Here is a 288,358-nt window from a genome sequence, read left to right as displayed (position 1 = left end):
AAAGAATTTACCACAGTTAGAAGCCCAATGCAGAAGTCACTGGAGTGTGTCACAAGAATCATAATGTTGCTGGTTGAGCTGAGGGCAGCTTTGTTCAGCATGTGACATTTTTTTAAGAGCTTACTTTAGTAAATACTTTTTTTTTTCAGGAAAAAGAGTATATGCTGCCTTTCTGAAAATAGAATCACTGATTTTCATTATCAAATTCTTCTCTCCATTTAGGCTTTGTTAGGGCACTCTTTCTAGTTTAAAAGCTATGGTGGCATAAGTGACACAGGGTTTCTGGTTCAGCAGGGATATTTACATTTTAACTTTTAAGGATTAGCTTAATAATGACTCCATTTACTGTGATTATTTAGTTTGGTACTGCACAAGGTCTGTCTCCATACTTTGCATATGGCAATGCATACTAAGTATCTCTCTCTACAAACAGCAACTGATTTCACAAGACACTTGCAGAAATATTTTCAACATTGCACATCTAATTCAAAGGTCTTTCACAAAAAGGAAAGAAGGCATGATAGATACTTCAATGAGTCAAGGAATGTTCCCACATGAGAACGAATTTTTACATTATTTATGTTTCTTTTTGGTAATGAACATTTAACAGTGTGGATCAAGCACTGACTTCTTTGGTATATACTTCCTTTTGTGACCGCTTGGCAATATCAGAGAAGAATTTTTCCATAAAATTTTTCCTGGAAAGTACTTATATTTAACAGTATCCATTTAACAAGACAACAACAGCTTCAGCTGTCCCCAGCTGCTTATGCTGTGTATTATTTTCAGACCTGAAAATCTTGCAGTTGCTCCCTAAAACAACAGTGAATACCATCAGAAATATGAGATCTCCTATAGAGATGAAGACAACATCACACCTCTGTGACCTTGACACAGTTACGGTTAGGTTTAAATTTAGATTGTATTCTGTTTTCTACTAATAATATGGTTTGTGACTTCCCTGTTGTCAACCCTGTTCACATGGTTGTGTTCTTCAAGTTAAAAAAAAAAAAGTCTACTGAAAGAGGTGTTGCCTTCCTTTTCTGCCTTTGCATTTACTAGGGAGGCAAACAGCTAAGGCAAACACTGCTGCTGCCAGGTCACTGCAATGCTTTATGAAACAAGTGGAAGAGCAAACAACCCAATATTATCCTGAACACCTAGGAGCCAGTGACCTGGTACTCCCAGAACCCTGCAAAAGGGCACATCATCAAGCAAGTAATAAAACAGGTGTACCAGATACGTACTTACAGGCTGGTAACACTGCCACACTGAGCCTTGTCCATAGGTTAACCTGGAAAACAGGGATCTTGTCCAGCAGATACCATTTATATACTGAAAAGAAGCTGACAACTCTGTCTGCCTCTGACTGAAAGGATTTTTTTTTCCTTATTGAGATCATAAAGTGAAGAAATGAATCTTGAAGGTCTGGAAGTAAATCTGGGCTCTGAGATACATCGGTACTAAACTAGAAGAGCCTCAGAATGTAGAGATATTAGAAATAGAATAAAGTAGCTGCAGACAAAATAGTAGTAACTAGCTTTAAGGAGAGAAGGGAAGGAAGGGGATAAATTGTGGCCCATTCATGCCTCTTTCCCACTGTGCTTCTCCTCCACCTGCAGATCCAAGCTGGGAGGTGAACAACAAATCATGCTTGATGAAGCTGAGTTCAAATTTGACAAACGAGAGATTCTGGTTGCTTGTCAATAAGAATGGCAGATATTGACAGAAGGTATTTGAACATAATTTAAAGCCAGGTTATAGCTTTGAAACTAACACTAACTCATGCACTAACCAAATCATGTGTCACCATGGTGAGTGGATCCTTAAGAGCATAGTCACTCACAGTTTCATTTGCTCATACAAAAAATCACAGCAAACATCCTACAGCCCCACCATATTCAGGCCTACACTAGACAAAAAATTATGCAAAGTCCTGCTGGCACCTGTAAAAATACACCGTTGTGGTGACTGTGGGAGTTTTTCAGGGATTTAAAGGAAATGCAGAGTAAATAGCAGTAAGTTAATTGCTTGCTTAAGAAGGTTTTTTAACTCTTACCAGTGTCTAAATACTCGATAGCAGCAAACCTCTCTGACTGTTTCAGGGCCCTCCTAGTTCAATGTTTTTGCTATTAGAGAACCAGTGCATCTTACACACCTCAGTTGTTTTTAAACATATACTGCAGATGCAGTGTTAAATCTCTTCTTGAGAAACAAAATATCTATGCTGTTTGTAAAAGACAATATAAATGGATAGAGTTCCTCCTGCTTTCTAAAATATAATGTATCAAATGTACTGAATCAATCTTTATTGTCCTGTCACAAAGCAGAAGAGATTTTATTTAGATGTTAAAGAGAGTGATGTGTGGTCTGGGTAAAGGTAGTCTCTAGGTAAAGATAGCTTACAGTGCAAGAGTGAATTTTTGTTAAATTCACCTATGGGTGTACTTTGTATGTTAATATGAGCCAGATAAAACTGGTCAGTCTGAGGTGATGTTCCTTCAGGGATTTTACTGATTTTGGCCAAACTGATTCATGTATAGCTAATGCATTTATTCCCTCATGATACTGCATGAAAGACTCTCTTTCCAGGAAAAGGCAACCACATAATTTTTGTGGTCTTTTGGTCCAGCTGCTTTTAACAAATGATAAGGACTTTGCATGTCATAAACCAGCAAGAGTTACCTTTAATTTGCATTATCATGTAAAGCATGTAGGTGAATTAAGTATGCAAATATACATAATTTATAGCACATACATATCTAAACATTAAGCATATATATATATATATATATGTATATTTAAAATTTCACAGTGGACACTTAAGCTAACAAAGAATAATATTGTATGAGTAGGTTGGTTAATAAAATAGCAATTAATTTCTTGCATATATGCCACAGGAGATACATATGAGCAGAACAGAAAGGCATATGCGTTCATGCTCTGTTTTGCTAAAACTCTGTAGTGCTGTTTTGTGCCATAATACCTGATGTGGTGTTTCAAGAGGATTACACCAATGTGCATTTGTTTCACTCAGTACCATGTGCCTGCAGAACATTTTCTATTCTCAAAGTAAATGGTTAAAGAGGTAATTATCAGAGTGGGAGAAGACAAGGACACAAAATATGGTATAAAATAAGATTATTTAAATGTAGAGCAGAGAATTATAACTTTTTTTTTCTTCTATTTTTTAGATGTTTGCTTTTGTCTTAAACAGTCTGAACTTGGGTTCACTTTTACTGAGGCAAGTAAACTTAAAGCAACCCCTTCTAACACTAACGATATCCTGGCATATAAATTCTTGCTTTCTTGTGTTAGTGGCAGAAGATGTCTTCACTGCAGAGAAGAAAAGTTTCTAATTCACGACAGATTGCATTTCAAAATTTGATTTCACTCTAATAATCTGATCAAGTGAAACTATTCAAAGTTTCCTGAGAACTAAAAATTTGTTAGAAGCTCCATTTTGTAACAGCATCAAATATTGCTTCACTGACCCCATGTTCCCCAGACCCTTATGGCCCTGTAGCAGTATGACTGAATTTCTTAAATGTACATAAACTTCACTGAACAGCTGGGTGCATTACGAGTCTGTGGGATAAAGCCTGGGCTGCTGTGGGCCATGGAAGAGCGTGACTGTATCTGACTGGGCTGCCCTGCATGCTGCTCTGCCTCTCCTCACAGCCAGGTGGACTCAGGGCTCCTGGGTACTTGGTAGATTTTGTAGACCTCCTGATCTTCAGGGATGAAGGTAACTCAGCCAAAGGTACACCAAACGAAGGATCTTGGGCTTGATTCCCTAAATGTTAGTGGAAAATGGCAATAACCTCCATTGTCACTTTTGATAAACAGAGCTTATTGTGCTTCACCCATTCCCATGAGAATGATTTAGTCAGCTGCCTCCCATGTACCTGTTTACCCTCATCAGTTTGGCAATGGGCTGTACAAACTGGACCCCTTACAAAAATCATCTTCAGTATCTTCTGCAAAAATCACCTTTGCATTTTATTTCAGAGAACCAGGAAATCAGTTTGTACCATAGATTAGTTTGAAGAAGTAGCAGTTAGAAAAAGCAAACAGCTTGAAAAGTAACAATTTTTGATAGTGGAGCTCTTGAAAGACAGTAAACATGAAACCTACAGGTATCAGTTTCACAGGGTCTCTTTTCAGAGGAAAACTGTGTGATAAACAGTGTTATTTTGAAAAGGGAGAATTTTCTTGATTTGAATTATTCATTTGTACTCTTGACCATTATTCCTATGCTGGTTCCTGATAAAGCATATAATATAAAATAATAATATGGTATCATAGCAACTTAAAGGAAACCAGTCTCACAGATTCTGAAGATGCTGATATCTTGCATTTAGCTATTGCAAAATAATTATTGAGCTGGCATCCTCAAATAGGTTTATTTTCTGGTTAAAAAAGTGGTGCTACTATCTGATATGACATTGTGCGTCTAAGTTGCTTCAGGCTTCTTTTAAAGAGTCTCTAAAAGTCAGCTCTTTTACTGCTAAACAACTTTGTCATGGCCTTGGCTTTTTAACTAGCTGTGCTGGAAAATATTTTTTTCATTTTAATGTCAACCACCAACCCAAAGCTGTCATTGCAATAACATTGAAAAATACTCTGTACTAGCTAACATCCCCTGCTGTGCAGTCTCTTTTTTCATGGCGTGGATGGGAAAACAGCTATTTCAAAAAACAACTCTCCAAGTTGCGTAACATTAACTAGGGTCATAATAAAAGGAACTTAAACAGTTTTTTTGGGGTTTTTTTTGCAAGTGTTCTAAAGCTTGTCTTCCTCACCTGGAACACAATAGTGTTAGATCTGGTCAGGAAAAAAATAAAAGTCTCAGATGTAAAATAAATTTACTTCTTTCAAGAAGCTGCAAACAGCATCAGAAATTCAAGATGTGTAATTAATTTTTCCTGCAGAATACCTGCAAGCATGTTCACATTCTCAATTTTTTTAGTAAAGTGACAGCTATGGAAATAAAATTCTTCACTTTCTTGAGAATATAACCCTTCCTTACAAACAGTCCTCAGAAAATTACAGTGACGAATAAATGCCATAAAATTCACTGGAAATGGGACGTGATTTTACAAGGCATCTACCAGAACTCCAGGACATTTGCAAGCATTTTTGCCGCTGTCATTTTGTGTTTTCTTCAGAAATGTGTGTTTTCCCTCTACCGAAGGCTGCCTTTGGGCTCCTCCGTCGCAGCATCCTCGCGGCTCCATCTAGCGGGGCCGGGCCGGGCGGGGATGCGGGGCGAGCCCGGCTGGGCGGTCGGGCCGCCCGGAGAGCGCCGTCCCGGCTCCGCTGGGCACGCTTAAAGCCTTCGCCGTGCCTGCCACAGTGTTCGTAACACGCCGAAGTTTTGCTTTTTTGTTAAAACATGTTTATCCTAAGCAAGGACTATCTTCTTCCTGGTCTCATGCTCGGCCAGCGAGGAGGTAGGCAAAAAACAAACTGGGGGGACATAGCTGGGACAAGTGATCCGAACTAACCAAAGGGATATTCCACACCACAGAACATCGTGCCCTGTGTATAAACTGGGGGAATTGCCCGAAGGGTTGGCCGATCTGGGTTTGGGAGAGGGCTCTGTCAGAAGGCGGTGAGCACTGTGCATCACTTGTTAGGTTTTTTCCCCTTTTTTATTATCATTATTATTGTGTACCATTATTTTTTGTATTTTTCTTCATTTTCAATTAATTCACTGGTTTTATCTCAACATGCAAATTTTACTTCAACGCTCCTCCTCATTCCACTGAAGTGAGGGGGGAAAAGGAGGGGTCAGGTGAGTGACTGTGTGGTGGTTCATCTCCAGATGAAAACCATGATAGACTCTAATTCCAGTAGCTCATCGTTAAACTGTTTCCAACACTAAAGGGGAAAAATAGGACTTGTTCTGCATTTTCCCATGTGATTTTGTAAGTTACAGCATTATGTAAGTGCAAAGGAGGCCACCAAGGGATGAAGCACCTCTCCTGCGAGGGAAGGGTGAGAGAACTGTGCTTGTCCAGCCTGGGAAAGAGAAGGCTTTGGGGTCACCTACTTGTGTCTCTTCAGTACCTGAAGGGAGCCTGCAAGAGAGATGAAGATTATTTACAAGGACATGTAGTGACAGGACAAGGGGAATGGCTTCACACTGAAAGAGAGAAGGTTTAAATTAGATGTCAGGAAGAAATTCCTTATTGTAAGAATGGTGAGGCACTAGAATGTGTTGTCCAGAGAAGTTGTGGATGCCCCATCTCTGTAAGTGTTCAAGGCCAGGTTGGATGTAGCTCTGAGCAACTTGGTCTAGTGGGAGGTGTCTCTGTCCAGGCAGAGGGGCTGGAATGACACTGTCTTTAAGGACCATTCCAACCCAAACCATTCTATGATTATGCTTTATGAAACAGAATTTTTATTTGGTGTTTGATTATCAGAAACCGCACACCTTGAACTCTGACTACATAAAATGGGCTAAAATGTAAAGAGAAATATGATGGAAGTAATGCTTAATAATTTGTTAATTTAAAGTGAAAAGTTTATTAAAAAGACTGAATGTATCCATGACTACTTCTTTGGAGCCAACTAAGTTGATACTGCCTAGAGAAATGAGAAATGAGAAAATACATTGCAACATTATGAAAAGAGGAAACTTGAAAGGCAAATTCAAATACTCAGAAAGACATTTATCTGGAGATTGGGAAACACAAGTGCAGAGGTCTGTCAGTCTGCAGCTGCAGGGAGGAAGGTTCCTACATGGCATCAAGGACAGCCATCAAAGTGCTCCTTGACCTGATGTGTATAATAATACTCTTGAGATCTGTTTAAAGCCTGAGACAATAAATCCCTGAAAACTTTTCCTCATGAGTGGTCTTCCATTCTTCCTTATGCTTGCACCAATCTGGGGAGGAAAGAAGAGCAGTCCAGGATTAACAGCCAATATTGAATCAAACTTAATGGCCTGCAATTTTCCAAATACGCAGAAGAACTGCTCATCTTGCAAGCTCACCTGCTGCTTTCCTTGCTACATCTTCACTTTAGACTGCAGCTGTGAAACATCACTTGACACCATGCCCAGTGCTTCAGGGACACCCATGGGGCCAGTGAAGAAGGGGCTCTGCTGCAGGAAGAACTTTCCAGGGCCAGCAGCTGGCAAGGTGGGAGTTGGAGCCTCTCCACTTAGTGTTGTCCCCTCTCCACACTTCAGCCAGCTGAAGCAAAACCAAAACAAGGACTCTCAGAAATTACACAGCCAAGCAATTCCTCTGGATTGAGAAGCAGATTGACTCCCCACCAAGGAATTCTGAGGCACCCAGGTGCCATGGTACACCTTGCCAGGGCTGGACACATCCCACAAGTTCACACAAAGCTCCTGGCCACTATTGGCACTGTCTGCTGGATGTCTGCTCAGGCAGAGAGGTTTTACTGCAGAATGCAGGCCAGGCAGGTGGACCTCTGGGTTCTTATCTGTCACTTTTACTTTTTTTTGGGAGGAAAAAATTTAAGAGAAGCTTCAGGACTTTTTTGACAAATTGCTGTAGTGAAGTAACATCTGAGGAGATTAGAAACTGGTCATACACCTGAAAAAGTAAATAAGACGACATGAGCTCCATGGATTTATATCTATGGCTGTGGGAATGCTGGTGTTGACTTTTTTGAAAAGCACTTTTCAAAGAACTGAATTCAAGATAAAGCCCAGCTTGCTATTCTCGTCTCTTTCATGGGGACAGTTAATTGCATATTAATGAAGTGCTGCCACCATAAACTCAACATTAGTTATGAGTGTAATTCTTACAGGTTGCTCAGTTTTCATGGGACTAAGTTGCAAAAGGAGGTGCAGTGTTTTTCCAGGTCCAAGGCTCCAGTGGGATATTCTCTGTATTTTTCAGACAAGCCATTCCTTAGTGATATGGTAAACCTCTTATATCCACCTGGATCCATATCAGAAAACCAACTCCTTCCCCCCGACTTCAGTGGAGACCGCAATGACACTTCCACGTTTCCAAGAACAGTGAATAAGTGCACCACCATGGAAGCTTGATAACAATTTTATACATTCTCATCTCCAGTACATTCCTAAAAGTTTATTGATTCTTGGAAATCTTCCATTCTGCCTTTACTCTTCCCCTCTCAATGGATTTTCTCTCTAAATGAGAGGTTGCTATACTATCCTAAACCAGTTTCTGTGCTTAAACAAAAATATTACTTTGAATTTTGATTGTAAAGATTCTGACAGAATAAGAACTTTTAAAACTAGATATGAAAACATATGCACTGAAGTAGAAGATTTAGCAAATCCAAACACTTAAAAGGAAAGGATTTATATTAGCTATATCAATTAGAGTTGAATTTTAATTAATTTAATTTTTTCAATTAGTTTTTTTCTTTAGCTTGATGCTTCCTGCTTTCAGCATAAGCAAAATTATTTGTGATTTTGTTTTTTTTTTAATCTAGATGATGTTAAAGACTTTTGAGGAAGCATATAAAAAAAGAAATCACTTATTTTTTCTCTTTGTGTAAAGAGATAGGTATGTGACTTTTGTATCAAATAATGTCAAGAGTAAAACATGTTTAGAATTTAAATTACTGCTGTATTCAATACTGATAAATCTAATGTGCAGTATTTCTGCTCCTTCTTTAACCTAGAGACAGGATTAATCTTTATGACATTGCTTTTGGTAGTGTGCAAGAAATTTCACGAGTCAAATTCACTCAACCCATATTGTTTGGAATATAGAATATTTAGCTTTTCCATAATACCTTTAATTTTGTCAATACCAAAAGCAGATCATGACTTTGTAATGCTGCTAAAAAAAACTGTCAAACTGTTTTGACATTCAGAAGAGTGCTATTCTTGTTCCAACCCCTTAAGAAAATAACGACAGACCTTCAACCAAGCACAAAAATAAACAATGTTGTTTTGTCCTGGCAAGCAAATTTTTGGCATTTTGTAAATTACCTGCTTTATTTCTGTGGTGATAATGGGATACAGAGAGGATAGAAGCTGCATTCCTTGTGACTTACTGCAAGTACTCCTGGACAAAATTAGGGGTTTTATTAGTCACATTTTTTAGCTGTTACTAAAATATTTTTCAAAATAGTTTTGTTAAAAAAGATCTAGTCTGTTTGCTCAGTTATTAGGTAAATGGTTTGCTATGCTCCTTCTCTGCTCACTGTCACTGTGGATAGCTTAGCAAATGGTGAGGCAGTCTTTGGTCCAAACCTCATTGTACTGAGCCTGCTCCAGATGTCATAAATACATCTTCTTGGGATGTATTATGTTTATTTCTCTCACATCCCTGAAGGCAGCCTAGACTGGGATGGATTTATGTATTTTTATTTTGAGACTGTTTTTGCTGGAAGGCCTACCAAAAAAATACCCCAGGCTTTGCATTTTGAGTGAGCTGAATTTGCACAGGATGGACTCCTTAATTTAGCTAGTGAGTTGAATTATGCTCAAAAATATCTGAAGTGGTCTCCCTTCAATGCCCTTCACATTCTGAGATATTTTCTCTCATTTTATTGTCCAGCTCCAAATGAGAAAATCTTGGATAAGTATCAGCCTTAGATTTTTGCTATGAAATTTTGATTACTTTTTTAAATGAAGAGTTCTACTGAGTCTGCATGGAAAGTATTCTCAGGGCCTTTAGCTAAAGGTGCCAATTATGTACAAGATAATTATCTCTGTAAAAATCAGTGTGCCCCTTAAAAGAACAAACAAACAACAAACCAAACTAAACTTGGTTTATTTACTGCAAGGATTTTTTTTACACAATATTCTAATTAAAAAAATTTCTATCACATCACCTAGGAGGTACCTCTATTCTCTAGCTTAGTAGAGTGTATAGAGATTCCCCTAAATGGACTGAAATATTCAGGTATATCAATCAAAAAAAGCAGCAGCAAGTAGAGCACTGGTGGTGCCACAGGAGGGTACGAGATAAGCACATGATTCTTTGCTTTTCTAGCATGCTTTGTAATTGAGTCAGCAGAGAACATCTAAATAATCCTCAAATACTGCTAAAGTCAGTTAAATTAAGTAGGGTCATGTGCATCTGCAAGACACTGCTTCAGATACTATCCAGATGAAAGTCAGCATTTGTTTCAGTCCTCATTAAAAACATATAGCTGAAAGAAAGCACTATTGCAGAGAAGAAGAAATTTTAACATTCTAATTCTTCAAAACAAAGTGATCATCTCAGAAATACATATATGTGATGTTCTTAGAGTGTATAGGAATGCAAAAGACAAATGAAACTCTTTTATTTCTTATTCCTAGAGTCCTGGTTTTGTGGGCTAGAGATTTTCTTTTCTTTCTTTCTAGTAGCTGTTACAGTGCAATGTTGATAACACACCAATGCTTTACTTGTTGATGAGCAGTGCTTACCCTTAGTAAAGACTTTTCACTTTCCTATGCTCTGCCAGTGGATAGGTGTGCAAGAAGCCAGGAGGAAGCATGGCCAGGACAGCTGGCACAGACTGGCCCAAGGGTTATTCCATACCATAGGACATCATGCCCATTTCATAAACTGGGAGGAGCTGGCTGGGAGCTGCTTTTCACAGCTCAGGGATAGGCTGGACATTGGTCAGCAGGGGGTGAGCAATTGGATTGCACATCACTTGTTTTTCTGTGGTTTATTCCTCTCTCTCTTTTTATTGTCTCCTCTTTATTAATTATTATTATTATTGTTATTACTATTATTGCCCAGGGGCTTTATTTATAGGTGTGTGAGCAAGTGGCTCCACGGTATTTAGCTCTCACTTGGGGTTAGGCCACAATGTCTGGTTACACAGTCAATATCTCAATGACTCTTCATATATGAACATAGCCTCTAAGATTTTTATTTTACACTGTGAGATAACACAGACAGCACAGCCTGATACATATATTAGGTAAACATGGAGAAGACTCTTATTTTCTTAAGAGGAATGCAATAGCTTCCCTGTCTCTTGCAGGAAAGTAACCTTGAACATCTGCAAGTAGTTCTTTGAACAACAGCAAGACAAGGAAAGAGGATGCTGTTAGAGAGGTAACATTTGTTTGACCCCAAGACATGGGTGGAAGTATGGAACAAACTTGATATTGCCAACTAAAAAGTTCTGTTCATGAGCCCGTAATTTATTTTGGGATATCAGGTGTTGTGACATCCTCCACTCTAGTTGTACTACTGTGCTGTGCAGCCTTCTGAACAAACTGTCAACCTGTCATTTGTTCCATGTATTCTCAAGTATAATACTATTAATGTTTTGTATGGGCAATTTTTTTTAATTATTATTTAAAAAATATATACTAACCTTACAAATTTGGGTATTTCTTTCTAAGTTTCTGTTTAAAACTGTTTTTCTGCATGTCTGCTTAACTAATCAGGGCAAGTGAGACTGATGTATATGATAACTAATTCAAATGTTGCTTTTATATGATATTGTTAGACTCTGGTGCCAACTTATCCTATGCTGACAACATTGTGGCAGCTCCTATAAACGCACTGTTTCATAATAAATATAAAGGTATTGCACACAAACAAATTAAATTACTTTTTGCTCCTGTATGCATCAGAGCAATATCAATTACTTGATAGTAATAGTTTGCAGTCTGTTATATGTTGAAACAGACAAAAAAAGCTAAAAGGTAATAAGCACTCCCTTCAGGGATGGGAAGGACTGTTTTTAAGATGGGACTTAAGACTCATCAGATAAGTTTAGAGGGAGAAGCCATGCACATGGCTCTGAGGGTGGATGGCCCAGCAGAACTGGGTTTGTGCCAGTCCAGGACAAAACACAGACTGGCTGCATTCATCATCCTGGTCATCCGTGGTCTGCTTCAGCCTCTGTCTTGTCAATAGGGGAATAAGATCAAGATTCTTGGTGCAAAGGTGCCTGTTGCAAGTGTGGGTTTCTGTGCAGGTTTTGCTTTATTCCATAATTCACATGCACCATGTGTTTGTGGATAAATAGTCCTAGGGACTGATGCAGCCTTAAGGCTTGAAAACTTAGAGTTTATTAGCAAAGCTATTTGATTACAGGTAAGCCTAAAATGAGTGTATAGTAGCCATTTCAGCAACTGTCAGCATACATGACTTTCCTAAAGTGACTGGTTTGTAAAATGTGCTTTTAAATTTTCCTTTTCCTTTAAATTCAAGTGGAATGTGTTTACTGTGTTTTTTGCAGCCCAAAACCTAGTTTGGCTAACCTTGTGAAGGAATAACAAAACACCAGGGGTTAAAGTAATGGCATTTTTCCACCAGTGTGACTTGGGCCAAAATTTCACCCTGGGATATAAAAAAATTTATCACATATCACACAGCAGCAAAAAGTTGTCAGAAAACCCAGGCTATCCAGCTTGTGATCTATCCACTTGCATGGCCATGCTTCTGCATTTTGACACCAACAAGAAGAGCCTCCAGACTGGAGCAGCTGCACAGCACTGGAAGATTTTACAACAGCTCCATAAATAGATCATTAACAAACATGTCTGTCTTAGTCAAGAGGGAGCTTAAGCCTTTGTTTTCAGTCCATAAGGTAAAAGGTGGAGAATCCTGTATTAGACAGATGTCTCTGAGAATGAGAGGGTGAAAGGAAATGGGTCACACATGCCAATGCAGAGTTTGTGGGCAGTGCAGCAGAGCACCAGGGTTTCAGACAGATGTGAAAATGATGGAGCTCTCTCAGTCCAGCTCTTATGTAATTGCTGGCATAGAGAAAGGATGAGGGAAGCACAGAGGTGGGATTATAAGGAGCAGGAAGGAGCACCCAGGAAGACTGAATCAGTGGGGCTTGGGCCACACATTAATAGGCAGAAATGGACTTTGATGTGCAATCTGCATGGCAGCATAACACCTTGAAAGCAAGGCTGGGAAGTTGAAATGAGGAACACCTGTAGCTGGGCCAGGCTCAGATCTCAGTGCTTTATTCTGAGCTCAGGTCAAGACAAACAAGAATCCTTTCATGGCATTCAGGAGTATGATATACATCCTTACTTTGTTGCTTCATTATGCAGCTGTGTAAAGATAATTGAGAGAACTAAGCTAGATTTTTCATCAACAAGCAATAAAACGTGATAAATATGTTACATGGAATGGCAAATGTTAGAATTAATAAGCTGAAATGTTGACGAATTACTGTTTATATACTTGACATGTAATAATTGCTTCATTTATCATCTGAATCTGGAAAACTTAAATAGCAGGCATTTATAATTAATTTTCTCCCCTTGCAAAATGCAATTCATTCCACACTCAAAGGAGTCAGCGTTAATTTCTTTTCTATCAGCCACAGGCCATAAGTTAATACATTAAAAAAGTCAGAACATTTAAAATAACAGTCTAATTAAATTATATCCTCTACTGTTGGAGAAAAACACATGATTCTTCAGGAGATAATCAGTCACCACCGTAAACACCATTTAGTTCTTCTCACAAAGCTCTGTCTACCCACTGGCAATCTTGGACTGTCAAGATGAAGAATTCACTTTACTGAATAGATGAAAGATATTGACTTCAGCCTCATTAGCAACTTCAAATGAGAATGACAATGGGAGCTCATTAAATAATAATATTTTTTCCATATACTCAGTTTTCTTCATCATGCAGAAGAATATGCTTTTCACAGCAGCTGACAAAGCCCACATTTCTGATTCATTCTTCTTGATCATCTAGATAATGCCCTTTCCTGAGGGTCTTTCCTATTTGAGCAGCAAAGGCTGCTGCTGCCTAACTGAAACCAGTAAGGCAGGTGGTGCCCACCTCAGCTCAGAACTCTGGAGGTGCCTTGCTCCAGGTTGGATCCACCCAAGTCCCTGGGAAGATCTGGGGGTTTCTGTGAGGACCACATCAGTTGAAGTGCCTGCACAGAAAGAGCTCTTCCCAAACAGATGTTGCTGTCCCATGGAGTGGAGTGGCAGAGTATCATAACTGTGGGATTTACTCATCCAGCTATTCTAAAGAATATTCAGCTAGGTATCAGAGAGCCACTTAATGTATACAGCTGGGAACAACTGCCAAAGAAAGGCTGGACTAGCTACTTTTACACAGAAAAATGATCTCAGGTGTCTCACAATTAGCTTTCTCTATGCATAGTGTGTGGTGCTTGTGAAAATCACTGACATAGCTATGCTAAAGGTTATTACAGATTTGTTACAGCCAAAAAAAAATTAGAGTTTAGTTTTTTTTTCAGCTGGTAGACATTCTCACATCATAAATTTCATTAAGTTCTGGCAAGAGATTGAGTACTTCATACTGAAAAAATCCCTCAGTATAACCTATTTACTTTTAATGATGGTTTTCTGTCTAAGTACTAGCAAGAATCTTGAAATACTAAGGATAAAGATATTTTGCAAACTGAAAATAATGAACTCTTCCTTGTGTACAGCCACAACCAATTAGTTCCCAGGTCTATGTTAAGAATATCTTTTCAAGTATTTGTAATTTTAAGATCTTCAGGGCAAAAGACCATGTGACTTCTCTTACGGCTCCCTACCCTAATTAGTAACTTAATTCCACATACAGAGAAATAAGTAGAATTGACAGACTACAGCTTCTCCTGCATTCTTGCAATTCTCTTTTTCACATACCACTGAGGTCAGGGGCTTTGGAAAAAGATAAAAACTCATCTATTTCAAGATGCATTCCAGCACCTTTCTCATGGAAATTTAGGGAAGTCATTACTTTTTGCAGGTTATTCTAAAGTTATTTGGCATTTAAACTTTCAACACAGTGCTCCAATTCTTGCTGTCTCCAGGAAAAGGCATACAACTGTCTAGCAAACAACACTGGAGATGTATGCAATCCGTGAAGCCCTGGCTCTTGCTTCCACAACTGTTTTGGCATTTTTTGCATTGAAAAGTCATGGGAAAAAAGTCTGCAGCAGCCTCCATAGGGCTTCAGTGCTTCCTCTTCCCAGCAGAGTGACTTTTCCAGTGGGCAGTTGGATCAGACTCCTTTGGTGCTCCCTTGCCCTGCCCAGCAGGGCAGTGGAGAGAGGAAGGGAATTCTTTTTGGCACTGAGGATGGTCATTTGCGACACAGCTAATGAGCACTTGAGAACATTTGGCTCACCTTAAATCAAGTTAAGGCACTTTGTCTAAAGATAAGTGTCAGCAACTCCTCTTAGCAAGACCATGGGAAAAAGAGTAAGCCAGTTGTTCAAGGAGAAAGGGATAGCATCTAAATCCCAGACATCATTTTAGGCACAAAATCTAACTTTACTTCTTTCATCCTTGGCCTAGCTTTTGGTTTAAATGAGAGACACTACGCTAACATTTCTTTGAAGCAAAGATGCTGTCTCCCTCCCTGCCTCACTCCCTCAGCAGCTTTGGCTGCAACCTGGGCCCCTGGAACTGAGCACCTAACAGGAATGTGGTGCTCAGCATTGGCACATCCTTGGCCTTTTACCAAACATATTAGAAATCACCTGAAGTTTTGTTAAGGAATCAGCATAACTTGGATTCACTAAGCCTGAACATATTTTATGCAGCAGAAGAGGAAGTCAATCCAAATCCCCTTCTCATAACAATACCACTGGTTCCATACAAAGAGATGTTCTGATCAAGCAGTTGACTGGACATCCTTATTGCAATATCAATGGAATATCAGGGATTTTTGCCCAGTTTCTTCAGAGAAACTGAAACAAAAAAATTGAGACAACTGAAGCAATGGACAAGGAGTTTCTCTTGTGTTATACAGAAGATGAAAATATCAAGTAAACTTCAATTAGACTTCACAATTCAGATACATTAGCAAGAATGATTTTTAACAAATTACAACTGCATTACAATTACATTACAATTACACTAATTGTATTGTAGTTACTGTGCCTGTACTATTATGTGCTTTTATTTTCTTTCCTTAAATCCAAATAATCAGGTGAACTAATTTCAATGAATTATTTGAGCTATATGAAAGCTGCTCTTTTTTGTCAAAGTCTAGCCATGTTCATCATCTCAGCTAATTACAACTTGTCCTGTTCACTGCAGAAGGTGATCTTTGGAATTATCCAATAAGCAGCATGAAAAATTATGTAGAAAGTAATTTTGAAAATAGAGCAACACTTTAAAGCCTTGGAAGGCAAGAGAGGATGTTATTGCAATGTGGGATAAAATTGCCTTCATTAATGAAGATCCAGGTCAAAGTTTTTGTTCTACTCTAGTTAGAGCAAATACCTGAATTTACATTTCCTTATCCATTCAAAGAGAGTTTAAATAAATATTCTTAATGGGATCTTTTTTAGATTATTTAAGATTACTCTGAAAGGTCTTCAGTATTGGTCCAACAAAATTCTTATGCAAATGAAGGTCTACATTTAGGAAAAAAAAAATCATTGCATCAAAACCGTTCTATTTTGTCAAAAGGTTGCTTTTACTCCTCTCCTCTCCTCTCCTCTCCTCTCCTCTCCTCTCCTCTCCTCTCCTCTCCTCTCCTCTCCTCTCCTCTCCTCTCCTCTCCTCTCCTCTCCTCTCCTCTCCTCTCCTCTCCTCTCCTCTCCTCTCCTCTCCTCTCCTCTCCTCTCCTCTCCTCTCCTCTCCTCTCCTCTCCTCTCCTCTCCTCTCCTCTCCTCTCCTCTCCTCTCCTCTCCTCTCCTCTCCTCTCCTCTCCTCTCCTCTCCTCTCCTCTCCTCTCCTCTCCTCTCCTCTCCTCTCCTCTCCTCTCCTCTCCTCTCCTCTCCTCTCCTCTCCTCTCCTCTCCTCTCCTCTCCTCTCCTCTCCTCTCCTCTCCTCCTCTCCTCTCCTCCTTTATGTGATTTAATCCTGTATCTCTCCTCAAATTATCTTATCTTTTGTTAACTTTTAAATTCATTGTAATGCTGTTTGTTTCTCTTTTTTTTTGTCTAACTTAATAAAATGAGGCAATTAATATCAGTCTAAAAGAAAGAATTCACTTGTCAGCTTGTAGCAGTTGCCAAGCAACAGACTACAATATCACCAGTCAGTTGATGGTTGGTTTAATCACCATCTAGTGTTGTTTATGTTTTAATTCTCTCATACAGCATGGTCTCAAAGAAGCCCACTGAGCTAGAAGTTTCAGGTCCCCACAGGAAGGATAGCAAGCATCAGGATTGCTAATTGCTCCATAGAATGCAAACACTTGTCTACCATCTAATAAAAAAATCTGTGCCATATGACTTGCTATAGGATGCAAGCTGTCATTCCAACAATTGCTGTAAGGTGAACTTGAAGAGACTTGAGACTTCTGTCCCTTTCATCCTTGGCCAACAGTTGTGATGTTATATTTACAGATGAATGAGAAAGAGCTCTGATCATTGCTGGAAGAAGCTGGAGCAGCTGCAGGAGGTATCGCAGTCCTTTACACTAATACATGACACTGTAAACTGAAGAGGCTGAGGAGAAGATAAGGATGCCATTCAACCAAAATCGTTAAGTAGGATGGTAATCCTCAGTGCATGCAAAAAGAAGGCACCTGGAACAGTAACAAAATGCATCTGACATGACTGAAAAAGATCACAGGACTGAAAGGACGACTAATCCCACCCTGCTCTAAGTAAGGTCAATTAGAGCGGGAGGCTTATTCCTGAAGATAAGATATCAGGGTCTCATCACAAATAGCCTAGCACTCTAGACAGCATTTTACAACTCAGCATTAATCTTTGTCAGTGCAGGAGTAGCTCAGTTCAGCTTAAGGCAAAAACACATTTCATTTTTCACATGACAGGTTTGCAGAAATTCAAGTCTGCAGTTTGGGACTATTTGGTAAATGTCTTCGATCAATATATTATATGTATTGATTAAATAAATTCTAATTGAAAGGGCATGAAGGTTTCAGACAACTTTCATTTGCCTCCTAATGTGTTGGGTTTTTAAAATTTGATGGTGTAAAAGTACACTTAATGTTTAAAAAATCTTAAAGCAGTTTTCTTCTGATTAATTAACAGAGGAATGTAATATAGGTTAAGATGATATGTAGGACAAAGAATTCAGTGCAATACTTAGAAGAATGTCTTCTCAGACAGTCTTGTCCATTTTATGGTAAAGTGAATTAAGAGTCAGATTTAATCCTCACATTAGTGAATACCAACAGATTTGAGAGAAACCCATTCAGGCCTTATTTACATGATTTCTGGTTTTATTTCAAATGTCAGATCATAAAAAACCTTCTAGGGATTGGAGTTCCTGCTGAGAAACTCAGGTCAAAGAAAGTGACTTTTGTCTAAATGTATTAAGAAATAGTGTTAGTGCTTAAAGCAATGTGTTACTATTTTATATAACTATATTTACCAGTGTCTTTTACTGGTGGAAGAAAATTCATTGGTAATACTGACTCAAGAAGGAAAAAACAAGAGAGTATTACTTCACATTTGCTGCAAGTGAACTGAAATTCCATCTCATTGAAGAGGTTGGCTACATTTTAAATAGAAACAGAACACAGATTTAGCATTTACCAAGACAGGGAGGGTTATTCCTTTCCAGAGGAATGTTTTCCTTTTATCTGATACAGGATATCCAGTCACAGTATCGAAATGTGAACAATCTGGGGCTTTAGAGACTTATTTTTTTATTAACCCTTATAAGGTTGTGTGATCCTGATACACTCTAGTACTTTACATAGGCATTAAGAAAGTAACAATCATTTTAGTTCATTAACTGAACAAAAATATCAAAATACCAAATGCTGAGTGGTTTAATTGGAACTGATTTCCTTTGCTAAAAATATAAACGTACTTGCCTCCTCTTCCCATTTTATATAGTGCTCCCCTAGCTGTGTTGTAAAATCTTCTCCAACCATTGCCCAACTATTTTCTTTCCAATGACACAGATATTCACACTTGTTTTCCTCTTGAACCTTAGGATCAGTAATCTGCACTCTGCTTTCTGACTATCAGCCACCTCCCTGCCAACTGAGCATGATTCTTTTCTGAACAGCCCTTCTTGGGCACCCATAACTTACTTCCTATACCCCTCAATTTACCTTTCCTAATTAGTCATTTAGTGTATTTTGGAGGATCCCTCAAACCACACAGTCATGATCTGGACAATGAGACCCTCAGAAATTCTGAGGAGAGTGTAAATTAGAGGTGGTGTTGGACACCAGGCAGAGCTACCATGTGTGGGGAACCTCAGCGGACTGAGAGGGACCACATGGATTTGAGCACAGGCAAATGCATGTCCTGCCCTGGTTGGCACAGAGCAAGCTCCTGCACCAGCACAGATTGGGAGCTGCCCAAGGAAACCTGGTGCACAAAGCTGATCATGAATCATACCTGCAGCCTGGTGGCAAAAAAGGGCATAAGGGTGGTCACAGATTGGAAAGAGATGCACAATGAAGCTGTAAAATTTCAATTCTTGCAGGTAGTCAAAATCCAGCTGTACAAGAACTTGAGCAACTTGGTGTAAGCTGGGCTAGCTTTAAGCAGGGGATTGAGTGGATAACCTCAGATGTTCCTTCCAAACTATTTTGTTCCATTATTCTATAGCTGTCCTGTTATTGTGGTAAAATTTACACAGCCATCCACTTTAGGGTTTTACATATTAAAATTATAACTTTAATGTCTGCAACCTAGAACTAGTTCATATTGAAATATTTTAGCATCACTACTGTATAGACATAAAAATAAGAAAAGAAAAATACTGTATATTTTTTTTCCTGCTTCTTCCTTATTACTACCCCTCATATTCCTATCTAGGCTACAGTGCTCAGAATCAATGTCAAATATGATCTTGAATATTATTTGTGGACTGAAGAACAAACTGAATTGAGAAGGAGTGCAGGGACAAAGATGACTGCCTTCTGCTGACTCCTCAGTGCCCTTGGTTGAACCATGCAGCACTGACACAAAACATCTGTTCCTTTATTCAGACACTGAACTCTTGGGCTGCCTTAGCATGAAGTAGCATAACAGAATACATGCTATATCACCTATATATTTTGGTCTGCCACTGTCATAGACTCTCAATTGCTCACAAACCTAGGCACAGAAATGCATGTCCTGCATTAAGGGATAAATTAACCTCTTTAGAGTATACAGAATTGTTAAAAAGAAATGTGGCAAGATTTTGTTGTGGTTTCACCCCAGCCAGCAGCCAAGCCCCACACAGCCACTTGCTCACTTCCCCACCACTAGGATCAGGGAGAGAGTGGAAAGCATAAAAGCTGGAAAACTTGTGGGCTGGGAAAAAGACAGTTTCATATAGAGAGCAAAAGGCCATCACTTCTAATGTTGTCCCCTTCCTTCTTTCCCCCCACCTGTATATACACTATGATATGTGTGTATATATAAATATCATATATGATGTCATATGGTCTCAAATATCCCTCCCATCAGCTGGGGTCACCTGTCCCAGTTGTGTCCTCTCCTAATTTCCCATGCATGCCCAGTTTCCTTGCCAGCATGGAAATGGGCACAGGCATGGAATCAGCACAGGCCTTGGATCTGTGTAAGCACTGCTCAGCAATAATAGAAACATCTCTATATTATCAACTCTGTGTTCAGCACAGATCCAAAACAGAGCCCTACCCTGGTTGAGGTAAAGAAAATGAATTCTATCCCAGCCAAAAATAGCAGACAGGCTCACTGCAGTGATGGTAGAGCCACAGGATGAGAGAGAGTCAGAGAGGTTTGTGGGTATACAATTTTATAGCCATAAAGCATAATATTAAATCGTCAAAAATGCTGAAGGAGAACAAAAGAGAGGTTTTTGTGTTTGGAAAGAATAAGGGCAGACCACTGAAGCGAGCAGAATTTCAATCCTGAGCGTGCATTCATTCCTGTTGCGCGGCTCCCCCTGGCAGCGCCGCGGCGGGCAGCGCCACCTGCAGGCCGCGCGCGGCACGGCAGGGACACCCCACCATCCGCTCCAGGCGTGGCTTTGTCTTTTGTTTGTTTGTTTGTTTATTTGTATGGGTTTTTTGTTTGTTTGTGAGGGTTTGTTTTTGTTTTTGTTTTTTTTATTTTTTCTTTGCTTATAATAAATCTTCTCCTTTTATTCAAAAGAGAGCCTTATCTGTATATGGTTATCTTTCAACTGAAACTGCTAAAAATTTGAGATAATGCTCAGAAAGCTACAGTCCGATTAATTTTCAATCTACAGGCAAATTATCAAACTTTTTAAACGGTATGCAATCTATTAGAGAAAATGTACATAATCAGTTTTGCTGGGAAAGGTATGATTGAATGATTGTGTTTTGCAAATAATGTTAGCAAAAATCTGATTATTTGGCCACATAAAGTGTTCCTTTAATGCAGTGGTTCTGCAAGCAGTGTACTTCAGAGAAGGTAAACAGGAAAGATTAAATCACTCCTTTTTTAGTGACTCAGCTTTATTGAGCCTAGTAGTTACAGTCACAGTAGCCTTCAAAGTGTTTTATTGCTCTAAGCATACACTAAGCTAGATCCTAGTTTTCCAGTTAACTACACCGGGATCATTAATGCATATCTAATTTGGACATGAATTATTCAGGTCCCATTACTTTGGGCACTATTAAAAACCTTTAGCAAGTCAGATAATGGTTAAGAGAAGATAAATGTATTTGCCATGCTGTAAATATACCACATTTTCAAGACTTTAATCACATTGTTACGGGAGGTGGAGGATTTGCTGATGACTTACATTATGAAAACACTATAAAAATATGTAGGGACATATCTTCATTGGAATCACATTTTAGTCAACCCTGACAATGACTTGTGCTTAAGACTCTCTTAGAGTTTAACTGTTCTATGAAACTTGTTCCACAAGTAAAACCCACAAGAAATCCACTCCTTTCCTTCCTTTAAGCAGAGGTGCAGAATTTGAATTACTGAAGAGTGAATAAGCTTTGGGCACTGACCTTCAGAAAGATTCTCTCCTGCACCAACAGCAAATTCAGGTATCAGCAGAAGAGATGCCAGGACATCTCTTCAGGAGATGGGATGGAGGCGAGCCAGGCTTTTGGTATGAATTCACACCCTGAATAATCAGATCCACAGGGCACGACGTTCAGCCATAGTGTGGTGGAAATGACACACCATTAAGGAGCCAAAAGGTACTGCCTGCTCACAGGAGACTGCTTCTGGGCAGAAGCTGTTCATACAATGACTTTATGAAGTAATTCTTAGGGAAACAAGGAGCTTGTGAGGTTTTTTGCATCATAGATGCTGCAGTCCAATAACACACTTAGCCACTTACTTAAGCAATCTCTAATTTAAATGTTTAATCTAAATACTTCTAGCTATTTCTCTTGACATGTTCCTAAATGCTTTGGAAAATTACTCTTCCCTTATACGCTGCCACCAGCATTGCAGATGATGCAAAACAAAAATATGCTTTAATAGGAAATCTTGAGCTGTGCTTGTAACTGATGTATATGGGGTGGTTTATTGTGGAGCCTATTAACAGCACAGATATGGTTATAGATAAGATGCAAAAGCTTAAATGTATTATTTATTTTATTTCAGTAGCAATAAATAATTGGAATAATCTCAGCTCAAAAGAATTGAGTTTTTCACAGCTTAATTCACACAAGTAGAGATTATTTTGGCAATGCAGTTTGTAAATTACATTTATTCTAGGCAGAGAATGGCAAACATATCCAAACATTTCTTTACACAAGTACCTTTTCTCAGTACTAAGCACTAGAACATTTGTTTAGTTTTATGATATCTATTACAAGAGGATATCTTTCCAGGTAGTGCTTTACCAGGTAGCAGAAATATTACCAATTACTGTAAATAGAGTTATTTATTCTCCAGTATGAATTGATGACATTTATTTATTCAACATAATTGTAGGGATCATATTTTAGTGCCATAGTCCAGTACCTGTCACAGGAGAAAGGCTGGTAGAGAACACTTAGGTTCTTGAGGGCTGAAGTGAGATTCATCTCACCTAATTTCAGCCTTTTTCTTTTGCTTACCTATATTTTATTTATTGACTCTAATGGAAGATAAACACATCTGGAGAGAAAGTAATTAGGGACAACCAGGGCAGAAAAATCAATTCAATCCTAGTTTTTAGATAACAGAGAAGGTTTTTGTCTAACACTGAGGTCTCCTATTTGGAACTTGACTTAGTGTTCCTTGATAATTACTTGTCAATGTGGCTTTCCTGGGGGTTGTACTTCTTACTTTCTCTGTTGATCAAAGATGATCTACTCCATATCTTTTGACAAAGGAAAATTAGGAAAGAAAGTTTGATCTTTCTAGTGGGCATTGCTAGGCTTTTTATCTTTCATAACCAGCAAGACACATGTCACTTCAGAGCTGGTTCTAGTATAGCTTATTCAAATAATGTCTAATCTATTTTGCCGTTACATTACTCTCTAGTAAAAAAAAATAAAAAACCAACAAAACCCATCCACTAATGTCTCAGTAATTAGTATTTGTCTGGCAGCCCTAAGGTAAGTTAAAATGAAGCTGCCATTTTCATTATGACTGCCTTTTGGCAATATAATAGGAACTTATTATTATGGATAATATATTAGATAGGCAAAGATGTATATGAAGAATGTCAAAGATCATGAATAATTCTTGCCAGGTCCCATTTACACTAGGAACCTCTGTCAACAGCATATCTCTGGTGTAAAATGCTGGCTCATTTGCTCTACAAAGAGCAAGAATTATATATCAAGACTCACTTATTTCCATGCCTGGCCCACACATTAAAGCAAACTTGAGTGCAGAGGCCATCCCAGCAGAGGCTGCCAGAGACACACGCCTCATTGCAGGCTCCCTTCTGAAAACAGGGATGGAAAACCTTGGTCTTTTGGGAACTTTGGAATATTAGGTTAAAGTTTCTTCACAAGGTCTTTATGATGGAGTGTACATTTTATCATAGGAAAGAACAGGGAGAAAACAGAGAAGTTCAAGCATTGTCTTGAAGATTCTGCCCAGAAAATTTTGATGACAAGTAGAAGATTTATTACAGTTCTCCCTTGCCACGCTGAAGTGGATGATTTCCATCCTCCCACTCCAAGAGTTCCAGAAATGGAGTAAAGAGTCCCAAAAGGTCTGAAAGGTCAGTAAAATTTTACACTTCTTTAAGAAAACTGCAGATCATTCCTCAACTGGTTGAGATGCGTCACAAAAAAAACCCTACAGTCTCTGTTTGTGTGCTATTAAATGGTTTCAAACTGTATTTCTTGACATTTTGTTGGCTAATAAGAAAATTCACCTAAGAATAAAATGCACATATGGAACATTTATTTGTCATACCATCCCTGACAAGTGAATTTCCCTTTAGACTATAAATAGAGAACAGCTGTGAAAACCTAGACCACTTATTATAAGCAAGTGTATGCTGAATGAGAAAATGAAAAGCAGTTATTTTGGAAATTGAGTCTTAAGGCTCTAAATAACCTCATAAAAATGTTAATGAATTTCCTTATACTAATAATGTTTTTATAAAAAAGATGAATAGGGATTTTTATATTTTTGTTGATATTGGTGTCTTAAAAAAATTATTCATTAGACAGAAATGACAAGCAGCAGTAGTATATGTTATTATCTTACACTGACATAAGTTCAGATGTGACATCACATCCTTTCTAAACACTTAAAGTAGACTTGTAAGCAGCATGGAAATTGTAACATGGCTTTCATGGGTTTGGCAATGTCAAGACACATAGCTTTAAAAACAATGGATGAAATCTGCTTCCTGTAAAACAGTATAATGAAGATACTTGTTCTAAAGTTTATTAGACTGTGTGTCTGGTTTTCCTATGCAAACATAGTGGAAGAAATATCTCAAACATTTTATAACCAAGCATGCTCTATTAAACAATGTGCAATGCAGCACATTCTGTTAAACAAGTTGCTTGGAAGCAAGATTTTAGAAGCTTTTCAAAATAGAGCTTCCATGTAAAAAAATTAGATGGAAGCTTTATGTAGTCATCTAATGTCAACAGAGAAGGATATATTTCAGGCACAGAAATCAACATAATTCCTCAGATACACAATACAGAATAATTTAACACAACTGGTGATCTTTGCTTAAGAAAAGCCAAACACTGGAGCAGCAGGGATTCTGCAGGTCAAGAAACAGCGTGGGAAAACCTGCTGGTACTATGGATGGCATCCTCATTTCAATGAATGACAATTATAAGCATACTCTGAAAGTCATCAGTAAATACATAAAACCTTTCAGATGAAGTTTCTCTTTAGTCAATTAGCAGCAAAGGTGAGAGATAAATGGTTTACTTTAAGTAAATCATTATTTCTATTGCTAGTGTTCTGGGATATAAAACAGCATTTGGATACTTAAGACAGAAAACATTTTCAAACCTTAGTTATAATAATCTGCAGCAAGAGATCATAGAAACAGAACACAGATTTAGCATTTACCAAGACAGGGAGGGTTATTACTTTCCAGAGGAAAGTAATAGAATAGAATTAACTCAGAATAGAATGGAATAGAATTAACTTGTGAATAGAATTAACTTGGAACATCATCATAAAAATAATTTTAAAAAGGGCTTCAAAGTTGTGTTATATTGTCAAATGGTATAAAATGTCAAATTAACATTTCATGTCCCTCAGTGCGAAAATTAATTTTCATTAGATACATTTGGCAATTTCTTCTGATTAACATGAGTTAAAGCAAGCCAGAGTTTAGGCTAATTGCATTAAACACCTGAATTATAAACTCTGTTATAAACAGAAACATTTCAGAAACAGATAGAAAAGCACTGAATAGTTTGCAATAAGAATTTGAATGTGCTCATTCTTCACATACTTTTTCATCTTTCCCTTCAACATCCTGACAGAGGAAGCTTTCCTTTTTTCTCTTGTCTACCCCTACATGCTTTAAAAACATATCATCACAATCAAGGCAATTGCTGATCATGAAAAGAAAACAGGAGAAATAACGGAAGATATTCCACTCCTGCTTCACTACAATAACTAATGTCTTACCTTGCATCTTTATTCAGTACAGATCTACAAATTCTCTCCTGATTTGGTGCTTGAAACCAGGAAGCTAGGTCTTTATCCTATTTTTAATAAGTCCAAGCTGTCATACTCACATTGAAACATAGTACCACATTATCTCTAGTCAGTAATAAGATTTAATATACAAATCCCTTCTTTTTGACTGTATTTTTTTTCCATTCTATGTTTAAAATTTCTAGTCTGAATTTCTAAAATAACATATATAGTTGACTCAAACTGTCCCACAGAGCTGCCTCTATTCTTGCCAGAATTTGACATTTATAGGTTTATGTAAGGTCATCTCTCTCCACAGGCTAAGAATTACAGCAATGTCAATTTTTCTGCTTAACAAAGCCAGTTCTCAAAAGGGCAAGAGACTACAGGATCCAATTGCTTGGAAATTATTTCCAAAAAAACTGAGAGAGCAAAGAGAAGATGAGGTTTAATAGCACCTCTCATTTATCCAGAAATTTAAAATTCTGGAGTTATGTTATCTGTTAAGAATGATGAGGCATATCAATGGTTTTAGGAAATACAGACTGGTCAAAGAGATGAGCTAACACTGGGGTCAAGGGAAACACCCACACATGAGCTAAGGCACCCTGGGTCACAACCAAGCTGGCTTTAGTGACAGCAATCATGTGTATGTCGATAGAGGACAGTGCTGTGTGCCTAGAAAGGAAAGGTATTTTCCCCATTTCTGAGATCTGCAATACATTATCCAAGGAGACTGTGTGAAATTCTGATGCAACTTCAGTTTTGTTCTCCTGCTGCAAGGACTAATTTTTCTGTCATTTGTTTTTTCCAGTACAACAACTCAATGTCCCCTCCCACTGTCCCCACTCCCCTCCCCTCTGCACTATTTTGTTTTTTGAAGTTTTGCACTACTGTTGGTTTGCATCTTTGAATGAATTGAAATTCAATTCACTTTCACAAAAACACCCTCCCCCACCAAACCAAAAAATAAACAAACCAGAACCCAACAAAACTCCCCCAACAAAAACCCCCAAAACATAATATTCTTACCTTCTTTCAGTTGGATTTATGCCACCAGGAACACCTTCCTCCTTCTGATTTAAGATTAAATTTAAAATACTCCATATCCAAGCAAAGATCTTTCAACAAACTGTTACTTCTTCTTTTTAATTGCAAAATTATGTTGTTGGGCTTCTTTTTGTAGCTGGCATAAAACCATGGTACCTTTCAGTTTTAGTACATATAAAATAAATATATATTTATGTGTAGTTCATTATGCTGTAGAAGATCTTGGTTTGTACATGAGCTGTACTTGCAAATCCAATTCTTCCTACTGTTCTCCTTGAGTTTTGCTGTTACCTAGCACAGAAACATATAAAATACTACTCTGTTCTACCGTTCTCTGCCACAATCTTATGAACAAACTCTTTTTCCTTTCATTAAAATCAATGAAAAAATACCCCACCACCCAAAACTCCCTCTGCCAGATTTGCATATGGCAAAAGCCCCAATAGGCATGGATGTAGAAGGATTTTTTTCTGCATTTTGTCTTGTTTTCTGAATGTTGACTCTCACAGCAGTTCCCAACACTGAATTATGCCCAAAGCAAACCTTCCCCTTCCACTCATATCAAGCAGCAACCTAGTTGCTTAAGTACAAATCCTACTCTTCTGGAGCACAGTCCTAGACCTGGAGAGATGCCTGGGAAGGCACAGGGGAGCTCCTTCGAGAGGTTAGCACACGCTCTGATGTTCCTTTTGTGAGCTAATGAAATTCCTGTTACTCATGCACACATTATTGGTGTGCTTCCCATTTTCAGTCTTTCATTACGTGGGATATGGGACACATCAAAAAATGTCATATGTTGTAAGTTTGATTCAAACACACCTCTACTGCAGACTGCACTTCTTTTACATACCACAGTCAAGATTGTCAGATATTAGTAAATATAACTTCAGTAACCCTACCTATTATATATTAAATTGACAGCATCTACATATTGCAGGAAAAAATTATATCAAACTTCTATACTTAACATCACTCTATTTGTTGGATGTTTTAATGATGAAACATATTAAGTAGAATGTAAGAAACATATTAAGTAGAATGTAAAAGCCAAAATAATAGATCCAAATCCACCAAAACACCACATAAAAATCTATTACAAAAAGTGAAGCTTCACTGACAACTATATTTAGGGTTATTCTTGCTTTAATGGTACTGTACACCACAAAATTATAATGTAGTACTAAGTCAGAGGCTTATTAAAATTCTGTATCAGATTCACAAACCTCTACAAAATAATAAAATCTGACCATTTGACAAGATGTAATTTTCACAGTATATAGAAATGTTGTAATTTATACTTTAGTCCAAATTTCTTAGCATAAATATCTATCTCTATTATCTGAACCACCAAAACAAACAGAAAACATTGTTAAAACCCACCTCAGCTCACACAGAGAACCTTAGAGATGCCTGGCAAACAACAGTGTTCACACTTATGCATTGATTAATGGTAATGGCAGATATGAAATTCAGTATTAATTCTTTCTGTTTATCTGTTCATCTGCACTTATTCATACCAGACAGTGTCTTTGAAATTTCCAGTCAGGAGAACACCAGTTCTTGTACCCCCATCTCAGTAAAGTTGCACTATGCAGCTCTGTGGTACCCCCTGTCCACAGGGAAGCTGCAAGAGATGTGTTCTTCTCATGGGGCAGTTTTGAGAACTAAAGCAGGGAATAAGGAGAAAACTCAAATGTAATAAAAGTTAGGTGGTCTTTTAGAGTTTGTTTCCTGGCTTTGCTGAGAGTACCCCATATAAATCATGCACTAGTGCCAAAATGGAATGCTGACATCATTTTATATCAAAATGTACAGTTTTTCAGGTCTAGGATGAAAAGCAGTGAGGTTAAAAATAAACAGTTACAGAAACAAAGAAGAAATTTCAACCAAAAATGAATTCTTCTGGCACAATTTTTTGAAAATATAGAAAATACTAAACTATAATTGACAACAGTATTCAGCTTGCTACAGAAGCTGACTCTGAGTGTATCCAGAGGACTCCAAAGATTCTGATTCTAATAAAATAAGAAAGACTCATTTAAAGTTGTTTCCCACAAAAATTCTCTATATACTTTCCAACACAATCTGTGTGAATTGAGACCTGAGGGGTTTAGGGACAAGATGTCTTGGAGTCTAAATGTTCAGTTAAAAAAAAAACATAAACAGAGCAGTTCCTAACATAGAACTATATAAAAATTTCACTTTGGGACTATGCTTCCATTAAGGTCACTGTTTTCTATTCACTCATTCACTCATTCATTCACCATGTTATAATGAACTATTTCTGAAGAATAATATGAATGTCTCTTTATCTGCCCTACAATGGATAAAAAAATCAGAGGGAAAATACCTATATAATGCAATCCATGTTGGTTATTTTGTTCTACTACCATCATTCTCCCACCTTATTTTAATTTCATAAGAGAAAAGAAACACAACAGCTGCCTTTTTTTAATCTTCATGTCCTGGGAGTTTCAGATTAGTGGAAAACCCTTCAAACTGCTTAGTTTTACATTACCTCTAAGGGTCATGATGACAACAAAGTTCTTTTGTCTTCTTGTAAGTAATACTTAGAGGGGGGAAAATGAATAGAAAATGGAGACTAAGCATAGTGTCTTAAAAAAGAGGAATCTGAGATACTCTGGAGTGACAGCAGAGGGTATACTGAACTAATCATTCCTTCTCTGCAGTTTGTCTGGAGTATCAGGGCCCACAGTTCAGAGATGTAGAGCATTAAAGCAAAGACCCAACAAAACAGGAAAAACCTCAGCAGTGATGAGGCTAATACTATAGATTATGTAGCCAGTATATGTCAATTTTTATTATACACTGAGTATTATTGTTTTCCAATCAACTTCAGACAAGAACTGCTAAATATTGCATAAGGCATAAAAAGTTTTACTTAACATGGACTTCCTCCCATTTCAATTAAATTCAAATATGTCTTAACAACTCAAGTACATTTTAGACATGCCTTCCTAATTAACTAGATTTTAATGACAGAATCCTGCAGATATTTTAAGAGACTTGCTTCAATTTTTTTTATTCATATTGAAGATCAAAAAACCACAAAATACCTTATTGGCTATGTCTAATACTACATATGCAGTAAAAAAGGTTAGAAAGCTGCAGACATGTCAGATATGGACTCTTCAGCAATTTAAAGTGCTTAAATTCTGCAAAATTTGGACAGATAATAATGGAGTTGGTAAGTTTGCAAGGCTGATTTGAGTAGCTGAAAAAACTGTATGAATTAGGTGCCACTGGAGATCTTGCTGCACATACAAACCAACACCCTGCATAGAAAGTGAGCTGTATTTCCCACTGCCATCAATATCTACAGGATTCTGAATTTGCTTTTTTCCCCCCTACTTGCAGTACTAAGCTAGAGTTTAATACCTTTGTACATTATTTTTCTACTGTGACAGATTTTGCCTTGACAGATTATTTCCCCTAGTGCCACCTCTTCTTTTATAACTACTTTAATTTCTGTTACCTTAGTACAGGTATTTATGTTCTGGTAATGTATCTAACTGCTAATACTATTTCTTCCTCATTTTCACTAGAGAATATTAATACACTTCTGGGGAAACTTATTTAATAGCTTTGGGCTTTTTAGGAATAAAGAAATAATTTCAGAATAAAATAACTTTAAAAAATGATTGGTGCATGTGTAATTAATACCATTTTCTCATCTGAGAGAAAGATTGGTCCTGCGAATGTAATTACATTTTATGTATTAGTAAATTCCATTTTTCCTCTGACTGAGGGGAATCCTTTCTTTCACCAGTTAACTGGAGTAAGGAGATAATAGATATGAAGATATTTCAATATTATGTTCATATCTCTCTAATATTTTTTGTCAATAACAGCTTCTATCACTTGGGATACTTGCAAGGTGTTATACAAAAGAGTATTAGGAGCATTTTCTTAGTGTAGTTTCCACAGGTCTTGGGGTCTTCCGAAGGCTTGTTTACTCCTGGAATTTTAAGAAAGACTAAAATTCTCTGAAAATACCAATGCACAGGCTCAATTTTTTCCACTAATGTCAATGACAGATTTTGTTCCACAGCTTGAATTCCCAAGGCTGTTGGGAGGTTTATGCTTATCAACAAGATGACAGCATTCATTATTCTAAATATGTCTGTAAATGTAACCCCTCTGATATGAGGTGAATTTCACAGTCTTCAAATCAGTGTGGCAGCATCAGTTTGATGGTTAAAATTTACAAGTTATAATTAAAGTTCAGAGTAAGTTGTTTCACATAGATATTCATTAAGGAAGAGTGTGGATTACTTTGTTATGTAATCACCTTTAAAGGCTATTTTTCCACAGACAGATATCTTGATCAGCATTTTTTCATGATGTTCATCAATATTTCTCATTTGAGTAATTTCAGTGTCTCATAATTTTGTGTTATTGTTTGCATCTCACTCAAATATTTCTAATCTACTTTTTACAGAAGATATACAATTTTCTAAAACTTACATGTCTTCAGAGTTTGTTTTCCCTAAATTTAACTCTCAGGAAGTCTCTAGGAGGAGAGGTTGTGTAGAGAGAACAGTTTGGCTTCAGCATTGCTGAATCAACCCCAAGACTCCTTTAGGTCAGCTTGCTTTACAATTTTATTTTTATCTAATCTTTTTTCAGCTATCAGTTCTGTTCTATTACTATTTTTGCCAAACTAAACAGCACCATGTCGAATCTGTGTTAAAGCAAGAATAATATTTTACTTACATTTCACTCAATCCAGATAATAACAATTAGTAAACAAAAGAAAATAGCACAAATTAAGAAGAAAATAGCAACAATTAAGAGTAAAAATAGCTAAAATGTCTGTGAATAAATGGGTTTCATTTTTGATATGAATAATTTTAATATGAAAATTATTTTAATTCTACCTACAAATAACAAGTTGAAACACAGAAATTAGTGTTTCAGAACACAAAAATATTATAAAATAGAATTTAAATTTTATTTATGAATTTGATCAGATGCAACCTTGAGGTAATAACAGCAACAACAACAATAATAAGTCAGTTTGGTGTCATGTTTTAAATATTGCAGAAACAATACTTTCAGGAAAATCCTAATCTAAAAAGTATAACATGATCTAAGTAAAAGCTACTATAGGAAGTGAAATTGTGGGCTCAAGTATCACTTCTATTACATATTGATGAGGATGGCAAGGACATCTAAATTTCAGCAATGTAGACAAAGATTAGGCTGAGGCCCTTGACACAGCCACTGATATGGCTTAGAAAATTTATTATATATATGGTACAGCATATAACAGGCACACTAAGCTACCTCTATATTTCTGCAGAAATAAATGACTGCAAAGTACCATATCTTGTCACCTTTAGAGTAAAAGGGAGAGAATGTAACAGTTTGAGGTGCATGTGTTTAAAATGCAATTTTGCTTCTAAATGGCAATGATGTTAAAAAAAACATATTCTGTTGAGTCATTAGGGGAGACCAACATATACCAACAAATCCATGAGGAAATGGTCCTGACCTTTTACACTAACCAAACTTTGCTGGGGGAATGAATTACTGATTACTAAATGCACCTGCTGCATCTAAATGTTTTGTGTTTTATCATTAAATTATGAAGTTGTGCTTTTCCTCTTGTCAGACATTTATTTCAAGCACATGTGATTCAAGCTTTCAAACTCATAGATATTGGTTATGTGCTGCAGGCCCAGGTGCTCTGTACATATGGAATAAATTACATTTTGGGACAGTGGTCAGACAGTGATGTGGTGATCATCAGATGTTGTGTATACCCTAAACCATAAAAATACTTTTTAGAGTAGTCTTAAAGGTCTGAGATATTCCCAGCAGGATTGAAGCAGATGACATCTGAAGCACTGACAATCAGAAATTATTTGGAAAATGGAATCCTTACTTTCCAAAAGCAGTACCTGAGAAGAAAATCTGACAAACTGACTGCTAAGGACTGCCTGAAATTCATACATCAGAAATGGCATGAATTACAGGTATTTACATGGAATTTATCAGCAGTATTATGTAATAATCCTGTGAACATTGTTTTTAATTTTTAATTGTAATTAGCTGTGAGTTGATTTTCTATTTTAATGGAAGATGTTGTTTCCCTTCATAACTTTGATGTAGATTATATTTTTTTAAAAATGTATGTTTTTCTTGAGAAGTTTGTTGGTTCTGTTCTTCCTCACAGAAAGATATCATTAATCTCACTGAAGTCAAAATTTGTACAGAAGAGAAATAGATTTTATTAGACTCATGATATAGCTAGAAAGAAAAAACTTCACAAGTGATTTTTTTTCCCCATTCTTAAATTTATTTGTAATTTCAATCTCTTAAACAAATCTTGTTTTTTTTTTTTGGTCTTGACTAAAATTTATGTTTTATTTTTCAGTCACAACAAAGAAATCTAATCCTGGAACACTTATACCATCAATCTTAACTTTATTGCTGTCAGTTCATTGAAATCTATGTTAATTACTCATCTCTTTCATCTTTCTGTTCCTTTCCCCAGCTCCATAATATTTCAAAATATTCTTTGGAATTTTTATAAAGAGTAAATTATCCTCACCCATTTTTTAACATGAAAAATGTCTAATCCCACAGAATACTTTAAATCTAGTGGCAACAAAGGAAAAAAAAAGAAAAATCAATAAAGATAAAAAATATTTCTTACTGATTGAAAAAATTAGGAACTGCTTTACTGCAAATCATTCACGGAAACTTTATTGAGGAAAATGGCAATATTTTATAAAATTAATTTCTTTATTAGCTTGTTTCTTTTTATTTTTTTCTGTAAAAGCTTCCAGGTTTTGTCTTTATTTGAAAAACTGGTCATAATTATATTGGAACTGGCTTGAGTCTCTGGAACTAATCAAATCAGAAAAGAAATATTAATTAAGATGGTTTTATTTATTTTCAGTGTAACTTACATATATTCAAACATATTTATAATTATAAAATTCAGCCTATGCATTCCTACTTTAAGCTATTCATGCAAAACTGTCCAGTATTTTATCATCCTTACTTCTAAGTAAATTAAAGCATCACCTGCACATATGTGGTCTGTAGTGAATATAATTTTGGAGAGCCTTCAGCATTTGATCTGATATGGTTTATATTAATATATAGAAATAATCAAACTTCATTGTAAGTGTTCTACAACTGCATCATTCTCTGTATGCTCATACATCTAAAAGTTACTGTATTTGGTTTCTGGTTGCTCAGTTTGTCTTACTTGAAAAGATCATGACTCAAGATATTTGGCAGAATGATATTTGGAGGGAAAAAGAACTGGTTGTTATGGAAAGCAAAAAGAGATAAACAGAAATGCAGAAAAAAGCACTAAATGTCAAGCATTTCAAAACTATGCCACTTTACATGTCTTTTATGTTAAAGTATTGCATGCAAATTCTTAACACAGTTTGGAGAAGTGGCTCAAGCAGACAAAGAGATAAGGTGTAATGAAAAATAGATACTGAGAAAGAGATTACACTTAGTTTCATAACATGAGAAGACCTAGACCTCAAAATCAATGTTACCAGTGACAGGGAGGAAGAAGAGAGAGAAGAGAGTTTGCCTCATGTTCTGTTCCCCTGCCAGGACTTTAGCACTTGGCTAATGCAGCAGGAAGTGCAGCAGCAAGGTATTCTCTGAGTTTTCAACTGATGCATCACAGCCAAGGAACCAGAGAGATGAGATGCCAGACAGTCACTGGAAAGTGTGTTCTGTGTGATTTCAACCAGACACTCTAAATTAATTCCTCCCACCATGAACTGTAATAAGGGGAGAAGGGTTCAATACCTTTTTTATTAGGTTTGAGCCCAAGTCATGCACAGTATTTGCTGCATGGGAGAATGCAAAGATCTCTGCACAAAACCCCTGTTATTATACAGTAGAGCTAGAGGTGCTTTCCAAATGAAAACACCTAGTGTGCTCTAAGTGGCATATTACCACATTTAAATTCAAAATTTATTTTATAATAGTATTACTATCTTGATATTAGCTAAATCTGAAGTGTGAAATCCTTGTTTCTTTGGTAGCAATATGAATTTCATTATTGCCTTTACTGAGACTATATTAAATTCCAGCTGATGCACAGTGACTTGGTGAACCCACAATGATTTGCACCAGTTGAGGATTTGACCCAGATTCACTGAGCACTTCTGGGCTTTGCACTATGGACGCTTGCCCACTGGGAATAAGGTTAACCATTAGCTGACTTTACAGGCAGAACTACATCAAAAGGTCAGAACTTCCTGTCAGGACTAGCTCTAGGTGAATTTCAGAGACTGCTGTGAAAGTACCTTAATGAAATGCAGAAGACAATGCAGTATCCCATAAGCTACTTTACAGCAAAGGATAATATATGACACTCATACTGAAGAACATATGATAGTATCCTTTCCTCCATTATTGGTGTGGTTTTCTTTTTCTAATAGTTTCAGACACAAAGCTGAATATTTTTTCATTTAGTTTTGAGGCCATATTTTAATAGTAACTGTATGAGATACAGTCCCAAGCCCTTTGTACAGATAATTTGAAATCAAACAGATTCAGCATTTCTTTTAAGAATTCAGCCTGACCCTTGGATAAACCTTGATCAGCAGTTAGGAGTATGTTATACTTTCATCAGTCAGAACAGCTGGAGTGGGATGACCAAACTTTTGCTCAAGTAAAAGTTATTCACTTGACTAACAGAAATTGTTTCCTTATCCAGAATGTCTATGATCCACTAAATGCAGAACTTTCAGCTCTTGCTGCTTATTCCTCCACTGGAACCATAAAGAACCATGTGTAGGAGCATCACTTCATTTCTAATAGTCTGAATTGCCTGTGCCATTGCAGCATTTGCCCCATTTATCCTATGAAGGGCATGGCAATTGTGCTTTTACCTAATTTCTTCTTTATTAAAAGGTCTTTTTAAAAAGCTATCTCATTCTTTGGTTTTCATGGTCTTCTGGCTTTGACTGAATTATTAGTTGAAGACTAAGTGTTGTAGATGGAGGCATTTAACATTTGAGGGTTAGAGGCAAGGGAATAAAATCTTGGTAAGGGGACATTACCTCAGTAATCCACCTCCCTTTTCTAGTTTCTGCCTTTATTGTAGATATCCATAGTAGTCCCAAAAGTCCAGTAGAAGGCACCTTCCAGGCCTTCCTGCAGGCTCTATGAGTGTCCGAGGCCGGCTGCACCCCTCAAAGGAGAGCCTGAGGGCAGTTTTTGCACACGTGGTATATACAGACTGAAAGTTTGCCTCTGGGCACCTCTGCTCCCAGTCTGGCATCTTCCCAAAACTCACTAACTGCAAGAGAGGCAGGTACTGCACATTAGAAGTGCTCCTTCTCTGAAGGATGAAATACATTTAATAAGTAAGAAAACCTAATTTTTTTTTTCTTATTGGAAAACAAAGGACAAAAGGTACCCAAAAATGTGAACCATTTAATTTAATTAAACTATTAATTATACATCATAGCTCTTAAATATCAAAAGTAATGAATAAAAAACATACTGGCTAGCATCAGTCCATATTTATAAGTTACTTTTGGGCTCTGGTGTGCTGCTGTAGGAATTGCAGTTGTGTGAACTGTAAAATAAAATGCCAGTGATCACCATCCAAAAGACTGGCTTTACTCCAAAGCATTGCAGCAGAAACAATGTTGTTATTCTGTACTTGCAGAATAGGAAAACTTTGCAAAATCTCAAATGTCACTGCAAATGCTGACTTCTAATGTGCATTTCAATAACAGAACAGATAATTATGTACACAACAGGAGAAACAGTAGGGATACTAATGCTAGGGAAGGTGAAAAACAGAATGTAGGCAAAGGTAGGTCAGAAAGTGCTTGAGTATTTAACTGTGATACGCAGCTTCTTTGCACAATGTATGCTTGAGGAGAGAATGACAAAAGGAGTAATATAAGTTGCAAATATAGACACTATGTGTAGGTTTAAAAGATTATTATGAGTAGACCTATTAGCCTGACTGGAAAGGAATATAAAATACAGCGTGAAATAGCTGGAAATAGCATGTAGTGAAGTACTCTGAAAGAAACATTAAGGGACCAATTATCAGTGTGTCCCTGCAGGACCCCAGCTGGGTAATAATTAGCACTGACTCCATGATTCTCAGAAGGCTGATCAATCACTTTATTATTATTATTATTATACTATATTTATTAAGAAACCCATTGCCCTTACAGACAGTCATGATACAGGTGGACACAATTGTTCCTTGAATCCAAACACCATCACCATTGGCCAATTAAGAAACCATCCTTTGGTAAACAAATCTCCATAACACATTCCACATGTTCACAACAGGAGCAGCAAATGAAGATAAGAATTGTTTATCACTCTTTTGATCTTCTCACAGCCTTCCCCAGGACAATGCCTGGGAAAGTTGTGTGTTGCTCTCTGTGTCTAGAGAGCTGCTGCTACATCACTGTAGCAGCACAAAATCTACAGAATAGAGCAGAACTATATTAGGCAATTCTTACATAATTATTTTATGTTCAAGTACATAAAGCTAGAAAGCTAGATGTTGGCTATAACAAGAAAACACACCACATCAAAAACCTATCAGCTTGATAGGAAATTTCACTTGACATACAGAAAGCACTGATGGATATGAATAATTAGACCAGAAAACCTGGAGCATACCAAGCAAAAACTTTAATTCCAAGATGGGTTTCTATCTCATGTTGCAGCTATGATAGCTGTAAGGTATAATATTGTTTCCATTGGAAGATACTGAGTCCTTCCAAAAGCAAAATCCATGAGCACTCCTAAATACTACAGAAGATACAAGATAAAAGATCATGGAGTCTTAATGTAATAGATGGCTTCTATGGTGATGCTATCCTTGACACTTAGGTAATAAGGTAAGTAACCAGCAGATTAATACTTTTTACACATATCTCTTGGAAGGGTTGTCCAAGGTAAAGAAGCATTATTGTCCTTGTGCAAACAGCAATCCAAAGCACAGACAGAACATCACATCTAATTATGGCTGCACAATAAATCTGAAATATATCTGGGAACAGAGAATAAGGTTACTAACTCCCAGGCTCGGGTTCTATCTGCATAAAAACATTACCTTTGGCTGAGATCATATTACTAAGTTACACTGTATGAAGAGAATTGGAATAGTAGCCATCAGACAACCATTATATTTGTACAACTCTTGAATTTATATGATATGGTTTAAATCTTCTTTATGGACTTGAAATGGTGAAGTTAGTGGAGTCCCAGTGGAGCCTGTGAAAGTGCTGCTAGATCAGAACATAGCAGAGAATCATGACATATATGCTTGAGGTATAAAACAGCCTTCTAAAGTAATACAGGATGAAGGCATAATTTATTGCAGAATGAATTCTCTCAGAGAATATTTTGCATTGATTGGAATGATTCCAAAAAAGCAAAGCTTTTTATTCTTTGATAAAAACAAAATTCCCGCCATAAAACTTTCATTAATAATTTCACGATTATTTGTTGTATAATTTAACATTCAATGCACTTTAATATCATGCTCTTTGATACCCTTCTGTCAGGCATAAGTTAAGCAGTGATGAAGCAAACCAAAAAGGCTTTGAAACCAACAGCAAAACCTTATATGCACTTATTTCAAGTTGAAACCTCCACTTGAGAGTACAGAACTTCTCAGACTGCACCTGCAGTCTAATGAAAAAAAAAAACAGGCTACAGCAGGTTCAGCCAAGGCAAAGAACTGTCTGAAACTCAGCAAAACAAATGCAGTGTTTTTCCCTGTGCCAGGACAGCCTGGGGCTGACCTGTGGGAAAGCAGCTCTGGGGAGAAGGATCTGGGGGTGCTGGTGGACAACCATCTGTCCATGAGCCAGCAGTGTGCCCTGAGGGCCAAGAAGGTCAGTGGGATCCTGGGGGGCATTAGGAAGAGCACTGCCAGCAGGGAGGTGATCCTGCCCCCTGCTCAGCCCTGGTGAGGCCACATGTGGAGTGCTGTGTCCAGTTCTGGGCTCCTCAGAACAGAAGAGATACGGAACTCCTGGAGCTGGTCAAATGGAGGGAAAGAAAGATGACTGAGGGACAGGAGCCGCTTATGAGGAAAGGCTGAGGTAGCTGGGCTGTTCATCCTGGAGAAGAGACAGCTGAGAGAAAACCTCATAACTAAGTATCTGCAGGGAGTTGTCAAGAGGATGGAGCCAGGCTTTGCCTGGTGGTGCCAAGCAGTAGAACAAGACGCAGTGGGCAGAAAGTGATGCACAGGAAGTTCTGGCTGAATATGAGGAAGAACTTCTTTCCTGTGTGGGTGATCAAGCACTGGAACAAGTTGCCCAGAGAGAATGTGGAGTCTCCTTTACAGGAGATATTAAAAAACCATCTGTATGGAATTCTGTGGAATGTGCTCTTGGAGGACCCTGCTGGAGCAGGGATGTTGGACCACATGTCCCTTCCAACCTGACCCATTTTGTGATTCTGTAACAAATTCTGTAACAATTTTTTTCCTCAAGTAGTGGACACCAAACTGACTTGTGTAGTTGTTATTCTGGAGGGAAGGGATACCATCCAGAGGGACCTTGACAGGCTTGATAGGATTGAGAGCATCCCTGCGGGGGACTTGGGGATATTGTTGGATGAGAAATTGGACAGCAGTTGTGTATTGGTTTTGCATGGCAAGGTTTGGTAGCATAGGGAAGCAGGGGTGACTTCTGTGAGAAGATGCCAGAAGTTTTGCCCATGCTGGAGACTTAAAGCCAGCTAGTTCCAAGATGGAGCTGCTCCTGCCCAAGGCAAGTCCATCAGTGACAGTGGAAGCATGTCTGAGATAACATATCTAAGAAGCTGACTAAGCCTGCTGTGCAACAGCAGCCAGGAGACAGGAGTGGGAACATGTCAGAGAAACAGCCCTGCAGGCACCAAGGTCAGGGAAGAGTTGTGGAGACAGGACAAGGGGCAATGGTTTTAGATTGAAGCAGGGTAGGTTTAGATTGGACATAAGGAAAAGACTGGTGGTAAGAAATTGGAATGTGTTTCCCGGGGAATTGTGGGTGCTCCATCCTTGGAAAAGCTCAAGGCCAGAGTCAATGGGGTTTGAGCAAACTGGTGTAGTGGATGGTGCCCCCACCCCTGGTGGGGCATTGGTCTAGATAACATTTAAAAGCCCCTTCCAAACAAACCATTCCATGGTTCTATGAAGTGTTGTCTGTAACATCATCAGAAATGTAATGGGGAAGCCTGAGCCTTCTGTGAGTTTTTGGAACATATTTCAATAGATTGATGATGAGACTGAAACAGAAACTATGTCGCAGATCTTGTTCATCATCTGTTTCTCAAGATAATGTCTTACTCTACTGCCCCCATGCTATAATTTTATTTTAATCAATAAACCCATATAAACTGCACTTCCTAGTGCTTCATATTAACCATCTTGTCATAAATAACTTACAGGAAAGAAACTGTGTTATAATTTTTTTCCCCACTGTAAATCTGTCACCTTTCTCATCACTATCACACTGAAGTAAGGAGAGCCAGGAATGCATATATTAATTTATAAAACCCCACCATACTAATTATGAAGGATGAATGATGAGGAAATTCCTGTCTTTGTAGTCTAACTCCTTATTTGTTTAATGGAATCTCAATATACTTCTAAGATAAAATGCTTAAAATGAACTTCAGATTTAAAGCATCATTTCAGACTCTGAAGTTATATTGAAAGATGTGACTGAAGGCTGACTGCATTTTCAAAACAATATAATACCATTGTCATGGTATGGCATATGAGAAAAATTCTTTCCAACTTTAAAATTTTGTAATTTCTTTCTAAAATAAGTAAAGCAATAAAGTAAACAAATAAAACTCCCATGGTTTTGAACATTTTTATTTTCTTCCTAAATGGATGGCTGAAATGATATCTTGGTTAATTGACGCTTCTGAATTAACATAATCGGAAATATAACCATTTGGATAGAGGGATAAATTTTTAATCTAATTTTTAGTAATGACTGATTTTTCTAACCTAAAATAGGTAGCATTGTTTGGTTTGCTTCTTGTGGATGAAATCATTGATGATATGCAGTTTTAGGGCCTTAGGTGGTTGATTTAAATTTTTGAGTTCTGCATAGGGAAGTCCAGTTGCTTGAATTATATTTTGTATTTTTTAAAATATGGAGTTGCAATAGAAAGATGGGATAGGAAAGGAGTTATTATTTTACTTCCATTTTTTACATTAAATATATAAAATGTATTTAAAAAGCAGGGAAAATGTTTAATATAAAAGACTATCCTGTAGTGGGAATGTGGTGAGTTGACTTTGCGTAACTGCCAGACACCCACCCAGCTGCTCTCTAACTCCCATTCCCTAATAGGACAGGGAAATAAATAACCTTAAAACACTCATGGGTGGAGATAAAGACAAGGAGATCACTTACCAATTAGTGTCACAAGCAAAACAAACTCAGCTTTTGAAAAATCAACTTAATTCCTTGACAATTAAAAGTTTAGCCAGATGGTGAAATACAAAATAAAACACCTTCCTCTCAGGCACTTTTGCCTCCCAGGTTCAACTTTACTCCCAAATTTCCAATGCCTTGACCTCCTCCCTCACCAGGTTTTGTAAGGAAGGTGGGGAATGGTGATAGAGATTGTGATCAGTACATACTGGCTTCTGTTGTCTGCTTCTTCCTATTCATTCTTTTCCCTTGTTCCAGAACAGCTCCTGTCCATGGGCTGCAGTCCTTCAGGATAAAACCTGCTCCAACATTGGGTCCTCTGTGGGCTGCAGTGTAAATATAAGGAACAGCATGGTTACACAGGCTGCAAGGGAATGTGCTTCAGTACCTGGAGTACCTGTTTCCCTTCCTTCCTCTCTGATCTTGGTGTTTGCAGGATTATTTCTTAAGTGTTTGGTTTTTATTTTTTTGTATTTTTTTTTAACTCCTCACTGCTGTGTGCTGTTTTGATCTTCATTAAACGTGCTTTGCCAAGGGCACCATCACCTTGGCTGATGGTCTGTTACAGATCCAGCTGGAAACTGCTGTGTCCAGCACAGGGCAGCCCCCAGTCTCCTCACAGAGGTCACCCCTGTAGCTCCTTTCCTGATGGTGAAACTTTGATATACAGTAACACTGGAAGGATGCCCCTATATTTTCTATTTAAAACATGTATAAAAGCACTTTCAAAAAAACCCAAAACAAAAAACTTTGGAAAGAGGAACTGAAAAATTGTACTACTATGAATGCTTCAGGAAAAACAAACAAACAAACAAAACAAAACAAAATAAAAACCAAACAGATAAAGGAGGATGATATTATGATCTGCAAGAATGTAAAAAATGTAAAATACTTCTGGAATGAAGAACAAAACAATCAGTTCTCTCTGCCTAGAGAGGATGGAAACTGAATTAATGGTTTTGAATTACGGCTTGGAAGATTTAAGATAGATATTAAATAAAACTTTCTAATAACATGGATCATGACAACACTCAAACAAATTGCCTGAAGAACCTTTAGATTTCAGTCCTTGGAAATCTCTAAGGACAGGTTGGGTAAGCATCTATCAGAGTTGACAGGTGCAGTTGATTTTGCCTGTGGGCAAAAGCATAGAGTAGAAGACCTCCTGAGAACTCTTTCAGACTGTTTTTCTCTCTTTCTGTGATAGGCAGTGATTTAATCTACAAGTACACTCATGACTTCAATAAGGGTATTTATAAAAGAAAGTATTTCTCAGAAAGACATTTGCAGAGATGTCTGTCTTTTGAAAGTAAACAGGAATGCACAAAAGGAGTAGAGCTCCTGGGTGAAAATGTAACCCACAATTCTTTTTCTAATAAAAAAAGAACATCTTATATAGATTTTCTCAAGATTACAGGTGACAGTTGTGTTGAATTTTAAATGTGTGCATAGAAAGCCATGCTGCCTCCCTCACCATTATAAGCAGAGCAAAATACTCAAACACATGAAACCTTTTATATGTCTACAACATATGACGTTTATAGAGATAAACATTTTAGTAATAGGTACTTAACTTACACTCAAAAGTTGGTGTATCTTTGCCTGAGTAACTGCCCACACTTTATCTGCATGGAAATCTCTAAGGACAGGTTAGGTAAGCATCTATCAGATTTGGCAGGTACAGTTGATTTTGCCTGTGGGCAAAAGCATAGAATTGATGACCTCCTGAAGTATCTTTCAGATTGTTTTCTCTCATTCTGTGATTCTCATTGCAAGTACTCTCTCGACTTCAATAGAACTTCCTTATTATAAGAAACGTGGAGTTCTTTCACTGAGTAATCTGACCAAATACCTGCAGTTACAGACATTTGCACATCTACACCTGAGATTTCCTATGCAATCAGTGGAGAGGAACAGGCATGTTATTCAGCTGTTGCCTTTAGGATGGGATGAGTTGTGCCCTAGACGTACTTCCTTATTTCCAATGACCATGAAGAAAACAAGAAATGAGCAGCTGAACAATAGACATATGTATTAAACAGGTAAGTAAATGAATATCACTCTTCCTTGGATAGATTTTTCACACTGTATATCATCACTACTCTTCATACAGCTTCTGTGGAATAGAAAGAACTGTTGGCTTCTTTGTGAAGATATGGAAATGAAGCACAGGACAGTTAAAAAAATGCTCAGAGTCACAGCACAAAATTCAGCAGAAGAGAAGCCTAAGTTTATAAAGTCTCTGACTGTTCCACAGAATTTTTCTTTTTGGTAACAAAAATGATTTTTTTAATGAAGCATGTGTTTTTAAGACAGTCATTATCACAAGTCTATCACTGATGCCGCTCTTGATTTATCCCTCCACATAGACACCAATTTCCATATCTAGATCATTAAATGAAAAAAAAAAAAAAGAGAACAGAATAAAGAAAACTGCTGTGTATGTGTGTATGAGAAGGAATGAGATAACTTTCTAATTAGGATGCTGCAAAACGTGAAGATTACATAATAGAAAATTGTCTGGTGGTACAAGGACAGCAAATCTTCAGAATGAGTATAATCTTACAAACATCTATGTGGTAAAACATTTGTTTTTCTGATTTGGAAATGAATAAATTATCTTCCAAGCTAAAATGCACATACAAACACACATTTTTATTCAAGTGATGTATGTGTATCCCTACTTATATGATACATATATGAGTAATATAAGAATTTATTTATTTTCATTAGTTTAAGCTAAGGATGGTTCCAGGTATTTTCTTCAGGATCTAACTGTTTTCTTCAGAATATCTAGTAAAAATGAAACAGAAGTATGGAATACCAAAGTTAATAAATGCCTACTAGTGCTTTAAGTATTTTTTGGTCAAGAAGAGATCAAGAAGAATTGACAAGCATATTTGTATGGGGAAAATCATGGTTTATCTTCACCTATGTGGCAAGTGGTACCAGTTCTACCAGAAAAGGTACCCTAGGAAAATAATCTTTAATAAATTTTTTTAGCTTCTAACTTTTCACAAAATTCAATAGGCCTTGATGTTCACAGTTTGGTCATAAATATTTGAGGTAAAATCTTGGTCCCATTTGAAAAGAATAATAACAACTTCTTGGTGTGAACAAAAGAAATGTTTCCTTCTTGGTTCATGCAGAGATTGGAGCCCTAGAAGCCAGTGTCTAAAATGTATATTTAGTTCTGGCAATGGAGAACTGGGCAGGGAAAGGAGGAAAGACGTAAGAGTAGATAAAATAGTTTTGCTACAGTGTAGGAAAAACATGCAGCAAAGAATCTCTAGGACTCACAGAAATACTTTGTGACACACATTAAAGCCGCAGCTTCTCTTCCAGCTCCCACTATATTCTCCAAAACTATTTCTTCATACAGCCACCTCTTATGTTAAATTCATTATCTTATACTGGGGATAAATCTCACCTGGGATAATGTAACCTGCTTCTCAATACACAGAGACTTCAAAGAGCATTATATTCACATTTAAACTGGATCACATGGGGATTATTAGATTCAAGGTTTTCTGCAGAAGGCCTCTTTATAACATGACTCTTATGTTGTCATGTACTTCATTTTACATTCATGTTTTATAACTTCTATTTAAAAGTATTTATTGAAGATACAGGACAAAGAAATTTTAGATATTAATATATGATATGTCATAAAGCTTCATCTAAACCCAATGGTATTAAAATCATAAATTCAAGCATTTTAAACTAGGAATTACAAAAATCAAAATGACCCTGACAATTATTTATATCTGTTTCTGATTATCATCATACTATGATTGCAGATATTTAGCTCTGCAATCAAATCTCACATTTTCCATAGGATTTCTCCCTCAGGTAGCGCACAAAAAACATGAAAACAAAGCTGTATATTCTATTGGAAATATATGTACCTCAGCTTTAAAAGAGCTGAATCATTCACTCAAATCTTTACACAAATATATCACAAGAATTGCAGAAATACTGTATTCCAGGCAACTGGCTCACTTCTCAGGTTCAGTTACAGCAGTGTATACCATTGTCACATAAGGACTGAATCTGCCTGAGTTCAGTGGGGAGCAACGTGAAAAGAGGACCTGTCAGATTAAGCCTTTTTTTGACCCAGAGATGGGGCAACTGAGAGACATTTAAAAAAATTTTATTCTAGTTTTAGTCTCATCTGAAGCATGAGACAATACAGGTGTTATAATTCACACCATCACAATCAGAAGTGAACTATTTCTTAATTACAATACATTGTAAGTGTTTCTTGGCTTATCAGCTTTTGCCACATTATGTTGTAAATGCCTTTAAAGCCAATAATCTAAAATTGCCCCTTGTTGGTTCTACTAGAATATATATTTCATAGTTCTATTTCTCTAAAGTATCTAGTCTTATTTGCAAGGCCATCTTTTGAAACTTATTTCTGGTTTCATTTCTCTCTCAATCATGCCTGCTCTATTCCATGACATTTCTAAGTCAGCATTTCTCAGAGTCTGCATACAGTTGCACACTATGTGAGCCTTCTGTCAGGCTTTGAGAATTCTCTACAAACCCATTTCCCACAAAGAACTAATTAAATATCTCCAGTGTGATGCAGCAAACCTCTCCAATAGTTGTTAAAGTAGACACATGACTCATTCAAAACTCACAGACAGTTTTGGGCTACACTAGCAGATGTTTCTCATGGAAACTAAGAACCATACAGACCATTATACCTCAACTTTCGATGTCTTTAGGACAGTTTCCCTACAGTTTCCTTTATGTCAATATGAAAGTATATTCCAAATACTCTGAGTGTGACTCTTGAAACCTTTCTTCAACAATGACAAAATAGTAGCATAATTTAGAAGTTGTGTAGATTTTTCATATGACCATTTCCAAGAAGTTTTGGAGATGGAAAGACTCAGGCAACACAGAAAGAAACTGTATGTGTGAATGTAAAAATAAATGGACTATTTGAAATTGAATACTTAAAAAAATAAAAATCTTTCCTTAGATTGAAAATGGGAAGAAACTTTTAATTTTATAATCTGATCCTGTCACTAACTTTCATACTGACTAGGCTTATTTTGAAGTAACTAGGTAAATTAGGAAATGAAGGGCAATTTACCCAATTCTGAAACAAACTCTTCAGTAAATTCCATAGGCTTTTAGAATGGTTTAAGTCTCCTAAATTATCATGCAGCCCTTTTAACACAATGTAATTTGGCATTAAGAAGGGATCTAGCTTACTCAAAGTCATTATACTTTATTTTAAGAGGGTGAAAAATATCACCTTTTGATGATAAGGTGATAGAGAAGGTAGGAAAACACAATGAAAGTGCTCTCAAAAACTATAATGTTCATGAAGGGGTTTTCTGCTGTTAAAATACACAGGTTGAATTGAGTTTTGTTATTTTGTCAGGAATGCCCTGGGCTAGGAGGGGTGAAATGAAAAGGAAGATTTGATGTCATTTCTAATGAACATAAAACATGATTTGAGTTTTTTTTCTATTTGTACAAATTAAGAACAATTCTTTTTTGCCTTACAAAACACTGAAGAAAGCACTGTATTTTCTCATAATTTTATTTCTAACAACCATGAAATACTATCTTTTAAGAAAATCACAACCTGCCTTTCCTTTTTTTCTTCCTTTCCATAGTTACCATGACAACCATAGAATTTCGGCAGGGATAAAACATTTGAGAAGCACGTTGTCTTTCTGCTTTTAAAATCTTCATAACAATATAGATGATCAGACAGGCCTTATTAAACAAGGCTGCACATTACACAAGTGTGAAAACTACACAAAATAACCTGAGCAAGTAAGGAAAAATTTCCTGGTATTTCCTGTCAAGACAATGATATAAAACAACAACAGAATTTGTCATTGCAGTAAAAACATTAAAATTGTGATCTGCTTTTTTTTTATGTGAGCTGTGGGTAGGGAAGGGTATTTTCAGCTGGGGTGAATAGACTTGATACAAATGGGAAAAGGTGTCCAAAGAACAGCTCAACATCCAGCCCAGAGCAATATCAGTCCAACTTCTCATTAAATTAGAGTTTAAAGAGTAGTACAAAACCGAAACATTCTCTGAGGATCCTCTTGTTTGAGATCACCAAGACATCAGATATGTCAGACACCAATACATCTTTTCCTAGATATTAAAATTATTAAACAGCTTTTGATAAGACTAAGGACAGACCTTTTAAATTCTCAGCAGTCTAATTCAAACTGAAGTTGTGGTAGTTAAAAAAAGGGTTTCATTCTGATTTGGAACTAAAATTAAACCATAAAAAACCTCCTAGAAACAGAAATGGGGAACACATATAATTTTGCTTAGCTTGTATTAATACAAGCTGTATTAATAATTTTTTTGTTAATTTGGTAGATTTTCAAAATTTATCCTATGTGGGATTTTTTATAGTTATTAGTTCATGGCATATCAGCAGCAGGATATTCACCTACAGCACTGCTACTGGCATATGAAATTAAGAAAAAATATTGAAATATTTTATTTTTCTTTAAATCAATCCCTAAACTGATTCTAGTATTTTTCAAACACTGGTCCTCTTTTTTTTTCCCCAGGTGTAAAACACTTAATTACAAACCCAAGCAGGAGATTATTTAATCTAGAGTATCTAACTGTTTTGTGTTTTCTTTTCAAAGCAGTCTTTGCCTAGAAAATTTTAGTTAAAATTCACTTTCACAAACAATTCCATTCTATATAAAAGCATGTTTTTCAATAACATACATTTACCTGAAAGAATTCAGATCAGTTCAGCTGGCTGTAAATAACTATTTGTTTCTCTGTTTAACCTGCATATGCAGTGGCATCAACTCTGCACAAAATGCTAAAAACATTGGAATGTATATTGTGGGAAAGTCACAACGTTGTATCACTATTAACCTCTGACTCCTTCAAACTCTGAACCAATTTTTAGAGTTTCTGTGGGGGGAAAAAAAAAAGAAGGATTTTTTCTCTTAGCCAAGAAAAAATGGGAAGTTCCTATAACTAATAGTTCTTGTTAGTGAAGGCCTGATGAGTACCCAGTATCTTAAGTATGTGCACTGATACTGGACAAGCTTCCAAACTCCATCTGCTCATTGACGTTTGTAAAGACAAATCAGACAATCAATCATGTTGCTTGAGAGACACAGCTCAAGATTAGCCTTGGAGGTAATCAGAAGGAATTCTGCTTAGCAGCAATAGAGGATGCATTTTTGGCATTTGACAGGCTCATTTCACATGTCTAGCTAAGCCATAACTAATTACTTCTTTTAGCCAAACTAGACCATCACAGCTCATGGCTGGACAAGAATATGGCAAAAATCTTGTTGGATGGGCAGGGTCGAGGAATGGTGGCTAGTAGGGAGCACTCTACATGGCTGCCTGTGACAAGAGGATACCACAGGGTTCTGCACTGGGACCTGTCAGGTTCAAGAGCTTCATCAGTGACCTGAGGTAGTAATGGAGTGCACTTTCACCGAGGTTGCAAGTGACCTCGACCTCAAATTTGGAAAACCAGTAAATGTGATGAAGGGCAGCATAACCATCCAAAGGGATTCAGGCAGGATGGAGGAAGGGCCCAACAGGAATCTCAAGAAATAAAACAAGCATTGCACCTGAAAAGAAGAACCCCAGGCACTAACACATGCTGAGGACTGACAAACTGGCACAAATCACTGAAGTATTTTCTTATAACAACATAATATTTGAAGATATTGGAGGGTGCATATCAGTACTGATATCCTTGTTTAAATTGTGTTTGGTCATATCCCCCTAAGTTCTGGTATGACAGGGAGTTATATAACTTTCACCAGACTCTGTTTTTCTGAATGGTACAAGGAACAACGCCACTGAAATTTATTACCAATTGAAAAGAGGCAAAGAAAGAAACTTTTCTGGAGTCCTTCAATGCACTTAGGAGATTTTCTCATATGTGTTTGTCTGCATGTGCAACAGAACAGTTACATACTTAATCATTTTTAGTACAATTAATAAAAGATTGGGTATACAGGAAAATAAATTGCTATGGATTCTTCTTCTATTAATTTCAAAACTAATCAGCCTTGAAGAAAAGTCTGTGAACAATAGTCTGAAGTATTCTGTAGTTAAAATCTTAGCATTTGCATCACAGAGTAGGAAAATCCATAAAAAATTTGAAGGATCAGCTTCTTCTTAATTGTTGTAATTTTTCATTCTTTCACTTTTGGTGTTATTTTAAGTTGAAGGACAGAGTACACAGACAACAACCTCTCAAGCACATCAAAAGGCTTCCTCTTAATTCAAAGGAACACAATGTTTTTATATATCATACCTTTCTTTTAACTATTTTGTGCTCAAAAAATGTTACTGCAGACATTGAACAGGAATATTAAGACTTCGTAATTATTCGCTAGGTATGTTTAAAATCGATCAATTAATTTTGTTGCAGTTCTGGTATATGGAATGATGTTTTCTTAAATAAAAATTTGCAAATAAATCCTAAAGTATGAATGATATTAAAATTATATATTGATGTAAGTTGAGAACCGATACATGTTGTGTAATAAGCTGGGTGGTTGCTTAGGACTGAGGCTAATTAAAAAGAATTACATTTGTACAGACTCCACACACATCCATTGATGGATTTCAAGCCCAACAGGGTTTTCACCTCGACAGGTCTGTCTCTCCCTGGCAAAAGCAATAATGGCAAGTATGGTAACAAATTAAATTGATAAATGCATGGAAACAATTTTCACACACATATAAAAATTAAATCTGATTTTGTCTTTTTAGATGATTACAAATCTGATTGACAAAGGCAATGTAAAAAGCATATCACTTGTCTCATTATGTGACTTTCTAACTAAAATTTGACCTTCAGCAACAATCAGTGTTGTGTTATGTAGACTAGAAAAATAATCTTTTTAATTATACTCTCCCTAAAACTAATTGTAAATGAAAAATCATAAACAAATTAAGGAGTTTAGTGTTGTCTGTTCTGGACTCAGTGTTATTTAATTTTTGTATTGGTGATTAGAAACACATAATAAAATAAATTTTTAATGAAAAAATTTACAAAAAAGTTTCCATGTGATATGATTATTGACTCAAGTGATAAATAATATATGCAGAATTCTGAATCACTCAGTGATCTGAATTTATTTTTAAACATCATGCATTTTAATGCTGCCATATGCAAGACTGTGCATCTAGGAACACAGAAAGTAGGTCACACTCACAGACACAAATGTTTCTTGGAAAGCCTTTGTCTCTGAAAGCCTTTGGGGTCTAGTGAGTAACCAACTGAACACAAGCTCCCAGCAAAATACAGTGACTAAGACAAATGTAGCTCTTAACTGTATAAGTTGAAGACAAATAAGAGATTACAGATACCATATTTCATCGATATGGTATTATTGACTCCATTACTAGCATCAAAATGTCCAATCCTTAGGTACAGACCCCAGGGTTGGAAAGTCTTTGAAAAAAACAAATTTACAGAATCTGCAATACAGTAACACTTCACAAAGAAATTTCAGGTTGTTAAATTTATAAAAGAAGTTAATAGTGGTCTGCAGGGAAACCTCCCTTATATCCCAGATTTAGCTTCAGATACATCTTGACCTATCTTCAGGTGGATTTCAATGTAAAAGGAAGTCTTCATCTATCCAAAAGGTGGAAAAAATGTTCCATGTCTAAACATTAATATATACTGGAATCAAACTAGAAATACGGTGCATATTCTTAATTTAAGACAGTAACAGAAAAAAAATTCCCTAAAGATGTGTTGCTTTTTACATTGTTTTCTCTTCTCATATCAAGAGAGGTGCCTGTTTAAAAATATGCTCTAGTGCAATCAGAAGGAAAGTAAGGGATATAAAAAACACGGGATGAAGAATTATGGACTGTTTGAAACCAGAAATCAGACCAAATTACTGAAGTGACAAGAAGCAGCTGGGAAGATCCCAGTAAGATATATTTTTATTGGAAAACTTATTTTTGCAAACTAGTTGAAGACACAGATTTGGAATGAGTGAAGCCTTGGCTTAGCCCTATTCTGTGTGACCCTGAAGAAGATAAGAGTCCCAGAGAGGAAATAAGTATGTTCATTCAACTAATAGCAATCTACCTCTGACCTTTCTTTATTAGTGTCTCAAGCACAACGTTTTCCTAATCAATCTCATTTAATCTTCTTTCTTTAGTGTTGTGCATGGAATCTTATTCAGGATCATCACTTAAGCACCATCTTTGTGTCTAAGGGGTCGATCCTTGCATCTTAAAAATAAGTTTGTCTAAATCTGAATTCTTTGGCATAATGTCTCTAGTATTCAGTCCCTTATATTCATCCATGCAGCTAAACTCCTATCAATAATTTTCCATTGTGACTTCTTTTCTCTACTCTTGATATAGTAACAAATAGTTATTTGCCAACAGCAGAGCAGAAGGTGCTTTCCAAGCCTTATGTTTGAGTCATCTTGTCTCTCTTTGTATTTCTGAGTTTGCTTCTTTTCTGCACTGCATGAAGACACAGAACATTAAGTTGTAGCTCAACACTGAAAAACTCAATTCTTCCTACAGACAACTGATGATGTCAGCAATTATTCTTCATTTCCTAAATTTTCAAATAAGCAACTTGATGCTTTCTGTTATGTTTCTTACACCTGGGAAAAATCTCACTGAAATTATCCCATCATTTTGCTTCAAACCCCTCCACAGACCTGACTGCTCTTGTGTTTCTCAAACACACAATATGAACCTTATGACATATTTAAAATTACCTAATTGGTTTCCTGTTTCCTCAAAACCTTTGGTTAGACATCTATTTCCTCTGGCTTTATACACAAATGATGAGATTTTCAGAACAGTGAATCCTCACTTCATCCTGCCATCCACATGACTGATAACTACACTACTAATATTCTTACTACCTATTACTGATTTCCCTTGTACAAGAGGAAATGGTGATGCAGAAAATTCCTATTGAATTACTCCCAGTAGAAAGTATTATTATAAGGACTCAATCTATGAATGAAGAATACCAGCTTTACGAGACAGAGATGGATTTCTAGAATTTACTCACAGGCTTGACCTAGAACTATGCAAAATTCTATTTCTCAAAAGGAGTTGGAGAAGGTCATTAACTTCAGGGATGACATGAGGAAGGGATGATATAGACCACCCATAAGAATCCATGGGGAAAAAAAGAGTTACTATGCAGTCCTTACCAAAGGAATGGAGTTGTATTCAAACCTTGAAGGAATGTTCAAAGCCATAAGAAAGTATTTCTCCTCCTCCCATTCACAGGCATGAGTGTTTGTCCTCAGATGGCATAATTCCTGGCACAAATTAATTTTTTCAATGTCTGCTCTGGCTTCCATTGTTTTACTTGAAAAAAGAAATGGTTTTGTGGGAACATCTTTCAAAATCCCTTAATTTTTCCATGGTAATTTCCAATTTTCCCTTGAGCAACAGAAAACTATAGGGAACATAGGCTGATTTCAAAGCTCAGAAAGAGGAATAAGGACTGGTCTCTAGAAGAGTTCTAGTTATTACAACTTTTTCGGCGAACTGTTGCTAGCAAGAAAACAATAAAGATATCATGGTGATCTGGCCATCTCCCAACATTTTATTAAGTCTATAAGTGAAGTTAATACAGTTAAAAATATTCCTAATATTCCAACTGAATTATTGTATATATTTTATATATATATTCCTTTCCTTGTGTATATACTGAATTAGTGAACTAAACATGCACTGTAAGTGGGACATATAAAAATCCCTTTAATCTCTGGACATGAATTCATTAACAAAAAAAATAGAAGGCCGATATAGTTCAACGTAGTTGTACTTCCACATTAAAAAAGTACTTCTAAAAAAGGGCCTGCAGACTTCAGTGAAGACCATGCCCAGCAATTAATTTTCAAGGCAAACATTTAAAGCGAACATTTTAATTTAAATCTCTTTTCCATTTAGGTAGTGTAATCAAAAATACATTTGTTCATTCAATTATTGTATTTTTATGTTCACTGACCTGATCCTTTTCTGACAAAGTGACATATTTCTTGCTTCAACCTTCCTCCTGCTCTTTGGAAATGGCATTCCTGAAGGCTGGTCATGATAATAAGGTCTGGGCCAAAGGCAACATTCAGTTTAATCAAGTTCCCTGTCTCATTAGGCAATGGTCCCATATTTTCCTTAGTCTTACGTTTGTCTCCTATGTACTTATAGAAGCCTTTCTTATTCTTGAAATCTCTGGGCAGATTCAATTCCATTTCAGCTTTCACTTGATCCCTGGATTCTCAATATTTCTGTATTCTTCCCACTTACTGGTCCTTGCTTTCACCCACTGTGTGCTTCCATTCTGTGTCTAAGCACTGCTAGGATCTCTTATTCATCCCTGGCATTTTTGCCTTCCTTTCTGTTCATGGGATGGGCTGCTTTTGAGCTTGGTGATGGCAGTCCTTAAATATTAAATTACTTTCTTGAGTCTCTCTTCCCTCTAAGACCTTACCTCATTCTTCTAAACAGATCTTTGAAGAGGGCAAAATCTGCTCTGCTGAAGTCCTGGGTTTTGAACTCAGTTTTCCTGCCCTCAGGATTTTGAACATCTCATAGTGTCTGCCACCAAGAGTGCCCTTGACCTTCACATCCCAACAAGCACCTCCATGTTGGCATAGAATCCAGCAGATCACTTGCTCTTGTTGCCTCCTCTATCTCTCAGAGGAGGAAGCTCTCAACAACACAGTCCAGGCACCTCAATTGCTCATGCCTTGCTGTCTTGTCCCTCCAACCAATGTTGCAGTGGTTGAAGACCCTCATGGGGCCTGAGAACTTGGGGTTGTGTCCATCTGTTTGTACAGTGTGTCAAGTGACAAGTGGCAGACACCCACTATAATGCCACCTGTACCTGTCCTCTCTAACGTGGTAACAAGGATTAATCCTAACCCTTATGTGCTCATCTCCCTTCTCATCCATCCCCAGACTGAGCTCCACACACACTGCAACTCCCCTCTTCCATAATGGGCAACTCCCCCTCCTCACCATGTCCTCAATAAAATCCTTCCATTGCACGACTTCAGTCATGGGAGCCATCCCACCATGTCTGCCTGATCCTGACAAGATCACGGCCCTGCAGCTGCAGACAGATCCCTGTCTTTGCTCCCTATACTGCCTCCATTAGTACATAGGCACTTTGGAGAGGCACCCCTGCACGCTGGGTTCCTGAAGAGGGTTTGGGGGATTATGTTGTACCCAGAGTTATGATAATTTTTGATGTAACATAGTTAAAGCTAAAGGCAATTGAGTAATAAATGGCACATCAGGATGATTTAATACAATAAACTAAATCCATGAGCTAGAATACAGCGGTTTATATGAAGCCAATAAATATTTTTATCATTAACAATATCTCTTTTTTTTTTCACCAGAAATTAGAACCTGATATTGGCAGTTCCCTGTAGAGTACGAAGCAATTCTTTAAGATGAAGCTATCTTAATTCAGAATCGATTAAACCCTACTCATTAACAAGAACTAAACCGGCACAATGCCCGGTGGCTCTCGCCTGGTAATGCCAGCATGTGGCGCTGTCTCCTGTGAAAAAACAGCCCCTGGTTTGCAAAAAAACCTCATTTGTACTTTGTCAGACTCTTCCGAAGCACAGGCAGGAAAATAATGCAGAGATTTTTAGCACAAAAATAATACTCCGCACTCGCAAAAATTTGTTAGCACTAATTCTACTACTTCTAATACAAAAAGAGTATTTAATGAAATTTATTGACAAAAAAAGACTAAGCAAAATATATGAATGCATATCCATGAGTCGATTTATCTGGTTAAAGACCGTAATTATATTTGCAGGTTGGTTGAAGTGTACACATAATTTATTTCCAATTTTCTTTATTCTGTAGCCAAATTATTAACATCTTTAAAATGATTATATTTACAAACTTGCATTATCTACCCCTTTGGTCTAACAGATACTTAGTCCACAGTGGGTTTTAATTACCTACTAAATTCTTGAGCTACCGAGCCTGTTTCATAATCTCCACATAGGGGTACAGGACCTGTGTGACTACAGTTTTACTGGAAGTGAACAGCCAGTCTTTTGTGTGCTAACCAAGTCAGCCCTTATTGAGAAGGAATTTAGTGACTACGCTGATGATCTCTGTAACCACAAACTTTCAAACTTTCAAAAAGCAAGTGAGTAAACTGTGTATTCACTAACTTTTCTGGCTTTTCTAGATTTGCATCTGGTTTACAGAAAGTGACATATTTTTTTCAGGCAGGTCTTATTATCTATGGTAAAAGTTCAATGCATTCAGTGTACCTGTAAACAAACACTATGAATCAGCAAAGCAATTTTCTTTTCATGAGTCAGGGCAAAAAGTTGCAAAAGTTTTAGTCAAGGCTTAAGAAAAACTATTTAAAAGATTGTCAGCTAGAAACTGGGAAGTCCTGAACTTAATACTGAGGCCTGAATGGGGTCACCACTATTTGTTATAACATTGCTAAGATGGTGGATTTATTTCTGTGTTGTTCTGTCATGTGGTGTTTTTTACTCTGTGAATAGAGATATGCTGGATCAGGCAAAGTAACCAGTTTTCTAGTGGTGAGATATCAGTCAGAATTAGGAAAAGCTTTTGTGAACCTCTTATGATCTCTGCTCACTACAAGAGGAAAGGTAACCATTCCAGCTGCAAAATGAGGAAGCTACACAGAACTGACAGAATTGACAGAATGACTAGGTTGGAAGGGACCTTCAAGATCATCAAGTCAACCCATGCCTCCTCAGGTGTAGCTGAGATGGTCTCCTTAGATTAACCAGGACATTTCCAAAATAGCTGGCAGAGTACGGTAAAGAGTGCAAACAGCAGGGCACCTTCTGTGCCAGGATGTGGCAGGTGACTTCACCTTTTGGCAGCTGCACTCCCTCAAGCATCCAAGGGCACAAACTGTCATCTCCATTTGGTGACACTGGCAAGACTGACCCTGGCCTTCTGGCTTTTCTCAAGTGAAGATTTCTGACAGCTGACAAGACAGACCACAAGCTGCAAAATAACATCTAAAATAAAATGTGCCTTGCTTTTTGTTATATTTGAATGTTAGCGGTACTTCTCACACAAAATCTTTTCTTAATCTGTGCCTTATTTTTGCGGTAAGATAGGAAAACTATAGCTAGAATCTACTGGTAGAATTTCCTAGTTGGGATGTAGCAGACCCTTTTATACTTTGAATTTCTGATATAGAAGTGCACAAAAGGTGTATGCATATAGCCTGGTGAGAATAATAACATTGGGAAATACGTTTTTATTTCATGTTTGTATACAAGAACATTCATAGAAAATTATAGCCATGTAAAATTAGTGCCAACCAGAACAGTTGATGATCTTGCTGACTTTTATGAGATTTTAGATGACTTTCCTAGTGAACATTTAATTTATACTAGAACTCATTCCAGTAAAGATGCCTCCTGAAGTATTTTTAATACAGGTGTGATAACCACTCTAAACTACTAATTGACCTAGTATTAACTCCTGAAATGGCCTAAAAGTTACTTATTTCAGCTCATAAAACGGTGGGATTTTCAAGTTCAGGAGGCTCAATCCACAGGCTCCGGTGAGAAGTGATCCACTCACTCTTTGTAGCACATACCTGGGACGGGAGGAGTCCGTGCAGCGCGCACAGGGAGAGGAATGCGGTAGGTAACCTCTGTGCTACATACTGCGGCACACGCTCCGGACCTGGAGCTGACGGCAAGAGGGAAAGGATGTTAGGCGGATATTTACTGTATGGGGGCCATTTTACAGATCAAGGTGATATTTAGATCTTTTAAAAGCTATTACACAGAGATATTTGGACGAATGACTTGTCGATTTTCATTTTTAAATAACTCTTCAGAGGAGCCTGTATGTTTCACCTTGGGAAAAGCGCTCACCGCAGCGTCACTCTGTAAGAAACACAGAGTTTCGAAAAGTGATTCCCTTCCGTTCTTGCTTTCCCCGTCCTTTTTAAAAATTGATTTTAAAAATAAGAGACTTAACCAGGGTGTTACGGCTGGCTACCAGCGGCCCTGGCGCCCAGGCAGCCCCGCGCGGCCCGCCGGCGGGCAGGGACAGGGCGTGCGGCTCCGCGGCCGCCCGCGCCCCGCAGGTGGCGGCGTGCGGAGCGGCCCGGCCGCACCGACCTGCCGCGGGCAGGGCCCGCCCGCCGCCGGCGGCGCTGGGCGCAGCCAATGGCGCGGCTCTGCCGGCGCGGCCCGCCCGCTGCCGGCGGGGGAGGGCCGGGGCGGGCGGGCGGGAGGGAGGACGGGGGTGAGAGGAGTTGAATGATTGAACTTTCTTGTGTAGTTTCTGCGGCGCGGAGGTGCCCGTCCCCGGCGCAGCCCGGCACCAGCCCACCGAGCGGGAGCGAGCTTACGCCGCAGCCCCGCGCCGCCCGGCCGCCCCTCTGCCCTCCTCTCCAGCGGAGCGATGGTGCGGAGGGCGCCCGGCGTGTCCCTCGCCCTGCTCCTCTGGGTGACGGCCGCCTGCGGCAGCCCCGACGGGCCGGGGGCCGCCGCCCGAAGACAGGACGAGCCTTTCGCCACCGCCAGATGCACCTCCAGGTGCCTGAGCCTCCAGATCACCCGCATCTCCGCCTTCTTCAAGCATTTCCAGGTAGGGGCATAGCACCGCGCAGGGAGCCTCTGCCACCGTCCGGAGAGCGAGTGTCCCCCGGGGCGCGAAAAGGACGGCCGGGGCTGGGGCTTGGCCAGCTTGGGGGCCCGCACCCCCAGGGGATGGCCGGCACCGGGAGGTGCCGGACAGGTGGGCACGGCCCCGCGGCAGCGCCGAGCCCCGTCGGTGCCTGTGGGTGCCGGCCGGGCTCCCCGCCTGGCGGGTCGTGGGGCTCCTGGCACGCTCTGCCCTGGCTCCTCGCAGGTGCCTCCGCTGGTGTCGGAGGCGGCGGGGCGGGCGCGACGCGGTGCTGCCGGGCCGGCGGAGCGCTCGTCCTGCCGATGGACGGGCGGTGCGGCGGCGATCCCTCGGGGCTCCGCCTGCCTGCGCCCCGCCGCAGGTGGTTCGCTTCCCCAGCCCGCTGGGAAAGTTTGAGCCTGTTTTTTAGAGCAGTAACCACAAACGTGTAATGCTTGGTTCTGATCTCCTGGAAGGTGAGGGTGGGGGTAACGTTGCTTGCCTTTTTTTTTTTTTTTTTTTTTTTTTTTTGGGACGGAGAGGCACATCTTTGGCTAACGGGACAAATAGGGATAAAGTGGGGAGAAATGGAACTGAAGTGGCGGGAGACCTGAGTGACTTAAAATGAAAGCTGGAAGCAGTGTGGAACTAGTGCCAGAGCAGCGTGTCTGCCCGTCCTTTCCCCTCTTCTGCGTACACACACACCTTTCCCTTTCCCCACCTGTTCTTCACTGCGCAAATATTAAACCTACTCGAATTCATCCCAGTGACGGAAACCTCTCGAGCTGCGAGCCGTTCTCCTCCCCAGAGCCTCTGCCCTTTGGGGAAGGGCTGGCCCGCTCGGTGCGAAGGGAGCCACCTCGGCCCTTCGCTCACCCCGGGCTTGCCGGTCCGTAGAAACCGGGAACGCCCGAACAACGCCTTGGGTGAAGTTGCGTTCGGGGCAAAGGTGTTGGCACCAAAGGCAGGTCTCAGAGGTATTTAAGAATAACTGATTTAAAAAAAAAAAAAAAAAAGTTAAAGGAGAAAGTGTGTGCGTTGTAAAGGCAGCAGGAAGTTGGCTGGGTGCCTGTAACCGGGTTTGGGTTGAAGGGACCGGGCTTGCGACCCGGACGCCTGGAGAAGGGGCTGCCCTGGCCCGGCCCGGCCGCTGCTCCGCGGGGCTCGGCCGGGGCCGGCGCTGTCAGCGCGGTCCGTGCATCACGGCATGGCCTGAAAGGACGATACCCATTAATAGAGCTCATTATCCCGGAGAGCGGTTAGTTTTTTTTGTTGCGTTGTCAAGCGGTTGTAACTTACTTGTTTTACAGTTTCAGTGGCTAAAGAGGCAGTTTAGCTCAAGACAATTCACAGTGAAAGGCTTTTTTTTTTCCTTTTTTTGTGTGTTTTCTTGGCAAGATTTCTTTTTCAGCGTAAAACTGCTGACAGAATGCACACTGCAAATAATCGTGATTATATTTTAATTAGCTAGAGTAAAATAAGTAGGGAATTACTCAGGACTTGATAGCTGGCTGGCTTTTTGCAATCAATTGAAAATCCCAGAGTTTTAACCCCAACCTGCTAAAGCACGTGGTAATTTATCTTAATTACTAGGGATTAAACTCCTATTAGACATGAAATGACCGTAATGTTTGGAAGATAAAGTGCTCTCGTTTATAAAAGTTAAGCTCTCCATTGTCTGATAATGACGAAAAGGAGGAGAGTTTTAAAGTACATCATGCATCCAGTGTTCTCACAGGAGACTGATAAAACAGTGTGGGCTGTAGGATGTGCAGGTTTGGGCTAAATTATTCCATGTGGGCTAGAGGGTATGGTGTTCTATTCCTTTCTCTTCTCCCTCCTTCTAGCCATTCCCCTCTCCTTTTCATCTCAACTGGTAGCAATTTCTGGAGTTCTTTTCATTTCAGATGCCCACTTATCTTGTAATCTGATTCAACCTTTGAAGCAAACTAAACATTAGCTCTTCCCAATCAGAACAGGAAGGAACTCTAGTGTCTCCCAGTTAAGCAAAAATTGAAAGACTGACCTACTCGTTTCTCAGCCCTACTTTAGATACAGCCTCACTGGTTAGGGAGACAGCAGCTGGACATGCTTTGCAAGAGACGATGTCCCCAAAACTTCACAGAGACATAATTTCACATACTGGTACTAAAATCACATTACTAGTATGTGGTAGTATGAATAGGAAGTCTGGGTTAATTTATACCTTCTGGCTCTTGTTTGAATGGCAGCTAATATTTTCCCAACTTTTAAATGTTCACAAGGGATTTTAATTCATTCTGTCCCCCCACACAGAAGTTTCACTGATTTTTTACTGTCCTTATTTATAAGTTTCAAGAGATGTATTCTTGCTTAAAAAAAGCCTATTTGTTAATTTACACTTGGGAAGCAATTCTAAGCCTATTTTAAATGTACATTGTCTGTAGGCAATGACAGTAGAAATTATTTTAACTGAAGCATAGGTCAAATAACATATTTTTTTTTCCCATGTAGACTATTGATGTGGGCTAGAAAGAAGAATCAGTCGCCGAATCAAAAATCATTGTTCTTCAGAATACTTGAAGAGGCACAGATGCCTTCTTATACCAATAAAATCCCCATGGCTAGGGGAGTTTTCCAGTTCTGGTGGTGTTGGGAAGTTCCATGTAGAGATTATACCAAAGAATACATGAGATCATTATAAGAGTTAGGCACTACATGGGTCTTAGACCAAATGAAATGTGTGGGGTTTATATCTATGGCATATTTCCAGGCCATGATCATTCACAGAGAGCATGCTAGCACAAAGGCCTTTCATCCTAAGCAATCAAACAAAAAATTGTAATCAGGAGGGGTCATAGTGGATTCTGTGTTTATTTAACAACTTATTGATTACATGCTCATCCACAGTAGGGAATTATGTTTAATCTCTAAATGAAGGGCCTCCAACATATCTCTTCTATCTTACTGGAATGTGTTCAGTAGTGGGGCTTTAGATTGCTCTTAAATTAGATGAGAGAAGGCATTTTCATCCCAACTGTGTAACTTAGGCCTCTGGACAGTCCTGAATGAAGCATTCATTTACTTCTGACCAGACAGAGTAAGGGCTAAGAGAACTCATCTCTCTAGCCTTATGTTCAGAGTACTTATTTTATGCCATTTCGGGTGTTGACACTAGAGTTTTACTATGACTGTTGCAAAACATGTATGAGGGAGTAATTGGAGCATTCACTGGAACCTGTTCATGCTTTTGATAAAGCAGAGTTCCTAGTGCTGTGCTTCTTTTTCTGACATAATTCTCTCTAAAACTCCCCTGAACAGGGGAGGATGGAAAGAATGCTCTTCCAGTAAGCAAGTGCTTGACCATCGAATGGCCTGCTTAGGAGAAGGTGTAGATTTGAACCTTGAAGTCCTATATCATAATCAGCATTGTGTGCATTTGGCTGTTAACTAAAAGAGCATGCCTGGGTGTTAGTATGGTGCTCTTATAAGATGGGAAGAACAATTCCTCCTCTGGTCTGAAATGAGAGGAAGGACTAAGGTGTCTGGCTCCATAAGAAACACCAAGACTGTGCATCCTGTGTGGAAAAAAGGCATACTATTTTAGGGAGAGAAGTTGTACAGGGATGTCATCGGATATATTCTTTCCTCAACATTTTCTTATTAAGGCAGTTTCTGTCTCAGTCTTTTAGTTGATCTCCAGGAGAAAGGTACAGATTCTAATTTGATGTATTCAAAGTTTGTTTGTGAATCTAGTTTTACAGTAATTTAGAACAGTAGGTAAAGCCCCATGAAGATGAGGTCAGTTATTACACAAGTTTTTGGTTTTTTTTGAAAAGGGTATGGATATAAACAGGACCTCATCCAGCCAGCTGGACAAGAGGCCTAAATGCTCAGATTAGTTTTGATAGGGCTTTTCTGCATAACCTCCCTGTTTTAGTGGAGTGAGACTAAACTCCTTGCATTGCTATCTGTGGGTGTAGCCTTTCCCATTTGTGATATTAGTTGTCGATGAACTCAATTTGTTTTGGGGGAGCAGGCATGGCAGTGACCCTTTTAGTGTTTTGTTTTCAAGTTGAGTGAAAAAACAATTTGGATTTTAATCTCTTGCCAGCCATCTGAGACATGTTTTAAAACTGTCATGATTTAAATTTTCTTTGTAAATAAGAGCTTGAACATCATCACTGTAACTACTTAGGCTAAAAATGTTATGGCAAACAAGCTGTTTACTTTGACCTGTGGACTCGTTGATCGTTGTCTTAGCTGATGTCTGTTATAGACCTCTCAAGCTCAAGTGTCTTCCTGCGTTATATCTGCAACTTGATATTTTACTTAAGACAGAGGAGTGCTCAGTCTTGTTTACTGGGTAAAAAGCTGAGAGGGTTGTAGAACATTCCTTAAGAATTTGGGGTAGTTGCCTATAAAATTGCCTGTGTTTGTGGTGTGGAGTCACTGGAGAGGTTACAGCTATGTGCTCACAAAGTATATGCTGAGGTTGAACAGCACTTCTGGCAACTTGTTCTAGCATTTAACCACCCGCACAGTAACAAAAAAGGTGTTTTCTAATGTTCAGATGAAGTTTCCCATGTTTCAAATTTGGCGATTGCCTCTTGTGTTACTGGGCTTCACTGAGAAGAGTCTGACTTCACTTTCTTTACTCTCTCCCATCTGGGATTTACAAACATTGATGAGAAACCATTGAGGCTTTTCTATTACAGACTAACATTCCCAGTTCTTTAAGCTTCTTCTTATGTGAGAGATATTACTGTCCCTTTTCTGAGCCCAGTATTGGGCAGCTCAGTACTGGACCCAGAACTCCTCGTGTGGAGGAGTGACTAGAACAGAGAACAGGAAACATTTTAAAGTTTTTAAAGACAGGCTACATTTTAAAGATATAATAACTGCTAAATATTGGTACTCACTTCTAAATTAATTTTCATGATTTAGGTTTTCTTACATGAATTCATATGTGACTGTTTATAATTGTCAGTGCATTAAAATTATAATGCTAATGCTAAATCAGTTTTTTCTATCCTTTTAGATATTGGTACATCTCACTACAGGTTTAACTTTTTTTGAGGGGGTAATCTTCAGTAGTAAATTAAATCTTAACTAATCCATTTCTGTATTCATCAGGGGAAAGTCCAGGTACGTGGAGATGTATATGTGTTGTGTGATCCTGCCTTGTGATGCTTGAACAGACTCATGAGAGATTGTTAAACTTGTTAAAGTGGGCACTGGTTGGAAACATATAGGCAACGCTGTGGATGATCTTGGTCACCTAGGAGTTCTGTGTTCATGCTGACTTATTTGACAAGTGGATAAATTGTAGCTGAAAATTTTGATATAACATAGACATCCCTCAAGTGGTAAGCCAGTTTTGTGATATATGGAAGGAAATTAGAGAGAAATTACTGCTTGTAAATGTGATTTAGTGAAAATCTAATAGTAATATACTATGATTTAGTACTCAGGAATTAGTACTAAGCTAGATGAGCCAAGGCTAACTCAAAATTGTTTTTGAAAGTATGGAAAAATATTGTTTTAAGCTAATAGAGCCATATGTTGCATAATGTTTAGTAGCTGTAAAAGGGAAGAGTAAGGCCTTAGAAGTTTGCTATATTGAATGACTGATAACTATATGGTGGTAGGAGGTTGTTTTTAGTGTTGTAGAAGGACTCTTGCCTTTTGGGACAATTGAAGTTTTTGAAGAAAAACAGGCAATTCTTTTAAGTAAGTAATAAAAGGTTCTCAGATTTTATATCTGCAAGCAAATAATGTGCAAGTGATTACCTCTAGATAAGCAATACCAGATTTCACCTACAAGTCAGGAAGCTAGTTGTCTCAATGCCAGCACATCTGCCTTCAAATTGTCTGCAACTCTAAAATTACTGCACCTGCAATAATCTGCAATGGGTCCCAGCTGGAAAAGTGGTGGCCAGGCTGAAAGTCCAGGATGCATGTGTCTCTCTGTGCTCTGCTGTAGAGAAGCTGCACATCATGAAGAAACCATTTATTGTAACTGTTTCAAATAATTCTAAACTATAAATTGTTTTTCATTAGATCTTTTGAAAAGATATGTGGTACTTCTGTAATGAGATGTGGTAGATACGTAGTGTGTTATTCCCAGAATGTTTCAGTTCCAATGGACAGGCTGCCCAGGCACTAAGTTTGCTTAGTTCTCTTGGGACATCTTCACAATCTTTTCTAAATGTGAGGATGTATGCCATCTGTTTTTGTTGCTGTTTCAGTACTCATCTCCTTTCCAAAAATAGCCCTCGTGTTAAATAATTCTGACTTTCATATGTCTTGCAAAGCACACTGATCTTAATTTATTTTCACAGAAAAATTGTAGCATTTGTCATTACTTTGTTTTTCTCAAAACTCATTGAAAGGCCCAATCATTCTCCTGTTTTTAATGTTCATATGGCATATGATCTGGATAATTATTCTGGCATTTGGTGTGTCCTGATTATCAAGATCTGCAGTTGCAAAGAAAACGTCCACAGATCTAATGGAATCTGGGGTAAAACCTGTGAAAATGAAAGGTTTGTTTTGTAAAACAAAAACAAACCTTTACATCATTGTTACTAGATGTAACAATGGCTACATCTAGTGAAAACAGCTGTATTTTTCACCATATTGTGTAATTGAGACGTAGTTAGTCTTTGCTGTTGTAACCTGGTCTGTTATGAACTTCCCTGATTTCTGATTTGAGCCTCCCTAAGTGGGAGTTTTAACTTTTTCATAACCAGACCCAAATCTCTTTGCCCTCAGTGGTTGCTTGCATAGTTGATATGAGTGCAGGGGTTTGCACTGTCTGGTCATGGTTTTCTAGTGGTTTTGATCACTCAGACTTGCTCATTGCTTTGCTAAATTAAAATACTTGTACATGTCTCAAGTATAAGTTTAAACGCAAATCAAGTGAACTGTATGAAAATGCTAGTGGATGGTAAGCAATTGTACTGAACAATGGGAGGTGCCAAGATATTTTTCTCATTTACTTGTGTATTCTAACATATTAAGAAAAATTTTTCTTTATGCTTATGGTGTTAAAATTAAAATCACTGTTAATTTGGTAAATGTGCTGGATACCAGGTACAATAAACTCAGCAGGAATTACTAATAGGCTTTAAAGCAGACATTTTCTGCATAGAAAATATTGGCAAGGAATAGTTTAAATGTCACAGTCATGTTGGTGAGGGGGAGGAAATGCTGCTTTTGAAAAGCATTAGAAAACTTCTGGAAGAGAAATGCTGTTCTAAAATGTAAATCTTTTTCCATTGGAAGATACAGCCACTTAATACAGAGTGAAAGGTTTTTCAGATGGGTAGTGCTCATATTAAAACTATTACTATAGCATTATTGGTTGTCTCTGTGATTAACTAGATAATTAAGTGGTGTAATTTAGCATCCATGTCTTTAAAGACTGAAAGTAGGAATAATGACTGAGTATCAGGAACATCCTACAGAAGGCAGACATTGTCTTGATACCTGTATTGATATTTACTAGCTGGTGCCTAGCAAATGTAAACCTTGCACTGGAACTCCTTGCCTAGGAGTTTACACCAAGAATCTTCATTTTTTGATCTCTCCCACAGCTAAGCCTTATAAGGCTTTATACTTCAAAAACCTTTGAAGTTCATGAAAAGCCTTCTGTTGATTTCAGCTGGATCAGGTCCATGTATGAACACTAGGTCCATGTAGTCAACAGAGTGCTGTGAACCTGGTGTCCCAGCTCCAGTTGTATCTGTTTTTCAGTCTTTTAATGACCAAGAGGTCACAGGACACAGAGATGGAGAACTGGGGGTGTTGAAAGGTAAGTGGACCCTTTAAACTTGAAAGCACAGTACTGTTCTTTTCATCTTTGATTAAAAAGAATCACACATTCTTTTAATCCACTGAAAAGAATATCAGATATTTCCAGATTTGGGGAACAATCCCAGTCAAAAGTTTTAATCAAATTTCTGTTATCTTCTGTGAATAACATTTTCACCAATGCATCTCTAGACTGTCAATGAGATGTGACATCAAAGTCACATATGTAATTACATTCCTTGCAAAAAGAAGAGACTTGTCTCAAGCAGGACAGGACTCCCCTGGTAAGCAGCTGAGATTGCTGAGGACCATGTCTTCAAAACTTGTAGCAGAAGAAAAGGGACAGAGTCTCAGAATGGAGAAAGGTGGTGATAGGTGGACTCTAGCAGGCTTGCAATACTGGAAGGAGAAATTATGTGAGAGTAGAGGGCGCTGTAAAATTTCCTGTGACACAAGTAATTGAAATTAAGGAATTATAGGAGCAGAGAACAGGATGTGATGGGTCTGTAGGAAGAGTTGTTTGTAACTGTTTCTTGTGAACCTGTTTTATTTCTGTCCTTTCTCAGCTGCTTGAAATTTTACTTGATTTAAACAATTTAATTTTTCTTTTTTTGAAACATAGTAAATGTGTTTTGAAAACTCTTTTGTCCTCATTGAAGAGGTCAGTTACAGGAAAGGCCACTATGAAAATTCACAACAAAGTTCTAGCAGACACTGTCTTTCATGTCAGAATTTAGAGGAACTTAAACCCCTGTTTCACTGCCAGTGTAATTCCTCAAGTGGTCACAGCTGAAACTGCAAACCTGGCCAAGGCAGTGAAGCCTGTTTTCTCTGCCTGTGAGGGCTGCAATCTAGCTGTCATGGATCCTGTAATAAGATAATATGAGGAAAAAAGGATTGCTTTGGAGCAAATGTCTTGTGTCCAGACAGTCAGGAGTTGAGGCTGATGGTGAAGATTGGATGAGAATAATGTACTCCTTTAGTCAAGTGCAAATGTAGTTCAACTTTCCTTGCCGTTCGTATGACAATTTAGAAGCATAGTTCTGTTTTTCTTTTTTGAATATATTACTCTTCAGGGAAGTTATCTTCACAGTAAGTTATATTTGAAAAAAAAAGAAAAGCAATCTCAGTTAATGTACATGAATGTGATTTCTCAGCTAGTGATTTAGGCCATGAGCATAGACAAATATGTCATTTGTATTTAACTGATCATGTTTTTTAACTGCTGATGACTGGACCATTCCAGTCAGGCCTCAGGGCATTTTTGGACCTAGACACTACAAATTCATTTTTTTGACCTCAGTGCAGTAAGACTTTGGGTTTCCTTTGAATTTAGCACATGGCTGAACAGATATGTGAAGCAGCAAATAGTGAGGAAGGGGTGATAACAATGTATTATTATGATGATGTCTTAATACAGTGACTATTTGTCATTTTTTCCCCAGAATTTGTATCCCTATATATAAACTATTTCAACTGTGTGGCTTTTTTTCCTTTTTTGATTAGGTGATGTTTGTAGCTCCTTTGACAACAATAAAATCATGCTAATGTGTAACTACAACTAGACAATAATGAATCACACCATTATCTGCCCCCAATTTAATTAATTACAAAGAGTGTATAAATGTTGACATTTAATTTGTACATAACAATTTTGGGAAGGGAATTGGAGCTAAAAGAGCTTGAGGCTTTCTTCTGTTTTGAAATTTCTTTCTATACAACTGTGAACTGAGATCCTGAGATCAAGAATTAGCCAAACATTCATCAGTCTGGATATGCAGTAGGTGGAAGAAACACTTGGGCTTAGACAAACTGACACAAAGAGGTAAAAATAATCCAATTAATGAAGAGTGTGTCACTTCATATAGTACTTAGTAGCAGCTATGGGCCGTGTTTGTCAGGATAGATAAGGAAAGAAGATGCAGATTTTTCGGGCTAGAAGCTTATTGCTGGGTTTTTTCTTTAAGAAGTTGAATACACAATGTGAAAGACAGTAGCTTTCTGGTAAGTTTCATGGGTTTTCTGTCCAGTGGATCCTCACTGACCAAGTGGAGTAGAAATGCACACATGCTGCACATGCAGGATATTAGTTCATTTTGTAAAAAATTTGGATTATTCACAGGTTCACACACATGTGTTTGAGCACTGGACAGCATTAAAGCCAGAATTTTCAGTGGCAATTGATGTGGAACAGCAAACAATAACTATTTCAAGTCTTCTTCCTGAGTTCTAAACTATCCTTATGTAGAAAAAAAGAGCAGCAAAGGGAACTAAACTTGAAAGTTAAATTTAACCTCAGCTGTTTTCCAAATTGTATAAAAGTGAACATTTACAGTTTGCTAAAGGATATACTCGCTGCATTTGTTTTGGAATAGAAAACACAATTTGGTTTTAAAAACTGAATGTAGGGTAGACTGATATTGTTTAACTGAGGATCTTTCAGGTTTCTGAATGATACTTATTGATTCTTCCATTTATATAATAGCTTAAGACAGATTTTTCTGGAGTTTTTGTTTCTGGCCTGAATCTGATATCTCTACATTTGATAGTAATATATCTAATGGTTTCAATGGAAATGAGCTTAGGCCAGTGAAATATACTAGAAATCTTTGTTTACTGTTTATAGATAAAAACAAGAAAGTTTTCAGTATGCTGTGTAAAGAAGATTAACTTGAGTTTGTTACATACCATCTTACTGTATCATGACATCTTTCTTTTCCATTCAGTGGTAGTAAATAACACAGTGCCATTAGGACAAAGTAAAACTAAATTGCCAGTTATATGCTAGATGTAAAGCACCTTTAAATATTTGTAGAAGAGATTCTTTCAGATAACAAGGGAAGATAGAAGCAATTTAATATAGCCAGAGCTAAGTATCTCTAAAGACAGTGGACAAATATTTTTTAAAAGGCGAGTTACTGCCCAGTTTCTGACTCTTATGCCATATATCCTGGTGGTGTCAGGAATTCCAAAGTATCCCTTTAAGTTTCATCAACAGGCATAGCTTTTCTCTTAATAATAGGAGCAGATGTCAAATTTTTATGCCTCTAAGATGCTTAGTCATACCTAGGAGATCCATCTGGTATAGATCGAGCCTCAGTTAACTTGTTCTCACCCATGAACTTCCCACTGAGAAAGTAAATTGAGCAGAGCTCCTCAGCCCAATGAAAAAGAAACTTGAGTATTATCAATCTACTTGTAGTACCAGAACCCCCCACACTGGCTTTCTGTCTTAGTTGCTTTGCACAGGTAGGAAGGCTAATAAAATAGAAAGAAACTTTATAATTGGGACAGAATTCCTGGAGCATACCACCAGTTTCAGCGACTTTCCAAAAAGAGAACAACTGAAATATTTGTCAGTTTTGCAGAAAGAGGTGAATTAAGAAAGAGAAACAGAATCTTAATATAAAATACCTCCTGATAGTACAAGTTATTGACAAGTTATAGACAAGTTATTGACTGATATTAACTGCCATTGTCCACATTTTATGAGCTTAAGGATATGTATTACAATGGTTTTCTTTTGTGGCTGTTGATTTAGATTAAAGATATAAAAGAAAATGCTGGGCTTCACAACTGGTGTGATCCTTGCAGTGGAATTTTGTGAAATTCCATATCCAATTGTTTACATTAACTGAAGGTTTTAAAATGCTGTGGCTTGGGTAGGGATTTAGGCTGTGCTTTGACATTACTCATGTTACAAGCCTTTCAATAACTGCAATGCAAATGAGCCTGATTTAATTTTTAACTCTTTCACCTGGTGCCAGGAAGGTCTGAAACATGATGGACCTGTCAGCAAATGCTTGTTCTGTATAACAGCTACATCTCTGGTAACCATATGTGTTAATGACAAATGCTTCAGTTCTGCCTTGAAGAGAGATTTATTTTCCTTTTATGGTGTGTCTTCATTAGTTAGTTATAAGACTGTATTCTAAAAACCTGGCATATGAAGTGCTTTTATGTTTGTGGGAAATTTTATGGCAATGTGATGAAGCAACATAAATCTTCCACTAAAGATTGTCACTGAAGAAAGATCAAGTTAATACCCCTGTACCTTGAATTGCATGAGTAATTTTAGTATATCGTTATCAATAGAATTTAATGTTGATTTCTTCTCTCTCTCATATATCCTTTCACAGTCTTGGGCTGCTTGCAAGGTGGTGTAGAACACTGGATTGCAGCAATTGTGTCATGGAGTATACATTTCTTGCAGCATACAGTCCTTAAACTAGAAAAAGCCCCTAAGAAAACTGGAAGAATCTATTGTAACTTGCATTAAAAGGCTATTTCTCTCAGGAATATACTGTCAGTGTTGCAGGGCCAAAGGGTCTCAGCTAGGATCAGGTTAGGAGATGTCTTTTTTTTTTTTTTTTTTTTTTTCCTGAAATGCTGCCTTAACTGTTGTGGTGAAAGACTTTTTTTGTGTGTGTTTCTAACATTTTTATGGGTTTGGTTCAGATTGCAGATAGGCTATTCTGTTTAAGTCCAAGAGTCATTTTTATTTGAAAAAATCTCTAATTCCTGAATGGCCACAGCCCTTTTGCAAATGTTTCTAGGAAATCTTGGGTCTGGTGAGGTGCACTTCACTCCCTGAATCAGGTCTTCTGTGGAAAATGGAACAAAAATCCCCAAAGATTGTTTACACAACTCTTAGACCTCCAAGGACTGTGTTAAGTTTTGCACTTTTTTTCTTTTGTGAGCTTTGTTATGTACCTTAATAATTCCTCCAAAACATGATTTTATATTAAAAATGTTAAAAATATTAATAGGTCTCTGGACTGACCAGTAAATAATTTTGGTCAGATTTTAGACTGCATATTTCATCTGTAGGATTGTTATTTGTGCTAAGTTTTACCGCTGAAATGATACTTTACTACATGCTTTAAAAATATTAAAAGATGGTGAAACACAGTATTCATATTGGTAATTATGTTTATTGAGCTTATTGCCTTCAAAGAGGAAAAAATTTATAGCAATACATCAAGACAATAGGAATAAGGAGATACTTGTAACAAATATTTTTTGTTGAGAAAGGTGCTGCATGGAATTAATATTTTTTGTTTTCCTTTAAAAGGAAAATGAAAATATATGTATTCCTCAGGTTGTGGAGATGTGGCTGCTACTGTGGCTTGAAATATTTAGTATCTTGTAAACTAGCAACACATGCCAAAAGGAAAGGAAATGCATTGATGAAATTTACCATGTGAATTTGATGCAATTATATTAGAAATAAATAGTCCGAGAATGGGAGTGTAGAATTTGATGGTGGCTGAGTCATAATAAGATGGCTACTGAAGAGCAGCTAAGTTTGAAGGACAGGTTTGTGTTTCCATACTCCTGCCAAAGTTACAAGTGTTGCATATAATGATGTCCCTCTCATACATACCAGAACAGAATAAGAGAAAGTGCAGTGAAACATCACATGGCCAGTATGTGGTACAGGACAATGCATTTAGCAGTTTTTGGAATCAGATATTACTCCATGACAATGAAACATGCATGGACTATTCCATGTTTGTGTAGTTTATGGTTAGACTATTTATAATGGACATTTTAGTTGAAATAAAAATGCATGGTTGTTATTGTTGTGTGTGTGTGGTTAAGTTTCTTAAGGATGTGAGACAACAGAACCTTAAGCATTTTAGAAGTCCAGAAAGGAATGCTGCCCTGACTGACCCAGAAACAGTGTGGCTTTTGAGGCAAATTTAGTCTAATAGGAAGCACTGAATTACTAATCTTGCCTGTTTGGGAGATGTTAGAAATGTTTGAGATGCACTTACACATTAGTGTTTTAATGTGGATCAGAGTTTGCTTTGGAAGTAAGTCTCATGGTCACCTTTTCTTTCCCATTATGGACCAGTCTGAGAATTCATGCACTGGACTTCTTCTGGATAACATAACTGGTAGAGATAATCCAGGGGGATCTAATGTGCTTTAGCAACTAATGGGAATTGTGTCCATAGGATCAGACAAGAATTATTTGAAGGAAAGGGGAAAGTTGAAATATGTGTATGTCATACATCAGACCCATCAAGACCAGGTGTTTTGCTCAATAGATGTGTTTCTGTGGTTCACATGACTTCCTAGGGGGTTTGTAGCTGATTCTGGAATGCTCTGTTGGTAGGCAGTGGAGGCAAATGCAGCCTGTGACAAACATACTACATCACATGCTTTTGGGAGTCACCCAACTAACCAGTAGTCTTAGAATTATACAGAATAGTAATATGGACTATAGTTTTCAGTTATAAAATCAAATCAGCATTCAAAGCAGAATGCAAACATTTCTGAAGCATTGAATCCTACAGTATATTGAGAACCAGTTGTATTTTTTCAAATACAAAGTAAGTTGTGTATGTCTACATTTATATTGTATTTTACATAAGCTAGCATTATGTTTTTAGAATGCATTTTGTTCTTTTTGGATGTTAATTTCCCAAGGCTACACTTCTGTCACATCCTTGAGCCAGCACATACTTTTATTATCTCATTATTTCATATGTATAGCAATTCTAGTTTATGACACAACAGAAGAAGTGCATTAACATTTTGAAAGGTTGGGGATTTTGAGATAGAGCTTATGAACAAGTAGTTGACAAGCTATCTTTTGCTTCCCATATTAATGCTGTTAGACTAGTTTCTGTTCACTTCAATTTGGATTACTTAATCTCAAAAAATGTGTTTGAAATTTGGCCCAAAAATACTTTGAGATTCAATATATAACTTTAAATATATTCAAGTTAATATCTTCAAGTTTAATATCTTCAAGTTCAAGTCAGTGTGTTTGATTCCTTCTGTTGCATGGAGAAGTGAAGTTTCATCTGGATTCTTTTACAGATTGGTAAAGACTTCTGCTAAACAGAATAAGATCTCAGTTGAGATCAGTCTTAGAAGTGGTTAAGAGTGAAGTCTGTGAAGCCACAAGAAGGCAGTCATAACTCACAAGTGTGTGGAGACACAAGGATTCCTGTGCTCATTCGTTTTTACAGCTTGTGTCTATCTAGTAGTTTTCTGTCTATTTGAGAAGACAGTGCTCTAAAAAGAGGAAAGGTGTCCCATACTTAGAGATGAGAATTTAATCCAGGCAATGCATAGTTTGTTTTCAAAACTGCTGATCTTTTGCTGTTTCATTGGTAATGGCCTTTGGATTTTGATGATTGTCTTTCTAGGAACCTACTAATGATGGCAGCTAGAGAACAAGTAGTATTATGTCCCATGATATAGGTGATGGTTGGTGATATACTTAATTTCTTTTTTAATAACTCTGGTCTATTTGTTTTTTTTTTTTTTTTTTTCCTTGTTTTTGGTGTACGTGAAGTTGTGGCTTTTAATGTTTTGGTCTATAACAGTGATAAAGGCTGACTTTGTATAAACTGTTTAGGAAATATCAATGCAAAGTTTAGGTCAATATAGTTTTATTTGTAGCCATCCACCTACAAGGAGAACCTACCATATCATTGCCATAGGTTCTAGCACATTACAGATGATGGAAGTGTCAATATAAATCCAAAAGAAAACCTAACTAAGACTTTCTAAAAAATTATTTGTGATATCTGTTTTCGGGTGTTAAATCCAGATGTTAAAAATTAGGTGGCAGCATGAGTCACATTGTGAACCATGATAATTTAATTTTGGTTTATATTTGCAACTGTCAGAGAATGAATTTTTGGGATGATCAGTTTTATAAATATTTCTTACATTCAGTCGTCTCTTTAACTTAATTACTTTGGGTTAACCAATAACCAGCATTGACTTTTCTATGGTTTAAACATCTGTAGTATAAAAATGGCTTTCTCTAAGGGCGGTGTACATTTGATTTAGTTGTGAAGAATCACAGTGGTTAGTTACAGTAACAGAATAACTTCAAGTGTTTGTTCCAAAATGTGTTCTTGCCCTCAGCTTCTTATTTCAGGATCCTGTTGCTCATTGTTTTGTTGGGTTTTTTTTAAGAGTTGTATGTCGTTATAAGATGCCACAGTTAAGCTTAATGCTGAATTTTTTACATGTGTTCATATAACACAGACATAAAGTTATCTTATAGTAATATATCAAATAGTGTGACTAATATGGTGCTAAGTGCCTTTTCTCACATTAGAGTTCTATGCAGTATTTTTTTGTTGCTGTTTTTATTTTGTTCTGGTAGGTTTTTATATGCTTTTTTGTTTTCTCTTGTTTGGGTGATCTTTATTTGGTTTTGGTGTTGAAATTTTGGGTTGTGCTTTTGATAGCTAGAACAAAGTCTAAGGACATTACTTACACATCAGGAATAAATGAAGATGTTATTATAGACCTTAAATCACAGTCTTGTGCTGTCAGTCTCAGCATGGGCTGGCTCCCAGGGGCTGGGCTGACCTCATGGCAGGCTGTGGGCAGAGCTGGGTGCTGGTACCCGGGTCATCAACAGCCTCAGGCATGGCACAAGATGAGCCAGGGTCAGGGAATGCCAGGGACAGCTGTGGGACAAGTGGGCTCATGGTGTGCTGGGAGAAGTGGCTGAAGGACAGGGCTCAAGGGTTGTAATCAGTGGGGCAACATCTGGCTGGTGTCTGGTCATTGCTGGTGTTCCTCAGGGTTCAGTTCTAGAGCCAGCTCTGTTCAATGTTTATCAGTGCTCAGCAGGTGGATGCGCCATTAGTGCAAGTTTGCTGATGATACCAAATTGGGAGGTACTGGTGAGTCTTTTGAGGGATGAGAGGCCTTGTATAGGGATCTGGATAGGTTAGAGCACTAGGCAATGTTTAAGGGGGTGGAATTAAACAAGTAAAAAATGTATTGGTGCAGCCTCACCTAGAGTGCTGTGTGCAGTTCTGGGCCCCACAATTTAATAAGGATGTGAAAGTCCTTGAGTGCTCCCAGAGGAGGGCAACAAAGCCAAGTGGCAGGGCTGGAAGACATCCTGAAAAGTGTGGCTGAGGAATTTGGCCTTGTCTTGTATGGAGAGGAGGAGACTGAAGGGTGACCTCATTGCTGTCTATCTGAGAAGAAGAAGTAGAGACGAAGGTGCTGATCTCTTCTTCCTGGGATCTACTGACAGGACAGATGGGAATAGCTCAAAGCTACATAGTAACATTCAGTTTACTATTTCTTGATGCTTACTTTTTTCAGTTTCATTCTTTATTAGAACCAGTATAATGCAACAGAAATCCCTTACTAAGACATCATTTCTGTAAAATGCAATGAAATGAGAAACCATATAAAGAGCAAAATGTACTCATTTCAGTTGTTTGTATTTCCTTCCTGTCTTTCCTGAACAGAAACCAAGGAACTAGAATATTACTGATATTTTGTTGTATTTTATGAGGGCTTTCATCTCATACTGTTCTTCTATCCATGGCTTCTCCAGTGGATGGTCTTCAAACTTGACAGACACTGAACAAGCATGTAGTAGAAACAGTGCTAAAAATGTCTGCATTTTTTGAAAGAGCCAGTCTTGTTTCTGAGGTGGATCTTGCTATTGAACTTCATAACTTTCTCCTTCACCACCTGCAGCTCCTTGTTTCTCCTTTTAATTTCTGCAGAGTGATTTGTTTTCACTGGCCAGGTTTTCGTCTTCACTCTAGACTGTTGCTGAGTTATCTCAAAGTGCATAAGGGCTTAAATTTAACTTGGTGAAAGAATTCTGGGGTAGGTGTTCATGGTGCTGTATAACAGGATATCCTCTTTTCATTTTCCTGCAATATTTTCAAAGAAAAATCTGTTCCTGCTATATATATACAGAAGCATAACTAAATACCATAGATTAGGAGAGGTGGTACTGTGGTTCCCCTGCCCCATACATTTACTACAAGTTTGTGTTTAATCTTGATAGAAAGGCTTTGAGAAGTAAATTTATCTTTGGCATTTCATATCTGTTAGTTTTGATATGTCTCCCCACTAAGTGTACAGACTTACCTGAAATTCATTCCTAAGTGCATACTTTTGTATTTGGGAGCGGGAATGCCTAGGTTGAATTTGTTGATTCCATTTTGCACCTTAGTTCCACATTTCAGAGCTGAGTCTGGGGGCACACAGCACTGACATAGATAAGTACCTGTATTAATTTGTGTCATAGTGAACATGCAGTCAGGAAATGCATGTTAAACACAAGTTAAACTTTACTGTTATTTTTAACTTCATGCTGTTTAGATTTTTGAAAGGGTACAGAAAATGTATCTTGGGAGCCTCTTTTTAATTCATCATTGCAGCAGTTATTGATTTGTGTACTCAAATGTTCTGTTTTACTTCAGTGGGTACTGTTATTTGAAAGGTTTATTTCTATGCTTTTTTGTCATTTTGAAAGAATCAGTGAGGATGTCAGGAGGGGCCACTTCTGAGAGACAGTGGTTTCACACAAATGTGGATTGAAGATGGGGCAGGGAAGATGAGACTTCCAAAACTGATAATAGATACACAGCTACTGTCATAGCAGATGAAGTGGCTAGTTAATTTTCACAGCTCATGTCTGGCATTTCAAAAGAGGGGTTGTATCTCCTAACATAATTATGGACAGAGATGCAAATTAAGTAATTTTATACTGAATTTTTTTTTTTTTTTTTGCCATTGCTCCAATTAAAGAGCAGTTTGTACTTGCTTGCAAATGTTATTGCCTTTTTCCCCCACCCTGGGGCCCACTGTAGGTAGAAGAAGATTGATTTTTCTTGCTTCTCTACATGTATTTTTTTCCTTACAAGAGATGCTGCAGAGCTTTCCTTTTTTCAAGGCACAGAATATAGATGTTTGTCCTGTTTAAGGCATTTGTAGTCTAACAAAGGAAATCAAGTATGCACAAATACTTGCTGGAATGTATCTTGTAATACAATCTTGTAATCCTACAATTCTTGTAATATTTATCTGTTATTTTGTTTTAGTTTCTTTCCCCCTCCTGTTTTTGCTTTTGTAAGCTCTTTTTCTTGTACATGTCAAACAGTCCTGGTCTTTGAAGGTCTGATTCTTGAAGTTTTTCTACTATTTCCTTCCTGGCAGATTTAAAGTGTGTGGGGCTCAGGTGGTAACCCGAGTTCCTCTAATCCATCTCCTATGTGCTGTTGGAGACTGCTTCAGTTTCCTCTGCCTGACATCTTTCATATGATATGTCAGGCCTGGGAAGATGGGATGCTTGGAGTTCGACCTGTTGAGTGCAGTTTGCTCTCCTCAGTATGCAGGTTAGGATACCCTAATCCTGAAGATATGCTGTGCAAGGCTTAAAAATGGGTAGGAAAAGTGGTATTTAACTCTTCCTTGAGGCCATTTCTGCACTGCAGATTGAAGCCACCACTAAAGACTGTCAAAAGTCTCACTGGCATAAGTCAGAATTGGGTTTGAAGAAAAACAGGCATGAGGAACAGAGAATGGAATGTGGGAGCATGGAAAATGCTACAGATAAAACACAAATTGCTGATAATTTGAGATTATGGTTTCAGCCAGGTACACTGGCATGAGTAATAATCACAGCTGAATGTTTGTGATTAACCATGTGTTAAGATGCAGAGTGGAAGAGAGCCTTCATTTAGAGTTTGTGCTTGCTCTGATACCTTGCTGTTCAAAGGAATTTGTTTTTCTTTATACAATGAAAGATCATTCATATCACGTTAGTTTGTATGAAGTTGCTAAACAATATTTTTACATTTTGATAGACGTCCTTTTTAACTCAAGTACTAATAAGTTTCAGTAGAGAAATTAAAACAGTTGTAGACATTGAAATTATCAAGTAGAGAAACCACACATCTGGGCATTTATGGCTTTATTGTCTCAAGTAACAGATATAATTTAAAAGCAGAGGTGCTTTTTCTAGTTCACTGGAAAGCAGCAGCATAACTGAAACAGTGGTGAGCTGCTACTGATCTGTTATTGCAATCAGCTACTTCTGTCACATTTTATGTGAAGAAGAAAGGGGGATAAATTGAAACTAGCACATAAAATACTGTTTTAACATTGCTGCTGGCTAGATTTGTAAATGGAAATAATAAATCCTAATACAGCATTGAGAATAATACTAAAGAATTCCCACTAGCTTATGTTATTTACAGCTGTTCTAAAGTTTTATTTCTTTCATTTATGTCCCTTTTCAAAAGGGTTGGACCTGAGATGGTGCTCATAGTTAGCTAATCTTATGCTAGCAAATCTCAGTTTTAGCTAAGTTTTACCGCAATGCCAGATAAAAATGGTATTATAAAATTAAGCAGTATTGCACGGTAATCTGCTAGAAGATAAAATAAATTTTCATAGAATATTGAAATTAAATGGTATGAACTGATTGTTTTGAAACGCTCCTAAATAACTGAAAATAAGTGTAAAGGAGTGAAAAAGAATGCATATGTCTTTATTATCCCCATAGCTTCCTTGGTGATACAGGAGTAGAAATTGTTAGCATTTCAGCTCATATAAAAAAAAGACATACATTTTCTGAAGTTCAGATTAAGAGTTGTGGTGAAAGCCAAACTGTGCTGTGATTATGGCTATGGAGATGGTTGAAGTCACTTACAAAATGATGGAAGCTGGAAGGGATCTTTAACGGTCATCTAGTTCATCCCTCCTGCCCTGGGATCTTCCATGAGGTGTCGTTGAACAGTTCCAGTGATGGAGCATCCACCACTCCTCTGGCAACCTGTTTCAGTATCTCACCACCTATAAAAATTTCTTCCCTAGACCCAGTCTAAATCTACCCTCTCAGTTTTCATCTGTTGCCCTTTGTTCTGTCCCTACAGGTCTTGGTCTCTGTCTTTCTTGCAAGCCCCCTTTATATAATGAAAGGCTGCAATAAGATTTCTCTGGAGCATTCTCTTCTCCAGGCTGAGCAACCCCAAGTGTCTCAGCCTTTATTGAAAGGTGCTCTGGTCCTCAGATAATTGCTGTGGCCCTTCCCTGGACCCGCTCCAACAGGTTCTTGACTTTCTTGTCCTGAGGATCCCAGAACTGCATGCAGTTCTCCATGTGTGGCTCGTGAGAGCGGATTAAAGGAGGATAATCCCTTCCCTTGACCTGCTGGCTACATCTTGGAAACTTTTGTGAACATGTGACTATACACTTGTATGAAGACATGCACAAACATGATCTTTTTAAACATTCACAAAGAGAGAGCTTCAAAGCACAGGCTTCATAGTTGTGGTAGCAAATTCAAGCTTACAAACTTCGCTGAGATCAGAGCACAATGCTGCAGTTTTGAAAAACGATTGTGGTTGTCTCCATTACAATGATTCTAATGTATCTATTTATCCTTCTGAATTGTATACTGATGGAATAATTTTTACTTTATCTGTGTGAGTTTTATACATAAGAAGTTATATATTGTTGCAGTTAAGAGCCATCTTGCAACTAGGCTTGACATGTGCTCACTCAGTTGATCCATGAGTGGGACTGGGGAGAGTATCAAAAGAGTAAAGGTAGAAAAACCTCATGGGTTGTGATAAAGACAGTTTAATGGGTAAAGCAAAAGCCATGCACACAAGCAAAGCAAGGCATTATTTCACTGTTTCCCAGATGTTCAGCCATCTGCTTCGTCATGCATAGTGGTGATTTGGGAAGACAAACACCATCACTCCAAATATCCATCCCTTCCTCCTCCTCCTCCCCTCGGTGTTATATGTTGATTATGATACCATATTGTATGGAATACCCCTTTGGTCAGTTGGGATCTTGGGATCATCTGTCCTATCTGTGTCTCCTCCCAACTCCTTGTGCAACCCCAACCTTCTACTGGTGGGATGGGGTGAGGAGCAGAAAAGGCCTCAATGCTGTATGTTAGCACTGCTCAGCAGAAACAAAAACATGCCTGTGTTATCAGCACTGCTTCCAGCATAAATCCAAAGCATAGACCATACTAGCTACTGTGAAGAAAATTATGCCAGATGAAACCAACAAATGTAACATATGTATATTATTCCATTATTTGTATCACTCTATAATAAAAAAAGAAAAAAAATTAAAAGGAGAGAGAAAAATATACAGTGCTGCTATATTAGTACTTTACATTCTGGCTTAACTGAATTCCTCCTCCTTGGAAATTGATTTCCAGATCTATAATTGGTGCCAACAGTGACAATATACTGCAGTCACATTCCCTGTGGGAATACCTTGCCTAATTCCTATAAATGGGTGTCCTTTTACTCCCTCATAGACTGACATTTGTAGCCCAATTCTGTACTACAGATTTACCAGACTCTTCAGCCCTTTTGTTTCCAGTATGGATTTATAAATGATAGAAGAAGTACATACATATAATGTCCTAAGTATGTCAGCTTAGGATGTGTTGCAGGGTTTGTACCCCATTTCTCATGTTCAGTCATTTAGGTCTTCCTGATGTTGTTTCAATCTTCTACTATCCAGAAAATAAATCATTATTTTGTTTCATATTTGAACACCACAAACATACACTTCTGAACTCTGAGTTTTTTCCAGACTTGAGCCTTAAGAAATGTCTCTAGAAGAACAGCATGTTGCTGTTTGTCCCTGTGCCAGTTTCATACTTCTCTTTCTCTTCTCATCATGTTTTCTTTTCTTTTACCTTAAATTATTATTTTGCATGTTATCCTGTATTGGTTGTTTTACTGCAGTCAGGATAAATCAGAGCTGTACTGTATTGATCTCAGGAATGCACTTTTTAATCAAAAATATAAAATAAAACTGGCACAGTCATCTTTTGGGAAACTCATGTTACATTTAATTGAATTTTACATTTACATAAAGGTTGTTCATTATCTTTGCTTGACAGTTTAAGTGTTGTGCAATATGGAAATGCAACTAATGGACTTTTCATGAATCACTACTAATCCGTATCAATTTCTTAAATGCAAATGTTAACTTTTGTCTACTACTTAGCAATTCTAGACAGCAAGTGTTTACAAAGATGGACTGAAAGATGACTTTGTTCAGTTTTCCAGCAAACTTGCCTGCTGAAATGCTTTCCTAACTTTTTAATGTTCTCTTTACACTTGTGTGAGCCTTTAACTCCACAAAAGGGGCTAGGAGTCAGGATTGGTACTTACATTGTGGCACAACATTATTATCTAAACAGAACTGGATGGTGTATTCCATTTAAATATGTTAGGGTGAATATGTCTAGCCTGAAAGAAATATTACTATTCATGTACATTTCCTTTGTCTTTCAGAACAATGGGTCACTTACTTGGTGCCAGAATCATAAACAGTGTTCAAAGGTAAGTCCTGTTTTTTCCTCTCTCATTTATGTTACCTAGGTGCTTTCAGTCTCCTGTCTGTAGATTAAGTGCTTTTCTTCTTAGCCTGTTTTCAGAAGTGTCAGTTTATATTTTATTTGGAAACCTCAGCCTGTAATAAAATACCAAAAATTAAAACCAAGTGATTAACTCTTTCAGGACAAAGGACTCATGTTGGAGGATACATATCAAGCATAGTTAAACAAACATAATTCTGTCATTTTAAGAAAGTTTACACTGGAAACTAATGTCTCATTTGTTGTTTTTTCAGTATTTCTGGTTATAAAAGAGTAAAATTGTCAATAACTTAAATATCTTCCTCCAACAGTGCCAGGGTTTCAAAATTCAACATTTCATTCAGTTTGGGTATTTAATTTTTATCTTGAACCTGAGTTTCTTGGAAAGTATTCTTGCCACAAATCCCAGTGGCTCTACTGATGCTTCTTTCCCATTCTAGTATTTAAACCCTGGAATCCTAGAGGGTAGGTGGGCTAATTGTAAACTGATTCTCCTGTACAAGGGTCTTTTTATGGTGCCTGGATGGAAGCAACAGCAATTTGTGAGCTTTAGTGGGTTTAGCTCAAGTGGAATTGCACATTTGTTGCTGACTGTTCATAAATCTCATGGAAGCTGCATTCATTGGAAATTTGCCTAAACATCCTAAAAATGTGTTTCTATAATAATTTAGGCCTTTTTAGTCATGAAGGTTGTACTGAAAATGGAGTTAAATCTAAGTAGCATTGTTCTGTATTGTTTCAATAATGCAATCGATGTTAAATGCTGATGCTAACCCTTGATTTTAAGACATGTTGATTTCTTGTGTACATTTAAAGAATGGGATTATACATTCACTGATCTAGCTTCTTTTGACATAAAAGGGATTGGAGATGGGCCGATTTTTTGCCTGTTCTGTTGCAGATAAATAAAACAAAGTTGATTGCTTTTATCAGTATTAAAATCCAGAGTATAACAGTGTCAATATAAGAAAATAATGGAATGGAACATTTCCTGTTAGTTGTGCCACACTGCTAAGGATTTCACTTCTGCAATGAAATCTTATCCTTAAAATTCTTCTTGAAAACCCCAAACAGATGTGCAAAGTACTTATTTCATGATAACTGAATTACCTTTGCAGAAAAGTATGAAGGCCTTTTTCCACTGTGATCCTGATACATTTTTTTAAGAATTTAGTTGCAAAGTCTACTGTGGTAAGTAATCAAAAAGGTTTTCCAATGGTTTGTGTCTCCCTAACAAAGAAGGAATCATACAAGAAAAGTAATCCAGGTTTTGCAGCAGGGCAGAGATTATAAGACTATCTCTCTGAGTCACTCCCAAGTTTATAGAATCCACATAAGGTGTATATAAACTGACATGAATTTTACCTTAAAATTGAATCAGTGTCTTGAAATCAGTGTATAAATGCTACAAACTAATATTATATTGTATTACAAAACAATGATAGTTTAAGTTTTAAATTACTTAAAATGTGCTTTGCAGTCATGTTACCCTATGTTTTTCATTCTTTCTTAGGAAGGTAATAGATTTTCCTTAAGAAAGCAGTTTTGCCATATTTAGAAAATAAATAAATGTAAACTTGGCCAAATTGTTAGCAGAGCTAAACTTAAGCATGATGTTATCTTTTCAGCATGGCTTTGATTTTCTGTGTTTTGCAATGCAAAGTTAAAAAATGCTTTAGCTAACTAAAATTTTCAAAGTGATGCAGGGAATTCAGTTATCTTTTAAAAATGCAAATTCCTTTTACTTCTCAGCACCTTGGCGGAGGAGGTTTGTGTATGACTATGACAGGTATTGGAAGATTCCACAAGGAATGGTGTGCTGCTCAATCTTACTACAACTAACACGGAAGGCCTTGTTGGAGAGATAAAGGTTGGGGGCAGCCTTTGCTCCAGTGACAGTGAGATTGTGGAATTCAGTATTGGGCAAAAAGGAGGCAGGGCAGCAAGTAAGACAGTAAGCACGGACTTCGGGAGAGCAAGCTTTGTCCTTTTTTGGGGTCTTCTTGGAAGAATCCTGTGGGAACAGATCCTGTGGGGAAGAGGGGCCCTGGAGAGCTCATTGATCTTAAGGATCACTTCTGTGAAGCTCAAGAATGATGGATCTCAGCAAGCAAGAAAGTAGGCAAAGTGGGCAAGAGACCTGTGTGGATGAATAAAGAACTCGTGTCATTTCTCCAGTGTAAGTAGGAAATACACAGGAGATGGAAGCAGGGTCAGGCCACTTAGAATGAATATAGAGAGGTTGTCAGAGTGAGTAGAAAGGAGGCAAAGAAGGCCAAGACACATCTGGAATTAATGGAATGGGCACTGGTAACAGAGGACAAGGAGAACACCTTTGTTGCATCAGTCTTCATTGACAAGACCAGCCTTCAGGAATCTTTGACAAAGGAGATCTGGGTAAAGGAGTGTTTGTTGGAAAGTTTTCCCTTGGTTTGGAAGGATTGGGTTAGAGAACCCTTAACTTCCATGATTCCATGGGCTCTGATAGGATGCACCCACCAGTGCTGAGAGACTTGGTGAACACCATAAGTAGGCCAAGCACAATCACCTTTGAAATGTTATGGCAATCAGGGGAAGTGCCTGAGGACTGGAAGAAAACAAATTTCACCCCAGCCTTCAGAAGAGGCAAGAAGGAAGATTTGGGGAACTTAGCCACCAGTCAGCCTCATCTCAATCCCTGGAAAAGTGGTGGAGTGCCTCACTCTGAAGTCCATCCCCACATGGATGACAAGTAGATTATCAGGAATAGTCCTTGACCAGCCTGATGGCCTTCAACAATGAAACAATTTACCTGGGTGGAGGGGGAAATGCAGTGGATATTTTCTAGCTCAATTTCAGCAAGACTTTTGACATTTTCTTGCAATATACTCATAAACAAACTCAGGAAGGAAGGACTGGATGGATTGAGAACTGACTGGCTGGCAAACTGCAGAGGGGATGTAATGAGGCACAGGGTCTGGCTGGGGCCTGTCATTTGTGGTATCTCCCAGGGTTCAATAATGAGTCCAGTATTGTTTCTCTTGTTCATCAGTGATTTGGATGAGAGGGCAGATGCCTCCTCAGCAAGTTCAGTGACAACACAAAGCTGGGAGGAGTGGCCGATAGCCCAGAGTGCTGGGCAGCCCTCAGAAGGGCCTCGACAGGCTGGAGAGATGGGCAGGGAAGAGCTGTGTGAAATTCAGCAAAGGCAGGGTCCTGCACCTGGGCAAAAACAACCCTCTGTGCCAGGACAGCCTGGGGCTGACCTGCTGGAGAGCAGCTCTGGGGAGAAGGATCTGGGGGTGCTGGTGGACAACCATCTGTCCATGAGCCAGCAGTGTGCCCTGAGGGCCAAGAAGGTCAGTGGGATCCTGGGGGGCATTAGGAAGAGCATTGTCAGCAGGGAGGTGATCCTGCCCCCTGCTCAGCCCTGCTGAGACCACATCTGGAATGCTGTGTCCAGTCAGGTCCTACCCATAACAAGGTCTGCCCATAGCTGTGGCCCTGTTGCCATTTCAAGACAAGGGGAATGGATTCAAACTGTGTCTGTGTTAGGGGCATTTCACATATACTCATCAGCCCTCCACGTTCCCAGGGGCCACATAAATGTTTCCACTAGCATGACACATTCATTAGGGCTGATACTACTTGGTGTAGAATTGTTCATGTACTGAGGGTCCATTCATATTTGGTCTAGGTAAGGAAAGTTAAAATATAGCATTTATTTTACTTTACCAGTAGATTGCTGGCCGCCTGTCAGACTTGCTGAGTAATGCAAAACTGGACTCATAAGCAAAAGCATGAGGAAGTAGAACTGCAACATGGAGCGACTGAAAAAGAAAGTGGGCTGGATTGAGCTGGGCTCACTATTTCCTAAAGAAAGTTGTTGGACAAGTACCTGGATATCAGTCGGCTTATTCCTAGACACCACAGGGGTAAAAAGCATATCTGGGGAGAGAACTGGACAAACAGACACTCCCTTCTTTTTTTGCACTTACAAAACTACATAAAACCCCAGTTCCTCTTGCCAGCAACTGGTTCAGCACAGGAATTGAAAATAGAACCTCTGCACAGGTTGTTGTCTGGCTGGGGAAAGACAATTAAAGCTGGAAACTGATGGATCTAGTTTTTTATGCATCTGGCCTAAAGTCTTCCATCACAGCCAAGTGATTGGCAAAATATTGCAAAAAATGTATTTATGCCTGTAATCTTCAGACTGTCTTTAAATAATATTTTTACATTGGTTATGTCTGTAGGTAGGCAAATATAACCTATTATGGGCTTATTCCTCCATTTTCCCTCCAAGTAATTGTATTTGTTCTGATGTATCAAACTCTGAGTTACCTAAGTGATTATTTTAAAGCATTATGAGATACAGGTTATATACAGGATGAAGTAGTGTATTTAGTTTATATACTTCATCTAAAACATAATTCAACTCATTTCTAGCACAGGTAGTCAGTCCGCTTTACTACTGGAAGAGGTGCTTCTTCCAGTCCCTCTCTTGCAGCCCATCCACTCGGGAGGTGTGGGGGAAAAAGAGTTGCCTCTGAAGTCTGAGAGGAAAAATGTTGAATACCTTAGCCTTCTCCCTAACCATGTTTGACCACGTCCTTATATTCTTGCCAGGACTGGTCTCCATACTTCCACTGCCTGTGCATTTCCTTCTTGTCCTTTAGCTTGATCAGAAGGTCTCCACTCATCTCTGCAGGTCTCTTGCTTTCCTTTCTTCATTTTTTACACTTGGGGATTGAGTATTCTTTTGCTGTATGGAACATGTCTTTAAAGATCTGCCAGCTCTTTTCCTGTGTCCTTTAGAGCAGTTTCCCAGGGAGGCCTGTTGACTAACATCTTTAAGAGCTGGAAGTTTACTTTCTTAATATTTTAGGTCCTGACCTTATTCTTTACCTGACCCATATCCCTCAGGACTGTAAACTTCACTAGTGCATGAACATTGCATCCTAGGCTGCCTCTAACCTTCATATCACTGATTAACTAACTTGGTTAAAGCATTACAATAGCCATTAAATTTGCGGATCAATCTTTCCCTAACTGCTATATGTGGATTAAGAACTACTTCATATATGAAATACTATCAAAACCTGGCCTAAGAAAATAATCTGTAAGGCTGACTTAAATACTTCAACGGTAACAACTTTGCATTAGAAGTTATATATAATAATAATAAACTGTTCTATGTTGTGTTTTGAATTCCTTAATTGACTTGACCTTCACTCTTGGATTTTACATAATTTCACATCTTTACATAATTTCTGAGTTGAGGTTTTTTGCCTCTCCTTAAGTTAGCCTCTAAAAATTTTTATGTGATATTTTGTCTCTTTTTCATCTTTTAATGAATGGTCGACTAGAGCAGGTTGTCCAGAACCAAATCCAGTTGGAATTTGAGTGTCTCCATATGTAAATACGACAACCTCTCTTGGCAGCCTACTTTGGTGTTTGAATGCCTACATAGAAAAAGAGTTTCTGTATTTTTTGTTTTTTGCTTCGTGCTTATGGCCTCTTGTTTAGTCCATAGGCATGACAGAGAAGAGCCTGGCTACCTCCTTTCCATTGCGTCTCAATTGATATTTATAAACATAAGTAAGATCCCTCTAAACCTTTTCTCCAGGCTCATCAGTCCCAGATATTTGCACTTCTCTGTATATGGCAGATGCTCCAGCCCTTGAATGAAATTCTTGGCCCAATGTATTCTTCTTATTTTCTACTTATGCTTTCTAAGTCCTGAATTACTTATTCCTGCTGCCATTTGCAAATCTTCTGTCCTTAGAATCCCATTGCCTTCCAGTGGCCATTCTTGCTAAATTGGATGTAAATGCACAGCTTTTGCTGTCCCTGCTCCATTTTCCTGGTTTGTTTTTACAGTGTGAGCTCCACATTTCCAAGCCTGTTCTTCTCAAGTAGTTGGAAGTGCTGAGCATTTAACAGGTGCTTCCCTATAAAAACAACAGAGCTGCTTGCTGCTGAGAGTAATATGAAAGGGCAGAGCCCTGCATTGATGCTGGCTTAGTGAAAAACGTATTTTCGACCTAAGGTTTGGGGCAAGGGGGATGAAATGACTGGGAAAGGCATTTCAAGAGTTTGTGAAGTAGACATAATTTATTTTTTTTTACAGCTCCTTACACAAGGGTTTTGGTTGTTTTTGTAGGCAGCTGAAAGTCAAGAGACCAGCAGGCATAATTTAGAGCTGCATGTGCTGTGGCATTTACAAGGACTGGAGATAAATGGGGATCATCGTAACACACTGTGAATTGCAATGCAACTTTCTTGTTCCCAGTGGCCAAGGCAGTGGTCCCTGATTGATTGATTCTGTGAGAAGGCTGAAAGGCTATTTCATGAGTTTTCAGAACTGAGAGGAAAATGTGAAAATAAAGACAAACAGTTTACTAATACTGCAGCCAAATAAACATACCGTTAGACTATCTCAAAAAGACAGTTTACTTTCTGTTTAGAATAATATACACTCCTGAATTCTGTATTTGAACAATTGTTTCAGGCTTCCAGCAGAGCTCTTTCCTGAGATAATGCAGGTGGAAAGATGAGTTAATGGTTTAAACAATTAGAGATTTGATGCAGTCTTCCATCTGTCAAAGCCCACTGAAATGAAAGCTCACAGTTTTAATTTGTGCCTCCAGCATCTAACTCAGTCTGAAATGGTGTCAGCGATTTGCCCTGCCCACAGTAGTGTTATTCTTATGTTAAGCATTCTGTGCACACATGCTGAGAGACTTCTATCAAACATATTAGTGTGCATTTGAGAGATCATTAGCCTGAAGTAGCTGAAACATTCTAGGTTTCTTAGCCAGGAAACCCACATCTCTGCTGGAAAGTGTGTTGAGCCACTGTTATTTACACAATAAAGCTAGAGCAGGATAGGGAAAGCTTTGTAAAGGTTAGCAGGAATAGTGGTACTGTGATTTAAGTGACACCCATAAAAGAGTGAGATAATGTTTTTTTCTCTAAAAAGATGGGATGAATAAAAATTTATTTCTTGATCAGCTAGACAGATTGTTTTTTCTTTCATCTAGTAAAATCTAAGGTAAAGCCATTTAATAGAATTGGAGTTCATAAGAATTGATCAGATTATTGTTCTGCTAAATAGATAAAAAGTAATGAGCATATAAGAAATAAGATGTGATACTTACTGTTTGCATTCTCATGGATTATTTGATTTTTTTTTTAATATTTATCTATAAAAAGGATACTGAGAGAACCATAGTGGTTAGATGATTAAAGTTCAACTAGCTAATAAATAGGGTGACAGAAGTTTCTAGATATTTGTTTTTGGCAAAATAAAGAAGGAGCTTTGTGTTTCAGTGTTTGTGTTTAAAGCATTAGTGTATAAGTGTGTTGTGATTGCAGGAATCCCTTTGTTCCTAAGGGCCTTGAGAACTGGCAAATAAACAGAACAGAAATCCAAACATTTGCAGTACTCTGTAATGTATTGCTTGTATTTGTAAATATCAAGTTTTATATTTTGGGCCATTGAAAAAACAGTTGTGTTAGAACATGAAATAAGTGAACACGAAGTAAGTTCATAATCTTTGCAGTTGCTATATTGGATCACATCAGTCATCTTTCCAGTCTAACATGTGTGTTACCAGCTGGATTCTCAATAGATAAGTATACCTGTAGGTCTGGAATAACGTACTGCTAGAGAAAAAAAAAAAAAAAAACAACAAAAAACTTAAGCCCTTTTACTTGTTTTTGTGTGATACTGTGCAACCTAAAGGATACATCCTTTTCAGAACACTAGTTTTGGCTTCTCAGCTCTTGCTGCTTGCTGTTTGGTGCATCTTAAATTTTTTTGTATTGGAAGAACAGACCTCATGACTTTATGGAAGATGTTTTGCTTGGTCTTGACTCTGAATGATGCTGCTGATAACTTTCTGTCTCTAGTAAAAGTGGTTAGAATCAAGTTTCTTCTTTCCCTTTTTAAAAGATTATTACAACTGCCTGAGTACTTATGAGGGATAGGGAGGAAAGATCAGATTGGTTTTATGTCCCTATAGCCCAGGTTTTGTTGATAAGGAATGCTGATGTTCTCATTGATCTTCAATATGGCTTTACAGAAAAATTTGGTTCTTTGGAGCTTGTTCTTTTGGCCAGTTGTATCTGTTCTAAGGAGATAATCAACTCTGATTGCTGTGCTGTTTGAAAATAGAACTCCTGAATACTGAGCAAACCGAGCCAATGCTGAGCATTACCAGCTGAAGATTAAGTAACCCTCTTTCACAGAGAAAAGACACAAAATTGTCATTAATGACTGAATTGTGCCAACACTGGCTTTGAGATTAATAGCATAGCAGTCTCAGGTCTGTTCTCAGAAAAGCAAGGGCTAGCTTTAGACTTTAAATCTGCATATGCTGTGGTAAATAGAGACATACACTACAGCTAAAGGGAGAAATGTGTCCATGGGGGTGTTCACATATAAACACAACATATATTATTGAAGCTGGCATGCTGAAGCACTAAATGCTTCTTTAACTTAGCTTTATCTGCTTCAGTGAACACTCTTCAAAATCCAAGGTCATTCAGACTGCAGAATCCTTTATTTAGAGGTATTTGAGCACAAAAATAATCCCTTCTTAGAAACTTTTGAAATACCAATGCAGCTATTCAGTCTAATCAACTGTAAATTTTTGTCATCTAAAAAGCAGATGATTAAGTAACATCTAGCAGAAGGATAATTATCATTGGAGTAACACTGGTCAGACAGTAAAGACAGACGCTACTACTGAGATTAAGGAGAATTAGCAGTAAATCTTCTTGAAAACAAGTAACAGATTTATCTTCCAAAATCTTCAGTTTTACCAGGTCTCTCACCACTAATTTCACTGAAATCTTGTACGTATTTTTTTCTCATCTTTCACTAACTTTGCATGCTATATGCAGAGGGAAATATGTGACATGAAAATGTATTTGAGATCTTGATTTCCCAAATACATTCTTAGCTCCCAAAGCTCAGCTGCCTGATTTGCTATTAGGAAATGTTAATAGCTTAAACAAGTCAGAGAATCTGTACAAAATTTATAAATTTGCAGACAAGAATCTTAGTTTTATCTTACTACATTCCATTAACCTGATTAATTTGTAGTGCAAAACAGGCTGTGATAGTCTGTTCAAAAGTATGGTCCTTTTCTCCTCTTGTGGGAGACAATTGCAGAGTTAGATCAAATACAGCTCTAGTTAAGTGACAAAGACAAAATGTACTTGCATTGACCTTTAATGTAGTAATAAAATACATTCAAGCCATTGGAAAGGGACATATGTCTGCATCTTAACTGTGACTTCAAAAAGAGTTGTGCTTGACTAGACCCAGGGCATTATTCAAAACCCACTGAAGTAAGGAATACTGACTTTCAACAAGCTTTATACCCATCTAAAAGTTAAGATTGTGCTTTTTCAAGTGACCTCCCTTGGAGTTTCTCCATTACTCTAATATTGAAGGAGATATAAAAGTGTGCTTAGGTAGATGGAGTTACTGTGCTGAGAGGGAGGCAACTATCTTTTGAGGCAGGCAGGGATGCAAGTGCCCTTTTCTCCACATATTCATTGAAGTGTAAGGAAAGCATTAAGCTGGAAGTGAGAGCGATGACTCTTTTCTACTTTTGAGTGCCTGCAAAGAATTGGAAAGCTGTCTGAGCACATAGGCATGGTCTGTCCTTAAACAGAAATTGCAGGTTTTATTTTGTAACACTTTGATATTTAATCAGATGCTGAAGAGTTAATTGCCATTTAGCACTGGCTGTATATTAGAATAACTCTCTGTGCACAACAGACAAAAATGCTGCTGAAAGGGTGCAGTGTTAAAGAGCTGGTTTTGTGCTATGAATTTTAAGTAGATCTTCTTATTGAGTTTCCCTAAAAAGTTCTGCCTAAAGTCAATTCAGGGTATAGTCTCAGGTGAACGGACCAAAAAGGTAATTAGTTCTGACAGTTCTTCCATAATATTCACATCTGCTATATGGATTACAAGCATACATTCTGATCTTAGTCATATCAAATATTTTTAGCTATTTCATTGCTTGAAGAATTTAAGTGCACAGTGTACACTTTTCTCTGTACAGCATGTAACTGTACAGATAAAAGTCCCAATATGGAGATAGTGACAGGAAAATATTTGGGCCTTTTTTCTGATACCATGAACTTTCTAAGTCTGCAATGGTTCTAAAGGAAACTTCCTGCAGTCTAATTTACAATTGGTTTGCATCCTCATTTTAAATGAGTGACCAGTTACTTGGGGTGTAAAGTGAAAGGGAAATTCATAGCCATATTTATTGAATGCTGACATATGCATTTAATCCATATGGAAGATGTGGAAGTAGAAATTAGAGGATTGCTCTGTTTAAATATGTAAAGGAATTTTTTTCCTGTGAAATGTGAACCAGAAGACTGAGTTATAAACAAGGACCTTTTCCCCAATATATCTAATATTCTGTTTGCTTTAAGTTGTAAAACCCATGGGTTCCAAAGAACCCATTCCAAAGAATGTTGGAGTTTCCAGCCCCTGACTTTGAATAAAGAATACAGCTGACTATGTTTATTTTTCCCATAGGCGTGATATTGTTATATCTAAAATCCATTAAATTTCAAAATCCACAATAAATCAGGGTGTGAACAGGAAAAGAAAACTGAGTTACAGCACTTGGGATTTGAACTGCACGCTCTAAAAACAGTAGAATTTTTTCAGAGGTAGGAATGAAGAATCAAATTTTGAAGTATTTTCATATAAAGAATGAAATATTTTCATTTTTTTGGTTTATAGTAAACATTTAGCTGCATTGCTGCTCACTGAACTTTGAGCACCCTCAGGCGGGAAATAGACTTAATTTTTTTTTTACATAAATATGGCCACCTTGTTAGCCCTAGTAAACAACAAAATATTGGTTAAATGGTAGTTACCACTTCATAATTTTTTCTCAACTTTTGTCCAGTTAAATTAGGCTTTAACATTATATGTATTCTTATGTGCCCTTTTCCGAGATGTGGAATTTTTTCAGTTTGGCCTGAGAACACAATGCAGAGCACCAAACACATCCTTGGCCTGGTCCAGGAATGCTTATGGGAGCTATGGTCAGACCCAGCAGGCGGAGCCCAGTCTGGCTACACTTGTTAACTTTGGTTTGGTTCTGGACCATATTGTTGAGTGATATCTGAATATATCATTATTCACTCACCAGGAGGCAGGTCTAAAGCTCCTAAAGGGCCAGGAGCAAGGGAGGCAATTGCAGGTTTTTGGTTGAGATTTTTTAAATATTAGGATTTGTATCTGTAAAGAAGCACTGAGACAATAGAGCTGATGAGTAACCATTTAAATCATTGAAGACACGACCAAATCTATCTCAGCAAGCCTGGCTCAGCAAATGTTTCTTAAAGAAACGTTGTTTTTTCAGAGAAACTCTTAAACATCATTCCACTGCTGATCTATTCTGCTCATATATTATTCAGTGTTCTGTTTTCCTTTCCTATTTATCATTGAAGATATCTGCATGACAGAAGTATTGTGTTTCTTTAGAGTTCAGCTTCTCCTGGTGTACAGTTTCCTCATCCAAAGTCATGTTTCAGTTTGTGTAAAATACAACTCCTATGATAATTGTAACCTATGTTTTTGATTGGGCCGTGATACAGAAAATAATCCCCTTTTAATTGCTTGTTTTCTTCAAAAGATGAATTAAATCTTTCTGTATAATAACTGAATAATTTAAAATTAATCTATAGTTAAATAACATATTTGAATAACAAATGAGTGTTTTTATTTTTTTTTAAAGAAAGATATTTAGCTGGTAGTTTTCTCCCCTTACTTTTTCCTTTCAATTTCTACCCATCCCATTAAATAAACTGAAACCAGGAAAACGAAATTGGTGTAGCTTTATTGTGGAAGTACATTTTTTGTTAAATTATAATAGTGGTGCAAAAAATCACAAGATGCACTTCATTCAAAGCAATATCCATCTATAGGGGAAATCATCAGATTTTTATGCTTTCTCAATTTAATAAGTGTTTGAAAATATTGCAGATTGAGGACTTTAATTCCTTAAATGGCAAATAAGTAGGTCATCATCATCTTCAGGGAGAGGCTTATTTGTCCTCATTATTCCTGGGGTCCAATATTATGCAAATTTACTTCATAATATACTTGAAAGTAGTTATTTAGTTATTGTAAGGAAATTCGTGTATCTATAGGCAGTACTTTAAAGATTTTATCCTGAAAACAGCAACAGCAAAACAGATTTACAAACACTATTCATATACATGGATGCTTTTAATCACTAATAGGGGAAGATTGAATTAATTAGAAATTCAGCTTTTCTTCCTCCTTTTTTAGTGGTTCTATGGTAGGAAAGTTGTCAGATGTGATCCTGATTTAAAAGGGTTAGTGACTTGTAAGTGCACTTTATGGCTATTTAAACGATTACTTTTGGCAGATTAAATAAAATTTTTAAAATACATTCTTGGTACTCTGTTAAAAAAAAAAAAAGGGCACAGCAGGGTGATGAAAGAGCAATGAACAGGCAGCATAGTAGTGTAGGCAGATCACATACTTGCATCTTTACCAACAAATGTCAGGGATCATTCCTGCCTTGCCAACAGGATCCTAGTGGAGGCTTTTTGCACCTCTGCCATCTGCCTACCACACCTTTCTCTTCTTAGAAAAATGAGTTGTTGTTTTAATTTTATTAAAAAAAAAATAAGTTCACCGTGGAATTGAAGGAAGAAAGAAACTAAGTGCCATACTGTAATAATTTGAAATTTTTTTTACCCCCACAGTTGTCAGTTTTCTGGGTAGGTCAGTGCAATTCAAACAATTGTGTGTGTAGCAAGTGTATTTTTTGTTTGCACAGAAGCTCAATTGATCAGTTAGACTGGCGTGACATTTTAAGTACATTCTTGTTTGGTTTGTTGGGTTTTTTCCCCTGGAGAAAGGCTGAAAACCCTCAATATAGTTGTAATTTTTATTTTACTTTTATCAGACAGTGAGTTTAGGGAAAAGCTCTTGAGTATGTTTTATTATGCTGTCATGGAAAGCTAGTGCATTTTTTCTTTATTGCTAACATTTGTTGGGTGATGACAGGTTATCAAACAGTACAGAGCTGTTTAACACCTTGGAAGAAGACAATAAAGAAACTGGTGACACTTGCTTAACAAGAAGCACAGTGTGTTTTGGGAAATCTGTCAGTGAGAAGACATGTCTGTAAAGATGTCAGGCCTGTTTTGACCTTTCTGTCCCTTGTTTGTATTCTACTGTTTCAACTTTGCAAATGACTCCACATTTGGTACTTGAGTTGAAAGCAGGCATCCCCTAACAAGTAAAGGACATTAATAAGTTTTAGAAATTTATTGCAAAGTGGAAAAGATGGATACTCAGAAAATGATTATGCATTTTGTTCATGGCTCCATAATGCTATTAAAGGAAATAAAAATATTTTTTATTTAAATGAATTATATGTGTAGTTATTTTGGAGTGGTCTGTCAAAGTGGTAGATGTTGCATTAAATCCAACTACTACTGAAGCATGGTACTGTGTGCTTACAGTAATCTGAGCTCTCTGTAATGATGTGTGACGTTCACTTTGCATGCTCAGTGTTATATTTTATCCAGCATTTGGATAGCATGATATTCTGACCTTGTCTGATTGGTGATCTCATTTTCTGTGAATGTTGCAAGAACAGTAAACAAAGACTGGAAGAATTGTCAAGCTGACAAGTTGTATTGCTCTGTATCTTTTCAAGACAAAGCCACAGAAATTTATGTGTCTTGACACCTTTGTCTCTTGTATTAAGAAAGGTTTAACTAACTTCTCCTTGATTCTGTAGTTCACTATCTAAACATGCCACATCTTATAAAGATAACAGGTAGATAGCCTTTTAAGGAGAGACCTCAGAGAGATGGAATAAGTTAGGAAAAAACCTGTAACAGCTAAATTGTGGAAGGAATTCCAAGACTAACAAGAGTGCCTCATCAGAAGAGTGCATAAAACATTTAAATGACAATTTTGTATTAAATTATATATATATGGCTATGTGTAAAATATGTTTTACAACTATGTTGAATAGGACAATATTTTTTTACATGAATCCCACAGCCATTCACAAATGTCAGTGATTGCAGAAATGCAGAAATGGTTTTGTTTTATTGTGTTTTTCTTTCACCTTCCTCTCTCACTCCCTCAAGAAGCCTATAAAAGAGAAATGTTCTACTCTGTTGAAACCATATGGGGGTTTTGCATCTGGAAATTTAGAACCTAAATCTTTGTGTAACTGATTTTGAGTTGAATACTGAGCTTGTTTAATTTGCATTATTTAAATTCTATGTTTGAAAGATAAATTATTGGATCTAGATTACATCTGGATAATGTAGTTGTACTTTAATTGCTTAAACTGGCTTTAGTAGCTATTTTTGCTTTTAATGGGAAGTTGCTACTGACTATACATCTTCAGCAGGTACTTATAAACAATGAAAACTTCAAAAGCAAGGGAAGTATATGGCTAAGTGGCAGTCTGAATAGAAGGTGGGATTACAGCATGCTTCTACTGGGATTTGGGTGTAAAGTCTCTAATTTATTTATAACAAAGTTAAATCATCTTCTAGCTGAGCAGTTAAATACTGAGGACATCTCTTTTTGGAGTCGTCTTATGCTTCAGCCAATTGACAGAAGATAAGCTTCTGTACCCATCCCTCCCAGCGCTTTCAAAGCGCTGTGGAGCTTATTATAAATGAATGACTCATACACAGGGTGGAACAAATGCACCATTGGTAGCCCACAGAGATAATAACACTGACCTCCGGTCATTTTACAAGGGAACTCTCTCGTGTAGGTCGACTTCCCACTGCTTTAAACCCAACCTAAATAGACTATTCACAGGCAACTGGATTGACAGATTAGAGATTTATATGCACAAGTGTAGGCATTAGCAGCATGGTCTCTGCATACTGGGACATGAGAAGTAGTTGAAATATCTGGCCACTAAAAGCAGAGGAACATTTTTCTGTAAAGAAGTAGGTTTCTAAACTTTCTTCAAACTTGTGAAATATGGGTGGTAGGGCAGTCATAAAAGTCCAAGCTTGCAGTGTCTATGTAGGACTTCCAATAATGTGAAATTGTTTGGAAGTAAGGTTTATGATAGTGCTGCCACTTCACAGGGAACATTGGAGTAGGTGAAAAGAAGACATGATTTTAGATTCTAAGTCAAAATATGCTCTATTTGCTTTCTCCTCTTCAGTACATATATATACACAAAGTGAATAGGCAGAAATAATTTTGTAAAAGTATGAAGTTTAACATTTGTCAAATTATACCAGTTTTAGGAGGAGCTTGTGGTTCTGAGTTTAAGCATGAGAGTACCAACGTGATAATATGTACTAACTCAGACTTTTATACAAGGTATGATATAAGTTAGTCAAACGTCATTTTTCAACTGTGTTAATGTTAATGAAATAAAATTTGGCAGTAGAACTCATCCACCCAGTGTGTACTAGAAATTTAATTTGTGCCTTTCTGCAGAAAGAGATGTGTTCTCTTGCTTGATCTTAACAAAAGGTTATATTGAAAGGAATGATTTCAAAGCAGATGACAAATTACTGAAAAGACATTTTTATTGTACAATAGCATGCTCCCACAAAGAAAAACAAGGAATGAGTGGGACACAGCGCTATTCCCCTCCAGCATTCTCTAACACTAATTTAAGGGAAAACACATTAAGAGACAACATTCAGTGGATTTATTCTTTTCTTTAGAAGAATCTTAACAGGTTCTTTTTTTTTTTTTTTTTTTTTTTTTTATTTTTTTTCTTGGGCAAAAAAATCCATTAGCAACATTAGGACATGCAAGATACTTGATTTATAGAGAAAGAAATTATAAAAATGTGTTGGAAATCTGTTTGAAAGAAAATTGTGAAACAACCCAGAGTTTTAGTCCAAGTGTAGATGAACCAGCCTGACCTCCTTAGTCAGCCTTTATGTGGAATATCAGAATTTTCAGATATTCCTAGATCTGATAATGCAATGATAAGGAAAACATATCATAATGTGATATGTTTTCAAGATGCTAATTATCTAAATCTGTTCTGATACCATAGTTCTTGACTTTTACTGAAAGCAGTGAAACTTTCCCTGCTTTTTTCACAAGTTTGTATGCTCTGAACTTCTCCATTTAATGCCTGAGATTTCTAATGCAGTCAATGCAGTACATATGTATTTAGATATTTATTTGCAAATAAGTAATTTTTATTCTTACTGAAGCAAGTGAATTGACATTGGCAGTGACATTCAATACCTGGCCCAGGAGGCTTTTGTTGAGACCTGAATCCAGAGACCTTTGCTTGGTCCCACCTCCCAGCAAATAAATGCAACGCAGCAATTTCCTGGGTCTTTCCTTACTTTGTATCCGGGCAAAATTTTGGTGAAACTCAAGAAACTGCAGTCATACAAAATCTTCCTCCAGCAATTACATTATTCCAATTGAAGATTTTGCACGTGGGCTTCAAACTCACAATTTTTTTATTTGGAAGTTGCAGGCTACAGCTGGGATAATACATACTTATACAATTCATTCTTTGTGACTGGTTTATGGTAGGTGTTTTTACCAAATATCAGGTTTTATACAGAATTTGTATTTCAAGTCTGGTTGTCTTGTCCCATATCTGAGTTTTTAACAAATAACATAAAGTTGAAACTTGTGTCTCTGGTGTCTGGGTGAGATAGAACATTTTCCCTTGTATTTCTGCTGTGTTATCTATGTGAACAAGCATGAGTAGAAATGCACAATTGTCAAATATGCTAATTTGTCCTGCTTTCTAATTTCCACTTGCTTAAATTCTAATTTTAAAGGGCTGTGTATTTGGAGAATCTTTTGATTCTTCAAGTATGGGGATTAGTCTTAACCTTTGTCATGACTTTGCTAGCATTTACAAGCATGTGCCTTTGATCATTAGAGTTGCTGTGAAAAGGAAGAAAAGAAGCACAAACATTTGGCATTTTCTGCTTGCAGATGTCCTACACATCATCTCAACTCATCTTTCAGCTTCCATTCTGTAGTGTCACTACCCTGAAAAAATTTAACTGCCTTTCCCTGAGTCCAATATTTCATTCAGATAAGTAGAGCCATCCTTTTCTCCTCAGAAGGGAAGAATTTTTGTTTGAAAACTTTGATTTTTAGTTGGTTCTAAGTGCAGATTTAATTTTTTCTCTCTGTATCTGTTCTTATTTTTGCTATTTCACAAGATGTGTCTTTTATACTAGGGGGGATGATAGCCTATGGCACACTGAGAAGATTGTTTGGGACTTTTGCCTTTCTTTGAGTTTCTGAAATGAGTAAAACAAACTGCTCATCTTGGTAAATACAATAGTTCCTGTGAAGTTTTTGTCTGCTTGTTTCTTTAACATTACACAATATTTTCAAACTCTTTTTTTTTTTTTTTTTGATTGCAACCCAGTTGGTGAGCCATCCTGATTTTCATTTTTGTTTTAGAGTATATGTTTTTATAAAGCATGGCCAGTCAAGCATATGTTCAAAATGGCCATATTTCCTCTTGAATGTAATAAGGCTTCCAAAATAATGACAATCGTAAGGATATTCTGAAAGAAAACTTTTTAAAATGTCTATGCATCTATAAACTCCATCTTACTGAAGAATTAAGTCTGTCTAAAATACTAGGGTGACACCAAAGTTGTTGTTGCTATTTATAAAATAGGTTAAATATCTGTTAGTAACTGATATATCTAGTTAGGCAGAATTACAAGAAAAAAATTACTAAATGCCTAATGTTTCATTATTTATCTGTTCCTGGCGTACCCACACTGAGGCATTCCCACATCATGGCCTTGGCCAACTCTTAAAACACAGCCGTTTGGTGGCTTTTTATGACAGTTTCATTTAATTGATCTTTACTGTTATTTTTGTTCTGGTGTTTCTGTTCTATGGTGAGACAGACACTCTGTGAAGACTGAGCATATCTGTAACTGTAATTACCTTTTTTATATATAGTGCTGTAGTCTTTTGTTGAATAATTTTTATTTGCATGGGAAACAAGGGAATTATTTCTTATGGAGCTTTTGTGCATGTAGTGATACAGTATCCTAATATAATCAAAGAATGACCCTCTGTAGCATAAAAGCAAATACAATAGCAACACTTTTTTCTTATCATATGAAACAACTAGTGGACTCTTCTTTGAGCAGAGGGAGTTGGGCTAGATGCTCCCAGAGGTCATTTCCAGCTTTAACTATTCCATGAAGTAGCTATAGGTATCATCTTGAAGTACTATACCAATTAGAAAACAGACCCTCTGATTGTTTATAATATGTGCTTATTTGGACAACACATTTCTTACCAGGCAAATTAAGGGATTTAAGAAGAAAAATTGAAAAGAGGGGATATGAAATGTGAAACACAAAAGGAAGAGTAGGCAGATACTCTCTTCATTATCCAACATAAAAAGTCTATTTCCTTTGAAATGCAGATTTTGTTTAAAAGAGGAAAAGTAAGAGAAGCTGCATTTAATTCATATTCAGGTTGATGTGAATATTTTAAAGGAATGGATAAAACACCTTGGAGGAGGGGGATGTGCTAATTTTAGGTTTGCACAGGCTGTTTTTTGAGCTGCAAGAAAGTATAATTTAATTCTTAGCAGTCTACATCAGTAAGGAGCATTGCAATTAGGATTGATACTTATTTGGTCACTTTATAATTGCAGGTGACTTTATTCACAAGGGGACATCAATTGCACTTTTGGAATTCATGGTTGTAAGAGGAATACAGAAAAAAAATATAAATTACTCTAAACTGAGTTGTGATATGACCATATTGTTACAATTGCAAAGAGTTATGCCAGTGTTAATTTGCACACTAGCTACCCTGCTAAATGATGTCCTCGTTTTTTTTTGATTTACATTCACACTCTCTTGTGAGAGGCTGCCTTAAGTCCATGGATGAGAATTAAATAAATCACTTTTTCTCCTCTCCTTTGAAACTTGTAATTTACTTTCAACTGTTCTTCTACCATTCTTGTAGTTCAGTTGGCTGGGCTTTCTCACAGTGAGCATTCACTTTTAGCAATTGTTCAGAGGTCAGGTTAGTGCAGTGCTAACCAGGTAAATTCTCCTTCTAGCCCCAGACGTACCTTTCCTTCAAGCTGGACTGCAGATTCTGGTTTGTGCATTATGCTTTGTGGGATTCTTACAGTACGACTGAAGAGGTTTTTGTCCCCCAGCTGATTATAATTTCTTTCCACTCTGCACTATCCCCATGATTACTGGTTCTTCACTGCTGCTCCAATGAGCACATCCTAACCTGTTTCAGTCAAAAGAAGTTAATCTGGACAAATGCACAGTTTTTGATAATCAGCCTAATTTTGATTGGAAAAAGTCAAAAGATCCACCTGCCTCAGGGTACAGTATTCTGTTCTGCAGAGTGCACAACAGATTACAGAGGGTGAGATATGGGGATCACCACAGCAAAATCTGAATGTAGTACTTTAGGCTTGGGGATGCTGTGCTGTCACCCAAGGAAAGAAAATTATTTTAAATACTATTTAAATAGTGGGTAGCTCATAGGTAACTCAGGTAGGAGTAAGGTTCCTTTGATTCACCTGCAGTTGAGAAATGCACATTCTTATTGCTGATAAACTTTTGTCTTGGCAAGTTCTGTGCCTATATTCTATAACTTCCCCGGATCTGTAACATGGAATAATATATTGTAGCATGAAGTATTTCAGTGAACATAAGAAGCTTGCACTGTCCAGTGTCTTTGTTAGGAGTCTGCCCCAGCTCAAATCTGGTATGAATTGATGTAAATCAGCAATGAGAGACAAGAAAAAAAGAAGTATGAGTACACAGCACATTAACAGAATAGTGTCCAAGGGCAGCTGTTGTGGAAGGAAGGCTTAATTTCTTGTCAAATGTTAGTCTTAGTTTTATATATATTTTTTTTTCCCCAAGTAAGAATAAGACAGGAAAGTTATTTTTAGGCTACACATGCAGGCATGTAGGGTGCTGGTCACTAGTGTCGTTTTGGATTATTATCACCACTGAATTCTATAATTATATTTCATGGCATCTGGTCTACTACAAGGAGGAAAGAAAGAGTAGAAAATAACACAACAATGAAAAATACTCATTATACTTTCTACCAAGAAAATAATGTTTTTTACAATTTCTTCTAATTGTATCAGTTGGCGTTTTATTGTGCTAAGTAGGTGAAGGATTATACTATGGTATAAATGGCTTTCCCAAAGTGGAAGCTTTACTGGCATATTTATGGACTATTCCATGTGTTATAATGTAAGATATGTCCATTTTTGGCTAGATTTGCATTTTGGATTAATTCTGTGTTTTTTCCCTTCTTTTGGATGATAACTGAAACCATAATAAACTGATAGGAGTGAAAAAACTCTTCCATAGTTTGTTTTTCTATTTCCAGCACTACAGCTAGATAGATAAAGAGCTTGATTCTTTTTAAACATACCATCAACAGTTCTAATAGATTCTTTTAAATTAATGTCCTATTAATAATATTTGATAAGTTAATTTCAATTTATAATATATACCTGTCTGTTGTGAACAGTGACTCTGTTGATTGTAGTAAACTCCTACATGGCTAACAATAGACAGTGAACTTCTTGCAGTTTATGGGTGTAATGTCTTTTGATAACACTTGGCATAATGGAATAAGAAAATGACTAGTAGATGGGTGGCCTACATAGTATTTTTCCTTCTTTCACCTCTATATAAGTCCTTGTCATCCTGACTGAAGGTGCCACATGCTGCTGTGTAAATAATCTCAGTCTTTTTAGTGATGGTGGTTGAAGTTGATTATGGAGATGTGAAATGTATAATATTTATTTCCTTTATTGTGACCCAGAATGTAAAAGATACAGTAATAAGATTCATAGGAAATCAAATGCTTTACTTCTCTTCCCTGTGAAACTAAAACTTCTGCTCTATTTTATGTTGGTCTCCTGTGTTTTCTTAGCTTCAGTAAAAAACTAGCTTTCATGTTCATATTTAAATCAGCTGTAGGAGACTAAGGAGCTACAGAGTGAGTCTGAGACAAATCTAATTTAGAGTTCAGATTGAATAATTTAATACTGAAGCATCCTCTGCATGTCAGCTGAGTGTGGGAAACAATCATAGCTAACTTTTTCAAATATGCAAGGTTGGGCGATGAAGGAAGCATTTGGGTAAGCCCATAATGATCATTCTTCTAATTTTCTTTGAAAGCAAAACAGGTCTGGCCTAGCTGGATATTATTTAAGCTGTCAATTGTTCTAATGTGTCTTACAATTATGATGAGGAAAGAATTGACATCAGAAACCATCTGTAGCAGCTCTTGTGCTTTTTGAGTTAGCATAGAGGGGTGGTTACATAATGAAATAATCTACAAAGTTGTCTGCCAAGTCTTTGATCTGTGGATCTTGCTTTTTTCTAGATGACATGTCTCCTAAAATTAAGACAATACGCAAAACATATTGTATGACTCACAAAATCAGAAGTGAAGTTAATATATTGTTGTTTCAGTCTCAGGGTATTTATACTAAAATTGACTTCAAAATTTCTTTACATGATTTTCCATGATTTTTTCACTCAACAGGCAGAATTAATGCAACAACAGTTTGCCTGCCTAACAAAAATATGCAATATGACAAATTCAAAATAAAAATACAGATTAAACTTATGTGCTTTGTGATGCACAAAAAGCGTGGTAGCTGTGACAATGTGACACCTTCAAGCTTTCAGGGAGAAATTCTTGCTGTGTCCTAAATCCCAGACTAGGACATTGCATTAATTTGTTCTCAAGGCTGAGATAATACTTGAATCTGTTTCAATGTGATTGGGAAATTATTTGAAGCACTTCTACCCTTCAGAGGAAAATATTTTGTGTGGGAAAAGCACAGAAGAGCAGAGTGTTCTGGAGTGCTGCTCCCCACGTGGAGTCAGCTTTCTTCCCTGAGCATCCAGAGTCTCTGCAGACGCAGAGGCAGGTCTGCATCTAGGCATGCATTTCCTTCTCTTGCCGTGTAACGTCAGATTCCCTGCATCCCATAAATCTTGTTACCAAGCTCCCAACCAGCCAGATACAGTTGGAGAAGCTGATGGGTGTGCAGGAATGTTGGGTGAGGCCATCAGGCTTGGGGGGAAGGAGGGAGGGAGAGAGGACTTAAGGTGAAGGCCAAGCTGGTGGGCATCTCTTCTGTCACAGTAACTTGACAGGTCTATTGTTTCACTCTTCTTGAGTGCAAATCAAGAGAAGTCATCTATTGCCCAAATCATAAACAGACTTCCTAGGGGAAATCACATTTGAAATTCTTTGAGAACTATTTCAGGAGCTTCTTCAGCACTTTTACAGAAGTATTGTGCAGTGCAGAAGTACTAGTACTATACTAATATTGCTTCCATCATATCTCTACATATGTTAGACTTTCTAAGACAACCAAACATGAGAAAATATAAACTCTTGTGTATGTGCCTTTCTATTTTTGCAATAGGAAAGTCCTGTTAAGTTTTTGAAAATCTCATTGCTTGCTATGCACCACAAATCCTCATAAAAATGTAATTGCATGTAATTTATGCACATTCAGTACTAGACACAACTATATAATTAATCAGTGTATCAACCTGAATTTTTTTTCGCATCTGTTGTTGGAATCAACATATTGCAGAAGCTATACTTATAATCTGTACATATGTACAAACAAACGTTTTGAAGAGGAGGCTGGTGTGTTTCAAATTTATATAAGATTATTTTTCTCAACATCTTTTCCTGTTTATTAAACTGTAATGATGTTACATAATTTGGAGTCAAAGTAAGGAACTGTTGTAAATATAGATTAAGATTTCATCAGATATTATCAATAAACCTAGTCTAAATTGAATGTCTGGGAACAATTCCAACTTTTATCAAATCACACAACTATTTTATAATATTTCAGAGAAAAATAACAGGAAACAAGAAAATGTAAACTTATAAGTTAAGTTTTCAACAGGTCTTGGAATTTTTGAGTGCCAAACATGTTTTGTATGCTGAATCTATTGACCAAAATCCTTTTTGAATTACAAATTATTTTCAGTCTGAAAGCCTGTTGTTAGGGAAATGCAGCCTGTGAATGCTAATTTGGATCTACTTCAGCAATTAAGAACTGTAGTTTGGGCTGGACACATTTTCTGTGAACGGTTCTTTATAATAAATTTGTGAATACAACACCTAGAAGTTATGCTAATCAAGTTACTATCAGGTTTAACAAACAATGTTAGTAATTAAACGCAGTATTTTTGAAACTGGTAAAAAGGCCTAGAAACTACTACAGTTGCAAAGTTGTTGTAGAAATTTGTGTATTCTATATTGTTAGGAAGCTTCAGAAGACAAAGTTCACTGTTAAATCCTGTGCAATAATTTAGGTACTCGTTGAAAGGTATAGACAAGAACTATAAGGACACAAGATTAAAAAAAATTACCACTTTATAGACATTTTTACAATAAAATACAAACATTTACATACAATATTTATTGCTTTAAAATTGCTGAAGTTTAGTAAACAAAGTTTTGAATGTTTCATATTTTGCCATTATGCTGAAAATGTGTTCCTCTGTGTAAAAAATTATCCATTAATCCTTCACTGTAAAATGTAAAACTAATTGCACTGGAAAGAAATAGTAGGACAGAATTGCAACTTTTATTTAAAAGGCAAGCTTTTTCTCTCCTCAAGTAAACAAATGCATAAAGAGAGTTGAACAACTTAAAACTTTTACTTTAGAAGCTGCTGAAGAAAAAATGAAAACTTGGATAAGTACTTACAAAAAATTAATTCATTCAAACAACAGAGATGGTAAATGAGTGGTGAAAAAAGTCCTTTTGTGATTAATAGTCTCAGTTTTCCACTGTCTATTATCATGATGTGTATGATACGATCAAAAGTTATCTTTCAAGACTCAATTAAAGCAATTATAGCTGCACTGAAAGCCTGCTGAAGTAAATGCAGATATCATTGATGTCAGTTGACTTTGATTCTAAGCCTTATTGGCTACTTGTGATTATCTTTTTCAGTTTTAAAAATCTTACTTCTTATGATAGAGTTTTCAAAATGCAATCCCCTACCCTTCCTCTGATTGTTTTTCATTTGGCCAGTGATATATCTTAATTTCTTCAATTTTAAGCTTTTCAGTATTTGACAAATGTACCAGTTTTAGGAAAGATTTCTGTTTCTATTTTTCTGTCTCCTTCAGACTGGATTCTTCATGTTGCTGAGAAGCACTTGAGAAACTTCTGAGCTTTTTTTAAAGAGAATTTCTGAAAACAGTTGCATATGCCTAAAACTCTTGTGAAGATGCAGATCAAAGAGTGTGTAGTTGGCATGGAGGGTGAGATATTGTAGAGTGGTAAAAGGCAAGTGCAGTTCACAGCTTGGCTGAGATTTGGAAATTCTTGCTGTAGACCATGGAGGCCAGAACTGAAACCTGATAAATTCTCCAATTCCCATAATTTCTTGCTTTCTTGCTTTCATGTGGGATTAGAATAAAAAGATTGACTTTGCTCCTTAATACAGGTGTCAGTTTGAAAATAAAGTAAGAAGTTGAGATATATGCAATATATTATTTCAGACACTATTGTCCAGCCTTAAATTGTATAAGTTTTTGCCTGAATTAGTAGCAAATTAAACAGTATAAAATTGATTTAATGAATAGATTTTAATTTCTGTATGAAAATTTGTTTTATAGACCAGTCATAAGCAGCATGCTGACAGTAGTGTCTTCTTTGTGAGTAAATTTTCTTAATTGCTTAAATTTATTGCTTAAATTTATGTGTCTGTATTTGAGAAAAATAGGGCAAATTGTGCTTTCTTATTTTAAAATACAATACTCCTTTTTTTCAGGATTATGGCAGCTGTTCACATCTTCTAAATGCAAGAGAGAAAAAATAATTAGTCCTTCATTTTTTGTTTATTTAATGGTCCCAAATTATTTTTCAGTTTAGTAAAAGGATGAAGAAAAAAGAAAATTTTCAAGACATAATTTATTTTGGAGTTGGCTGTCCATAAGGCTGTTTTCTGTATCAGTGGATGTGAAAGGAATTCTTCCCTTTCCTCAGCTCCTGGTCCCATCCCGGTGCTTTATGTTGACTTGGCAGAGGGCAAGGTGGTCAGCTCACACATCTGGCTGGAAGCTGCTCGGGCAGAGGAGATGAGCAGGTGGAGGCTTGTCAGCACTGCCAGCCTGAAAGTGTGTTTGCTTTTTAAACTGAAGCACTAAATAGCAAACACAATGGGCAGCCCAGACAGAGTGGGAGGACAGAAGCAGATCTTCTGCCCACAGTCGGTTTGGTTTATGCTGTTCTTGAAGGCACACCTGCTCATCTCTGCCAGCTGCTTGCTCACTGTTTATAAAGGACAGTGGGAGTGACGTCTCCTGTCACTTGCAGTACTTAACAAATGGGGGTGACAATGCCATTTCTTGACTTCATCTTGACTAACACTTTTGTATGCTGATTGCTTTGTAAAGACACCATCTCTCATTCCCAAACTGAATTAAATGAGTGGGAAAACACTGTTGTTCTGTTTTCCTATCACTTGGTTTGTGCTTGGTTGGAATGGCTCTACAAGAAGCAAGGCACTGGAAGGTAAAGCCCACTACAGGTCTTGTACTGTGCATGATCTGCATAAAGTTGAATAAAGCTTTTGTAAGGCATTAGCGTAATTTGGAGGGAGTGGTGGTGGAGTGTGTGGAGCTAAACAAAAAACACTGAAAAGCTTTAGCATATACACACTCTCAAGCATATTTATATATAGGGAGAGGATGGTAAGTATTCCTGACTGATGATGTGTTCCTTGAGTAGACTTGGAAAGTAAATGCCACTGTTTACTCTGCTATTGCATTCCTATGTTTTTGAAAACACGTTTCAAACATGAAATGTCCCTATCTTCTATACTATGCATTTTGTTATATTAGTCAAAGTGATCCTTTTAAAGCTATATTTGTGCTTATTTTTTTAAAAGAAATCTTGCTGTAAAGTAGTTGTCATTTAGGAAAAAAACAGTAAAACGCTGTGATGGGGGAAATAGCTTTTGGACACTCATATAGGAAATGTAATGATTGATTGTCCTTCTTGGGAATAACTGGATGAGTTTGAGTTATTAATATTGCACATAACAAAGTTCAGGGTATTTTCTTCTTCTGAGATATTACATGGAAGTTTGCAGAGTAAATGAAATTTAGTTCTACTATTACAGTGGGAAAGGGCAAAATGTGCCAAAAGTATCCATGAAGGAAATAAAATAAAGCTCTTAAAAGAAAGTCTTAAATTATAGTATTTGCAGTACAAGTCAGTTACTTGAGAACAGTTAGTGCTAATAAATTAGCTTAAAATGCATTACAGATGAGGCTGGTATGTTTTTTCTCTTCAACTTCTTGGATTGGATTTGTGCCTGAAGAGATACGGTGATATTTTTCCAGAACTGAGCTATAGCAGTTTTTGGCTAGAAGTGTTCTACTTTAAAAAATACTTTAATGGCCTTAACACCGTACCTTTGTCAGACTGTTGTCAGGTCCAGGAGAGGAGACAAATATAGAATTTTATCAGCAGCTGGTTTGGCAATATAGAGCTTTTCAATACTCCTCTATCAAAATACTTACAGGGATGTAATTACAATGGCATAAAAGGACTTTTACTGGCACAAACTATTTCAATTTAACTGTAATCGGTTCTGCCTTTAAGAGCACATTTTATGGTATTGTAAGATTTGTCTAGATTAGAATGACTTTGTATGTATCATGTGTCTTAGTTACCAAAATAAAGCCTGAGATATACTCAAGAAGTTTAGATTTTATAACACAGATGAAGTCCATCTCTGCCTACAGTGATGCTTCCTTGCTTAAAAAGCAATTAATGTTGAAAATATCTTGATGTATTTGTTCGTCTTTTTTGGTCATCTTCAGGCCTGGAAAAGACTGCAGTAGTTACACTGAGCAAGAAAATGCATGAAAGAAATGAGAAAGAAGTAAGTAAATCTACTGTAATGGCCACAGTTTAGAATAATTGAATCTTTAAGCTACTTTTTAGTGTCTGAAGGGAAATAATATTCATAGAAGGAAACTAAAAAAGACATTATTTGAAGCTCCTAAAAGTTCAGGTATAGATTAGTCTAAGAGGTTAAAATTAAAAAGACAGATGTATTTGGACAATGAGCTGTGACAGCTGTTACTGCTCTTGCCTTTTGTTAGAATATGACTAGAAAGATTGTTTATGTAAGTGGCTTGGCCTAAATGTTGTTTCGGAATTTGTGCCAAATACATAAATTATTCTTAAGATACTTTGAGCCAAAATCTGTCTCCTTGATTGCCTAGGCGGCTTCTACTAATTTTAATGAAGATTGCATGTTTTAATTGAAGCACAAAATTGGGTCTCTGATACTGAGATTGTTTCTATATGAATGTGTAAGCAATTTTAGATACTTGAAGAGCACATTTGTCAGATGCATGCAGACTTTTATAGTGTTCCATTAGGCAACTGTAAAATGCAGAACAGAGGGATTATATTTCTTCAGTCAGGCATTATTCAGATGTTTTTAGTTGTCAAATCCTGAAATATTCTTAATTCTCATGTATCTAAAACCTCTGGTCAAAACTTTTTGAGCTGTTCCCTAAAAGGGTTGTTTTTTTCCTGATTTGATTTGTAACAATCAGCATTTACAATAAAGACTGTATATCTATTCTATGTTATAAGTAATTCTATAAACATTTTCAGTGTAGTAGTAGTTTTGCCTCTAGGCCATGACAATTTTTCATGGTGGTAGGAAACTTTTATCTAACTGCCTTGTGGAGGTTAGTGGAAATAGAGAATTAGTTTTTTTATTATACATTATCAATTCATGCATTTATTCAGACAAATATAGGGTGGTTGCCCTAAGGTGCATCTATATTAACCTCCAGCAATTTGCCTAAAGAAGTACTGTAGAAAAAGTAACATAACAAAAGGACAATTGGCTTGAATAAACAAAACTTAGCGTCTTGATGGTTTCATATATAGACCTAAACATATTTGAAATGTTGCAGGAATATAAAATTATATAAATTAAAATTTGGTTGAGGAAATAAATATTTTAATAAAAATATTTAAATAAAATATTTAATATTTAATAAATACTTAATAAATACTTAAATAAAAATTGGTTGAGGGAGTAAAATCATGTAGCATGTAAAATCATGTGACTGGTGGTGAAACAGATTATATTTTATTGTCTTAAGTACAGCATTCTCTTCTTGAGATGTTTTCTATCTACTTTTCTGAGTGTTCTTGTATTTAAGAAACAGAATATAGCTACAAGATTAAAAATGTCTGCCTGAAATAGTTATTACAGAAGTATTCTGTTTTCAGGAATATTCTGGACTATTGCAGTTGCTGGGTAAGACGTGGTTACTCAAGGCTGTAATTCCACCATGCCAATCAAATTAACAATACTTTGATCACTGATAGGATTTGAAATTCAGACGCCTGAATCTTGAATTCTGTACAATTATTATGTGATGGAGAGATCCAGACTTGTGTCAACAAGGTTCAAATTAGTAACCTGCAGAGAGATAATTATCCTGCCCTGTAGAAAGCACCTGGGTGTCATCCATTGAGTGTTTCCTCACATGCCATTGACTGTATTGATGAGATCTCCATCAGCTAATGACAAGTTCAGTCCCTGTCTCACCTGTCTCATGCAGCTTAGATATCTGAGACTGAATCCTGCAGAAGGGCCATATTGTTTTTTAGACATGAACACCTGGTTCCATTGGAGCCTCTTTAGAGTTCTGGGGGCATCCATGGGGGGCTGGCAGGTGTGAGATACCTGAGAAAAAGTGTTTGGCTTTCAGGAGCAGCAGCTGGAAGCTAGTTGTTATTATATTGGGTATAGGTATCCGTGAATGGGAAATGGTCCTTGGTACTTTCTTTCCTGATGTTTGGTTTTAAAAGGAGAATTTAACTAATAAAGAAAATCCCTAGAAGATTTCATTAAAAGAGCTATGGAGAAAATAAAGCTATTAGAAAATAAAAAACATGGTAATATCCTGACTGAGTGGAAAGCTGCAGTATTTGCTTACACATTAATTTACCCTCAAGGATGTACTGCAGTCCTTGCAGATGACTTCACACAGAAAGGTTTGCAGGACTTTTTTCCTTTCCACCTCCTTTTCTATTTCACTCATCAATTGTGCCATTGTTTTCTTTCTTCCAATTGCAGGTAGTCCTCCAGCCTGCCATCTTATCACTCCTGCCTAACCTAACCTTGTTTTTATTGAGATGTGTGGTTTAAAAAAAAAAAATCATCCAGTTAGAGTTGCTGCAGCTCCAGGGCTCTCAAGTAAAGATTTTTCAGGATTGTCAAGTCTTGCAGTTTACAATGACAGTAACTACAGGCCAGCTCACAGCTACATGCTTTCTATACAACATTGAGCATTCTGGTACTCTTATCTAGACATGCCTTACTGTGAGATTTAGGATGCCTCTGAGCAATCAGAGGAAGTCAGTTCCTGAGATTGGTGGGCACCTGCAATCTGTGCTGATTTAATCTGGAATTATGACTTCTGGTTCAGACCCTTTGGCTGTAGTTCATTAACTGGTGTGCATTTCCTTGCATATATTTGCATAAAAAGGCAAGCTATCTATTTTGTCTGCCAGCATAGTGCAATGCAGTGTGCTGCTTTCAAGACAGTTGTTCTCTGGGGGCTTAATGCCAATTTACTTCCATAATCTTACTCTCTGCTTCCTCTGAGAACTTGCTCAAGAGTCCTATTAAGATGAATGTCAGAAAACTGGGTGAAGCATTACATATCCCAAATGCCCACTTAACATTTTTTTTTGCTGTGCTACAGCATCACCTTTATCATGATTATATTCCATTTCAGAGTCATAGAATCATTTAGATTGGAAAAATCATCACATTCAAGTGTTAAAGATAATTTCCTCATCTTTACATCTTCACACTGTGATAGCTCATTTTAGGATGTCTACAAGTGTGTTACTCTGAGTCTTTGCCTTTATGTATTGCAGTTCATGACAGGAAAGATCAGTGGGTTTGAATAGCATTTGAAATCAGTTGATAATTAATTAAAATACACAGCTTCCAAGTTAAAGTTAAAAAACCCCATACCTATTGACCCACAATTCTAGAGTACTTTTAAGAATGATGTGTGATACATATCACCTAAATTTCAAATTTAAGAAAAGCTTTGGAAGAATTTTGTTTGCCCAGCTATCAATCTAAGTTTATACAGTGATGAAATGTAGTGATGCCTGTTTGAGCTGCAGAGGTGGACTATAAAATTCATGTGTACTGAAAGCAGAGTGTGCTCCTGTGGTGCAGTCTGTGACAGTCTGGACAGCCAAATTGTCTTCCCTTCTGCCTTGGAAGTAGAAATGCAAGTAGAAATGCCCAGTAGTCCCAGACTATTGACAGTGAAAATGTATCCAGCTCGACTCTTCCAGCACAAGGCTGAAGTTTCATTTAACAGTTTATGTCCTATGACAGTTTAATCAGATCTATTTATTTATTAACTCAGCTGCCAGTTTGTCCTGTTTACCTCTCAACACCATAATGTTAACCTGCATTACTCAGCCTTGGAGGGAAAATCAGATATTAGTTGGTTTTTAGACTGTGATTTTATGGCTGGCTTGACCTGTTTTAAGTTCAGGCTCAGTTAAAGAGGTGTTTACAGACTCCTCCTTTTTGCCACAGTCCCCAGCACAGACATCTGATTTTTATGAGACTACTGAGTGAGTTGAATGGGGAAGTTTGCTTACCTAAAAACTGGTCAATTTTTTATCTAGAATCCTCTTTTAGCACATTTACATTAAAAGAAGTAGGTAAGTAGGAGCTAGTCCCAATTCAGGACTGCCCTTGTTTTGATGGCATTATGTATTTAAATTTGCTTATGCTCATCACATAACCATAATCTAAAGCCCCATAAGCATTAGAGAGAAAGGAATTTAGTATGGATCTGTAGCCTTCCTTGCTCATGTGTAGCATGCATTTAAAAGTAATAGGAGAGAAGGCATTTTTTTAAATAACTTGAAAGGAATTTGAAACAAAATAGCTATTTTAGATTTAATTTTTTCCCCCTCAACTAATATGTGAAACAGTCTAACCTTTAAAGTATTTTCGAGCAGTGTTTATTTTATAAATTTTCATGTAAACTATAAGAATTTTAGTAATTTTAATATTTCATTAGACTGTGTTAAGATACATAAGGAGATTATTCTGAAAGGATTCACATTGTCTCTTCACAAAAGATTCAATGAATACAATAGGGTTTCTAAACATGGGACAGAAAAAAATTCAGTGCCTAAAAGGAATATATCTGAAAAAGTCAAGAAAAATGTAGAAAATTTGTCAGAATTTCCTGTAACTTTTTACCTTTTTCTTCCTGTGTACTTGGGATTAATGGAATTATAGCTTCTACTTTTATAGGACTAGGCAATATTTCTATTACATGAATAGAATGCAATCGTACAAGTACCTGTGAGAACACCATATTTGTTTGTTATTGCTGATCATCTTCACTGGTTTACTCTGAAATTTAAAAATATCCAAATTTATTGTTCTTAGATATTTTTTTTTTCCTCTCAGATATTTGTGTCATCATTCTACTTTAGGTCAATAGATTTTCATTAAAACAACAAGCATAACTTCTGAGTACAATGAAAACTTTCCAGAGTTACTATTATTAGAATGATTGGTCTATCAATGAGGTGGACAAGAGAGATATTTAAAACTATTGAAGCCAGGCAATAGAACATGAATCACACACTTCAGAGTAGGGGATTAATATTTTTTTTTTCCCCTAGACAACCTCCTTTTTAATTTTTCTGTTCCTTTTCCTCCCCCTTTAGCCGTAGTTGCGTGAAGAGGCTCGCTCAGATGCCTGCTGCCAGCGTGTGATGCTTAACCTGACCGTCAGAGCAGCCTCACAAAGGAAGGCTTTTCAGGTCCCCCAGTGAAACAACCACTGCATTTTATTGTGGCGTGAAATTAGAAGTGAAAAGCCCTATGGCTCTTGCTGTTTAGTAATGCGGAATATGTCGTTTCTGATGGTGATGGTAGTGCTGGGAGGGAAATGGAAATCCAGGGGAGAGAAACAAAGTAACAATTTAGACAAAGAGGGCCTCCCTCTTTTTTTGTCCTCTCTGATTGTTCGGTGGTCTATAAAACCATAGAGCTGTGGTGGATACAAGCAAAAAGAACATTTAGTTGCGGCTCTCTCATTCAGAAATGTATGTGTGAATTTGCAGGGTGATGTATAAGGCGAGTCATCTGTTATCAGAAGAGTTCACTAGTTTAACTCATTTGTAAAATGGCAACAAAAAATTTGACTTTGCTTGGAGAGAACAGCGCTGCTCTGACAGACACTTTAAGTTGCACAGTAAGATGGTGTTTATAACATGACTGTGTGTGGCTTCTGAAGCTGCCTTGTAACAGATTGGAAGGGGAAAGTGCCAGCTTTAAGAGGCTTTCCCTTGTCTGTTTAAAATTAAAAGAATGATGTTTTTTCAGTGGACATTCTTTACATATATAAAATGTCAAAATATTTATGCTCACTTTTACTTTAAAAGTATTATGTAATCTCTAAAGCAAATGGTCAACTATTAGAAAATGAAAAGGCAATTTATGAGAGAGACATTTCAGTACATAAGATGGGCTTCTTTTTTATAGAGTCATAGAATCATTTATGTTGGAATAGGCCTTTAAGGCCATCAAGTGCAACCATGAAGTTATCTGTGACCTGAGCACTATCACTGCTGCTGGAAACAACTGGTGAAAGTCCATCCACAATTCTAATATCTGGAATGGAAAATCTGTTGCATTTTGCAGCTTTGTGTTCTTAGCAGTAAATATTAATGTTATTTTTATTCTATCTGCATGGAAATGGTGGCAGGGAACAGTGGTGGCCTAGAAACAGTAGGGACATATAGGTGGAAAATTTTTAATTGTGTTGCTTACTGTGTAAGTTCCAGATGCAATCTTGGAGAAGCTTTAAATGCAGAAAGGATAAGGTTGACTGATCTATGACAGATTGGTGGAACAGATGCAAACATGGCAAATCAGTTTATTGGTAAACTGCACTGCAGGACTGCAGCCTGAAGAAAGTTCAGACAGAGAAGCAAAACTGCTAATATTGTTTAATTCAGGGAGCTCATTTCATTGTTGATTAATACAGTAGCTATACTGCCAAAGAAGTCTATATGTAAGCAATAGCACAGGAAGAAGCAGGAAGGCACTAAGCAATTAAAGCTATTACCACTATCAGAAAGGGTCTATTACAGAGAGCTTCTTAATGTTTTTAAAGTGTATCATTCTTAGTTGGATTTAAAATAATTTATGTACTTCTACTCCAGGCTTGATTTGCTGCTTCATAGCATTTTGCCAATGCTGTGCCTTGTATCTTGACAGGTGACAATTCAGAATGTGGAGATTTAGAATAAGGGCTAGGAAGGGGTTTGAAAAAAAACCAAATTAATTGGCTCTTGATGCAGCACATAGAAGCAAGGTAGCAGAAGGATAGGGAAATCATCTTTGAGGCAATAGTTTTAATAGGGGTAATTAGAACAACAGTTTTAAGTCCATAGTAGGTTGCTAGATTAACCAAAGATGTGAAAAAAAGAGAGTGTAAAGAGAGTATTATCTGTGTAGCAAAGAAGTGGTGGTGGGACAGCTATGGCACTAAGAAAAAGCCAAAATATTTGCACCTATTCTAAGCATTTCAAAAGAACTTCAGGAGTATCAGAAATGCTGCTAGGACATACCCCTTCATGGTGAAAGGTTGAAAGGTTGACATTTAAGTTTCTCTTCTAGAGAGGAACTCATTGCTTATAGAAGAGGAAACAACTTCTACAGAAAACAGAAGATTCCATCAAATACTCTATGTTTAGGAGATTCATCTTGAATGTAGGAGATTTGAGTTCAATTCCATGTTTCAAAATCAGGCAAAACAAGAGCTCAGATTGTTCTTTGGTGACTGTTAAACTTTAGGCTATGAGGCAGAAAAAGAGAAAATGTACGTGTCCTGGTTTCATATGCTGGTACAAAACCTTCTAAACAAATTTTGACAAGAACTCGTCAGGAATGAGCTAATGTTTAGGAGCCAATTTTCTGTTGACATCGATGGCCATGATTTTGACTTGGTAACAAAGAATAAAAACATAGAAAAGACTCTTAGGATTATTCTGTCCTTTCAAACAAACACTTCTGCTGGCAAAATTTGACATGCCAGACAACTGAGATATACAGATAGATACCAAGCTGTCAGAGTTGGAAGTTGTTTTCATGCTAAAAGGATTGTGGTTAAAAGTGCTGCATTTCAGCTGAAGTGTGATGGTATGACTTCCCCTCTTCCTTTTTTACTATTTTTTTTTTTTTAATAGTAACTTCCCAAATATTTTATGTCAAAAGAGTTCCTTTTCCAACACTTTCAGTGATTCTTGCCTTCAGTAAGTGTGCAACTTTTCTGGCAGCTTTTACTTTCTGTTTAATTTTGGGAATTAGCAACAAAGGCTACATGGACTTCCAGAATGTTTGACCTGAAGTTCTTGGCAGCGATCTTGGTCTTTCTGGTGCCGTAATTTTAGGAACAAAGCCTGTAATGCTACTTTGTATATTTAAAGTTTTGACAGACTTAACTGATATGCTGCGACTAGCCCTTTCCCTATCTCTGTTCCAGGAAATACTGGTACTGTTCCTAGTCAGATCCTATAGGTCATAAGGCTTCCTTTATTTGCTTAGGGTAGTGAAGGTATTCAGTAACTCAAATTGCTGACAGTTAATATTGTGGGACTGGCACCCTGATATTGTGTACTGAAATGAACTGGGCAATTAAGAAAAATATATGTTGCAAGCTCATGTTTTTATTAGATAGCCAACAATTGGCTCTTCTGAATATTTCTTTTACTCGAGTCCTAATTTGATATCAGTAAGTTTGCATAACCATGGAGAGTGCTAATGCTTGTCTGTGTGTGTACTTTCAGTCCCTCCACACCCAAGTAAAATAAATACACACCAAATGCAGCTATTTGCTATAGCAGTTTAAATTGCGCTGCTCAACTTTGCACCCAGTTGAATTTCTCAGAAATGTTCCATTCTGCCCTGAAATAATCATTTGAATGACCAGGCACCTCTCCAAAGTGCTGCTAACAAATAGGAGACAGTTACACCTAATAATGCTGTAGGTTGCTTCACTAGCTGTGTTTCTAAGCCTTGTATGAAGCTGAGTGAGCAGAGCTGTACTCAAGGCTTTGACCACATCTCTGCTAAAGTAGCAAAATAGAGCTTCAAAGAAATGTGTCAGTACATTTTCCTTCTCTTACTTATCTGGATATTATTTTGAACTTTTTTTTTACTATGTACTTCAGAATCTTGTAATTGGAAAATACTTATAGGTATGTTCTGCATAGCTTGGTGAAGGTTGTAGTAGACTGCTATGAGACACTGACAGTTCCATCTGCAGAAATCCCTTCCTGTTTATTGAGAGCGCATTTCTTGGATGTGAAACCAGAAGTTAAACTTTTTACTGCTGGTTGAGAAATGCAATTTAAAAAATTATTTCTTAGCTAAAGTAAGTGATATGTCTTAAGTTCTGTATTTCACCTGCAGGTTGTATATGTCATCCTCCATAGATAAGAATTATTAAAAATAAATCTCAGCTGCATATACAATATGTTTTGTGTCTCTGATATACAGTTTTGTAGTTTTGCTATTCTTTTCATAAGGGATGTACCAAAATCTGCCAGGAAATATCCTTTTGACTAAGGTCAGTGCTGAATAGCTTATACTCCCTCTTATGTTATAATGTTAGAACTCAAGACAAAATGCTGTATTCCTACAACCTAACCCTTGGCACCCAAGTTGCTTTGTATGAGGTCCCATGTGAATTAACCAGGGAAGTCTCTTGGGGTGCTCATCTCCGATTAATCCCAACCTGCAGGTGCACCCTTGTGTGGTGTGTTACAATATAATGTGATGGTGGCCATGTGGCTGCTGTTCTTTGTCCCTATCAGTTTGTAATTGCTACTGTAGGCTCCTGGAAGTTTGTGCTTCCTTGTTTTACCTTACAGTTGTTGAGGATTCAGAATAGTTAAGGTAGCTGTAACTACACCTTCAACAGAGATGCCATTCCCTTCTTTTCTGTATTTCTGTGCCAGCCATTTTGTTTTCTTGTTCTGAGCACTGGACTTCTAAAAAGTACAACACAATCATTATTAGCACTAAAACATAAGATTAGACTGAATGTTGGTTACAAATGAAGGATTTTTCTTATAAACATTTCTTAATTAGAATAAAATAGTACTTGCAGGTTATAAATTCTCTGTTAGAAACCTGTTCCTTATCATCCATCCTTCCGCAATCCACACCAGGATGTCATTGATACAGAACAACAGAAAATATGTTTCAAGAAATCTAAAACCCCTAACTGTTTAAAACCTAAGCCTGGATTTCATTCAAAACCAGCTCTACAATTAGCAATACTTTTAGACAGTATCAGCTGGGTTCCCAGTGTACATGATAATGTCACAGAATAACCCCAACTGTAACTAATTTAATTAAGACTTGATCCTTGAATACAAAATCACTCCTTTTCACCAAATTGTGATGCTCACTGACCTACGGGAGAGAAAACAGGCAACACAGACAGGGATCCATTCTCTGTCATTTAACCCTTTTGTTTATTCAGTTACAAGGGAAATATATTACTAGGGTAATTCTCATGAGAACCTTTTTAATATAAACAGAGGAGTAACTCCAGGTAGCCACATGAAACTACTATTTTACACAAAAAGATTATGTTCCACAGTTGTTTCTATTAGGCTTTCAAAGTTTTGAAGGTATGTAAACCGCTCCCAGTCTACATTGTGTAACTGAAGTTTAGGAGTTGGTTGTGGTTTAAACCGAGCTGACAATTAAGCCCCACACAGCCTCTCAGTCAGTTCCCCCCCATGATGGGATGGGGATAGAGATTCAGAAGAGTAAAAGTGATAAAACTTGTGGTTTGAGATGAACAGAGTTTTATAGGTAAAGTAGAAGTTGTGCATCTGATCAAAACAAAACAGTTTACTCACTGCTTCCCATGAACAGGCCGGTGTTCAGCCATCTTCAGGAAAGCCAGGCTCCATCACATGTAGCAGTGACCTGAGAGGACAAAGGCCATCACTCTAAATTCCCAGCCCTTCCTTCTTCCCCCATCGTTATGTGCTCAGCACGATGCCATATGGCATAGGATAGATATCCCTTGGGTCAGCTGGAATCAACTGTCCCTGCTGTGTCCCCTCCCAGCTCCTGCACCCCCAGCCCTCACTGGTGGGATGGGGTGAGGAGCAGAAAAGGCCTTGATGCCTTCTGTAAGCACTGCTCAGCAGTAACAAAAACATCCCTGTGTTATCAGCACTGCTTCCAGCACAAATCCAAAACATATCCCGTACTAATACTGTGAAGAAAATCAACTCTGTCCCAGCTTAAGCCAGCACAGAGCTAAAATGTCACACTGAGTTCTAGAAAGCTGGTGACTAGTGCTCTGATGATTCATTCTGCTAATGAGGGAGGAGAGGGAAAAGAGAGGAGCAAGAGACTAATTTGGCATAAAATTGATCTCACAAAATGCTCAGAGGTTTCTTGAACAGCATACATCAACCTACAAGCTAGTATGGCACCTACTGATTCTGCAGTTGAACCCTTCTCTTTGGGTTCATGGATTTTTTTCAGCCTGAGTAACTGACTGATTCTTTAGGTCAGCTTGACTTCTAATAGTTTATTTTAAACAAGATAGATGTGTTCAGGGGGTGCCTGACCTGATAGGGTGTATGAGCACCTGAAATTGCTGAAATAGCTGAAATGCCGCAATGCTTCATCTTTGGCACTTGGTCATGAGGAAATGTGCCCACAAGCTGTGTGCAATACCATGTGATATACCATGAGCCACTCACATGGAGCAGTGCTCATGTGAAGCCTTTGAATCAGTCGAGCTGCCCAGCGTGGGTTGTGGAGAGCATTGGGAATGATCCACTGGGGCAATGAGATTCACCTACCTGCCTGTGTAGGATTCTTCACTCTTGAAATTCTCACTGCATATAGTCCTGTTTACCTGAGCTTTTAATTTTGTAACATACAGTCACACCTGTGTTTTTTGGGGAAGAGATTTAAACTGCAGATTAAAAAAAAAATACAACAAGGATATTTAATAAAGTGTGTATAACTTCAGTTTAAGAACCAAATGCTTCTTTCCTTTTAATATGTAGAATGGAAGTAATTTGCTGTTGATCTTATACCCATGTAAATGTTTAGGAGGACATGAATTAACACAGAAGAGACAAATGTGTAAATAGACTTTTGTAAAATGAATTGACAAAAAATGATGAACATTCCTCTAATGGGCAGCCAGAGCCCTAATATTTTTCACCAAGCTACCATGCTGTTCATTGGTTTGAACTAGGTAAATGTGCAGCCGTGCATTTAGACATCTCATAGTCTTATTTTTGAGAAACAGATGTTTAAAAAACATCTTTTAAACTCTAAAGATGTGTAAAAGCCCCTAAATATCAAAATAGTTATTTATCCTGTTTTACATTGTGTTTACTGCCGCTGTGCTCAGATTTCCAGAGGCAAAATCACTTTTCTCATGGTTCCATTAGCTACAATCGTATATTTAAATGTACCCATCACGAAATCATTCTTTCTAGGACTGTTGAGTGCTATATTCCTCTTTGACTCTGGGTAAATTCCTGACTCTGTTCTCTACTTAGTGTCTGATAGTGAGAAAATGCATTTTTCAGGTGCTTGTTCTCATGCATGGTCAGTTACTAGGACATTGTACAGTGAAAGCTGTTTTGTTTCTTTTTTTTTTTTTTTCTCCCAACCATCTAAGTTCCATTTAATTAAGTTCCATAGGACAGCAAAGCACTTATCTTGTGTATATATTGTAAACATAAGACATTAATTTCTGACATTGCTGTTGGAAGCAGAGGGAATGGTAAATGATAAAGAAAGGAAAAATATATTCCAGCTGTAATACTTAGCATTGTTTTTACAGCAGATTGCATATGTCTTGGTTTCCACTCTGATGGAAAAAAAAGCCTTTTTAGACAAAAATATTGTGGATAGTCTCTTCTACTCTGACAGAAATATTTTTTTGCTGGATAAATAGTTAAAAATGTCATTTGCAGCCATTTAATTTAAATATGATATTTTAATAAATATATAATAATTTAATAAATATGTATTTCAGTACTTAAATGATGTTTTGCAATTAATTAGATTCTGAAATGTGCTGTGTTGGTATAATTCCCTTCCACTCAAGTCAAAGGCATCATTTCCTAAGCAAAAGTGTTAGTAGACTTATTTTGAAACTGCCTTTACTAATTAATGTAAATGGCATGCATATATGCTAATCTCCTAGTTGCTTTGTTTATGGATTAAAAATCAGAACAGAAAATAATTCTCTAACATGGCTCTGAAAAAAAGATGAAGTAAAAAATACAATCCAAAATATTTTAAAGCAATCACAACTCTTTTTCCTTGAATGAAACAGTATTTTGCTCTTGTTTTTAATTTTATAAAGTCTAAATATCAACAGGTCTGTAGTATTGTGTTATCCATAGATTTGTACCTATGAAAGTTTGTGGAGGTACACACACCCTCCCACTCCCACACATTTTGAGGGATGAGAAATGCTGGGGTGCTTTCTATTAGCAATTGTTTTGGCTTTTGATACAATTGCTTAGTGCAGAATAATCACTCTGCAGCAGTCTGGACAACGAAAAAAAGCCTCCACTTTCCAGATTTAAGCACTGGGTTTGATGAAATAAGCTCTTTAGAGGGGTTTGAGTTATCAAGGCTGGTGTGATTGACACCCATGATCTTCTGAGGAGTACCACTGTCCTGTGCCATTCAGCGCTGTGTCCCACATCCCATCCTGTCTCAGCAGTGCAGAGCCCATTGTGGTGCCAGGACAGGGTGCGTGGTGGCTCCAAGGGACAAGTGGCACCTGCCAAGTGGATTCTCCCTGTGCCAGTGCCCTGCTGCCTGCTGGAGGTGTCCCATCTTCATGCCTAAGCTTGGCTTCTGTGGGCAGGTGGCTGTGTCTGCAAGGTATTTTTTATTAGGTAACAGATTCCTCCTTATCCTGAATCAGATCACCAGACAGTGGGAGGGATGTCAGGATCTCAGCTCATTTACATTTTAAGTCAAAGACTCAAAGGTGAGACCTGGATCCAAGCTTTCAATGTTTCTAGCTTCCCACTTCAGGGAAGCCTCATAGCAGGTTAGCCAAGAGGATAAATGCACAGACCTGTGTTTGTGAGGTGTTGTCATCGTAGCAAGACAATTCCAGATCGTCTATTGGTAACTTTTTTGTCTGCTAGCAGTTACTCTTAATCCAGCGTGGTGCAGTGGTACAGCTCCACTAAAGGCAGGCAGCTTCTGCAGCTGCCCGTGGCGCCAGGCTAGCCCAGTGCTCTGGGGACTCCATACAGGAGTAGGGAGATAATTTTTGTTTAAGTAAGTGTTAAGGTAAGTGTGTACCCTAGCCAGAGTCTGTAAGGGTCTATGCAGGCCTTATGACAGGCTCCATCATCTCTTTTCCTTGGCATATTCTAAGAGCAGTTGGACTGCAGGGTAGGGCTCAGCCCTGGTTCATCTTGTCCATCTTCCCCTGAAGATGTCCATTGTCTCTGCCTGCCCTGAGGCAGGAGCTGCTGGGGCCCAGTGGAAGCAGCCAGGGCTGTCCTGAGTGACTTTGAAAGGTGGCAGCCTGATGAGGTGTCAGGTGCTGGAGCCTGACTTGCACTGGAGATAAACACTGGGTACAAACACCTTCAACAAGCCTGGAAGTCTCGGACATCACTGACAAAGTCACAGAATGGTCAAAATATCTCTCATTTTTTGTTTAAACCACTTATACCTCAGTAATTTTTGGACTAAATTCATTGAACAGGAGAGCTGCAAAATGACATGACAGTGGAATTGAGCTCAAATGTGCAGTATCTATACCACAGGAGGAACAGCACTGTGGAATTAATTGAATTTACTAACTTCAGTGACATTTTATAATGTATTCTTCTAATTAATCTGTATACAACACATTGTGAATTTCGAAGAGCTAGAAACTGAATCTAAAATGCCAAAATATACATAAAGAAAATGCTTAAGTGCATTAGGTGCTTAAGCAATGCTTAAGCATATTTTTTCCTGAAATGTGTAACCTCTGTGACTAATAGTTTTATTACATTTTTAGGCTTTGTTGCTAGTAGAAAAATGTTTAATTTTTAAAACACTGTTGTTTTTACTACATTGATGATACAGGTGTACCCCTGAGGTGTAGTCTATATGTAGTCATGTTTGCTTTTGAATAGCATAAGTGTGTATTGATCCAATCTTATACTGTGCATGAGAGAAAACTACCTAAATACTGCATTGCATTTGAAAAAGACCTTTGCTTTTGGTACAATAAGTATCTTTACACTATTACCAGGAGGAGTAGCTATCATTAGGTCCCAACAATGCTAGTATTTTTCAATTTTTTATGTTTAACAAAGGAAGAGAAAAGGTTTCTGGATGTGAGTCTGAATTTATGTTTCAGCTGTTTAAATGGTCTTAACAGTGTGATTTTTCTTTATGCTGTGTGAAGCATAGCTCTGTATCTCAGCTCTCTGTAAGCCATTGCAACAGAGGTTGAAGGTGAAATAATGATAATATGGTACTTGAAATAAAGTGATTTTGTTAACAGACCAGTGAACATTATCTATTTATACAGAAATAGTGTTTTAACCTCTGCTGAGTTTACTCCATAGCTTGATGAAATAGTTTCTCACTTGGGAAGGCAATGTGCCTGTCTAAACTTCAGGCTGGTCAGTGAGGAAAAGATTTCACTTTCTGTAGTTTGGAGTAGTGCTTTTGGCATTGTCTCTGTCATCCAGGAACACGGGGTTAGATGATATTAAGACCTACATCCAGGAAGCTAGAAAGTAAGATGGCATAATAAACAAGTGAGTCAATTGCCTTGTATTGTAAGAAATACTGAAAATGTTTCATTGTAATCTAACCATGGCTTCTCGTGACCTTGTTCTGACACCATGACTCAATGACAAAATTATATCCCCAGGAGAAGTAGATTATTAACTTCCTGTGGGCCGAAAAACTGGATAAGAAATGTTATTTGTGGTTATTTCTTTCTCTTTCTGACACTTCTCTGCCTCCTGATTCTTCCTAGTGCCTGGAGCCCTGCAAAGAGTCCTGGGACCTGAAGAAAAACCATTGCCAAAGCTTCTGTGAGGTAGGTCAGCCCAAGGGCACGCTTTCTCACTTTGTTCTAGCAGTCTCTTTAATTTAAATTATTAGCCTCAAGGAGACAGCTGAAAAACATGTTATTTTTGCCACATTTGCCTTCATTTGAAAGGATACACATTTAACAATGCAGCCATATTAATTTTGAGTTAGAAAAGGTTTTTTTTCTGACCAAATGATTTATCTCCACTTATAGACTCAATCCAGTCACACTTACGTAGCATCTCTCAGAAGGTGCTCTTACATCCCTCCTCTAAGATGCTATTTCTACCACTTGCCCTTCTATCTTTTCTGACCCTGTATAAGAAAGACATTATTTGTTTAAAAGATAAAATGCGTCAAAAATCCTTGTGCGGGATAGCTAGAACAGATGACTTTCCTGTATGTGAAAGTCAGTCTGATTTATAAAAGAATAGTTCCCCAGGAGTAACTGGATTGAAGTTCAGAAGACCAATATCAAAATATGTAATTATTCAAGAACAAATGTTTTGAAAACTATTTTTGAACCATCTATCAGAATAATCTCTGAAGAAGCAAACCTGAATCAGTCAAACCATAACAAAGAAGGAGATTTTTTTATTGGATTTGAAACATGGCTCTGAGTTGGTGGAAGTGATCTGTTGCAGTTCTTAAGTGTTTTTTAGTTCAAAATGAAAGTATCAGCTCAATAGAAAGCTGCCTTCTTATAAAAAAGGCTCAATTATATTAAGTCTGTGAAAGTGAGTTCTTAAGAAGATTTTAATCTTTTCCTATAAAAAAATAGAAGTGACCTTACTTGATATACTGATCTTATTGGTACACTGATTTAACTCCTTCTCTTTACTGTGGACACTTTTTTTCTAGTATAAGAGAATGTCTTACACTTAAATTGTTTTAAGCATTATGAAGATGATTAGGAAAAGCTGTAATTTCAACTAAAAAATTATTAGATGCAACAATATGTTAATAGCGATTACTGAATTACTGATCTGTGTAGTTACAACAGAAGACAAAATAAAGGTTTCTTATGAAAACCAAGCCTTGTAAAAGTTTTTTAACCCAGATGATTTGCTACTTTCTCATATACAGAATTCTAGAGTACTGTAAAAAGCAGTTTTCATGGATCTAATTTGTGCTGTTCTTGTATATCGCTCTTCACTCAGACTGTATGTTTTCAGATATGGGTGAAAATTTGTATAAAATTAGTTTAAAAGGAAAACATTTGTAGAACACTGTTCTATTGTAGTTAAAAACAGTGAGCATCCTTCTTTGATTAGTGTTTTGTGGTTAAAGCTAAATTTAGAACTTCAAAGGCCCATAATGAGGAGCAGCACATTTAGCAGCTAACTGAAAAATGAGCTGTGAAATAGGGTGAGGAGGAGAAGCCTCGAGGACGTATTATGCCTCAGGGAGCTATAACATTTTTAATTAAGTAGCTGCAAATTTGTGATGTTTTAGGATTTGAAATTAGCTTCAAACACAAAAGCCTGGGACCATTTTCCTTTATCTCAGACTCATGCATACTCCATAGACATTGATTCAGTTAAAGGAGGCTGTTTTCCTGTGAGAGTGTTTTCAATCTTTTTGCATTTTGTGAAAAATGTGGAAGTGACAATTTAGCTTTGTGTTTCTCCAAGTTCCTGCTTCACGTGTTACTTCTTATCCACCAAATGAGTGTACTACTGAATGTTAAAGGGAACCTTATGTGTGAAGGACAATTTATCTGATTACTTGTTTTTGGACTTTTTTTTTCCCCTATAAATTTAGTTTCCTACATATTTAGCTTTTTAACTGGTTAACCATGGCATCAGGTGCAAGCCAATTGGGGGAGCAGCAAGAGTTCAAGAATCACTGGGCTCTGCAGAAGGCATAGAAACTGCTTATTTTTGCAGTGTTTAGGCTGGTTAAAGCCTGTAACGCCCAAATCCATGCCTGAAAGCTTTGTTCAAAATTCTGGACTGTTCTGTATGAAAAGATGGGAGAGGTAATGTAGGGATATATTCTTGGGCCACAGTGACTTTAGAGAATAGTCTGTGAAACACCCAGGCCTCTATAATAGCCAAATCTTCCTCATTTCGCCAGAAATATGAGAAGAATAAAAACAAGAAAGTAAAACATTTGAATATGGAAGAAGTTACAGGAGTTACGTGGCTACCTGGATATAGAGTGGGTTGTAACTCCTGTGTAGGCTTAGGAGCCTGTAAATCAGATTTGTCAGGGTGGAAGGTTTTTGGTTGCTCTAGAATCGAAAGGCCAGCTGCAGACAATGCCAGTTACATGCTGCAGTCATTCTGAGGGAATCACTTCAGCTGGTTCTGCACCAAACTAAACAAAAAAGGAGATGTAATTTCCATGTCAAACACCATATTCTCTCAGGGTTGTAGAAGCTATTTTAAATACTGTTTTAAGTGGACCTTACAATTACATATGCTGTAAAATGTCTATGCATTGAAACATCTTCTTAAATATCTAGGACTAGATTTCTCAAGTAAGTAGCATTCACTTTGATCTTTAATCAATATATTTAAAGCTTATTTAAATTTTTATTTTCTGATGATCATTTTATCATAAATGCTGTTTCAGTTCCACAAAGAATTATACAGTTACTAATAGGCTGGCAAGAACATAAAGATGCTGCAAAATCTTCTCTTAGCCAACTTAGTTCAAACAGTATAATGAAACAAGATTTCCCTTATTTATCTAGAATGGCATTACATCAGATATTGTGGGAAAAGTGTTATAAAGTACAGAGGAAAGAATGTGGAGTAGTCCAAAAACAGCAGACTGTCTGACCATTGCTTCTCCTTTGTTTTGGGAGTGTTTTTAATCTGTCATTGAGCAACTTTATAGCCAGTCAATATGAGGAAAACAAGGGAAAGCTGGCAGATATAAACAATTGTTCCATTAAATATGGTGGTCTTACTTGAGGGAATTCTTCCTTCTGTACTTGGAATGCTTTTTCAGAAGTGGCTTGAATATATAAATATTCAGGGATAGTGTTGCAAAAACTGGAAATCTGAATAATCCTTTAGGACGTCTTGGAAATTTATAACATTTTTTCTTTGATGGGGTTTTGGTTTCTTTTTTTTTTTTTTTTTTATTGTTCCTGTTGAAAACATACCCTTCTTCTCTTTTCCTTTTAGCCTCTTTTCCCCAAGAAGAATTATGAATGCCTAACTAGCTGTGAATTCCTTAAGTACATCCTGTCTGTGAAGCAAGGGGACTGCCCAGCACCTGAGAAGGCCAGTGGTTTTGCAGCTGCCTGTGTTGAAAGCTGTGAAGCTGATATTGAATGTTCTGGAGTGAAGAAATGTTGTTCCAATGGATGTGGTCACACGTGCCAAATTCCAAAAAATCTGTACAAAGGTAGGTATTATTAATATGTACTCATACTGGGCTAACAACTTCAGGCCATAGTGAAGTGTCCTAGTAAACCAGGACTCCCATTTGCTGGGAGTTTTTATGGTTGAGAAGAAAAAGGAGGTACCTGTAGAGATGTGACTGCACAGTGAAAGAGTGGTAAACCAGAGAGAGATGTTGCTTAAATTTCCGAGATTTTGTCCCCTTGTGAAGCCCATGTCTGGAAATCTGTGGAATGTAAATTTGTGGCTATTATGAGTCATCTTGAGCAGAACAAACTTTGCCAATTTAGGTGAAATCTTACTTAATTTGATGGGACGAGAGAGAATGCAGCAGGAAAATATTTAATGATAAACAGTTCAGGTCCTATTAATCAGAAATAGTCTTTAGTCCCATCTGCAAGCCAAGTAGATGAGACTACCAAGTAGGAACTGTGAAATAAATAATCTGGTAAAAGAACAAATCATCACAGAACAACATAGTGAAAGATTATGATATCTGCATACAGATATATATTAATTCATTATTTGAATCCAAGGCAATCTTATTCAAAAATTTTTAATTGATTTGAGTCCTGAGATCCTGTGAATAAACCTTTTCTTTGACATCCTCTGAAAAGAACATGTGAAAGAAATTTTTTGTTTAGACAAATTCCAGATTTTAATTTACTGGAATTTAAAAAAGCTTTATACATGGAAATATTTGAAAAATGTTCTCCTAATGCATAAAAACAAGCATTTATGAAAAGAATATTATTTTTCCACATGGTTGGTGTTTTTGTACCAAAATCAATTCTTCTTATATCAGTGATAAAAAATAAATATTTTTCAGTTATTCACTTATCAATCAGATAGTTTGGGCTCTCTGTGGGAGCATAATCAACAGAACTCTGATCTAAGCTCAAGGCTTAGGTTTGAATCTATGCTTATTTCCAAATATGGATGGAAAAAATGATAAAATAGGTAAAGAAGATGGTGAATTTATTTTTAAGTTAATTATTTTAACTAAAATGTTAATAAATCTTTTTCAATGTGTGCAGAAGGGAAACTATCTTGTCTGCAGGATACTTTAGAGCAGCCCCTTTAAAACTATAAGGGATTAGTACACACCAGCATATAGCACTTTCGAAATGAAAGCTATTAAAATGGATCACTTATATATGTCTTTTGTTTTATCACTTATTATGTCTTAGTCCACAAATGGCAGAGTGGTAAACAGGTATTCATGCTGTGTGTGTAATGATTTACACATTCAACCTCCATGCCACAAATGCAAAGCATTCCAGTAGATATAATAACTGGAAAAGGTTAAAAACAAACAAACAAATAGAACAAGATTAAATGCTCCTGGAGCTGTCACAGCATAGGACAGGATATGATACATTCTGTAACTGCACACTGGAAGATCTCTTCTGCTTGGCCTGATTAAATGGGAGCAGAGCTAACCTTCCCTAACATCTTATCAGGGATCTGCAGGAGGTGCTGGCTTGTAAGAGCATATATGTCTTGCAGAGGAAGGGCAAGCTCAATACCCCACTGCCTTCTCAGCTGATGAATTCAGCTAATTAGCCTCTTCAACCTGTCTTTCTGCAACAAAAGACAAATAGAAGTGGAGCAGGCTTGCTATTCATTTCCTCCAGGGGTAAATGACCTTCCTGTCACTAAGGAAGAGCAAACTCTGCAAGCATGACTAAGATCTAGTGAATAAGTTCAGTACTTACTCTTATCATTTTGACAGCACTCACAGCTTGGAAATGAACTCAGACTGGATCTAAGAGTCTGCAGAAGTTTCTGTAGTTTTACTGTTGATCAGGTGCTGGAGATTAGTTACAACAGTAGATGTAAAATTCCCGTTTGATTTGCTGGATTACCAAACTGAATTTGCCCTCTAGTACTGAGTGCTAAAGCCCAATCCTAAAAAAAATGTTAATGTAAGTACACTGCCACCAAGGACATATATTACAAATGATTTTGGATTAATGTAACAAGTACATTTGCATCTCTGTTGGGAGTATTACTAATTGGTTATGTAGTCTTCACATATTTATGTCCCTTTAGTGGAGATATCAAGTGTTCTTTCTTACTCTTCTATCACTGGCCTCATGCCCCCTTCTTTACACTGGTTCAACTAGTGAAGGACTTGAGAATATGTCTCTGCAAATCTGTGTAAAAAAGGTAAATAGTGAAGGGCAGATTTGGACATTCAAAGGGTCAAAGGTCTGGAAAGATTATAGTAGGATAAATGGTCATGCACAGTTTAATGACTCTTTTCATGCTTAAAGAAAAATAATTTTGTATTATAATCATAGGGTACAGGTTTAAAAGTGTCCTTGCAGAACTGTGCTTATTGTGTATTGATGCCATGGATGTACCTTGTACAAGGAACTCCAATAGAAACATTCTGAATTCTGAGGGAACCAGTGTTTAAGATATGGGTCATGACAGAATAATGTGTGCCTACTTTTGTGGCACAGAGATGCATGTGCTGTTTGAAAAACACCTTTAGAACCTTCTTTCCTGGACTCTGCTGTTGCACACATACAGTGATCAGTGATTTGAATTCTTTGGTTAAGCACTGCAGACTTTGGACTAATGCAGATGCTGGAGCGCTGCAGACTGAGGACTGATTTGTTCCAGCACAAAAGAAGGGGCTGACCATTTCCATAATAAAAGGCACATTGATGAGTAATTGGATCTTCACATCTGGATATTAAACTGATGGTGCTGGTTCTACAGAAGTATTTTAAAGTGCACTTTGCTGTGCTCTCATTGTTTGCACTGCCGTGCTCCATCTGCACACGATTACGTAACACCAATGTACTCGCAATCAAGTGAATCCAACTGCCCCTGATGCAAAGCAGATGGAAGTTTTCTGAACGTGCAAATTATAGGATTATTGTGTATCATAACTAAAGAAGGATTTGCAAATGTGGAAATCCAAAGTCGTGTTAGTTACCTTAGACTAAGTCTTTAGGCTATTGAAGGATATCCAGGGTCTAAACTGCTGTGATAACCACATTTAGGTACTCTATTTTTTTTTCAGGTGGCTTTTAAGTTTCTTGAAGGTCATTTTAATTTACTTACAAGATCATTTTCACTTATTTTTAGGTACTTGTATACTCAGATTTATAAAAACACCCCTTAAAATGTAGAAGTGGTTTGTTCACCTGAGGAAATTTTGGTACTAAGTCATCTGTGGCAGACTGAGTAGGAAACAATTTCTCTAACCAATACATACATCTGGCCTTATGTGGACAGTCATTGAAACAACAAAATAACTAAAATGCATATGATAACTTGCTAAGAAAGCTTATATGTCAACACAGAGATCTTATTTGTGACATATCCTCAAGTGACAAAATGCTGTGCAATCAAATATAAATATTCCTAACATCTGTCTAGAGAAATGTGTCTAACATTTGATTTGTTGATTTAATTAAAAGGTGTCCAATTTGAAGAGTTGTTTTTTCCTTCAAGCTACTGGAGATGTTTTCAAAAAGGTGATACTGGCGGTATAACAACATAAATAACCATATTTTGTGTCACTGTGTAATGAGAAATTACAGTAATCTTTTAGAAATATATATTTTTCTCTGAAATGCAACAATTTGACAATATACATAACACATCTATTCCAAGATGTCTTGGAATTACCTTTCCTAGCTCTTTAGGGAAGAGTGGAGAAGGACACATCATGCAGTACAGCTGCAGCATGTGAGTAAATAAGATCATGGCACAGGGAAGCAAGCAGCTTTCTTAAGTACATCAGATTAATGTAAGATGTATGAAATAATCACACTTCAGTGGTCTGCACTGCGAAGAGCTTAGACACAGTCTGTGTCCAGTTTTAGGCTTGACTCTGGAGAAGGGCTGCTGGGAAGCTGGAGAGTCTCCAGAGGCAACTGCAAGAGTGAACAGGGGTCTGGGAACACCAATTTTAAAGGGAAATGGAGTGCACTGTGGTTATTAGACTGAAGAAGAAAACATTCAGGAGCATGGTAACAGTCTTGTGGCACGTGAAAAGCTTCTCCATAGATAAAAGAAAGAATCTGTTCCCCATGATCCACAAACATCTTGGACCAGTATCAAGTTTATGATGCACTGAGGAGACTAAACAAGGCAGTGGGAAAGCTTTCTTGTAGAAAGGATAAAGTAGTTAAATAAACTGCTGTGCAATGCTATGGAAATTTTATTATTAGATGTGTTTAAGGGCAAATTGGGTGAAAAACTGAACAACAGGTATAGCTGATTCTGCTTGAGATCAAAGGGATTTTATCCCAGTTGTATTAGGCAAATGTTTTCTGTGAAGTCAGTTTTAGCTTACAGCTTTCACATCCTCCAGTTTTTTAATGAAATAAAGAAATAATTTTGAAGATTTTTTTGAAAACAAATTTTAATGTTAACAGAGATAGGTTGGCTAGGAACACTTCTGAAACTTCCATGCTTATCATTCCTCCCTTTTTGGCATTTTCTCTGACAAACTGTCTTTTTTTTTTCAATTATTTTTTTTACAGCTTCATCTACAAATGGCTTAATCATATCTTATAAATTACTCATATACTTTTATCTGTGTGTTCGTACTACAGGTGTTCCACTGAAACCCCGGAAAGAATTAAAATTCGTAGAACATCAGTCTGGAGACCTGGAGGTGAAATGGTCTTCAAAATTCAATATTTCCATTGAGCCTGTAATCTATGTTGTTCAGAGGAGGTGGAATCAAGGAATCCATCCGAGTGAGGATGATGCTACGAACTGGCAAACTGTGGCACAGGTCAGTTCTTTGTAAGCAATATGGATCCAGTCTCAGAATGTCACAAATCTCTTGAAAAATGTTGAATTAGAGACCAAATTCCATTCAAGGAAGTGCATTAGAGACAGTGCTGAGTTTAGTGGGACTCATTGCACAGTGTCCAAGGCATGGCTTGATTCTTGTCAAAAGTTAACAAAAAACAGAGTGAAAAAAATGACTAAAGCCTTTATTCTATGTAAAGTTGTTTTTTTCAGGTGTGAGACCCTCCCAATTCAGAAAACTCTATGATGTCATACTCTTATCACTCAGTGCAATCCAGACTGAAAATGTAAGACTCATGAGCAAATGTTTCTTAATGAGAAGCAGCCAACAGAGCATACATTTTCACTTAGTTCCTTCCCAGTTTCAATCTGTTTTTTACCATGCTGACAGTCCACCTGGATGGCAGAGTTCCAATCGTTTATCTTACTGCTTCACCCTTATCCCTGCTGACAAGAAAAATAAAATGCTGATTTTGAAAAGATCTGCAAAATATCATTATAGCTAGGAAAAAAAACGGAAAGAGAGAATAAGTAGAACCATCCGCAAAATGGAGTAAGGGATTTAAATTCTGTGACAATTTCTGTTCATTCTCAATTCAGATTGTGTTGGAAAATGCTATCTTACAAAAACATGAAGCTTGTGAGACTGAACACTCAGAAGTGAATTTCTTAGCTTCAGCATGGTGCTAGAGGGAGCTGTCACTATCTTGTAGTCTTGCTCAGAAAAAGCCCCCTGCAGCAGACCCTGGCAGGAAACCTTGCTTGTGCAAGCCCAAGAGAGCATGTCCAAAACTGATCAAGTCACAGTGGCTTATAGTCTCTCAGCTGAGGTGCAAGTATTGAACCTGCATTCTCCATTCCAGAAAAAAAGCTCCTGCCTTTCCTTTCCTTTCCTGCAAGGAAAATGCCAAGTAGCAAAAATGTGCTAGATCTGAATTATTCCTCACTGTTACCAAACCACATGTATGATAGACTGTAGAAGCTGTGGCTGGTGAATCCGGGCTGCAAAGGGAGCACAGTGCTCTGCTATTTCTCATCCCAGACCTCATGCACGTTTCTGGGAACATGCACTGTATATGCTCCACAGTAGCTGAACATACATGAACCCTGCCTTGCATTGGGTCTGCAGGACAGTGTTTCAGAAACATGTTCATGTGCTAGGGCAATAAGAAGTCTGACAGCTGCCTTTCCTGGGGTCTGGTGAATGAAGGCAGAAGGGACTGAGTTAATCACTGTGGCAGGAGAAGCCTCCTCCAGCTGACATCTTTCTGACAACTTCACTGTCCCTTCTGCATCACAGGAGACATAAATTTGATTTTGTGGAGGACCCCACTGGGAATGTCAGTTCAAAGCATGCTTCAGGATGCCTGACTGGCTTTGTGAACTGTGTATACCTTATGGGACATGCAGGCTGGGCACCCTTGAGGGGTGCTACTAATCAGAATTTCTGTCTTTATAGAGTAGTGTACCCTCCATGGTGTTTGTAGTTTTAGACATCCCACCAGGCAATCAAATTGGTTTGGCCGAATGCGATAGAATTTATTTTGCAATATCAGCAGCAAGGATGGATATCCAGTTTGACTAAAGTGATTGCGTGCACAGCCTCCAGGCTTTCCTTGTCTGTGTAACTGAGATTTTTTTTCTTGTATACTTCCAAAACACTGAGATATGAGCCCTTAATTCTAGGCAAAGGCTGAAAAGAGCTCAGCCATTTAGCTGAAAATTCCTAGAGCATCTCAGTCCAGGGGAGAGGATTCTGGCTCTTGCTATATGCTGCAACTTAAGGTAGGGACTGTGTGAAGAGCAATCAAAGATCAAAAAGGCTGTGAGTGAGGATCTGAATTTCTCTATGCTTATACCTATATGTAGCATAAACAAAGTTATTTGTATCTTACAGGAAATTTCATAATATTTCATCAGTGTTACTAATCTAATATTTTATTTTTGTTATCTGTCCAAGAACAAATGGGGTTATAATTTTCAATAACTTTTAGATGTTTAAATTAAAAAAAAAAACTTGCTGTTTTATATTGCTCTTAGAGGAGCTAAGGTCCAAGTAATTTCTCATGTTTCACACAAATTTGTACTTTGTATTGAAACAATAATTTTGAAAAAAGTCTGTTTATTGTATTGTGCCATGTTTTTTGTACCATTTTTGTTTTTTTTTTTTTAAGGAAGAAGGCTCAATCTATTAGTATACTATTTTGCTTTCCAATTATATAAGGAAAGCAAATGCATTGAAATCAATTTTTGTTATTTTTCACTTCCAGAGGAAGTGATTTTTAATGTAGTTTTTTTACTGGATATTTTGGGGCAAAATTGAAATAATTAACAATTTGAATAATTTCCATTGGTAGCTAAGATCCTATTTGGCCAAGATGGCTATGATGTAGAGTGTCCTAAGTGTTATGTGAAGTTTCCTACAGTACTGTAACTTAAGATTTAGCCAGTTGAGCAGGAACTGCTGCATTATCCTATGGAAATACTGTAGGTCTTGAGAACAGACTTACCATTCCATTTGGTACTAATTCTCTCTAAAAATAGTAGCATTACTGTTTACATTGGAAATTCAGCTATTTAATCATATTACTATAATATAATAAAGTTAATTAAAATAGCCAGACCAGTTATTTTCAGACAGAACATGTCTGTGTTGTGTGAATGGATGTCATATGTATACACACACACAAACACACATATATATATACATATGGGCAGACAGTGATGAAGTACATCTATTAGTCTAGTCCATTACTAAAACAAATAAAGGACAGTATTTACTGACAGCTTGATTGTGATAGACCTTAGTGGTTCACCTTGCAATTGTCTAAACTCTGTAGGCAGCTAATCTGTTTCAAAAATAAAGCTTCTGAAACACCTAAATTTCTGGTTCTGAGGATCACAAGGAAGTTCTCATGACAGTGAGAAATACCTGCTGGAGCTAACTATCAGTCCTGTACACTAAAGGTTTCTTTCTCCATCTCCCTGGGGGGCTTACTTTAGTAAGCAGTCTTAGAGAGTGCCCACCTTGTGTGGAATTGCATTCACATGAAATAGGGCAGGTCTGCTGTCCTTTGTTAGAATAGTGGATACAAAACTCAGATTTTCTTTTGTATCAGAGGAAGCATATACTCAGCTTTTCTGGATAGTATCCCTTCACTTTTTGAAATGCAAATTCATTTATCACTGTGTTGTTTCCAAAGGTGTAGAACTGTGAACTCAGCAGGGTAAGGCTGTACTCTTCTATTTATATAAAACCTTTGTGCTACAGCAAGGAGTCCAGGATTCATGGTGGGGAAAAATAGGTAATGAGCACAGTGAAACAATCCATTGATTAATGTAATCCTTGGATAGAGTCCTCTGTACAAGTCTTTGCTGTGAAGAGTTCTTTGCACCAATTTTTAACATATATACATAATATAATACACTGTTTGGAGTGCTGACACAAGAATCTTACCTGAATGGTCAAACTGCTATGCTGCTGGATCATATATTCTCTTTCTTCTCCCTCTCAGTTGTTGTAAATCCCACCTTTCCATTACAAAAAATTTTAGCTTTCATCCTTTCTTTCTCCAAGGAACAGTTTGCATATAAATATATAACATATAGTTCCAAATAGCATGCAACATCCAGGGTGCAAGGGAATATCTTCCCCTTGCCTCTCATACAAAGGATGGAATTGAAGATAGGTCATCCATGCTCTAGGGTTCTCTTAATGATTAAGAGGAGGAGCAGAGACAGATTTCTGTAGCCATGTTGAAGACAATAACAGATAATCCCCTTTTGAAGGACTGGATGAGGAAACCACTTACAGGAAAGGGCTCAGGATTTAAATAGTTAACTTCTTGAAGAGGAGTAGAATTGTCAGTGCTTCCTAAATTTAAGAGATTTGCTCTGGACAAATCTCAGCCAAATTCTCACAGAAAGCCCAACTTCCTTCTGCTTTCTGGCCACTGGAGGTGGTCTGTGTCCCTTGGACCCAAAATGAGCTCTTGAGAAGGAATGTCAAGGTATTAGGTGTATTGTCCAGCTTCATTAAGAATGTTATGTCATTAAGATTACATGCTGCTCTTATATGAAGTTTCATCTAAATGTAATTAATAGAGCTTTTCCCTTATCTTCATTGAACTTTGCATGATACTGAAGGTGGACATGTTGGCCAGTTATTTTGTCTGAGGACTAATTTATGGTTTTATTCCAAATAAAATGCCTATTAGGATTTGAAGCTACTTTCCAAACATTCATCCTTGTAAGTAAACAAGTGATTCAATGCCAAATAAACAGTAAATGTGATTTTGTAATAATTTGAGGGGTGATCTCTAAAAAATTTATAGAAGAGTTGATTTTTTTATTTCATATTCAGACAGAATTTTAGGTGTGTGGTGAAATGTAACCATTAGTTACTTGGTGCCACTCCGCATAGCTTTAGTGGGTTGAAATTAATGTCAAAGATATTGAAAGGACTCTGAATATTATGATCACAGCTCCAAACATACTTAAGTAGTGACAACTAACTAAACTAAAGCAATTAAACAACAACAAAAAAATAGACATAGAATTAAGGTATTGTAGTACTCAGTGTCTCAGTAGTACTTAGTTATTTCTCAAAATTTATTAATTCTATGTAAAAGATACTTAGAGGTGCCAAAGTGGTTTATATCTTGATTGTTGGATATAGACCTCCTGCATGCAATTTAGCTTATCAGGAGCTTGGCCAACAAAATGAACGATGAAAATAACAGGCTCAAGGCATGTTCATAAGTTAAAATAATTCTGGCATTATGGATTGACAGTTTACTTGATTTTACATTATTTTGTGGTTGCCATGGGAAACTGACACAACTGAAATACTTTTAATCAACAGAATAGCTGAACTGATGCCAGTGACAAATAACGTTCCTTTGAGGAATTTGGGATTAAGTTTATTCAGATTATGCTTGCCTTGTAACAAAGTTCAGCAAGCATGTTTTTAAAAGCCCAGAAGACTGTAACTAGTTATTTATGACTAAATATTGGTCCTGAACCTATTTTCAGTTGCAGCAATAGGGGAGCTGACTGTTGGGAAAAAAAATAGACATTTGAATGCTCCATAAAATAAAAATAATCACAAAAGTTGGTTCAGGTAGGGTCTTTCTTCCCTGGGGAAAACCTTGGATCATTCACTCTACAAGTAACATAAAAGTTAAAAAAAGGAAAGGACATGAGATAGACTGTCAGGACTGCTACTCCTGCTTAAGTTGAGAAGGCAGTGGTCTGAACAGAGAGGGACTCTGAGTAGCAGCAATATGTGATGGCCTCAGAGTCTACAACACTTAGCAGTCTGAGAGCAGTCAATAAGAAAGGGTCTCTTTTCCTTACATGCACACACAAATAAGATAATAATTTCCCTAAATTTTGTTTGTCACCAAATGAAGAGACTAAGTGGATTATAACACCTACAAATTTTATTTGTCAGGGCTCTGAAAAGGCCATTGCTGAAGAGCTGAAGCAAATTCTTCAGTTTCTGGTTATCTGACTTACGTCAGCAGCTTCTGGTTTCTTACACAGGTTTGAAAGGGAGAATAAAGCAGAAAATAATGTTTTGCCTTTTTCTGGGAATTTCTTGATATCATTATGAGAAATGTTGAGTTCTATACAGGGCTTCTTGAAAGCCACCTTGAAAGCTCTGTATAAAACAGAGCTTGTAAAAATAAATTGATGTAACTATGTTTTTAATGAGCTTGCATGTTTGGTCAGTAATGGTAATCAGTGATGATTGTATAATATATTTAGACATATATATGACATCTGGTTCATGTTCATGCGTTTGATTAAGGAATTAAATCAAAATGTAGTAAACATGGCATACTTAAGTAAATTGAAAACTGGATAATTGAGAGGTAATTGCTAAAATAAAATTTCCAAGTGGATGTGTTTTTGGTCTGTTCTACAAAAATGTTACATCTTCTGTAGATGGAAGTGATTCAGTGGTTACCAGAAGGCTGTGTTCAGTTCTGGTATTTGTACCTTAGGGAAAAAAAAAAAAAAAAGAATGCAAAAGATAGTTCTTCAAAAGTTTAATGGGGTAAAAAAATTTAAGAAAAAGGGGCTCAGAATAAGAATGTGTAAAGCAATTCCTACTGAAAGGGTTCAGAGTATATATATGCTTATGTCATATTTCAGTGGCTCTCCCCTCAGGATTTGGAAATTGAGCTTATGACACTGGCAATCTCAGTAGGTGTTGTTAGAGAAAAGGTCAGCTCCTATGACCTGAGAAAAGTCTTCAGGGAAGAGTTAAGGCTGTAAGTGTCTTTTTGACATAAGTGCTAAAGATGTGAAGAAGGCTTACGCTCCTTATCTGAGAATATTGTGTTTCCTATGAACTAGAAAAAGTGGGTTCTCACAGCAATGGATTTCATTAAGTATTTTGGGTCCCTATTTCTCTGAGAATTGAGAATTGATGAAATCAGTCCTGTCACCTGAGGCAACGAGTTTCCCGAAACATCAACACCTGAACAGTGATACCATAAACACTAGTGAAGGTTTTGATAGCTGCAAAATGAATTTTGTGGATTTAACAACACTTCACCTGTTTTCTAAAGGCTGCTTTTTCCAGAAGAGACCTGCAATGCACTGTAAAATGGGATGGTTTTATCATTTTGTTCACAGCTGTAAATGCTTTGCAGTGAAGAGTGATGGCTGGAGTCAGGAGAGGTGGTTGCATAGAGCCTGTGATGCTGGTGTGTGCCCAGCCAGGCTGATGGGTGTTGCCCGGCAGATGACAGGTAACCATGTCAGAACAACCAGTGTAAGTGTGACATTTTCCCCACCAGACCACGGACGAGCGCGTTCGGCTGCCGGACATCCGAGCGAGCAGGTGGTATCAGTTCCGCGTGGCTGCTGTGAACGTGCATGGGACCAGGGGCTTCACAGCGCCCAGCAAGCACTTCCGTTCCTCCAGAGGTGAGTTCTCCCTCATGCTGTCTGGCACTCCCACCTGGAACACATCCAGATCTGCCTGCCTTTGTGGCAGAAGGTTTTTGAACAGGTGGGTTTTTGAGTAGTTTTGCTGCTGACTTTAGAAATGGTGCGAGATTTGTTTGAAGTCAGCAAACAAAAGTTGAAGTGTCATTGTTCTTTTATCAGTAAGGGTCTCCATGAATAAAACTCCTTTGAAATGTTTTCCACATTGAAATTCTCCATGAATAAAACTCCTTTGAAATAATTGGTATCAAACTACATGACCTTGACCTTGAAATATGGAAGAACTTGGGTTTCAGTGTGTTAATCTGAGAAGTTTATATTTTTTTCTTTTTAGTTATGAAAAATATTTAGTAGAGTATTGGGATATTTTGTTGCCTGTATCTAAGTAATTATAGCAGCATTGTTTTGGTGGAGCTTTGGACCCTTTAATATAATTTCCCCTTGCTAGCACTAATTGTAAGTGCTTAAGAATAAAAAAAGAGCATAAATGCAAAGCAGCATATTTCTGTTCATTAAAAAGGCATTCCTGATGATCCACAAAGTATTGTAGGAATTTTTGTTGATAGTTCTGGTTTTGCAACCAATTGGGCAATAAAATAACTTTGAAAATTATTTCTGTACCAGTAAATGTTACGTGAGGGATAGAGGAGATAGAAACGGTTCTTCCATCCTGTGAAGTCCCTGGCATTCCCCCTGGTATGCTTTTGGCCAACATGTAGAAGAATTTTCCCAGATGACTCTTAGGCATGGAATAGGGGTTAGCACAGGCCAGAAACTATTCCCATTAGACAGATGATTGGGATATGGTCACCCTCTCTGAAAGGCAGTCAGTAATGTGGGCATATCCAGACCATGATAGTCAACTTTAGTGCTCAAGAATGAGATCCAACACTCTTCACTCTACTAATAGAAGCAGTTTCTAATAGAAAGACTTGTTATTTTAGTAGTGACAGAATCTTTACACTGATGTAACTTTGCATACTTTGAGGAATGCATTTCCTCATCTTTCTGCAGACTGAATTATCTTGCAGTACAAGCAGTTGCCATCTTTGGTTTCCTGTTTGGCCATAGTCAGTCCTAGAAAAAAATCTTTTTGGAGGTGCATTTACAGAGGCATGAAAATACTTTTACTGGTATGGAAGGTTTAATCACTTACTGAATAACTCTATATGTTAGCCTTAATAATTTTTTGGTGCCCTAGCTGTAGTTGTAATAAGAAGGTTGGCTGACATAGCTGTCCCATTACTTCTGCGACCACAAACCTTTTCATGCATAGAAGTATTACTTTAAGAACTTATGATACTTAAGTAGCATACAATTTCAGAAACACAAAATAATACAGTTCCTTTGAGCTGTGTTGAGTTTACTGTAAGAACTCTTCAGCAGCAGTACCTTTCTCTTTACTTCTTGAACAGCACTTCAGCAGATACAGCAGTTTGTTGCTGAATCTGGCACCAGCTTTCTTTTAAATTGAGTTTGTAAATATTTTCCAGCTATTCTGCTTGAAATCACTTTTACTGCAATTACAGAAAGGTATGTCATGGTAGCACTGAGGTTTTGGCTTGAACATGACATTTTCAGGCAGGATTTGTATTACTTTCAAAACAATTGGCCCCCTACTGAGTGTGCCAGCCATGCTCAAGATACTTATATTCATTGGTAATGAATATAAGAATGTCCATGGTAAGTCATCCTGAAGGTCTCTTTAGCCCAGACTCCGACCCCAGCCAGAGGTGGGTATCTGGATAACAGTGTAAGAGCAGGATAAGCACATAAGGGTATTTCTTCAGAATTGTCTCTTAGCTGTCAGTATTTTGTGTTTCAAGAACTTGTGGTTTTGAAATCATTACATGAATGCGAGAGGCCTCTTGTGGTCTCTGCAGCTACCCCTGAAGCACTTGCTGTCCTTGAGAACTGCTCAAGGCTGTCTAGTGGAGATGGAGAGCACTTTTAGGACTTTGTGGCAAGGGCAGTGGGAGTCAGTAGTACCTCTGCATGCTCTTACCTAATAAACCAAAATTTTGATAATGGCAGCAAGTATGTAGCCAGCCTTCTTCAAAAAGTCTTCTGTAACTCTCAAAAGAACTGTTTTCAAATCTGAACTCCAGCCCTTGGCAGAGGATTGTGAATTGACAGACAAGCAGCAGGGAGTTCAGCTAGCTATCAGCTTCATAGCCCAAATCAGCCTATGCTGGCAGCTCATTTGGCCATTCTAGGGGCTGTGGAACTGCCAGTGCTTGTTATAAAGATGTCGAGTTTGCCAGATGAAATGTGTAGTCACTCCAGGTGACTCACATGAAGATGCTGCTAGGTACTGACTGCTGGAAAGGATACTGGGATGCTTCTGTTGGTGTCTTTGAGCCTCCATGTCCCCAGGTGGGCAGAGTTGTAACAGTTGCACTGTCATACTACATTTAATTACTTCTTTGGAGCTCAGTGGGAAATGACAGCCCCTGCCTGGTAGAGAGGCAAAAAACTGCTGCTCAAATGTGTCTAGTTTTTTGAGTGCCAGCATCTACTGGCCCCTGCTGAGCTCCTACAGGCACATTTAACCTCCAGTTTGGAAAAGAAAAGTGGATTTTGGCACATCACCTTTGGAAGTTTGCTGCCTTTCTCTGCTGCCTTTGTGTGAAGCCTGGACAAAAATTCACATCAGTGTTTCACTTCACCCTGTTGTGCCAAGACCAGGAGAAGATTATTATCTTGGTCAAACTTAGCAGAAGGTTTCTTCAAAAATAAACCCTTTGATCAGGAAACATGACAGTAATTCCTAAGACAGTTTCTCATGCAAGATACTGAACTTTTACCAGTTGCTCATAAATAATAATGAATAGAAAATTATTTGGGTTTGTTCTTTCCTTTAAAGGGGGACAAATATGATATTTAATCTGAATCTAGAAAGACGTATGGCACCACAAAGTCTCTGTCACTAAATATTTTAAGATGTTAAGAGGAATAGTCAAAAACGTGCTGTAATTACTCAGAGAGAGAATTTTTGTCTGGTTACCACAATACTGTTTTATACTGTTTTGTCTTTTTGAAAATGCAAAAAACATGCTCTCTAAGTAGACACACCAAAATAAGGTTTTGTTTTATTCAAAATGGTGCTAAGTCTTCTGAGGTAATTTCTATTAACTTGTTTATCACTAAATAAAACTTCTCGTTTTCCTAAGTAATTCAATTTCTCAGTCATGAAAAAGACAAAACCAGGAAAACAGGAGTATTTCATTAAGCATTTCAACTTGCCATTCTCATTTAGTTGTGTTTTGAGGTCTGATCTACTGCAGCTTTGGATGCTCTTATACTGTAAACTTGTGAGGTGAAGGTTTATTAGCTGTTCTGCACTGTCTCATGTGTTCATCTAGGATGACCATTAATTTGTTGGCTTTAATTTGTAAATAGTAAATATAGTGACACATCTGAGAATTTTTGAAGTACTCAAAGCTTAGGCAGAGCTCTTTTTTAATGCTGTTTATTTTTTATAACAGAAATGAAGGGTTTGCATGTACTTGTCTGACATGACCCTTCACAGAGAATAAAGTGAAACTTTGTTTTGCCAAAATGCGATTCTAAAATTACAAGAAACATAGGTTGGACTAGATCAGTCTGTGGTGGAGTGGCTGGAAAATTAAGTGAATATTGCACCTAGAAAGTGAATTCTTTCATATAACTGGGACTGTGGACATAGACTTTTACATTGATACTGTCAACTAAAATTGATCAAAATGTTCTGCTATTTTGGCAGTGGGGTTTCCACTCCTCTTTTCAGGGTTTTTAAATTTTGTGTGCTTTCCCTTTGTCTTTAATTGAGTGGCAGCAATTTGCAATTACAGCAATAAAGGTAACTGAATACCTGACAGAAGATTTTTGATCCATAAAGATACAAATATCCTTCTATTCGTATTTAGACTAGCTCTCTCCAGGCTGTTTCCTTTCTTCTGGAAGAAGGAGAGAACTGTTCCTACAATCCATAAATTATTCCCCTTGGATGAAAACTACCTGTGCTTTTCTTCCAGTAAGCAGGGACTGACCTAACTGGCCAGAAGCTACTTGGCACTAGTAATACAATTTTTAATTTGTTGCATTTGGTTCAGAGTTCTTAGGCTATTTTTTCCCTAGATTTTATAATTTGTGATGAGAATGAACTCACAGTAACAGAGACATCAGTTAACTCTAGGACTCAGTGTTAGGCATTTCTATGTCATATATTATCTCACTAGTCTGTAGGTAGGTACTGTGCCATTTCCAGAGACAAGAAGATCAACACAATGAGCCCAAACCATCTGACCCTTTCACCTCTACTAAAGGTTTTTATCTGCACCATGAAGGCAGTTGCCACCATACACTGGATAGATTGTCAAGAAGAAGGAAGCAGACAACACTGTTTTTGCAGCACATAAGTACCAGGCTGGATGTGATCTCATGCATACATTACTGAGTGTTAGAAAAACCAGAACAGACACCCACTCATGGCAATAAAATTCCTTCTGTTGCTCCTTTGAGACCAATGATTTTTTTATGCTGTTGCACAGCTGGCTTATGTGTGCCATTTCCATCGGGCAGAGCCAGTCCTCCTGCTTACACTGTGGAACTGTTTAATGGTTGGAAACTTGTCTGTAGAGCAGCTTCAGCCGACTTTTAGATTGGAAGGTCTCATGTTTGAAAGATAGCAATGGGAGATCTATTTTAAGGCAGGAAAAATGCTCCATTAAAACCAGTTTAAATTATTGTCGCACTTACTTTTACAGCTCAGAATGAGAATTCTGATTCCAATGCCATTATTCTCCTCTGGCACCTATTCCAAATCATTTACTGTTTTCACTAGAGTTGCCATGTTGAAAGACAAAGTGGATGCACTGAAGCAGTGTATGATGTGATTCATGTGTATAGCAAATCCATACTGTTTTTTAAGGTTTTGCAAAGGTTTGCAAATACTATTAATTAAAAAAAAAAAAATTGGAAAATATAAACTATTACTATGTTCACAAATAGGAGTGCGGGAAGATATTAATTTTGAAATAGTGATGATGTGAGTGTTTTCTTTCTTTCCTTTATTTGCAGCAAGAAATCCTCCCTTTTGGGGACTGGAGACAAAATTTTGCTTGTGATGGCTGAGTAGCCAGCAAGACAGGAATTTAAGTCCTTTGGGTATACTCAAGCCAAACACAATCCAGACAAATGGAGTACTTACCCCATGTGCTGGAACAGCAGCTTCAGCCTTGACCTAATGAAGCTATCATTTCTAGTAGTGAGAAGCGATTTACTTGTCAGGCTGCTGAGACCAGAATTTTTTAGGAGTTGAGGACAGCTGTCTGTGCCAAATTCTAGGATATATAGAATGCCTTGTATTTTATTTGAGTTGTTGTATAAACTGCAAAGGAAAAGCTGCAACTAGCACTGCTCTTTCTGCAAACCAAAGAATTTGATTTAACACTCAGATAAATTAATGTATATAAAGTATAAAAAATATATATGCTTTGCATTCGAAAAACTGGCAACATTTTCCATTCCAGAAATTTTACATCTGTGTATCTGAATTATACATGTGGGCAGTCAGTCAAAGGGATCACAGGTATATAAAGACTAAGAGTAGAATGGCTATTAGCTTTATAGTCAGCTGAATGTCACTTTAGCTTTATGGTCAGGTTAACAAACACCTTATGTAGGCAGCTTTATGATTCAGTACCAGTTATTAGACCTTGAAGTATGTTAGCATGGGTTGTATAGTGCTTTTAATATCTACATGGACATAGGCATAACAGACCACCTTGCAGAAGCATGACTTTTCCATTCAATAGTGCAGAAAAAAAACAACTTATTTTTTATGTGGCAACTGTCTGGCATGCATTGTAGAGGAGAATGCTCACATTTTTTTTTGTTTTTCTGGGTTCTTGTTTTTTGGGAAGCCTAAGGGTTGTAGGGTTTTTTTGGAGTGCTTTTTTTGAATGTGGGGTTTGGGTTGTTTGGTTTTTCTTCATGTTAACAGAGATCACATTATCTTACCCTGCCATTCCTCCTCATTTGTCTGATTTGCTGGTGAAACTAAATTCTTTCAAATGAAGAAATAATTAATATTCTTGGTTCTTAACTTACAAAATGATCATTCTGTCAGTTGTAATAGTGATAACTGTCACAGAAATATATCAAAATAGATGAATAAATTATATAGTGGTATTGAAATGCTTAATATGGAGTGGATCATAATCTGATATAAAATGCTCACTGAGTGTCTTAATATTTCAGGTAATATACTCCAAATCCTTGAAATATTTTACTGATGCATCCATACAAAAAGACAGGATTTTTTTTCAGTTGATTAAATGAAAAACTGTAACAAGTTTTGTTTTTCTTTGATATTTTATATCTTTATGTCTAATTGTTTTCTTAATCTGTCTTCTAGTTTTAATAAAGCTCTCATAGAAAATGTGTTACTTTCAGTGTCTTACCTTTTCATGTCTGTTAGCTGCACATCTCCTTTCTGTCTTCTACCACCACCACTGTTCTTGTTCAAAGGCATTTTTATGGGTGACATTTGAGAGGCTTGCAAAAGAGTCTTTGAAGAAAGAGGGCACTCGGGAAAATATCTGCTGTTGCTGTGTTATTTCACATGTATATTCCTTCTAAGAGGACATTCTTTCTATCCTTAACTGCAATTACCCAGTGGTTTTTAATGCAATGTTTATATTCTCACACAGCAAAGTAGAAGCATTCATGGATTTTCTTTCAAATGTGGATCAGCATTTTGTCTGCTGCATGGACTGTGTCTAGTGAGCACAGAAGAAATGCTACTGATAATGTTTGCAATAAACTGTGCAATTATAGAAAGTGCAGATACACTGGTGATGTAGAATTTAGAAGAAATGATCTATTGGTTTCAGTGCACACATAGTTTTTTAGTTCTTTCTAACTGCTTTGTTTTGCTGGAATGGACATATATACATTTGAAAAGAGTCTAAATTTGATCCTTAGTTTTTAGACCTACAATAAATTGGTGAAGAGAACTTCAAAACGTTTTTAGTCATGTACACTTTGTCCAAAGGAGTTATTTAATTTAACTTCTTTATCTTTTTCAAAATTACTCTCTATCTCTTGTAGATGCAGAATGAGGACAAACATGTTTTGTAGGTAGAATTATTTTTGCTTATGTCTGCCATTTGGGAAGATATATTCTCTGAAACACTTTTATTTTATCCCATATGTTTTGTATACATAATACATGATGCATAGCACTTCTGGGAGATAACCTGAATAATTCACCTACAGTAATATGATCATGTTGCACTTCAGGTTATAAATGTTTTATATCCCTAATATAATGTCATATAGCATATAAAAGCCCTTAATATTTTAAATCAGTGGAGATGAATGCTTAAAAAATGTCTTATATGTGTGAATCGTGATTCTGTTTATATTTAGTTTACCTAAATTGCATTTTATACCTACCTTTTAAATAATAGAAGTAAATGAAAAAAATTATGAGAGAATAGTACAAACTATTTAGCTGAATTTTTCTTTAATTCTGGAATAAATAGTTTAGTATAGTTTAAGATGGAGTGGTTGGTAACTTCACAGATAAGGAAATAAACGTAACAGCAGTGCTTCTCCAAAGCCAGAAAAAAAAAATACAACTGACCTGCTAGTGGATTGAAAAACACAAGTGAGAAGTGAGGCATTATTACTGTTTGGAAATAATGTTAAATTTCCAGAATTCTTAAATACCTTTGTGACTTTTATGGCCAAAAGTTAGGTTGAATTATATGCGTGAGGAAACAGGGACATCCATTACTATTTAACTAAAATGGAATGTATGAGGAAACAGGAGTATCCATTGTTATTTCAACAAAAGTCCTGTTTAATAACAGGAATAAGTAATTTTTTCACATCTGCTGATCTTTAAAAGGAAAATGCTATCTTTATTAACTTTGAATGTGTCTTTTTTTAAACTAAATGATAGAATTTTTCAGTGAGATCATTTGTCATAGGGATTATCTGATGAATTAAGTATGCCTGGAATGTTTATTTAACAGCTCATTTACCAATTTAAAATAATGCAGGTGAACCATACAGTAAATAAATGTATCATATCCCCTCCTCACACCTCCAGTTTTATTTCTGGCAAATAAGTGAGGGCACATATGGCTGTACACTTGTAACATGTCTTAATTACTATGAATTTCCTTTACTCTTTTGATATGCTTTTATTTTTTTTTTTTTGAGTCTCACTCCTTACTTCTATGTAAATTTTGTTTTTTGCAGTTTTCTTGTGCTTTGTCATCAATTTTTGGCTGACTCAGACATTTTAAAAAAGGAGAGAAAATAAAAAATCAGATTAAAAAGTAAGAGTTTGTAAACAGCAAAACTGGACTTTCAGAAGCTTTGTTGCAAAATCTTCATTGAGTCACATTACTTGGGACCAGGATATTATATAGTGCATCCACAAGGAGGACCTTAAATTAAATATTGGAAAAGACTCAATATTTAATCTTATACAAACTCTGACTGTTGTGTGTCCTTGATTCTAGAGTCAGCACAAAGACAACTGAAGGAATACCATCTCAGTTGATACTGACCAGGAATTGAACGAAAATAGTGAAATAAATCAAAGGGGTAGCTAATTGCTTTCTGGCATTCTAAAAAAACCCCTATAGATTTCTACCACAGTGTAATATATCATTATGCTTTAATTACATTTATACTAAGGAAGTGTTTGTGTCCCATGGTGGTAGATATCAATATTAGAATTTTGAAGAAAAATTCAATATGTCAAAAAACAATTTCATCATCTGAGAATTATCTAACAATGAAAAAATATTCAATGTTTCAGCCATACAGTTCTGTGGTGACTCTACAAGGCCACTTGTAGAACCTGAATATTTTACACTTGCTTTGTATTTAAAATAGTGAGTGACAGAAGGAAAACTGATAGTCTGGTGCATTTTCATAAAGCTTCATTGTAAACTGTCACCAACACAAAATAATGGCAAACTAGATGCTAACCCATAATTTTTATTTCAGTAGAGTTTGAATTTACAAGCCATATCAGTTACAGGATGTCTTTGCCTGGATTTTCCTCAATGTATTTAGAGTGTAGAGCTGGCTCAAGAATGCCTTATAAATACATGAGGTGAAGATAACCTTTAATGAACATAATTTTTCCCTTAAAATAATTTCATTTTTTCTAAATTCCAGATCCGTCTGCTCCACCAGCTCCATCCAATATCAGGATTGCCAATATCAGTGCAAACAATGATGGGAGTGTAAATGCATTGATTACTTGGGATCTTCCAGAAGAGCCTGATATCCCAGTGCACCACTACAAAGTCTTCTGGAGCTGGACGTACAGCAAATATGTAATTCCAGCAAAAAAAAAGAGAAGGAAGATTACTGATGGGGTAAGAACATAATCACTAACTAGGACAGAAATATGGTTTATTTTTACACAGAATAGAGTGTAAGTATAAAATGTGTCATAAATTCCAATTATTTCAGCCTCTAGTAAAGTAGTGATCCTAATTTTTAATATCACAAAGCCCATAGAAAATTTTGATCTCTCAATCCTTTTCTTACACTGAACTCAGGGAGAGAAGTAAACTTCTGCCTTAGAATACAGGTAAATACAATAAGATTTTTCTGGAAAGATGAATGAAAAGTTAAATGCTGTTAGTCCTCTAAATTTAGACTTATCCAATTAGTGCTTCTTAAAATGTTTATTTTATTTAAAAGCCTGACATTGTCTGTCACATTGTTCTTTCACTATGCAAGTAAAACTTGTGACACAGTCATAGAGTAATCATTAAATAGTCAGTATAGATCTGAGGGAAAAAGTTACACAAAGCTCTTTAAATAAACTGCTGTTCCAAAAATCTGGCAATATTTCCTTGGCAGCAAATTCCTAAGAGTTTCCTGAGTAACATGTTAAATATTGCTTTACTGGAAAGCTTTTTGTTATGGTATCTTTAAGCATATTGCATGTTATTTTAAAGCAATTAATAGAAATAATTATATAGAAATAACAGAAATCAGTTAGACCTAACTTGATTCTCAGTGCTTTTGATAGTGAGAATTTGGTCCCATGTCTATGTTAACACTGTGTTTTGGCTCTGTCTGCCCATTGCACTGTGGTGAATGACAGTCAGAGGGACACAATTTCTCCTCTGTCCCTCAGTCACTAAACCCTGACAGAAATAAAGGCAGTGAAGGCTGTGTGATTAAATCATGCAAGTCGATTTGCACAGAAAGGAGGGTTGGTTCTTTATTGTGCTTTAATAAAATAGTTGTGGCAAGACAGGAGTAGGGTTGGACTGTTCTACATAGAAAAGTTCCTCAAGAAACCTGACATTGGGTAAAGACCTTCAGGAAAGAGGCTTCAGCCTAAAGATAGCAGGGAGCTTTCTCTCTGCAAGCTGGACAGTGCATAAGAAACCCCAGAAAATTTTAAAACTGGGCTGGGTGTTTAGTACCTTTCCTTAGGATACTTCCTACATTCAAATAATACTAAAACAGGTCCATTAGAACATTAGGGCAATTGAGACGAGGTTCTGACCTCTAGTGAAATACAAGGTATATTTTGTAGAAAAAACAGGTTCTTACAATATCTCTCATATTACTCCTGACTTGTAGTTTTTCCTCTGCAGCATGTCATGAAACTGCACAGCACTGCCAGTGAGATTCAGGACACTACAGATGCTGTTGCTAATCAATGGTCATTTGAATATTGTAGCAGCTCTTAGGCTAAAGAGTGGAAAATGCACAAACATTTAAAAAACAAAAAAAGGAAATGTGGAAAAGTCTTAATTGTTAAAGGTCACTGAAGATTATTTTTGTCCAGTTTTTAGCTTTAGATGTAGCCCAACCCAAATAATTTTGTACTGATTTCAATATGAGTTCTTTCCAGATAGGCATTGAATTAGTTTGACTACAATATTGACACTGTTAATCAAAAGTTATAGTCAATATATCAGCACTAAAGAAGTAAAGATAATTAATACTAAATACTTTTTGTCAATCCCCTTTTTAACATCCCAAGTGTTAAATATGGGATGGTTACCTTGGTACATAGTTATCTTTTTTACTCTATATGGACTTTCAAACTTGATAGGCACTAGGAATTCTAATGAGAACATGGAGTAATATCTTTCACCTGTCATATGGACTAGAAGGATATTTTTTATAATTAAATCTAGCAAAATAAAATATAAGACTGTGATAGTTGGACTCTTCTTTACAATATCATGTACCTTGCCTTAATGTATGGGTTTTTGACTGGAGAATGATAAACCTAATCTATTGTTTCCCCATTTTATACACTTCTGTGACATTGGAAATCAGTTTTTTTTTTCTGTTCTGTTTTCCATTCTACACAGGAAATTCATGCTTTCCAGTGAGAGGGTATTTTTGGTTGTTGCTTGTTTTTTAAATTTTTATTTTCAAGAATTGAAAGAAAAAGAATGTATTGAAAAATATATTAAATGTTGGACTTTACCTATCTTCAGACTGGCTGTCTCTAGAAAAAAGTTTTCAATTGCTTTACTAATGCAGAAATTGTGGAATAAAGTCCTTAATTTCCTTTTGCTAAAATGATTTTGGAATAAGCGAAAAACCTTGTTTTATAGACGAAAACTCCTTAGGTTTTGCCTAAACAATAGGTTTGGAATTGCCAAGGAGCTGCCAAAATTATGCAAACATCAAGTAGGCTAGTATTTTTAAAATGACACAGAAAAACAGAGTCCAATTAAAGAAATCTCTTGCAGAAAGGAAATTTTGCTCTGAAATTTATATATGGTTTTCTAACTTCAAAAACCTTGTGTGCCTAAGATAACAAGCCTGCTTTTAATAAAGGCCTGTGTTTCAGCAATATTATAACTGCTTTCTGTACTTATTGTATTATAGGCCCAAAATTATGTGGTCCTGGAGGGGCTCCAACCCAACAGCAACTACAATGTAGAGCTGCAGGCAGTAACACGTTGGGGTCAGATACGCCTAAAAAGTGCTAAAGTTTCTCTCCATTTTAGCACGACCCAGGACATCAGGAATAATAGTGAGTAATCAAACACCTGAATGCTTTCTCTCTCTCCTTTATCTGGAATTTGAATGATTTATATAATGATTTCTTAAATTTAAAAAAATCATTTTTTTAAGTGGGTTATTCCATAGCACAATGATCATCTCCTGGTCAAGTTGAGTAACCCTTTCCTGTTAAAATTCTTGTTTAAAAATTGGTGACCGTTTTTGCCTAATTCTTTGACTTAGATTCTACTCACCTAAAATAAACAGTTGCAAAGAAAATGGAAGCCTTTGCCTAACTGTAGTGTTAATATTTTTTTTAGATTCCATACAGGTATAGATTCTGACTATGTTTCTAAATGGATGGAATAAAACCATATTTGTGTGTCTTAACTAGACAATATTAACCTGCAATGTTTTTCAAAATGCTGGCTATTTTTAGTAGCCCATTAAGTCAGATTCTTGGAGCACAAAAGCTTTTGTCTACTGTGAATTGATATATAAAACACTGACTCTTCTTTTAGGGAATCTAAAACATTCCATGTTTGACAACCATGCATTCTCAAAATATTGTACACATAGGACCCACATTCAGATTAAGGTCTCAAGGTGTGCAGATGCTGGGTTATATATTGTTAAGGTATTTAGAACCTCACATGCTAAGTGTAATTCCAGAAGCAATGTGCCAGTTTTGCTGAAGTCCCACTGTCAGATACTCTGCTCTGTGTGGAATTAAGCTCTGGTTTTTAGGTGTCAGGTCCTATTGTCAGAATAGAGATAGCCCATACCCCTCAGAAGTAATTTAGTCCTACACACTTCTGTGAGCTTTGACCTCAGCCCTCTGGCATTACATTTCCTCACACTCAGAAAGGCATTGCTTCACTATATTTGTGTGCTTCACTTCTGGGAAATGTAGCAAGATTCTTGCCTGATCTTTATATAGAAATATTCTAAATTGGTGTCCTGGTTTTTGTGAAAGTGGAGCAGACAGAGAATAGCAAAGCAGAGATTCAATAAAATTAAAATAATTTAAATTGAGGAATACCTGATAGATTTTTGTTTGTACTTTTCTCTATAACTTTTAATTTCCATTTGTGTAGTAGTAACTTTATGGTTACTTAAGAAAGGATTTTGTTAAGTTTGGTAGTTTAATTTAAAACAAACAAACAAAATGAAAAATCATATCATATTCAGCAGAGGGCTGAGAAAGTAAAATTTGGTCATAAAGGAAGTGAGTTTCAATTGAAGCTGCATATAAAGCAATATGTTCAAGTTTATATGTTACTCCTGACAATTATTGAAACCTGAATCTTTCCCTCTTTCTCTCAAGTATGTAGTCAATAATTTGCCACTTCCTTGTTATTGGACTCTTTAGTTTTAATTTAGGTGTAATATTGAATTAAATACAGCTTTCTTTGTTGGATGCTATCTGATCCTCCTAATTGGATCAGATACATTTGCAAGTGTGCAATGAAAAGTGCAGTTTGAATGAACATTTCTTTGTTTTTAACAGAAAATATCTGTAAATACTGCCAACCCTGCTAAATGATCATACATTTTTATCAAACAAAATGCTTGATGAAGGACATCAATTGCAATTGCATGTTGGATGCAAGGCACACAGCACTGAGGGAATTGCTGAAAGAAAATCCTACTCTTGCAATATTTTCCTAAGCATTCACCATTCACTGCTGGGAACAGGAAAGTAGACAAGACAGATCTTTAATCTGACCACAGTGTTCTTATATAGCATACCAGAGGACTATATTTACTTTGATGTAGTAACCACATGTGGCACTCTGTGGGCTACATTCAATGCTGTCCTTGGATTTTGTGCATACTCAAACACTGCATGAATACAAAGACTGTGAAGTATTAGAGAGAACTACTGGTAGATACTGTGGCTGTTTAAAAAATCATTGTGTTAACATTTCTTGTCCTTGGGGATGTAAAAATACAGTCCATTTCCTTATTACTCTTCAGAAAATTTACAGAGCATTTTCCTGTGAAAATGTATTTTTTTTTTGGTCACTTTCTAAATTTGACTGAATTTCAAACAAGTAAGTTTTCAACCATTATGGACACTTAATTCTTTATAGTTATTTCATTTAGGTAAGAAATGGAAATAAGATAATTTAGAATAAAGATACTATTATTTGATGAATTACACCAAATTTAGCACAGTCATTATACAGCACTGTAGTTAACTAAATAGTTTCCTGATTGCCCTGTGTATTGCAGAGGAACGGACATCTGCTGGGAAACCACAGAAAGGACTGGTAGATCCTTACCCAACCTTTCAAAGAAGGAAAACCACTCGTTTTCTTAAAGTTGGAACTCCCTTCTATCAGGACAACCAACTTCAAGTCAAAGTCTACTGGAAGAAGACAGGTTTGTCAAATTTTGCTTTACTATTTTCTCTAAGGAGGACTCTTATCATTCATCTCAGAGTTGTAGAACTCTGAACACAATATTCTAAGTAATTAATAGTTGAATCCTACACCTCTCCCTTCATCCTTGCATTTGAGAGGAACATTTCCTCTCCTCTTTGTGTAATATCTGTGTATATGTCTTACAGGAGGAAATAACATAAGTCAGCTATCCAAAAATTATAGTGAGTCATGTTGGGACACCGAATCTTCACAGAGCTGAGGCAATTTTTATTTTGGTAGGAATTACGTCTGTAAAGTTTTAAATAGCAGAATTTGACATTACCCACAAAAGTTCTGAGGAACATACAAATGTTTAGCTTTATGCCAAACTTTATCAGTCACCTTGATTTAGAACAGAATGGATAGTTGCTGTCAGCCAGAAAATATCTCAAAGTTAATTTTCTTCTAGGCTGCATCCTTCTGGTTTTCAGAAAAGTCTTAACAACAATTTTATGGTTTAGTCCTCCAGTCAAAAGGAAAATGACATAAATTTAAAGTGTCTATTCATATTCAGAAATCAATAAAGGGATTTTCCTTTCTTGTTGTCTAAGAGCATATAGGTTGTTCCAGTTTAGCCATAACAGGTTCCTATGCTGTTATTTCAAAATGTGCTCACACTGTTCATTTTTTAACTTGGATCAATCTACATGTGTATCAATACCACTAAATTAACTCCATTCAATTCTTGTGCTTGAAATCAAGGGGTACAAAGTGGATAGTCATGTTTTCTTCTTGAATTTTTCAAAGAATTTCAGAAATATTTAAGTGCTTCTGGGTTTAGATGGGTGGGGCAACACCCTGAATGAGGACAGGCTATATAATTGTTCAATCATGCTATGTAAAATAGGAATATGTCACACTAGATATTGAGGATTGTGAGAAGTATCCTTTGCTTCTTAACCTTTGCCTGCCTTTTTGAATGGTTACCTTCCAGGCCCTGCTATGCCAATTACTTTCAAATCCATCCTTATTCCTTCCTAAAACATTCAAGCTCTGGTTCAGCTGAGTACGTGTACATTTTGAATGTTTGTCCCTGTCTTAGCTATGCTAGCTTTTTTTTTTTCTTTCTTCATTATAGTTCATTTCTGGGTTGCTTCATGGAAAGCTATAACAATTTAAAGTTTAAATAAAAGTTGAAGCAATTTTAATCGGGAATGTTCAGTTTACAAAAAAAAAAAAAAAAAGTGGTTTTCATTATCCAAAGTGAGATTTATGTATTCTGAGCTTTGTCGGGACTGATCACCTTAAACTTTGGCCTCTGCAAGAGAGATGTCAACTCATTGTCCAAGATCCTTTATTGCCAGTAAAGAAAAGCAGGTGACTTCTGTGGCAATTCATCCCCCACAGCAGCAGAATTGCTCTCTGGAGGTGCCTCTCTTCTTTACTGAGAACAGAGGGGAACCTCGACAGCTCATTTGTAGAAAGCTTAGAGATGCCTAATGTCTGCAAGCTGAGGTTCTATTCTTGGTAGTCTGTGTTGAAAAAAAAGAGGGACAGGACTCAAAGATGAGGAGACAATGATGTCTCCCACAGGCGTCAGACAGGGTTGTGCAACTCACAGTCTGCAGATTCAGCCCAGTGGAACAATCAATCCTGCTGCAGCTGTTTTCCTGCCAGCCTGCTGCAAGAAGAAAGATCATGTGTCCTGTGACCAGAATGCCAGCACCCCTACTGACATTCACCTTGTGAATAGTTTGCCAAAGTTGTTTTACTTAATGGAAGGAAAATCCTGAGCAGAACAGCAATATTCTTGTTCCAACACAGATATCTTGAACTAGGTATCCACCATGTATAATGGTATTATAACATAGCTATTGAACATAGAGGCATTGCACCATAGAAACCTAAATGTTTCCATCTAAATCTGGAGCTGAATCTCACTGTCTGCTACATACCTGGAGGTAATACTTGTATTAAAGGCTATAAATTACTATAAAAGAAATAAGGCAGTCAGCATCCTTATAGTGACTCATAGTTTAGAAATAAGAGGATTTCAAAGTGGTGTAATTTTTAGGATTGGAGAGTTTCAAAGACAGCTATGTCACAGACCTGTCAATAATGACATGGATTTTCTTGCTGTCACCTTATACCAGGGGTGTGCTAGCTGAGTTGCTGACTGTACATCTGACTCATCCTGTGTGGAGCTGTGTGCACCCAGTGACATAAAGGGACACCTAGAAACCAAATTTGGCCTGGAGGAGGCCAAGTTCTGTGAAGTGCACTGGGGTGTTTAGGTGCCTGCCCTAGTCATGCAGTGGAAGATGCCTTCATTTTTCTTGTAGAACAAGCAGTGACAGCAAAGGTGTGTGGAGAGAGGCAAAATATGGCAGTTCATCACACTTACCTCCTTTTTTTCTTTTTCAAAAAGAAAATATCAGTATTCTGAGTGACAGCACATGCAATAACTCAGCAGGAACCATTGCCTTGTATGGAACTAAAATATAGAAGCCAGCAGCTTTTATAAGCTCTTGCAAGGGTTTGGAGATTATGTAGTGCATGGAAGAGATACTGTAAATTTGCTAGTAACAATTTACTGCAGAGCAGGTCTGTGTGACTGTGCAAGGAATACAGCAGGAAAATCATATTGTCTTCATGAAAAACAGCAGTTTCTGAGACAGCTGTGCTGGGAACCATACCCACACATCTTTCACCTTTATGAGCTGCACCAGATTGTGTTTAGGGAGTTGTAGGAGGTAGTAAAATGCAGCAAGTATAATAGGAAATACTGAGAGAGACCTTACCTGAGCCTTCTCAGTGGCATGGCATCTATTTTTATTGCAGGTAAGCAATTAGAGTTCAAATAATTCCTGACAAGAAAATTGAGCTGTTTGTCTCCTACATAGTAAACACAGAAGTCTCTGTTGATTCCAGTAATGTTCTCATTTTTGGGTAGTTTGCTACTAAAAGTCAGCACTTATTTTGGTGGAGAAACACAGCCATTCTATAATCCTTAATTAGAATATATAACTTTAAAAGAAAAATTTAGAGGCTGGCATGAAACCATGTGAAATAAGTAGGCTGATAAGTGTAAGTTAAAAAACTAATTCAAGAAAGGGATGTCTCAAGCCTAAACATGTTGAACATTTGTAAATTGATCAATTTCAGTTGCTTGTAGTAGTCTTTGCTTTGTCTGGTATGGTTTTCACATATATTTGGACTTTCTGTGTTAAAATTCATGACACAAACAGGATGGTTGCAGAGATTAAAAATAAAAATGTTATTTACATTTTGAATGCTTTTTTTTTTATATGAAGAGTTAAACTAGCATGTTATCACAGAATTAGAGTGGCTGGGTTTGGAAGGGACCTCTGCAGATGATCTAGTCCAACCTCTTTGCTAAAGTAGGTTCACTTGGAGTAGATTGCACAGGATCATGTCCAAGCAGGTTTCAAATATCTCCCGATAAGAAGACTCCACAACCCTTCTGGGCATTCTGTTACAGTGTTCTGTCACCATCAAAGTAAAGGATATTTTCCTCATTTAGATGAACATTTCTCTGTTTCAGTTTTTGCACATTGTCCCTTGTCCTGTCACTGGGCACAGCTGAAAGACTGTTGCCCCATCTACTTGACACCCATTCTTAAAATATTTGTAAGCATTGATAAGATCTCCTCTCAGTCTCTCTTCTCTAGGCTGAACAGCCCAGCTACCTCAGCCTTTCCTCATAAGAGGCTCCTGTCCCTTAATCATCTTTGTTGCCCTCCATTGGACCAGTTCCAGGAGCTCGGCATCTCCCCTGTGCTGAGGAATCCAGAACTGGACACAGCACTCCAGATGTGGTCTCACCAGGGCTGAGCAGGGGGCAGGATCACCTCCCTGCTGGCAGTGCTCTTCCTAATGCCCCCCAGGATCCCACTGACCTTCTTGTCCCTCAGGGCACACTGCTGGCCCATGGACAGATGGTTGTCCACCAGCACCCCCAGATCCTTCTCCCCAGAGCTGCTCTCCAGCAGGTCAGCCCCAGCCTGTCCTGGCACACAGGGTTGTTCTTGCCCAGGTGCAGGACCCTGCCTTTGCTGAGATTTACTTTGTTCAACCCTACAGTTGCCCTTGGTGCATTGAAATAGTTTATTTTAGCTGTAATGAAGACTTCAATAGCTGCTATAACAGCAGTCTTTCTCTTAGTAAGAACAGAGTCATTACTTTTCAATATTAGTAACTGCTCAGTTTTTATTGTATTCCTAATTCTGTGGTCGTACCATTCTATGCAGACCAGAGATTTTCTAAATTTTTTTAAAATTTCCTCCTAAACTACAATGGCCCTCTGGAAGAGTTTTTTACTGTGACCCAACACTGTAGCCTCACAGGATACCACAGATTATAGAAAAAGAAGGAAAGACCTGTGTGGATTGCTTATATCATTTAAAGAAACACAAACATGCTCCTAAGGTTGTTTTAGGTTATTTCTTTATTTTAATTGGTCCCATTTTAGCTGAGAAGCTATTTTGTTTATGAAATTTAATCATTTTACTCAGTCGAATGAGCTTAATATAGGTTAGAGTCATAGAAGAATTTAAATTGGCAGGAGGGACTTCTGGAGGTCAGCTGGTCCAACCATCTGCTCAAAGTCAACCTAACTGTGAAGTTAAATCAAGTTATTCTGTTGTGTCTCTAAGGCCCTGTAACAGATATTGTCACTGTTTTTTCAATTTATCCTCTATCAATACAAGCCTGCAGAGGCCATCCAAGTTTATTGCAATGTGCCTTAGGATTTACAGAAGTTATGGTGATGTTTATTGACTATTCAAAGATAGTTCCTCCATGACTGAAGATGTGTTCCTCAGTGAACTTTGCAGATGAGCCCCTGGGAAAGCAGTGCAAAGACCACAGTGATGACATCAGGGCTGAAGCTCTTGGTTTTATATCATCCTTTTGAACAGAATTCATCAGATCTTTGTCCTGTGCAGCAACTGCATCAGAGGGGGTGTTGCAAACTATTATTAAACTAAGCTATTGCCGAGTTTGTTATACAGCAAAGGAGTGACTGCATATCAGTACTCAGAAACTGAATGCACTGTTTGAATTAAAGTCTGAGTAAGGGGATGGATTTCCATATATATATATGCATCGTAATGTGGCACAATTTGGTAAGCAGGAAAGATTTATCTGGGCCTGTTATTCAAGTGTCATTTCTTAAATCCCATTAACTTTAGTAAGCATAAGGCATGAATAGAATGTAGAATCTGGACTTTACATTAAAATAAAGCTCTTTCTGAAGTAATCTTTCAGTTTGCATGCTTTGGGAGGATGACAATAATCACTTCAGGATGTATGCTAGCAAAAATACATCCACACTTCAAGAAGTACAAGGTACTTAGCAAGTGCACATGATGTTGCTAGACAGAGTCATCCAAAAGCATGTTGCACATGAATACAATAGCTTCTTTCTGAAGGGAAAAAAATGTCTTTTCCTTGCTGCCTTTCATTTAGGCCTGAGATTAGAGAAACAGTACATTCCTTAAACAGCATGAATCTCCCTTTTGTAAGTGAAAAGTAGAATGTGTTCCATAGTCAGATATTTTGGCCATCTTGATGTGTGAAATTAGAAATTGCCAAGTAGTGGAATCAAATTAAACAAATCACTTTTTACTCCTTGGTGCTGAGGTCACAGAGTACCATCCATCACCAGAAATGGATGCACTCTGAAACCCCTATTTAACGGATTAGATACTTAGGATGATTAAGAACCTCAGTATTTTGTGCAGTAATCAAGACTGAAAGTGTGAAAATAAAAAATGCTGAAGTTTTCTCTGTTTTTCTGTGGTTGGGCAACTAGAGAGCTGACTATTGGACTTTGCTGAAAAGCAAATCTGTGTATGAAAACAAAATTTTGCCCACAGACAGAGGAAAAAAATTCCGCTTTTTATGAACTCTCTGCATCAATTTTCATCACTTGCTGGAATAATTATAATGCACTAAAATATCAGAATGTAATTTCTTTCCAAAACACTTGTCACAACAATATTTTCTAAGTCATTAGTCTGCCTTCACTACCATTTTCTCAGTGCCTGTAATTTGAGTGTAATACAACACTCCTTGCTCAGGTAAGCTTTAGCTTCCTTTACTTTGAATTAAGTCTATGTGCATTTACTTCCCTCTGTTTAAATTAAACATTTTAAGTACTTCTAGATATGCAAAATCAATATATCTTCTTCTTGGTTTTGCTTAAAAAGACAAATATTTAAAATGCATTAAGACTTGGCTTCAGGCTTCTTTCTTTGTGTTTCTGTAAAGCTGAAGCAGAAGAAAAAAAGAATACTTAAGGCAGGAAGAGGCAGAAACTCTACCATTGTCTGATATACCAACCAAACAAGAATAATGAATTAAATTACAGAGAAGAATAAAATGGAAGGCATGGCAAAGCAAATAGAGAGCTAACACAAATGCTTTTAAACCCAGATCTTAGGAAAACAAAATTAACTTTCACTTAGTTCAGGGACATAAATGAAGTGACTGTCTGTGCTGACTCTTTGTTTGTAATAAAGTATTTCATATGGCAGGTTTTGAAGTGAAAGCTCTCCCATTGATAACACAAGTCAAATGGTCCTTTCTGATGGCAGTAGAGCCATTGAAGGTAAAGAAATCCTTCAGGGGCAGTTGGAGTTTCCAGCTCCTACTGTAAAGAATTCTGCAATACTTGCTTAACACTAAAGCATTATTTAGTTTGGTACTAGTTGTTGCACCAGGCAGATTAGTGTTTGAGGAGCTGGCCATATTCTAATTATTGATATTCAATCAGTGAAATACTTGTACTTCAAGATATCACTATGGTCCAGATGGTTCTTTCACAAAATGTCCCGATTGATAATTATAGTGAAGTATATACTAATGTATTGCCCTCAGACTTCCATGAGAACACAGGGACTTTGTCTCAGCAGTGGTTGCTTGTGTGGGTATGCATAATGTTCATTAGTATTTAGAGATTTAATTAGTAAAGCTGGCTTTAAGCACAGGCCTCTTCAACTGGATCACCTCTTTAGAAATGCACTGGTAGATATTACAGAATTTGCTTTTCCATATGTGCTACTCCTGACTCAGTTGCCTGTATCCTATGGGCTTCCACAGCATTGTGCCCGGGGAGATAGGTAGTGCTGTAAGTTTTATTTATCATGGGAAATTATTCTGGAGTTAAAAGAATATCCTGTCAGAAATGTCTGTGTGGTTGCTACACCTCCCTAACTTTTTCTTCTCTATTTTGGAGTTAAAAGAATATCCTGTCAGAAATGTCTGTGTGGTTGCTACACCTCCCTAACTTTTTCTTCTCTATTTTGTCCTAATGTAGTTTCAGGGGAAAAAAAAAAAAAATCTCTTTGCCTTTTTTAAAGGATGTAAAGGGAAGCATCTGACCATCTCCAGTTCTGCCTACTTTACTTTATGAAGTGCCTATAGAACCCTGCTTTCTGTCCAAATGTGAAATATTTACAATACTTAAAATGTTACTGGTAGGAGTCATGATAAACATCAACCACAAATAATAGAATTTGGTAGAGCAGATGGTTTTCAAATTCCCAAATAGTCTGCAATTGATTAGTGGGGCCAGTTAAAAAGTTTTAAAATTACATTTACAATGATGGCAGCCTCAGTGGCATCTCCCCTGCAAATGAGACAATATTTGAAAGTTTTTTCAAAGCCACAATTTAGTGCATTTCTTCATGATTTCACAGGCAGAACAGAAAACCATTACTTGTTGCACTTGCTTCCAAACCTCCATACCTTTCAGGGTAGGTGGTTAAAGCTCTTGGTATGAGAGATTTAGAGGCAAGTTTGTCCAACTGCTAGTCTCAGGAATGTAATTGGAATTGATTCAAAGTCTGCCAGGAAATCAAATAATCACAAGTCAAATCAGAACTATCCAATGTGTTCCCAGAGCACAGACAGCACAGAACACTGATTTTACTTAACAGGCACCCGCTGATGTTTGCTGAAGGCTGTACTTGACTGGTTTGTACATTTGTACACTTTGTGCATTTATTGTTTAATTTTAAAATTTATGTAGAGTGGGCTGTGAATGAGTCCTCGGTATGACCTGAATCATACTCCAGAACAGCTTTAGTCATTGTGAAAGTGCTTTTAATTTTACTTAATTTATGCATTTAATATAAGTCTTCTTTGAATTCTTAAATTTAGTAACTGATAGCAATTTAAGCCTGATTTCTTTTGAACTTACATTAAAAGTTTAAATAGAAATGTAATTGCAAATTACCTGGTCCATGAGGTCAATCCAAAGATAGACCATCATTAGGTGGAATGCGTACCTGCAGTTGGACTGCAGATACACTTTCAATATTCCATTGCAAAATTATGTATCAATACTTAATCCACTTGAAAGCACTGAAAAAATAATTGGCCAACTAATAAATAAATTCTTGCCTGATTTGTAATTCTTCAGGAAAAAAAAGAAATTTCAAAATGCATTTTCAGCGTCTTTATGTACCTTCAATATGTCTGTGTCTGACTAGTACAATTTTCTCAATTTCTGATTACTTTCTGAGTATTACCACAACGTATAAAGCTAATTATTTTAACAACAAACACAGTACTTTATAGATATCTATATCTATATATATAGATAGATATAGATATATATCTGCATACATATATGATATGCATACATATCACTAGACTTGGCAATGGCAGTATCTGATGTGAGGCAGTCTCGATAACTGAGGGGTAAAATGGCAAGCTTTTTACCATCCAAATATGGAACCACAGAATATTCTGGGTTGAAAGGGACCCAGAAGGATCATTGAGTCCAACTCTTGAGTGAGTCCCTTATGGGGATTAAGTCAAAGCTCTGTCTCACAGGTTTATGCTTATCATACCTGGAGCAATCCTACCATTCCTACTGTGAGAAAATGTACTGAGGTTCAGCAGTTTGCAGGATGCTTCTCACGCGCTATGGGTTAATAACTGCTCATGAGCGCTCTCTCAGCCCACTTAAGTTCTGGATAAAGCATTGATCTTATGATACAGGGGAGGTAAATCTGTCAGCAGGGAGTCATCATGCTTATGGTGAAGGTTGTTTAAACTAATGAATGTCCTCTTGCAAACTGGGCCAATATTCTTCCATGTGCATCTTCTAAATCTGTATTTTTAATTAGCTGGTTTATAAGGTGGCCATAAAACCAATTGTATAAACACTAAAATAGGGGAAGGAAACTGGACTATTTGAAAGAATAGCTAGAGTTAGAGGGAAAGAAAGCAGAGAAAGGGTTTCTGAAACTGAAATTATAATCCAATTTTTTAAATGACCCGTGTATGCAGCTGCTGATGATAATGAGTTGTTAGTATCAGTTTCTTTTGCTCCTGTGACCATAAACTGGATGCAGAAATATCCATAGTAGTCTAGATCCTACCCAACAGGTGTTCTGTTCTTGGCAGTGGCCAAAAGCAAATCCAAAGGAACATAAGAAAAGGGCAAGAGTGTAATGGTATTTCTGCATATTATTGTCCCAACTTCAGACAACTTCTCGTTAGTCAAAATTCTTGAGCACAATGTGATTTCCCTGTATTTATTCACTTCTTATGAATTTATCGTCACAATAATATCCAGTGTCCTATGAGGGTCATCAAGTTTCAGGGTGTCTGAAACATCCTGAGTGATGGAGTTCCAGAGTTTTAAGTGCTTGTTCTATGTAGAACCACTTTTTTTTTGTCTTGAAAACAATTTTTCCACATTTATATGAATCCTAATTTTTGCTGTTTACCTTGTCTGTATGCACATGATTTTATGGATATTTAACCTGGTTTTGCTCTGTTCTTTTTCTCGTAGACTCATCAGTCTTAAACTGCAGATTAAGAAACAGCATATTAATGTCATAAATTTTTTGAGTACCAATTCAGCAAAGAAACATCCTGGTATGTTTTTCCATAATGCATATCAGGAAAGTCCAGTTTTGGAGCTCCATGGATCACTGCATGCAAACCTACCCATATATGGCTTTTGCTTGAGGTCTGAGAGAGAAGGGAGTAGCTGGTCCATCCCTGCCTCTCTTCCCACTGTGAAATTAGGGGCAAGATGAGTCTGTACTTTAACTCTGGAGTTGGGAGAGATTCCAAGATTACTTACCCTCAATATAGTGAACTTACCCTCATATTCTGCTCATCTAAATTATTGTCCACATTTTTCAAAGTTACACAGAAGGCTAAAGTAGAGTACTTGGTGACATTTTCAGTGTATGTATAACCTTGGTGAGCCTTGGACTTGTTTGTTTGGGTTTTTTTCTTTTCCATTAAATTCAGGTCTGGGATGCTTAGCTAGCTTTGCAAATCTGACTATGAGGGAATAATGTAGAAAGCCTCTATTCAGGCTACAAGCAGTTATTGTAAGACTTAGAGCTTACAAGAGGCAAATTTCCTTGTAATGGAAAACCAGAATGAGATACTGTTGAACTCACTTTGTATAGGATGTTTTGTGTGGGAAAATAAGTAAGGGTAGAGGTAATCCGGCTTAGAGATGATCCCAGGCTTAAATCCTTCAATATAAACATCTTCAAACCTTGAGGCTTCCTAGGTCTAGATATGGACAAAAATACTGTGTCTCAGGCCTGTCTTTAAATTACACAGTAATTGTTAATATCATTTTTGGAAAGGCTTACTGTTCTATTATACAAAGAATGTGTTCTATAGAAAGAAAGTTTGTTTTAAATGGCATAATGTGAGAACCAAAATCTTCATAATTTAATCAAAACTGCTTATATTCCATGTAAGAGCAGGAAACAGTATAGTTTGTCTTGCTAAGAATTGTTTGTTAAGTGAAATTTAAATGTCAGCTGAAGGTTTTGGTGTTATTTTTAAACATACTGCTCAAATAGGTAATTATTAAAAAGCTTTTTTTCTCAAGAGGTGTCATGAGTACTGTGAATTTCATAACCGAAGAAAACGTATTTTTTTTACACCATTGAGGGAATCAATGCAGAGGAAGAAAAAGACACAGAGCTGTTATAATTTAATTTTTTCAAGAGAACTTACCTAAAATGCCTGTCACAAAACAAGTAGTTTTTACAAGGAAAAGGGGAGTGCAGAGAGACTTGCAATGCATTAGCACATCAATGCAACATTTTAACATTAGTTGGAGGTAAATTGTGGATTTTGCATTTGCTAAATTACTATGAGTAAAATAGCACTTCTTATTATATTATTACTTCTTGTCTTATCATTAGATTCAGATTGCAAATGTTGGACACCATGAATCAGAGTAATACAATGGCTCATGAACCAGAAATGAAATATGAATAAATAAGTGTTATGATCTAGAACTGACTGAGATCATATTTTGCTTCTCTGCAGTACACTGAAATATCCCTTCCCAAACTAGTCTTCCATCATGCTGTTATTTAAATGTAAAAAATACAATGTGAATCACTTCACACTAATCATGTCTTCGAAACTGAAGGAACCAGTAGTAATCAACACTGCTTCATTTGTTCGCTTGGGTTTTGTCCATATTTCAGCCTTCCCTGCATGTTTTTCAGGACTTCTCCAGCAACTGAATTTCATCAGAAAAAGCTTTGATGGAAACCTGCATATATTAGATGTCTGTGTAGACATGGAAAAAAATATTTGTCCAATAAACAGATGAACATGAGCCTGAGAGCGCAGGAGACACTACAGCACATTCTATCTCAAATATTTCCTTTCTAGTTTGTGGTGTGGAAATGCAGGCAAGTGCTGCTGTGGGGCAGACACTGCTGCTCATCCTCCTGCTGGAGTGGTGGGTTGGAATAAGTGCTGGGTTGTAATAGGTGCCCATCTGTAAAGGGGGTTATGTACGGGCAGGAGAAAGAGCAGGAACATTTCTTCAGGAAGTCTTTGACTTGTATAAATCTTTGAACACTTCAGAGTTGATAATACCTTTTTCTTATGCAAGGCATCATTAATTTCACCATTTACCATTGCTACAGCTTTGCCATTCAATACAGTGAAGTAAATATTTTTTTCCCAGATGGTGTGCTGACGCAGGATTTATACAGAGCTCTGAAAAATCATACTATGACTTTACAGTAGAATAAATTAATCAAGCTTGTAGATACTGAGACATGTACTTCATGTGCTCTGAGCAGATTCTGCCCTGTGTTGTGATATTAAATATAAAATATTTTCCCCTTGCTCTAGCCTATTTTTAGAGAAGTAATGCTGTAGGACACATAATCCTGAAAGGAAATTACTTAATTTTTTTATATTTCTTTCTTTCTATTAGTCTAAGACCATCAAAGGCATGTTCAAGTCCATTTTTTAACCATAGTTTTGATGGTCATTAGTGTCTTGTTCTTGCTAGGTTCTAAACTTTCCGGCCTGATCCTTTAGCTACACTTAATTATTGAAGTTAACACAACTGTTCATATGCCCAAGTGTTTTGTCTCGTGTGCTCATGAGCTTGTAAGAACTATCCCGCCAATATGCAAAGAAAAACAAAAACCATGTGTCCAGTCACAAAAAATCATTGTGGTTTGCTAGATGAAATGTCAGATCTAACAAAATATAATAAAGTTTTAGCTGCAGACAGGACAAATTATTTCAATAATTTTCCTACTCAATAGTTTCAGAGATATTTCATCCTCCTTATGGCATTCTGTTTGAAGAAAGTTTAGTCTTGAATTAAGACAACAGGTTTACATATGGCTCATTACCTTCCAAACTTTGATAACAACTCCTTTTGAAATACAGTTAGCTTATTAATTCTGTGTATATATTTTGGAGGGAGTCAGTTCGTTGAGGTATCATGACAGAAAATACGGAACATTGTTTCTTTTTTTACTGAAATACTTCCTTCAAAGCTGCTAGTTATTTGTATTAAATTACTAATTTTATGCTAGCTGGTAAAGGTTTTCATATGTTTTATTTGATAATATTTACTTTTATACCGTATTTTATTCTAATGGGAAAATCTATCACACACTGCATGTTAATTACTTTCAATCCTGTCATGATGCAGAAATCTACTTGATGTTACCATGTTTATTGATGCCAGACATTTTTATTGTAATTAAACCTTAATTTGAGCTGCTGTTACTGAACAATTCTGCTGTGAAAACTTGTTTTCCAGCAAATCCCATTTGATTTTCCTTCTAGTAAGTTTCTGTAATTTGGTTGCCTGAGTAATAGTGCTGTCACAGTTGGTATTAATTGGCATTTTTGTACCAAATAGTAGAGACCCACATGAGGATAACATGCAAGAGCTGAAATACTTTTACAACACACACTGTTAATCATATTCACCACTTGACAGGGGTGGAACAGAGATAAGGAGCCATGAAGTACTTTGCCTAAAGACCTCAAGCAAACCAGTGGCAGAACTTGCCCCAGTTCCCAAAACAGTCTGCTGCAAATTTTTTTTGCAGTGTATCACAGGATACGAAGAAATAAATACCTCTGTTTACCTGGTTTCCTGGGGTAGCTCCATATTGATGATACTGGGCTGCATGAGCAAATGTCACTGCTGTTATGTCCCTGCTATGCCAGTTTTTCAGCTACAAAGCTTCAGTTCCTTTGAGAGTCAATTTGGCACCCTCCTGGAATAGTAACTGCAATATAAAGGAGAAGAAAGTATTTGAGGTAGAGAAAGTAGCTGTCTGCAATAGCATGGTAAAAAAAAGAAACCACGTTAGATGAAATTATTCAAACGGCTGACAGTAATGTATTTGTACAAAACAAACAGGGAGGAGTTTGAAAAATATGAGAAAAAGAAAAGAAAAAATCTTTAAAATGTAGTTTATTCTAGATACACTGTAGAAACATTTAAATCAGAAGTTCCATCCAGGAGAACTTGCAGAATTACTTGAAATTTTGTTGGATTATTTTTCTGAAGGATACTCAGAGCTTTAAATTCTGTAGGGAGGTGATTCAGCATTCCTAGTAACTGTTGTGCATGCATGGCTTAGGCTATATTGAGGTCTATCAATTTAAAATGCTTAAATTGTACATATGAACCCGAAGTTTTCCAAGTGGCAAACACATGTAATTGGCATTGGCATTAGTAGAATTTTGAGCTGTTTTTTACAGCTTGAAGATATAGAATAAATTCACATTTTCCATCCAGAAAAATCAGAAATATAGTTATTTGTTTTTGTTAAAATGGAATGAATGATTTTAAGTTGTGGAGGGGGACAAAGTACCAAAATCTGATTAACAACATCTTTCTAAACACTATTGATAGAGAGCTTAGTGGAGATATTAATGTGAAAATAAAGGCAGTTTGGGGTAAATTAAAAAAAAAAACAACAACAAAACATGCTTTAGAGCATTCCCTGATCCATACATTTATAATTAGAGATTGGATTATTCTCCAATAAAGTTTAGCTGTATATCCTTGTTGAGCAAAAGAGCTAGGAGTACATGGGATTTTAAGAACATGATCATGTGTTATCTATACAAACATTTTTTCTTAAGTCTGGAAACTCAATTTATACTTCAGAAAATCTATTTTAAAAATCACAGTCAAAGTAATTAACATCAATTATTAGTTTATTTGAAAAGATTAGTTACATGTACTTTTCTTACAGACCTAAAAATCTTTAGCTTGGGCATCTGGAGATAATTTCCATGTCAGTACCATTAAGAGATTTTTAAAGTAATTGTCCTGGATTGCCTTTTTTTTTCTTTTTTTCTCTTTATGTAAATTTAAAATAATTATTTGAATAAGCTGTCTTCTGTTCATACTTAAGTGGTTATTTTGTTGACTAATTTCACAATCTTAGAGCTGCTGAGATGAGTGCTAGTACTTATTATGTCCTTGAAGTTCAGTGTCTCTATACAAATATTTTGAGTTCTGGGAAATAAGAATGCTTGCTGTTTGTGCAAGCATCACTATTTCTAGTATCAAACGACAGACATTCTAACCATGAGAACAATGAAGTTAAACAGTTCTATAAAGACTCATAATTGAAAATTTGGAATCAAGAAAACTCCAGATATTCAGGAGGAGATTGATACTGTGGCAGCTGAAATACCAGAGAAGCAGACTGAAGCAGTCTGACAATTTCTTGCAAGTGTTTTGTACTTGTTATAACAGGATTAGCTGAGTTTTCTGATAAAACTCTCCAAAATCAGTCTCATTGGGTAATGAATATCCTGTTCATATTAACTACTCAAATGACTTTTTGGAAAAAGATGTGGCTGCGGGCTCAGTGTATGAACCTTAGCTGAGCTTGATCCAGAACTCTTGGCTCTGGTGGCAGTGGCTGACATTCAGCTGGCTGCAGCTTGAGCTCATCCATTACCTGTCCCTCAGTTTGCATTGGAGAGCTGAGCCCAAAAATCTAAGTAAAATTCATAGTAGTGATCTCACTAGGATAGTGTGCATTGCTGAAAGGAGGGCTGGGAGAAGCTTTTCTTTTGTATGTGTTGTAAACACAAAATCAGCTGTATAATGTTTCATAGAACTTTACCAGTAATGATCTTTATGAACAACTTTATAAGACAAAGGCATATTTTCATAATTTTTTGCGGTTTCTTATTAGGGTTTTTAGATAATTTCATGCATTATGTCTCCTTTTGCTTTTAAAAATATTAAAGGTAATTTCTTAAACAGTCTTGTCGTTTCATATGCATACTTCATGCATGCATATACATTTTGAGCTTTTCAGGCTTCTAGCTTTATTTAATCACACAGTGTTCCACCTTTCCCTATTTTTAAAAAGTTTCTGTCTCAAGTTGGAGCTACTTCCTTATTGTATTTCATACCTTATTCTGTTATATTGTATTCTATTAGTCAGACTTTAGACAGTGACAGGACAGAATTTTTCAAAAGGGGGGGATTTGTTTTGAATTATTTTTAAGTTTCTCTTTTTTAACGCATGGCATTTAACCTGTGTATCTTCCATTTTTTTAGATAATAGCAATCGTAAATGTAGAGGTGAGAACTAAAGAAGTTTTATTCTTGCTGACTGTCATTATGCCCTCCCATTTATAACAGTTGATGTACTTGTGATACAAAAAACCTTTCTCAGATTACCTTTACATACTCATACATAACCTGAAAAGAAAAAAAAAAATCCCCTTATTTCAGTATATGTATTTGATATACTATCAAATTTAAGATTCATTAGCTCAAATAAAATTGAGAAAATAATTTAAAAAACCTTCACCCTATGTTTAAAGTAAGTTTTTTTTAACATATTTATAATTTTCTATATTCTTCTTTAACCTACTTCTATTTTCTTCAAGTAGAGAAGTTATGAGAAACTACAGGTGTTTACAAATGGGTTACTAAGGGTTTGCTAATGAAGAAAAGAATTAGGAAGGAAGGAAGAGAAAAACTGGGAGTAGAAGCTCACATAATTAATGGATGTGGACCTGCCTGAAAAGTACAAAGAGGATTCCAATGTGCCAGTATCTGGAAATAAATATTTTTTCCCATCCCAGGCAGTGTACGGGGCTGGGCTGTATGGAGCATTGAGCAGCCTGGTCTAGAGCTGTCCCTGCCCATGGCAGTGGTGTTGGAGCTGAAGGATCCTTAAAGTCTCTTCCAAGCCAACCCCTTTGATGATTCTGTGGTTCTACCTTGAATTACATTTCTGAACAGAGGCCTAGTAAACCTCAACACCAATATATCTGAGTGCTGAGCTGTTGTAAGGACTTGGTGCTTGGGATTTGTCTTTTCCCAGTTGTCCATGTAGTGGTATTTTGTGACCTACCTTATAAATTTCAAGTGAAAAGTATCACAAGTGAAAATACACATTTTGTAGCTTTGCAAAGACCAGTCCACCCATAAAGATAGTTTAAAATAATCAGAGAACAATAGAAGGGTTTGGGTCAGAAGAACTAAGGATCATCTAGCAAATGATGATACTAGAAAATGGAGTCAACTGGAAAAGATGAAATCAGATGAAGCCTACTGACAAATGCACTATGAGTTTTTGACTTAATCCAATAGGCACATCAAGTGGGAAAACTTGACGAGAAAAGCAAGAGCACATCCATTTCTTTATTTATTTCAAATGAGAGGGAACAATCACAAAGCAGGAAATGCATTTTTAATAATTTTCTTTTTGAAAGAAATATTGTTTCCAAGAAATTGCAAAACTAATTAGCATACATGTTGTTATGAAGAACAGCTACTGCAAAAATCTATTTCAAGGGGCCATTTCAGCTAGTTTTGTTTGCTAGTAATTTTCTCTTTAGTTTACAATCCTTTTCTTCTGAATCCAAACTGCTTATAGCAGATCAGCCCTTAAGGTGTCAGAGATATTTGTTTTCCCTCCTGAAACGCACAGTCAGGCACATTAGTGACTCTGTCATACCAAGCTAATTAATAATAACAAGCATAATTTTGTATCCCCTGTATAGAGAATGAAATCCATAAAAATGTCAGGAACTACTTGCACTACCTAATGTTTTCCTTCTTTTGTCAGTTCTTTCTTGCTCTTTTGTTTTGCTTCCTTATTCAGGCATTATTGGACAAAAAGCTAGAAGAGCTGGAAATAAGTGTAAAGCTTATACTATTGGTACTGCATCAAGTTTTGTCATTGATTTAAATGGGAATAAACTTAAGTCTTTGGTATTACTCATAAGAGTCAAGACTAGAATTTTATTTGGACAGATACTGAACAGGTTTTATGGCATATCCTGAAAGAATAAAGTTTGGAGATTTACAGGCATTTTCACATGTCTTCGGGCACAGATTTCAAGCAGTGCCAGGCAGCAGTATTGCAATGCTCTAACAATATAAACATTCAGGCACTTGACACCAAGTCAGTCTCATTGTTTGCAGGATGATTAGAAGTAGCAGCGTTGAGGTTGTTGTTTTTAATGCTTAGTTTAAATTATTTTTTTAATTTAAGAGTTATATGGTAACATATCTGAAAGTGAAATTTCACTATTTTATCTACTTTAAATCAAATTTCTTAAAATTCCTTCTGTTGTTATCCAGAGAATCCAGAAGAGTTGTAATGGTGAAAAAATACTTTTATGTCTTTTGGTGAAAACATACTTACATGTCTTTTCCTCTCTTTTAATATCATCTAGATATCAGCATGAATCAATTCCAAGTCCACTGGTTACTGGAGTCCTGTGCACACAATGACACCAAAGGACTCAGGAAAGTAACAGAGCTGACTTATGTAAGTCTCCATTCAGCCCTCTGCTTGACTCTGAGTAGTAGGGATGGTTCTGTAACATAACACAATATGTGGAATATCCTGTTTCATAGATCAGTAAAGGTGCTTCCTTTTTTGTGTTCCTCTTGGCAAAAGATAAAAATTATGTATCTGGACTTGTTTTGGGTTGCTTGGATTTCCTAAAACCACTCTAGGCTAAAATATTTTATTTGCTTTTTTTGTTATTCAGAAAATTAGAACAGACAAACTTCTTAAGTAAGTACTTCTGTATGTCTACAGGATATAGAAAACAGAGCTTTATCTGCAATTAATAATGTAGGACCTTAGCACAGTGCAAATACTGAACAGTAATAATAGTAATTAATAAACCAGGTTTTCTTTTAGACATGCAGATGAGTTTCAGGTGATCATACTCCTTGAGGAGAATAGATATAGATAGAATAATAGATAAGAAGGTGACAAATACCAGATGTTAAATCTGGAAGTCAGACAGATATCAGATGGGGAGAAAAGCTCCATGTAAGTACATGGCAGCCCAAATATATATTGCAGTGGCAGTACTTCCTATTAAATTTGTTGTCAATCTAGTGTCATCTGTCTATGTAACACATTATTTGAACAACAGAGTCATGTGATTGGTGCATTAGAATTTATTTAGTGAGTTATGCAGAATGGATAAAATCACAATTCACCCTTCCTTCTTACCCTGATCTGTACTACCCCATTAATTCAGAGGACTTAATGTCATGTAAAAGAGTAAATCAGAAAACATAATTTCTCACATAGGATGGTGTTAGCTTGTAAGATTTACTGCTTCATGGGGTCAGCAAAGCACATATTAGAGGTGGATTTGAAAAATTATTTTGACATAAATGTTATGGAGATCGGAGAAACTTAACATTTAAGAAGCTCATTTCCACTAGAGGTCAGGAAAGACTGGACATCTGTCCAAATGCATTGTGGGATTAATGAATTTGTTTTCTTTTTTTACTTATTTCCAATAATTTTATGGTAATTCATTCAGTCTGTCATGATAAATAAAAATAGTCCTGTCACAATTTTAAGGAGACATAAAACTTGTTGGACCACCCTCCTGGCTGGTGGAAGGCAAGGAGTCCAGTCTGAGCCCAATCTGTATGTCCCATGAAAATGACTTTCCAAGTGAAGGTTAGAATAATTTGCAATTAGAAAAAAGAGGGAGTTATGCAGAAGAACATAGGAAATTAGCATTTCTGAAGGGAATTAAAGATCTAAAAGCAAAAGTCTTTTGATTCTAGCCAGTAACATATTATTAGAGATTTTTTTCAGGATAAAAACCAACCAAACAAACATTTTTTTCCATATATGATCTGTGTTAAAGCTTTCAGATTGTAATTTTCAAAAGTACTTCAGACACCAATAAGAATTTAGCAAGACACTTACACTTTGTGTAGTTTTCTTCTCTACTCACTGTCCTTAAAGAGAGAATTCTGCTTTGTATTTAGCTGTGGACTTCTTCTTCCTGATAAGAATACTGAAGTACCTAATGTACTCAAGTGGAAAAATATCCATCCATAATACTATGTTGAACTTTAAACGTGCTTTTAAAAAGTTAAACATAGATGAAGCCTGTCGCTTACAGCAGCTTAACTCAGCTTTCTTATATTTATTTAATTTGATTAGCATTTCTATACTCACATTGCTACCCCCACTGCCATTATTCACAGAGACTGTTCTAAATATTAGAAGTCAGTTGCTTTGATGCCATGTGTCGAAGGAACTGTGTAGAATTGAAGGACATATTCAAATACCATGCTAATATATTTTACTACTGAAAATAATCATGACACTGACAATACTTGCTTTCTTCTCTGAGTTAAAACCACATTGGCATGTGTTAAGCATCCAGGAAAATATTTTTTGTGGAGAGAACTTTTCATCTTTTGCCAAAGTTATTTTTCAATTTGTTTGTATGTTTTTTAATTTTTCTCCTTGGGCTCTATTTGCAGCATGTGATATTTTTGTTTTTCTTGTTGTAGGAAAACTACATTATTCTGAAGGACCTGTCATTTTCATGCAAATACAAAGTAACTGTTCTGCCTGCAAAATCTAAAGGTCGTTTTAAGGCTGAGAGTACTTTCTTTGTTACGCCACCTTGCTCTGCATTTAAAGAAAAAAAACACAAGCATATTAATTGTCCTGCTGAAGGAGGTAAGGCATGATCTGGAGAACTACCAAATATTCCAAAAGCATTTATCACCAAAAGAGTAATAAAAAAATAGGTTTAGGGTATAAAATGATGGATTCAAAACAAATAAAAATATCACTAATGATTATGTGAACATCAACAGAAATACACAACAGTATCGATTTTGGCTAGTACATTATTACTGTTTTGTCAATTAAGTGTAATTGTATTGGACATACAATAATATTTGTAATGGCATGGTGGGTTTTTCTTTTGTAAGGAAGAACTATTTCCCATTGTATTTATTATAATGATGGAGGATAACTGTAAACATGATTATGGTGGCATGACCTATCTTTCTTAATGTTTTGCTGCAGATGTAAACTGCTTTTTCAGTTTGATTAGTTTAGGTTAATTCTGCTCTCAAATAAGAAATAGAGACCCTCATATCTTTTCCAGCATTGTTACAATGTGTAACTGGAGGGTTATGGAATTGCAGAATTATGAAGCTATTAGTTGGAGAGGACCTCTGTGGTCAGCTGGTCCTGGCTGAGGTCAGCCATGGCTTTGCACTGCCAAGTGTGGGTACCTCTCTCTCTGGTTGGAGGGAAGCCCTCTCACCTTGAGTCCCTCCTGTTCTCAAGGGTTCCCCCATGCTCCATAAGTCACCCAGAACCCTGCTGTCCATCACTGCCATTTCCTTGATGCCTGTCCTGACAGTTTCCAGCATTACAGCCTCCCTGGGCAACTCTAACTCAGGTATAGCTTTCCCCTAATCAGAGTGTCCCTATTAACTTGTACTACAATTTTAGTGCATGAATTTTACTCTTTGGCTGAATGATGGAGTTCTGTGCTACCCTGTGCATTTTCTTGTGGTCCCAAAACTTCCAGTCTGAGTTCAGGTATTATGAAATATGAGGAGCAGGAGAATGAATCCCTGTGAATGAGGCACTTAGGTCTTTACATGCCATAGTTTTCTTTTCTGCACCTGCAGCTGAGAGCATTTTATCTGAAGTTTGAGTTTAGCCCCAGATGTCAGTGGAATATATCAAACACAAGTTTTTGATTAACACTGGAAAGCTGCTTGCATCATGTGTAACACCAGAAACAAAGCTCTGCCTGACCTTGACTTCTGAAATTAAATTAATATTATTGAATATTATCTCTAAAAGTCTAGCTTATCTTTTTTTTTTTTTTTTTTTTCTTTCCAAATTTATAGTGCCAGTTCTACCCAAAGTGTTGGCCAAACCCGAGAATCTGTCTGCATCTTTCATTGTTCAGGAAGGAAACATCACTGGTCATTTCTCCTGGAAGATATCTAAGGCAGACCTTCACCAGCCCATGACAGGGTTCCAAGTCACTTGGGCAGAAGTGACCACAGAGAGCCGGCAGAACAGTTTACCCAACAGCATCATTTCCCAGTCACAGATACTGCCAGCTGTAAGTTGTTTGTTACTTTCTTTTGCCAGTGGCTCCCTAAGTTTGTATGTCTGTGCCTCATTTGTAATGTTTAGTTAAGCATTGGTTCTGCAGGGAAGTTGGAGCAGGAAGTACTTCATTTTTCCTCCTTGTTGGAGATACAAAGCATAGATCTTATTCTTGATGATACATCAAACATTTAAAACTGTGGAGCCTGGAGATGCCTTTAATTATCTATCACTTTATGTGTCTGTCTATAGCACCTGGTTAACTTGCAGAAGGCTCTGATTGGACTTGAAACAATGTCTTCTGTCTCTCAGAAACCACCAAAATTTAGGGTATTTATACCAAGGACCATTCACTCTGACTGAAAATGTAGTATTTACACAACCAGGGCTGAAATGCACAGGGCCCAACTGCTGGAGGACCACCTGAATGAGCAGAGTGAGTGTACAAGTGCAATGTATGCACTCCTCTCTCTGTCCTACCCATGCAAGATTTTATATGATTTGGAACAGCTTCAGCCAGCTCTGTTAAAGGCAGTCCCATCTCCGAATATGTGGTAATTTGCCAGGAAAACAAGATATTTCCCCCCACTTTTTCTCTCTCTCCTTTCTCCTTTACTGTCTGCTCTGGCAGTAGCAGCAGATTATCCCCAACATGCTTTGTCTTCCCCACATGGGGTGGGTACAGTGCCAACCAGAATCACCTGTCCTGTGGATTCCTGGCCAGACCTGCCTGGCTGGTGGCAGGAACACCGTGTTGCCCACATTGTCCAGCATCACTTCTCCAGCTGTCCCCTTCCTGGGACTGGGCCTTTACAGCTTGGAATATGATGAGTGATTCATTCCAACTTAATGCAGTTGATTTATAGTTTTGATTTTAGTTTAGATGAATGACTTCTGATTTCCTAATATCTGTCAGTCTTTAGCCAGATGTATTCCCATGTGGAAGTTTCTATAAAATTACTTTGAAATTATTTAGCACATGTCTAAGTGACTACAGAAGGTATGGAGCAGTGAAAAGTGAATCCATCATGCCGTAAATGACCTTAAGAGCAGAAGACAAATTCTTATGGTGTAGCTGGGACAAATTTGAAATTAGTGTGGTCACCCTTTTTTTTTCCACAAGCTGCAGAAGTGGCCCCAGGCCAGCCACTACTTAAATTACCAATTAGTAGAATCCACATACAAATCCAAAATAAAAACAAGTTTATGTAATAAATGTGTTTGTTAAGAAGAATGGTTAAGAAAATGCATTTTGATTCATTTTTTAGTGATGAGTACATTGCTAAAGTGATCAGCACACTTTCCCAAGTAACATCTTGGACCTTATCCACATGAAACCATAGTATTATGCTTAAAATGATGTATCTTCAAAGGGAATAGCAAGCAAAAAATTCAAAATAGGCTCACTCAACAAAGTGATGCATACATTAAATCCTTTTAACGGAATTCTATGAAAATAATTTGTGGCTGCTGACAGTGATAGAACCTGTTTAAATCACTGATGTGTGTGAGTAGAGCAGCTATGTTTTATTTCTCAATGGCCTGAGAATTGAAGTGGTGTATTTATTTTTAGGATCACTACATCCTCACCGTGCCCAACCTGAGGCCCTCCATGCTGTACCGCCTGGAAGTTCAGGTGCTGACGACTGGCGGGGAAGGGCCGGCCACGATTAAATCCTTCCGAACGCCCGACCTTCCTCCATTTGCACCCCACAGTAAGCATTACACTGCTCTGACATGTGCTGGTGGCATGTTACAAAATTTCAGTCTTCCACATGTAAAGAGTGGAGGCCTTTCTCAAGGTTTAAAGTTTTTACTGATTCCAGTAGCATTCCATAAACTTAAGTTGTGTGAAAATACTGGCTTTTCCCCCCCCGAATGACTGGCCATCAGGAAATCCAGGCTTTCTTTCATTCAGTTTCTGTGGTCTAACATTTGCCATTTGTTGCAGCCACAGATCTTTGGCTTATGCCTATAGCACTTGGGATTCAAAGTTGGTCTGTCCTCTAGGTGCAGCCTGGAGGATTACATAGCTTTCAAGATTAGATTTTTCTGGGTTCACTCATTCCAGCATACCTAGAGCTTAAATGTATTTTAAAGCAAAGCAAACTCTTAATGACCATTTCCAGCACATTATGTATTTCTGAGAAATACAGGACAGTGTTGCAAAGCCAAGTAAAAAATACAATTAGTTTAAAATCTGTCTGCTTGAATATTTTTGTCCTTTTAAAGGCTCACTAAAGTTGCTTGGACTGAACATACACATAGTTGTCAGCACAGACTCAGCATTTATAAGCTGAAGGCTTGATAGCTGAAGGTCTCACAAAGCCTTTTCAGTATGGATAAATGTTAACATTACATATCCAGGGTTTGATATGTGCATAATTTCCTGTTCTTTTGTTTAGGACCTCATCTGAAGCAACATCATCCACATCACTACAAGCCATCCCCAGATAAATATTAGACTGTTTCAGATGATTATACAAATAACTGAGGGAAAAAAACTGAGCTCCCAAATGAGGGCTGGATAACAGCACATCTGTTGGAGCAGTGAACCCAGTTTTTCAATGAAAGTTACCATCCTATACAATCTGTATCTACTTCTCTGTAGTTTAGCCATGAAGAATTATGTTTGCACCATGACCAGGATCAATCATACAGCAAGTATCATTTCAGTACCAGCACTATTCAACAAACTGAAGATCACATCCAACTCAACACCTGTGAGAAAATATTCATTATATTGTTCATGATAATGTTTTCATATTCTTTGTATAAAGTAGGTGAAAATGGTGCAGTGTATACAGCTTTTTCTCTTATTGAATTCAATGTTACTATATGCTGTGATGTAAACATACTTTTAAAAGAGGCCATGTTCTCATAAATGGATTTAAATTTTCTATTTTACTTAAAGCCCTGCCTGTCACCAGTTTACACTTATAGTGTGTTTTGCTATTAAGGAATTTGTCTGAAATAAGCACATAAGTAAAATAAATACCAGTAGCAGAAACCCTGAAATACCCACTTTTTAATAATTGTAGTGTCACCATGGAGGAGGATGATGATACATATGTATTACCCATCTGGTCTAAAGTGGTAATGTTCTATCATGTAGCTCTTCTATTAATATAGTTAATAGTTAAAGGATATACAGGGTAGAAATACCATTGTAGCGAAACAAATTGCAATTAATAGAGTTGTTTAAAATGTATGGCAATTAATGCAATTAATTGATAGGTCCTAGAAGAATAACTTTTAAAATATTTCTTACAATTTTTTGATACATAATATTTCAAGGTATAATATTATTTTTAATAGAAACACCAATTTTCTAGCTAAAAATCTGAATAGTTAACATTAAAGTTTTAGAAACTGAAATTCTGAGGCACATTTATTATAGTAGCTGTATAGCTACTTTTTGGCTTTGAATTTTGATGCACATATTTCTTTTCCCTGTGGATCTTTAGAACAGAAGGATGGATGTATTTGCTCTATTTTGCTAGTCTGCTTACAGAAAGAATTATGTGATAATATTCTGGCATCTGGAAAACATTGGCTTATAGTTTATTTGAATTCATTTTTCAAATTTAGGCAGAAGGGTGCCCTTTTTAACCATAAGGGAATTCATATTGCCTTATTGTGAAATATAAACTGTCTAGAATAATTTGTCACACAGAGACACATGTCTCAATAGTAAACAGAAACTGCTTGGATTTATTATTGAGAGGGTGGAAAGTATCTGCCAATAAACATCCATATAAATACCCGTAATCAGCTCTTAATGTTCAAGATGTTCAAAGTGCTCCTGAATTCTTTGGCACTGTTTCTATTGCTCCTTGAGTCATTACATCAGACTAATGTACCTCAAAACTTGACTCCAACTGGACAAAGTGTCCACTTTTTCTACCAACAAATGATACAGACTCTTCTGTGCTTCTTATTTTTCTGAGATATTCAATAAGAGGAGCTCAGATGTTAGTGGTACATGTATTTCCCTTGTCTTGCTGTTTTCTGAAAAAGAAAATATGAAGAAATACCTATCTGAAACTGAGGATCAGAGCTCTGTTTATCATAGTAGAATGTTCACAAGATATTCAGTTTGTCTATACTGAAGTTTATACCACAGGGGGAGAAAGAAACTGCACTAATTTATCATCACTTGCTCATTACAATTTTTTTACAATTTTACCTTTAGTTTTAATGGGCTCTTTTCCATTGTTTTTCTATTTTGCTTGTTGTCTTTTCATGTGGTGTCTTGGTCACGTAGTGACCAAGAATTTTCCCAGATATTTTCTATTGCTACATGGTTTGGGCCTTTAACAATAGCTCAAAATATATTAAAGACTATGGTGCTTTTAATTCCTTTCTCTATCTTCTAAAATACATTAGCAAATTAGCTGATGAACTCTTATTTCAAAAATCTGTAGTATAAAGGTTTATTTTCAGTTTTTTTCAGAATGCCAAATTTTGAGATATTTTTGTCAGGATTAGAGTGTTTCATGTGTATGTTTTTACAAAGAAAACAAAATTTGCATTGGACAGATGTGCAGCACTGCTTTCACATTTGGATTGCACAGGGCATAGATGAGTCTAGAAGTGATCTTTGTGGTGTTTGTGGGATCAACGGGATCAGGGAAAGTAATTACCTCAGTGTTCTCTAAAGAATTCTGTCCAAACCTTGCAATCACAGTCTGTTCTGGTTGTGCACGATCAAATCTACAGTGATTTGATTAATGTTAATGAAATGACATTTCATTCATAGTGAGACTGTAAAGAATAGGTGTTGGTCTTGGTTACAATGATGCCAATTCACTGGAGATAAGCAGGAAGTTAGGAGCCCTGAGTCCTCATGAAACCATCCTTCTGAGAAGATTTACAACGGTTGCTGTTTGCTGATGCCATTCTCTCTGAGGCATTCTTCTGCTCAAAGGAGCAGAGAATACTTTTGAAGAACACTGAGAGGTTTTCCCTTCTGAACTAGACTGGCCAAAACCAAAACTTTAAAGTAGAAATCTAGTTATCAAGTGTATTGTATTGAGTCCGATAAGATGTAAATTATTTTTTTCCTTCTACAAATTATATCAATTCTCCTTTCAAGTCACCCTTCAAATCAAAAATGAAAAATACAAAGTCAACAAAGGTCATGCATGGATGCTAAATTCCCACCTGTGAGTGATTTCCTGATTATTTTTTTTTAAATTTAGCATTACAGTTTTGAAGTCTTTAGTGCCTAATTCTAAAGCTTTGTTTGCTGAATCATGCAGGGTATTGTCCTAATTTACTAGACTAAGCCACATTAAACATTTAATTCAGCAATATAGTTGCAATTTGCTACTTAATTCTGTAGTTAAAGATTTATTTTCTCTAATGATGTTGTGTAATTCAGAGTTAATATTGGAATGATATTAGAGATATTGGGATGTTTTAAGATACTCTGCACCTTTACACTAATGTATTATTTACTGTGTACGATTCTGATGGATTTGTCAGTTGAATTCAGGATGCATTTTGTTTATCTTTATTTCTTAAAGGAGAATTATAAGATTATGCTATTTTTGCTAACTGCTTTGTGAAGTGGTTTTTTGTTGGTGATTTTTGTGTAAGAAGAAACTGGTTTGTTCTCATTATAACTTTTTTTTTGACCATTTTTGTGTTGTTTATAGAGCAGGAGAAAATAAGACAGAATTTGTGCTGTATCTTCCATGTATGCCACCTTGAATATTCATTAAGAATATAGTACACAGAAAAATAAGAAGTCTTATTTTTTAAATGCTGAACTTCTTCAACTTAATGGCTTCAGAAGGAGCTGAGGGCATGGTGTGGCAATGCTGACACTGCTACTTGATGTGGTCACACACAAAGTCATTGCGAATGTGAGTGGGAATTTGGCAATTCTACTAATTGTTATTGGCAGAACTGTATGGAAATCTTAATACTGAGTCAATTTATTTCACACTACTTTCATCTGCAAGCTCCCAGCTGGTGTCAGGGAGAGTTTCCAATAAGCAGGTCCTGATTTAGGAAGGTTGGCACAAAGGAAGTCAGTGGGATAGAAGTAAACCTGCACAGTTAAGAACGAGCTTTAGTGGTGCTTCAAATCAAGTATGGATGTCAGAGTTAGTTTGAATAATGTCGTAAATCAGGGCCTTGTAAAACAAAGTGGGGGAACCAGACAAAGTGGGGGAACCAGACAGTTCTAAATTCTGTGTAAAACACCATAAAAAAATTTATTTTTGTGTATATGTAAATGTCATAGTGATATTGACTTATTTATTAATTCATTTTCCTCTACTATGTGCCAATTATGTTCCTACCCTTTTGATCAATACTTGTGAACATCAATTACTAAAAATAATGTTATGCAAAACTTGTACATTTTAACCAGGAATATACTACTAATAATCTGTTGCATGTAGTTTCCAATGATTAAGAAAACCCTTTATTTAAAAAATGTAAATGGATACCTGCAGATGTTGATGATTATATGTGGGTTTGCATGCCAAAACTCATTGTTAAGTTGTGGGCATGAAATGTAACGACTGTATTACCTCTACTGATATATTAGTAAGGTACAATTTACAAAGTAATTAACAGAGCTCTATATGTAAATTTTTTTCCTTTTGACTTAATTATACCGTAGTAAAGGTAACAAATGCTTCTCTGTTACCCAAATTGGCTGTAGAAATTATGTTCCTATAACAGTCATTTAAAGTCAATATTTATTTATGTATGTAATACAAAAAGATTGGTCTTATGTGTTTGTCCTGTTATTTAGAGAAAAAATATATGCTTGTAAAAACATTTTGTAAAAAAATATAAATGTAAATAGAGTCTGATTTCTTTTACTCAGTATTTTCATGTTTAGAATTTGTACATACTGTTTATGTAATAAACTATCCTACATAGAAACATTGCTAAATTATCTCCTCCATACAGAATTTAGAATTTTGCTTTTCTTGAGTTAAAGAGATAGAGCCATCTAAGAAAAATCAGTCTCATACCAAGTACCTCTGCATCATCTAAATTTCATTGTGTCTGAACTCATACCATTTTATCCTTTCTTTGCTACAGCATTTTGTTTTCTTTAGATAGTCATCAAAATAATCTGAAAATAAAGTTAAATATTATCTGAGTCTTTTACATTACAAACCACTACTGGAAGTAAAAAGTCATGTATAAGAGCTTGCCCTTTCCCTATTCTAACTGGATAGTTCACAGTGAAGATTTGTTGATCCTTTTGTTATGCTGACTTAAATTAATTAAGTTGCTGGATCTTTGCCAGTGGCCTGATCCTGCAAGCCAAGATTTTCATGACTGAAACTCATGGTGAGTCTGTGTATGCACTAGATTTGGAGTGTTTTCTGTTCTAAAGTGCAGTGTCCCATGGTTTAAAATCTGTATTTTTAACAAATATAAATATCTGCCTTAGTACAAATATTTAACTGTTTCAAATTCTCATAGATGCACTATTATGCTCAGGTGCAATACCCTTAGTTTGGAGATGAACCTTTGAAACTCTTGATTTACGTAATAAACATTTCGTTTTTGTTAGCTTGATAAAAAACTCCAAATTTTCCTGGTATTTCTATGTCATGAGAATAACTGCATACATTTTTAGTTTTGGTTTTCTTCTTACATAAATTAATAACATTTAGTAACACCCCTATTTTTAAATTTCTTTGTAAATTGGACTATTTCTATAATTTTTGCTGTTGTGGTTCAGTAAACTCAGATATGAATAATATATCACCTAAATGGGTGAATGGGTAAGTTGTCAAAATAAATGGTTGAGTTGTTCTATACACTGTAATTCATAATAGCAGTTCACTTTTTTTTTCATGTCTTCAAAGAAATGTTTTATTCTACATTGGACTAAAGGACACTGACTGGATTAAATAAAGCATATGAAATAAATAAAATTTGCTGTATATTGAACAATATTCATCATTTTGGGGGTGATACAACCTGGCTTTTGTGCACCTAAAACCAGAATACACTGAAAAGATTACATTTCATTTAAAAAAAAATGAATACAGTGAAAGCTTGTTCCAGTGCAAAACCAACCCTCCATACATCTATTTTCTGATTACAGGTGTTTTATTGTTATTGTCTGAATCTATGCCAGCCTCCTTGAGGAAAGCCTTGGGCCAAAACACTGGCTGCAGCCCCTCGGTGGCAGTGAAGCTCCTGGAGGGTAGAGTGAGCACCAGGGAGAACAGTGAGAATGTAAGCTTTGAAACAGAGCCAATGTGCAAGGAGTGAGTTGCTGTGTCCCCTTTGCACTGTGCCTAATTTCCTTCTTGCTCCTGCTAAGGTGCTGGCAGGAGCATAGATGAATATTTAATACACGCCTTGCTATAAGCATTTACTGAGAGTGCTGTGAGGCACAGAAAGTAAAGAATTTATGAATGCTTGCTGTACCCAGTTCCTTACATGTGCTGGTGATTTATTCATGTTAGTTAATAATGAGCGGCATTCAGAAGGTTTGTTTCTTCTCAATGGAAAATCAACTTTGGAAGCAGTGGACTGTCATTTTTCAGGAGCGTTAGGCAAATATGCTGCACACAAATATCCCTTTATATTTGTGTGCAAATGTATTTGTACAGCAAATAGAGCTTGCTTGTCTTTTGCACAAGCTGTTCAGTATTAATATGTGTGAAATAGGTTAAAAATTTTTAATCTTTGCCAGTAACTCTGGGTTTGCTGATTAGTTGTGATTAGTCAACATTTTTATCATAATTTTATATTTTATTTAGAAAATGTTGCCTGATTTAAATGGTTCAGACTGCACAGTTGTTTATACATGCAGAGTGATAAGCTGGAATTTCCATGCTGTCATTTTATGTACTTCAAAGGTAGAGGAGGCACTGGGAACAGAAGAGCATAGGTGGCACAAAAAGATTCTGCTCTCCTGATGTATTAGGTTTTTTGCCAACATCCAATTTCTAGTATTAATTCCAGTATTTACAGTTACTGCAAACATTCAAATTAATATTTTAAATTTCTTTTCTGAGATGTGCTGCAATACTTGTTTGAAATAGAAATATTTCACATTTTCAGTGAACACGCCTGAAAGATCTCCTAGACTGTAACCATTAAACAGGAATTTACAAGAAAGAAAATAATCTGGTGAGTGCTAGTTGTCCTCTCAGAGCAGTTATGGACAACTGTTATTTTTGCTTGGTATTTATTGAATTATATTAAGACAAAGAAGATCCATACACATTTTTCCCGTGCTTTGAGGACAATACCTCTTGTCACAAAGGGTAGGATTTAATTGGTGAAAGAGCTTCATGAATGGCTGAATCACCAGAGGCTTGTAGAATCTTTACACTAGTGAATGAACCCTATATTTTTTTATTTTTCTGAAGATGGTGTTAATTTCTCATGTCTTTTAACCTGAACTTGAAGGGGGTTTTAGTTTTGCTTTATAGTGGATCGGTGTGCAATACTTTTGTTGTGAAAAACTTAATTCTCTTACTGTTCGTAGTCCTGCATGGCGCACTGAAAGCCTGCTTCTCTTCACTGCCTAATGCTGTGAAGATTTAGGTTTATGATACCTTTCCAGTTGAAAGAAATCCATTAAGATAATATATATTAATGGATTTAGAGCACATTTCAGTAAAAGGTTCCCTGTCAGAAAAGTAATATTTGTTTACCAATATAAAGAATATTTTCAGTTGTATCTCATTTAAATTACTGTGTACACAAAATAGTTTTGTTTGTAGAATAGAAAACCTGTCTTTCTACATCAGGCATGCTGGCCACAAGAAATTGTGGCAAGCACACAAAACTAAATATTAAATGTATAGATCTAACTCATATTTGCATTGATAAATGCCATTAAGAATAATTTATGTTCAGGTTAACTAAATATGTCACACTGAGTAAAATGGATCTCAGTTGATCTGCAAAACTTTGATAAAATCCTAAGGTGATCCCATATTTATTTTGTCAGCGATTTTGTAACATTTGTTAGTAACTTTGTAAAACGTGAAACAAATAACAATTTTTATTTCAGAATTGTATATAAGTTGTTGGGAAACTATGAGTCAAACAGTATAATCAGTGTTTTCATTAGCTCCAGACTTTTTCTAGGAGATGATCTTTTATCTTAGCTAAGCTCAAAATCTCTAGAACATCTCTGTCACAGATGATGATGGGCTGCTCGGAGCCTTGCCCTTTCATGTGTTGGAAATAATGAAGAATGGGGATTCTGCATCCTCTCATTAATTACTTGTGAAACAACAGTAAGGCAAGCGGTGACATCTTAAATATCAAGGAAATTGTATGGGAAAAACCCCAGTGGCATAAAGAACTTCAATTGTTTTATGGGCGTGTCAAATTACAAAGAATTTGAAAAATAGTCTTTTAAAGCAAAAGCTTATATGTTCTTTTATTTTCAGTAGGTTTGTGATGAAACCCTTTGCACACTGTCCTTGGGAATGCAAAGCTAAAAGAAAGTGAAACCTGCAACTTCTTAATATATTTTTATTTTTTCAGACATTAGTTATCTCTCAAATATCGAGAAATGAGAACTCAATCAGCCATATTTCTAGAGAATTTACTGGTTGCTTAATTTGCAAAATTGTGTGAATTAGGATTCATGGGGTTTTTGTCCATATTAACGTCCAATGAGTTTTTCTATATTAAACTGACAATGGCAATGGCCCATTTGTGTTGCCTCTTTTATATACCTAATGTTGTTGGTTTGAGGAGCTGCAGCTAACCAAAATTGTTTGTAGTCCTTGGTCAGGCAGCACTTCTGAGGAGAACACCGAGGGCTCAGGATAGCTCAGCTGAGAGGAGTGGGTCAGGTTGCTGTGACAGGGTGTGCTGGGCACCCAGCTGGCTCTGCCTGTGCCACAGGTGTCCCCAAGCTTGGGGATGTTAGGGAGATAGGAAGTGGCTGTCTAGGAGCAGAAAGAAAGGAGTGCCTTCAGTGAGGAGGCTGTGGAAAGGCCACTTGTCCTGCTGCAGAGCAAGAGAGTGAGAAGGGAAGAAAGACTGAGCACAGAGGTGCCCACTAACCCAAGGTGGGATAGGTGCAATGATTGCATGAGCACAGCCTTGGAAAAAGGAGCAGCGAGGTTGTGAAGCCATCCTGCTCACAGGGAGATGCCCCTGCTGTTGCAGCAGAGATGTCCACAGCAAGGGCAGAGGAGAGCCCCTCACACCCACTGCAGTGTCTTTCTGAGGAGACTTGGTGAGAGAGAGGGTGCACACGATGCGAGGACGGTGCACAAATGTACAAATCCTATCACGCTGGAATCCACGCAGACCTTCTGCCATGGAACTTTGGTTTGTGGAAGTTTCATTGAAATATCTGTTTGCCATTAGCCCACACATCTACAGATGCAGACCTGCAGCTCTGGGAGCTCAGTGCAGAGTATCACCATGGCTGGGGTACTAAATGGGACTAAAGTCAAAAGAAGACAGGTGTGAATTTTGGTCTCCCCGCACATCTCTACTGTGCATTTGGACTGCTCAAGGTATAGCTAGGCTGCCCACAAAGACAATAATTATGCCACTGACATGGAACAGCACTCTGTAAAGAGCAAAGAAAGCTGCTTCTGGTCTATGTCAAGCTGTTATCAATATTCCAGTAAACTGTCCCATGGTATACCTATGGAATAAGCATATACTCCCATAGAATATTTTCCTTTAAATGAACGGATCCATATGTTGAGAAGAGATAATTTCTTAAGTCACTGTGCAAAGAAACCTCTACAAAAATGACTTAAAGAGGAACAAGAAATATTTTAATGAGGTAAAAAAGTGAAAAAAAAAAAAGATTCAAAGAATGTTATTTTTCTTTAACATATTACTTAGACATCAGGAAATTATGGAAATACATAAAGAATGAAGTGACAAAATCTGTCAGAAACTTGGAGAGAACATTCTGCAAATTTTATACTGTCAATCTGTGAAATATGCTTTTAATGTGTCATGGGAATCGAAAAGCCTGTACAATGTATTTAAGGCTTTAGTTGCAGCATTTCAGTGAGACTGGACATTTTGTAATACTGCAGATATTTACTAATATTGTATTAATATTAACACATTTTTATGCTGTTAAGAGATGCATACATGGCTTGCTAAGCAATGACTAACACCAACTCTGAGAGGCCCACTACACTGCCAGTTTAGTAATGACTGCTGCTTTGGTGTTTCCATGTTCTGTAGCCAGATGAGCAGAAAGAATGGCAAAAATGCATAAGCAAAAGTCACGAATAAAGGTCCCTTGTTTCATGATTTTAGGCCATTATTTCGAGATTTAGGCCAAGCTTCTTCTGGTTGCTTTTAATCTCCTCAATGACTGTGATTGAGTTAAGGGTTTCAGTGTCTGGAATCCTATTAGTGCTGAGTTTGTTGAAGGCACAGGCCTTCCCTGTGTCGTGGAGGTAGGCTTTGCACTAAACAAGGCAATTCCTGTGTCCCCAGGGCTGCTGAGCACCGTCCGTAACCACTCCATCTGGTCCCAGGGATCATCTCTTGCAAAAGCTCTTTACAAATCACAGTCACCTCTGCCCTTAAATCCATTTTAAATTTAATAGTAGCACTGCCAGATTTGAAACCAACAAATGAAACCTGCTTATCATTGTTGACTTTAAAAACAGATCCTGGGTTCTGTGAGCCACTTTCCCTTTAACTGATGATTTTTCTAATTCTTTATTTTTGAGACACAATCGTTCCGGCTTTTCCTTTGCACATCCTAGATGTTGACAGCTTCTGTTGTCTGAACTCTGGCCTCTCTGCTGTGTTCTGCCTTGCCCCTAAGAGCCATAATTCTGCCATGGGAAGTCCACTCTTCTAAAAAGCATTTTTATGGGTTCCTTGTTTATTTAGGGAGCTTGCTTTCTTTTTTGTTGACTGTTGTTCCCCTGTTTTTTCATTGTATGTCTTTAATTTTTCCTGGATTGGACAGTGATGCTTCTGCATTACTCGTTTAGGACAAAATACAATTAATTGCAAAATACAATTAAAAAACATGATGTTTTTAAAAATTCCAATTGCAAAATATGCTGTCATGTATACTTCAGTCACAAAATTTTAAATTTCTTGTTTATACATCAACAATTTTTTATGCTAGAATTAGGGAAAGGAAATTAGGGAAATCTTCACAGCAGCTAATCAGTATGTCTCAAAAAGATTTATTTGATGTTATACTAGGTTTCCCTTAAATTGTTTCCAAAGGATGACATTGTCTATGGCACTGCACTCCATATATATAGGTTCATTTCACTGTAAACTTGGACTTTTTTACAGTAGTATTTTTCAGGAAGTATTTCAGAAATTCAACCAGAGGTTTTGCTAAAGCAAGAGATTATAACTAAAGACTTTTATCTTCTCTTCAACCTCGTACCCCTAAGGATAGATAAGTTTGGATCCTTTTATTCTACAGTACTTTTAATTGTTATTGGTGAAATAATTACTGGAATTACCAAACTCATATATGCTTTAAACAGTACTAGATTTTTCTAAAGAGAGAAAACATGAGGTTTCATTTTGTTTGGTTTTCTTTTTCATTTAATTTACCTTCTGGTTTATTGACAATCAATATTTATGTTTTTGAGCATTTTTTCTGTGTAAATAGAAAAGTTATAATTTTAAAAGAGTGAGAGAAATGGAGAGAGAGAGGTTGGAAGAGAGGAATGTGAAATTCTCACAAAGTTAAGAATTTAAAGGATTAGGTTGAATGAGGAGCACCAAGTAGCACCACTTTTGTAATGAGATTATAAGATTGGCCAATGGCAGTGGTGATGAGCCTGACAATGCGACCCATCTGTTGACGTGGTTTGGCATTGTAGGACACATGTTCGCTCTGAGGAACCCAAATCCTTGGTGATACTGAAATATTGCCAAGACTCCTCCAACCCTCTGGACACTCCTCCATGCTTGTGTTCCATGTGGGTGTTTATAGCACTACGGGGAATGGATTTACACAAATTAGAACCTACTGTAGGGATCTGGAATTGGGAGGTGAAGGGGTCAAAAGCTCAGGTGGCTTTTTTGTTAATTCTGCTGATCAAAGGTCAAGTCTTAGGGACAGATGTGACATGGAGATAAATATGTCTGTGAACAGATGGTGCTGCCAGCAGAATGTCAGCTGCCTTGACCATGGAATAATGTTCCATAAACCCTATGATACAAAGAAGAATTGCACCTCTCTCACTAATTTACTGATTTATTGAGACAGGTTCACAAAACTCACCAGATTGGTAAAAGTTATTCTGCCCTTAAAAAAATTCTAAATATTGACAAAAAAAAAAAAAAAAAGTATTTACCTTAAGGTCAGAGAAGGGACAAAAAAGAGAATGATGGGTTGGTTAACAAATATATTTGATAGTGTAGGTATTAACTAGGAGGAAGCAGAGGCTTTATTACTTGGGAAAGATTTTGCTGTAAATGACATTTGGTTGATTAAAAACTTCATGAGTGTTTTACGTGTTGCAGCATTAATAATTAGGGGATATAATTTGCTCAGAAAAAGCAAGCTGAAGACTAATGCAGAAGCAGGATGATGGATCTCTAATGGACTCAAATAAAAGTATTTGGGAATTATTTTATATTAGTGGAGAAAATACAGCACTAGGGAACCTGGTCTGAAGAGATTCTATGTGGTTTCCAGGGCTTAAGAGGCACTGAAATAAACTACAGTAATTTTTATTAATTTAATTTTGTTTTCAGGAATATGAATGTTAAAAGGAATGTTAGAAAGTCTCATCCAGCATTAAATATATGAGGATTAAGCTCCTACTTAATTCCTGAAAGACTTGTTCACAGGAGAGGTGGATATCTGGGTAGATGCAGCACAAGTGAAACGGACAGTGAGAAAGTCCCGTAGAAGTGCTATCAACTTAAAGCTCATTTCATGTTCCAGTCACTATTTCTCTAATAGTCATGTAGGGGTTACTTTGTGTTCTAATTTCAAAAGGATAAAAATGCTCTTTTATTGCATTACGCATCTCAAATTTTTGTTTAACCCTATAGCAGTAACTTTCATTTTACATTAAGTTTTGGTTTTTAGTGTAAAGCAGAAAAGCTACACGTGCCCTTTCTGTGTCCTATCCATGGAATATTTTTCTTCATTCAATCATTGTGCTGCATGTTGCAAAGTTTAGGATTCTGTCTTACTGTTCAAATATAGTGTCCTTGAAGAGCATTCCTAGACCTGTTCCAGTTCCCAGATGAAGCCTGAGTGTCACCATTACCTATTGCACCTGCTGCTCCCAGGCAGTGGAGCACCATTTCTCAGGCCAGTATCCAAGCAAAGCACTGTGTCTACTTCACTTAGAAAGAAAAGTGAAAGCAGATTAACACCCTGCCTGAAAAAAGCTTTCCCAGTAGTTCTTCTCATAAATGGCTGCATATATTTTCTGCAATGTTTTAGTGCATTCTTCAAGAAACTGCAAAGTTATTCTCATTGGTTCCCAAAGGACTTGAAGGGAAAATGGCTGGATGGAGCACGCAATTTGCCAAATTTGAAGTGATTATAATTATTTAATGCAAATGATGATAGATAACTTTATATTGAAATTAATATAGGCAGGGCTGGAATGCGATGTAAAAAACTCTGAAAATCGAAATTTTTAGGATGAATAAAAATGCTCATAATATTCACTGTTGTGTACAGTAATTTTATTAAGACAGAACTGTGTTTTATATCTGAGTTTTTTGCAGACTGGGTTGTTCCTGTCCAGCCAAAGAGGAATGCAAGCATACCTGGGTTAAACATCTAAAACTATAGCTGAACTGAATGCTAAAGGTAGAAAAGGAAACATCCATCCTTCCATCTTTCCCTGATTGGGAAAGAGTTTGTATTCTCATTAGAAATCAGAAAGGCAAGAGAAATATTAATCTACATATGGGGAACAATGTTTTTTATGACAGTTATCCCTCAAGGTCAAGAGCAAGCTAACAAGTTCATCTTTCATTCCATAAGGCAATAGCACTGATGTTGAAATCCTTAAAATTGAGTTTACAATGAGAAAATACAGTGCCGTTTCCTTTTAGCCACTAGCATCAAAGATGTAATCAATAAATTCACCCTGTAGCAGCGTCCCTATACTAAGAAACTGTCTTGAGGGAAATAATACTACTTCAGTCCTATATAAATCAAGGCTCCTTGAACTGGAGTTCTTTGAACATAAAACACTACCTTCTCAGCTACTGTAAATCAACATAGCTATTTTGACTCTAAGGTGCTACCAATTAAAGTGTATTTTTGCAATATTCAATTATCCTCTTGCTCAATAGTGACTTTAATAATGTTTTATTTAGTCTCTACTGGTTTATGTTACCTGGTCACACCATAAACAGTGAGGCAGTTCTTTTCCTCCCAGGTATTACTTTCCTTGGTGAAGGTCTTCAGCCACAAATTAATTTTATTGCAAATTTGTTTTATAGGAACTGATTCTCAGAAATCCTTGCTAGATTGCACTCCTGTGTTGCTGCTACATTATCTCACTCTTAGCAGGAATATTTTGCAGTTGGCTCTGGCTTGCTGAATTACATTACCTTAATTGGTAAGTATTCTTACTTTTTCTCTTTCCATGCTTAAAGAGTTGGCATACCACCACATTCCTCATAAACCAAATCTTTCCACAGCAGGCAGTTTCTCTGAATATATTTTTAAATCTTTCCTAAGACTGGAATCAACATAATGAAAAGGAATGTGAAGGAGGTTAATAAAGTTTTATTAAATGAGAACTTTTGACTACATCATGTTCTTTCATTTAAGTCCTCTAAGTCTCCCAAAATGGCTCAGCTTCATTAGAGCAAACAGACAACTTAGGTCACAGAATAAAAAAACCCTGAAATTTGCTGACAGATGGTTAGAACGAAAAAAATTATTCAGAATTTCCCATTTTTTTCTTTATAATCAATGGATACGTGATGGAAAAGACTTAACTTCTTATCTATGTTTTTACAGGTCTGAATTATTTCCACATTACAGATTCTTGGCATAAACTCTTCCCTGGGTATGATCAAAGTAGATTACACCAGAATTTTCATTTTAAAAAAATAGGTTAAACTTTTCAGGAAAGGTGAAATTATAGAAAACATACAATATTGGACTTGAAGCTATGTATATTTATTTATTATATATATATAGTAAAAGCGTGATCATATAGAGTTTTAATTTTTCAGATTAATTTTTACATATTTAGCATTACAATATCAATAATAGAAAATACTCTCAGTATTGAAGACTGCATATTCAAAAATATTTTATAATCTAATAATTCTTGTATGTGGTGTTTAAGATATCATATATTTAGTAGTCTTATATTCTAATGCACAGTAGAATTAATTTCCATTCATAATATTATTATAAACAGTACCCATGTTAGCCAAGATATGATATAATTGTTATTGCACAGAGAATTAATAAATTTCCAAACTGAGTTTTACCAATGCAAATTCAAAGGCAATTAGACAATTTCAGGGTCCAAGCAGTGGTACCTCTGCTTATTATGTACGTAAGCATTAATAAAAATTGCTGTGATTATAACATTTTACTTAGCTTTTCATTTCATTTGCTTCATTTATTTAATTGATTTGAGGGGCATGCAAATGGTAATAGCATTCCCTGTAATCTTAGCATTATGCAGTTACCCCAAAGCTGCAACAGATTAACTTCTGACTCAGATACTGATAACATGATAGCTGATAACATGAAAGCCTAATTCCAAGCAAAGTAAGGAACTGTGAAAATCTCTTATGGTTGTTACACTTAAATATGTATCTCTATGTAAGTTAATACATATGCAAAAGTGGTTTACCACAAACAGCATACTCAATTCTATATATCTACACAAGACTAATTTGCCTCTTCCACCTCACAAAATGCAGACTAAGAGGAAGCAATCAGGTAATTTTTTTTTCCTTTTTCTTTGACACTAAATAAACTTATGAACAAACAAACAAAAAAAGAACTCTCCATCTACAACTCAAGTGTGCACAGAAAGTTTTTTAAGTGAGATGTAATTGTAACAAGCATATGGCACCAGCAAACACATGGCAACAACTGGAAAAAGGGGTTGAAGAAAGGGCAATAAATAGAGAGTTGGCACTGTTAACAGTGCAAACAAGGTGAAGGGGATGGTCATGGGGTATATTCAAGGAATTAGAGTAGAGATGAGCAAACAAAACTAAAAACAAAGAAAGTCGCAACTTCCAGTGGTTAGGAATTAAATAGAGGAAATAACTTACTGAAAAAAGACATAAAGGTAGCATGAGCAGGGATATGCATTTTAGATAATCTGAAATGAAGGGAGGTGATGATGGTATATATGCTTCTCCCATAAGACATCACATATTTTAAAATAAATGTCAAGGCTAGATGAGGGGAAAATTAAGTATCTTTACTGCCCTGGCCTCAAGGTAGATGATCTAATATCATGAGAAGAGTCAATATTGTTGTTATAGAGCAGAAGAGCAAAGATGCACCCAATGAATAGGTTTTTTTTGTTCTTATCTTCAAAGAAAAAGAACCCTTGCTTGTTCAAAAGAGTTGTAATGTAAAAGTAAAAGACTGATTTTCACTTGCTGTCAACTATTCAAAAAGATGGGCAAAAAAGAAGAAGAAAAATACAACTAAAAGCTCTGACTGCTGTCGGTTTCACATTGCTGGGAAAGGAGTATGCTGATGTTATCATGAAATGAGAGCAGCAGGTGTGTAACTATGATCATGTTTTATTTGTAACAAACAGTGGGTGGTGAAAGATGGGAGGAGAATAGCACCAAAAGCAGGGTAGAGGAGGCAAGGGATTCAAACAGCAGTGGATTAATAGGATATTGAGAAGGGCGAGCACTAAGCACAAGCATAAAGGCAGATAATCTAAACCCTACCATATAAAAAAACTGTGCTTTTCAGATCTTTGATTATGAAACAAACCAAGTAATGAGTAAACCTTTAAACAAAAAAAAAAAAAAAAAAAGAAAATTACTCCACTAGTAAACATACATGCTTGGGTGGAGTGAGGGAAATGTGTAACTCTGACAGTGATAATCTCTCTGTTGCCACAGCTGTCCTCTGGGTTGAAACTTCCAAAATGCTTTTTTTCTATCCAACCACCTACTAAAAACACAGATGCCAGGACTTCAGTGGCATTCCAATACTGGCTTCACTGGAATGCAGAGAAAACTGCTATTCCTACAGACAGCTTCACTTCTTTGCCCAACCCTATAGTGCATAGCACCAGATTTTTGTGTGTGTATGTGTGGGGATTCAGAAGCTTTGAAATAATGAGAGACCAAAGATCTCAGAATACAGTTAGACCTCCCAAGAATTTACAGAAAATTATCATTAACTTCCTTCATTTCTTAAAAGCATCCCTTTCTTCCCCAGCATGTGTTTACATTACCCCACTGAGTTGCTTTTTTTTGTTGTTGTAACTTTCTGTGGTTAACAATACTACTGAGAGTATTGTCCTGTGTGCTTAAAAACTCTGGCCAAAGCTTTTATATTACCACAAATAAATAAGCTTTTCCTTTTTGCCCAAAGCATGAGCAGAGATTTTATCCTTTGAGAATTCGTGTATATGCAAAACAGAGCAGTCTTTAGTAAGGGCAAAGATGGCCTTGGAACTTGAGAAACCCCAGTGATAATTTAATGCTTATGAAATTACCAAAAAATTTGGCTTCCCTGTGATCTTTCCATTCAAGATGAAGGAATAGTATATGTCTGGGTTTCTACCTTTTGTAGGCATATAACAAATTGAGTTGGTTAAACTCGTTGATTCATTACACATATATATACCAAGCTTTGGGTGTGAACAAAACTTCTGCAACTACAGATGACTCCAGGTACCTCAGACTTCACTTACAAATTGTAGTATTAGTGCAAATAGTAAATACCACATCAATATGCCAGGCATTTTGAAGTGATTGCATGTTGATTCCATTCCAGCTGGAGGGACTGCTGCCCAACAAATACTGAACAGCAACTCTTTACATGTTGGTTAAGGAGGTTTCTCAGCTCTGCTAGGGTTTTGAAAGAGGGTTTTTTCTGAAAAGTTGGTTTCATGCTGCTTTATTCTCCATAGCTGAAACCCACATCATCTGGGACCCCAAATGCTAGAGGTTTTTATGCTAAAGGTAACCCAGGAGAGTTTTTTTTCTTATTTATTTTCTTTCCCTTTTTCCTTACTTCTTGGTCTTTAACAGCCACCTCCCTACCACAACCACAGTTTGGTATGGTTAGGATGTATTCTAGGATGTATTATACGAATGGTGTATGAGAAACATGAAAATAAGGCTGTCTAAATCTATGATTTTCCTTTCATCCTGAAGAAATGAAGATTGTTACCCTGAATTTTCAAATAGCTGCTTATATATTATATATTTTTCCTTGCTTTTTTTTTTATTATTTTCTTAATTCCTTTATATTTGACACTGCTGCTCCCACATTAACAAATCCCATCAACAAATATGCACTTCTTTTTGTTCTTTCTCACACATAGCTGAGGAGCCAACAGAGACACTGACAGTTCACTACTATTAATGGAGGCTACATGGGTCACTGCAGGTGTGTCTGGTTCAAAAATAGAAGTCTTATAATTATCAAAAAAATTACTGTAGTCTAGAGCCATGGAAATGCTAAAATATTTTTCTTTTTTAAATCACATAATTCCCACTCAGTTTTCTCTTTCCATTTCCATAACTCCTTCACCCATTCAGAACACTTTTAGAGAATTAGTACCAACAGCACTGCTGAGTATAATAGTAGAAGTTTCCTCAGCAAACTATCCTCTACCAGTGAGGGCATGGCTTTCCTTCTAAAAGAGAAAGAGAAATCGGAAGGGTTTTTTAGTAGAAAAATGGGGACCACAAATTTTTTCTGTGCCTTATCTAAGATAGTTCTGTGGATGATTTAAAGAATTCTTACTTCTTCTTAAGTGATTCTTTTATCTATAGTATAAAGTAAGCATAAAGCAATACATTTTTTTGGAATTAATGAAAACATTAATGGAACAAGCCTAGAGATATATACATTGAAGATGTTGTGTCTGCCTAACTCACCTCCATAATGTTAAATGGCAAAAAATTAGGGCTTTGATGTAAATGCTTTGAACTACTCCTATCTAAAGTAATCTTTCTGGCATGTGACAATACCTCTCCCCCACCCCCCCTCTAAGCATGCATTCTGTAAGATTTTGGTGGACTAGAGACTGACTGAATTTGCTTGAATATACACATCACTATGTCAGTTAATAAACATTAATTAATGAATATGAATATTAGAGCTGTGTTCTTCACAACTAATAAGAAGCTTACCTTCAGTAAGCAAATTCAGTAGGAAAATTTGAAGTGAGAAACATCCCCTTCCAGTTAAAGTTGTTGTCAAGTGTTTATTCAGCAAAATCTAAGCAAAAGCTGTATGCTAAATGTTAACGGTGTGCTAAAGGGTTAAGTCAAACTTGTGAAGCTGGAAGTTAATTTTGCTATCATGAAAGTGGTATTCAAGTGGTTGCAAAAAACCACACTGATGTTTGCATGACTTCAGATGCTTCCTTTGAGCAGTATCACAACCTCTGTTCACTATACTCATCAAATAAAAACCAGTATTTTAACTACAAAAAATCATTCTAGAATTACAAACATAGTATTGAGTGTAGTAACATTTCAGGATATTTCCATAGCATAAGGAGTTAAACATGCTCAAATTATATTATTATGCATTATAACCATTTTTAGAGGTTACTGTAAGGATATTTAATGCTGGAGTGTGAGCACAGACATTCATTACATAATAGATTAATGTATTAATCATGTAAGGAAACATTTATGTAACTTGCTGCTGCTATTTCAAAATAAATATAAAACATAGCTATTTCTGGCCATTAATGATACGATGGTTTTTCATAGCTATTGCACTTTGTGGACTGGATATTTTCCAGAGCAGTTTAATCCTGATTCTGTTATAAATTCTTGCTTTGCATAACCCAAGGGAGGGACAACAGGAAAATAAAACAAAAGAAGAAAGCAGTAATCAATTACTGTTCTCCCCTGAATGCTTGAAGCAGCCTTAAATTGCAGCAGCCTGAGGTGGAATCCAGAGGTTTTATGTTGCAAGGGAAGATTTTTTGGAATGATTTGAGAGGAAGGCCCATTTTCTCTCTGAATATTTCCCAGGTTATTCGTAAAGAGTGCGCTGTACTGGGAGGACTGGCTTACACTCAGGTTTTGCATACTTAGCTGAGAAGCTAATGAAGGTGTCTAGTTCCACTTCACAAACTGGTAAAATAGGGCCATATAGAGGTTAGGATTTAATGATTTGAATGGCATTGAAGGGGCTTAAGATTTTTTTACAAAATCTCACTATTTCTGCATTGCAGTATTTCAGAAAAACAATAAAGAAATCTACCCGAATTTCACTGCAAGGCATGACCTCTGGATTCAAAGAGCAACATACCAATATAGCAGGATTAATCAGCAAAAGAAATTGCTGCACTATACTTTGTAATTACTAAGGTTGTATGTCTTGCCTGTTGGTATTTCAGTAAAAAAACTAAACAGCACTAAATGTGCACACCTGGTAGATGGGAGTTAAATTTTTAAGATCTGGTATAGAAAAATCAAGTTAATTTTATAGCAACCACTTTGATTAATTTAGTTTCTCAATTGCCTACCTTTTTGCCCTCTTTTAACCTAAAAATTATTTATTAATCCAAGGAATAGACATGTGGAGTTTTGGAATACTTCTGGAAGAAATGGATTGATGACATTGCAGTACAATTCATCAACATTAGCCAAATCATATTACATTATAGTTAATGTATAACAATGCTTTTTTTCCCCCTTCCTTTTTGAAAAGGCAACCAAGATATTGGAGATACTGTGTGGTTTAATTAATACAAATTAATGATAAACACTTTAGTCTATAGAGGAGTTGAATATGTTTCTAAAACTGCCTCAGTCCTAAGAAGTAGATAAATATTTGTTTCAAGTATGTTTTGGTCCAGCAGTTGTTACAGTACCACAGTATGCAGTATCTTCTATCTTGCTTTACATCTGAAAGGCATTTTTTTCCACTTTTTTTTTAACTGAAAAAACCTGTAAATGTGGGTGTGTCCCTTCTTCAACTCTTTCCCCTAGTTAAATAACTGTTTAGGTCATGAATGCCATTAAATTGATGTAAAATCTCAAATTACCTGAGGCTTTGTTTCACACTGAAATATGTGATGGTTTGTTATTTCCCATTTGTAAAACAGTACATTTTATTAGGGTCATGCATGTAATTTGCTACAGATAAAAAAAATCTTTAACTATTAACTATATTACTCTTCATAGACCCTGTTAGATCTGATATTATCAGTACTGTAAGAGCGGAATATTTGTGGTTTCTGACAGCACAAGTGCAGCTGAGCCTTGTGTTGGTACTGCTCTTAGAACAAAACACTTAATATAACCTTATAACCTTAATAAACACTTAATGTAGCCTTAAAACCATAATATCTTCTGCAACTAAACTTGTACTTGAGAGACTTAGAACAGCTCAGTAAATCAATGGGGCTGGAATGGAGATGCTTCTACAGCACTGCCCATGTTCTATCACTTCTGCCTTTCAGGATATTCTAGCTCTGATGCTGTAAAGGCAACGTATTTTCATGCAAAAATTAAGACCAAGATGAATGGAACATTATACTGTGTTATTATAAGGAAGAATTTCTATGAGCAATAGTGCAGCCAAAGCAGTGGAGTACTGTTTCTCTGGCTTTGAAAAAGGGGCAAACCCCCATGTGACTGAATGTTGATAAAGCCAGTGTTAGTGTAAAGAGCTGGACAGGCAGAAATATATCCTTGTGACATGCTCTTAGAAGAAAAAAGGAAAAGCTTTGAAATGAAAATTTGCTTCCTAAAATAATTCTGATGTCTAAAAGTACATGGAAGTGTTGATTCTGTCTCAGTTAAAATATAAGTATATGCACTGTGTTAAAATATAAGTATATGCACAGCAGGGACAAATATGAAACTTTTTATGGCTATAATTAATTAGGTGCTTTCAGCCTTTCATTCTGTCATCAAATTTGTGCTTTCTGTCACTAAAGCCAACACTTAAGCAAGAAGCTGGGACATTAGGTGAAAGAAGAGATTGTGTTTCTAAAGGTCACATACTTAATGACATACTGTTTTTATTTTAGGTGATTAGCAAAAAATATGGACTAATTGTTCATATACTTTGATGATACTTCTGATTACAATTTTGTTTGAAAAGCTGACAATTTCAAAATAGAAATCCTTTATTCTTTTCTCAGACTGAGAGAATAATATTTTTATTATAATATAAAGTTTAAAAAAAGAAAGAATATACTATCTGTAAACATCTTTTTCAATGATAAAGCTCAGTATTCATAATGCCACCAGCTACGTTTACAACATTTATTTTCTCCCTACGCCTGTTTGAACTATGCTGAACAAATACCACAAGGTTAAAAATTACTGCCATTAATGGAGAAAAATTCATGGAGCAAATGGTATTTTTTAAAGATGTAGTTAACCAAGGTCAAAAGGTCAAAAGAGGTCAATAATCCTGCTGCATTAGTGTTTGCAATAAAACATTGGCAAGGATTGTTATAAGTCACTTTTTTTCTCTTCACATGTTTTGGGAAAGAGATTATTGTTTACTTCAGTGTAGCTAGTAAAGCACAGTTCAAACCAGGAACACAGTTTCTCTCTCACTCTATCAAATCCTCTACCCAGAAAAAGTAAGGATTGTTTGGAGAACTTCCATACTTTATTCTACAAGTGAAAAAACCTGGCTATGAAAAAGCAGACATCCAGCCCATAAAAAAGAAAATTTTATTGTTCAAATACCTCCTCATAATGATGGAGACTCAGCTGTAAGTCTGCTCTGTGATATAATCCTTTGCCTTGTTTCTCTTACTGGCAATGTTATTCTGGTTTTGATAAACATTTTTATTATAGATTATAGAAATTCAATTTTTTTTGAGGCAAAGATTTTAGTTTACATTAACTGGTATTTTCTGATGCAAAAATGTTAGATGTAGAACCCGTTCTAGGCAAAATATATTCCCTGAATTCCCATTGAGCGTGACCTCCTGATGTACAGAATAAAACCCCAGAAAATTGAATTGGATGGATATGGAGATGTCTTGTGAGGCTTTTTCGTGGTTCTGCTTTGTTTTTTATTTTTCTGCACTAGGTGTTTGCATATAGATGAGAAACTGAATGGGAGCAAATCCAAGCAGAAGCTTTTTGTTGTGCACTGAAAATTTGAGTCTTTCAATCTAATTTATTGTGTTATGAAAACTCAAAGCATTAAGTCTGCTCTAGGTGAAGAATACTCTTTTCCTCCTGCAAACATTGCTATACTCTTTTCTGAGGACACATCTACTGAGGGACGGTAATGTCATGGATTTAACTTCAGTGACAAGTAAAACAGATGAAAAACTACACTCTCAAAGAAGTGTTAGTTTACATGTGAGTCCTTATTGTGGCCACTGCCCGGTGCTGCTCAGAAGAGAAGACCAGCTCCAAAACTTAGTGGAGCTTTGAATTTCAGATTTCTTACGGGTACCTACACACAACCACTCCTCCTCTCTTTGAGAGGTACCATCTTTTCACCTGCTGTGAATTTTCTCCTCCCGCTATTTTTTCCACAGATCTTGGACTATAAATCCTTTGCTGTTATCAAAGCACACAGCTATCAGTAAAGGTACTTTTGCTACCCTTGTAACCAAGGCTCTCTTTCTTCTCCTGTAAAAGAATGAAACATATTTCTGACTGGTGTCTCACACCCCAACTGAACTTGCTTCTGGACCAGGAACTTACTCACTGGGAAAGATGAGCTCCAGATTTCCTTACCCTGAGCAGAGACAGGGACAGCTGAGGAAGCTGAAGTCCACTACTCAGAGGTCATAACTGGGAGAGAACCATCATACAAAAGGGATTTGCTTATAGCTATTTAGCAGCTTAACCCCAGCTGGCAGCTAAGTGCCACATTAAAGTGAACTCATTTCCTCATCCGCAGCACTGAAGGGATAAGGAGGAGAATCATGGAAGGAAAGAAAATAAAACTTGTGGGTCACAATAAAAACAGGTTAATAGTTAAAACAAAGTAAAAGCAGATAATAATGATAATATTAATGCTGCTGCTACTAAAACAATTAAGAATAATTATAATAAAAAAGAGAGGGAGAGAGGGAGATAACCCCCAAGACAGACAAGTGATGCACAGTACAATTGCTAAAACACCCAGTGCCAAATATCCAGGCCATCCTCAAGCAGTGATGGGCAGCTCCCATCCAAGTAGCCCACTCTATATTCTGTCACGTTCTATGGTTTGGAATATCCCTTTGGCCACTCTGGGTCAGCTGTCCTGACCATGCCCCCTCCTGGCTTCTTGTGCTCCTGCTCACTGGTTGTGCATGGGAAACTGGAAAGTCCTGGACTTCATGTAAGCACTGCTCAGCAACAGCTAAAACATCACTGCGTTATTGACATTATTCTCATACTGAATCCAAAACATGGCACTGGACCAGCTACTAGGAAGAAAAAGAGCTCTATTCCACCCAAAATCAAAACAGCAGTCTGTGGGTATGATCATACAGGCTGTTGAATTTTGTTACAGCACTTAAGTAGTTTTGATATTTTATAATTTAATATTGTAAATGGGATACAAAAATAGCCTTTTGGTCTAAACTGTAGTTGCTAACAGAGGAACAATTTTCTGATCAAGCCAGGCCAGTAGTAAAAGTAATGCCCCTGAGTGTTTGGCAACCGCATTTCTGTGTTTACCCAGCTACTGTGCCTCTGAAGTCTATGAGAACCAAAAAGAGGAAAACTTTTGAAACATTCCCATTTTTCCACTTCTCATGTTTGTTTCCCCCCTCTTTTTATATAGGCAAATTCATTCTTTAACCAATGAATACTAGTAGAGAAAGAAGTAAAACAAATCTGAACCCTAATTCAGTGAAATTACCTTTGTAGTCTTGCTCAGAAAGCTTATAAATGTTGGAATTATGAACATAATTGTTCTCTCTTAAGTAAAATCAGGATGATGATGGATTTTGAGAAGATAGACAAATTAGGCACAAAAAACTAGTTATGATGTTAGATTGAATAATAATAAATATAAACAATAAATATAAATAATTAATTTATAATTTGTACATGAATAATGTGTATTTAAAGTTTATTGTCTGTAAATAATTTTAAAGGCTACACATATTTTTTTAATCAGTTAATGTTTTGTCAGTCATTGACTTCCATGCTGTGGAGAAGGGTTTGTAGCTAGACTTTTAATTAAATGGTAGTGTGCTTACCCCTAGCTCTGAAGCCTTGAAGGGAGGTTCATTTGACAGTATTTTGGCCATCATGCTAATTTATTGCCTGAAAGCTGAAATTTACATACTTAAAAATATTTCAAGTAACAATATTTACCATATTACAGGTAACAGACTGTAGTAGTATACTGTAAGTCTCTCTTACAACTACTTCACAGTCTAAATGCTAATAGAGACACAATTAATCCCTCCTGACACATCTAAACCAGTAATTGCCTAATACCACTCACATGGTGTAGAGTTAATTGAAAGAGGTCTTGATATTCATGACCTGTCAGTTTTACCTCATCAGCTTGACCCAGGTCAGAGATTCTTCCTGACAACTTTTGTTTATCAATAAAGCCTTACTTTATCTAGAAACAGCAGGAATATATATATACATCTATATCAATGTGTGTGTGTACACATGCATACCATAAAGAGTATATATTTATATTTGTACACAATAGCAGCTAAATATAAATACTAAATGTTTGTGCCATTGATTTGTAAATTTTATTTTTCAGTAATATAGGAATAATGTAAACGAAAAAGGGGAGACTGTCTTACTGTTTTATGTAGCTAAATTATGATACCAAAGCAGATTTTCCAGGTGAAACTAGAGCAAATTTATTGTTGCTTATGTTATCACAAATATTTCTGAGAAAAGAATTTGTCTGGCATAAAGTTTTTAAGTGCTAATATATATTAAACTAAGTCATCTTTAATGTTAAACAGTTCTTAGTGACTGATGCACCTGTTAGAAGGGTACAAGATTGAGATACTGCTTGAATTTTATGCTGTGTTGTAAATGGAAGGAAATATGTATTCCATTACATCTCCCAAACTTATTAAACTGTATTTCCCTCTGAATATCAGAAAGCACTTTTTTATGGTGAGAGTGACCAAGCATTGGTTCAGGTTGCATGGGGAGATTGTGAAATTTCCAGCCTTGGAGATATTTAAAAGCTGTCTGCACACAGTCTGCATGAGCAGCTCTAGATGGTATTACTTGAGCAGGAGGCTTCACCCAGATGACCTCCAGAGGTCCCTTCCAACCCCAAGCATTCTGTGATCCTGCAGTAGGTCAGTGGAGTTATAAAAACCACCTTAAGTTTTCCTGCAGGACATGCTCAGTTGCTTTGTAATTAAGATGCATGTGCTGCCTCCATGGCTATGAAAGATGTCCAGGTAGGAAGCTCCGGTACCAGATGCTTGCCAGCCACATCACTTAATTGTTGGTTTATTTCTTACCCTAGGTAGGATCACTCCAACTAGCAAGACCTGGGACAAAGCCCAGAGTTTGAATAAGTTTCCCTTGACAGTACTCTCCAGAGGCAGTGGAGAAAAGAAGGAATGAGGGTGTTCTGTTAAACCACACTGTTTAGGTCCTCCTCTGGCTCACCCTAGCACCCCTCCACATAGCAACTCCAGCTGGCTCACTTATTCCCCCGTCTCATTTTATAGTAAAAACACTCTAATGGGATAGAGCGCAATCCTCTCATTATTCCAGAGAGTTTAGGACAAAAACCAGCTGATGGTAAGGGTGATGCAGGAAGCAGGAAGAACAAGTGCTGTGATGGAGTCTCAGCAGCATGGCTGAGTCAGCCTCCCTGTGGTCTGGCCCTGGGAATGGTGGGGGTGCCCAGGTGAGCTGGAAGTATCCTCCTGTCCCAGTAGCAGCCAGCTACAATCATCCTGTGGATCAAACACTCCTAGTCCATGTGAGGCTTAGTTTATCACAGCCATCCAGTCATCTGTTAGCTTACCTACATCTAATTCTGTGTTAATCACGCTTTAAAGCTGCAGCTGTCAATATAACATTTATAATGCTTCTAAGATGAACCATAATGCACACAGTTATTAGTGCTTTGCCAGTGAAGATTTGCTAGTAGGTTACTCTGCCTTTGGAGAAAAAAAGCAGATAAAGCAAACTGACCTGGTAGAGGCCCTCTGCATACTTAACCCTCAGTTCTTTATGTATCACATGCACTGTAATCTTGTTTTCTATGACATTTTTCAGATGGATTAATCCTTTCATCTGGTGTGATCAAATCTGAACCCTCATTGATTTTATGCTAAGGCAACCCGTGGGCCCCTTAGACTGTAACTTCTGTTCCCTGCCTATTGTTAGTCAATTGTGGTTTCTATTTCCTCAGTGCAAAAGTACATTTTACTGCTTAATTCACCTACTAAAACTGACTCAAAATGCTTATTTGCATCTGTTTCAGCCTATTGGCCTATATATAGTTATTCTGAACTTATACTAAAATAAATCACATTGCTGAAGGGATGTAATTTCTTACATCAAAAAGCTAAAAGGCAGACTGTAGTACCAGTCCTGTCACTGGAGGATGTATCCCCATAAATACTTTGTGAACCAGACAGGAGATAAAGAGACTGCTGTCGATAATGTAGTGTGTTGTGCCTGTCCATCACTGCCAAAGGGAAAGTATCTTCCAGTTCCAGCAAGAGCTGAAATTCTTCTCAGCCAGAATAAATTAAAGAGCAAAAGAAATTTTGTAGTCCACAGGAACATATAGCAATTGACAAGGACCTAACAAAATATTTATAATCAGGTACAACTGAAATAGCCTTCAGTATTCTTTTTCTTTTGTATACAGCAATGTTCCCCAGTTCCCTCTATTAATTAAGAGAAAAAACTTTAGAAGTATGTAGAAAAAGTGGCTGGCTTTCTAAAATGCTTATTGGAGATTTTAGGGAAGCAAGTTCTTGTCAACAATATTTATGAAAAAAAAATGTAATGGAATTTATTTTCTTGAATTTCCCAAAATTGTACAACAATTAATCCCATGAGTAGTCCCAGGAAAGTATTTTGTGCTTCTTAGATATCCTGGTTTTACCTTCTAACAGGTTTAATTTGGATGCATATTACACTGACTTTGTAGCAATGGGATATTTTGTTACTGATATCTGCTTGATATCTCTAGCAGCTCTGAAATTTTGTCATGGAAAACTCTTCATTTGTCTTCTATTTGTCTTTTTTTTTTTTTTTTTCTGTAGCCTTCTCTTTTCAGTTCACCTCAGCCCTCCTTTTTTCTGACATGTTTTATCTCCATGGTATTTTTGAACCATGATGCATTAGATATAAAAGTGATCTGAAACTGCCAGCCACTGAAATAAAATATATTAAGTATATCAGGATATGGTTCTCTCTTGTTGTTGTAGATTTATATATATACTCCCCACCTAGTCAATGAGATGCATGTGTCTCTGGTGCTTGGGTGCTTTTTGAACATGTAGTAAATATTATTCCTGGCACGTGTGTTGCTGATTGTTTCCAGAAGGAACAAAACATAAGGCAGCATCATTATGTCTGTTAGATGCAGGCCACACTCTCAACAGTGGTCTTGTTTCTATAAATTAGTTAAATGGTTTCCAGAGAATGATGTGCTGAACTATTTGGGACACATTTCTTTTAAGAAAATGATGAAAGGATTTCCAAGTAGTTCCAAATGGTGCAAATTTGCCCTGTTTAACATTCAGGCATGCTAGTCACCTGGAAAGTATCTATAAAAGATTGAGACTGTGACAGAGTAATTTACTTTTATTTAATCTTTACTTTGATTCTAAGCACTGCATTTGTACCTAATAAGACATTACCATATTAATATGGATTTAATATAAAGTCATGAATAGAATAATTTTGTTTATGGCTTAAATCTGTATGAAGGGTTTCTTTACATATATTTGCATTTTAAGGAACTGCTCACCTTATGTTCAGAGATAATATTGTTGCCTCATTTTGACACAGAATACAGGATACATTTTTGTAAAATGGTAAATCCCAGACTTAACTTCATCTGAATAAGAAATACATTTCTCTAATGAATGGCTATTATTTTTTTCATGCTGAAGGCATAAAGAAGCTAACAGAAAGCATTTGCTTACTCAAATTGCTTTACTTCCCACCAGCTTATAAAAGGTATAAGAACAAAGAGATAGAAATATTAGAAAATTATCAAGATTCACAGGCTTGCCTAGGGCAACATATCAAATAGAGAAAAAAAACTACAGCCATTGTTTTCATCTTTAATTTTGTATCCTGAAAATAATTTCTTTGCAAGATACCTCCAGAATGAATGTTTCTTGTCCCAAAGGAAACTGGTTTTCATTGCATTTGCAATATCTGATTGGGTGACACTGAGATCTTTTATTATTTCAAATTATTGTAAAGGTCTCTATTGGAATCTGAAGAATCAAACAAGGAGAGAATTCTTTAAACAGCAAGAGTTGAGCAGCATTTAACTCTGTCCTCATAGAAACAGATTTTTTGTGTTGATAGGAATCTGTATGCTTTCCTGTAAAAGAAAATATCAGTGTTCCAAAAGCTAACTTTTTGCTTTAGCATGACCAGATGCAATGAAGCAATGATAAACATATTTTTTTAATGTTTATTTATCATTTTTGATGACCTGGAATTTCTTATTAACCTTAAGTTAGGGATTTCCTAGTGTTCCCTAAATATACAAAGAATATGCAGCAATGTATCTCTTGTGAATTAGTATATCCAATCTAAATTCAGAATTGTTTTACGCAAGTTTAATTCATTTTTAATATCTATTTTTAAATATATATTTGTGTTTAGACAGCTGCATAAAATATTAACCTAAAAAATCATAGAAAACAGAAGGAAAAACTTGCTGATTTTGAATGTGATTTTCTTACATTGTTCTCATGAACTGCTTCACAAATATTAAAGGATATTGTCCTTTTAAAGTCTGTACCTGGTAACTCACTCCTTTGCCTTTAACAGGATTGCTGATTGCCAAATACTTCATATGTTTCTAACCTAAGTGAAAAAATTAAAAATTCCATTTTCATTGAGGAGTAAGTCAACAGTTCATTCAAATTCCAAAGAGAAAACAAAATACTGGAGAATCAGGAAATGGATTGAGGCACGTCTCCAGGAATCAACACATTCTTCTGAAACTCCTTTTCAAGAGAAGATTGCCAACTTTCTTGGAGCTACATCTTGAACCTGCTTTGGGATTATTTTGTTCTGTTCTTTTGCAAAGAAAAATATTCATTTTTTCCCAATTCACAGGTGACCTGGCTGCTGTTCAAAGCTGTACTTTCAGGTAAAAGCTCAGCATAAAGCAAAGCTAGCAATTTGCATTACCAGAGCTATGTTGCCTTTGTTGCCATTGCAAACAACATGGACTTTCATTATAAACCTGCTTCATAATACAAACTTTTTTCCCCAACTGCTAATCCCATAGCCTTTCATTAAAATCCTCCTTTAAAAGTGCAACTCTGAAATAACAATGATCAGCAATGCCAGAGACTGACTTAATCTCTAAACAGTGCCAGCAGCTTTGAGAACAGCTCAATGTGCTAATTACTGCATACACTTTTCACAATATGGTCTTTCATTTCTGTATTTTGTACAGTGAAATACTTTTAGTTTCCAATCACTATTTCTTTCTGCTTTATGTGGTATAATTTTAAAAGAACTGAAGAACTTGCAAGCTGAGAAAGGTAAACTGGTTGAAATTAATCCTATGAAAGGGTTTGGTTCATTTTATCATGACAATAATGGTTAATGAAACACAGCCTTTGCCATCACTAAAAGTCTCTTTTAACCTGTAAATTTTCTAAAGGAGTAAAAAGAGAATGTAACATGCTGAACTTTTATAAACAAGTGTATCTTTTTAAAATAAAACCAAAAGGAAGCATCACTTCCCTTATTGGTGTGGCAGAAGGGTTAATTTGTTAATAACTGAGGATAAGGAAGCTTATATAAAACTGGCATGTACATCCAGAACCAGCTTGGACAGCCAACATAGTTATTACACCTTAGTTTATGTTCAAAGAGACAATTAGTCTCCTGGCTGCCTGGAGAGGAAGATACTTTATCATGCCAGTGCTTGCTCAAAAAAGTTCTTACGTCTTTGGTCATATGAGTCCGAGAAGCTAGATTACTATTGCTCAATTTTAAAAATTATTGGATTAAATCCCTTTTAAAAACTTCTCCTTGGTTCTATATAAGCCTTAACTAACTGAAGAATAGATTCTGTTTTCCCCATTTCCCTACAGTACAAACTGAAGTAGAGTGTATAAGTGACAATGTGACAGAGAGGTTTCCTCCATCTAACTTACTATACTTCATGTAGTCAGATAATTTACTGCACAGAGCAAAATTAAATTGTTATTAACAATTTTGAGTCAGTGATTTCAATACTGAGGTCAGAGTATAGTGAGATCAGCCATCTTGGCCATTTGTCCCATGTAATCTGAAAATGGATCCCAGAACTGACACTTAATTTTAATGTAAAAAGGCTGAATTACTCAGAATTTCACTGAATAGATGAGTTTGGATTGTTTAGTCTCTTAGGATTGTCTAGTCCAGTTTTCCTGCTCAGGCAGAATCCATTACAGCAGGTCGCTCTGTGCTGTGTCGTCAGATTTGATTATGTCCAAGGACTCCACCAACACCCTGGGCAGCTGTTGCAGTGCTGAATCACCCTCACAATAAAAAAGTTTTCTGATGTTCATAGATTCATGTTCATGCCTTTGTCCTCTCAGTGGATACTACTGAGAAGTATCTGTCTCACTCTTTTTTATTTTCCCCATTGCATATTTACACACATGGGTAACATTCTCCCTGAACCTTCTCTTTTCCAGGCTGAATAGTTCCAGCACATTCAGCCTCTCCTTATGTATAGGATGTTCCATTCATTTAATCCCCTTTGTTGTCTTTTGCTGCACTCAGTCCACTATGTTTATATCTATTTTTTTATGGGAAGCCAGAACTGGTCCCAGCACTCCAAGTAAGCCTCACCAGTGCTGAGCAAAGAGGAAGGATCACTTTCTTGGATTTGCTGGCAATGCTTTGCCTAATTCAGTCTAGGCTGTTACTGGCTTTCATTGTCACGAGGGCAGACTACAGATTCATGGTCAACATGTTGTCCACCTGGATTCAAAGGTCTTCCTTTCAGGCCATTTGCAATCTGGCTGTACAAGTACATGTCTTGTTCCTCCTCAGGTGGAGGACTTTGTTTTTCCCTTTGCCGAACTTCGCGCATTCTTCTCTGTTCCTTTTTCCAACCTTTTGAGGCTCCTCTGAATGATGGCACAGCCATCTGTTTGTGAAGCACTCCTCCCAACTTTGAATCATCTGCAAACTTGCTGAGGGCACACACTGTCCCATTATTCAGATCATTAGTGGAGATGTTGAACACTATAGGAGCCAGCAGTATTCCCTGAGGTAGGTCCTAATGACAGGATTAGTATTTTTCAGTCCTAGAAAATGGACAATTCTTCCATTTAAAAGAAGAAAAAAAAATCCTTTAGGGGAACTGAGATGGATATAGATAAAGTCAGTCATATTTTTTGAATTACTTGATGTTTATTTAGATAATTTGTAGTGCATACATGTCCTGCAGACCGTCTTAATTATTTACTCTTGTAAATGACTGTTAGTCTGGAGATTCACTTGAGAAAACCATTCTTTCTGTTATTTTTCTTATTGATTTTTATCAGCTATAATTTTCACCAGACCCAATACTGGGGTGCGAAAGAGAGGCATTAACAGAGAATTGTCCTGAAATGGAATTAACTGGGAACCTGTAAATTTGTTCATTCTCAGACATTTCTGTGCTTAGAAATCTTTTCCATCAGAAGAAAGGAGTTCCTACTTAAGTTAGAATCATTCTTACAACAGAAAAATAGGAATAAAAATGTAGGGACACTTACAAGAAACTATGATAGTTTAGTGCATTAAAAACTGAGCTGGAAAGGAACCTTTGCAGATTATGTAAATAACAGAATTTTTTTTTTAAGTGGCTTTTTCTTCTTCCATGATATTAAAGAGTTTTTCAGTATGCAAACTTATTTAATTTTCAAATTATATTGAGTGTGTTATCTTGAGAACCTGCAAGCACAAATAGTGATATTTTGTCATACCATGACATTGCAACATGTTAAAATGAACTTGTATGCCTCCTACCTGAGCTATGTCATCCCTGTACCTCAGATTACTTGGAATGAATTTCAAGAGTTAACAGAGAGGAAACATCAGTTTCTTCAGCAGATTGGCTTGTCTGGAGCAATCAGGTTATGACCATTATAGGTGTTATCATAGAGGATGACTGGATAAATCCCAGTTTTTAAGAGATTCAGATAAAATAATTTATCTAAGAAAATAAGGCTGGGCATTCAATTTATACTCTGCAACATTACAATTTGCAGTACATAAAGAACCTGACCTCCAGACACTAAGGCTTACAAAGGGCAAGATTGCAACACTTAAAATCCTAGGGACCTTAGAGGCTTATCAGTTTTAGTATGTTGAAAGGGATGTACTATGTCATGCACTTTTGCAGTAGAGTGAAGCAAAGAAAAAGTTGTTCCTAAATAGGAAAGATAAGCCTAACAATGATCAGATAAGTGGGAAGAGCTAATGACTCAATTAGGATGCTCTAGATAACTGAGTAAGATTTATAATTGGCAAAGGCTCAGCAGAAAATTGTTTTATACATTCTGCAGTGGAAGAATAATTATGCTGTGTTTATAGCAAAGGCATGTTGGACCTTATCCTGGGCAGTCTTCTTTGTTCACCAGAATTGCTCCTTGATTTCAGTGTGACTTCGGGTCCTTAGCAAGTGAGAATTATTAACTTCAGAAGGAGATGTACTGCTCAGAATATGGCGTGATTGCTACACTTACTGAACTCATCTCTGCTGAGGTTGTCACAAAGCACAGACAGGTGGTGGTGGGCTGTGGGACAGGTGCCTTTACTTCATTGTGCACACACGATGGTACATAGGTACATAGGGTAGGTGCATAGTCCCTGGTACACAGGGAGAAGTGACCCACAAGCATATCAAAGCAGCTTTGTGTGCTCCCACTGCAGAACACGTTCCCAAATAGACTATGCTTCTGAAATATCAAAATGTGTGTCACTGCGTTCTGTTTACCTTTCAACAACCATTCCCTTCCCCAACAAGCCAACATTCTCTCCCTGCCAAAAACCCCCTGAAGATGCTGTTCACAGTGAAGTTCCTAGGAAGCTTGATAGAAAACAAAGATCTGTGGGATTTTATGGGAGCTTACCTATCACAGCCTTACAGTGGCCTAGATTGTGCAAACACTTAAGAAACAGTTTTATCCTGGGATCTCAAATCACTGTATAAGCAGATAGAAGTATTACTGTCACAAGTGGACAGAAGTTTTCTTTCCAAGATTTTACAGTGGGCTTTTCCCCCACTGGGTATTCTAAATGGGTGCAAGTCCATAGGTAAAAAGGGGAATTAAGCCACTAAGCACATAAAGCATTAGCATGTAACAGGCAAGTGTACTGGTGTTTTTAACAGTCTACATCAAACTGAAATAGAAGGCTTGATCATACTGAGTCTGCAAAAGGTCAACATTTTGGTGTTATAAATCATACTGTTTGAGCACTTTTAGTTTTGGCTTCCTTAAGAATCCTTGCAGAGTGATTGCAGTCACAGGGCTATGAGGAGGCCAGTTCATTAAATTGCTGACTTGGCTGCTTGCAGATGTTTCAGGCAGGTGTTCTGTGCTGACCAGGGAGTTTGCTTTCTTCTGCAGCATGTTGCACTGCAGGTCAGAGGTGACACCTCAATGGCAAGGTCTCAACTGCATGGCAAGTCTCAGAGGTGTTTGTTAAGGGAGAAAAAGAATTCAGTCTCCTTAAAATTTATGTACTGCAAAAGATAAATGCACCTGCAGACTGCTGTTCTTATTGGAAACACGTGGTGACTGTTGGAAGAAATATAAAATGCTACTCTGTAGTTCCTGTTGAGAATATGCAGGAACTCCAAATGATCAGTATTAGACCAGAGATACTTAAATGATTCATTATTCCAGTAGTACACAGTTCTGGTACAAGGTGTATGTTTTTGTCATATGCTTAGGAATTCATGCAAATCCAAATCCACATGTTTAAAAATCGACTGTGATCAGTGTTGTATTACCATCAAACAGTTGCCTAATATAATGCCAGCAGGCATTCCCAATGACCCAGCTAGTTCATAATTAGAAAAGGTTAGTCCAGTCTTTCCTGGCCACCTGTATATTGGTTTTGTAACTTTCCAAATGGAAAGAGCAAAGAGAGATTATTCTAGGTGCTGGAGATCCTGTAAAATGGACCACCCATATTAGAGAATCTTCTGCTTTAGAAGACCATTGTAGGTTTACTGGGTAAAAAAATGTTTTGTTCTTGATAGAAATAGCCTCCAGAAAACAAGTTTTGGTCAGTTCATGTTACATAGTCAGGTATAAACATTAGAACCATAGAATGATTGGTGTTGGAAGGGACATTACAGGTCTTCCAGTGAACCTACACATTTGTATCAGAAATCCATTTTAAGTGCTAGTAATGAGATCACTTTTTTCAGCTGGTGATTAATAGGGCCAATGAAGCTGGCTGGCATATTAGGCAAGAAAAACAACTAAAGTTTATATAATTGGAATGATGTTTTTCTGAACATTTAATATTTGCTGCTGCTGCATTCTGTTCTCACAAATGATGTCTTACTGCCAACCACAAAGCCCTGATGGAACAACACGGAACAGCATTTCATTCAGTTCTTTATGAAGTGTTTTTATACCCATCAGACTGTTGAAGGTTATCAAGACTTCTACAGTCATATTTACCAAAGGACAACAAGGATCCCTATGAGGCTTGACATTATCTGCAATGTGGTAATTGATGGAGGAAAAACTCCTGCACAATTATTATCTCTAAGTAGAGTATGAGGGCAGTGTGGTACAGAACAGATTCAGAGCTGGCAGCATGGTGAGTGAGGAGCCATCTAAACTAATCCAGCAGCAAACATTAAGAATAGGAGATGCTTTTTAACGCTATTTCTTTTCATAACTTCTCTTTTGAGTTTATAACCATGAACCTTCTTCAAGTGGGATGACTTTTAAAAATTGAACAATATTGGGGGATTTTATAGATAACATTTTTTTAAACTTTCAGACAAGAATAGATAAGAGTAGTATTTATATTTGTAACACTCATCTAGCACTTGGGAAACTAATTTTTAGTTCCTCTTCTATCTGAAAAAAATCACTCCCACATTTCTTACTATCATTCTCATTTGTGTTATAACTTAAAATAATTTGCTTTATAGATTTGAGTAATTTCAATGGCTATGAGTGATAGCAGGTTTGGCCAGTCTTAAATTTTTCCTCTGGTGAATATCTCTCTCCACCATGTTAACAGTGTTGAATGTACAGTCTCCATTCTGACAAGCCCTTTGTTATGTTGAAATTCTGTTTTATCAAAGCAATTACAGCCACCTGTTTTCTCAAATCCTCCATTGCATATAAGCCTGATATGGAAGAGGAGCAGAGTAGAAAAGCAGTTTTTTAGGTTTATAGTCTGATAAGAATCAGAATGGATAAACAGGACAAGACAGAGACAAAATGGAGTGTTCTGCCACTAAGGTGAGAGAGCTAAAACACACTTGGACCACATTTGCACCCCTTGCATTAAAGAGCAAGGTATTAACTCAGCCCGTTAAAAAGCAAAGCAGGAAAATTTTGTTCACAATTTCAAAATTAGACATATCAGACATCTCTGCAAGCATTAATTCTTCAGTTAGCTTGCTAGACCCTGCTTATTATTTTATTATGATGCTAATATTTTATTGTGGATCATATCAAGTCTGTTTTAGAGAACATCTTTTTATGTTGCCCATCTTGTGTACTTTGCTCAGATTGCTCAATTATTTGAGTCTCAAATTAGGACACACTTGCAAAAGCCCAAGTATAAATCTGTCATCACTTGCACTATGAATCTTTTAAAGATTTTTTTTTTTAATGTCTCAACTGTTTTAATTTGAACCTGAATATGCAGCATTTCAAGCATCAAGAAGCTTTCTGCTTTTTTAATTTCCCAATGTATAGAAGTATCAATCAGGGTCTTAACACATTACATTAATACTATACTGCTTCTTCCTGTTTGGAAGAAAATGCAGTCATACAATACAACAATAAAAAATATTCCCAGTGTAATTTTATTTTACTAATTCTGCAGGTGGATTTCTATAATCTTCACTTCTAAACAGAATGAAAGATTTCCCAGCTGATAAGATATGATAAAGTAAGGCTTTTTTCCTGCTAAATAAATGCAACCCCCTCCCAAAATCCAACCAAGCAAACAAACAAACAAACAAACAAAAAACAACAAAAAACCAACCCCCCCCCCAAACCTAGCCATAAAAAAAGAAAGAAAAAAAAAAAAGAGGAAAATATTTTAAGTATAATCACTTTATAGAGCATAAGTGACTTCTTACACATTGTCAGGTGAATCTGGTCCTTGACTGTTATGAAAAGGAGAGTGTGATTGATATTTTTTGGTTTTTTTTTTTTTTTTGGTTTTTTTTTTTTTTTTTTTTTTTTTTTCTTTTTTCCTCAGGGCAGAACAACTTCTTTATAAATAGCTTGACATCTATGAAAGACTGTTCTTTCTCAGTGTTGCAAATAATAGCAAGATATATGTAGAGCACCCTGTTCTGCAGATCAATTCCGATGTGTGCAAAGCCACATTTACATGAATTTCACCTTCTAAGTTAGCAGCTCATTTTCCATCTCCTTGTCTCTGTAATAATTCTTATTTTCCTCTCTTTAGCTTGGTCCTTGCCAGTTTTTAAATATTCATCAGTTATAATACTCATTGTCTGACCATTATTGCTTGCCAAGCTTCCAGACAACAAATGAATCCCTAATTCACTTGGAGCATGAGCTATTTTCCATTTAAACTATCAGTAGCTTAGGAAAGCTATTGATGAGAACAACATTCTAAAGATGCAACAATTTTAGGTTTCTTTCTTAACACTCCTCTTAGACTCTCTCCACCTTAGATAGCTTTCAGCAAGCATGAGCAAGTCAGCTGGACCAAAGTAAATTAACACAAACACCAGATGAGTTCTGCTTGAAGTTCTATGCTGTTGTGTTTCTGCAGCTGAAGGACAGAATTCAGGTTTCATACATTAGAAACTATTAGTTTGGTTTATAGAACAGTCCAATGAATATCATGAAGTGTAAATGTTCTTGCTCTGAATGCAGTTCAGAGCAGCCTGTATGATTTACTGGTATGAGATTCTATTAGAGGTCATGAGGATGGACATGGGACCTTTAAGGAGCTATAGACCATAGATAGTTGCTTGTTCTAAAAAAAAATTAAGCATATGGAAATAAACACTGCATTTGAAAGATAAAATCATAATTAAGGCTCATCCATACAATGTATCGCAATATAACAAATCATATGGTTATTTGCCAGATAACTTCCTAACGTAACTGCCTTACTATTTAACTCTACACAGCATTATAAGACAAAGCAGCTGCTATTGACATTAATATTTTATACCAAATCTCAATAGGATTTCCAACATACCCAACTTCCCTGCAGAAGCCGTTAGGGAAAACAGCTTGTGATTAATTTCAACAATATGTCAACCTGTGATAAAAGAAAGTGAGCCCCCCAAACCCAACAAGCTCACTTGTTATGAATGTGTGTGTGAGTAATACTTGCCAAGACACATGATTTAAAAGAACTGACTCATGGATGTGCCAGGCAACTAGGAATTGCAGTGTAGGAGGTCTTTCAGAGACCTTTCAGCAAATGTTATAGTAATAATGTTGTGCTGCCTGGAGGTCTTGGAAAAAGCTTAACATATCTTTGCAGAATGAAAACAATGATAAGATGAATGAAGTATAACAGAATCTAAAGAAATTTTTCCATGTTTGTTTCATAACTCAGGAAGGGTTTGATAGCATCTTTCTGCAGAAAGCTTTAGGTTAGAGGTTAAATGTCCAAAAAGCTAACCAAAGGAAAAATAAGCTGTTAAAGGGGTGAAAGAAGTTTTGCTTGTATCCTTAGGACCACAGAAAGCCCCTGCTTGTATGAACTGCAAAGAGCCATTTTGGTATTTCTGTTCATAAGTAAAATATGTAACTTCACTAACTCTGAAATATAAAACTGCAATAGCTCTGAAAATCTGTACATGTGGCAAGTGCATTTTCATTTAAATGCATTGCTACATTTATGTTATATATCTGCTTTGCTAAAATGAGCTTGGGAAGTTATAATCTCTTTTCCTAGGTTATCATCTTTTCTTCATAAAGTAAAACATTTTCATCTGCTCCATTCTCATTCTACCCTCCCACTCTGTTTATTCTTGTTTTGTGGTGGTTTGACAACTATATCAGGAATGTAAAAGACAGCTAGAGGGGGGTGGCTAAGGGAATTTTGACGTTCTCCCCTCCCCAGCAGGAATCATAGTAATATATAAGAGGAATTAAGAAATGTGTTCAGTTTATTATAGTGCTTGTATGAACATGAGTGAAAAATACTTCTTAAAAATGAATATGTCAATACAACAATTTACAAACCTGAAAATGTTTTATTTCAATAATCTGAGCTCTGGATTTCCAGGCATATTTTCTGGCACATAGAAGCTGCATGTCATCAGCCCCACAACATGTGCGTAGGTGTTACTCTGTCTGTTACAGAATATCACAGAAGGAGTTAAACTAACCCCAGCAACAGCCTTGCTTTCTGCTGTCATCAGAATCTTTCTTTGTCATCTTGATTGCTTTGAAAAAACAATGATACTGCATTTGGCTCTACAGAGGCACTCCTGAAAAAATTCAGTGTTCTTTCTGCAAGATGACATTTGTCTTACAGAGCTGAGATGGAGCCATAATTTCATTTCATCTTGATTGAGAGTAGAAATATTTTGAAGGAAGATTTTGAACTTGTTTATGTCTTATATTTGCTTTGGTAGACTTCCAAGACTAGTAACAAGTATATGGTTTGATCTTGACTGAATACCAGACATTTAATGTTTTATTACTTTGAAGTAGTATATGTAGGATTACTTTTCGTGTGATGAGTTTAGGTGACTTGATTAATCAGTATCCCTTTCTGTTGCTTAGAAACTTTTGTTTTCCTTGAGAAGTTTGGCTTTCTTGCTATATCTGACCTTAAACTTTTCTGATGATCTTCCTTCCAGAAGGAATTGTAGTTCCTATCAGATCAGCTGGGTTGAATTAAATTGTTGTGCCTTTTCAGTTTGAGACCCTAGGATAGATAAGCTGTGTTTATGTCCTTTTGACTTAGTGCCTTGGAAAAATAAAATATTTCTGTGTAAGTTACTGTCCAGAACATTGCATATCATATTCCAAGATCCTCAGCAGCAAACCAAATTGTATTTAGTGCCAGAAACTGAAAGCGGTGCTTCTGCTTGTCCTTTCAGTTAAGCAAGAAAAAACACACATCCAGTGATGTGACTGGCATTTCACATTTTATGTCCTGATATATAAACTTTCATTTGGATAGTTAATGAACAATTCCTGAAGTGCTATTTTTGCTAGATTCCTGGCATGCAAAATTCATAGCCATGAGAATATTTAGCTTTTGATTAATTTAACTGCATTTTTTGATAATATTTGTCTACTAAGACTACTACCAACAGTTGCACTGTATAATATTTTTCTTGACAATTGTTGATAGGCATATTTAAAGTCAATATTGCATTATTCATGACTGGTATACTTTTGATAAAATACAAGTTATCTTGTATAAGTCAATAAATTAAGAAAAAATAATGTCATCACCCACATATGATACCCATATAACTCCTCTCCTTATGTTAATCTGTTTAATTTAACCTGCCATAATTACATGCATCATTTTCCAGTAATTGCTCAAGAATATGATTTTTCAGAGCTCCTGTTACCGTTACATCATTTTGAATGGCAAGAATTTATATCAGCCTTCTTTCATTCGCTTTGATGTGAGTGAAAGATAAACATTTTATTCTGCTTACAAAACAATCAATAAAATGAAGTAATAGCTGAGTTATTTTACTGAGATATTTTCCATTTTTTTAAAGACATCATCTTGCAGTTGAAGTCCTTTTTAGTAAGGTGATTGGTATAAAAAGTCCTTGTCTTCTTTTTTTACTTTTGCAATAACAATAACTTTGGGTTATCTTTTTTGTTCTCAGTACACTCACTGCCCTTAAAACTATTTTGCAAATTATAATCATTTGAAGAAGATATTTGCTCCCTGTGCACAGTCAAAAACAATTTGTATCCAAAACTACAGCAAAACTTATTCACATATTTCATAACTACACAGCTTAGAGCACAATTGGATGTGGAGAGTGGTTTTATTTTCTGTGTAAGACACAAACTGAATGTATATGGGAATTCCTAACAGGCTGAGGCAGCAAGTATATGATTGTTGGAAATACCTTTAAAGAAATTGTGTTGCATCTATCTCATCAGGACATACAAGGAAGTTTATCTTCTTGTTTTGGAATTTTTTTTTCTTATTATTGTTTAGCCATGTTTTAAGTGTTTCAAATAACGAATGTGAAAATTTACTGTAATTTTGTTGGTCATTAACCATTAGATAAGACTTAACTAGGACTATAGAATGTAACACACAAAGTATTCACCAGACTAAACACTCATTTGGTTTCATGATCTGATTTCTTCTTTTGAGAGTCAGTCAAGAAAAAGAAGGAAGAATAAAAATAACTTCTGAACTTGAAGATACCATAAGGATTCCTAATGTTTTGTTTTGGTTATCTATCCCTTTAAATTAGAGAAAGAGCTGCTTAAAAGCTAAACTGGTCCTTTTCAAATTAATTTTTTCTTCCAGGTTTTCAGGAGTTCAATCAAACCTGAGGCAGAGGAATGATAGCCTATTTTATCTGTAGAAAGACAGAGGGAGTGAGAAATCCATGTGTAGAGGTAAAAAGATTTCATAACCTTTACAATACAAGAGAGAACATGAAGACAAAAAGTAGGGGAAGGAATGATCTTTAGCAAGGCACCTTGCAAAAGGAGCTTAATTTACTGAGCTATTTCCCAACTCTGGAAGCTGAAGTTCCATCTATATTGCTAAGTAAAAATCCAGGGATTGATCTTTTGCTGAAAGGCTGACTGCTGCCAGCTGGCTGTGGTCCATAATGCTTAAGGCTAACCACCTCTGCAAGAAATTTGTCTTGGAGAGAGCAAGATGGAGTATTCCAAAAAAGAAAAGGAGCCAGGAAGTGCTGTTAACAATTAGGCATTAAAGGTCATGTGGTCCGGTGCTGACCTTAGCCTTTGGCCCTTTTTTTAATACAGTACAGAGGAACTTTAGCCTGGCATTATCCACTGGAAGCCATCTGATTCTCCAGATGAGAGAAGAACATTTCAAACAGAGATCAGTACCAATACTGTATGACTAGTTCCAGTTTAAGAATCCATATCCAATTTATATAAATTAGAATAAAAATTAAACTAATGTATTCTTTTTTAAACCTATTATCAGAAATATTTCTTATGTTCTTCCTGATTTATAATGTTGTTTTATTTTGGTTTTACCGTTTTCAATGTTAAAACAAAGATTACATTGAAAACCTTGAGCTGGCTCCATGCTTAGTTATATATTTGATTTTGAATTCTTCTGCTGAATGTAATGAGAATATTAAGAAATATTAAGAGCTTCGCTGGATTTGGGCCAAGATTAACATTGCTGGATAGACTAAGCTATATTTTACATAAGCTTTAACTGAATGTTCATAGTCTTTCTCTGTAATGTTGAAAATGAAAATCAGCCCCAGCTAAGCAGACTAGAGACATTACACAGTGTACCACAGCAGGAAGGGTAAGTTGAAGGTTGTCGATTTTCTTAATGCTGAAAGAAAACAAAAGGCTGTTTCTAAATGTTTGAAATAATAGGACCATCAGGCATCTCAAATCCAGTTTAATCCTCTTTGGCAGCATAATACATTTGTAAAGCCCCATAATCAAAGGGTGGGTAAGAAAATGATCAGTTTTAACAGACAGACTAGAATTTGGATCTCTGTATGAAACCTATGTGTTTCATACATAATTTAGCAGATGTATTTTTCTTACACATTTTCTTATATATATGAAAATACACTATTTCTTTAAGACTTTGGTGATTCAGTAATTTTTCTTTCTTCTTCTATATTTTTTTATTTCTCTCCAAAGAATCTTTTTCTCCTTCCAGTGTTCTCTTTCTGGTGAAACAACCTTTCTAGCATTTCCCATGAAGAACTGTGCTTTATAGGACTAACAGTGTCAAGCTGATTGTAGGCATGTATTCCAAAGATAGCCCTTTCAAAGCCAGGATTTTATTTTCTAGTCTTGAAAATAATATATTTGATACATTTTTATTAATGGTCACAGTTTTTATTATTGACTCCTTGTGACTTGTAAATTCTCAGGAATTGGGACACATTGCATTAGGTACAATAATGCCTCTCCTAACCTTATTGCAGTCCAAATAAATAGTGAAAGAACAGAAAAACAGAAATAAAATACACCAAAAGGTTGGTTTTGTGGCATACAACACCATTCTAGAGGTATAATTTCAAGAAGAGAAATTGTAAGATTCGATTGTCTAAGTGCTTAAACAAAGTAAAAGGAGAAAAAGGGTATGCAAATTAATGAAGAGGTTGTAGGGCAAAAATCAGTCAAAAAGGGACAGCTGGGGTGAATGCAAACCAAAGGTCCTCTGAGAAGAGAGATCGGGGGAATGGGACTGAAATGCTTCAGGACAGAGCTGAGTGCTTCTTACCAGACCCCAGCCTTTAGGTCTGTTTTAGCTGAATGCATGCTCCTTCTCCTAGATTAAAGTGGGAAAGAAATACTTCTTTAACTATTCAGCTTTAGAATCTCCTCTGTGTGAAATCTTGTTTATCTACTTTGTATATTAGTAGAGAAATAACTGAGGTTAGTACTCATTAATATTAACTAACTTTAAATTTTTTTTTTTTAAATCATCAATCCTGCCAGTGTTGAAAAACATGCTTGTAACCAGTATGTAGACTTGGTTCATTTGCAGAGTTTCAGATTAAGGATGACATATATTCACTGACACAGTTTCTGTTGTAGTTTATTTTCCCAGTGATCCATGTGAGTAAGGTCTCCATAAGCATGAAGTGATACAATCATTAATAACTTTTGTAATATTTGTAAATAATTAATGGGTAAGGACAATTTATCCTGTATTTTGATTTGGTTGGAGTCTAGCAAGTGATGGTAATACATTTAATATAAGAAATATAAACTCCACTTAAATGTTTCTGTTTTTTTATTCATATCATGTAATGGAAAAATAACAATAACATCTGCATGAAAGAATGTTTACTTCAAGACACAATTGCAAAATATTATCTGTCTTCTTCATGATATTTTTTTAAGTCTTGAAAGCATTTGGCAATGATTGGGTTTTTTTATATCTTTACAATCTAAATCAATATTTTTACCATCAAAGATAGTACATACATAATGTTTTTGTGCAACTTCATGATAAGAATCTGATAGTAGGAAAATACACATAGACACACACATATAATTGTGTTGCATAAAATGTATAAATTAATGGCCATTTTGACTTTTAGTGGGAAATATTTCTTAGGTGAGTTAGTTACTTTTGAAAATGGGTCATATTTTGCTGAGATATTTCAGGACTTTTGAAAATTCTGCTCAGTAAAACAAGAACTCTAAGATACCAATCTAGCTGAAATCACAATTTTAAAAGAATAGAAGTGTACATATCAAATTTCATGCATGACCAAGATCCCATCTATGCATGTCTGTTTTCTAGTGCTGGGGATGTGAATTGGCCATTTTGGAGGGCTGTTCAGCTGCATTTTGAGCTTGATGTTTTTTCATACTTTTTCACACACGTTTGCCAGACATAATTCATGTGCTGATTGGATGTGTCTGTTAAGTGAATACACAAACTTTTATTGTTTATCTTATGTAACATAATATTGCTCATTTCATCTTTCAATAATGGTTTTGTCTGGGAGTAAAATTACGTGAGTTGCTCTCATAAAAAGAATTTAAAATTCATCCATCTGATGTATAGTGCCAGTTTAAGAAATCATGGGGTATTTGGATGAAATTATCCTTACCTGTGTGCACAGACTAATGTGGATTTTTAAACAGAACATGAATCGCAAAATCACAGAATAATTTATGTTGTAAGAGGTCTCTTGACACAATTTAATTTGACTCCCCTCTTGAGGTGGATCAGGTTGATGAGGCCTTTTTCAAATCTTGAAATTTTCAAGAGGATAGATCCCATAGCTTCTCTAAGAAATGTGGGCCAGTGTTTGACCATTGTCACCATAAAAAAATTTCCTTTTATCTAATCAGAATCTCCCTGCAGTAAGATGTGTCTATTGCCTAGTCTGTTTCTCTTGAACACTAAGTGTGTTGGGAGTGGTACTTGTGTGCCAAGGACAGATGTGTACAGCTGATGCAGATCAGACCACATTAGTTACATTCAACCACCTTGTCCTGCAAAAGTAGGAGGTAGCCCTCAGACTTTGTTGTTGATGGGTCCTAGACCATGCCAGCTCTTGTCTAGTCCTTGGAATGGTTTGGGAGTAAAATATGAAGGCCAAAAATATACACAGGACATACCAGAGATTCTGCTTGTTTAACAGTATGGATCAAGTTCCAGAACCTGGAACTGCTGAAATTAAATAACTTTTCCCTTGATACAATCTTCATTTTCCATGTCACATCATCAGTACCTCTTGGTGGAACATATTACAGTTTGTAAGGCTTGGGGACTGGCTTTTCACTGAGGAAACTCTCAATCTGCAGGGTGAGCTAATCAATTTTCGTCATAGAATCATCATAGAATCATAGAATAATTTGAGCTGGGAGAAATTTTTAAAGGTCATCTAGTTGAATCACTCCACAATGAGTGTACACATTTTCCACTAGATCACAAAGACTCATCCAACTCTGCCTGTTTCCAGGGATGGGGTATCTACCACCTCTCTGGGCAACTTTCTATAGTTTCTTCACTATAAACAAATTTTTTCAAATTTCTTGTATAAATCAACTCTTTGGTTTAAATCTATTACCCCTTGTTCTATTGCAATAAACCTTGCTAAAAATTTTGTACCCATCTTTCCCATAAGCCTTGTTTAAGTACTGAAAAGCTGCAATAAGGTCTCCCCAGAACCTTCTCTTCTCCAGTCTGAACAGCCTCAGTTCAGCCTTTCCTCATAGGAGAAGGGATCCAGTTCTTCGATAATTTTTGTGTTCCTCCTCTGAACTCACTCCACCAGGTCCCTGATTTCCCTATGGTGGGAGCTCCTGAGCTAGATGAGGGACTCCAGGTGAGGTCTCATGGGAGTATAGCAGAGGGGGAACATCACCTCCCTCAGCCTGCTCTCTGTGTTTCTTTTGATGCATCCTGGCACATGTTTGGCTTTCTGGGCTGCAAGCACATCTCTGCCGTCTTTCAGGCTTGTTCTTCTCAGCTGCTGCTGACTTTCTCCTGTATTTTGATCAGATCTTTTCAGTTTTCACAGAGACAGTTGCTGCAGCTGGGCTGTGTTTTAAGTGTTTGCACAGCTTTACCTATATCATCTGTCAGACACTGTTACATGTAGATATAAAATGTTTACAAAGCTATCCCTGCATAATGCTCTCTTCATGACCAGATGTGTGCACCAGATAAGGAGTTTGGAAGAAGTTTCATGACTGCTTCTTAGCACTTATCAAAATGTTTATTTTAATGTAACTCTGAGTACTGCCAAACATTAGTAGCCAAGAGTGGTCCAATCAACCAGATATGAATTGTTCTTTTTCAGAAAACAACCTAAATGGTGCAACAAATTTTCCCATAGTGGGTAATATGCCAATTTTAGTTGAAGCCTCGTTCTAAAGACAGAGGAGTCATCACAAAAAGTGAGTGCACTGTAATTTTAATTTCTTAAATTCTAATCTAGTCAGTTCTTTAGGTCTCAACTAAATGACTAGGTCATACAAAGGCATTACAATCTGTAGCTTTTCGGTGACTGTTGTTACTGAAATGAACTAACAAAAATTATCTGTTTCCTATTAACTTTATAACAATGAGAAAAATACCAGCTCATGCTTTCATTAGCAGTTTTATGGGACACATACTTGAAGCAGAGCTGCTTTCTCAGAATAGAACTCATCTCTATTTTTGTCTACCTGAAAGACAGATCTTCTGATTTCTTCTCAGTAATTTTCCCCTTAGGCCCCATTAATAGACAATTCCAACAGCATACAGAGCATATATATCTGAATAGTTCAAAACATGTTATGCTTCATTATCCATGGCACTTAAGTTTTAATTTTTTATTACTCTGTTCCACATGTTATCCATGCATCTCTCCAAGGAAAAGTCTATACTGTTTTAAACATGTATCAAACTTTTCCAGATCTATCTGTTGCAGAGAATCATTATTGCCTTTCTTCTCAATGATTGGCCTCAAGTCTGAGGGCTGTACACTCAGAGTGTGTGTAAACCCTTGAAACTTAATGACCATTTTGTTACAATGGGATTTCTTTATTCCAGCCTGATGGAATGCATTTTAATATAGAACTGGTGCATTAATAATAATTGTATATATTATACAGTAAGTATGCTTAAAATGTTACTTCAACTTCTAGGGTAATCTCTGTTTTTTTGAAGTCTGGCAAATATAATTTAGTATGCCAATTGGTAGTAATTTTAACCCATAATGAACTTAATATCTTTGCATGCTCTGTATACATATGGGAAGATAAAATCATAAATATATATAAATAAATATTACTGCCAATAATCACTGTTTGGATTGGTTGGGGAGCTTTTGGGTTCATTAGCCATTAGACTGAAAACAAGCAGTTCTTCATATGTGCTCCTTTTGTTAACATTCTTTGCTCTCCAAATGTGCCCATTTGACCTATAGGTTTTATTTTCTTAAAAGCAACTTTGATCCTCAGTTGTTTAACTTCCTCAAACAGAATCCGAAGTAATTGGCCAGCAAGAAGTCTGGGCCAAAAATTTAATCAATCAGTACATGTGCATGTGTATGCATATATATAATTATATATTTGTATCTATTTGTCTATCTATTTCCAAATATGTGCATCAAAGAAAGGCTTTTGTTACTTAAGATAGACCTTTGGTTGCCATTTCTGTGTGTTCACTCACCTCCATCTCACTTCAGCAAAACTAATTTCATTTCATCAGACTTTTTTTGATTTATACTGAAACAAATATAACATAATTCTCTTAAAATTTTGCCAGCAGAATCAGTTTACAATAACTGAGACACAAGGAAAGTAAATGCCTCAGTTACTCCATGATGTATTGACTAGACTCCTGTTACCATATTATGAACCATATTAACTGCTTTCCCATATGGATTTAGATAATCCAATATGGAAAATAAATGTGTTTCTGTTATAACAAAAAAGTAAAAAATGGAAAATTTTGCCTAGGATACAAGTTCTTTAAATAAAGTTGAATATGAATACCAACCTAAGCTTTGCACTAGAACTGTGTGATGTCTTCACAGAAGAGAATGGTCTGCCTGGGCAAAAGAAGCCAGAAAGGACAGAGGGTGTGAAATTTTATGTGGTTTATTGCTTCTTTATTGTATAAATCATGCTGGGGCTAAAAATAAAGGACCACTATTTACATTTTCCTCTCTGTGTGTAATGTGTTTAGAGCTGTCACTGTTCTTCTCTGGGTATTACTTGTGCCCATGGTCGTTTTAGAAGAGGCTCAGGTTTGAAAAGTCATGCCAGTTTCTCCTAGAGCTACCGGAGTCCTTATTCAGAATCCTCTGAGTCCTTCTGAGTCTGCTCAGAACATTTGGACTACATGTATAACTAAGATGAGAATGTATGTCTGTGGTTTATTTTGGTGATGAATGATGGTTTAGGAATAATTTTTTATATTAATTAGAGATAAATAAGATTCATATATGCTTCTACTTACCATGGCGTGATTAGGTCGCAGTCCTGTCAGAAAGGAAACCCAGAAGAGAAAGCATACTGTAGATGTTCAGCGAGCTTATGGTTTTTTGAGTGAGTTTATCCTTTCTCAAATAAAATATTTGATATTCCATTAAACAAACATTAAGACAATGTCTAAAATAGTGCATCATATTAATATTATCTTTGAATCTATTTATATCCATATGCATTTGTTATAATGCTGCCTGGAAATCACCACATGGACACCTGCTTGAAGAGCATATTTCTCTCTTGACTGAAACATCAAGTTGCAGATTGGATTCTATATCTTATTTTTCTTTTCATTGGTCTATTAAAAATTCATATTAGCTTAATTTTATCATTTTGGCTGCTTTCCTTAAAGTTCTGTCATAGGCTTTTTCATTATCCTTAGTTCAGTTTATATATGCTCTTTTACTTTTTTTATTATTATTCTGGCAAGAATACTTTATTTATTCTGCAATTTTCATGGTTTCATTCTAGTGGAAATCCTTAAACCGTTATTTTTAATGCACTTTACAGTTTAATGGAAATTTGTAACAAATTTTATTTGAATTTTTTAAAAGCATCCTTTTCAATTTAGGGATGCATTATAAAGCAATATGCAAAGGTAGTTTGTTAGAAAAAGACTCAAATATTTCCAGACTGGGAAAAAAAAACAACCCTCAATAAAACCACCTCTGCTTTATTGCCATCAAAACCAAAAGAACGCCAAAAATCCAAACAAACAAACCCAAAACCCTCCAAAAAAAACAAGCCAAAACAAAAAACTCCAACCTCCTCCTCATCAAACCCAAGAACAAATATATTCAAATATACTGAGATTTAATCACTTATGTATTGATAAGATTGACCAGAAAACCTTACACTCAAGAAGTAAGATACATTTCTTTGCACATTAATTTAATTTGCAAGGACACCTGAGGACTCAGCACCCTCCATAGTAGGTATCAAGGCCTGTCAGCCTGGACTTATCCCAGACCAGCCAGGAGCAGGGCAGTCAGGGGCTGGAACACTTCATGTGTTGCATCATTTTCCTTCTTTTTCTGAACCTTTCCTTCCCTTTCTCCTAAATCAGTCAATGAAAAAATTATTGACATTGTCAGTAGAAATAGGACTTCTTTAATAATCAGAGTATGTATGAATATGCTACTATGTATGAATGAACATGAAGCAAAATTTAATGTATCTGTTGTAAAAGGAGAATGACATTTTCTCTGCATTGCTGATTCTGAAGTAGGATCCTAACTGAGATGCTGTTCAGCCATCATTATTTCCAGTTTCTGCAAGAAAAACATACAAGAATGTCTAGACATTTTTTTTTTTTTTTTGTGCTTTTAGGTTTTTCTTACCCCATAAGAGAAAACCTTCATTTTTGTTATTACATTAAAATATACAGAGTTGATACATTCATCAGAACAGTCAACCAAGAATCATCTTTGACAGATTATACTAAGGAAAGATTTGACATGAGAAGGAAGTCCTGAACTGCAAGAACTGTGATAAATTAAATGACCTGAAGCCTCATGGTCAGAGAGTGAATGTCAGGTCACTTTGATAGAGTCAGAGATCTATGGAGAGCTCTGTGTAATGTTTTTCAGGACCCTAGAAAACAGATGTCTCCACATTCCACTGAGGAGGGAGTTCTCAAATGCCTCAATAGAATGGAAGATGGAATCATATCATAAAATGGTCAGAAGTTGTACAAACAGCATTAAATGGCAGGGCTGCAGAAGCTGTGATAAATAGCAGGTTTTAAGACAAAGTAATGTTTTTCCCCTTACTTTTGCCTTTTTCATGTATAAAACTAAGAATCTGTCTGTTTGCTGTACATGTGATTGATTGAAACCAAAGCCACTAGATATATTTTAAAGGGATTACTAAGAACCTATGAAAAACTACTAGCTTTTAGAATAGTACTCTTCTGATTCTTAATTTGAAGATTTGTCTTCGTTTATATCATGATGCCCTGACATGTAAGTCAAATCATATTTGTCTGTAGCTGTAATTTCTAGAGAATTAAAGTCCAGTGATTCTAGCATTTGCACCAGGCTCCTATTTAGCTCATAGTATCTTCATAGTATTTTGTATTGCTATGCCCATTAATACCTACAGGAAAAAAAGCAAGAAAGATGTTTAGAATACATAAATTTTGAAATACTGAATGGCTAAAGAATGTTGACAATCTTTCCTGCAGTCTATTAGAATTTAGGTCCTTCTTTAAAAGCAAGCACACAAAAGATCCTAATAGAGGTTTATGTTTTTGCTACAGTGTAGTGTAATTTGAACAGTCTTAAAGACATATAAAAAATCAAAAATCCTTATACATAAGATTTTGTGCATTTAAAGACAGTATTTTAAGGCCATATAATATAAATACATTTCAAATCTGTCTAATCCTCTCCATATAAAGACATACAGTTCTTTAAGCATGTTAACAATCTAACAATTAGCCTAGAAGGTTGAACTCTTAATGAGTTCAAAATGAAGAATCCTGTCAAATGTAAAGTGAAAAATAAGTTTGGTCTCTTTCGTTTGTTCCTGTCAAATAAATTTTTACAAGGTTAATTATCATGTAGTTGCCCAGTAGTTGCTTTAAAACAGTAAGACACACCCAAGAAAACAAGGAATGTATATGACACAGAAGCTATGTCATGAAAGTAGGTTTCCTTTGACCTGCTAAAAGTCTAGTGTCTTAGTTTGGAAATAGGGGGTGTATTCTATTCCTATCTGATGGGGCAGTTACCTTCTTAAATGGGCAGTTTTCTTTCTCTTCCACAACCCATCCTCCCTCAGGGGAGAGATCTTCTGTTAATGGGCCATTGAGTGTCACAGCACAAGTGATAAAATTACATCATCCCACTGTGAGAAGCTCTGCCCAGAGGGAGGAGCCAAGCATTCCTCCCTGGATACAATCAGAGATTTGGAACAACAGAGACAACCTTTACCTACTGGATTCCCAGAGGAGCAGCTGTCTTCTCCACTGGATTCCCAGAGGAAGACCAGACCCATCTACATGACCACTGGGTTTTCAGAGGGAGACTACACCCTTCTACAGGATCACTGCTTCAACAGAACCACACCTGTCACTGCAGGGGGACTGCAGCCACCATTCAATTGGACTGCTACCAACACCCTGACCAACAGGGTGTCAGGTTGTATTCTGACTCTGTCAGTGTTTTGTATTACTGCATTGCTTATTTTACTTGCTTCTGTAATAAAGAACTGTTGTTCCTGCTCCCATACCTTTGCCTGAAAGCCCCCTTAATTTCAAAATCATAACAATTAGGAGGGAGGGGGTTTACATTTCCCATTTCAGGGGAGGCTCGTGCCTTCCTTTGCAGACACCTGTCTTTTCAAATGAAGACATGTAGTTTACCTCTACATCTGAGCTTGTTTTCTAGAATGTCTCCACACTCAGTAATAAAGGAACAAATAATAAGTTTAGATGCATACAAGTTTCTGAGACTAGATGCAATTCACCCAAGTGTATGAGGGAGCTGGTGGAAGTTCTCACAGAGCTGCTTTCCATCATTTATCATCAGTCCTGGCAAACTGGTAAGTTCCAATTAACTGGAGGTTAGTAAATGTGATGTCCACCTATAAGAATATCCAGAAAGAGAATTCAGGGGACAACAGGTCTCTCAGACCTTTATTTTTAGAACTCATTCCACTTGAGCTGTTAAAGGATCATAAGACTAGAGAAGGATCCAGGGGGGCAACTTAGAAGCCTGAACAGAAAATACCTAAAAGTTACTCACCTAGCCCTAGCAAAGCATCCAATGGAAACTTAGTCTAGGGCCTAATCACCACAGATAAAGACAGAGTTTTTCCTCAGATAGGAAGTTCCCAAAAAGTTCGCTCATGAGTACGGAGCCATTATTGTTGATAGAAATCATTAAACCCAAATGTGTTTGTTTTTCTGCCCATTCTGAGACACCAGAAGGAAAAAAAGGTCTCTAAAGGACAAAATAAATGCAAACCTACTCTTTCATGACTAGACGCTGAGTTAAACAAGAAGAATTGTGTTTCCAGGTCTGTGTTGCCAAGTTTGCCTTTGTTTATGTTTTGTGACTGGAATGAAAAAGTGGAAAAATCTGTGTCAGTTTAGGACAGAGGGTTCCCAGCAGAGAACTGACCTGCCACTGCCAATCACGTTGGCACTGTGCTCTTGTCTAATGGTTTACCAGGCTGACTTCTGACTCCTTTCAGATATGTTGCATGCAGGTAATAAAAACATTCTCCTGGAAATGAGCCACATATATTTAAAAATCTTTAGTCTGTTTGCAGTCCAGGATCTTGAAATGCTTTTTTTTTCTGAATGATTTCCTGCCCTCCACCAGAATTTTTTGTGTTCTCACTTGTTCTGCACTATAAGCAGAAATGTAATAATGTTTTTCTGTGTTTGTTTTAATCTAAGTGACCTGGTTTACACTGTGGCCTCATAAGAGATTGTAGTAAGAATGATGAGAATCAACGTGAGAATGAACACTAAAATAGGAAGAGGAAAATAGACTTCTTTAGCTAACTCATATACCAGAGAGAACACATTGTGTAACTGCACCCCTTGTTAGAAAAAATGAAGATTTACTAAGCCAAGGATTTGAAATATTTGGCTAATAATTGAATTGATTAACTGTCTAAAATAATTAGCTGTTGATAGATATATACAAGGATTATTTTTCAAGAGATATAGTGCCTAGAATGTTAAGAGTTCCCTAACAGATGTGGTTTTTGATACTATGGGATTTATTTTGACAGAACTAACACGTTTTTTATGGTCAATCAAATTAATACAACATGTAAATATAGGAAATGTCTTGTTTTGTTTGATTACCCAATTCAGTTGTATAATGGCTATTATCAGAACTTGTGTATTCATTGCTGTACAAAGCAAAGCTCTGAAACAAGAGTAGACCATGCAAACTCCTTGAAGTGAATTACACTCAAGGTTAAACAACCTTGTTAAAATTTATGAAATAGGCACATGTGAGTTGATCTAAAAGGGTTATACATACATATACATACATTTTACATATAAAGGAAGTAAATGCATTCTGGCTGTTTTCATGGATGTCAACAGACTTCTTATATGTACTCACATGATAAGAAAGAATGAACAAAATGAAAGCCAAATTTACTAGATGCTTGCAAGTGAGCAGCAAACTTCAAGGATTCATGGAACCCCAGAAAAACCCATTTTATAAAATTGATGACAAAATCAGAGGCTTCTCAAAGCAACTTACTGACTTGCACAATAAATATGAAGCAGGATCTCACTGCACTTCACAAGTTGCTACATCTTGATAGGAGAATACTTTTTCAAAGTAACCTGTGCACTGACTATGATGTATGGTCGTGTGTTTTACCTCCACAAACTTATTTTTATTTTCTGAGCATTTCTATTAAACTTGAAAACTACTGATTTGGGAGGAAATCTGTTGTTGATTAGACTGATTCAGAGTCTTACAGTGCCTGTTCTTTAATGTGGTAGTTCACATATATGCTTTGCCTAGGCATAAATGGCAGTCCTGGGATTTAATCTACTGCTTCCTTTTGTCCCTATTACTAGTGCATTGAGGAGGAAGTGTCCTTACATTTATTCCAATTTCACATCTGTTTCTCCAGTTGGATGAACTTTTAAGGTTTAAATGTGATGGTGCAGCTGCTGCCCTTTTGCACATGCTGTCTCCTTCTTTGGGAACTGAGAATTAATTTTCTCCTTTTACAGAACAAAAATACAATACTTTTCTTTGGGGGCTAGTTTTCATCAGGCTCTTCTGACACTCAGCTTGACAGAGGGGCAATTCTCAGAAGATTTTTCCCTTCCTGTGGAAGGTTCTATCATTTTTCCCTTGTTTAATTTCCAAAAGGAGAAAGAAATTTAAATACAAAGACATCCTTTTCCATAATTGTGAATAAGTAGATTCTATTGGAAGGTGGAAGAAAAGAAAATAGATTTCCTGGACACCAAAAACTGAGATACACAAATGAACCCAAAGTTCATTTTGCAAACCATAGTACATTAAAATACTACTGCAAGCTCTCATGGTCACAGAGAGAAATGCATTTATATATGCCATTTTTTGTCTCAAGACATCTTATGTATGTGTCTGATCCTTTAGCTTTCTTCACTTTTGAATACGTGGTGACTTGTGTGTATGGGGGCTTGGGGAGGTTTTTCCACAGTGAGACACTGGCAAACTGAAAACATGAGGGAAAGTTAAGTAAAGTAATTCCTTAATTGAAATGTTTTAAAACAACAAAATAATATAAATTATTATTTAATGTTATTTCAGTTTACTTATAATATATAGTAATACTTTCCTATGAAAATCCATTCTGCACTTCAGTGCAGTTTTAAGGTGAGTTTTTTTGCTGCCCTTAATACTATTTTATGACATTCCTTTGTGTTTTAGTGTGTATGCCAGGATACTGCTGGAATTAAGAATGGATGGTTTCAAAACACTGAGAGAACTAATGAAGATTAGTATGAGTAGTTCAATGAGGCATGAAAACAGTGAGATTTTGGAGAGAAGATGACAAATCAAGGTTAAATTTTGCCTCCACAGAAGAACGAGGGTGTAGTCAAAGTATCTAACAAGGGCTGTAGAATCCTTTTTTAAGGGAAATAGAAAAACCTTTTTCATTACATTCCTGTGATTTGTTCTAGTCCTGCTGACACAGGCTATTAAAAACCTTGTTTTCATTTTAGAGACTTTTTAAAGAGCACTTTGGTGCTTTATAGTGTTTGTAGAATGTTCTTTATAGTTAAAATTACATGCTGAGATGGCAGGCTGCTGAGCTAATATATTGTTACACTGATTAAATTGATTAAAAGCTTCATTTTTGACAGGCAAATTGCAGAGGCTTAGATTTCTTTATCACACATTTCAGTAATTCAGCTCATGTCTTGTCCTATCTAATAATCACTTCTTTGCCTCCCTGTTTAGGAATCATCTCAGCAGCGGGTACATTTTCAAACAGCATATTAGCCTCACATCTGAATTACATGAGTCACAGTGCATTGACATTACAAAAGCCTTATTCAATGTAATGGCTTATTCACTGAAACACTTGAAATATATTCCATTTTGGGGTTTTTTCTTGCTATACTGTGAGCATAGGAAGAGACCCTTGATTTTTAGATTAGAAAATAAGAGATTGCTTTTACCATAGCTGTGGATTGACAGCAGAGGTCATAGTGCAGAAACATTTTATGTTCTACTCAGAACAGCACATGCTTACTTAAAAATGTGTGAGAGAACAGAGCAAAAACCATACAAGAAATTATTGAAAAATAACAGGCAGATAAAGAGGAGGATTCATAACCTTAAATCAGCTGCAGAGGAGATGTTTTTGCAATATATAGGGAAATAAGGTAAGGGTACTTAAAAAATTAGTAAATTGTTCTAAATAAATGTAGAAGCCTACAGAAGACTGATGTCTGCACAAAGTGTTCTCAGTGTCCTGTTCTCCTGCAAACAGGAGACTCAGAAGGCAGTCCAAAAATGTGAGTTGGCTGCTGATAGTACCACACAGATAGGGGTGTTCAGTGACAGCCACAAACTGTACTTCTGCACAGCACATTCTCATTTTGATACAAGCGTTAAGCATTTTTCAGGGTAAAAGCAGACCTGTTTAGCTAAAGATCAGTGCCCATCACAGTGGCTCTATTAAAAGAAGAGTACACTGCTTGCTTGCATTACAGCATACAAAGAAAGAAGATGAAGCTGGTCTATATGGTTCAAACTGAAGCTCCACTAGCACAGTACCCCGAATTGCTGACTCTGTTGAACAAATCATATAACCCAGATTCTGGTTATTACAAGATTAAAAACTTCTGACATGGATGTGATATTCTGTTTACTCTGTTTGATGCCTCTGATGAAGCTTATAATTGGATTTTGCTTTTTGAAACTATTCACTGTGTTGGCCACATGGTATTCAGTGACACTGAATTGAACAACTGAGTTATGTTCCATTTTAAAACTGTCATTTCTTTTGGAGACTTGTTTTCCTTTTATTTTGATGAATGATAATTAATCATTTCACTTCTTAATTTCATCCTACTATCCATCATGTCAAAGAGCTCTGGCTGTCTCCATGCATTATGTTGGTAAAGCACCCCAAATATAGACAGTAATGTTTCCAAAACAGCTCTAAAACCACTGGTGGCTGACAGAGAAATTAATGCAGTTATAAAGACAGTTTAAATGCTGGTATCTTTCCCGCTGCAAACAAAAATCTAAAAGGCAAAGTACAAATAAAAAAAATAGCTGGGGTTTGGCTTGGAAAGAGGTAAAGAGAGCATTGGAAACATGTAGAACTCTCAGCCACATGACAATCTCAGAGACTGTATCTTCCAGAAGATAGAAGATGATATTGTTTGGTCTTAATATCTATAAATGCCTCTGGAAAAATGGAGAGGGAGAAGGGATGGAAAGACTTGCTGTACAACACAGATCACTGGGTTCTGCCTGACACTAGCAGAATAAACAGTGTCCACAGAAATTGTGGGAAGGGACTAAGAATTACAAATATTTTTTTTTAAATTAATTTTTAATGATCTAGGAAAATTAAAAATGCCTGCAAAATTAATATGGGAATCCTATGTAATAAGCATGCATTAAATGTGATATACATTAGAATAATTAAGAATAATGAATATTTTAGAATAATGAAGTTTAGATTTCATACAGGGCAGAAATGGGAATGTGTAGAGATGATGATGGTAATCCTGGCAGCATTTTGACTCGCACCAGCAACATGTTTCTAATCCCCAGAACTACAGCATCTAAACTCGATCATACACAGTGTAGGGAATCCTTTAGAGGAAGTTACATTACTTTTCAACCCCCTCCCTAATCTGTACATGTGTTAACAGGCACATCAGGTATGTTTGATCCCATCTACAAAAGATATCCTCCACAATCCACAGATTTGGAACTCCTTAAATCAACCCAGCTCTTAGCCCAACAGTGAATTGCATGTCTTTTTTTCCTGTATCCCTATGAAAGAACTTGTTCAGTAGCCTCTAAAGGGAGTTAAGACATAATTTTGGAATTACTTCATCCAAGGTGTTCCAAAGGTCTCTTTCTGCTAAGTCTGTACCAGAATAATGGTGCCTAATTATACAATGTTACAGGTTTAAAGGGATCTAATAGATTATCTGGTCCCAGCCTTCCCTACCAAGTGCAGGGACACTTCCCACTAGACCAGGATGCTCAAAAGTTGCTTATCCAACCTGGCCTTGAACATTGCCAGGGTTGGGACATCCGCTGCCTCCCTAGGCAGCCTGTTCCAGTGTCTCACCACCCTCGTAAAAAAATTCTTCCTAATATCTAACCTGAATTTCCCCACTTTCAATTTGTAGCCATTACTCCTTGTCCTATGACTACAGCTCCTGATAAAGAGAAGACTCTCTGGCTTCCCAGTTGGCCCCCTCCACATACTATGAAGTGCTTTGAGGTCTCCACACAATCTTCTCTTCTCCAGGCTGAACAGCCTCAACTTTCTCAGCCTGTCTTCATGTAGGAGGTGCTCCAGTCCTCTTATTCTGATTTCTATATTTTATGCTATTGCACATCTGTAAAAATACATTTATTATTTCTTGAAGGAGACTGAAAACAGAGCCAGAGGAGTTTTAAGGAACAGTTATTACAAATTCAGTTCTTTTTTAGCCAATTAACCCTCTTCTGCCTTCTTCCATATTTGGCATTTTCACCTGTCATTTTAATTTTAAAGGCAAAATTTTAAAGGCAAATGGAGTGACTACACAATCAGGGCTAGAAGGTTTGTTGTTATGTTCCTCATCAGAATTTGGCCAAATTTAAGAGCAGAGACATACATTCAATCATAAAATTATTCCAGACTGTTTGTTTTCTGAGTTTCATCCAATATAAGTTTTATTAAATTAGTGGAAATTTTACCATGTTTGTTTGCATATTCAGACTAAGTTTCTTTTGGTTGCTATGAGGAATCTCCATGGCCTTATTTGAGGCTCCTAATTTTGTTTCTTCCTTTCTTTTCTCTAGATATGATGATTCAGGGCAGGAATATATTCGGAATAGTCTACATCTTTTCAGTGTCTATGCATGGATATTGGCAAGACTGTATGTAATGAGAGCCATTAATCAGTTTCATAATGGTAAGTGATGTAAATATTCCTTTCCACAAAGGACTGGTTTTCTACTCAAGCACACAGTTACTTTGGGATTTGGAGACCTACTGAGGATGTCACTGGTGTACGATAACATGTTTTGGATTTAGGCATGGGATAAATATGTATGTGTTTGGTTGATTGCACACAGTTTCTCTTCCAGTGATGTGCACTTTATTGATACCATCTAAAAATTTTAAATCTGGACTCAAATGAGAATATTTTTGTAATTTTATTGTTGTGTCTCATTCGTTACAGTCTGGGTCCTTGCAATTTTTAACTGTTAGCCAATACAGAAGAAATACTGCTTTGTCTTGGGACCTTGATGATTGTTAATACTTACAGAATGATGAATATATTTTAACAAGTGTATATCCAGCTGGCTCTGGACACCTTGGGAAACAACACAGATGTGTGGAAAAAATGAATGTAAAGACAAAACAGAGCAGTAAACTGCATGACATTCTTCTGAAATGTTTTTGTTTTTTTTTTTTTTCTGACGTCAAGCAGTTGGAAGTAATATTTGGAATTGTATATGACAGAGACAGGAAAATTCAAATGAAGAAGATAACATTCCTAGAATTCTTTGGAACTGAAGTGATATATTCTAGCAGGAATACTCTAAGGTGTCATTATTAATAAGCCAAATGATCTACTAATCACCTCAAAATTACTGGATAATATTGGAACCATCCCTAAAGAGATGTGTTTCTTATTATAAAAGGGGATGACACTCCTGGATCAGACAGACTGCAAACCTACAAAAAAATTCATTATCCCAGATTATTTTGGATCACTGCTGGAATCCATATATCTCCTCTTTACCTATCTATTACTCATCAGACTTCAAAGGCTTAAGAAAATTGCTGTTATATATTTATCAGATTTGAGACAGAACAGTATGGAAGATTCCAGGGTTCCATTCAGACTAGATACTAGAAATATTTTTTTTCATAAAGAAGAATTTTTTTTTACTATGAGAGTGGTGGAACACTGTAAATGCTTCATCCCTGGAAGCATTCAAGGTCAGACTGGATGGGGCTCTGAGCTACGTTATCCCGGTGAAGGTGTTCCCACTCATTACAGGGGGATTGGATTAGATGACTTTTAAGATCCCTCCCAGTTCAAACTATTTTATGAGTTTATGGTTATTTCCAGTGAGAAACTGAATTACGCTAGTAAAAGCAGTATGAATGTTAATTTATATTGTGACTATTTCTTCTATTCTGAAAGATGCAGTCAGTTTTCTAATTCTTAACTGAAGATCTTAAAGGATAACAAACTCTATTTATTTACCCTATAGCTACCTCAACTTTTGATGGATTTTCCTATCTTCATCAAACCTATATTTAGGGCAGAAGTCCAGACCTGAGAATGCATTCTAGGTCTTTCATTGCTTGTGAATTCTAAGAAAACTGGAGAAATATCTAGAAAGATGGTTTCAGAGACAGTGCTGAATAATTGGAAAAAGATATGAACTCTCATTAAAATTCACTAGTACTTCCCCATCTGAAGCAATGTGGTACACTCTTGTGGATAGTAGGGGTAGAGATTTCTTCAGAAAACCTGGCCAGAACAAAAGAAAAATCTGGATGGTACAATGAGTCACTGAAAGGTTTTTTCATTCATTTAAACAGTTTTCTTTGCTCAGTTCTTCACAGAAACACAGTTTGCTTTTATAGAGGATTTGTAAAGTAAAAAGTCAGAATATCTGAACAAATTCTACAAAGAAATGGCTTCAACCATAAAAAAAAATTGAAATAAATTGGAATGTGTTTCAGTTTAATGTAGTCTATCCAAAGAAATGCTGCAAATATTGCTCAGTCCATTCCAAATGTAATGAGTTTATCCCATATATTTTTTACAGTCTTAACATTTTCACAGAATCACAGAAACACAGAATCACATAATCATCAAGGTAGGAAGATACCTTCAAGATCATCCAGTTCAACCATCAACCTGGCATCACCATAATCACCCCTAAACTGTATCCCCAAGTACCAAATCCAGATGCCTCTTGAACACCTACAAAGATCACTCCACCACCTCCCTGGGCAAATTATTCCCATGCCTAACCACTCTTCCAGTGAAAGCTCTTTTTCAAATATCCAATCTGAACTTTCCATGGCACAATTTAAGGCCATTTCCTCTCATTCTTTCCTTTGGGACATAGCAGAAAAGACCAACCCCCATGCCACTACAACCTCCTTTCAGGTAACTCTAGAGAGCAGTGAGGTCTCCCCTCCTCTCCTCCAGGCCAAATTACCCAGTTCTCTCAGCTGATCCTCAGGGACATTCTTTCTAGACCCTTCAGCAGCTTCACTGCCCTTGTCTGAACATGCCCCAGCACCTCAATGTACTTTTTGAAGTGAGTGGCTCAGAAATGGACACAATTCTTAAGGTGTGATTTAAATCAATGCTGAGTACAGTGAGACAATCACTTTTTTGGTCCTACTGATTCTTGATACAAGCCAAGATGCCACTGGGAGAATTCTTGGCCACCTGGGCACATGGGCTCCTATCCTGCTAGCTTTTAAACATTACCCCCAAGACCCTTTCAGCTGAGCAGCTCTCAAGCCACTGTTCTCCAAGCCTGAAATGTTGCATGGTGTTGCTGTAACTCAGAAGAAGGACCTGTTACTTTGCTTTATTGATCCTTATGCTGCTCTACTTTTACTATTGATCCAGCCTGTCCAGGTCCCTCTGCCAGAGCCTTCCTGCCCTCCTGCATATCAACACTTCCACCTAACTTGGCCACCTGCAGACTTACTGAGGATGCACTCAAACTCCTTGTCCAAATCATTGATAAAAGATATTAAACAGGACTGACCCCATTACTGAGCCCTGGGATCCAGTGACTGGACTAGAACTGGATTTACTTCCATCCATCACCATTCTCTTGGCCCAGCCACCCAGCCAGTTTTTTCACCCAGTGATGAGCACACCTGGTGGTCATGAGACAGAGCACAGTTATGTTTATGTGTAGGCAAAATGCATCTCTGTTGAGTTGTGTTTTCAATGTATATCCCCTCATATTGGTTTATCCCTCCATATCCCCTCTTTGTACCTGTGTAATCTACCCCAGTTTTCCCCTCCTTTGCCCCCCGAGAGCCACTCCCCTGTCCTTCCCCATTGCCTGTTTGGTTTTCCCCACCCTCCCTATATCTGGCTGCTCTGGGTGGGGTTCCCTCTTTTTCTTGGGAGGTCCTTCGAGGCTACATGTGGCCTGGGGCCTCTCCAGGCTCTCATTAAACTTTGGAACTAATCCTGAGGGAGAGCGCCTCTTTCCTTTGCTTGTGGGACCAGCTCGTCTCTGGACTCACGAGGGAGCTTCTCCAAGCCCCCCGAGATCCAAGGAGAAGTTCCTTCCCTTTGCCCGCCTCACCCCACTGCCCAGCTGGCCGGGCTCCACAGGGGTTTTGTCCCCGTGGATTCGAGGGAGAGACGCAGCACATCTCTGCATAGATTGGGAACTTCATGGCAGTGAATGCAATGGTGACAGTTCATCAGTGATTCAGAATAACTAAGTAAAACATCATAAAAAGCTTTCTGGATGTGTATGGTTGATTTGCTCTGATTGGCTATAAGGACAGCCATATGTAGATGACTGCAATATACAAAATAGCATGCTAAGGAAAAAAAACATGACTGCAAGTGTAGTTTAGCTTTCACAAAGAGAAAATAGAAAGCTTCATTCTATTTTCTGTTTATACAGAGAAACATTCACACAGGAGAATAACAGGCATTTCCTAAGATTTATTATGGATAAAACTGGCATGAGATGCTGAATGAAAATTTTCATGATTGGGAAGGTATTCTTCAGTGAATGCTTGAATTTGTCTCAGAACAGTGTGTATTTTTTTCCCATGGTACTGGCAAAAGGATTGAATTACTTGATCTCATACATGTCAAGGTTTATCACAGAATGTGTAAGAATGTAAGGGCGAAAAATAATAACAAAAATAATTGAAAGGTAGTGAATGTAAACCTCACTGAAACTATCAAGGCAAAGGAAGCAATATGTATGAAAATATATACCATGTATTAATTCTCATATTCAGGGATTTCAGCAGGCATAATTAGTGTAACCAGATTAGGCTGTATCTGAATAAAATGTTAACTTTACAAGAGGTCATAAGCACTACTGGAGGGTTGAGTCTTGACAAAAGGTGAGATATGAATAATTTATATGAGAAATGTTATATACTGAGATTTTGCATGTGTGTGCACATATGCACACATGCACTCACGTTTGTGTGGTTCAGAAATATGCACAGGAAATGAAGTTCAGCTCAATGTTCCTAATCCAGCTTCTCTAAATACCATTGAATTTACAGAATTTATGTACATCTTTTATTATTATTACTTTAAATACAACATTTGAAAAATTATTGTAAAAGCACACTTATTCAGATTACAGAAGCTTGTTAAATAGCAATTCCACTAAGGTTTAGCTTCAAGTTCAAGTAAATTTAATTATGTTTTTTCTTACTATTGCCATCATTTTACTTACTTACTTACTTGCAGTCAACAAAATGTTCTGGAATGAAAAAAAAATTGTCTTTTCTTTATAGCACTCATAATTCAAGGAAGTTATTTGTAGCAATTGTACATATAATGAGTTTTATTAATTAATGATAAAATATATTGAAATGTATTAACTTTAGTATCATTTTCAAAACACAGCTGAAGGTTGTGAAAATTGAGGTATAATGTTATTGGAAGTAAAAATGGGCACTTATGATATACGAGTTTGAAATATACTAAGGGGAGCCTTTTTTTTTTTCCTGTAGGATGCTATTTTATTTAAAATATTGCCTCTTATTGTACTAGATTCTAATTTACATTCAAGAGAATGGGGTCACACAGCTCCTGGTGACTTCTGAGGTGAGAGTTGACCACCCCTCTTTTGAGGAGAATGAAGCTCTCTGCTGTGTCATGAAGGCATGGTCAGTAAAACAATCTGCAAACAAGTACACTTGAGCTGTCTGTAGCAGTGAGACAGCACCTGGCACTTGAAGATGCAAAGAAGCAGGATCCAGAACTTCCCTGACTTACCTATAAACAGCAAATACAGAGAGAGCTATTTGGAGTCAAGCTGTGTAACAGACCAGTAAAGGAATTGAAGTGTGGCAGATGTCTGGAATAAACTTTCTAGATCATGTTGGCTTGGAGAAAAAGACCTGGGGTAGCAATTTCCCAAAATATAAAAGTCACATGACTGAGAATAAGAAAATACTTAAATTAATTGGATTTTTCTCAGATCTTGAAGAGAGGAAGGCTACATCTTTTCTGCAAAATGAGACAGGCCATTAATAATTCTCTGAATATGGGTCTAAGTGGCATGGTTTACAACCTCACACCAATAATCTCTTCCAAAACATTGTAGAGACATTGGAATTGTCTATCTAAAGCAGACCCCACATATATAGGTGTTGTCTGGGGCACAGTTATTTGCCAGACAGGTCAGAAATACATCAGAAGGTAAATTCAAAGGCAGGGTATAATGTGTATTACCATTCTTCTAGAGAAAGCTGATAGCACGAAGTTTGTTGCTGTCTGGCTTCAAAGAAGTAAAACCTCTACAGAGATTACTCATGAAAAAAATCTCTCATTTTGCATCATTCCTTCTTTAAATGAGGAACAAATCTTTTAAGTCTGAAGAACATTCAACTTTTCTTTTATCTTAGCCTGATTGTGCAAACAGAGGATAGTGACAACAGAAGTAAATCCAGACTCAAAGTGGGTTCAGATTTCCTACATTATTTTCTTGGTTAAGTTTATGCCATTTTTCATTTTTGTAGATTACCCTTATGCATTATGTCATATTTCAGTCATAAAAACCTCTTCCAGTAAAACATCAAAGAGTACTCTATGTATAAGAATGTGTATTTAATGGATCATATGTTTAAATCCAACTGCAGTTATTGAGAAGCTCATCATTCAAAATAATAGTATAATCTTCTGCTTTGGTTTGTGGGCTGATCTCTTGTCTGCTTTGACTATGAGACATTGATTCACAGCCTCAAGACAGACTGTGATGCTGTACCCTAAAAAGGAGGAGTAACTGTTGGTTAGATCTAAGATAAGGACTATGATACAGCCTAAAGTGATAAATTTATGGGTGACTTAAAGATACTGAAAGAGTCTCTTTGAGAGAGAAATGACTCAAGTAATTTGTGTTTCTAGACCAAGACAATAATTAGTAATTATCTACAAGAAAAAGTCAAAATTGTAATTGCGATTGTTATTATGGAAATCTGAGTGTGTTTTTAGAAAGATTATTTTCATCCAAGCTATTTAACAATTCAGCAATGCTGTTTTAATACCTGGGTTCAGTAAAAATAGCAGATGCTGTAAGGAAATTTGTCTCAGTTGAAAAATGCTTTCGTTTAGCTTAGATTAGTTTCTTGCAGTATCTCATATAAACTTCAAGTCAGATGTAAACTCTTTGGGTACATTCCTAATCTTGCCAGTTGGGAAGAAACAAGCAAGATCTTCTTCTAGGAGCCAGAATGATTATTGATAGAGTGTCACACAGTTGCTATGCTCCCACTGCCAAAAGGTGGGAGGGGAGCCTTTCATGGGTCAGACAGTGAGACACCACTTGGAAGAAAAGAAAGAAAAGAAAGGCAGAATAAATGAACTGCAGGCATAAAAGGGAAAGAGAATTTGCTAAACTTCTTCAGAAAATTTTGGCTCAGTTTTTTGGAAATGGGAGCTCAGGGGACATGGAATCATCCTTTCAAAGTTGCTGGGAAGTTCATAGGGGTCTCAGGGGAAAATAAGTTACAAAGTTGAGAAATGTCTAACACTGTATCTGTCTGTTTTCTCTCTCTCACTCCTACTTTATTCCCATTTCTAAAGATTTAAAGTGGGCTGTGATTAGTCTAGTGACCCTGGTGGGTGATTTCCCTAAAGAGAAAATAAACTACAATATTTAAAAGTAGTGTTTGATGTAAGTGTGAGCCAAGCCTCACCTTTTTATGGCTGGAAAAGAAGGAAACACAAGAGACTTATAATTTCACTATAACAGTTATGCTAATAGCCAGATTGGCTGGTGTCAGTGTGCCTGACAGGCCTCATCATTTTTCTGGTGTAAAGGAAGAAATCACAAGAGACGCTCTTTTTCCATGTCTTAACCAGGTGTTTGTTATTTGACCTTCATAGGGGTAGAATTGTGTATCCTCTTCCTCTTTTGCATGTATTGGGTGTTCAATCTCTCTCCATAGAACAGCATTTTTTAAGTTTTATTCTGGTGGCCATTAAAAGCTAGAAGAAAACAGAAAAGACTTTTAGCTGAACACTGGCTATACTGGACAAATTTTAGTCTTGTGGAACACAAAAATTAATTGCCAACAGTCCTCAGTATACTTGTGAAATAAAAAAAAATGAAGAGAAGTATTTAGAAATGTATGGCTTGCCATACTAAGTATGGTTAGAGATCCATATTGTCTAGTATTTTGTCTCTGGGAGTGGCCAGATGTTAATTAAAGTAGTGTTTTTACATAAAATTTGAATGTGTGATTCCCTGCTTTGTTGCCAATATAACATCAATTTTGGCAGAGGAAATACATGGCATCTGTTATTATGAACTAAAAGGAGCTTTATGAAGGAAATGAAAATAATATGTCTTTGGCTTTGTTTGTGTAAAATAATTCATGGCTAATTGTTAGCAGATACTACACTGAAATACTGGGTTACATCCTAAGCTGATGCAAATCTTACAGCTCCATAGCAATCAGCAGGGCTCTTCTGAAAGACATATGCTCGTGGTGTGATTCACAGTGAGAAAGACTGATTGCCATAACAGAAATTCCAGTTGGGAGTTAACTTTTCTTCACTTTTTTCCCCCTTTGAAGTCTATTTTAATGTCCTTTTCACTCTCAATTCAAAAAGTTATACTTCATTTGAATTTATATAGCAAGTTAAACAGAAGCTTAATCTCAGTCTGATTCTCTACTGTTCAGTACTCTTTGTAGCCACTTCAGAATAAATGTGAAAGGTTTCCACTCGTATTTAGTGGCATTTGGTATTCATTTCATCCAAGTCTAAATGACAAAAAGGATAGAGGGCAACATATGATAGAAGTACAAAGCCCCAGTAGAACTAAAGCAAAGCAGTGTCTGTTTCTTTTCGTGCTTCTTTGATAGCAATAGATTAATGGCAAAAAATAGTTATGTGTTTTGTGAAAACCAGGAGCACAGTAAGCTCTGTGCTATGTTAGAATGCTCTCTTTATAAGATTGTTTACAACAGACAACCAAAAGAGGCATAAAACTGTATCAGCCTTATAAAATGTCAATGCTAATTACATGTAAATTAGTATACACTTCCATTCATATTATGCATCTAAAAGTCAGACTAGTTTCAAAATTTAGAAAAACAGAGTTGTTAACAGTATAACCTCAAGTGGTTTAAAACATATAAAAAGACTTTCAGCTACATTTATATCTAACTTTAAATGTATTTCCTAGCAAGGCCATACAGAAAAAGAACATCAAAATATGAAATACAAACATTCAGATAGATAAGATTAAAAAGCTAACTGATTTCTTGGTTTCTTAAGCAGATTATTGTTCTTTATTAAGGATGAGGATTTATACGAAAACAAGATGTTTATTTGTTGTCAGCTTTCAATCCATAGTTTTTACTGCTATTTGCTTTGTGTCCAAACATATCATATACTCCACCACATGCTAACACTATGAATTGGTTATTTCAAACCTGTTAAGCTATGCATACTTTGGCAAAGGAAGAGAGAACACTCCTACTAAGAGACTTGGCAAATATGGAGAATGTTTTTCATAAGTTTCAAAGAAAAGTTAATTAACAAAGCATCTGGGAATAAATAAGAATGAAAAAATATGTTGTGCTAGCATAAAGACACCAGACTGAATGAAGGCTATCATATATGCATTCCAGAGGAGAAATAAAAGCACTATTTTTTCATTCAGGGAGCACCTCCAAGTCTGATACAGTAACTCTGGCAATAATATCTTCACAACTTATGGTCAAATGCAAAATGGTTTTAAGCTTTTTCATTGAAAAGTATGATCTAGATAAACTTTCCTCAGTAGCTCCCTGACACTGGAAGCCCTCTGGCAAGTGAGTTCTCCTGTACCTGAAGCTCTCTACACACGTTAGCAGAGCTGCCTCACCACAAAAGCTAGTTTCCCTTGCACTCACCTAAATCTGTCTAGATCTAAATTAAAACCTCTCAAATAAACTCAATTTGATCACTTGAAATAACATCATCAATACACGTGACATTGTGTGCAATTAAAAGGTCACAGAACAAAAGAGTTCTTGGCAAATTACAAAAGAGAGGGAAATGTATCTCATTGAACAGTCAGTGCTGGAGAGCTGCTGTTGGGTGGTCAGCGTGCAGGATGGGCTATGATGCCCCATCCAGTCAGGGCACTCTCACCATAGCTGGGGCTTCCAGAAGGCACAGCTTGGTAGCAGTGTTCATCTCAGGTACAAGGCTGCTTGAGTATGCTTGTATGCTTTCTGCCACCAGGACTGCGGGGCTTGGGTTGGTGGAGGCTTTGTGTGGTGCTGCTTTTTTTTTTTTTTTTTTTTTCTTTTACAGTGGTTATCTTTCTAAACTAATGCAATGTCTAATTCAGGTAGGTGGGAGACCTGAATATCCTTAGACTGAAACAGGAACTAAACCCAGAATATTTACTTTCTGGACAAAAGGTTCAAACTAGTATATAGTGTTTTAAGTGAAGGAGACAATAATAAATATGGTTTTATTTAGCCCTCAACTACCACTGAGGGCTAAAGACTGAAGATCCCTGGTCCTGTTAAAAATCAGTACAACATAACTTGCTAAATATGGATCACTTCAATAAAAGGGATTACTGTCCCACATCAGAGATGCTCAAGCCCTTCACATGCTCAGTCCTTGCAAATGACAAGTGTATTCCAGCACAAAGATTCACCTGGAAACAGGCAGAATTTGAGATATTTTGTTACAGCAATTAGTGAAAAGATTTGGTGAGTCATATGGTACTCATTTATGGTGTTGTTACCTATGTGGATATGGAAAGGAACTTACATAAATATTTAATGTATACCATTAATGAAACCCATAGAAACTCCAAAAAACATGTGTTTTACCTGATTCCATTATGAGTAATTGGAGTAGTGACTAGAACTGTAATTGAAATCAGACCTTATTTGTATAGGGCAATATGCAAACATATAATGAGGGAGTGTTCTGACCTTGAAAAAAGTCATAAAAAATTTTACATATCACCATTCTTGTTATATACTATAGTGTCTTAAACAAACTTCTTGGGGTAAACTTGATATTTCAAGAAAGATAGAAAAGGGTATTTTAGCATATTTGAAACTATTCTATGACAATTGGGTCATAACATCTTAGCTGGGGAATAATTAATATAGGTTGTATTTCATCATAGTTATATGTCAAGTGCAAAGGTTAACATTAATATTCTCTGGCACATTCACACAAGATAAGAATGCATTCACTTGCAGCTCTGCCTGTGAACTAAGTCAGATCTTTCTGTTTGAAACCGTATTTGAGGTAGTGCACTAATAAAGTATTTTGGGTGCAGTAGTTCACAACTCATTTGATTTAATCTGTAGCATCTTTGTGCAAATCTTTGCAGTCAGAAGTTTAACATTCCAAGTCATCAGGAGCTATTAGGGGAACTTCAAGTTTACTTCCTGTAAACATCACTACAGGACAAGCTCATCAAACATTGAAGCAAAAAACCTAGGTCAGAATAATTTTTAAGTTCAAATATAGCATATTCTGCAGGTCTAAATCAACTCTGAAAATGCCTCACAATGTCCCCCAGTTGTTGATATAGGGAAGACTTAGTATGGGGGAAAAAATTCCTGTGCTTTTTTTTCTTCTTTCTTTTTTTTTGTTTCCATTACTGCCTAATTCAACTATGAGCATTATAAAGAAGTAAAATTTCTGCTTCAAGATCAAAGACAAAGACAGAAATACATGAATGTTTAAATCTCATATTGAGGGCATGTGAAGACAGCAAATTTTGAAAAGTACAGCAGATGCCCACTTTGGAAACTGCTGTGAAAGTTGCTCAGTCAATATCTCAGCAACAGGTGGGTATGGCTGGGGAGATGTGTGGGAAGATGTGTGGGAAGGTGGGAGCAGAAGGGATTCCTGCCCAGATAAATTGCTGTGAGAGGAGGTATCACACCAAGGGTCTGGAGTCTGGGTGCAGTATCACGCTGGGGCAGCAGCCCCACACAGCCCAGTGTGAGTGAGAAAGGTCATTCCATGTGAGCAGCAAGGCTCTGCTGCTCATCCAGCCCTCGCCATGGCCTGCAGGAGGCTGCATCTGAACCACTGGTGAACTGGGAACAGAAGAAGATGTATGTGCAGCTCACATCCCTGTCAGGTTTTGCAGAGGTGTGGGATGGGGAAACCCTGAGGTGTACATCTGACTTTCAGGGGCATTTATAGCCTGTGCATGTAAAGATCAAGAGCAAGACAGAGCAAGGATTTCTGCAAGATTTCAAATGCAACCCCTTCCCCAGGATTTCTGGTTACCCCTCTGAGCATCTGACTCTTTGTCTGACTTATCTCCTTGGTTCTGAACTGCTGATTTCACAGCAGAGTGGAGCTCAGAGGTGAATAAATCATCCTGAAGAAGTGGATTTTTCAGTTTAAGTTGAGCACCAGTTGATTGCCCCCTAATTTGAAGCTTGAAATGAAGTATTTTGAGTATATCTGTACTTGTAACCACCTGGGAGGATAATTTGGGAAGGTAAAAGTGTATCACAATTGTGTAATTCTGTCTCAATTTTAGTCTATTTAGATAAATGCTGACTCAACTCTTCTGAATTTCATAAGTATTTAAAATGCTGACTGGCACACAAAAATGGTTTTTAAGCTCCAATTACAGATAAGAATTTTACCTCATTTAAAGATCAAAATTTAAACATCTGATTAGTCTTAAATTAAATTTAGCTGAATACAGCTGGCTTGCTGGATAGGTATCTTAATGACCTAACTGAGATTTTAGGTCACTCATTCCTTCAGATGTTGCAGCATAACTAAGTGCTGCCAGAACAGTGCTTGGCTTCTGTCACAGGTGAGAGGGAGGAGCAATACCACAGGTACCAATGCAGCATCATTTCGAGAGGAGCAGCAGAAGCACAGCCTAGGGCTGCTCCGGGTAGGAATGGCAAGGAGCACCAAATGCAGCCAAAATACTTTGCTCTTGGTATGCTCAAGTGTGGTAAAACAACTTTCCGGAGCATAGACATGATACCCACCTTGGAAGACTAAATTGAGAGTAAAATAGGTTTGAAGACAAAGAACTTGCTAGAAATTGAAGTCTGGCTTTTTTGTGAGACATTATTTCAGTCCAAGGTATTCTGAAGGAAAGGCAATCTCATGTGGAATTTCTGGACCCAGGAGTCAATGATGAGATGGTTACTGATAGTATCAGGCTCTGTCTGAGAAACTAGGCATAGTATTTATTCAAAATAAAAACAAAAGGTGCTAAGAAACTTACACACCTTAACTGCAAAAGTTAAATGGCCTAAAATAATACTAGAAAGATAAACAAGCACATAATTCCACAGTTTCTGAATCATTGCCCCTGAAGTACCCCTTCTTTGTCTTGGAAGTCATCATTTTCTGCATATAATAATATGCTGAATAACAAGAAGAGATTCAACACAGATATATCCATGGGAAGTCAGTTTTTAAGGCGAATTTATAAATCATGGCAGACTTTGTACACAACAGTGATAACTCCATCAGAATTAAACCTTTTTTTAGGATTATAAATTGAGGCAGTACGAAACTTCAAATGCATGACAAAGTCCAATCAAACAATATTGCTAAAGAATGTATATTATAAATCCAAAATATCAGGGAAAGTGGTTGAACTTCACAGATGCTCTTTATTTCTTATTAGGTTTTTTTTTTTCCTTCTGTGAGATTAATATGTTGTAGAATTTACTACTTTTCCAGACCATGGTGTATTACTGGTATGCTTTGTTAAGTCTTATTTGTATTGTGTTTTCTCATAAAGCTTAAGTAAATCAGAAAAATGCAGACTGTAGACAAATCTACAAATTTTTCTCCACTGCTGATATTCTTGGAACTATGACCTTAATGGTGGCCATCTACAACAATTATATTTACTCTTTTTACTATCTCTTCTATTCTCATTTTGCACCTACACAGCGCCAGGCTGTCAGTACTGTCAGAAAATTGAGGAAGCAATTAGAGCTTTGTGGCATGTGTTTCTATAATACATGTACTTATTAATCTGGGATTTGGGTTATTTTTCAGGCAAAGAAATATTGGGGGAAAAAATTATCCTCTGTAGAACAGAAAGGAATATTCAGGGAGAAGTGGGACAGTAATAATAGGACAGAGAAATTGAGATATTAAAAAAAAGAAATGGCAAAATAAAAGGACATGGCAGGTCACAATAAAAGAAGTTTGAATACCAATTCAATGTGTTAGCAGAGGGAATTTGTTATAATTTATTTTATTTATAACAATTATTATCATTAGACCCTCAGCAGTACAGTAACTGTGACACAGGAGATTACTATGAATTCTTTCCTTCATATATCTATTGTGGAATACTAGGGGTTTATTTTCCATGCATTCCAAGACAAACACTGTGAATAACAATGGCAGTTTAAAAGCTGATCTGATAAAAAAAAAAAGTTAGTTGGGTCAAGTATTATTGTAGACTAATCTGTTAGAAGAATATATTGTTATATTGTTATATTGGTATATATTGTTACTACTCTGTGCTTACATATCATTCCTTATGGTTATGAACAAGCTTTTTCTAGGAAATACAACCCTCTGTCACACTTACAATTAAATTATATTCCAAACAGAATAAATAACAGGTATCTCAGAATAGGTACATACAAAAATTTAATGGTAATTTTCCTCCAATATAACTATAATCAATGCATAAAATGGGTTCTCATTTAATAAGTGCTTAGTTCTATAATAAAAGCCTGATAATTAACCTTTGGACACTTAAATAGGATATATCTCCTTATAAACACTAAAGTTGACCTCTTTGAGGAGTGAAAATATTTTTTTCAGGTAAAACTTTCAAAAGTATATGAGAAAGATTGTAAGGCTCATAACTGAAAGACTGAAAGGCTCATAATTTCCAAGTAAATTTTACTTTCCTGTGTTCATTATCTGTATTCTTTGCATAAAAATTTTCATATTTGTCAGAGGTTTATTGGAATTAGAACTTGCTAAATTTCTTCATAATCTCTTTTATTATTTAATGCCATTTCTATAAGTTAATCATCCAGTAAAAGTTTCCTTCCAGATTTCAACTGGGACATAGGAGGATATATTTTAGGATAAATTTTCCAGATTTTCTTTTCATATATTTAATTTGATAACTCCTTATCCTACTAATATTTTACCAAAGAATTCTATGAATATTTTAACTTATATCCTTATTATGTTTTTCCTAAAACAGGAAATCAGTTTTGAACTTATGTAAACATTGTTTATGGCATCTAAATGGCAATAGTTGACACATTTGTTATCATTATTTTTGTTCGTGAATCTAAGGATTATAACTTCTACTAGAATAACACAAATCAATTTAGCAAATTACAACTACAGCCTAAAGCTTGCAAGAGGAGTGAGTATGTGCCATAGTTTAACCTAAGGTTGTCATGGAATGTGTGATATTCAATGATACTCAGTGTGATATTCAGTGCTAATACCCACTTGTTCTTTTTTTTTCCTTAAACACTTAACAAGTTACAATTTTTAAAGAAAATTGGCTTTTCTAACCTTGATTTTGATATAATGCATAATGATAGTTTCATAGCACATTTGGAAGCAGCTATTGATTTTTAAGGCATGAACATGTTCCAAACTTCCAATACTGCTAATGAGAAAGAATATTGTCAATATATGCTGTATAGTATATTTTTACAGTGTTGTTTTAACATATAGGAGAAAGATATTTTTCTCTATATACCTTATTTATCTTTATCAAGAATGACCCACCTTTGTCCATTTTTGGAAGTAATTTCTGTGTCTTAACTTTTTCATCAGGGCATCCTGGAGAAATAAAATTCTGATTCTTCATGAACACCAAATTGTTGTATCATAAAATTCCATAAAGAATAAGTCTAACAAAACATGGTTTGATTCAACAGCTAACTTCCTTTTCATGAAAAATGTGATGCAATATTTTTATATACTTCTTTTAATAAAGCAAAAGCATCAATCTTGCCATCCCAATAGTGCAGTATGAACACAGCAGCAATGTATTTACCAAGGTGTATCTCCACAGACTAAAGTGTTTACAAATGCATTGATCAAAACATCTCTTTGCAAATAGCTTTCAACCAACAGTTATTTGAGAACTCTTCAGTATGATAATTGGGGTCAATATTTCATATTCTCAGTCCATTCTGAAGCTTATTATTGAAGTTTGGTGATCTGAGGTGTCTTCAGTGAGGATGGCTCGAAAAGCCATCTTTGTCAGTGCTGGTGACACACAGATCAGTATCTGAGTGTGAATTCTGGCATATTAAAGTGATGTCTATGTTGTCAGCAGTGTGATCACTATAGGAGGAAGGGTGTACATCCAGGTTATCCTAACCTGGAAAAGAGGAACAGAGAAGACAACCTCTCAGAACACTTTTAGGATTTCTTTTTGTGATTCTAAGAAACAGTGGAAACAGTTCATCTAAATCTACATTCACACAAATATCACTATTTTTTCCCCTACAAATGCTCTTGAGGAAGAAGAAAAAATAGAAAAGTAGCTGTTGTATGTATTACAGGAATGAACTTACAGCAATGTGAGAGTCCTGTAGGCATTTTGAAGGAAAAGACTAACTTTTTTCCTGAATGTAATCTTATCCCGAGAACTTTAATTTAATTTAAATACAAATTATTCTGTTAAAATTTGTTGAACTGCTCCATATTTTTCAGGAAAGAAAACTTCCTTCAAATGATCTGAAACTGAATGACACATTCTAAGTCTTCATCTCAAGAACTTGAAAAAGGAGCAATAAATAATTAGCCGTTTTATTGTAAATAGAGAGTAGTAAGATGCCTTTTTTGAAAAAGAGTCTTTCAAAACATTACAGCATAGTGACCACAATATGATATTTTAAGGCATCTTCTAATTTGCCCATCTAGAATTCAAGGGTAGCTTTATCTATTTCAAGTGCTTTGAACATTAAAATCAAGTATTTGTTATTATCTAGATATCTTTAATGATATAATTTAAGTTATTTCTGTTAGTAAAATTTTCTGAAAATATTGTTATAATACTGTGCTGGGATAGAAAGAGAGTTTCATTTTCCTCTTACTGATTCTTTTTCTCACAACTTCTCTTTCAATGATAAGATTTGAGATATTATTCTTGTTCTTGAATACTTATTGCATGAAATGTCTAGTGCTAGCTGAAACTTCTGAAGTTGATTATTAGAAACTGAGCCATCTGATGTTGCTAGTCACTTCTTGAAGTTGAAACTTGGCTAAGCTGCAGAATTTACTGTCTCTGAGACACTGATTTGAAAGATTCCCTGAGATTTTTGCTGCTGCCTGAAGACACTTTTCCACATTTATCACAGGTTACATGGACTGGAGAATTTAGCATAGATTCTCTCCTCTTTCCTCCTTGAATTGCAAAAGTGATCAATGGCCATGTTGTCCCAGAGCTTTGCAACTCCTGGCTTCAGCCTAGACTTCTTAATTTCCTACATTTCCCACTATATAATTAATTTCTTAGGAAAGGAAGTTCTGAAAGATGGTACTGGCTCACTCTCAAGGTCAGGTAGTGTGGACTTCACAGGGTAAATGCTGAAGAGTGAAGCTCAGTGTCCACACAGCTTGAAGAAAGCCAGAGAATTTTCAAGAGAGATGAGGCTGTTCATATCTTTCCTAGTATTTCCATGTTCAGTTGTCATATTAGGAACAAAAACCAAAAAAAAGGTGGTTTATCTCCCTTCAACATGTTTCTACTAATTGGTCTGGGAGGAGGATCAAAAACATGTACAGGCAACACCCTGACCTGCTGAGCTCAACACAACTGACCTGCAGATCCATTGTGGAAAAGACTTCTACTCTTGGAACAACGCCAAATCACCCTTACAAAAAAGATTGCTGGATGAATCAATATATCATAGAATCATAGATTCATATGATGGCTTGAGTTGGATGGGGACCTTAAAGATCATCTCATTCCAAGTCTCCTGCCACAGGCAGGGATACCTTCCACTAGACCAGGTTGCTCAGAGCCCCATCCAGCCTGGCCTTGAACACCCCAGGGATGGAGCATCCACAGCTTTTCTGGGCAACCTGTTCCAGTGCCTCACCACCTTCACAGTAAAAAATTATTTTCCTAATACCTAATCTAAACCATCCTCTTTCCTTTTAAACCCATTTTCCCTTGTCTTGTCATACATGCCATTGTAAATAATCTTGCCCCATCTTCCCTGTACGTTCCCTTCAGGTACTGGAAAGCCACAATTAGGTCACCCTGAAGCTTTCTCTTTTGCAGGTTGACAATCCCAATTCTCTCAGCCTTTCCTCACAGGAGAGATGCTCTATCCCTCTCATGAACTTTGTGGCCCCTCTGAACTTGCTCCAACAGGTCCATGTCCTTTCTGTGTTAGGGACCCCAGAGCTGGATGCAGCACTCCAGGTGGAGTGGAGCAAGGGCAGACTCTCCCTTACCCTGCAGGCCCTGCTGCTTTGGATGCAGCCCAGATGCAAATGGATTTCTGGGATGTAATGGAATACTGCCAGCTCATATCCAGCCTCTCATCCACGAGCACCCCTCTTGGCATGACTGCACGCGAACCCTTCATCCTTCAGCCTGTGCTGACATCTGGGGCTGCCCCAACCCAAATACAGCACTTTGCAATTGGTTTTGTTAAACTGCATGAAGTTCCCATGTACCCACCTCTCCAGCCTGAAGAATACACCCAACTATGGGAATTCTTCTTGCATTTTGGCAGCAGAAAAGATATTTTTGCTATAATTTCTTCCTAGCCATAATAATTGAAAAATTATTTTCTGTTGCAAGAAGAGATTTTTTTCCTCCATTAATTGTAGTAATAATACACTTTATTTAACTATTTTTATAGTTACCTGTATTTTCAATTTTTCTCAAGTGAGATTTCTATTCTGGGTCCTTAAATATATTCCACAGTTACATGCTACCATATAGCTCTTCAGAGACTGAATTAATTTAGTCAAGTGGCACTGATTGCACTATTCAGGGTCTTTCTCATTTTAACTCTATCCCACAAACATTGACGTTATGTCAGCATTTTCACAGTTAGTTAAATTACCAGCTATTTATAGCTGAGTGGCAAAATTTCTCAGAAGGTTTGGAACTGAATGGAAGAGCTTCAGGGTAGGGTTTACTCTGAAAAGTGCCAATGAAATAATATAGCAGCTTAAGATATTTTGAGGGAATGTACAGCATAGGAATATGTGTGTAACTGCCAGTTGCAGCTATTTTCCAATGAAGTTTTGCATCTGGAATGGGAAGGATATAGTTTTGAAGATTATAGTTGTTTATAAATAAAATTAAAGCTCAAAATTCTTTTGTATTTTACTTTGATATTTAACTGTTATAGCTTTAAAATGTCATGTATTTTAGTTTGGTATTTAAATATTTGGTGTACAAATACAATGTTGAGTTTGAGTGGCCTAAGTGAATGAAATGGCATTCACAGAAATTTAGACAATTTATGAAAAGATTTTTCTAAATTATATTGTAACTTCTAGGGAAAGGAGAGATCCAACAACCTTAAGAGAATGTTTTAATCAGCAGAAATTATGAAGTCCCCAAGGCAGAGGGACTGGAGCACTTCCCCTGTGACGAGAGCTTGGAGAGCTTGGCTGGGTCATCCAGGGAAAGGGATGGCTCCAGGGGCGACTGATAGCCCCTGCTTATCTACAAGGGGTCATCGAGGAGATGGAGCCAGGTGCCTCACCATGTTGGGGAGTGGGAGGGCAAGAGAAAACAAATACATATTGTAAGGGCTTTATGCTGGGTATAAAAAGAATTTTTTCTTCAGTGTTTCCATGGGGAGTGAGGCAGTGGAGAAGGTCACCCTGAGAGGCTGTACTGTCTCTGTCCTTAGAGAATTTCAACCCCTGACTGGTGAAAGACCTGAACAGCCAGGTCTGTCCCCAGGGCAGTAGTTTTAGAATTGCATTATATAAGAGTCTGTGGCCCAGATATGGGCTACTGAAATGAGAATCAGAAATTTATGGGAATATTTCTTTCTTTCGAGTTACTACTTTCCCCTGGTTACATTACTTTTCCCTGGTTATCTGTTTAATGGTAACAATGCCTTATGATTTTTGTGATCAGGGAAAAATATACAATGTAAATACTGTAAGTAATGTAATACACAGATGGTCCTAGTTACTCTAGAGAGCTGAACTTGTTATCATTTGATGAGACCATCTAGTCACTGCTGGAGTGTTTATCAGGAAAAGCAAACAAACACCAGAGTAGTTCAATTCTTCCAGGATTTGAGATCTGCTATCTGACAGTAGGAAAAATACCAGATCACTGTCAATCCCTGTAGCATCCATGACACCCAGCTCTTCACATTTTTTTCTCTTTCCTTTATTCTGCAGGGACTGGTACACAGACAATGGGAAAGAGGAGATTTCCCAAACTCAAGCAGTGATCTGTAAGTCCTGATCCCTAATCTAAGGGTCACACACATGAAAATAACAGAAATCTTCCCTCTGATTTAAACAGACTTTGGATCAAAGTTAAGATAAATTGGGGATTTATTCCCTATCTCATTTGATGCTAAAACAAATGGGAAAACCCCAACATACTCTCATAAAAGACAGCAATATTGCTAAATTTTTTCTTTCACTTTTCGTGTTTCAACTGTGATATTTGAATCATCCTTAGGCAAAACATTCTTTGACATCTTAGAATTACATTCTTGGTTAATGTTACACTTTCCAAATATTTCTGATGTGACACTGCTATGAAGTTATGATGTTAAACCACTTCCCTTAAGAAATCGGTCCTGACTGACCTATGACTATATTGTTGTTCACAGACAATTTTTTAAGTGAAGTTGAACTCTGACCAAAACTGTTGTCTTCATATTCTTCTGGACAGCTTGATCTGCTGCTTCCTACACATATTAATATGCACTTTCCTGTGAAATCTAATGAGGTAACCATAAACATTAATGCCTGTGTCTTTCCAGTCTCCCAAGAAGAGAGAAAGGACCCTTATTTTTTTGCATAGCTACATTGCAAAGTAACCGTTACTTAATTTATCTTTTAAAATAATATTTATTTGTATTGCCCATGAGGTGAAACTCTCATGGGCAATACAAATAAATAAATTACTCATTTTGGTTGATATCACTCAGAAACATTTCTGCAATAGATGTTTGTCATTCTGCTAACATATCTAGCAGGAAGACAAAATTACTGAACCATCAAAGTGTAATGGAAATGCCTCTGTATATGCTTTACTTACTGGTGGCTGAAACAACAAATAATAAAAATTAGTTGTCTTCTATAAGAGCTTCAGACTCTCTGACCACAGCACTGCTCCTAGCATTGCCATGAGAGATTCAGAGGACTGGAAAAAATTTAAAACTATCCAAATAGTTCCAGACTGAGAACAACTGGGAATAAATTTTTTCTTCAAAGAAAAAGCTGATTTAGACTATCAGAAACACAGACAGTGGAACTGTGCTTTAAAAGCCAGTTTCTTATAATAACTAAAAACTCAGCTGATTTATATCTTTGGTATCGGGTCTGATTTCATGAAAAGTTTGTCTGATCCTTCTCAGAAAACTTCTGCAGAAGAATAGGCTTACATTACAACCATAATTCTTGATCAGTGAGCTTGCATCTGATGTTTTTCACACATACAGCAACATTTATTTCACCTTAACCTGGCTTTAAATTTTAATCAGTCATCAAAGAAACCTTCAGCTGAAGAAAGCTCTCAGGAGAGATTGTATCTGACTCAATGGGGTTTTTAAAAGTTTTTTTAAAGTTTTTTTTCTTTTAAAGAGGCACATCTTAGGTGAATTGTTTTTCTCCATCAGTTGTGAAGAAACCTAGTCTTGTGAAGGGACTAGCTCAAATACTTAGATGAGTTCAGCACTATGAACACTATCCTTTTAGGGGAAAATGGCACACTCATAGATATTTTCAAAGGGATGTCTATCAGATATGATTTATGTTCATCTGAAGCTCTGAAGCATTCAGTTCTGCTGTTCTGTGATGAATTTGTTAATGTCTGAAAACACTGTAGGAAATCCCCAAGTACTGTGAAATGATGCAGAATGGTACTAATGGTACAGATATATATATCTGCCACTTAGTCTGCTCTCAAATTCATAGGAGATTTTACACGTTGTGCCAGTGATTGTGCCGTTCCCACAGTATGTACCAACAGAATTTTGCTGTCTTCTCTTTGATGGTTGCCAGTTACATTTAAATAGCTTGAAAATTGCTCACCTGTTTTGATACTAAAGTATTCAAATCTCTATTCTGATTGTATGTTAATATGTGCCAAGCATTTCCTGCAACATCCTGAGAATCATCAGGTCTAAGTATTTAATTCTACTGTTTCTTAAAGATTAAAAAGACCAAAAAAATTATTCTTATGAGAAGTGAAATTTATACACTACTTCCAACCAAAATATGGTTTGTTTGTCCATTTAAGAAACCACTGAATAAGCACGTTTTGCTCTATTGATCGAATTATTTATTTCATGGTCTTTTTAGCTCATGCCCAGATTGCATCAGCTTCAGAACACAGCTCTAATGAAATATAGTATTGTGAAAATGTTCTACATAGCTGACTGCAATACATTTCCTAAATAAATACAAATTAAAATCATAAAAGTAGACTGTGAATCAAAGCCTTCTTTCTCAGTTCTTGGCATCTGTGGGACTTGGCCAGTATTCTGTTTTGCCAGTTGAACCAAGTATGAGTTGGTATAATGATCCTACTCAGTCTGACCAACATCTTTTGTGTATCTTTGGAGGTTTTCCGTATTGCTTGTGACTTACAGCTGAACAGGGAAGAATGTTACTCTTTGCAGTGCTCAGACACTGCAACACAGTGCTTAGATGAATAGTTCCTTTTAATAAAAAGGATCAGTACAATTTTTCTTCACATTCATATCCCCCACATGAAAGTAAGAGTCTGAAGTGCAACTTAATCCTGTTTCTGACGTTAAGAAAACCCTTCACTGATCAAAGGATTTATTCTATTTATTTTTCCTTTAAAAATACAACTTGTTCTTAGGAAAGTTAAGGCTATAGAAGGTTATATTTTGGTCTGTCATTATGAAAAACCTTAATTTATACTACATTAATTAAACAATTAGGTAGATAGCAGAATGTAGCTCATAGTTTATAAAAATGCAAAATACTGATTTTCAAGTGTTTTTCATAGAAAAATATAATGCCTAAGTGATAGCCATTTTGTCTGAATAGCTCCATAAAACCCACACTTACAGATACCATTTATCAACTTGCTCACCGACATTTAAGGATCTTCACTCTGTTTTCCCTCCAAACTTAATTCCCTCTCTTGAACAGAACTGAGCAAAGTCCATAGCACTGCTGAGTGTGGCAGTGCATGACACATCTCAGCTATGCACATGGCTGATGGACTCATCCCAAATCCCTTCCTGAGTCAGGGTGAGCCCTTGCTGATCTTGTTGCAATGCCCTCAAGGGCCAAACTCTCCTCTTCTGGACTCTGGCAAATTGTGAGATTTCATTCACTGGTACGAGCTTGTGGCCCTGACACTTGGATTGCTTGAAAACACAGCAGGGCTTTGTGGAGAGGTTCTATGAAGCATGAATTTGAGGATGGAGACTAAACTGGAAGTCTGTATTTTCCAGAAGATATGTTGGTACGGGAAGTGCAGCCAAGACTGGAATAATGTGAGATAGGTGGGATAAAGGAAGGCCTGGCATTAGAAATGGCATTTCATCAGAGATTGTACCAGGAGGTATGCAAGTGAGCAAGTGATTTGCATAACTAATTTCTAAGGTAGACCAGTTAGGAAATAAATTCAGAAAGATGAACAAGAATTAAATGGAGGAGTCTTTTTTTTTTTAAATGTTTAAACCCAAAGAGATTGCACTTCTCTTATGAAGAGCATCTGATGGGTGCTCCCGAATATAATAGAGAACTTTTACAAAAAATGGCTTCTCTAAAAATGCAGCAGTCAAAATACCTGTTGAGGAAGAAAGTGTCTTGTAAAAGTGAAAATGGCTTCAGGTGGGTTGGATCTTACAGTTTGTGTGGGCTTGACTGAGGAGCATAAACGAGATGAGTAGATAAATTTTGTCTGTTGCACAGAACTTTGTGCATGACACAATCTTTAAGCAAGTGACCTGGAGTCAAACATATCCTTGCACTGGAAGGTTGGGAGTTCAATCCCCATCTGGGGTTAAGGTTCAGCCCTGGCCCCTGACATGAATGTAACTGAAATCTGCTCCATCTTTAAGGACCTAAAAAAACCTTGGCAGTTTGAGTAAATAATTGGAAGATCAAAGCTAGCTACCTTTCAGTACTGCTGCTGCCGGAGAAGACTGATCCTCATTTCACATTATCTGGCCTTCAGGCTGTATTATCATACACACCATAATATTTCTTTGGATAAATGGAGATTTTAATGCTCTCTTCTTAATACAAAATTACAGAGAATTAAAATATACTCCTACCTTTATGTAATGCACAAATTAGCAACTGGAAAATTTCCTCCCTCCATTCCTTCCTGAGCCTGCAGCAAATACGGTATTTCTGTAATTTAAAGCTGTGTTCTGGAATACATTTTTTTCATTGTCATTGTATGGTAAAAATGTTTTTTCAACTTCTCTCTGAACTTCTGAGCTAGAGAAAAGTTTGAATTGGAATTTTGATTCAATTGTAAAACAGTTTTACTTAGCAAAGAATCAGAAAAAATACTTTAAAATTTCATAATTTCCCAGAGAGATGAAAAGACTTTGTTATGCAATATTAACATCCAAAGCATTGGAAACAAGTCTGGATCAAGTCACAAAATATTCTTTGTTTTTATTTTTTTTTCCTCTTTGCCCACACCAGTAATCCTGCTACAACTCAGCAATGCATCTGAGAATTCACATCTAATTTAGATGGTTTCCTTTCTGTTGTTTCAAGAGAACTCCTGGCTAAGGCACTCATGGGCATCTCTGGAATGCAAGTTATCATGTTTACTGAGAGCAAGACAGCACCTTGTCAGCACACTAAATGTTAAAATAGTGCAGGTTCTTTCGTCTTGAACAGCTTAACAGACTTCACAGTGCAATGGTAATTAAATTCCTGTAGGATAGTCCTGACTCCTAATCCTGTCTCCCAGTACAGTTCAAATCTTTTGAAATTAGAAACAATTGCTTTATTATTGTATATCTAAATGCATTAGAGTACATAAGATGTGATAATTCCTGTAACACACAACTCAAATCATGGCTTATTTAATTTAAAGGTCCTTCCATTGCAATCTCCACCCTGGTCCTTTTGGGACAGATTACCTGGTATATCACTGGAATGAACTCCTCCCTTTGTTCCCATCCTGACTAACAACGAGGGGTTCCTGCTGGAGCCTGCCATGTATATAATCCTCATCCTAGTCCTCCCTGGGCTGCTTCACCATGGTCTGCACCACAGGCTTCAAGGGAATCTCTGCTTCCCCTGCTCCCATGTTGGTCCCACCCACAGGAGACAGTCCTCCTTGAACTTCTCTAACAGGGATCCTTCCCATGGGTAGAATTCTTCACGAACACCCTGTGGTGTCACAAGGCCTGCCAGCAAACCTGCTCCAACCCAGGCTTCCCACAGAATCACAAGTCCCATTCTCCTTCACCCTGCTCTGGTGTGGGGCCCCGCATGGCCTTCAGGTGGATCTCTGGTCCAGTGTGGACTCCTTCACCTGGCACAGTCCCTTCAACCCAAGTTCACACTGGAGTTCCAGCCTGTCTGGCAAAGCAGCACAGAAAATAGCAACACCCTGGCTACCTTCCAGCCCAGGAACGTTGCCATGGCTGTTATCAAAACATTCCCAGGCCCAATTCAGTGAGTGATCAGTAGTACAGCCCTACAGCAAGAAGAAAAAGCAAAACGTGGCCGCTACCAAGCCCTAGACTCTAATATACAGTAAGAAAAGTGAGCCCCATGGCAAGGACAGGAGCCTGCTCATTACTAGCTAAACAACACTAACAGCTATAAATTCAAACTAAGTATCCCAATCAAATCTGCCATTATCTTCAATCCTTTGAGCATTGTGTTAGGTGCCAAAAAAGGCTGTTGTGGTTTAACCTCAAGCCAGCAGCTGAGCCCCATGCAGCTACTCACTCACTGCCCCACCAGAGAGACTGGGGAGAAAATTGGAAGGGTAAAAGCAGGAAAACTCATGGGTTGAGCTACAGACAGTTTAATAGGGAAAGCAGAAAACACACAGACAAGCAAAGCAAAACAAAGAATTCACTGCCTCCCATGGGCAGGCAGGTGTTTGGCCGTCTCCAGGAGAGCAGGCACCCATCACGGGTAGCTGTGACTTGGGAAGACAAATATCATCATTCCAAATGTCCTCCAATTCCTCCTGCTTCTACCCACTTTATATACTGAGCATGACATCAGATGGTCTGGAATATCCCGCTGGTCATTTGGGTCACCTGTCCTGGCTGTGTCTCCTCCCAGTTTCACATGCACTCCCAGTCTCCTTCCCAGTGTGACAGTAGGAAAAGCAGAAAAGGCCTTGGCTCTGTCAGCCCTGCTCAGCAAAACGAAAAAAATCTCTATATTATCAACCCTGTGTTCAGCATGAATCCAAAACATAGCCCCATACCAGCCACTGTGAAGAAAATTAACTATACCCCAGCTGAAAATGAGCAGTTTAAAAAACTTATTCCAATTTTACTTTTTCTCAAAAAGGCACTCTTATACTTTAATGAGAATAAAATTAGATATATTCTGCAAAAAATCATATACACATACTTAATGTTCTACACATGACTAGTTTCAATGAAGTTAATGGATTTTAGTTGTTATTGGAGGTAAATGAGAATTCATTATATGAGAAGGCTGCCTCTATTTAGAGGAAACAAAATTTAAACTACACATCTAAAAGAAATGGGCTTGCTATACATCGGCTATTTTATTGTAATGTTATGGTTGAGCAATTAAAATAAAACCAAGACCAAGAAGGTACAGGAAATCAAATCTGATGAATCTGATGTTCAGCTAGTGCAAACTCATACAGATCAAAGAAAGTCAAAGATGCAGTCGTTGAACTATATGACTCATTGATTAAATATTTCCATAACAAAATAATATAAACTTTCTAGTTTCTTGAATATCTTTAAATTAGTACATAGTTCCATGATGGTAATATCTGTGTCTTTTAAATTTTTTTTTACATCTGTGTGATAATCATTAGAATCACATGGAGTGGAGCCCTTGAGTATATCTCTGGGCATGCCATTTACTAATCTTTCTCCAAGAAGATTATTCTAATATACAAAATTCTAAGTGACTCCAAATAACTACAGTAACTTTGAAAAGGCTATGAAATACATAATCTTTCTTCACATTAGATGTCTATTAATTTCTCAGCAGAATAAATCTGGTCTTAAAACTTTGGAGATTTTAAATTTGTGCACAGTGACAAATATGGCCTTGAAAGCTTCCAAATTACTTAGAAAGCTCTATTTTCATGAATAATTTTCCTTTGAACCTGCCAGTGAACTCAGCCTAAGTCACATCAAACTCACATACTTGACTATAGCCTTTTATGAGATACTTAAAGAATTCATGTTCCCACTAAAATTCTAGGAAAATCCTAAATTTTTTTTCTCTTCAAAAATATAAAGCAGCATGCCATCAATTTTGATCATGTACCCATTATTCTTCATAGCAATACAGATTAATGTAAAAAAAAATTCTAAACCCAAAACCTTTGTATTTTACTAAAAACATATGTGCCTCATTCTGTTCATCTGTAGTGTTTTTAAACAAAGTAAAAAAAAAATATTTCTGAAATATTGATGATTTTGCCCATAATAAACTCATGTGAAAACTCTGTGAGGTTGTTGCTATCATGCTGGCATGGTAGTGTGGAGGAAGGTTTTAGAAAAGCCTTGGGAATGGTAAACTGAGGAAAAGGATACATTCATGCATGCCCCATTGTTTTAGAAAGGCCTTGGGAATGGTAAACTGAGGTAAAAGATACATTTATGTATGCCCCATTGTTTCAGGAAAGTTTTGCTTCAGCATTCCTCTGTAGACCCCCTTCTCCCCACCCCTGAGCAGTTCCCATTGGACCTGGCCCCTGGGGTGGTTCTGATGTGCCTTAGCTGAACACTGTCTCTATTGTTTAGATCTTATCTCTTAATTTTGCTGTATAAAACTGTATCTGGGCAATAGCCTGGGGCCTTTGGCCTATAGTATGGAGCTGTACTGTACAAGAGGCTTATCAGAAATATTTGCTTTGAAGAGGAAAGGAGAGGAGAGGAGAGGAGAGGAGAGGAGAGGAGAGGAGAGGAGAGGAGAGGAGAGGAGAGGAGAGGAGAGGAGAGGAGAGGAGAGGAGAGGAGAGGAGAGGAGAGGAGAGGAGAGGAGAGGAGAGGAGAGGAGAGGAGAGGAGAGGAGAGGAGAGGAGAGGAGAGGAGAGGAGAGGAGAGGAGAGAGGAGAGGAGAGGAGAGGAGAGGAGAGGAGGAGGAGATGCTCCAGGTGTTGGAACAGAGATTCCCCTGCAGCCCATGGTGCAATCCATTGTGAGGTAGGTGTGCCCCTGCAGCCCATGGAAGTTGACTTTGAGACCCACCTGCAACCCATGGACAGCCCCATGCCAGAGCAGATGGATGCCCAGAGGAGTCTGTGACCCCATGGAAAGCTTGTGCTAGAGCAGGCTTCTGGCAGGACCTGTGGATTTGTGGACACAGAAATCCATGCTGAGTTAGCTGGCACACTTTGTGAACCTGTGTAGACCCAAGCTGGAGCAGCTGGTTCCTGAAGGACTGCACCCTGTGGAAGGGACCACTGCTGGAGTAGTGGGTGAAGAACTGCAGCCTGTGGGAATGGCATATATTGGAGAAATTAATGTAGGACTGTTTCCAGTGGAAGAGACCCCATGCTGGAATAGTGGAAGAGTGTGAGGAGTCATCCTGCTGAGGAGGTAGGAGCAGCAGAAACAATGTGTGATGAACTGACCACAGCCCCCACTCTGCTGTGCAGATCTTGGAAGGAAGGTAGAGCAATAGGAAATAAAGTTGAACCTAGAAAGAAGGGAAGGGTGTTTGGAAGGTGTTTTAAGGTTTGGTTTTATCCATCATCACCCTACTCTGATTTGGTTGTAATAAATTAAGCTGGCTTTCCCAAGCTGAGTCTGTTTTGCCCATGATGGTTATTGGTGAGTGAGGGTAACTCCCTGACATTACCATAGCCATGAGCCTTTTGCTATATTTTCTCTTCCCTTTAAAGCTGAAATGTGGAGTGACAGAGCAGTTTCGGTGGCACCAGTTTCGGTGGCAGCCAGGGTCAACCTACAAGAAGAGCTAAGCTTGCTCTTTTTAGTTGTATTCATACCTTTGATAAGCAAAGTCTTTCTTTACTGAACACAACTGTATGCTAATTCTATCTCCAGAAATCTTTCTTTCACTTCCAAATTTAAAGACATGTTTTTGACCACATGGGAAAGTTGTGTGCATAAACTGACTGCTTGGTATTTCAGAGAAATCTCCAGGTCACATAGGACCTTGTAACAGAGGCGTAACAGCGTTGAAACTCTCTATATTCTGTACACCTTGTCTTTTTCACTTTGGCTGATATAAATTTTCCCTCTTCAAAAAGACACAGGAACATTTTCTCAAAAAGATAAGAGGGCCATTCTTGCTTACCTTTCACTATGACCTTTGTGTGTTCTAGTTAGGAAGAACTTTGTGTTTATGCTTGGTATCTGCACTTGGAGACCTTTCCTGACCTCTGTTCCAGTGAATCTCATACTTATTTAGATATCACAGAATGGTTATTTAAAATCTGTGGAATTAATGTCCTTTAAATTTAGTTTCTGTGGTGATTCATTCAAATTTAATATTCAGCACTGTGAAAAATTTCATGTTGCTGATTGTTATCCATTTCTTTCCTCACTGTACGTGCTGTAGCACAGTTGAAGTGGTCATGAAGTAGCAGTAAAACAAGACATTTAACTTAGATGACAGACTTCACATCCTGTATCTATGCTACCTGTGATCTGTGTGTAAAGGAGATTTGAGGATTTTCTGGAGCAGCAGATTAAGCCTGCCCCAACAGAGAGGTCTGCCTAAAGCCCAGGAGGACAGGTAGGCAGTCAAGCAGGTGCTGGAGACATCTCGAGTGTTTCAAGGTTAGACTAAGACAGAACATGAAAGCCTACACAATGAGTACAGATTATGCTATCACATTTTTAAATATAATGCCACTGTGGTGATCACCAAATACCATGCCATTTAGGGTTATTAACTTTTTAATGATTTGTTGCTTGCAATACATGACGAGAAAGTTTGACCTCACACTCCTATCTTAATTTGAATTGATTTTTCTTTTCTGTTAAAGAAATTACCATTGAAAAGGCCTCAATCAGGAGAGTGGAATGTATGTCAGTTTAGTAGAAACTGAAGAAAATAAAAGCCACTTCTATCTGCATCTTGTAGGAGTTTGGCACTGAACGCAATAGTAGCACTCCTGACTAGTTAGTCACAAGAGTATCCAGCTGTTAAAAAAAAGGTTCAGATTTGGCTTTAAGTCAGGAACAACGGTTTTTTGTTATTTTGATACTGTCAGAAAGAGTTTAATTTACTCAGAATTCAGCACTACAGGTATGGGACTCCAGCCCCCAGATTTTGAGAGTAGATGCAGTTGTGCAGACTAATGGTTTTGATGTCTGCAAAAGGTAAAAAAAATTAATTAGCTTCAACAACCAATAGCAGTACTCCTATTTATATTTTGCATTATTCATTTACCATGAAATGGGAATGTGCTCAAATAAAACATATTGAAAGCAGTATTTTCTCTGTGAATGAGGTTTTTATTGCTTAGATGAAAAACTTTTCCCTGAAGCAGGGAATAAATCCACACATTTTCATACTTTTCCCATGTCGTTATCCTTTTTATTATGCATCCTACTAAGAATGCATATTGGTTTGCTATCAGCTTTATTTCTCATTGTTTCAAAGCTAATAAAAACTGCCGTATGATAACTTTTGTTTTTCTAGACTAGTTTATTGGATGGATGCAAGATAAACTCCTAGGTATGGGTTTCCAAGAGACAGTGGAAGTTTTATTATTCTTGTTGCTACTTCTGTTTTTAAATGGACAGATATATTTCTAAAATAAATTAATTAAGACAGAAAGCTGATAAATAGAAGTGTGTATGAACAGCTTATGTGTTCAGGTATGAACTTTTATACCCCACTGATACGTATCATCTTTCTCTCTTTAGTCAGCTTTCTCTCAAGACTTCCCACAACACACTCCTACCAGGCCAGCTTATTCCTGCTTTATAACTTGCTTGGTCTACTTCTTAATTATTACTTCTCTATCAAAATAATGTGACCACTCCCCCTGCATGGGGAATAATGCATTCTGACCCCATATTGCAGAAGGCTGAATAAATTGCTTTTATTAAGCTAAATTATATTACATTAATACAATACTATACTAGAACTATATCATACTAAAAGGGTACCAAAGAAAAACCCATTACTGTCTCCATACAGTCATGACAGAACCTTGATCTAATTGGCCAATCAATCCAAACAACCATCACCAGTGTCCAATTAAGAAATCACTCTTTGGTAAACAATCTCCATAACACATTCCATGTGTGCCAAACAGGAGCAGCGAATAGAGATAAGAATTGTTTTCTTCTTTCTCTTGAGTTTTCTCACTGCATCTCACAGCTTCCCAGGAAAAATCCTGGGAGAGAGAATCATGTCTCTCTGTTCAGAGAATGTGAATACCACACTTCTCCTCCTGCAGGTCATTTTCATGCTAGCTCTGTCTCCACTAATGCTCACCACTGCTACACTTGTATGACATCATTAGTGGGATATGTAGTCCCCCTGTTCTTCTTCCTAACATTTTCTAAATTTACTGTTAGCTTTGGTAGCAATAATTCAAAACTTGTATCTTGTTTCTGGTTTCTACTTTTAATGGCAGTATATATACATAATTATCATAGAATCACAGAATGGCATGGGGTGACTGGACCTTTAAAATCATCTGGTTCTAAGCCCCTGCCACATGCAGGGGCACCTTTCACTAGACCATGGTTCTTAAAGCCCCATCCAACCTGACCATGAGATGTGGCATCCACATCTTCTCTGGATAAGCTGTTCCAGTGACTCACTCCCTCTCACATTAAAGAATTTGTTCATAGTATCTAACCTAAACCCAGTCTCTTCCATTTAAAGTCCATATTTCTTGTCCTTCCATGCTTTTGTAAAAAGTCCCTCTCCAGCCTATTTGTAGGATGTCTTTAGGAATGAGAAGGCTTCTGTAAGGTCTCCACAGAGCTTTTTCTTCTCTGGGCTGGACTATCCCAGTTCACAAAGCAATTTCTCATGGGAAAAGTTCTCCACATCTCTAATCATATTGGTGGCCTTTCTCTGGAGGATCACCCCAACAGATTCATGTCCTTCCTGTGCTGGGACCCCACATCTGGAAGCAGTGATCCAGGTGAGAGTATTATATAAATTATAATTATATAGAATCTAATATAAATTATACTTCCATAAAATGTTTCTATCTTTTCATGAAAACTTGCTTTACTTTGACCTCTTTTGTGAGAAGGAACTGGCTACACATGTACAAGGCATTTAAATGCATTAATGTTAGAGCTTATTCTGCAAATGTTCTTTGTGTGATAGCAACCCAGCTGTCTGACCTTTAAAGAGGAACAAATTCTTCAGGAAATTATGCTTTCAGAAGGACACTGTAAATTCAAGGAAAGCTGATGAATACAAAGCACATGATAACAGAGATTAGACTCAAACCTGGCTCTTTTTTTTAGATTTAGAGAACCGTTTTTTTATGTCTCTGCACTAGTCTTTGTGGTTGTTTTGTTTTTTGGTTTTTTTTTTTTTTTTTTTGTTTCTTTGTTTCTGCTTTGTCTCCTTTTAACATCTAGTTTAGGAAAAGAAAAAAAGGATGCCAACATAGCTTATATGCTGTCACAACATAAAAAAAGTCCAGGCATTAAATATGATTGTAAGTTTCCATGGCCCAGAGCAAATTCACTCATTGTTCTACTCATGGAATCTAATGTCTGCTTTGAATATTTGAGTGTGCTTGAGAGCCACTTAAATTTTCCACTCTGAGACATGAATTCCTGCAATCTCTAAATGTCATGTGCCTGGCTGGAGCAAGAGAAGCACTCAGGTGAGGCAGGAATTCAGTGAGGCAGCCGCAGCTGACAACACAGAGGACAGCTGAGATTTTGAGCAGGGTTGGTGCAGCCCTGAGGCTGTGAGAGATAAAGCAGAGCCATGTCACAGTCCCCAGAACTTTCTAGGATGGCTTGAAGCTCAGTTCAGACTTGCTGCCAGAGTTTTTACCAAGTTTATCAGACAGGTTTGGCTGCACAGTGAGCTATATTCTGTCATAGCTGTGTTACTTGCAGCATACATCACTCTTATTTTAGAGTGCATTGTGCTAGGTAATGACAGCTCTTCAGCTGCCTGAGGTTGAAAATACACGAGCAACAGATTGAAATTTTCAGTAAGATTATGATTTTTTTTTTTTTTTTTGTGTCCTGTACTAATGAGATACAAGCCTGAAAATGCATACCCCAAAATAAGTGCCTTTTTTCTTACCCAAGCCTGGGAAAATTAAGTGCTAAGGACACATATCATGAGACAGACACAAAAAACCCCCACTGATCTGCAAGAAAATCCTAAAAAAGATGTAGTGTCCCAAAGACCTTTCCCATGACACCTCTACTTGTCCAGACTGGAACAAGTGATCTCTGTTTCTACAACCCACAACATAATGAAATCCAAGCTTCCTTCTTCTAGGAGCAACACTAGGTGCCCAGATCTGCTTAGAAAGTGTAAGAGATGAGTTTATACCAAACATCTAGTGACATAATTTCTTGCACTGATTTCCTTTGCAATTGAGACCAGAGACTTTGGAATCAAGATGATAACTTGAACTTAAAATTAATGTTTTCTCTCTTCTCCCACTATCAGTACATTAAAAAAGTTGATACAGTTGCAACCTGTCCTATCCTCTTCCTGTAGAGTAAGAAGGTGTATTTATATATCACACAAAATATGTTTTGGTGCTGTTTAACCTGTAAGAGGAGCTATCCTAAGAATAGCAGTTATGGAATAATATGAATGTTGACCTTAGAGTGTGAATTTGCACTTCGTATTATGCTGGACCATCTTGAAGGCATGGCAATGAAAAGATTTCCCTTCTCTGTTTATCTGTGTATCTGTGTTACATTTATTCTGGCATACTCAGAATATGCACTTTTCAGAACAGGTAGAAACCATCTCTTTTTCCCAGCTGATGGCACTGCATTGAATTTACATTACACAGTGTGAAAAAGTATGAATTTTCTAGGAGTCATTTGATAAGTGCACCTGAAGAAGGAAAGGCAGAAAGGATTTATGTATGAAGATACTTAAATAATGGTTTTAATAGTAATGAGGGAGCACAAAGACACTGAGTGGTACAAAGAGGGACTAGGTAAATATAATGGAGGAAAATGAGGAATCAGAAAATGTTATATAGGTTGTAAATAAGGAATTTCCTTAGGAAGAAAATCCTGCCTATTATTAATAATTTTACATGTTTGCCTCCAAACAAATATACTAAAAGTGCTGTTGAAAAATTAAAGGAAAAGAATAAAATATTTGAGATATATGATGGGAACATGTCAAAGTTTCATGGGGTCAGCCAAATTTTTATTGCCATCATTCAGAGTCCATATGGAAAAACATGGACTTGTGTTTACCTCTTTCTTTCTCACCATGACAACAACTTTTATTTATTTTCAGCCATACCTTTGTTGCAGGTTGTTTTTCTCTCCAGATATTATCTCCAGTGAAACATCAGGCTTCTCTTTATCATTTACCTATGTTCCTTCTGTTGAAAAAGGTTTAATTTCTGGCTTTACACAGCTTTATAATTATTGCTCAATGGAAGCTTTTGATGCAGCAAACTGCATAAGAATTTATGCTTTTTGGAGCACTTTTCACTAGAAAGTGGTAGTGTCCTAAACAAGTAAGAAATAAAGCTTTCTCTGTGATATGGAGATGTACTCTGAACATTTTAGGAGAGTCTTTTCTCTCTTCATGTCTTTGTCTAGTTTAGTTAGTCTAGAACTATAGAATATATTTTCCTCCTTTCTACACTTGTTTTCATTCTTTTCCTCCATTTTCTCTCCCTACTTCTTTATTCCAGCAATTTCTTGCCTTCTGCAATACTTCTCAGTAAAGTTAAGTGCATTACATCATTTAGCCAGAAATCAGTTTAAGATGGCAGTGATAATTTAAGTCAAAGACTATCCTTGCTCCTGTTGCTGGGGGGAATATGTGATAACCCCCATACTCATGGAACATTTTATCTTCCCGCTGCTACCCAGACAATGAGCCACCACAGGAGGAAGGTCAGGAGGAAGGCTGGAAAACATCCTTGAACTTCTATACTGGGCAGTTGCTACTATACTCCTGTGAAAACTTCTTAACTCCTTATCTCTTTGAGCACTGACTATGATTTCTTTCCAGCTGGCTTTCTGACCCTTTTCCATGTTCATTTCTTTTTCACTCTGCTGAAACTTTAGGTCACATAAACTGATTTTGCCAACAAAATGTATCATGTTTTCCTGCTTCTCATTTTCTTGCCACAAACTCATATTGCAAATTAAATTTATCTGATTTACAGTGTCTGTCACTTAATTTTTATTTTCCCCTTTTCTTCTCACCTGAAAAATTACAATGGGAGTGTACTGCTGATGAAACAACTTTAGTATGCTCTGAAGATCATGTATTTCTGAAATTACTGATGACACTCTCAAAATCTCAAAGCAGATTTAAAAGCTCCCCCTAAAACCTTGACTCTCTTCCGGCAAAGAAGGAGGCATTCAAGTGATTTTTGTGCATGAATTTTTAGGAAAAAAAAAATAAACTTGATTTATTAAAGCATTAGTAAAAGAGAAAAATAAATCTAAGAAAATTCACACTGGCTTTGGTAAGTGAAATAGACTTGCTTTTCTTTACTGTGACTAAAGATTGTTTTAAACTGATGTTATTCTGGCTGGTAGAATGTGGGCAAAACATAAAAGTGTTTTAGACAGGATTAACGTTGTATTCCGACTTAACATTAACCTGTTTAGAGTCTGAGTACTTCAAAGGCTCCAAGAAAAAACAAGTATCCTGTAACATTGCCAGAGAATAACTCACTGAATCCTTTCAAGGCTCAGAACACCTTAAGTTTCTCAACTCTTTGTGTTTATTACTTGTACTGTAACATACATTTCTGAAAATAGTAGATGTTGTTATTGGACCACAGCTTAGTAGTTACAGCTTTTGATTTCCTGTTATAAGAAAAAAAGTACATTATTTTGTATAAAGCAATACATTCAAGACCAATAAAATGTGATGTTGAGAAAGAATCCCTCCTCAGAACCTTATTATTAAGTTTTCATGACCTTACATGTCACAAAGAAAATAAAAACTTCGTTGTTTGCTTTGATGTTAGAACCATGAGGAATCAATGACATTGCTGGGGATGTAGTATTAAATAGAAGGTAATACTTGGCTATTTTGAGGCAGTTTGAGTAGTGACCCTTTCCAGAATAATGCAACAGGTGCCAGATCCCTACAGAATTATCATCATGCTAAATTTGACACAAATTCTTACCAAACCCAGAAGGCTGCAAAGGTGGGATGCATTTTGTCTCTTTTACAAGATGAATCCATGCAAATGTTTTTGTATTTCTTCTTTTAATGTCCTAGAGAAGTGCCTTTATGAAGGAGAGACTCATTGGGTTGCTGAACGTACAAATAAGAAAAAAACATCTTACATGAGCTTTATTTCATTTGGGTGGACAGCTTCTTATAGTTACAACCTAAAACAAATGACAGGTAGGTATACAAAATGATTCTTTAATGTACTGTCACAATACAGTGCAATAGAGACCTCAGGGCTACTGACATATAAATCCCCTTTATACTGCCTGATCAATTAGGCTGGATTTGTGACTGACAACTGTGAATAAATATCTTAGTTTGTAATGTGGCAAGACTCAGCCAGGTTTTATGGCTGAGAAGTCCATTAAATGCTACCACACCAATTCCTCTTCTCCATGCATTTTTTAGCATTCAAGGGATAGAAAAAGTTGACATCTTTTGGGTACCAAAAATTCCAATGTGTGTATATAGTCAATTATTTTGCAAAAAAAAAAAAAAAAAAAAAAATCGTACTTTCTCTAGTTTCTCATTTAGTGAAATTTAGATATTTCAGCTAGATAATTTGCCTTTAGCCCATTTGTTTTAACAAATGGAGTACTATAATGTATGGTGGGAAAGGTAAACTCCCTGTTTTTCTTGCTGACTGGAACTTGGAAGTGGTTCTTGTTGAAATGAAAGCATATCCTTCTTACTATGTCTTCAGATATCTCAAGTCACATATCACAGTGTTATTTAGAATGCACAGTTTTTTACATAGTGTTTAATCTGATAAATATAGTACTATTACTTGAGTGCTCCCCATTGCTATTATTTCTAAATCACACCTACCACACAACTGGGTCTGTACAATAGAATCCTAGAATTGTTTAGGTTGGAAAAGACAAGATCTTTTGAGTCCAACCATTAACCTACCATGGTTAAGGCATAGGGCTTTCCACAGGCTATGGTGGATCTCTGCTCCAGTGTGAGCCTCCACAGGCTGCTGTGGCACAGCTGCCTCACATGGGCTGTGGAGGAATCCCTGTTCCAACACTGGAGCAGCTCCTCTGCCTTCTTCACCTTGGTATCTGTAGGAATCTTTCACTCATAAGTTCTCACTTCTATCTTCTCTATCTCCAGTTGTTTCTCTGCAGTAACTCCCTTTTCCTAAATGCATTATCCCAGAGACACACCACCACTGATGGACCCCTGTGTCCTGGATCTGTCTGGCTTCAGCTTTGTTGGACATGGGGGAAGCTTCTGGCAGCTGCCCACAGAAGTCAGTCTTCCAGCACCTTGCCACACAAACCCAATACATTTCCTGGCACTTTGAAAGACTAAGTGGAAAATATTTGCCTCCTAGGTTTGGATTTTTTAGTATTGCTTAACCTTTCTTCTCAGGGAAACATATTTAAAAAGAAAAGGAAGCTTTGTCAAAACAAAGTGGTTTTTTTCACTTGGGTTGTCTAGTTCTCAGTGGTTTCATTGATGGGCACCTGAAAAAAACTCTTTTGTGAAAAACAAGAACTCATGCCCAGAATTCTGGATCATACTACTGATTCTGTTAGTGTAAGTTTAAGCATGCATGCACATATGAATTATGAAGGCTTAAAGTTGACACATTTGCTTAAATTGAGGAACATCTTTTGATTTGTAATTCATTGGGTTTGGGATGAAGACCCAACTTCATAAGAGAATATTAGTTCTAAAAATTGTAAAAACATTCTATCCTGTCTGTTGATTGAATTTCAGAGAATCTCCATTGTGCTTACAAAGAAATGTACAAAAAGGCTACCTGAATACTCAAGTCACTTGTCACTTGTGAACGTTGTGCCTGAGAATAAAGGTCTGCAGCCATGACTTCTGAAGCTTTGTTTGTCATTATCAACCCCTTAATTAGCTTTCATTCACCTTCTCTCTCTATAGTTGGGGAAGATTTTTTAACAGAATGAGAAGTAATTGCCGTTGTTCATGAGAAGATGTAGTAGGTCATTTGTGTTGCAGAAAAACCAGATACATATTTCACATTTTTAATCCAGAGCATAATCAATTTTCATTGATGGATAAATAAAATCTCTGGGCTTCTGGTACATGACAAAGAAGAGGGCATAATACTTCTGGACTTAGTGCCAAAATAACAACTTTTCCAGGTGGCATTATTAGAAAGTAGGAAATAGTTGGTTTGAGGTTTTTATGAGTAGAGACAACTCAGACAATATATGTGATTTCACTGTCAGGGAAAATTAAACTGTGTAATTTCTACTGTTGAATAATGACAAGTTCTCAGTTATTCTTTATTTACAAAACTCAATTTCCAGAGATCAAAACTACACTCTGAGAGAAATATGGCTTCAATTTGTCTCTTGGATGGAGTGGTTTTATCAACAAACAAAATTTCTTGTAAAATATATCCTGGACAGAATATAAAAAAAAAAATAAAAAATTAATGTTTTCTAAATTCTCCATCTGATTGATATATTCCCAGTAGTATTTTAACTGTTTCATTGCTGTGACTTTTATGTTAACTTTGACAGCAAATGTACACTTTTGCAAAGTAAAATAGGAAAGTTTAGAATAAAAGTTTAGCTGATATTTGGTACTGAAAAGCAAGGGAAAAAATTCTGTCCCTCCTGGTGTCATTACCAACTGGATGTTTGACAGGAAACCAGTGTGTAATTCTACATTTTATTCTATTTGTTCATTTTGTTCATTTTGTTTCTGCAGTGTTTGACTATTCATTTTTTTTTTTTATCAATATGAATCTGTTTATAATTGATTTTCCTGGAAAATTATATTTTGAGTTGATTTTATCTATTCATCACATGCATTGGAGACTTAATTCAGTCCCCAGATTGCTGTAATAACTCGTTATGAACTTTTGGGAATCCTCAGATAAATTCTCTCATCTCTGCCATCTTAAATGGAAATACGATAATTTACGGTTAAATGTCTCTATCCCAAAAATTGTTAACTTTAGCATATGAAGATCTAAATCACAAAGAGAATAGACATTGCTGTCACAACTCAACCTGAAAAGCAAAGCAAGGTGACATCTGCAGTTGTTTAAGGTTATTAATTTCATATGAGTTTATTTTACAGTTTGGAGAGAACAGATTTGAGGAACATACATACACACTCTAAAGTCTGAGAAAGTTATACTTAAGAGCTTAAAGCAATCAGTTAGTTGTGGAGATTCTTTCAAGGTGTATTCCTATTTTCTATGTCTTCTTTTCCCTTCATAATGTAGCTTTAGTTCATAATGTCTTATTTATTGACTAAGGACCTTAATTTTATTGTGTATTGAATTGTTGCTTCTTATTTTCTTAAAAGAGAAAAAAAATTAAATGTGTGTTTGTGTGACAAAGCTCATCAGATATTCAAACTTATTCCAGCTCTGAATAAAATAAAACTTGATTTCATGGCATGTAGATTAAATGTTATGGTTCCATCAAAAGAAGTCTTTAAGATTTTCTTCCCACACTTCTCTTTCATCACACCAAACCACAGTACTCCTGGAGAGACAGACAGAAAACAAAACCAGGTTTTTGAGCATATGTTTAAACAAGGGTTGGTCTTCTTAGCCATGAAAACCTAATTTGTTAGTTCATATGTGTGCAATCTACAGCAGCAAATAAAAATAATATTGTAACATCCTGATTTGATATCAAATGGGGAAATATGGTATTTGTTGCTTTTTTACAATCTTGTTAAAAAATCACAGAGTAATATAATGGTATTCAAATAAATAGAGGAAAACCTCTTGGAATATAAAATTTAAATCATCTGAACATACAGAGCTAAAATAAGTCAGATAAACCATGCCTTACAAATAAGCATTTTTCTCAGTTGGGTTTGAAGTCAGCTAAATTGAATGCTTGGGCTTAGGCAACTGTATTGCTGATGCCTAAAACAAAGTTGGAGGAATCCTACTACACCAGACAAATGTATCAGAGCCTTGCCTTCTGTAGCAGCAGATTATTTTTGTTCTGTCATATCCTGCTTTATGAGCACTTCAAGTAGTACATAAAGTAATGATTTCCAGAGAAAGTATTAAAAGTTCATTTCTGTTTACCACCTCAAAGAGCATTGATCATCAGCCCCTGTCAACTGGTCAGGTCTCTCTGCATCCTAAGCAGAGGACATGTTTCAGCATAATGTAAATTAGCCAGGATTGAAAAATACTGGAGAAATTTAACACACAGAAAAATTATTTCAAAAATAAACATAATCCCTGGAACAACAGCTTGAAAATTACAGTATTTATAATCATGTACACACAAAAGAGGCAGGCCAGGCTGTTTCAGAACTACTCAGACTATTTTATCTCTGACCATTGTGTTATGATAAGGAAGTCCCATCTCTTACTGTTATACTGCTGCTACCAATAAATTTTGTATTATTCTGATCCTACAGACATTTATAATTTGTGATATTATTCACTTCACAGATGTCTGTTTTTTGGTCTTTTGTAAACTACCTTCAAAGATGATTTCTAAAAATTTCCTTATCAGCATATTTTAAAGTAAAACTCATCATAGTTTAGTTTACTAGTTTTCCAGCATGGATATTGCAATCAGATGCTTGAATTGTAATTAATGATATAATCCTGCTGATTACTTAGATGTGGGTAAAGAAATTTGCTGCAGTACACTTCAAGCCTTGGAACATTTCAGGTACTTATGATTATATTTTAAGTTGCAATAAGAGTACTATTTGCCTTCTCCTGAGCTGTAGGATGCTGGATGCTCATTGTACAGCTTAAGGGATTTAGTTTTTTAATTTTTTTTTACTAAAACCGTGTTTATTAACACAGATTATAGCTCATTAAAATTATGTGTTTCTGAATATCTTTCAGAAGTATTTCCTGAAAAAAAATTGAGATTAAATAGTGTCTAATCAAAACAAACTCTCCCATACAAATACCAAAGTTTGGAAAGTCCCTCTAAGCTTTTCTCCTCCCACACAGTGGAACTAAGAGAGAAACAAAGAAAATCCTCAGCATTTTCTGCTGCCTCTGCTTGTAATTTTTGGCAGATCCCTAATTGCCATTCACAGTAGTATTTTATGTCCAGAATCTGTCAATTTTTTGTTTGCTGTTAATTACTGCTATGTTAGCTAAATATTGTTGTACTCTATACAATATTGGTAGTTATACTATCAATACAGTTTTTCACAGTGCATATTAAACCATAAAAAAAAAAAAAGTGTTCTGGTATTTTTGATTAGTTTCAGAGCTGTTTCAGTAAATAACAACTTAAAATCACTACAGTTATTAATAAAATGTAAATTAAATATGGTGTCATAATATGTATGTAATTTTATATGGATTAGAAAACATTTATTCAAATTAATGATTGTTTGATTTTACAGCATTATTTTTTTCAGAAGATAAAACCAGTCAAAAATGTCAACTAATTGAACTGCTTTGCATGGACATCCTTTGAATTTACAAACCATGGCCTTTTCCTGACTGTGGCATTTGACTGTAGTCCCACCTGCAAGGGACTGCAGTCCCACCCCCAGGACACTTATTCCCTTTTGCTTGTGTTGCAAAAGACAGAACTGCTCTCGGGTGTGCTCATGAGCTCAGCTGGAAGCCTTCAGTGAATGTCAGGTGATGCCTTCCCTCTCGCACACGAGTGCTTTGGGAGGGAGACCACTTTGGGAAGAGAGGTTCCTGCAGCAGATGGTCTGTGTGGAGGTGCTTTGACTGCATTTTCCCTGACCCACTAAAGAGCTATGAGCATAAGCAATCTGTGTAGGAATTGAATTTAAATGTACCTTAAATCATGTTTAAATATTCTGCGATTCAGGACTCAACACTCTCTGCCCATTGCATCCTCTAACAGATGTCTCTAAACTTTGAGATAGTTTTGTATCTTTTAGTAGCTTTATATGAAATAGTTCTATAGGCTTTGTTATCTATACAAGCCCTTTGGTTAATTTAGGATGCCCTCATTCGCAGTTTGATGGACTGAACCCCACTTTCATAGGGCTTGTGTTGAGCTCTTGTGTTGCATTTAAAGGAATGAACTATTGCTCCAGTTTGAGTTTGGCTTGGTTTGAGGTCCTTGGCGCTTTTTGGTTTATTTATTTTGTTTAATAGCTGGTTCTTATTCATGTAACAGATATTTAGGTTTTGTGGTGGGACAGGAGACTTGCAATATAATTCGTCTTTGAAGAATCTCAGACATAATAGTGAACTGATTATCTGTAGCTGTGTTTTTTTTGTCTGCTTGTTTGTAAAACAAACAAGTGGAATTAGATATTTCTGCAGAGCTATATAATTTAAACTAGCAAATTATGACTGGGGGGGATAAAACTTTCTCTGTTTTTGCTCTGTGTCAATTCTTGAAGCAAACATATTTCCTGATAGGAACAGAAAGGATCCGGCAAAAATTTTGTCTGTCAAATGATTGGTTGTATAAATCCTTCATTGAAGTATGTGTATATTTATGATCTTTATAGACTATTCAATAAAATTTGTTGAAGTAACGTGCTTATAGTTTACAGCAGGAATAATTCCTACTCAACTGTTGCAGAAAATCTTTTATCTATTTTAAAACAAATCAGAATCTGGATAGTTTATAAGAAACTACTTCCAAATTACCTCCTAATGCTAACAATCTCCAGGTCCACTGGATTTCAGATGTCTAGATGGCTCATAGTCATCTATGGCTCATATGGAGAGCAATGGACATGCTGAAAAATAATTTTGTCCTGACAAAAGGAAAGACCCTATTTCATACCATGAATGTTTTCCAGATTTTCCCTTTAAAATATAGATATCAGGCATAAATTGATTTTAAAAAAACAAAAAAATTAACCATTTCAGTGTAGTCTTAGAGAACAGGTCAAGATTACAAAAACAGCTTAGCAAATAAAATTATGCCACCTTAAAAACCAAATATGTACCTATGTGGTGAGGACTGTTCACAGTCTGAATGATTCTTTGAACTTTTTACTCTCCCAGAAGGTCTCAACTAGAGAATGAGATTAATTAAAGAGCCAAACCACATAAGCCAGGTGGTTTTTTGGCTGTGGTGATCCAGTCATTCAAATTCCTGTCTGGACTTCTGTAATTCCTTATAGCTTGTGTCTGAGCTCACAATCCTTGCAAATATTTCACTAAGTACAGAAACTAGCAGTAGTGTTATTTTCATGGAATTCTAGAATCATAGAATGGTTTTGATTGGAAGGGACTTTAAAGATCACCTTGTTCTAATCCCCCTGCCATGGGCAGGGACACCTTTCACTAGACCAGGTTACACAAAGCCCCATCCAACCTGGCCATGAGCACTTCCAGGGATGGGACAAACATGACTTCTCTTGGCAATGTGTTCCAGTGCTTCACCACCCTCACAGTAATGATTTTCCTTGCAATATCTAACCTGAATCTGCTCTCTTTCAGTTCGAAGTCATTCCACCTGGTCCTATTATTACATTCTTTTGTTCACTATGTAGTCATGTACCATTTCTCAGATCCTTCCATTCATCTTTGGACCTTCCACAGATGAATAATATTTTGTGAGTTTTGCAATGCAAGCAGTTTTTTTCTCAAAATTGTGTTCCAGAGGAGCCAGGTGAACTTGATAAAATCATCTGTTTAAGAGATGAAAACATAGCATTGTGGGACAGGGCTACCTGAAAAACAAATCCTGGACTCTGAAGGCTTACACAAGTAAAAATAACTGGATATTTTCAGACTCTGCAGCCTCAAAATGAATGTAATATTCACAGTTTTGGTTTATTACTTCTGTAGGTAGAACTGTGAGTATGAAGGAAGAAAGCATATTAAAAAAAAAGAGGATTTCAAAAAGAGGATTTGAAAAAAGGTAAGAGTAAAGGGTTATAACAAATGGTGAAAGTAAGCAGAAAATAACAATACAACCCAGAGAAGTTGTACTGAATATTTGTACAAAGGAAAAAGAGACATTCTCACCTACTATTTTAATGAAAATAGGTGTGGGAATTGAAGATATAGGCATATTAAAAAATGAAGAAGGGGTGTGAAAAAAATCTTCTTTGTAGTACAATTATTACCATGATCCATGCTTTACACAAGATTTGTAATTAATTCTGGTCTTTAAACTGTTCTCCCTGTGACAAAGAGGGAATATTGACTTAAAATACTTTGAGCTTGAGGCAAGTGGATGACAGTCTCTTCTTCAAATAGCCAAGATGCAGAAGATGGAAGGATTATACAGAAAGAACAAAAAAAGTGCAATTTCCAAACTGTTGAGATAGGAAACCAAAAGTTCATAACTTGCATTGCCTTTATTAAAATATGAATTAAACAGGTTTGCTGTGATGATTCCTATGGGCCTTTTTCCCACAGCATCTCTTCTATAAAATCTCATTCATGCTATCAATTCTACCAGCAAGAAATAATCTAAGTAAGTTTTGCTCACTGATATAACACAAAAAAACCCTCTAGATTTATAGACAGGTATTGTAAATGCAGGCAAACCCAATGAGAAGAAATGATGATGTCTGACTCAATTTAGAAGGCTGAATTATTTCTTTTTTATAACTATGCTAAAATACATTAATATACTATATAAAAGGAGGATACTAAAACTACATACTAGTTTCTCTGACTCTATCTCTAACAGAACTCATGACCCTCTCTCCAGAGTCTAGATGCTGGTGGATTGGATTGGCCATCAGGCTCAAACAATCCTCACCAGAATCCAATCAAGCACTCACTCCACGTAAACAATTCTCCAAGCACATTCCACATAGGAAAAACAAGGAGCAGAAATAAAAATTGTTTTCTCTTTCATTTCTCTCTGTGCACCTCTATGAAAAATCCTGAGAGGGAGATAAATGTGCTTGCCACAGGCAGGTCTCTTGCAAAAACAGAGGTTAGCAAACAAAGTAATGAGCACATTCTTTCACTATCATAGTACCTTGTGAAGAAAATAATTACCATTGTCCACTCTTTAGGGGATGTATATTAAAAAAGCATCAACTGTTAAGTGACTTTCTCAGGGGTGAAGGTGGAGTAAATTTTATCTGATCAACATATGAATTCTTGGCTTCTAATTCCACTGTCTAATTCCAATATGAGATAAATACAGTGTCCAATATTCTCTGTAGATATCCACATGAAGAGTTGTGTATTTATTGTTGAAAGGCATTTTAAAGTTCAATACCCTCTTTCCACCAAAACAGCACAATATCATCAGTTTCCTTAACCTTTTTATTACATACTAGAAACATAAGGTTTAGTCTTCAAAGGTGAATATAAACTGACTGTAGCATGAATAGCCCAAGGGATGAGATAGATTCATAGAAAAATAAACTGTGATTTAACAGCCATGTCTGATCTTGTGTGAAAAAGCTCCAGTATTTGGATATGTCTGGGCAAGATGCAGTCTTTTAATTATTCACAAGAAACACACATATTTCAGCTTAATTCATGCAGCACTAATACCTCCTTTTACAATGCTCACATTTTTAACTGTATTAAGGTGTTCACTTCCAGAAGTAAAACAGAGAAATATGAGTTTTTATCATAGACAAAGTAATGGTATGTGCTTAGTTCCAGCAGTTGTAAGTTACAAGGATTCTTTGAATCAAAGGCCAAAGAGGTAAGCAAGGCCTTAGAAGATGAAATACCTAAAAGAACACAGCAGAAACCTAAACTGTACGATCCTGTAACATGCAGAAATCAGTCACTTTCAGGAAGAAAATAAATTTTCTTTTTTTCCCCCACTTCAAAACTCTGCAGTACTTGCAGATGGTATCATAAAAAATGGAAATCTAATAATGTTGTGACTTGTGATATTCTTTAATTTTGCAGGGACATATTTTATCATGGCAAGACAAACTGTTTATGGACACTGGAATTTATATTGGAGTTGCACTCATCAAAGCTCTCCAAAGTTGATTCAAAGCTCTCCAAAAGTTAGGAACAGCAGTCTCTTATCATACAAGATAAGTGACCCATGTGCCAAAGATATGGGATGAGATATCATGGATGGAGCATCATGAGAAGTGGTGTCAGACAGACTGTGAGATATCTGCAGCTGTAATCTGGTTACACCATGATATGAAAACAGCCAACATATTAAAGCAAGATCAGCAATGTTGCTAATACCTGCTAGAGGATCACATTACATCTGCAAGTGGAAGATATTCACAAGATAGGAGGTTCAAACAGTATTCCACAGATCTTTACAACAAAAACAGGAAGACCAACAATTTAATTTATATATTCCAGTGATAAGATGTTTACTTATAGAGGTGAATAAATATATCAACTATTACATATGAGTTATGTAATGCCACAGCCTGTGTTAAGGAGGTAGAAGTATGTGCATGTTCATGGAGCTATTCACCTGTGCTCAAACCTGTCCATTAATCTTTGCATTAACTAAGAAAAGAAGGATAAGGCAAATGAGCAAAAGTCATGGCAGACCAGGATACCTAGCCAGAAATTATACCTCATATCTATTTCCATTCTCTGATAAAGATGTCTGTGGAAACTTGATTCAAATATCAGAACATTTATATGAAAGCCCTTTCACCTGTGTTACAGGAGGTCAAATAAGGAATATTACAATGATCTTCTCCATCTACAATCTGCATTATTATTAACCTTGCTGTAAAAGAAGTTTGAAAATGTATTTTTAATTATAGTGTGTAAACTGGACAAAAATTAAGAGAAAATAGATCTAGGCTGACACATTATAGTTGATTACTAATGTTATTAACATTGTGTTTCAGAAACAAGAGCTTTTGTAGGAAAAGTTCTTATTTGATGGTGTTTTGTTTTGCTTAATAACAATTTTGCTCACTTTTATGATTTTTTTACTTTTTATGTTGTACAAATCTTTCTTTATGCAGCTGTCTCAGATTGTCAGATTTCCCCTTTTAGTTCCCCTTCTTTCTATAATATAGTAAGACTAAAAATACCGTATAGCCTTCAAAATCAATTAAGAAAAAAACTACGTTTGAAATAAAGTGAAAAAAGTACTAGCATAAAGGATGATTAGTAACCTAAATGAAAATAAAAAACTTTACTAGTTTATGAAATGTATTTTGTTGAAGGGAATAATGCATTTCTTATTATTTAATATGGAATACAGAATTTAAAATTTGCCATGTTTACTGAAGTGCTGTGTAATTGCAACGAGGAGAGCTAATTCTGAATTCTCTGCTGTGTCTTTGAAGCTTAGAAGAGAACCCAAAGCTGCTTCCAGCAGCAGCAGCAAGGCTGCAGTCCCAGTTGCTCCAGCCTTAGAAGACAATGAAAAAGTAAATAGTCAATATTAATTAAAACGTAACATTAGGTAATGTAGAGTCAGATCTCCAATAAAATGAACATATAGGAAAGGAATTTAAATCTCCAGGTTGTCTGAAAATATCTATGCTATGCAGCAAAGCTGTTATCTGTGACAGCTGGGATCTTCCTGAAAGATCATTTTCAAAGAGTAGGAGCTTCCTAATTTACTGAAAACATGGTTTGTTTATCCTGTTACTGACATAGCTGGATCACATTTTCAACATCCAGCCCATGACAACTTAGCCTTGAGTTATGACTTGCTAAGCTTCTAATTTACCTGTCAAATTGCAACCATCTCAGGAATGGAGCTTTCCCTTTAAAAACACACATAAAGTTCTAGCAGTGAGCTATGCTTGAACAGAGCTGAAATTACAAAGCACAAGCTGATTAATAAGTTAATTCAACAGAAAAGAAATAGTGTCCTACAGGGTGAAATGAGTATTTCACTGTCATCATGGAAGACGGGTCTGAAAAGGTACTCTTCAAAAAAATTTTATCTTTAAATTCGAATATCTACTATTTAATGCATTAAGTGTACACGTTATGCATGATCCCAGAGTAAACTGAGGTGCCCTATTCCATTGATTTAATAGTTTATCTATATTTAGACATATATCTTCCATTAAGTATCTTCAAGTTTCTAAGTTAACATATTCCAATCTATACTCAACTAATCTATAATTATAATATATAATACTGCTACATTAATGAAAAACTAAATATTCTTCAAGGCAAAGATAAATCATTCTCTCTTATTTATGATAGAATATTCTGGTGGATTGGTTCTTAGCCCTGCTAACTCCAAACTTTTCTCTTAATCGCATTAAAAATCTACTAAAAAGACAACGTACAGGTGTTCTGCTTCCAGCCAGAGCAGAGTTAATTTTGGCAGTAGGTGGCAGGAGGCATGGCTAAGACACAGAAGTTATTCATTATTACTCAATCTGTAAAAAGTTTGATAGAATCAAATTCATTGGATATAAAAAATTAGAGTTTATCCTGAATTTGATGCAAACATTTATAAGTTATGCTTATATACCTAATCTGAAAAATAGCTGCTCTATTTCTGTGGCTTACTGAATAATTTACTAGTTATTCCATTCATACATTTGAATTTTTTAAAATTAGTTTATTTTAGCGCATGAAATTTTTCTGTCATTGCCGATGTAGTGACAAGGTCTAAATTTAATCTGTTAATATAAAGATCTGAAAGACAAAGAAACAACTTCAGTCCAGCAGATATAAACAAGAAAATTATTAAATTGTCCATTGTATTTCATATTTGAAAAGATGGAATCGCAAGTAAAAGTTTGATTTGGGATTCTAAAGTAGATGTTATTCCAGTGTAAACCATCTGGCAAGTTCAAACTGCAGGAAGAAATAGAAAGCAAAATGTATTAAACTGACTTTATGAGATCTTGAAGACATAAATACCTATCACATGAGTGCATTTGAGATAATGTGTTGTTTGTTGATAAAATGGGCTTTTATTTGGTATTGTGGTATGCAGTTGTTGGACTGATATGTTAACACAATTTCCTAACACAAATTTTATTGCTCACATGCATTGTAGAAAAATAACATATGCATGCAAAATAGGGTTTGGAATTTTTTAAATTCACTAGGATGGTAGATTTGCGCTGTAGCCCCACTTCAAAAATTTTGCTTTACAGTCATAACATTTAAATAACCTTAAAGTAATTCAATCTAGTGATTCTCAAATAATTAGAAAAACTGGAAAATTCTAATTCTTTCTTTAAGAAAAAACCCAAAACACAACCCATAACATAAAATCATAAAAGTGTCTGTTTAATTGAAAAGTTTTGCTTAGTGTAATTTTTCTAAGTGTTAACATAAATTCATTCATCAAACTAGATGACATATTTCACATTGATTTCAATAGACTTCAGGTTCAGTATGGCTTCATTTGGGAAACTGGGAGATAATCAAAATAAGCAATCTGAGGCTGAAAATGATACAATTGGGATATCTGTAAATTCACCATTTAGTGAAATATAAATTTTAAATCAGATAATATGAGATAATATTAATCCTCTGCTACTAGATTTTTACATAAGCCCAGGGGGTATGAAGAAGAAAAAACATTGCCCAGATAATGTCATTTAGTAACTATTTTTTTAGTATATAATATCACTATAGAAAGTAAAGTTTTATATTAATATAACTCGGAATTAAATGTATGGGTATTAAATATACAATCACATTAAACCCAAAATACTTATCAGATTAACTGTCACCTATAATCCTTCTGTGCTTTTATCTCTGGAGTCAGAGTTCTTACAGAAAAAGTACTGTGGAGATTTAAAATGGAATCTCAGGATAAACCAAAACTTGATTCTAAGAGGCTTTTAATATCCTGTGACACATCAGTCAGATTAGTGAGGTAATTAATCTAAAATGTCAGAATGTACTTGATACTGGCTAAAAATTGTATGGTGGTCAAAAAAGAAAAAATAGGTAAATTATTTAAAAATATTAAAATATTACAGATATTGAAAGACTGACTGTAGGTACTGTGCTCCTAAGATTTCTATTTTTCATGACTGATCAAAAGAAGTTTTAATTAAAAACTTAGAAATTGAAGTTTTGGCTATTTCACATTTCTAATGCTGTCTACAGAACTCCATGTGCAAACAGTTTTTTTTACTATTAACAATCCCAGATGGATCACTTATATGGTTATTCTTACACATCCTTTTTCTCCACTGCAGCCATGTACATATCTACAATAGGAGAAGAATTGTATAAAATATTATGTGGTAAAAGCAAATGTCATTATTACTGTTGTGCTAGTGAACATACCATTCCTCTTTTTAATTTCAAATTTCTATTTAAAGGTTTGCATGAAATATAAGTTTTACTTTAATTTCAATAATAACCATGTAAATGAAACTGTAGAATAACAGATAATCTATCTATATATATATATGATAATGAAGCAATTTAAAATAAGAACTAAGTCAGTTGAATTTGGGTGGAGATTCTGGAGATGTTTCTCTATGAGATTATTATTATTATTATTAGTAATAGTAGTAGTTGTAGTAAACTTATTTACTAGGTATTTATGTGATCTGTACCAATTTTCTCTTTATAGCCACTTCTATCTGTACATGATGAAGACACAATGACATCAACATTTCTTTTTTTTTCTTATGATACGAAAGTATATCAAGTCTGCATTCATTTTTTGGTGATATAAATGACTAGATATCCTAGGGTGTCCCAATGAGTCTGGGTCCAATTTTCAACCATATATATTATAAATATGAGCAATAACTCATGATCTAGTGACCAAAGGAATTTTATAAAAATAGGACTGATGATTTATTGAGCCAGCAACATTGTAAGTGGGAACTATTTTGAAAATAAGCTGAAGTAGTTTGGAGAATCTTGTATAAAATAGTAATAAAGAAGTAGAGATTGTAACAACTGTGAGGAACTGAACAAAAACCTGCTCATCACCTGAGTAATTAGAAAAATATTAAATACTATTTTTCTCTTGCTATAGAAAGTTAAGCATGGAGAACTGAACACTGAATGAAAAGTAGAATCTCAAAAATCAGAAGTGGATATGGAAAAAAAGAAAAAAATGCATGTTAAGAGGAAATATTTTATTGGGTGGAAAGGGAAAGATGTCAAGAATGAGGGAGAAAAATGTTTGACTTACAGTAATTTTGAAATGGGAATTAATAAAACAGAGATTGAAAATATAGTGATTCATGTTTCCCTAAGTGCTTTGTAACTTTTTCTTGTGCAAAAATGCTCAGCAGCCTTTTGGGAAATACCTCAGTCACAAGCCAGTATGGCAGACTCTGCTCTATGAAAACAGACTTTTAAAAAATATATTGTTGCCTGAAATTAAGTTTTGAATTGCAAATAAATCTTAAGAACTATCAGGAATCCAGAATTTTATTGAGGTCATTATGAGCTTTGTGTATTCAGCAGATTTTTTCTAACTTGTGGATTTAAGGCTTCAGAGACAAGCCTGAAATATTTGGCTGAAGTATTTTCACTCCTCAGCTGAACTACAAAATGGGAGAAGATGGGATTTTATGAGTTTAATATAAACTTATAATTCTGAGAAAGTTGTATGCATTATGAATAGCGAATTTCCAATTGCAATATTTACCACTACACTGTTGAAAGAATTATTGGCATCTGCTGCCTCCAAAGATTAGCAGTTGTATTGCCTTATCAGTTTGACTAGGAGGGAATCGTTAAACTAGGAAAGGTAATCTGGTGTGTAGATATGTTCAAAGGGACAGGAAAGAGAATATATAACCTCAGACTAGTTTTATTTAATTTAGGGAAATATTCTGCTAGTAATCCACCCAGACATGGGTAAAAATGAGGTGATTACATGGCAAACACAGTAGCAAATAAATAAATTATTTTGAATACATTTATTTTCTTTATTTTGCTCATAAAGTAGTAAATTAAAATGAATTTCACAAATTTTCTCTTCCTCCAGCGAATATATTATTTCTGTAATTCTGGGACTGCAAGGAAGAGCAACAGATGAATTTACTGATTGTCAGACTGATAACTGATGAAGAAATCACTCATAAGAATTATTTATAAATGTTAGAAGGCAGACACACACACACAAAAGAATAAACCATCTTTTTCTATAGATGTTGATAGCTATGAATATATGCATTTCATATTTAACTTAATGTCAGAAAAGAAAAACTAGGCAGAGTATGTCAGTAGCTCAGGCAGCGGCAACATAAACAAGCTGTTGACTTGCATTTTCATCCTGAATAAGACAGGGTGAACCCTGAATTATTTACCCTGTAAAATATGGGATTCACCCTGTCACTTCAACAATAGACCAAGAGGCCTCTGACTTTCGTCATGTCTTTTTTCTCTGAACTATCACAGAAGGCCTTACTACAGCACCTGTGAGGCTGCTTTTCTTATTCTGGAATGAACTTCTGAAATAGATAAAATAGGCCCAAGAGAGATGTATCTGCTCCTCTCCACTGACTGCATTCAGATCACTTATAGCATGGATTAAAGCCATCCAACAATTCTTGACTTTGGAAATAACAGAACAAGTAATTTCTTGCACTTTATTACTTATACGTAATATGAAAAAATGCTCTTAAAGGATAAAATATATTTTGTGAATCATAACTCTGAACAGAGGAGTAAGAACATGTCCTATAAGTCATAAAGTATATCCTTAGGACAGGGCTCCAAGGTGAGAGCTTCATACCATCCTTGAGGCTACAACTTTCTTCATATTATTCCTTAGCTAGTGTTAAAAGAGGTTTTTGCTTCCTCTGGCAGAGGTTGCAGAGGCTGCTGGTATAGATGCAGAAATTGGGAAACATTTTATTTCTTTTCAACACATGCTTATGACAGTCCCAGCTCAATCTGGGCCTGCAAA

General features: G+C 36.6%; 1 protein-coding gene across 1 annotated transcript; it reads left to right on the top strand.

Annotated features, from left to right (window-relative positions):
- The first annotated feature begins 57,739 nt into the window (after nucleotides 1-57,739).
- ANOS1 (anosmin 1) lies at nucleotides 57,740-182,329 on the top strand. The gene is made up of 14 exons (XM_031503838.2): nucleotides 57,740-57,953; nucleotides 80,849-80,896; nucleotides 123,151-123,213; nucleotides 126,347-126,569; nucleotides 131,149-131,333; nucleotides 138,166-138,295; nucleotides 147,506-147,708; nucleotides 150,206-150,353; nucleotides 152,561-152,710; nucleotides 170,716-170,810; nucleotides 172,826-172,997; nucleotides 174,194-174,414; nucleotides 175,975-176,116; nucleotides 176,807-182,329. The coding sequence occupies exons 1-14, from the start codon at nucleotides 57,768-57,770 to the stop codon at nucleotides 176,863-176,865; spliced, it is 2,025 nt and encodes a 674-aa protein (XP_031359698.2). The 5' UTR covers nucleotides 57,740-57,767; the 3' UTR covers nucleotides 176,866-182,329.
- The last annotated feature ends 106,029 nt before the right edge of the window (nucleotides 182,330-288,358 follow it).

This window comes from Lonchura striata, chromosome 2 (genome assembly GCF_046129695.1).
Source record: "Lonchura striata isolate bLonStr1 chromosome 2, bLonStr1.mat, whole genome shotgun sequence".
NCBI lineage: Eukaryota > Metazoa > Chordata > Aves > Passeriformes > Estrildidae > Lonchura > Lonchura striata.
The sequence above is the reverse complement of the archived record's forward strand: the minus strand, read 5'-3'. Positions and strand labels throughout refer to the sequence as shown.

What these genes read in the sequence shown, in the direction of transcription:
- ANOS1 (XM_031503838.2), top strand. Translation starts at nt 57,768, where the DNA reads ATGGTGCGGAGGGCGCCCGGCGTGTCCCTCGCCCTGCTCCTCTGGGTG. An exon ending in ACTGGCAAACTGTGGCACAG is followed by an intron (nt 131,334 to 138,165) that starts GTCAGTTCTTTG and finishes TTTCCCCACCAG; the next exon opens with ACCACGGACGAGCGCGTTCG. An exon ending in GCACTTCCGTTCCTCCAGAG is followed by an intron (nt 138,296 to 147,505) that starts GTGAGTTCTCCC and finishes TCTAAATTCCAG; the next exon opens with ATCCGTCTGCTCCACCAGCT.